The sequence below is a fragment of the Oncorhynchus mykiss genome, chromosome Y (genome assembly GCF_013265735.2).
Source record: "Oncorhynchus mykiss isolate Arlee chromosome Y, USDA_OmykA_1.1, whole genome shotgun sequence".
Lineage (NCBI taxonomy): Eukaryota > Metazoa > Chordata > Actinopteri > Salmoniformes > Salmonidae > Oncorhynchus > Oncorhynchus mykiss.
In genome coordinates, this window is record NC_048593.1 from 5,306,748 (window position 1) to 5,595,105 (window position 288,358).

General features: G+C 42.9%; 2 protein-coding genes across 6 annotated transcripts; one reads left to right on the forward strand and one right to left on the reverse strand.

The window, feature by feature from the left end:
* Positions 1–34,627: 34,627 nt before the first annotated feature.
* On the forward strand, positions 34,628–172,253 carry LOC110509541 (solute carrier family 12 member 2). Of its 4 annotated transcripts, XM_021590462.2 has the most exons (27): positions 34,628–35,713; positions 99,096–99,215; positions 104,182–104,257; positions 104,651–104,746; positions 110,811–110,950; positions 112,819–112,929; positions 123,665–123,773; positions 124,205–124,332; positions 124,484–124,568; positions 124,669–124,835; positions 126,083–126,190; positions 126,527–126,650; positions 126,881–126,982; positions 128,560–128,715; positions 130,419–130,518; positions 132,024–132,135; positions 132,981–133,121; positions 135,024–135,130; positions 136,829–136,908; positions 137,786–137,926; positions 149,004–149,051; positions 153,697–153,813; positions 154,281–154,392; positions 161,762–161,848; positions 170,340–170,475; positions 170,780–170,847; positions 171,840–172,253. In XM_021590462.2, the coding sequence occupies exons 1-27, from the start codon at positions 35,168–35,170 to the stop codon at positions 171,973–171,975; spliced, it is 3,453 nt and encodes a 1,150-aa protein (XP_021446137.2). In that variant the 5' UTR covers positions 34,628–35,167; the 3' UTR covers positions 171,976–172,253. The 4 variants fall into 4 exon arrangements, with proteins under 4 accessions (XP_021446137.2, XP_021446138.2, XP_036823441.1 ...); XM_021590463.2 differs by lacking the exon at positions 149,004–149,051; XM_036967546.1 differs by lacking the exon at positions 126,083–126,190.
* Positions 172,254–208,143: 35,890 nt separating this feature from the next.
* On the reverse strand, positions 208,144–216,838 carry LOC110509542 (F-box/WD repeat-containing protein 2). 2 transcript variants are annotated; one of them, XM_021590467.2, is made up of 8 exons: positions 216,587–216,838; positions 215,355–215,641; positions 213,839–214,061; positions 213,214–213,408; positions 212,736–212,869; positions 212,253–212,339; positions 211,855–212,024; positions 208,144–211,605 (listed from the first exon to the last, which is right to left on the reverse strand). In XM_021590467.2, exons 2-8 carry the CDS (start codon positions 215,619–215,621, stop codon positions 211,317–211,319), a joined length of 1,365 nt encoding a protein of 454 aa, XP_021446142.1. In that variant the 5' UTR covers positions 215,622–215,641; positions 216,587–216,838; the 3' UTR covers positions 208,144–211,316. The 2 variants fall into 2 exon arrangements, with proteins under 2 accessions (XP_021446142.1, XP_021446141.1); XM_021590466.2 differs by having other exon boundaries at positions 216,282–216,838.
* Positions 216,839–288,358: the final 71,520 nt, after the last annotated feature.

The following is a 288,358-nucleotide window of genomic DNA, read 5'->3' on the forward strand; positions in this document are numbered from 1 at the left end:
CTTACTGAGGGAAGGAGATTGTTGGCCAAGATCTCGCGATACATGGCCCCATCCATCCTCCCCTCAATACGGTGCAGTCGTACTGTCCCCTTTGCAGAAAAGCATCCCCAAAGAATGATGTTTCCACCTCCATGCTTCACGGTTGGGATGGTGTTCTTGGGGTTGTACTCATCCTTCTTCTTCCTCCAAACACAGCGGGTGGAGTTTAGACCAAAAAGCTCTATACTTGTCTCATCAGACCACATGACCTTCTCCCATTCCTCCTCTGGATCATCGAGATGGTCCTGAACATGCGCTGGCTTGAGCAGGGGGACCTTGCGTGCGCTGCAGGATTTTAATCCATGACGGCGTAGTGTGTTACTAATGGTTTTCTTTGAGACTGTGGTCCCAACTCTCTTCAGGTCATTGACCAGGTCCTGCCGTGTAGTTCTGGGCTGATCCTTCACCTTCCTCATGATCATTGATGCCCCACGAGGTGAGATCTTGCATGGAGCCCCAGACCGAGGGTGATTGACCGTCATCTTGAACTTCATCCAATTTCTAATAATTGTGCCAACAATTGTTGCCTTCTCACCAAGCTGCTTGCCTATTGTCATGTAGCCCATCCCAGCCTTGTGCAGGTCTACAATTTTATCCCTGATGTCCTTACACCCTCTGACCCTGATCTCTCTCTCTCTTTTTTTTTTACCCCTTTTTCTCCCCAATTTCGTGGTATCCAATTGTTGTAGTAGGTACTATCTTGTCTCATTGCTACAATGGGCTCGGGTATGGGCTCGGGAGAGACAAAGGCTGAATGTCATGCGTCCTCCGATACACAACCCAACCAGCCGTACTGCTTCTTAACACAGCGCGCATCCAACCTGGAAGCCAGCCGCACCAATGTGTCAGTGGCTACACCGTGCACCTGGCAACCTTGGCTAGCGCGCACTGCGCCCGGCCCGCCACAGGAGTCGCTGGTGCGCGATGAGACAAGGAGATCCCTACCGACCAATCCCTCCCTAACCCGGACGACGCTAGGCCAATTGTCCGTCGCCCCATGGACCTCCCGGTCTCGGCCGGTTACGACAGAGCCTGGGCACGAACCCAGGGACTCTGATGGCACAGCTGGCGCTGCAGTACAGCGCCCTTAACCACTGCGCCACCCGGGAGGCCCTGATCTCTCTTTTGACGAACATATCAAGACTGTTTCAAGGACAGCTTTTTTCCATCTACGTAACATTGCAAAAATCAGAAACTTTCTGTCCAAAAATGATCCAGAAAAAGGAATCCATGCTTTTGTTACTTCTAGGTCAGACTACTGCAATGCTCTACTTTCCGGCTACCTGGATAAAGCACTAAATAAACTTCACTTAGTGCTAAATACGGCTGCTAGAATCCTGACTAGAAACAAAAAATGTGATCATATTACTCCAGTGCTAGCCTCCCTACACTGGCTTCCTGTCAAGCCAAAAGATGATTTCAAGGTTTTACTGCTAACCTACAAAGCATTACATGGGCTTGCTCCTACCTATCTCTCTGATTTGGTCCTGCCGTGCATACCTACACGTACACTACGGTCACAAGACGCAGGCCTCCTAATTGTCCCTGGAATTTCTAAGCAAACAGCTGGAGGCAGGGATTTCTCCAATAGAGCTCCATAGTTATGGAATGGTCTGTGAGAGACGCAAACTCGGTCTCAACCTTTAAGTCTTTACTGAAGACTCATCTCAGTGGGTCATATGAACATATGACTGAGTGTAGTCTGGCCCAGGAGTGTGAAGGTGAACGGAAAGGCTCTGGAGCAACGAACCGCCCTTGCTGTCTCTGCCTTGCCGGTTCCCCTCTTTCCACTGGGATTCTCTGCCTCAAACCCTATTACAGGGGTTGAGTCACTGGCTTACTGGTGCTCTTTCATGCCGTCCCTAGGAGGGGTGCATCACTTAGTGGGTTGAGTCACTGATGTGATCTTCCTGTCTGGGTTGGCGCCCCTCCTTGTGTTTTGCCGTGGCGGAGATCTTTGTGGGCCATACTCGGCCTTGTCTCAGGATGGTAAGTTGGTGGTTGAAGATATCCCTGTAGTGTTGTGGGGGCTGTGCTTTGGCAAAGTGGGTGGGGTTATATCCTTCCTGTTTGGCCCTGTCCGGGGGTATCATCGGATGGGGCCACAGTGTCTCCTGACCCCTCCTGTCTCAGCCTCCAGTATTTATGCTGCAGTAGTTAATGTGTCGGGGGGGCTAGGGTAGGTTTGTTATATCTGGAGTACTTCTCCTGTCTTATCCGGTGTCCTAGGTGAATTTAAGTATGCTCTCTATTTCTCTCTTTCTTTCTCTCTCTCGGAGGACCTGAGCCCTAGACCATGCCTCAGGACTACCTGGCATGATGACTCCTTGCTGTCCCCAGTCCACCTGGCCGTGCTGCTGCTCCAGTTTCAACTGTTCTGCCTGTGATTATTATTATTTGACCATGCTGATCATTTATGAACATTTGAACATCTTGGCCATGTTCTGTTATAATCTCCACCCGGCACAGCCAGAAGAGGACTGGCCACCCCACATAGCATGGTTCCTCTCTAGGTTTCTTCCTAGGTTTTGGCCTTTCTAGGGAGTTTTTCCTAGCCACCGTGCTTCTACACCTGCATTGCTTGCTGTTTGGGGTTTTAGGCTGGGTTTCTGTACAGCACTTTGAGATATCAGCTGATGTAAGAAGTGCGATATAAATACATTTTATTTGCATTGTATCAAATACTCGTTCTCCCCACTGTATATCCACAGTAAAACGAGTCCTATATCGACATAACCTGAAAGGCCGCTCAGCAAGGAAGAAGCCACTGCTCCAAAACGGCCATGAAAAAGCCAGACTATGGTTTGCAACTGCACATGGGGACAAAAATTGTACTTTTTGGAGAAATGTCCTCTGGTCTGATGAAACAAAAATAGAACTGTTTGGCCATAATGACCATCGTTATGTTTGGAGGAAAAAGGGGGATGCTTGCAAGCCGAAGAACAGCATCCCAACCGTGAAGCACAGGGGTGGCAGCATCATGTTGTGGGGGTGCATTGCTGCAGGAGGGACTGGTGCACTTCACAAAATAGATGGCATCATGAGGGAAGAAAATTATGTGGATATATTGAAGCAACATTTCAAGACATCAGTCAGGAAGTTAAAACTTGGTCGCAAATGGGTCTTCCAAACGGAAAATGACCCGAAGCATACTTCCAAAGTTGTGGCAAAATGGCTTAAGGACAACAAAGTCAATGTATTGGAGTTGCCATCACAAAGCTCTGACCTCAATCCTATAGAACATTTGTGGGCAGAACTGAGCCAGGCCTACAAACTTGGCTCAGTTACACCAGCTCTGTCAGGAGGAATGGGCCAAAATTCATTCAATTTATTGTGGGAAGCTTTTGGAAGTCTTCTCGAAACGTTTGACCCAAGTTAAACAATTTAAAGACAAGGCTACCAAATACTAATTGAGTGTATGGTAACTTCTGATCCACTGGGAATGTGATGAAAGAAAGAAAAGCTGAAATAAATCATTCTCTGCTATTATTCTGACATTTAACATTCTTAAAATAAAGTGGTGTTCCTAACTGACCTAAGACAGGGGATTTTTACTAGGATTAAATGTTGACAGAAACTTCTTACTTCAACTGAATATACTGTATTCTATCCTATTCTACTAGTCTATGCCACTCTTACATTGCTCATCCAAATGTTTATATATTTTTAATTCCATTCCTTTACTTTAGATTTGTGTGTATTGTTGTGGAATTGTTAGATATTACTTGTTAGATATTACTGCACTGTTGGAGCTATAAACACAAGCATTTCGCTACACCCTCAATATCATCTGCTAAACACGTGTATGTGACAAATACAATTTGATTTGATTTGGACCATAGGCTTGGACATACAGTAGTTCCGTGTCACACAACATTCACCGCTAGACGGCGCCAGAGATGTGGAAAATAAAATCCATCATAAGTCTACAATAATTATGTTCTTAACATCAGCTCATTGCTTCAACGCAGATTGCTAAGCACATTTAGATTCCTAAATCGTGTGCCATTTATTTAATTTAACACTTTAACATTAAATAAATAGTGTAGGCTACTGGTCTATTATGCCTAGCTACAATGTGATCCAGTTTCATTTCAAAGTTGTTTTATAACCTACATTTATATTGAAAATAATAGAAAAGAAAAGTCTGCTTTTTTCTTTCAAATGAAAAAAATATAGTTGCCAGTTGCCACACAGCGCATTGTTAGAAAAAAAGTGTTGAGCTCTTCTATACAAGTCTACTTGCATCCCTTGATGTCCTAAGAGTTCAGCCAGTGTTTTTGAGATTTGGGATCATTTTCTCACTGCCGGCTGTTGTGCTGTATACGTGTCAACCCTGTGCATTTTCGCACTCCTAACAATTAACCATGTTTAATGACTGGACGCAAAGGCCTACGTTTATTTTCCTCTTTCACAGGAACATTGTGTGTTTCACCATTTAACAGAGAATTATACTTTAGTCAACCTGCTGTTTTTGGATCATTCATCATTCACTTGTGGGAACGGCAACATAAACCTGAAAAGGGCGAAAACACTTGCATAAAATTGGTCGGTTTTTCATTGAATTATTTTGTTGTGTATTTGGAAATATCAGATAAATTCTCTATTGCATTTTCTACATAGTTTTTTATCTAAACAAAAGTGTTTATTTGAACATGTTCAAACTATCTTAATAACAACCTTTCAACTTTTCCAAAAGTAATTGTGAGTGAAGCACATATTTTATACAGCACATCTTTTTCTGATGGAATTATGCAGTCAGCTGCTGAATTAAGTTACTTCCTACTGGGCACATAATGTCATTTCAACGTGGAAAGGTGGATTATATTTGTTTGAGACGTTTATCAATGAGATTTCTACCTCTATTCACCCACTCAAAAAGACCGCCAGAAGTTTGGTGAATTCTCAATGTGTTATCACTGTGCTTTCAACCATTTAAAAGACCTCCAGAAGTTTGGTGAATTCTCAATGTGTTATCACTGTGCTTTCAACCATATAAAAGACCACCAGAAGTTTGGTGAATTCTCAATGTGTTATCACTGTGCTTTCAACCATCTAAAAGACCGCCAGAAGTTTGGTGAATTCTCAATGTGTTATCCCTGTGCTTTCAACCAAATTTCAGTGGAAAAACAACGTCAGATTTTTGGTTTAGTTATCACCTAAATGTGTTATCACTGTACTTTTAATCATTTAAAAGTGCAAAAAAAGTTAAAAACACATTTCAGATATTTCGTATTTAAACAACTTGGTGTTATTACTGTGCTGCATTTAATAGCACAACCAAATGACCTGGATTTCAGTTCCATTAAAAGCCCATATTGCAAGTGATCAATGTTGTTCAAGACTCTGCACAGATTATTATTGCAATTATGAAGATCTCCACAGATTTGTGACCTTTGCATGCTATCTTGAACATGCACACTTTCTATGATTACATAGGAAGACATTTAGTTACAGTAACCTAAAAATGTGGTCATGGATGTTTCAAGTTTCATGTTTTATTAGTGGTATGTACAGGATGCACATGGTATACACCGTCCCACGAAATGTTTCATTGTGGCCCTTCCGACGATACTCCTGGACAGAGCCAACCAGGTAGGATATAACTTCCACCCACTTTACCAAAGCACAGCCCCCACACCACCAGAGGGATATCTACAGACCACCAATTTACTACCCTAAGGCAACTTGGAGTATAGCCCACAAAAATCTCCCTCACGGCACGAGCATGGGGGAGGCACAAAACCTGACAGGAATATCATGTCAGTGACTCAACCCACTCAAGTCGAGTATAGGGGAAAAAGCCTGGCACAACGTCCCCCCAAGGGACGGCATGGGAGAGCACTACCAAGCCAGTGAATCAGCCCCCGTAATAGGGTCAGAGGCAGAGAATCCCAGTGGAGAGAGGGGAGCCAACCAGGCAGAGGTTCATCACCCCAGTGCCTTGCCTTTCACCTTCACACCCCCTGGGCCAGACTATACTCAATCATCAGACCTACTAAAAAGATAAGTCTTCAGTAAAGATGTAAACGTCTCTCACATGGATCGTCAGACCATCCCATCAAAATGGAGCTCTATAGGAGAAAAGCCCTGCCTCCAGCTGTTTGCTTAGAAATTCTAAAAACAATAAGGAGGCCTACATCTTGTTACTGCAGCATACGTGTAGGTACAGTATGTACGGCAGGACCAAATCGGAGAAATAGGTAGGAGCAAGTCCATTTAAGTCTTTGTAGGTTAGCAGTAAAACCTTGAATTCAGCAAGCCATCGTAGAGAGGCTAGCACAGGAGTAAAAATATTCTAGCAGCCATACTAAATACTAGCTGAAGTTTATTTAGTGCTTTCTCTGGGTAGCCGGAGCGTAGAGCATTGCAGTAGCGTAATTTTGAAATGACAAATGCAATGATTAGCTTTTCTACTATACAGTGGGGCAAAAAAGTATTTAGTCAGCCACCAATTGTGCAAGTTCTCTCACTTAAAAAGATGGGAGAGGCCTGTAATTTTCATCATAGGTACACTTCAACTATGACAGACAAAATTAAGGAAAAAAATCTTTTTTGATGAATTTATTTGCAAATTATGGTGGAAAATAAGTAAAAACTGCAATCTTGACCACTTCTACAAGTTAGACAAATAGTCAGAGGGTGTGACATCTTCGTCTTCTTCCCTATGATTCAAATCTGTTCGTGGAACAAAAATATATTCTACGGATCTAACGGTACAGCTGTTTTAGTAACTGCACTAACACAACTACTGACCACAACCACAGACCACAAAACTACTGACCACAATCACACAACTACTTCCCAAAACTACTGACCGCTACTGATCACAAGTACTGAAAACAATCTCAAAACACTGACCACAACTACTAAACCACGCACCTACTTACCAAAACTACAGACCACAACCACAGACCACAACCACTGATCACAACTACTGAAATACACAACTAACGACCAGAAGCACACAACTGCTGACCACTACTTACCAGAACTACCAACAACAACCACTGGCTACTAAACAACAACTACTGACCACAACTACGGACCACAACTACTGACCACATCTACTGACCATAACCACAAAAAACGACTGACCACAACCACAAACCTGCTTACCAAAACGACTGCCCACTACCGACAACTATTTACCACAACTATTGACCACAACAACACAACTACTGACCACAACCACACAACTACTGAACCACACAAATAATGACCACAACTACTAACCACAACTAATGAAATAAACAACTACTGAACCACACAACTACTTACCACAACTACTGATCACAATCACAAACTACTGACCACAACTACTAAACCACACACCTACTTACCAAAACAACTGATCATTACTGACCACAACCACTGATCACAACTACCGAGCACACAACTACTAAACCACATAACTAATGACCAGAAGCACACAACTGCTGACCACTATTTACCACAACTACTGACCTTAACCAAACAACTACTAACCACAAAAATTACTAACCACATCTATTGACCACACCTACTAAACACAAGCACACAACTACAGACCATAACTACTGACTGTCTTGTTTTGCACGCTTTGTACAAAATAATAAAATGCAGTACTACAGGATATTTGTTAACGTAGCTCTTTATTAGCTAGCTACAACTGGCATGTTCACGTGTCTCCAACCATGATCAACTGACCATGACCTAGCCATCTGGGTGGTCTTAACCAATCATAGCACAGTATGATACGGCGGTAAAATGCATCCAATTACAATTCAGTATGTTTACACATGAATATTACACTGACCACAACCAAAAAATGACTGACCACAACTACTGACCACACAACTACTAACCACAACTACTGAAATACACAAATACTGAATCACACAACTAATGACCACAACCACCAACCACAACCACACAACTACTTACCACAACTATTGACCACTACAACTGACCACAACCACCAACTACTTACCACAACTACTGACTACAACTGACCACAAGCTTCCCACAATAAATTGGGTGAATTTTGGCCCATTCCTACTGACAGAGCTGGTGTAACTGAGTCAGGTTTGTACGCCTCCTTGCTCGCACACACTTTTTCAGTTCTGCCCACACATTTTCTATAGGATTGAGGTCAGGGCTTTGTGATGGCCACTCCAATACCTTGACTTTGTTGTCCTTAAGCCAGTTTGCCACAGACCCATTTGCGACCAAGCTTTAACTTCCTGACTGATGTCTTGAGATGTTGCTTCAATATATCCAAATAATATTCCTTCCTCATGATGCCAACTATTTTGTGAAGTGCACAAGTCCCTCCTGTAGCAAAGTACCTCCACAACATGATGCTGCCACCCCAGTGCTTCACAGTTGGGAGGATGTTTATCGGCTTGCAAGCCTTCCCCTTTTTCCTCCAAACATGATGGTCATTATGGCCAAACAGTTATATTTTTGTTTCATCAGACCAGAGGACATTTCTCCAAAAAGTACAATCTTTGTCCCCCATGTGCAGTTGCAAACCGTAGTCTGGCTTTTTTATGGCGGTTTTGGAGCAGTGGCTTCTTCCTAGCTGAGCGGCCTTTCAGATTATGTTGATATTGGACTCGTTTTACTGTGGATAAAGATACTTTTGTACCGGTTTCCTCCAGCATCTTCACAAGGTCCTTTGCTTTTGTTCTGGTATTGATTTGCACTTTTCGCACCAAAGTATGTTCATCTCTAGGAGACAGAACACGTCTCCTGCCTGAGCGGTATGCTGGCTGCGTGGTCCCTTGGTGTTTATACTTGTGTACTATTGTTTGTACAGATGAACATGGTACCTTCAGGCATTTGGAAATTGCTACCAAGGATGAACCATACAATTGTTTTCTGAGGTCTGATTTCTTTTGATTTCCCCATGATGTCAAGCAAAGAGGCACTGAGTTTGAAGGTAGGCCTTGAAATACATCCACAGGTACACCTGCAATTGACTCAAATGATGACCATTAGCCTATCAGAAGCTTCTAAACCATCACATCATTTTATGGAATTTTCCACGCTGTTTAAAGGCACAGTCAACTTAGTGTATGTAAACTTCTGACCACTGGAATTGTGATACAGTGAATTATAAGTGAAATAATCTGTCTGTAAACAATTGTTGGAAAAATTATCATGCACAAAGTAGATGTCCTTACTGACTTGCCAAAACTATAGTTTAATAAGAAATTCCTGGAGGGGTTGAAAAACGAGTTTTAGTGACTCCAACCTAAGTGTATGTAAACTTCAGACTTCAAATGTATGTCTGGCAGAAGTTATTGGACGAAATTAAGAATTAAGAATACTCCAAGAATACTCCAATCGTTTGCTAATTCATCATCTTCACCAGAGAATATTAATGATTCTCAGGTGTAAGAAGACGCCCAATCATGAAGAAGATGATGTGTATCTGTCACGCCCTGACCGTAGATTGCTTTGTATGTTTCTATTTTTAGTTTGGTCAGGGTGTGATGTGGGTGGGTATTCTATGTTGTAGGTCTAGGTTTTCTTTTTCTATGTGTTTGGCCTGGTATGGTTCTCAATCAGAGGCAGCTAGCTGTCTATCGTTGGCTCTGATTGAGAGCCATACTTAGGTAGCCTGTTTTTGGTGACTATAGTGATGAGACGAGTAATAGCTTTGAGGAGGAAGATAATAATTCTGCCAAGTTATGCAAGGTTTTGGATGTCAGGACTTCTTCTCAGGTTTTTGCCTGCCATATGAGTTCTGTTATACTCAGACATCATTCAACCAGTTTTAGAAACTTCATTGTGTTTTCTATCCAATACTAATAATAATATGCATATATTAGCATCTGGGACTGAGTAGGAGGACGCTCTGGGCACGCTATTCATCCAAGTGAAAATGCTGCCCCTTATCCCAAATAAGTTTTAACTCGGATCAGAATTCCCCTTAGTGCCTATTAACTGTAGTAGTGCGTTCTACCCACGGATTACTCTGAGTACATTCTCAAGACAAATGTATTATCTGCCAGTGCAAATTCATTTTGGCTTCTTCACTCTCTCGGCTGTGAAGTGTTGTTGCTTAGCAATATTGATCAAGAATGCAGGGGTGCACCACCAACGCTCCTCCCAGCTCCTGGAATGACTTCCTGAATCCCGCACAGGTTATGAATGTCAACCAATGGGAAGCGCCTGATAATTTTCCCCATGGCGCAGCCCCATTAATTCAGTACGCAGTGCTTCAGCACTCCGCTTGAGTGTCATAGATCATGTTAATTAATTTGTTATAATTCATATGTATTACAGCCAGTACAGTATATGGCTACCCACCAGTGGATTGAGGGATCAGTCTTTTATGCTCCTTTTATCGTTGTTGAATGATAGTGGAAGAGATGGTTATGCTAACAAGGTTCCACATGTTCAAAGACAACCAGTAGAGAGATGTGGAGAAGAGTTCCCTCATTATCCCACTTTTGTTTGATAGACCCTTTAATTTAAAAAAAATAGGAAAATGGAAAACATAATCCAAACCATGCTCAATGTATAAAAAAAACAACAACACTATGTCAGTTTCCCTCCACTTTCATAGACTACCAAGGCAATTTAGCTCCCGGCTCTACTGTACCCTGCTGCTTCCCTGTACTCTGCTGCTTCCCTCATGAAGCGGTAACCCGTGTTCAGCTCAGCAATGAAATCAGTGACCGCATGCATGGCTAGCCACCACCTGCCTCTAGACCAGCACTCTGACAGAAATACACCAGAGGGAAACCATCTGAGAGCAATATTAGACTGCTGGGCCTGCTGCCCAGACCTATTTTTTTTTTCACCTTTATTGAACAAGGCAAGTCAGTTAAGAACAAATTCTTACTTAGAATGGCGGCCGAACACAGCCAAATCCAAACCCGGATGACACTGGGCCAATTGTGCACCACCCTATGGGACTCCCAATCACAACCAGTTGTGACACAGCCTGGGTCTGTGGTGATACCTCTAGCACTAAGATGCAGTGCCTTAGACTGCTGCGCCACTCAGGAGCCCTATCCATGATGACAGAAAGCCCACCCAGCACTCTAGGTAGACACTAATGCTAAGTGCTAATCTAGGATCCGCTTCGAACTCAACACATCGGTAAAAAGCTGAGGGATGAGGCTGGAGAAATTAAATCAATCTCAAAATCATAGACAAAGCCATTATTTTTTTGTTTTCACCTTTATTTAACCAGGTAGGCCAGTTGAGAACAAGTTCTCATTTACAACTGCGACCTGGCTAAGATAAAGCATAGCAGTGCGACACAAACAACACAGTTACACATAAACAAACGTAGATGAATGCAAGGACTGGCCATCCAACATGTTTCATTGCCCATGATAAGGCTCTTTATCAGAGTTATAATGACCTCTCAACAGGCCAGATTCTAGTAGAGGTAGGTCCTGTTCTGTGTAGGCCAATTCCTCCAATGATGTCACCACTTTTTAAATACCTCTGACTGTGAATGGCTTGGTGTGATCAGTCAAAACCAGCGCCTGAATTGAGGGGGTAGGCCTGTGTGAGGATATGCCATAGCCTACTTTTTTGTTAAAGAAAATGGCAAAAATGCATACATAGCCCTTGTTAGCTTAAGGTTTTGAAAAAAACTAAAGGATTCTGATTAAATAAAGCGATCTACACTGAGTATACAAAACATTAAGGACACCTGCTCTTTCCATTACAAAGACTGACTATGATCCCTTATTGATGACACTTCAATTAAATCCACTTCAATCAGTGTTGATGAAGGGAGGAGACAGATTAAAGAAGGATTTTTAAGCCTTGAGACAATTGACTCATGGATTTTGTATGTGTGCCATTCAGAGGGTGAATGGGCAAGACGAAAAAATGTTAGTCTTTGAACGGGGTGTGGTAGTACTGTAGGTGCAAGAGGCACCTGTTTTTTGTCAAGAACTACAAAGCTGATGGGTTTTTCACGCTCAACAGTTTCTCGTGTGTATCAAGAATGGTCCACCACCCAAATGTCATCTAGCCAACGACTGTGGGAAGCACTGGAGTCAACATGGGCCAGCATAATTGTGGAAGGCTTTCGAACCTTGTTAGAGTCCATGCCCCCAACAAATTGGGGCTGTTCTGAGGGCAAAAGGGGGGTTCAACTCAATGCTAGGAAGGTGTTCTTAATGTTTTGTAAACTCATTGTATAACAATGCTTTATGCTAGAAACAAGCTGCAAAATGCACATGAAAGACACGACTTCGATGCATATGGAGAGATCTCTATGACATTTAAGTGTTGAGCTACGAAGTTCTACAGACTCAAACCTTCTACTTTGCTTGGGAAGGAAATGTACTTTATCCCCCCAGGGGAAATCTTCCATGCACTTATAGGCCTCTCTGTAGGAAGCCTATGCATGACAAATATTTAATCCATAACTAAATACAGATTGCTCTTTAAAAAAATTGACCAATAGGAGTCTCCAGTTGGAAAAACAATGATCACTGGCACAAATTCAGTGGTCTCCCTAGATGTATGATGGTTTTGGAGTGTGTGGAGGGGAAACCATTTCCTATTCCAGCTGAATCTGTTATGATGTCAACTGGTTTTAACCATGCTGCAATTCGCAAAGAGCCGTTGCAGCCTCTCTTCCCACCTCACCAATGTCATTGAAATTGAGGACCACATTTTAGAAGACCCAAGCAAACTTTTCATTCTCAACATTTCTTTATTTTCGTCCTTGTCTTGTCTCTTCAATATGTGCTGATATTGAAGGGGAGAGGGGAAGGTACAATGGACAAAAACCTCAGGTTCCTGGGCCTGCTGAGTGGCGCAGTGGTCTAAGGCAGTGCTAGCTGTGCCACTACAGATCCTGGTTTGAGTCCAGGCTCTGTCGCAGCCGGCCACCACCGGTAGACCCATGGGGCGGCGTACAATTGACCCAGCGTCATCCGGGTTAGGGGAGGGTTTGTCTGGTAGGGATGTTCTTGTCCCATCACGCACTAGTGACTCCTGTGTTGAGCTTGGCACAATGCACGCTGACATGGTCACCAGGTGTACAGTGTTTCCTCTGACACATTGGTGCAGCTGGCTTCCAGGTTAAGTGGGCGTTGTGTTAAGAAGTAGTGCAGCTTGGCTGGGTTGTGTTTCAGAGGACTCGCGGCTCTTGACCTTTGCCTCTCCCGAGTCCATACTGGAGTTGCAGTGATGGGACAAGACTGTAACTACCAATTGGATACCATGAAAAAGGGCAATAAAAAAAAACCTCAGGGTCTGTTTGTAACTTGTGATATAAAAAAAATATATATTGTTAATTTCTCACAGCTTTTGTTTGTTGTGTGTATTGGGAAGATACTCTCCAACAACGTTGCCTATGGGCACAAACCCACCGTCGCTGGACCAGACAGGACTGGCAAAAAGTGCTCTTCACTGACGAGTCGCGGTTTTGTCTCACCAGGGGTGATGGTCTAATTCGTGTTTATCGTCGAAGGAATGATCGTTACACCGAGGCCTGTACTCTGGAGCGGGATCGATTTGGAGGTGGAGGGTCCACCATGGTCTGGGGTGGTGGATTACAAAGTCTGATTGTATTCAACATGTACGCACAGTATTTCGTTATAAATCCTAAGTCACACAATCAGTCTCTGTTTGTTATGAAATGCAGTGTATCTGAGAGGTATTTAGATTCATGGTTAAATTATTGCTGCAAACAAAGCACATGCAACTGTTCCCTTGTAGTCATTCTTACTGTAAATGCAGTGAAAAGCTATTAGCCAATAGCCATGCTGCTTGGTGGATCCAGGGATTAATGATTGGGACATCACTGGATCAGATCCTGAGCTGGAATGCGTTCGTTAAAGTAGCCTCAATGTGGAGAAGGACACCATGACAAATCACGTCATTCACATTGGCCTTGTGGGAGCAGTCTAAATGATTGGTCTATATGATCAAACAGCTCATGGCTGTCAGAGTCCACAGCTGGTCTTGTGTTCATTGAAGAGCTTGGCCAGGTCCTCCATGTAGAGGCCATGATAGTGGTCCACTTCCTCCTGAGTGGGGAAAGGCCGCTTTGGCACTGGGATAAGACTACCCATGACAATGGGGATAGGCAGTGGTAAGGCATCTAAAGCCAGCATTCAGCCACAAACGGACAGCTGGCAATGCCCATGATCTTCTTAAAGAGTTGCTGTAACCTTCAATCCACACTGCCCTCTGAGAAGTTCACCTGGTAGAAGAGAGTGTTCTCCCCATACGAGTAGACGGGCACCAGGCCAGTCCCAAACTCCAGGGCCACCTTGATGAAGCCTTTCCTCTGCTTCATATTGACCCCAGGCAGACATAGGCTCTGCAGCACCCCTTATAATAATCACCAACTCATTGCCTTTCCCACTTTTAGACAAAAAGTGCTTGAGACTGGGCTTGCTGACTGGACAACCACCTGTGACCAAAACATATTCCCTGTAGAGGGGGATTTTGAAGAGCACACCCAGTATGCAGAGGCAGGAACACACCCCAAGGAAGACGGCCAGAAAACCACAGGCCTCAGTGGTGAAAGAGGCAAAGGCTCCAAGACTCAAGACCCTTCACATCAATAAGATGTGAATGATACCCTAAGATGTAGTTCTTGTTTGGGTCCAACTCCACTGCCCTCACCAACTTAATTGTGAAGTAGTCCCTAACATACTTCCACACTTTCCAGTTTCTGCCCCCTCTTTTAGGTGTGCACAGGTCATTTAACTGCCATATGAAGTAGATAGAAGGCAGCAGCCACAGGGGTAACCATAAGGTACACCATCAACCCGATACAAGCCACACCTAAAAAGGAGACCGTTAGCAGAACGCTGATATTCTCCAGGAAATCTTTTCATGTTTTATCCCTGCAACCTTTTCTGGAGTTTTCCCAAAGTTGTTCACAGTGCAACTCTAGGAGAAGCACAACTGTCCGGATAGCAATAGTACCCTGCATGAACACACTTTGATCACAGATCAAGTGAGGCTGCAGATAACTATCACTTCCACTACACAACACGTTGGAAAAACAGTCATGTACAATCATTTACAGTGCAAGTTATAGTAACAATACTGGCATCATAACTGAACATAATCTGTTTAAGAGGACACCTCTGGGAGTGGAAGATCTGTGTATCTCATTATGTGCCCAGTATGATAGAGCAAGAACACTTTCTAATCAGATAATGATAACATGAGAACAACAGTAGCTGTAGATATAATGAAAAGTTGAAGGGTGGTTGGTAATGGAGGATATCAGGTGGATCCACGTCTGGGTGTTGGACAGTATTAAAAACAATTTCTACCATATCAACCTCACTCCAACATTGTGGTGGTGTTATGGGGTATCCAGGGCACATTCAAGTGTCCTTTCAACCTCTCCAGTGTCCGAATGTGGTAATTGCATTGTGGTGAAACAAAATAATCATTGTCTGTTCTTTTGAGTTTTGATGTTGAGCCTTTGCACAACAAAGTAATGTACGGGATAATTTCTACATCCGAATCAGTTTTTGTGCCAAATGCATTACGTTGTTACAGGTGTCAAGCTTATGGGCATGTGGTAGCAGTGTGTAGGAGGGAGGTTCCTAGGTGTGGGAAGTTTGGAGAAGGGCATGAGACAGAAATGTGTAGTACTGGAAAAAGTAGTGGTATGTGTAAATTGTAGGGGTGCCCATGGGGCTGGGGATCAGAAATGTCTGAAGCGAGAGAGGCAGGTTGAGGTTTCCAGGGTTAGAGTATTGCAGAAGATGTCGTATGCTGAGGCATTGAAGAAAGTAGAGGAAGATGGGTCAAGGGGGTGGGATCCTGAGTGGTGTGAGTAGTTTTATTTTATTTTTTTATTTCACCTTTATTTAACCAGGTAGGCTAGTTGAGAACAAGTTCTCATTTGCAACTGCGACCTGGCCAAGATACAGCATAGCAGTATGAGCAGACAACACAGAGTTACACATGGAGTAAACAATTAACAAGTCAATAACACAGTAGAAAACAAAGGGGGAGTCTATATACAATGTGTGCAAAAGGCATGAGGAGGTAGGCGAATAATTACAATTTTGCAGATTAACACTGGAGTGATAAATGATCAGATGTTCATGTACAGGTAGAGATATTGGTGTGCAAAAGAGCAGAAAAGTAAATAAATAAAAACAGTATGGGGATGAGGTAGGTGAAAATGGGTGGGCTATTTACCAATAGACTATGTACAGCTGCAGCGATCGGTTAGCTGCTCAGATAGCTGATGTTTGAAGTTGGTGAGGGAGATAAAAGTCTCCAACTTCAGCGATTTTTGCAATTCGTTCCAGTCACAGGCAGCAGAGTACTGGAACGAAAGGCGGCCAAATGAGGTGTTGGCTTTAGGGATGATCAGTGAGATACACCTGCTGGAGCGCGTGCTACGGATGGGTGTTGCCATCGTGACCAGTGAGCTGAGATAAGGCGGAGCTTTACCTAGCATGGACTTGTAGATGACCTGGAGCCAGTGGGTCTGGCGACGAATATGTAGCGAGGGCCAGCCGACTAGAGCATACAAGTCGCAGTGGTGGGTGGTATAAGGTGCTTTAGTGACAAAACGGATGGCACTGTGATAGACTGCATCCAGTTTGCTGAGTAGAGTGTTGGAAGCCATTTTGTAGATGACATCGCCGAAGTCGAGGATCGGTAGGATAGTCAGTTTTACTAGGGTAAGCTTGGCAGCGTGAGTGAAGGAGGCTTTGTTGCGGAATAGAAAGCCGACTCTTGATTTGATTTTCGATTGGAGATGTTTGATATGAGTCTGGAAGGAGAGTTTGCAGTCTAGCCAGACACCTAGGTACTTATAGATGTCCACATATTCTAGGTCGGAACCATCCAGGGTGGTGATGCTAGGCGGGCATGCGGGTGCAGGCAGCGATCGGTTGAAAAGCATGCATTTGGTTTTACTAGCGTTTAAGAGCAGTCGGAGGCCACGGAAGGAGTGTTGTATGGCATTGAAGCTTGTTTGGAGGTTAGATAGCACAGTGTCCAATGACGGGCCGAAAGTATATAGAATGGTGTCGTCTGCGTAGAGGTGGATCAGGGAATCGCCCGCAGCAAGAGCAACATCATTGATGTATACAGAGAAAAGAGTCGGCCCGAGAATTGAACCCTGTGGCACCCCCATAGAGACTGCCAGAGGACCGGACAGCATGCCCTCCGATTTGACACACTGAACTCTGTCTGCAAAGTAATTGGTGAACCAGGCAAGGCAGTCATCCGAAAAACCGAGGCTACTGAGTCTGCCGATAAGAATATGGTGATTGACAGAGTCGAAAGCCTTGGCAAGGTCGATGAAGATGGCAGCACAGTACTGTCTTTTATCGATGGCGGTTATGATATCGTTTAGTACCTTGAGTGTGGCTGAGGTGCACCCGTGACCGGCTCGGAAACCAGATTGCACAGCGGAGAAGGTACAGTGGGATTCGAGATGGTCAGTGACCTGTTTGTTGACTTGGCTTTCGAAGACCTTAGATAGGCAGGGCAGGATGGATATAGGTCTGTAACAGTTTGGGTCCAGGGTGTCTCCCCCTTTGAAGAGGGGGATGACTGCGGCAGCTTTCCAATCCTTGGGGATCTCAGACGATATGAAAGAGAGGTTGAACAGGCTGGTAATAGGGGTAGCGACAATGGTGGCGGATAGTTTCAGAAATAGAGGGTCCAGATTGTCAAGCCCAGCTGATTTGTACGGGTCCAGGTTTTGCAGCTCTTTCAGAACATCTGCTATCTGGATTTGGGTAAAGGAGAACCTGGAGAAGCTTGGGCGAGGAGCAGCGGGGGGGGCGGGGCTGTTGGCCGAGGTTGAAGTAGCCAGGCGGAAGGCATGGCCAGCCGTTGAGAAATGCTTATTGAAGTTTTCGATAATCATGGATTTATCGGTGGTGACCGTGTTACCTAGCCTCAGTGCAGTGGGCAGCTGGGAGGAGGTGCTCTTGTTCTCCATTGACTTCACAGTGTCCCAGAACTTTTTGGAGTTGGAGCTACAGGATGCAAACTTCTGCCTGAAGAAGCTGGCCTTAGCTTTCCTGACTGACTGCGTGTATTGGTTCCGGACTTCCCTGAACAGTTGCATATCACGGGGACTATTCGATGCTTTTGCAGTCCGCCACAGGATGTTTTTGTGCTGGTCGAGGGCAGTCAGGTCTGGGGTGAACCAAGGGCTGTATCTGTTCTTAGTTCTGCATTTTTTGAACGGGTTATCCCCCTAGTACAGAGGGATAAGCTAAATTATATACATGTATGCTTCAGTAACATTGGATTTTTTGCATTTATAGCATTGGTTATCAACTGTACTGCAGGGATTGAACTTAAGTCACAGAAAATGTAGGTTGTGGTGGCAGCTGCAGAGAGCTATTTTGGTGTACGAGACTTGGCGTGAGAAAGGTTACAGGGTGTGTTGCGTGGTGGTGTCCCATCCTTTTAAGGATGTTGGCTTGAGGTAAGACTAGATATTTAAATAGTGGAGTAGGCTGGTGGATTTTGAGTGTAGGGTTCTCTGTTAGGGTATTTGTTGATTATTTTCAAGCAAGGTGCAGTGCTTCGGAAAGTATTCAGACCCCTTGACTTTCACATTTTGTTGCGTTACAGCCTTATTAAAAAAATTATTAAATAGTTTTTCCCCCCCATCAATATACACAAAATACCCCATAATGACAAAGCAAAAACAGGTTTTTATGAATGTTTGCTAATTTATTAAACATTACCAACAAAAATACTACATACGTTTTCAGACCCTTTACTTAGTACTTTGTTGAACCACCTTTGGCAGCGATTTGGCAAGTCTTCTTGGGTAAGACGCTACAAGCTCGGCACAACTGTATTTGGGAAGTTTCTCTCATTTCTTCTCTGTAGATCCTCTCAAGCTCTCAGGTTGGATGGGGAGTGCCGCTACACAGCTATTTTCAGGTCACTCCAGAGATTTCAATCAGGTTCAAGTTCAGGCTCGGGCTGGGCTACTCAAGGGCATACAGAGACTTGTCCCAAAGTCATTCCTGCATTGTCTTGGCTCTGTGCTTTGGGTCATTGTCCTGTTGGAAGGTGAACCTTTGCCCCAGTCAGGACTTTCAATCAAGGATCTCTCTGTCCTTTATTCCATTCATCTTTGCCTCGATCCTGACTAGTCTCCCAGTCCCTGCCGCTGAAAAATATCCCCACAGCATGATGCCGTCACCACCGTGCTTCACCGTAGGGATGGTGCCAGGTTTCTTCCAGATGTGACGCTTGGCATTCATGACAAATAGTTCAATCTTAGTTTCATCAGACCAGAAAATCTTGTTTCTCATGGTCTGAGAGTCCTTTAGGTGCTTCTTTTGGCCAACTCCAAGCGGGCTGTCATGTGCCTTTTACTGAGGAGTGGTTTCCGTCTGGCCACTCTACCATAAAAGGCCTGATTGGTGGAGTGCTGCAGAGATGGTGGTCTTACTGGAAGGTTCTCCCATCTCAACAGAGGAACTCTAGATCTCTGTCAGAGTGACCATCAGGTTCATGGTCACCTCCCTGACATAGGCCCTTTTCTCCCGATTGCTCAGTTTGGCAGGGCGGACAGCTCTAGGAAGAGTCTCGGCGGTTCCAAACATCTTCCATTTATTAATGGAGGCCACTGTGTTCTTGGACTTTCAATGCAGCAGACATTTTTTAGTACCATTCTCCAGATCTGCACCTAAACATAATCCTGTCTCAGTCTATGGACAGTTCCTTCAACCTCATGGCTTGGTTTTCGCTCTGACATGCACTGTCAACTGTGGGACCTTATATAGACAGGTGTGTGCCTTTCCAAATCATGTCCAATCAATAGAATTTACCACGGGTGGATTCCAATCAAGTTGTAGAAACATCAAGGATGATCGATGGAAACAGGCTGGATCTGAGCTCAATTTGGAGTCTCATAGCAAAGGGGATGAATACTTATGTAAATAAGGTATTTTTTTAATACATTTGCAAAAATCTCTAAACCTGTTTTCGCTTAATCATTATGAGGTATTGTGTGTAGATGGCTGTGGATAAAAAAAAAAAAAAATGAGAATAAGGCTGTCATGTAACAAAATATGGAAAAAGTAGAGGGGTCTGAATACTTTCCGAATACACTGTGTATTCTCCAGTCTAGTAGGTGGCGGTAATGCAACTTTTATTGGATGCCAACCGCTGTTAAACCTCATCGAAGAAGAACGTTCCTCTTTGTTCTGCATGGCACTGTGCATTACAAGGCTTATCATGTTTTGCATCCCTCCTCACCCTTCTATCTAGGATCTCTAAGGTTGTTCCAAAGTTGTCCTCGGGGGGGATTGTCATTACCAGAGCAACCAAACTACAATGTCTACCTGAGACTCCAAACCAAACTATAGAGTCCACCCCCCAGATCCTTCATCTGTAGCCCTCTGCTTCATCTGTTCCATTTTTACATCCATTCCATTTTTGAAATGGAAAATAAGGCAAGCGACTTCAATGGCTTATTACTCTGAACATGGGAAAATGACTACCACCAGATTCACAGGGAATAAATAGTATGAAGAACATGGTTTGGTTTTGGGGGTCCGGGGGTGGATTTTGACAATTATTTTTGGATTCCTCATGTCTTAATCATTGTTGGATATTTATGAATCCTATCAATAAAAATTATAGTTTTGGGTGCAATCAATGAGCTTAGTTTCTCTGAGGGTAAATATATTTTATTAAAATAAGTTGCACATCTTATGTTTCAGAACAACCGGAGATGGTGGGTGTCATGGCTTGCTGAAATTGCAGTGATGACGCGAAAAATGAATGCGTTCAGTTGTACAATTGACTAGGTATCCCCTTTACCCCTTTACACTGTCCCTTGTTTTTAGTCTGCGAGAGAAGCACCTGGTGGAAAGAGGCTGTCTGACACAGAATGAGTTGCATAATAGCACGTTATGTCATGACACGTCACAATTTAACGTACAGTGTCAGAGGGGCCTATTTGTTCAACTTTTCTCCAATACTATCGGGTCATTACCATGTCAATCAACGTTTGAATAGGAACGTAGTTCACACCCAGGATTTTGATGCCAACACAGTCGCTACAGTCCCATTAGTTTTCATTGCAGCCTCATTTCAATGTTGCGGTTGCACAAATTTCGTACGGAATGGGGTTAGTCACAGTTAGCTAGCTAAACAATGAACAAAAATCCCAGCTCATGATGTTACTACCCTGCATGAATCTGCTAACCAGGTTCAATGTTGGCTAGTTAACATTAGGCTATACCTAGCAAAGCAAATGGCTCTGAGATACAAATAATAAGATCATACACGTAACGTTAGCTAGCGAGTCTGCCAGCTAAAGTTAGCTAGATAGCTAACATTACACTTTAACTTGAAATTAAAACAACTTTGTCGAAATTAAAAACATGTAATATCTGAAAATGCAGCTAGCTAGACTATCTTACATCATGGATGGATGCTTCTCCCTGTCAGGTGCCATGGTTGCCCTTGAAGATGTAATCCAGAGACAGGTATGTTCTCCATCTCTTTAGCTATCATACTCCACTCATTTCAAAACTCGGTCCTCCAGAAAGTGGAGAGCAACGCTTATACAGTTCTACACAATATGTATTTTTTTAGAGCCCCTTTAGACAGGATTACCTACACATACTGACCAGCTCAAATAGACAGAAGGGTGCTATATAGCGGACCAATCTGAACTCGTCTATCGGCATGTCAAGCCCACTCATTATCTCAGCCAATCATGGCTAGCGTGAAGGTTTCTCCCTTTTTCTGTGGGTAAACCAACTAGGCTCGTAATTTAACAATTGTATTGTATTTAAAGATGGCATGCAAGTTTGTTATTAAGACACATGAAGCTCACATGTTCCAGAAGGCATTTCTGACAAACGCATTTTGATTAAAAAAAGCTTATATTCAAATGGCTCTCCTGTGACATACGCCTAGTTTCCTGAAACGAGTCACATTTTTCAACTGTGCTGTGATGTTTCACAAAAGTTCTGAATCTTTCTATTGTCGTATTTTCTACAGATTGTAAATGAAAGACCAACACATTTGCTGAAGGTATTATTATATTATTGCTCGATTGTCTGACTTTTCAAAATCTCCCAGTAGTGCTATCTGCAGAGTTAGCTCCAGGTAAATGTTGCACTTCAACCATTCCTGGATCTGCGATAATATATATTGTTTTGAATTCTGTGTTATTTTGCATATCAATTCATAAACCATGTGTCATGGAATCGGTACATTGAAAATGTCTTCCCAACTACTTTGCAATCTGTATGGCACAGCTGTCAATTTTTCGGTCCTTAAATGAAAGTGGTATGCATTTTTATTTATCGCAACTTTCTTTAACCAATTTTGGTCTTTAATGCATGGCCAACAGACAAGTTCCTTTTTCTCCCATCCACTTGCCTTTTACATTTTTGAGGTAATGCTGAAATTTGTTGGTTGTAATTTTGGGTAGAGCAGACATTTCCATATATTTTAGTTAGCTGCATGTGTGACAGCTCATTCAATGTGTTCTTATGGCGGAAGACAGCTCATTCAATGCTATCTTAGTCAGAGGCTGGCACTAAGATATACAGCTCATTCAATGCTATCTTAGTCAGAGGCTGGCACTAAGATATACAGCTCATTCAATGCTATCTTAGTCAGAGGCTGGCACTAAGATAGCATTGAATGAGCTGTATTCTGCCATAAGCAAACAAGAAAACACTCACCCAGAGGCGGTGCTCCTAGTAGCCGAGGACTTTAATGCAGAGAAACTTAAATCAATTTTACCAAATTTCTATCAGCATGTTAAATGTGCAACCAGAGGGAAAAGAACTCTCTCCCTCGCCCTCCCATTTGGCAAATCTGACCATAATTCCATCCTCCTGATTCCTGCTTACATGCAAAAATTAAAGCAAGAAGCACCTGTGACTAGATCGATAAAAAAAAGTGGTCAGATGAAGCAGATGCTAAGCTGCAGGACTGTTTTGCTAGCACAGTCCGGAATATGTTCTGGGATTCCTCCAATGGCATTGAGGAGAACCACATCTGTCATTGGCTTCATCAATAAGTGCACCGATGACGTCGTTCCCACAGTGACCGCACGTACATACCCCAACCAGAAGCTATGAATTACAGGCAGCATCCGCACTGAGCATCTGGCCGCCACTACGTCTCTACTGCCCAGGATATCCTGCGCTGGCTCTGCGCACTGTAGCTCCGGTGCGTCTGCACAGCCCAGTGTGTCCTGTGCCTGCATCCCGCACGTGCCAGCCAGGATGGGTTGTGTAGGCTCTACGCTCGAGACCTCCAGTGCGCCTCCACGGCCCAGTGTATCCTGTGCCCGCTCCCAGAGCCAGGCCTCCAGGGCACGAAGCCTCCAGTGATGATCCAGGGCAAGAAGCCTCCAGTGATGATCCAGGGCACGAAGCCTCCAGTGATGATCCAGGGCAAGAAGCCTCCAGTGATGATCCAGGGCACGAAGCCTCCAGTGATGATCCAGGGCACGAAGCCTCCCGGGATGATCCATGGCACGAAGCCTCCTGGGATGATCCATGGCACGAAGCCTCCAGGGATGATCCATGGCAAAAAGCCTCCCGGGATGATCCATGGCAAGAAGCCTCCCGGGATGATCCATGGCAAGAAGCCTCCCGGGTTGATCCATGGCAAGAAGCCTCCCGGGATGATCCCTGGCAAGAAGCCTCCCGGGATGATCCATGGCAAGAAGCCTCCCGGGATGATCCATGGCAAGAAGCCTCCCGGGATGATCCATGGCAAGAAGCCTCCCGGGATGAGCCATGGCAAGAAGCCTCCCGGGATGAGTCATGGCACGAAGCCTCCAGGGATGAGTCATGGCACGAAGCCTCCAGTGATGATTCATGGCACGAAGCCTCCAGTGATGATCCAGGGCACGAAGCCTCCAGTGATGATCCAGGGCACGAAGCCTCCCGGGATGATTCATGGCACGAAGCCTCCCGGGATGATCCATGGCACGAAGCCTCCAGGGATGATCCATGGCAAGAAGCCTCCCGGGATGATCCATGGCAAGAAGCCTCCCGGGATGATCCATGGCAAGAAGCCTCCCGGGATGATCCATGGCAAGAAGCCTCCCGGGTTGATCCATGGCAAGAAGCCTCCCGGGATGATCCATGGCAAGAAGCCTCCCGGAATGAGTCATGGCACGAAGCCTCCAGTGATGAGTCATGGCACGAAGCCTCCAGTGAGGAGTCATAGCACGAAGCCTCCAGCAATGGCCTCCAGTCCGGAGCATCCAGCCTCCAGTCCGGGGCCCACGGCGAGGGTGCCCAGTCCAGGGTCGGCGGCGAGGGTCCCCACACCAGAGGCGCCACCAAAGCGGGGTGAGCCAGAGGTGGATCGGGGTCTACGTCCCGCACCAGAGCCGCCACCGCGGGTAGATGCCCATCCGGACCCTCCCCTATAGGTTCAGATTTTGCGGCCGGAGTCCGCACCTTTGGGGGGCGGGTACTGTCACGCCCTGACCTTAGAGCCGTTTTATTTCTCTGTTTGGTTAGGTCAGGGTGTGATGTGGGGTGGGCATTCTGTTTTGTTTTCTATGTTTCTTTGTTTCTATGTTCTGGCCGGGTATGGTTTTCAATCAGGGTCTATCGTTGTCTCTGATTGGGAATCATACTTAGGTAGCCCTTTTTCCCTCCTGATTGTGGGTAGTTGACTTTTGTTAGTGGCACTATAGCACTGTAAGCTTCACTGTTGTTTCTTCGTTTGTTTTGTTGGCGACATTTTAAATAAAAGGAAAATGTACGCTCACGCTGCACTTTGCACTTTGTCGAATTCCTCACCAGATGGACCGGGCAATTTCAACAGACATGACAAAAACATACAATCCTAAATATGTACATTTCTAAATCCGAATGAATGGTTGTTAGGGTGCTAAATATCCACATACGCTGGGAGTATTGTTCACATGTACTTACAATAAGCCCACTTTCTGTCTCTCTCTGTCTTTCCTGCTCTTTCTGTCCCCATTCCTTTCCATTGTCTTCCAAGCCATCATATTGGTTTAGTTCACGACGGACTTTTCATTGCATTGTGTAATAATTAATGTGTAAGCTATCCTGTTTATGTAATTCTGTGTGATTAGTTAGTTAGTTAGTAAATAAATAAGCCCATTTGTAAATCGCTGATTCATAATTTATGCTAGGGTTCGTGCAGACATCCAAGAGTTTTGCGACATTCAGAATGAGACTGAAGGTAAATAAGAATGAATGACTTGACTGTGACTGATGTAAGAGCTGTTTACAGTGGGGCAAAAAAGTATTTAGTCAGCCACCAATTGCAAGTTCTCCCACTTAAAAAGATGAGAGAGGCCTGTAATTTTCATCATAGGTACACTTCAACAATAACAGACAAAATGAGAAAAAAAATCCAGAAAATCACATTGTAGGATTTTTTAATGAATTTATTTGCAAAATATGGTGGAAAATAAGTATTTGGTCAATAACAAAAGTTTATCTCAATACTTTGTTATATACCCTTTGTTGGCAATGACAGAGGTCAATGACAAAGTTTTCTGTAAGTCTTCACGAGGTTTTCACACACTGTTTGTCACGCCCTGGCCTTAGTATTCTGTGTTTTCGTTAGTATTTTGGGGAGGCCAGGGTGACATGGGGATTTATGTGGTTTGTTTTGTCTAGGGTTGTTTGTAGTAATGGGATTGTGGTTAGAGTAGTACTCTAGGTAAGTCTATGGTTGCCTAGAGTGGTTCTCAATCAGAGGCAGGTGTTTATCGTTGTCTCTGATTGGGAACCATATTTAGGCAGCCATATTCTTTAGGTCTCTTGTGGGTGATTGTTCCTGTCTCTGTGTTTGCACCAGATAGGGCTGTTTTGATTTTTCACATTTCTTGTTTTATTAGTCTATTCATGCATAGTTTCTTTATTAAAGAACCATGAATAATAACCACGCTGCGTTTTGGTCCGCCTCTCCTTCGACCCAAGAAAACTGTTACTGTTGCTGGTATTTTGGCCCATTCCTCCATGCAGATCACCTCTAGAGCAGGGATGTTTTGGGGCTGTTGCTGGGCAACACGGACTTTCAACTCCCTCCAAAGATTTTCTATGGGGTTGAGATCTGGAGACTGGCTAGGCCACTCCAGGACCATGAAATGCTTCTTACGAAGCCACTCCTTCGTTGCCCGGGCGGTGTGTTTGGGATCATTGTCATGCTGAAAGACCCAGCCACGTTTCATCTTCAGTGCCCTTGCTGATGGAAGGAGGTTTTCACTCAAAATCTCATGGCCCCATTCATTGTTTCCTTTACACGGATCAGTCGTCCTGGTCCCTTTGCAGAAAAACAGCCCCAAAGCATGATGTTTCCACCCCCATGCTTCACAGTAGGTATGGTGTTCTTTGGATGCAACTCAGCATTCTTTGTCCTCCAAACACGATGAGTTGAGTTTTTACCAAAAAGTTCTCTATTTTGGTTTCATCTGACCATATGACATTCTCCCAATCTTCTTCTGGATCATCCAAATGCTCTCTAGCAAACACCAGACGGACCTGGACATGTACTAGCTTAAGCAGGGGGACACATCTGGCACTGCAGGATTTGAGTCCCTGGCGGCGTAGTGTGTTACTGATGGTAGGCTTTGTTACTTTGGTCCCAGCTGCCGGCAGGTCATTCACTAGGTCCCCCAGTGTGGTTCTGGGATTTTTGCTCACCGTTCACCTTGTGATCATTTTGACCCCACTGGGTGAGATATTGCGTGGAGCCCCAGATCGAGGTAGATTATCAGTGGTCTTGTATGTCTTCCATTTCCTAATAATTGCTCCCACAGTTGATTTCTTCAAACCAAGCTGCTTTCCTATTGCAGATTCAGTCTTCCCAGCCTGGTGCAGGTCTACAATTTTGTTTCTGGTGTCCTTTGACAGCTCTTTGGTCTTGGCCATAGTGGAGTTTGGAGTGTGACTGTTTGAGGTTGTGGACAGGTGTCTTTTATACTGATAACAAGTTCAAACGGGTGCCATTAATACAGGTAACGAGTGGAGGACAGAAGAGCCTCTTAAAGAAGAAGTTAGAAAGGATTTACTTACCAGCTCATGGTATATACAGTGCAAGAAGCGTGCTACAAAGCAGATCAATCTGAACTCATCTCTCGGCATGTCCAGCCCATCCATTAACTCAGCTAATCATGGCTAGCGGGAAGATTCTCATCCTTTTCCGTGGCTAAACCAACTAGGCTTGTAATTTATTTATAGATGGCATACAGGTCTGTTTTTAAGGGACATGAAAGTTCACATGTTCCAGAAGGCATTTCTGCCACAAAAAAAAAACATTTTTATAAAAAAAAAAGGTTATGTTCAAATGCCTCTTCTGTGAAGTAGTGACGCGACAAACGCCTAGTTTAATGAAACGGCACAATTTGACTGCTACAACAGACGGAATGGCGTCAAAAGACACGTGCCGATACCCCGAGTATGACTGGGCATGGGTGGGCCAGATATGTGTGAAAACGACCTAAAAGGGGGGCAGAAACTGATCAGCACCCCCATTTTATGTTAATTCTATATTCTATTATCATATGGCCAACCATCCCTCTAGCTACCACTTATTCCACACTGTGCCTTCTATGTCCCATGGTCCCTCAACTTCAGGCACTTTTGAACTCTCCATCTTATCTCTATAAATCCACCCTACCTTTACCCATTTTCCACGTGCTGCTTCCTTCACTTTTTCTAGACTTAGTTACACGCTTAAAAGTGTTGGACTTTTTTTTTTTTTGTTACCTTCTGTTTCTCCCACCTGGGTAATGAGTTCCTCCTGGTTATTCTGAGGTTCAGAATGAATGCAGTGGTAAATGTGCTGCTTACAACTGACATCAGCAAAATTGACAAGAAGGGTGTTGATATTAACTCAGCAAAAAAAAGAAACATCCTCTCACTTTCAACTGCGTTTATTTTCAGCAAACTTAACGTGTAAATATTTGTATGAACATAAGATTCAACAACTGTGACAAACTGAACAAGTTCCACAGACATGTGACTAACAGAAATTGAATAATGTGTCCCTGAACAAAGGGGGGGTAATCAAAAGTAAGTCAGTAGCTGGTGTGGCCAACAGCTGCATTGCATCTCCTCCTCATGGACTGCACCAGATGTCAGTTCTTGCTGTGAGATGTTACCCCACTCTTCCACCAAGGCATCTGCAAGTTCCCAGACATGTCATGGGGGAATGGGAATGGCCCTAGTCCTCTCCTTCGATCCAACAGATCCAAGACGTGCTCAATGGGATTGAGATCCAGGCTCTTCGCTGGCCATGTCAGAACACTGACATTCCTGTCTTGCAGGAAAGCACACACAGAAAGAGCAGTATGGCTGGTGGCATTGTCATCCTGGAGGGTCATGTCAGGATGACCCTGCAGGAAGGGTACCACATGAGGGAGGATGTCTTCCCTGTAACACACTGCGTTGAGATTGCCTGCAATGACAACAAGCTCAGTCCGATGGTGCTGTGACACACCGCCCCAGACCATGACGGACCCTAGCAGCCCACTTTGTTGAAGCTAACCATCCTATCTCCTCCCTCAAATACATAGTTATTGAGCATTTTACCACATCAAGGAGAGGTAACATGAGACCCTTCTACAGAGGGAGGCCCACTGAATCTCCTCCCTAAAAACACTGACCCCTAGTGGTTTGAATATTGAATTTGATCTCAGGTCCGTTCTATTAAATCAAATCAAATCAAATTTTATTTGTCACATACACATGGTTAGCAGATGTTAATGCGAGTGTAGCGAAATGCTTAACAGTTCAATCCACACCGCATATCATGTTCCTCATGTTGATGATGCTCATTATGCATTGTTTGAACCAAAAATATGAAATTAAATAATGAAACAAATATGAAAGTAAATTAAATGTAACAACAATGATTGTTGATAATAACATTATGTATTCTATTTCTAATCATGTTACCAAGATTATGTCAATTTCCCCATGTATTCAACATCTTGACATGGTGTAAAATATGTTTAACAGTTCCACTTTTTCATCCCTCATTACCTTAATTACTATGACACACCCCTCACTGTGTTCATTGGCTGTACTAATTGCACTGTTTGTCTCCATCACCTGGTTCAAGCAGCCCAAATACCCATTAAATGTTTAGGAGAATAATTAATTGGTGCTACTTTATTTATTTTTTATAGTTTACCTTGTCAGCACCTCCATAAAAATGTATGGATATGCGTCAGTTTATGACTTTTACTTAAATAAAATATGGAATAGTAGATGAACATTTCATTTTGGGTCAAGGTAGCTAATAGCTAGCTGACAGCAAGGTGTCGGTTAGAGATGACGTGCAGGAGCTTGCAGGGATTTATAGTCTTGCATGATGTCTACTTTAATGCGAATTTGCATTTTATAAATTGAAAGTAAATAGAGACAAGATATACTGTAATGACCTGACTAGATCATAAAGGAACAATTGTCCAGACAGAGGCTTGAGTTTACGAATTGATGGTTTATTACCACAACTTTACACAGGCTACTGTTTGGCCGTAGCCCACGCCAAATAAATGAAAGATACCCCACATACCAACCGTGACCTTCTCTTGTGAAGGCCAGACGTAAGAGTGAGAACAATGGCTAAACCTGGTCTTAACTTCCAATGCTCCATCCCCCTGCCCAACCCCCCTCCACGCCACTCCGCCAACCGCCAGGATGCCCGGCATCAGAACATTCCAGGCATTCCCGTGATTGGCAGATGGCAGGTTGATTGGCATGTCGGACCCCGCGAACACTGGAAAATACAACACAACCCACTAATAACCTAACACATAACACACAGCTGTCTGTGCGGGTTGCTACAATACTGATAAATGTCACCTATCCGAGAGAGATTTATACAGTTATCACAATGCCACACCAAGGTAAGTCTACAGCAAACAGACTTAATTTGAAGTGTTTCTAAAATGAAAAAATGAATGGTGAAAAAAAGATTGGAACCATTTCCGTGTTTGACCGCTGAGTTTTATGGGTATTAAGCCAACATCACTGTGGCATTCTATTTGACAGGCACGTATCTCATCCCACCTCAACGTCCAAAGCTAATTTGTTATAATTCAATTGTGTGACCAGCGCAGACTTATTTGAGTGTCTGAGCTAGTTAGCAGACAGAGTGAGTGGCTGTCATTGCCTGGCCTGGCTACTGGTCTCAATGTAATGAGCTCCTGGGCTGTAAATAATTGTATTAACAGGATTAGAGAGTAGCCGGGTAATAAGGAGAAGAAATTTACTGGTGGATCTGACCTCTGGCTTTAGAACACTGCTGAGCAAAGATGTTGCCGTACCAAGAGCCAAGATCTGCCCACACAGCAGCAGGAAGATCTCCAACTACCCTACTACAGGCAGACTTCCAGACCTTTGAAGTGGAAATCTTGTATTCTTGTACAGTATCGCCAAATGATGGACAGAGGATAGCAGTGTACCATGCAGTGCAGATAGGGGATTAGCTGCTGGAGTTAAATCAACAGCAGATCATATGGGCTCTGAAGAACTTGTTGCTCTGGCACTGTTATTCATTAAAATGACATAAGCACTCATTTTATAATCACTTTATAATCAATCATGATGGTGTCTTGGTGGTGTCAAATCACCATTAACATTCTATTATAAATGATTAACCTATTCAATTTGAAATATATTCTCAACTGTTTTGTTATAAGCATACATGCCGTAACAAGTTATAAAGCATTATACCTTTCAAAAATAATAAATATATGTATATATATTTTTTAACTATTTTCTACATTATAGAATAATAGTGAAGACATCAAAACTATGAAATAACACCTATGGAATCATGTAGTAACCAAAAAAGTGTTAAACAAATCCCAAAATATATATAGATTTTTTAGGTTCTTCAAGGTAGCCACCCTTTGCCTTGATGACAGCTTTGCACCCTCTTGAAATTCTCTCAACCAGCTTCACCTGGAATGCTTTTCCAACAGTCTTGAAGGAGTTCCCACATATGTTGGCTGCTTTTCCTTAACTCTGCGGTCCAACTCATCCCAAACCATCTCAATTAGGTTGAAGTCGGGTGATTGTAGAGGCCAGGTCATCTGATGCAGCACTCCATCACTATCCTTCTTGGTCAAATAGCCCTTACACAGCCTGGAGGTGTGTTTTGGGTAATTGTCCTGTTGAAAAACAAATGGCAGAGCCCCCAAGGGTGGATCACATCCGGCCGTGATTGGGAATCCAATAGGGCGGTGCACAAATGGCCCAGCGTCGTCCGGGTTTGGCCGGGGTAGGCCGTCATTGTAAATAAGAATTTGTTCTTAACTGACATGCCTAGTTAAAAAAAGGTTAAATAAAATAAATAAGCACAAACCAGATGGGATGGTGTATCACTGCAGAATGCTGTTGTAGCCATGCTGGTTAAGTGTGCCTTGAATTCTAAATAAATCACAGACAGTGTCACCAGTAAGGCACCCCCACACCATCACACCTCCTCCATGCTTCACGGTGGGAACTACACATGCAGAGATCATCCGTTCTCCTACTGTGCGTTTCTGGATGAGAGAATGCCAAGAGTGTGCAAAGCTCTCATTAAGGCAAAGGGTGGCTGGCTACCTTGAAGAACCTAAAAATATAAATATATATATTTAGATTTGTTTAACACTTTTTTGGTTACGACATGATTCCTTCCATATGTGTTATTTCATAGTTTTGATGTCTTCACTATTGTAAAAAGAAAGAAAAACCTTGGAATATGTTGTGTCCAATGTACAATTGAAGTCGGAAGTTTACATACACTTAGGTTGGAGTCATTAAAACTCATTTTTCAATCACTTCACAAATTTTTTGTTAACAAACTATAGTTTTGGCAAGTCGGTTAGGACATCTACTTTGTGCATGACACAAGCCATTTTTCCAACAATTGTTTACAGACAGATTATTTCACTTATAATTCACTGTATCACAATTCCAGTGGGTCAGAAGTTTACATACACTAAGTTGATTGTGCCTTTTAAACAGGTTGGACAATTCCAGAAAATTATATCATGGCTTTAGAAGCTTCTGATAGGCTAATTGACATCATTTGAGTCAATTGGAGGTGTACCTGTGGATGTAATTAAAGGCCTACCTTCAAACTCAGTGCCTCTTTGCTTGATATCATGGGAAAATCAAAAGAAATTAGCCAAAAACTCAGATAAAAATGGTGGACCTCCACAAGTGTGGTTCATCCTTGGGAGCAATTTCAAAACGCCTGAAGGTACCACGTTCATCTGTACAAACAATAGTACGCAAGTATAAACACCATGGGACCACACAGCTGTCATACCGCTCAGGAAGGAGACTTGTTCTGTCTCCTACAGATGAATGCACTTTGGTGCGAAAAGTGCAAATCAATCACAGAACAACAGCAAAGGACCCTGTGAGGATGCTGGAGGAAACAGGTACAAAAGTATCTATATCCACAGTAAAACGAGTCCGATATTGACATAACCTGAAATGCCACTCAGCAAGGAAGAAGCCATTGCTTCAAAACCGCCATAAAAAAGCCAAACTACGGTTTGCAATTGCACGTGGACAAAGATCATACATTTTGGAGAAATGTCCTCTGGCCTGATGAAACAAAAATAGAACTGTTTGGCCATAATGACCATCATTATGTTTGGAGGAAAAAGGGGGAGGCTTGCAAGCCAAAGAACACCATCCCAACCGTGATGCACAGGGGGTGTTATGGGGGTGCTTTGCTGCAGGAGGGACTGGTGCACTTCACAAAATAGATGGCATCATGAGGGAAGAAAATTATGTGGATATATTGAAGCAACATCTCAAGACATCAGTCAGGAAGGGAAGTTAAAGCTTGGTCGCAAATGGGTCTTCCAAATTGACAATGACCCCAAGCATTCTTCCAAAGTTGTGGCAAAATGGCTCAAGGACAACAAAGTCAAGGTTTTGGAGTGGCCATCACAACGCCCTGACCTCAATCCCATAGAACATTTGTGGGCAGAACTGAAAAAGTGTGTGCGTGCAAGGAGACCTACAAACCTGACTCAGTTACACCAGCTCTGTCAGGAGGGATGAGCCAAAATTCACCCAACTTATTGTGGGAAGCTTGTGGAAGGATACCTGAAATGTTTGACCCAAGTTAAACAATTTAAAGGCAATGCTACCAAATACTAATTGAGTGTATGCAAACTTCTGACCCACTGGGAATGTGATGAAAGAAATCAAATCTGAAATAAATTATTCTCCCTACTATTATTCTAACATTTCACATTTTTTAAATAAAGTGGTGATCCTAACTGACCTAAGACAGGGAATTTTTACTAGGATTACATTTTGAAAAACAGAGTTTAAATTTATTTGGCTAAGGTGTATGTAAACTTCAGACTTCAACTGTAAGTGTTGACAGAGGTTGTGGATGGGGTGCGGCCGCCAGAGGTATTTTTGGGATGGTGTGAGGTGGTGGGGTGGGGTTGTTCAAAAAGGAGGTTTTTTTTTTTTTTAATGAATTGTGTTGCCTTTGTGACCCAATTAAAAACAATTGTTCACAGAAAATGCATTATACCCTTAAGTAAAGTGTTACCACAAATGTTTGGTTGGCTTGGAGAGGGTAGAGTGTGTTGTGGGGAGGGGACTGATCAGGAATTAGGGGTGTGGTGACACATTGCTGACGATCCATTGATATAAATATGATCTATGCATGTAACACTAAACACAGCCACAACAATGAGCCTTGGACAGCCACTCCCCTGACAGCCCGCTAAGATACTTTTGCATCAGTAATGTGGCTTACAAGAAAACACACAGTAATGTGATCTTTTTTGTTTTTCCTGTATCTAGACTACAAACAACAGAGATTAGGCCTAGTTTAACCATTATCTGAATAGTTTTTTTGTTGTGGGGACAAAAGTTCCAATGAACCTCAAGATGTACAGTACATTTAAGGTCGCTCCTAATTGAGTTGGTGAAAAACAAGAAATACAACATGGTGCATTTGACCTGGCCAACCTCCAAACACAGACCAATTACTGATTGGCATGGTGTAAAACTACAGATCTTTATCTTGCTAGAGGCTACATCATGCCCTCTCCATTGTCATGATCACAAACAGGTGGATGAGTTTTAAAGTTTAGGCACAAAACTTTACCTACAAAACTACACATCATGACAAGATCTTAGAAAATGAAAGGGTGGGCTATGTCTACATCTCATCTCCACATATTGTTTACATTAAAGGCAAGTTCTAAGCACATCTGCCAAGTAGTATATATTTTCATAAATTAAATTTGAAAAATAAGCCACACATGACTAACTACATCATAATGATATGTTTGACTATTAAAGTAACTTTGAACTGAAAAAAGTATCTGACTCAAATTATTACATAGCAATAAGATCAGGCAAAATTCTACGTTTTTTTCTGGACATCCTGTCAATTACACTGTATGAATTGACACTACTTTAAACTTGTAATAGTTTCTATCATAATGTATGGTAGGCAACTTTAATTTAATGGTCATCTTTTTGGTTGCTTTTTTGATTGCATTACTTTTTCGCCACCGCAACTACAGACTTTAAATGTTTCTGGTACATCCTTTACATAAGGTAACATTTTAAATAACACGCCTTCCCCCTTTTCCCTTTAAAAAAGGATGCGCTGAAATCTCGCGAGCTCTACCCCCCGTTTGGAACTCATGCTACCAGTCGGTATCTGAATGCCTTACTGCAGTGTGTATTGTAGCGAGGATGCAATGGGAGTCTAGGTGGAGTTGCACCAAGGTCAATGCAGCATCCACTCTAAAACATTACACCGCGGATTTGATTCACTTTCGTACAAGTGTGCTGAAAGCGAGAGGACCGTGAAGCGTTTTGAAGATTCGTTTGCCAGGGCTGAAATTTGATGCCTTTTTCCTCTGTAGTGTATATAACGTTAGTGAGGCAACTAGCAAGCCATCCTTCTCCATTCGTAGCTATCCGCATGTCTGGACTACCTTTTCTCAATTCGGTTGCACTGCGTTTCTGTTGGAGCGAATATCCAAACGGTCTTCCTCCACTTGGGTGGTATCAAGAGTGTTCGCTAACTTTGTCAGAAATAATTTGGTTTTAGCAGCAGTGAAGCTTTGCTATTGTACACGAGTTGTGCTGGACATTTAGCTAGCTAGGTTTGTCTCTGCAAGCTCGTCCATTCATCAGTAATATTTGCAATGTCAGCGCCATACTCCACGCCTCCCGTTCAGGAAGAGAAACAGGCGCCAGAAATTGAGGGACTGACCGTGGATACAGGTTTGGAGCCCGCCGGCCCGACATCCAGCTCGAGTCGGTTCCAGGTGGACCTAGTGGCTGAAGCAGCCAGCGCCGCTGATAAAACGCCCAGCACGGATTCCACGCTTGCATCTGGCGACAAAGCCACCCCCGAAGGTCCGGAGCCAGCGGCGGGTGGTGAGGCAAAAGGCCGGTTCCGAGTGGTGAACTTTATGGATCCCAGTGGAGCGAGCCCACCAGAAGTAGTGCCCGCTGAAGGCTTCCAGAATGGAGACACCGTAATGAGCGAGGGCAGCCTGCATTCTTCGACAGGAGGCCAGCATCACTACCACTACGACACCCATACAAACACCTATTACCTGAGGACTTTTGGCCACAACACCATCGATGCTGTGCCTAACATAGATTTCTACCGGCAAAGTGCTGCTCCGCTGGGGGACAAGCTGATAAGACCCACCCTTTCGGAGCTGCACGACGAACTTGACAAGGTAAGCAACCGCGAATGTATGTTTTTGAAACGGACGCTAGAGCCATAGCGCCTGCTTGGACAGATGCTGCGTTCATAACAGCTGGGAACTGCGACTTCCGACTTCCGTGCGTTCACGACAACTGGGGGAAAAACGAGCTCCGACTGCGAACATATGTTTTGAATGGTCAAGCAACTCGGAATTCCGAGGCTGGAAACCTCTTTCCAGAGCTACGACTCTCCGATCTGAAGATCACCGAAGTCATGATTCGACCTCGTTGTTTTTCTTCCGATTTCGCAGTTGTCTTGAAAGCAACTTTCTTTTTGCTAGCCAGCTTTCTGTATTTAGTTGTAATTTTGACATTGTTGCGGTCAATCCTAAATTGTTTAATGGCTCATTTTGCCTAACATTGGTGAGAAGTCAATGTGTGAAAAGGAGTTTTGCGCATAGAAACTCGTGTGAATAGGATACACCTATTCTTTGTACTTGAATAGTGTGAGTTTTTGGATTAGAGGTCAACTGTTTATGATTTTTCAACTCCGATTACGATTATTGGAGGACTAAAAAAAGCCGATACCGATTAATCAGCCAATTTTTATTTATATATTTGTAATGACAATTACAGCAATACTGAATGAACAATGAACACTTATTTTATAAAATCTATTTAGTCTCAAATAAATAATGAAACATGATCAATTTGGTTTAAATAATGCAAAAACAGTGTTTGAGAAGAAAGTAAAAGGGCAATATGTGCCATGTAAGAAAGCTAACGTTTAAGTTCCTTGCTCAGAACATTTTTTTTATTTTACCTTATTTAACTAGGCAAGTCAGTTAAGAACAAATTCTTATTTTCAATGACGGCCTAGGAACAGTGGGTTAACTGCCTGTTCAGGGGCAGAACAACAGATTTGTACCTTGTCAGCTCAGGGATGTGAACTTCCGGTTATTAGTCCAACGCTCTAACCTCTAGGCTACCCTGCCGCCCCAACATGAGAACATATGGTGGTGGTTCAATATTCCCAGTTCTTCAATATTCCCCGTTAAGTTTTAGGTTGTAGTTATTATAGGAATTATGACGTGTTAACTATTTCTCTCTATGCCATTTGTATTTCATATATCTTTGACTATTGGATGTTCTTATAGGCACTTTAGTATTGCCAGCCTAATCTCGGGAGTTGATTAGGCTTGAAGTCATAAACAGCGCTGTGCTTCAAGCATAAGAGCTGCTGGCAAACTCAGTAAAGTGCTATTTTAATGAATGCTTACGAGCCTGCTGCTGCCTACAACCGCTCAGTCAGGCTGCTCTATCAAATATCAAATTATAGACTTAATTATAATATAATAAATACACAGAAATACGAGCCTTATGTCATTAATATGGTCAAAACCGGAAACTATCATTTTGAAAACAAAACGTTTATTCTTCCAATGAAATACGGAAGCGTTACGTATTTTCTCGAACGGGTGGCATCTCTAAGTCTAAATATTGCTGTTACATTGCACAATCTTCAATGTTATGTCATAATTATGTAAAATTCTGGCAAATGAATTAGTCTTTGTTAGGAAGAAATGGTCTTCCCACAGTTCGCAACGAGCCAGGCTGTCCCAAAATGCTGCATATACAAATGTATTTATATAGCCCTTCGTACATCAGCTGATATCTCAAAGTGCTGTACAGAAACCCAGCCTAAAACCCCAAACAGCAAGCAATGCAGGTGTAGAAGCACGGTGGCTAGGAAAAACTCCCTAGAAAGGCCAAAACCTAGGAAGAAACCTAGAGAGGAACCAGGCTATGAGGGGTGGCCAGTCCTCTTCTGGCTGTGCCGGGTGGAGATTATAACAGAACATGGCCAAGATGTTCAAATGTTCATAAATGACCAGCATGGTCCAAAAATATAATAAGGCAGAACAGTTGAAACTGCAGCAGCAGCACGGCCAGGTGGACTGGGGACAGCAAGGAGTCTTCATGTCAGGTAGTCCTGAGGCATGGTCCTAGGGCTCAGGTCCTCCAAGAGAGAATTAGAGAGAGCACACTTAAATTCACACAGGACACCGAATAGGACAGGAGAAGTACTCCAGATAAAACAAACTGACCCTAGCCCCCCGACACACAAACTACTGCAGCATAAATACTGGAGGCTGAGACAGAAGGGGTCAGGAGACACTGTGGCCCCATCCGAGGACACCCCCAGACAGGGCAAACAGGAAGGATATAACCCCACCCACTTTGCCAAAGCACAGCCCCCACACCACTAGAGGGATATCTTCAACCACCAACTTACCATCCTGAGACAAGGCTGAGTATAGCCCACAAAGATCTCCGCCACGGCACAACCCAAGGGGAGGCGCCAACCCAGACAGGATGATCACATCAGTGACTCAACCCACTCAGGTGACGCACCCCTCCCAGGGACGGTATGAGAGAGCCCCAGTAAGCCAGTGACTCAGCCCCTGTAATAGGGTTAGAGGCAGAGAATCCCAGTGGAAAGAGGGGAACCGGCCAGGCAGAGACCAAATCAGAGAGATAGGTAGGAGCAAGCCCATGTAATGCTTTGTAGGTTAGCAGTAAAACCTTGAAATCCGCCCTTGCTTTGACAGGAAGCCAGTGTAGGGAGGCTAGCACTGGAGTAATATAATCACATTTTTTGTTTCTAGTCAGGATTCTAGCAGCCGTATTTAGCACTAACTGAAGTTTATTTAGTGCTTTATCCGGGTAGCTGGAAAGTAGAGCATTGCAGTAGTCTAACCTAGAAGTGACAAAAGCATGGAATAATTTTTCTGCATCATTTTTGGACAAAGTTTCTGATTTTTGCAATGTTACGTAGATGGAAAAAAGCTGTCCTTGAAATGGTCTTGATATGTTCTTCAAAAGAGAGAGCAGGGTCCAGAGTAACGCCGAGGTCCTTCACAGTTTTATTTGAGACGACTGTACAACCATTAAGATTAATTGTCAGATTCAACAGAAGATATTTGTTTCTTGGGACCTAGAACAAGCATCTCTGTTTTGTCCGAGTTTAAAAGTAGAAAGTTTGCACCCATCCACTTCCTTATGTCTGAAACACAGGCTTCTAGCGAGGGCAATTTTGGGGCTTCACCATGATTCATTGAAATGTACAGCTGTGTGTCATCCGCATAGCAGTGAAAGTTAATATTATGTTTTCGAATGACATCCCCAAGAGGTAAAATATATAGTGAAAAACAATAGTGGTCCTAAAACAGAACCTTGAGGAACACCGAAATTTACAGTTGATTTGTCAGAGGACAAACCATTCACAGAGACAAACTGATATCTTTCCGACAGATAAGATCTAAACCAGGCCAGAACTTGTCCGTGTAGACCAATTTGGGTTTTCAATCTCTCCAAAAGAATGTGGTGATCGATGGTATCAAAAGCAGCACTAAGGTCTAGGAGCACAAGGACAGATGCAGAGCCTCGGTCTGATGCCATTAAAAGGTAATTTACCACCTTCACAAGTGCAGTCTCAGTGCTATGATGGGGTCTAAAACCAGACTGAAGCATTTCGTATACATTGTTTGTCTTCAGGAAGGCAGTGAGTTGCTGCGCAACAGCCTTTTAAAAAAAAATAGAGGGGAATGGAAGATTCGATATAGGCCGATAGTTTTTTATATTTTCTGGGTCAAGATTTGGCTTTTTCAAGAGAGGCTTTATTACTGCCACTTTTAGTGAGTTTGGTACACATCCGGTGGCTAGAGAGCCGTTTATTATGTTCAACATAGGGGGGCCAAGCACAGGAAGCAGCTCTTTCAGTAGTTTAGTTGGAATAGGGTCCAGTATGAAGCTTGAAGGTTTAGAGGCCATGATTATTTTCATCATTGTGTCAAGAGATATAGTACTAAAACACTTGAGCGTCTCTCTTGATCCTAGGTCCTGGCAGAGTTGATGTTATATACCCTGACTCTGCTTGTGTAGAGTTGATGTTATATACCCTGACTCTGCTTGTGTAGAGTTGATGTTATATACCCTGACTCTGCTTGTGTAGAGTTGATGTTATATACCCTGACTCTGCTTGTGTAGAGTTGATGTTATATACCCTGACTCTGCTTGTGTAGAGTTGATGTTATATACCCTGACTCTGCTTGTGTAGAGTTGATGTTATATACCCTGACTCTGCTTGTGTAGAGTTGATGTTATATACCCTGACTCTGCTTGTGTAGAGTTGATGTTATATACCCTGACTCTGCTTGTGTAGAGTTGATGTTATATACCCTGACTCTGCTTGTGTAGAGTTGTTATATACCCTGACTCTGCTTGTGTAGAGTTGATGTTATATACCCTGACTCTGCTTGTGTAGAGTTGATGTTATATACCCTGACTCTGCTTGTGTAGAGTTGATGTTATATACCCTGACTCTGCTTGTGTAGAGTTGATGTTATATACCCTGACTCTGCTTGTGTAGAGTTGATGTTATATACCCTGACTCTGCTTGTGTAGAGTTGTTATATACCCTGACTCTGCTTGTGTAGAGTTGTTATATACCCTGACTCTGCTTGTGTAGAGTTGTTATATACCCTGACTCTGCTTGTGTAGAGTTGTTATATACCCTGACTCTGCTTGTGTAGAGTTGATGTTATATACCCTGACTCTGCTTGTGTAGAGTTGATGTTATATACCCTGACTCTGCTTGTGTAGAGTTGATGTTATATACCCTGACTCTGCTTGTGTAGAGTTGATGTTATATACCCTGACTCTGCTTGTGTAGAGTTGTTATATACCCTGACTCTGCTTGTGTAGAGTTGATGTTATATACCCTGACTCTGCTTGTGTAGAGTTGTTATATACCCTGACTCTGCTTGTGTAGAGTTGATGTTATATACCCTGACTCTGCTTGTGTAGAGTTGATGTTATATACCCTGACTCTGCTTGTGTAGAGTTGATGTTATATACCCTGACTCTGCTTGTGTAGAGTTGATGTTATATACCCTGACTCTGCTTGTGTAGAGTTGATGTTATATACCCTGACTCTGCTTGTGTAGAGTTGTTATATACCCTGACTCTGCTTGTGTAGAGTTGTTATATACCCTGACTCTGCTTGTGTAGAGTTGTTATATACCCTGACTCTGCTTGTGTAGAGTTGATGTTATATACCCTGACTCTGCTTGTGTAGAGTTGATGTTATATACCCTGACTCTGCTTGTGTAGAGTTGATGTTATATACCCTGACTCTGCTTGTGTAGAGTTGATGTTATATACCCTGACTCTGCTTGTGTAGAGTTGATGTTATATACCCTGACTCTGCTTGTGTAGAGTTGATGTTATATACCCTGACTCTGCTTGTGTAGAGTTGATGTTATATACCCTGACTCTGCTTGTGTAGAGTTGATGTTATATACCCCGACTCTGCTTGTGTAGAGTTGATGTTATATACCCTGACTCTGCTTGTGTAGAGTTGATGTTATATACCCTGACTCTGCTTGTGTAGAGTTGATGTTATATACCCTGACTCTGCTTGTGTAGAGTTGATGTTATATACCCTGACTCTGCTTGTGTAGAGTTGATGTTATATACCCTGACTCTGCTTGTGTAGAGTTGTTATATACCCTGACTCTGCTTGTGTAGAGTTGATGTTATATACCCTGACTCTGCTTGTGTAGAGTTGATGTTATATACCCTGACTCTGCTTGTGTAGAGTTGATGTTATATACCCTGACTCTGCTTGTGTAGAGTTGATGTTATATACCCTGACTCTGCTTGTGTAGATTTGTTATATACCCTGACTCTGCTTGTGTAGAGTTGTTATATACCCTGACTCTGCTTGTGTAGAGTTGATGTTATATACCCTGACTCTGCTTGTGTAGAGTTGATGTTATATACCCTGACTCTGCTTGTGTAGAGTTGTTATATACCCCGACTCTGCTTGTGTAGAGTTGATGTTATATACCCTGACTCTGCTTGTGTAGAGTTGATGTTATATACCCCGACTCTGCTTGTGTAGAGTTGATGTTATATACCCTGACTCTGCTTGTGTAGAGTTGTTATATACCCTGACTCTGCTTGTGTAGAGTTGATGTTATATACCCTGACTCTGCTTGTGTAGAGTTGATGTTATATACCCTGACTCTGCTTGTGTAGAGTTGATGTTATATACCCTGACTCTGCTTGTGTAGAGTTGTTGTTATATACCCTGACTCTGCTTGTGTAGAGTTGATGTTATATACCCTGACTCTGCTTGTGTAGAGTTGATGTTATATACCCTGACTCTGCTTGTGTAGAGTTGATGTTATATACCCTGACTCTGCTTGTGTAGAGTTGATGTTATATACCCTGACTCTGCTTGTGTAGAGTTGATGTTATATACCCTGACTCTGCTTGTGTAGAGTTGATGTTATATACCCTGACTCTGCTTGTGTAGAGTTGTTATATACCCTGACTCTGCTTGTGTAGAGTTGATGTTATATACCCCGACTCTGCTTGTGTAGAGTTGATGTTATATACCCCGACTCTGCTTGTGTAGAGTTGATGTTATATACCCTGACTCTGCTTGTGTAGAGTTGTTATATACCCTGACTCTGCTTGTGTAGAGTTGATGTTATATACCCTGACTCTGCTTGTGTAGAGTTGATGTTATATACCCTGACTCTGCTTGTGTAGAGTTGATGTTATATACCCTGACTCTGCTTGTGTAGAGTTGATGTTATATACCCTGACTCTGCTTGTGTAGAGTTGATGTTATATACCCTGACTCTGCTTGTGTAGAGTTGATGTTATATACCCTGACTCTGCTTGTGTAGAGTTGATGTTATATACCCTGACTCTGCTTGTGTAGAGTTGATGTTATATACCCTGACTCTGCTTGTGTAGAGTTGATGTTATATACCCTGACTCTGCTTGTGTAGAGTTGATGTTATATACCCTGACTCTGCTTGTGTAGAGTTGATGTTATATACCCTGACTCTGCTTGTGTAGAGTTGTTATATACCCTGACTCTGCTTGTGTAGAGTTGATGTTATATACCCCGACTCTGCTTGTGTAGAGTTGTTATATACCCCGACTCTGCTTGTGTAGAGTTGATGTTATATACCCTGACTCTGCTTGTGTAGAGTTGATGTTATATACCCTGACTCTGCTTGTGTAGAGTTGATGTTATATACCCTGACTCTGCTTGTGTAGAGTTGATGTTATATACCCTGACTCTGCTTGTGTAGAGTTGATGTTATATACCCTGACTCTGCTTGTGTAGAGTTGATGTTATATACCCTGACTCTGCTTGTGTAGAGTTGATGTTATATACCCTGACTCTGCTTGTGTAGAGTTGATGTTATATACCCTGACTCTGCTTGTGTAGAGTTGATGTTATATACCCTGACTCTGCTTGTGTAGAGTTGTTATATACCCTGACTCTGCTTGTGTAGAGTTGTTATATACCCTGACTCTGCTTGTGTAGAGTTGTTATATACCCTGACTCTGCTTGTGTAGAGTTGATGTTATATACCCTGACTCTGCTTGTGTAGAGTTGATGTTATATACCCTGACTCTGCTTGTGTAGAGTTGATGTTATATACCCTGACTCTGCTTGTGTAGAGTTGATGTTATATACCCTGACTCTGCTTGTGTAGAGTTGATGTTATATACCCTGACTCTGCTTGTGTAGAGTTGATGTTATATACCCTGACTCTGCTTGTGTAGAGTTGTTATATACCCTGACTCTGCTTGTGTAGAGTTGTTATATACCCTGACTCTGCTTGTGTAGAGTTGTTATATACCCTGACTCTGCTTGTGTAGAGTTGTTATATACCCTGACTCTGCTTGTGTAGAGTTGATGTTATATACCCTGACTCTGCTTGTGTAGAGTTGATGTTATATACCCTGACTCTGCTTGTGTAGAGTTGATGTTATATACCCTGACTCTGCTTGTGTAGAGTTGATGTTATATACCCTGACTCTGCTTGTGTAGAGTTGTTATATACCCTGACTCTGCTTGTGTAGAGTTGATGTTATATACCCTGACTCTGCTTGTGTAGAGTTGTTATATACCCTGACTCTGCTTGTGTAGAGTTGATGTTATATACCCTGACTCTGCTTGTGTAGAGTTGATGTTATATACCCTGACTCTGCTTGTGTAGAGTTGATGTTATATACCCTGACTCTGCTTGTGTAGAGTTGATGTTATATACCCTGACTCTGCTTGTGTAGAGTTGATGTTATATACCCTGACTCTGCTTGTGTAGAGTTGTTATATACCCTGACTCTGCTTGTGTAGAGTTGTTATATACCCTGACTCTGCTTGTGTAGAGTTGTTATATACCCTGACTCTGCTTGTGTAGAGTTGATGTTATATACCCTGACTCTGCTTGTGTAGAGTTGATGTTATATACCCTGACTCTGCTTGTGTAGAGTTGATGTTATATACCCTGACTCTGCTTGTGTAGAGTTGATGTTATATACCCTGACTCTGCTTGTGTAGAGTTGATGTTATATACCCTGACTCTGCTTGTGTAGAGTTGATGTTATATACCCTGACTCTGCTTGTGTAGAGTTGATGTTATATACCCTGACTCTGCTTGTGTAGAGTTGATGTTATATACCCCGACTCTGCTTGTGTAGAGTTGATGTTATATACCCTGACTCTGCTTGTGTAGAGTTGATGTTATATACCCTGACTCTGCTTGTGTAGAGTTGATGTTATATACCCTGACTCTGCTTGTGTAGAGTTGATGTTATATACCCTGACTCTGCTTGTGTAGAGTTGATGTTATATACCCTGACTCTGCTTGTGTAGAGTTGTTATATACCCTGACTCTGCTTGTGTAGAGTTGATGTTATATACCCTGACTCTGCTTGTGTAGAGTTGATGTTATATACCCTGACTCTGCTTGTGTAGAGTTGATGTTATATACCCTGACTCTGCTTGTGTAGAGTTGATGTTATATACCCTGACTCTGCTTGTGTAGATTTGTTATATACCCTGACTCTGCTTGTGTAGAGTTGTTATATACCCTGACTCTGCTTGTGTAGAGTTGATGTTATATACCCTGACTCTGCTTGTGTAGAGTTGATGTTATATACCCTGACTCTGCTTGTGTAGAGTTGTTATATACCCCGACTCTGCTTGTGTAGAGTTGATGTTATATACCCTGACTCTGCTTGTGTAGAGTTGATGTTATATACCCCGACTCTGCTTGTGTAGAGTTGATGTTATATACCCTGACTCTGCTTGTGTAGAGTTGTTATATACCCTGACTCTGCTTGTGTAGAGTTGATGTTATATACCCTGACTCTGCTTGTGTAGAGTTGATGTTATATACCCTGACTCTGCTTGTGTAGAGTTGATGTTATATACCCTGACTCTGCTTGTGTAGAGTTGTTGTTATATACCCTGACTCTGCTTGTGTAGAGTTGATGTTATATACCCTGACTCTGCTTGTGTAGAGTTGATGTTATATACCCTGACTCTGCTTGTGTAGAGTTGATGTTATATACCCTGACTCTGCTTGTGTAGAGTTGATGTTATATACCCTGACTCTGCTTGTGTAGAGTTGATGTTATATACCCTGACTCTGCTTGTGTAGAGTTGATGTTATATACCCTGACTCTGCTTGTGTAGAGTTGTTATATACCCTGACTCTGCTTGTGTAGAGTTGATGTTATATACCCCGACTCTGCTTGTGTAGAGTTGATGTTATATACCCCGACTCTGCTTGTGTAGAGTTGATGTTATATACCCTGACTCTGCTTGTGTAGAGTTGTTATATACCCTGACTCTGCTTGTGTAGAGTTGATGTTATATACCCTGACTCTGCTTGTGTAGAGTTGATGTTATATACCCTGACTCTGCTTGTGTAGAGTTGATGTTATATACCCTGACTCTGCTTGTGTAGAGTTGATGTTATATACCCTGACTCTGCTTGTGTAGAGTTGATGTTATATACCCTGACTCTGCTTGTGTAGAGTTGATGTTATATACCCTGACTCTGCTTGTGTAGAGTTGATGTTATATACCCTGACTCTGCTTGTGTAGAGTTGATGTTATATACCCTGACTCTGCTTGTGTAGAGTTGATGTTATATACCCTGACTCTGCTTGTGTAGAGTTGATGTTATATACCCTGACTCTGCTTGTGTAGAGTTGATGTTATATACCCTGACTCTGCTTGTGTAGAGTTGTTATATACCCTGACTCTGCTTGTGTAGAGTTGATGTTATATACCCCGACTCTGCTTGTGTAGAGTTGTTATATACCCCGACTCTGCTTGTGTAGAGTTGATGTTATATACCCTGACTCTGCTTGTGTAGAGTTGATGTTATATACCCTGACTCTGCTTGTGTAGAGTTGATGTTATATACCCTGACTCTGCTTGTGTAGAGTTGATGTTATATACCCTGACTCTGCTTGTGTAGAGTTGATGTTATATACCCTGACTCTGCTTGTGTAGAGTTGATGTTATATACCCTGACTCTGCTTGTGTAGAGTTGATGTTATATACCCTGACTCTGCTTGTGTAGAGTTGATGTTATATACCCTGACTCTGCTTGTGTAGAGTTGATGTTATATACCCTGACTCTGCTTGTGTAGAGTTGATGTTATATACCCTGACTCTGCTTGTGTAGAGTTGATGTTATATACCCTGACTCTGCTTGTGTAGAGTTGATGTTATATACCCTGACTCTGCTTGTGTAGAGTTGATGTTATATACCCTGACTCTGCTTGTGTAGAGTTGTTATATACCCTGACTCTGCTTGTGTAGAGTTGATGTTATATACCCTGACTCTGTTTGTGTAGAGTTGATGTTATATACCCTGACTCTGCTTGTGTAGAGTTGATGTTATATACCCTGACTCTGCTTGTGTAGAGTTGATGTTATATACCCTGACTCTGCTTGTGTAGAGTTGTTATATACCCTGACTCTGCTTGTGTAGAGTTGATGTTATATACCCTGACTCTGCTTGTGTAGAGTTGATGTTATATACCCTGACTCTGCTTGTGTAGAGTTGATGTTATATACCCTGACTCTGCTTGTGTAGAGTTGTTATATACCCTGACTCTGCTTGTGTAGAGTTGATGTTATATACCCTGACTCTGCTTGTGTAGAGTTGATGTTATATACCCTGACTCTGCTTGTGTAGAGTTGATGTTATATACCCTGACTCTGCTTGTGTAGAGTTGATGTTATATACCCTGACTCTGCTTGTGTAGATTTGTTATATACCCTGACTCTGCTTGTGTAGAGTTGTTATATACCCTGACTCTGCTTGTGTAGAGTTGATGTTATATACCCTGACTCTGCTTGTGTAGAGTTGATGTTATATACCCTGACTCTGCTTGTGTAGAGTTGTTATATACCCCGACTCTGCTTGTGTAGAGTTGATGTTATATACCCTGACTCTGCTTGTGTAGAGTTGATGTTATATACCCCGACTCTGCTTGTGTAGAGTTGATGTTATATACCCTGACTCTGCTTGTGTAGAGTTGTTATATACCCTGACTCTGCTTGTGTAGAGTTGATGTTATATACCCTGACTCTGCTTGTGTAGAGTTGATGTTATATACCCTGACTCTGCTTGTGTAGAGTTGATGTTATATACCCTGACTCTGCTTGTGTAGAGTTGTTGTTATATACCCTGACTCTGCTTGTGTAGAGTTGATGTTATATACCCTGACTCTGCTTGTGTAGAGTTGATGTTATATACCCTGACTCTGCTTGTGTAGAGTTGATGTTATATACCCTGACTCTGCTTGTGTAGAGTTGATGTTATATACCCTGACTCTGCTTGTGTAGAGTTGATGTTATATACCCTGACTCTGCTTGTGTAGAGTTGTTATATACCCTGACTCTGCTTGTGTAGAGTTGATGTTATATACCCCGACTCTGCTTGTGTAGAGTTGATGTTATATACCCCGACTCTGCTTGTGTAGAGTTGATGTTATATACCCTGACTCTGCTTGTGTAGAGTTGTTATATACCCTGACTCTGCTTGTGTAGAGTTGATGTTATATACCCTGACTCTGCTTGTGTAGAGTTGATGTTATATACCCTGACTCTGCTTGTGTAGAGTTGATGTTATATACCCTGACTCTGCTTGTGTAGAGTTGATGTTATATACCCTGACTCTGCTTGTGTAGAGTTGATGTTATATACCCTGACTCTGCTTGTGTAGAGTTGATGTTATATACCCTGACTCTGCTTGTGTAGAGTTGATGTTATATACCCTGACTCTGCTTGTGTAGAGTTGATGTTATATACCCTGATTCTGCTTGTGTAGAGTTGATGTTATATACCCTGACTCTGCTTGTGTAGAGTTGATGTTATATACCCTGACTCTGCTTGTGTAGAGTTGATGTTATATACCCTGACTCTGCTTGTGTAGAGTTGTTATATACCCTGACTCTGCTTGTGTAGAGTTGATGTTATATACCCCGACTCTGCTTGTGTAGAGTTGTTATATACCCCGACTCTGCTTGTGTAGAGTTGATGTTATATACCCTGACTCTGCTTGTGTAGAGTTGATGTTATATACCCTGACTCTGCTTGTGTAGAGTTGATGTTATATACCCTGACTCTGCTTGTGTAGAGTTGATGTTATATACCCTGACTCTGCTTGTGTAGAGTTGATGTTATATACCCTGACTCTGCTTGTGTAGAGTTGATGTTATATACCCTGACTCTGCTTGTGTAGAGTTGATGTTATATACCCTGACTCTGCTTGTGTAGAGTTGATGTTATATACCCTGACTCTGCTTGTGTAGAGTTGATGTTATATACCCTGACTCTGCTTGTGTAGAGTTGATGTTATATACCCTGACTCTGCTTGTGTAGAGTTGATGTTATATACCCTGACTCTGCTTGTGTAGAGTTGATGTTATATACCCTGACTCTGCTTGTGTAGAGTTGATGTTATATACCCTGACTCTGCTTGTGTAGAGTTGTTATATACCCTGACTCTGCTTGTGTAGAGTTGATGTTATATACCCTGACTCTGCTTGTGTAGAGTTGATGTTATATACCCTGACTCTGCTTGTGTAGAGTTGATGTTATATACCCTGACTCTGCTTGTGTAGAGTTGATGTTATATACCCTGACTCTGCTTGTGTAGAGTTGATGTTATATACCCTGACTCTGCTTGTGTAGAGTTGATGTTATATACCCTGACTCTGCTTGTGTAGAGTTGATGTTATATACCCTGACTCTGCTTGTGTAGAGTTGATGTTATATACCCTGACTCTGCTTGTGTAGAGTTGTTATATACCCTGACTCTGCTTGTGTAGAGTTGATGTTATATACCCTGACTCTGCTTGTGTAGAGTTGATGTTATATACCCTGACTCTGCTTGTGTAGAGTTGATGTTATATACCCTGACTCTGCTTGTGTAGAGTTGATGTTATATACCCCGACTCTGCTTGTGTAGAGTTGATGTTATATACCCTGACTCTGCTTGTGTAGAGTTGATGTTATATACCCCGACTCTGCTTGTGTAGAGTTGATGTTATATACCCTGACTCTGCTTGTGTAGAGTTGATGTTATATACCCTGACTCTGCTTGTGTAGAGTTGATGTTATATACCCTGACTCTGCTTGTGTAGAGTTGATGTTATATACCCTGACTCTGCTTGTGTAGAGTTGTTATATACCCTGACTCTGCTTGTGTAGAGTTGATGTTATATACCCTGACTCTGCTTGTGTAGAGTTGTTATATACCCTGACTCTGCTTGTGTAGAGTTGATGTTATATACCCCGACTCTGCTTGTGTAGAGTTGTTATATACCCCGACTCTGCTTGTGTAGAGTTGATGTTATATACCCTGACTCTGCTTGTGTAGAGTTGATGTTATATACCCTGACTCTGCTTGTGTAGAGTTGATGTTATATACCCTGACTCTGCTTGTGTAGAGTTGATGTTATATACCCTGACTCTGCTTGTGTAGAGTTGATGTTATATACCCTGACTCTGCTTGTGTAGAGTTGATGTTATATACCCTGACTCTGCTTGTGTAGAGTTGATGTTATATACCCTGACTCTGCTTGTGTAGAGTTGATGTTATATACCCCGACTCTGCTTGTGTAGAGTTGATGTTATATACCCCGACTCTGCTTGTGTAGAGTTGATGTTATATACCCCGACTCTGCTTGTGTAGAGTTGATGTTATATACCCCGACTCTGCTTGTGTAGAGTTGTTATATACCCTGACTCTGCTTGTGTAGAGTTGATGTTATATACCCTGACTCTGCTTGTGTAGAGTTGATGTTATATACCCTGACTCTGCTTGTGTAGAGTTGATGTTATATACCCTGACTCTGCTTGTGTAGAGTTGATGTTATATACCCTGACTCTGCTTGTGTAGAGTTGTTATATACCCTGACTCTGCTTGTGTAGAGTTGTTATATACCCTGACTCTGCTTGTGTAGAGTTGTTATATACCCTGACTCTGCTTGTGTAGAGTTGATGTTATATACCCTGACTCTGCTTGTGTAGAGTTGATGTTATATACCCTGACTCTGCTTGTGTAGAGTTGATGTTATATACCCCGACTCTGCTTGTGTAGAGTTGATGTTATATACCCCGACTCTGCTTGTGTAGAGTTGATGTTATATACCCCGACTCTGCTTGTGTAGAGTTGATGTTATATACCCTGACTCTGCTTGTGTAGAGTTGATGTTATATACCCTGACTCTGCTTGTGTAGAGTTATATACCCTGACTCTGCTTGTGTAGAGTTGATGTTATATACCCTGACTCTACTTGTGTAGAGTTGATGTTATATACCCTGACTCTGCTTGTGTAGAGTTGTTATATACCCTGACTCTGCTTGTGTAGAGTTGATGTTATATACCCTGACTCTGCTTGTGTAGAGTTGATGTTATATACCCTGACTCTGCTTGTGTAGAGTTGATGTTATATACCCTGACTCTGCTTGTGTAGAGTTGATGTTATATACCCCGACTCTGCTTGTACAAAGCGCAAGAGAAGTGACACAATTTCCCTAGTTAATATTGCCTGCTAACATGAATTTCTTGTAGCTAAACATGCAGGTTTAAAAACATATACTTCTGTGTATTGATTTTAAGAAAGGCATTGATTATGGTTAGGTACATTTGTGCAAAGATTGTGCTTTTTTCGCGACTGCGCTTTTGTTAAATCACCCATTTGGCGAATTTGAAGTAGGCTGTGATTTGATGATAAATTAACTGATTGATTATATGCAACACAGGACAAGCTAGTTAACCTAGTAATATCATCAACCGTGTGTAGTTAACTAGTGATTATGTGAAGATTGATTGTTTTATTATAAGATAAGTTTTTAATGCTAGCTAGCAACTTACCTTGGCTCCTTACAGCCACAAGGTCCTTTTGACACTGCACTCACATAACAGGCGGTCAGCCTGCCACGCAGTCTCCTCGTGGATTGCATTGTAATAGGCCCTAATCCTCATCTAAAAAGGCTGATTACCGATTATTATGGAAACTGAAAAATAGGCCCTAATTAATCGCCCTATGCTGAGTTTTAAATCTGTCAACCTCTAATTTGGATATCAGCTTAAGCGGCGCAGAGAACGCACAGTTCAGTAAACAGAGTGAACGCTTTTTTCACAAAGTAGGAAATAGTCACTACAGGAATTGACAATCAATAGGGTGTTTCACTTAGGCCTTAGCAAAAACACATTTGTTTACCTAGCAATATGTCTGTGTATCTGACAGTTCCCACTTGAGTAGGGTGACCACATTTAAAATACCCAATTGCTGACAACAAGATGATTTTGCAGGACAGTGTAGGCTACATTAATAAAAAGATTTTGCACCACCCCCCACCCCCTCAAAGTTTGTACTGACAGATTTAGCCAATTGATGAATACACCATTATCAAATATGGATACATTACATCCTCCAATTGCAACATCTGCCTATGCCCACACACATGCTCCTGGGAGTGGTGTTGAAGGGCCAGTAGGAGGCACCCTTTCCTCTCGTCTAAAACAATATCACAATGCCCCAGGACAGTGATTGGGGACATTGCCCAGTGTAGGGTGCTGTCTTTCGGATGGGACGTTAAACAGGTGCCATGGCACTTATCATAAGAGTTGGGGTGTTAACCCCGGTGTCCTGGCTAAATTCTCAATCTGGCCTTCATACCATCATGGCCACCTAATCATCCCCAGCTTATAATTGGCTCATTCATCCCCTCTCCTCTCCCCTGTAACTATTCCCCAGGTTGTTGCTGTAAATGAGAATGTGTTCTCAGTCTGCTTACCTGGTAAAATAAGGGTAAAAAAACAATGTAACTAAAGTTAGGCATGCCTAACTTCAAAATGGGCCATGGCATCATCAGTCACTTGTGAATGATAATTGTTCACGTTTTACCAGTGAAATTTCAGCTGCGTCTGCATGCCAAATTTTTTATCACAGTTTCATGGGAATACAGTACATTCGGAAAATATTCAGACCCCTTCCCCTTTTCCACATTTTGTTACGTTACAGCCATATTCTAAAATTGATTACATTTTTTTTGACCTCATCACACACAATACTCCAGAATGACAAAGCGAAAAGAGGTTTTTAGACATTTTTGCAAATGTATTAAAAATTAACATAAGTATTTAGACCCTTTGCTATCAGACTCAATTGAGCTCAGGTGCATCATGTTTCCATTGATCATGCTTGATGTTTCTACAACTTGATTGGAGTCCACCTGTGGTTAGGGCTGTTAAGGTGACGTATTACTGCCACATTGGCGGTCACGAGTCATGAAGGCAGTCAAATTTCACGTAACCGTTTAGCTGTGCTAATTGGGCTTCTCCAAGCTCTGATGGTCATTAGTAGCCACCCGAACTTGCTAACTGCCTGGCACTCTATTGTCCCTCTAATCACTCTGACATCAATGCAAATGTAATCAAAAATCGAATCAAACACTTCATGAGAGCTCATGAGGTGCAACATTTTTATAGGCTATGCAATTGCGTGAGAGATCCAAGTGATGGCCTCTATTAAAAAGAGGAGGATCCCATCAGCTTTCTATAGACTAGGTCTACTATATTTACTTCTCAACTTTCCTAATATTAAGCATTGTTTATCTTTACAACATGAGTATAGCCTACCTGGCTGGCATGAAAATGAACCACGGGAAAAGCATCCTCCATTCACTATTTAAGTGCATAGATGCACTTTTTTCACCCATGGTTCATTTGGTGCATGATAATGGTCCATTCTAAATCAAAACAAATTTCACATGTTATTTAGTATATTTAAAGATCTAGATTAAATCAAGAATATTGTGGTGGTTGACAATATTAGCAAATCACTTGTGAATGATTCTCAGCATAAGGCAAGAAACAAAGCCTTTTTCGAATCACAATCACACACCCCATGTAGCCTAGCCCGTAGGCCTATATGTTTTGTATCATACCTCATGTAGCCTAGCCCATAGTCCTATAAGGTTTGTATCATACCTCATGTAGTCTAGCCCATAGTCCTATATGTTTAAATAAGGTTAGTATCACACCTCATGTAGCCTAGCCTCCAACACTACTCAACAAATTGGATGCAGTCTATCACAGTGCCATCCGTTTTGTCACCAAAGCCCCATATACTACCCACCACTGTGACCTGTATGCTCTTGTTGGCTGGCCCTCGCTTCATACTCGTCGACAAACCCACTGGCTCCAGGTCATCTACAAGTCTCTGCTGGGTAAAGCCCTTCCATTATCACAGCTCACTGGCCACCATAGCAGCATCCACCTGTAGCACGCGCTCCAGCAGGTATATCTCACGGGTCACCCCAAAGCCAATTCTTCCTTTGGCCACCTCTCCTTCCAGTTCTCTGCTGCCAATGACTGGAACGAACTCCAAAAATCATTAAAGCTAGAGACTCTTACCTCCCTCGCTAGCTTTAAGCAACAGCTGTCAGAGCAGCTCACAGATCACTGCACCTATTGTGGGAAGCTTGTGAAAGGCTACCTGAAACATTTGACCCAAGTTAAACAATTTAAAGGCAATGCTACCAAATACTAATTGAGTGTATGTAAACTTCTGACCCCCTGGGAATGTAATGAAGGAAATTAAAAGCTGAAATAAATCACTCTCATTACTCTGACATTTCACATTCTTAAGATAGTGGTGATCCCAACTGATCTAAGACAATTTTTACTAGGATTAAGTGTCAGGAATTGTGAAAAACTGAGTTTAAAATGTGTTTGGCTAAGGTCTATGTAAACTTCTGACTTCAACTGTATTTACCAGCCCTCTGGTTTACCTATGTCTGAGAAACTTTTTTCCTGTCTCCCAAATACTTATTTTCCACCATCATTTGCAAATAAATTTATAAAAAATCCTACAATGTGATTTTCTGGATTTTTTTTCTTCTCATTTTGTCTGCTATGATGGAAATTACAGGCCTCTCATCTTTTTAAGTGGGAGAACTTGCACAATTGGTGGCTGACTAAATACTTTTTTGCCCCACTGTATATGGTCCGATTGTAATCGGTATCTGCTTTTTTTGGTCCTCCCAATAATTAATAAAATGTGTATGCATGCATGCGCACACACACAATTATTGGAGGACCAAAAAAGCAGATACCGATTTAAACCGTGTGTGTGCACATTTTTTTTTTATGTATCTGCTTTTTTGTGTTCCTCCAATAATCGGTATCGGCGTTGAAAAATCATAATCGGTCGACCTCTATTACAGAATTTAGAAAATGAAAATAGCATAAAGTAAGGCCAACCCCTCCTATGCTCCTACCCATCGATTGGTATCAAGAGAGCGACAGTGTTCAGACAGCCATGGTTTTAATGAAAAGTAGCATCCTAATGGTCCAATGCCATGTAGTTGGAAGAGCAGCCCTATTGTATGCAGATGGACTATACTAAACTTATTTTACCACCTTAGAATGACTTGTATTGATACTCATAGTATAACATGATTGTCCACATGCCTTATGTTCTAGTCAATCAACATCAATGATTCCTGCCCCTTTTTGCTATGTTTTATTTCCTCTTTCGCTGTGTGCCACAGAGGCTTTCAAATTCAGTCAGTTCGTGCCTGTCGCTTCAAAGTCGAGGTCTCACTACTACCATTGAAATGTTTTTCCCTTTTATCAGTAGAGCGAGCTAAGGATTGAAACCGCAAAATGGAAATTCCAGTGCAGCCAATCAATCTGTGCCTGTGGACTTGCTCAGAATTCATCAGTCACCCAATTAGCCATCGTTAGTGTTGCTAAAAGGGGACTTGTCAAGTGATAGACTGCAAAGTTACCTGACCATTGCTAGGCACACAGGCTCCGTTCCACACACAAACTCTGTGACGCAACCAATGGCCGTTGCAGATTCCATTGAAAATGAATAAAAAGGGGCATCATTCTGCATTTGTAATGTGGCCCTTTTCTGATATTGCTGCTGCCACCCATTTCTTTTGGTGGGGTAGATTGTAGCCTTTACTGTTCTTATTGGGCCTTGAACCCATTACCCAGCAGTAGCAGCAATAGCCGCATGCGACTTGTTATATTGACCAGCCAGAGTAGAAACCCTGACAGGGCAGATTTATTCAGTGCCGGGCGGCCAAGCGGAAGTGGATTGTGGTGTTATATATTGACGTCTTCCTATTGCCGCTACAGTTGGGGGCTCAAAGTTGACGAGAGCCCAAACAGGCCAGCTAACTTCCTACTATAGTATGAGTCAGTACTGTGTGGCTTCTTGGCCTTAGTAGTGGGTGACCAGGCGTGGAGTAGACATGTCTGCCTGTAATATCTATTTATGTCCCAGTTAGATGTTTTAATGCAATTTGAACACACGGCCCAGAGAAAAGAGAACACCGTTTACAGTAAGTAAGCCTTTGGTATTGGCTAACCTTTGTCAATGTTTAAAGCCTTTGGATGCAATTACCTTATTGCTCTGATTACAACTTCTTGAGTGTTTCTATGAAGTTCAAGTGGTGTACAAAGTCTGCAAAATGCCCATGCCATCACTCTGTTACAATGCAATTACAATCATGTCAGCATGTGGCTTTTGTTCTCATACATTCTTTGGATGGTGATGCTGTGTGCCAATACTTTTGTGTTCCCTTTGGCTCATGTTAGACGAATCCCTTTGGCAGTTAGTTAACGTAGTGCGAAGTCTTGACCCCCTTGAGTCGGCAGGGCCTCTCTTTAAGAAGTGGCCAAATTAATAGAGCGTTGCTGACAGACTTGTGATATGCTTTTCAACCATAGCAAAACAAGCATTTGTGTAACAGTGTTGATAGCTAGCGTAGCATTTAGCGTAGCATTGAGCGGGCAACATTTTCACAAAAACAAGAAAAGCAGTCAAATAAAATAATTTACCTTTGAAGAACTTCGGATGTTTTCAATGAGGAGACTCTCAGTTAGATAGCAAATGTTCAGTTTTTCCAAAAGATTCTTTGTGTATGAGAAATCGCTCCGTTTTGTTCAAAACCGAAAAAAAGAAGAAGAAAAAGAAATTCAGTCATCAAAACACCGAACTTTTTTCCAAATTAACTCCATAATATCGACTGAAACATGGCAAACGTTGTGTAGAATCAATCCTCAAGGTGTTTTTCACATATCTCTTCGATGATATAACGTTCGTGGAAGTCTGCTCTCTCCTCTGAATCCCATGGAAGAATGCTTGCAGCTGAAGATTACGCACCAATTTCGACAAAGGACGCTGGGCCAATCTTCCAATTATATGCCTACAAATACGTCACAATGCTGCAGACACCTTAGGGAAACGGCAGAAAGTGTAGGCTCGTTCCTGGCGCATTCACAGCCATATAAGGAGACAATGGAAAACAGCGCCTCAGAAATGTTGTTCACTTCTTGTTTGAAGTTTCATCTTGGTTTCGCCTGTAGCATCAGTTCTGGGCACTCACAGACAATATCTTTGCAGATTTGGAAACGTTAGTGTTTTCTTTCCAAAGCTGTCAATTATATGCATAGTCAAGCATCTTTTCGTGACAAAATATTGCGCTTAAAACGGGCACGTTTTTTTATCCAATAATGAAATAGCGCCCCCATAGATTCAAGAGGTTATTAAGAACAAATTCTTATTTTCAATGACTGCCTGGTTGGGGGCAGAACTGCAGATTTGTAACCTTCCGGTTACTAGTCCAACACTCTAACCACTAGGCTACCCTGCCTAGTGAATTCATTTAAATTGATTTCCTTATATAAACTGTAACTCAGTGAAATCTTTGAAATGGTTGCATTTATATTTTTGTTCAGTATAGTTTGACCAAGATGAATCCTACCATGGGCTCTTGTAGTGACCGTATTACTGTCACACCAGTAGTCAACCGCAGTAAAATTCCATGTGACTGAGTCACGGGAATCTCCTCTTATGCACTCTGGACATGCGTTGGTAGTACCCAACTCCCTAACAATCATCAGGTCGCTAATGGCTTGGTACTCAGGGCTCTCTTGTCCTTCTAAAGGTGTCCACATGCTCCCCAACTGAAACAATTTGGTTATGATGACATTTTGTGACATTTTACTAAATTTTGGAGTTTGGTTAGGGTTTTTGTCGGCAGTTCGGGCACTAGTCATTTTTTCTTCGTGATATGGTAACTGTAGGGAATCTTGTCGATTCAGCCTAATACTCAGTGTGGATTCAACATGGCAAACGACAACTTTGAGCATCGATTGACCGAGGCGTTACAAAAGTACCTTTACCAGTACGATTCTAGCCATGCATTAGATAAAGAGCAGAATGTAAATGCCAATTCATGGAGGGAGATTGCGGAGAAGCTGGGGTCTGACCCAAGCACTTGTGAAAAGGCGGGGTAGGGTTTGCAACAAGTTCGTCAAAGAAACAAGGGCCTCAGTGGAGTTGCGGTTGGAAAGGCTAATCCAGAAATGTTGCTGCTGGCATGGGAAGCATGTAAGACTGAAAGCAACGTGCCTTCTTCATGAAAGGACGGGGTATGTTGTATTTTCTATATTTGTCGATAGTTAGCCAGCTAGAGCTAGCTACTTGGCTGGCTAGTGTCTAGCTAGCTTAGCAGCATACTCGTGCAAACCAACCAACTAAACTTTTGATCAAACATTTTGTCATAGAAAGAAAATCATAAGCTTTCCACATTGGTAACACAAGTCAAAGTTTGGTAGTAAGGTCCAGCTAGTGTAAATGTTTGAGCAGAGTTGAGTAGGTAACGTTAGGCCAGGCATACTCTGCTCAAATGTTTCAAATGTTGTAGTCTCGGTTAATGATTATTTGATGTTCATTAATGTTTTGCATATGTGTACTAAATAGCCCTACTTTTTTTTCAAGGCACATACACCAGTGAATGAAGACAGCACCTGGTTTTGTTCTCTGCGCCCCAGTACTGCCTGTTCACCAGCCCCAAGGACTACCTCTGCAGCCAGCCTATCTTCCGCACTGAGTTGCAGTGCAGAATTACAAACGATCTCAATGCAGGACCTGAGAAGCTCTATCTTGGGCCCACCTCCAAGACCTAGTCCACTGGCTTGCTCCTCAGCGACGCCAAAGAGCAGTAGCAGGGATTTGAGGAGAAGGGAGACCTACTCCACTGGCTTGCTCCTCAGCGACGCCAAAGAGCAGTAGCAGGGATTTGAGGAGAAGGGAGACCTACTCCACTGGCTTGCTCCTCAGCGACGCCAAAGAGCAGTAGCAGGGATTTGAGGAGAAGGGAGACCTACTCCACTGGCTTGCTCCTCAGCGACGCCAAAGAGCAGCAGTGGTAGTAGCAGGGGTGTGAGAAGGGACAAAGGAGCTGCAGACTCGGTCCTAGACACATTACTATTAAAGGCATTGCAAATGTTTGAAGACATCTCAAGATCTGGAGAACGTCATGCGCCAAGCCCACCAGCTTGTCCCAGAGGTAAATAAATACAAATAATTTCAGACTACTTTGATCCCCTTTCCTCTCTTCTGTTTACCTTCTTCCTCACCATGCACACTGCTCTCCAGACACTCATAATGTCCCCCCTCTTTTCATACTCTCCACAGGGTCCTGGCAGCTACAGCTGATTTCATGGATGAACTCTTGACCAATCTCCGGGAGGAATTTGATCACCAGCTGCACGAGTTTGTGCATGATTTCAAGAAGATGACATGGACCAAACGACTGGGACCACAGTGAAATGAACTTGTTCTATTGTTTAGACATCTCAGGAGTCACACTAGACACTTTCATTTTATTCCATAGTTACTTTTATTTACATTTCTGTTCCTAACACACTGTTTTACTATTGTTCAGAAATATTTAACTACACTCTGACACTTACATTTTATTCCATAGATACTTATTTACATGTCTGTTCTTAGCAGACACTTTGTTTACTTTCAGCTCTGTTGCCATTTCCTCATCTCAATACAATGTGTTTCAATGCATTCTATTTCAACATCAGGGGCTGACAACGTACAGAAGAGCTGTGTGCCACATAATTTACAGGCGTTCTTCTACTTGTGGTGTAGCTCAATCTAATCTAAATTACTGCACACTGAGATGTCCCAGAATCCGGTTTCATTTTTATTAACCAGATTAAAACTCTACTGGTTCACAGTGCGGACAAAAAAATTGAGACTGCATACAAGAATCCTCCTCCTTGCAGCCATGATGCCGAATGCATTCTGACTCTCCGACAATGATTGGTGGTAGGTCCAGGTACGCCCAAGTTTATTGTGATGGACACCTGTGAAGGAGCGGTAACAGGAGAATGTCATACATGCATACAGTACCAGTCAAAAGTTGTACATTGTAGAAAAATAGTGAAGAAATGAAAACGATGGAATCATGTAGAAAACAAAAAAAGTGTTAAACAAATCTAAATTTGAGATTCTTCAAAGTAGCCACTCTTTTGCCCTGACAGCTTTGCACACTCTGTTCTGTCTTAAACAATTAGGGTCTTAATTTAACAATTTTATTTGTATTTACATATGGCATACATGTTTGTTATTAAGGCACATGAAAGTTCACATGTTCGAGAAAGGCATTTCTGCCAAAAAAACACATTTTGATTAAAAAAAAAAAGTACATTCAAATGGCTCTCCTGTGAAGTAGTGACCTGTGACATATGCTTAGTTTTTCTGGAACGGGTCACAAATTTGAACATTGAAGTGGGCACACGCATTCCATTTGTTCTCCATTAGAGCTGGGACTATAAACTGAAAATGGACACCGATCATGACTTCTTGCAGGAATTTTGCTGATGTCATTCATTAGGATGGGTAGCCTTGAGAAGTTTGAAATAAAATAAGATGGTTAATGGGACAATTGATGGTTACATCCATGGAGGTGGTAGTTCAAAGGATAATACAAAAAGACTGGGGCACATTGTTAGAAACGTATTGTTCTATTTATCGTTATCGCATCAATTGAGGCAATTTATTATTTATATACATTCAGCAAATGCGGCTGGGATGTATTTGGGGCGTGCAACCATATATGGGTAGTCTAGCACAGTTTGATGCAGTAATTGAGTACAAATAAGCAGACGTGTGTGTGTGTGTGTACACTTGTGGGAGGTCGCAAATAAACATGAACAGGAAGTCTGCCCGTTTAATTAACGCTGTCATCTGTCACTGTGTCACAACACGGGATGCTCCCAGATCCTCTTGGAGAGCTTTGGTGTGGCAGCAGCCACCATTCGAACTCGACACACACTGACGTCTAAGCAGCTCTTATATACACTGAGTGTACAAAACATTAGGATCATCTTCCTAATATTGAGTTGCACCCCATTTTGCCCTCAGAACAGCCTCAATTCGTCAGTGCATGGACTCTACAAGGTGTCAAGCGTTCCACAGGGATGCTGGCTCATGTTGACTCCAATGCTTCCCACAGTTGTCAAGTTGGCTCGATGTTCTTTGGGTGGTGGGCCATACGTGATACACACAGGATGTTGAGCATGAAAAACCTAGCAGCATTGCGGTTCTTGACTCAAACCGGTGCGCCTGGCACCTTCCACCATACCCCGTTCCAAGGCACCGTAGTGTTTTGTACACACAGTGTACAGTATATGGTTATCCATCTAGAACTCTAGTTCTGCACAAAGTTCACCTGTCAACAGCCGTAGAGCTGTGGTATGGCGACTGCTAATTGCACTTCTATAGAGTCTCATTATGAAATGGAGGAAAAATGGGGGACGGTCTTAAACCCAGCTCAAGGTGAAACCTTGTTGGCCAATTACAGGGGTTTGGACAGGTTTTGTTTTCAGCTTATTAGGCAGGTATGAGGGGGGGGGGGGGGAAATACACATTTCATGTTTAAAAATGGGCTTGGCTCACCCCCTGTCTCTAGCGAAGCCAAATTGGAACCTGGGGCGGGATGCAGGTGTTTTGTTCCATAATGCAGTTTGGGGTTGCATTGTGGGAACAGGCCGCTCCACGAATACTGATGTTAATTGGAGTGTTATTTGTTTTTGGATGAGAGTTGTTTCGTCAATTGTTGGACACCTGATAAACCACAGCATTCATTACTAAGTGGCCACTCTGAGGCCAGCACACACAATTTGGTTGAGCACTCTTCCCAGAAATGTCTCTCGCATCAGGTTTTCTTGAAGTTCTGTTTACTTTTCCCAGGCCCTTCCCTGTTCTTTACTTAGCCTTTATTATATGGCTTCATATTATATGGCTTCATATGTCTACGAGGCCTAGCCCTGTATCATGTTGTTTCGGCTGTGTGCACACAATTCTTCTTGATTTTATTTTATTTTGATTCGTCATTATCCAAGTCTCCCTTTCCTGAGGTCAGCTTTGCTTGGTGTGAAATCTGATTGCTTTCATCAGTTTTTGGAGGCCATCTTTTCCTTGGCACGTCAAACTACAGTTTCCTCTGCCCAGCTAATCCTCCTGATGGCTTTTTCTTTGTCGAAAGCTGCTCTTTGTGTTACGTCACCCATGTAGATGATGTCCTCTGACTCGTACAGTGGTGTGAATTTCAGAAGCGCTGGCACACCGAGCAGATTTCGTAGAATTCAACTCTGCTTTGCCTGCATTTTTTTAATCATCGCTCAAAATGTGCCAAGACTCTGCTCGCTTAATGGGAACGTTTGAATCCTTTTTCATGGTTTTGAATAAATAACAGATGAGCTACATGGGTACATAACTCTATTTTACTGGTACTTGTTTTTAGCTCCTAGTGTCCTGTTTTATTCCTATATGTATCTCAGCATTTTCTCTATAGGCCAACATTTGAGCAGCCCGTCTCTACACTATCTGGTTTGAGTCATACAGTGCTTTCAGAAAGTATTCATACCCCTGGACTTATTCCACATTTGTTGTGTTAGTCTGAATTCAAAATGGATTCAATATTCCCCCCCCCCCCTCACCTATCTACAGAAAATACCCCATAATTAGTGAAAACAACATGTTTTTGAACAAATTGATTGATTGAAAATGAAATACAAAAATATCTCATTTACATAAGTATTCAATACATGAACTTTGGCAGCTTATTTAGGCTTCCCATAACAAAAATGTGTTATGGTCTTTTTAAGTGTTAGCGTTACATAGTCAAAAATGTGAATTTGATAGTTTCCTTTTTTAAGATGTCAATGCCAAAGTCAACATGGTTCATAGTGGTAATACAGTGGGGCAAAAAAGTATTTAGTCAGCCAACAATTGTGCAAGTTCTCCCACTTAAAAAGATGAGAGGCCTGTAATTTTCATCATAGGTACACTTCAACTATGACAGACAAAATGAGGGAAAAAATCCAGAAAATCACATTGTAGGATTTTTAATGCATTTATTTGCAAATTATGGTGGAAAATAAGTATTTGGTCAATAACAAAAGTTTATCTCAATACTTTGTTATATACCCTTTGTTGGCAATGACAGAGGTCAAACATTTTCTGTAAGTCTTCACAAGGTTTTCACACACTGTTGCAGGTATTTTGGCCCATTCCTCCATGCAGATCTCCTCTAGAGCAGTGATGTTTTGGGGCTGTTGCTGGGCAACACGGACTTTCAACTCCCTCCAAAGATCTTCTATGGGGTTGAGATCTGGAGACTGGCTAGGCCACTCCAGGACCTTGAAATGCTTCTTACGATGCCACTCCTTTGTTGCCCGGGCGGTGTGTTTGGGATCATTGTCATGCTGAAAGACCCAGCCACGTTTCATCTTCAATGCCCTTGCTGGTGGAAGGAGGTTTTCACTCAAAATCTCACGATACATGGCCCCATTCATTGTTTCCTTTACACGGATCAGTCGTCCTGGTCCCTTTGCAGAAAAACAGCCCCAAAGCATGATGTTTCCACCCCCATGCTTCACAGTAGGTATGGTGTTCTTTGATTGCAACTCAGCATTCTTTGTCCTCCAAACACGACGAGTTGAGTTTCTACCAAAAATGTATATTTTGGTTTCATCTGACCATATGACATTCTCCCAATCTTCTTCTGGATCATCCAAATGCTCTCTAGCAAACTTCAGACGGGCCTGGACATGTACTGGCTTAAGCAGGGGGACACGTCTGGCACTGCAGGATTTGAGTCCCTGGCGGCGTAGTGTGTTACTGATGGTAGGCTTTGTTACTTTGGTCCCAGCTCTCTGCAGGTCATTCACTAGGTCCCCCCGTGTGGTTCTGGGATTTTTGCTCACCATTCTTGTGATCATTTTGACCCCACGGTGTGAGATCTTGCGTGGAGCCCCAGATAGAGGGAGATTATCAGTGTCTTGTATGTCTTCCATTTCCTAACAATTGCTCCCACAGTTGATTTCTTCAAACCAAGCTGTTTACCTATTGCAGATTCAGTCTTCCCAGCCTGGTGCAGGTCTACAATTTTGTTTCTGGTGTCCTTTGACAGCTCTTTGGTCTTGGTCATAGTGGAGTTTGGAGTGTGACTGTTTGAGGTTGTGGACAGGTTCAAACAGGTGCCGTTAATACAGGTAACGAGTGGAGGACAGAGGAGCCTCTTAAAGAAGAATTTACAGGTCTGTGAGAGACAGAAATCTTGCTTGTTTGTAGGTGACCAAATACTTATTTGCCACCATAATTTGCAAATTAATTAATTTTGTCTGTCATAGTTGAAGTGTACCTATGATGAAAATTACAGGCCTCTCATCTTTTTAAGTGGGAGAACTTGCACAATTGGTGGCTGACTAAATACTTTTTTGCCCACTGTATATTTGAAGACCCAAACAAGTTTCAAGTTGATGATAGGCCATTGTGAAGGGGATTTACAAAGGATTTAAATGTACACTTAAAATCTGATTTCCTGATTCATCGATTTCTCAGCCATTTTATCAATCCCTTAGCATTTCTCAAAATAAGTTAAAAACTGTACTATGGGCCTACATACCGAATGGTCTTATTTGGACTTGTGGTTAATGAGAAGAAGTTTTCCAAAATCTATCCTGAGGGACCTTGTGTGTCCTACACAAAAATTTGACATCACAAATTTGAAGTCACTCATGGCCTATAGTTTCTGTGTGCCAAACTATATCTTTTTTGGTTTTGTCCATGTATTTTGTAAATATATTTTTTCAGAAGAACAATATGTTTAGCTGTAAATCCCTAATGAATATCACTTCACATGGATGTGGGGGCAGGCAGCAGTAGCCCCTGGGGAGCCTCTATGGTACAGTTGCGGTTGTTGTAGGGATCTGCCCACATCAACGTCCATGAAGGAAGCCAGTGTACTATGAGTTAAGATCAGGATAGCAGTCCCTGATCCTCGACACAGCAAGTGGGGATGACCACACGGGTTCCTGACACAATGCCACACAACAAATTGTAGGACACATCTTAGTGCTTCCTATAGTCATCCCCAGGGTCCCATGGGTCAGCCAGTGCCAGCACATCTTTCCTGTACTTCCTGGCGAAGCGCAAAACACAATTTTCCAGGATGCACAGGAAGAAGTATGGCAGTAAGCTGACACTGTGGGGCCCTGGCCACAGCACTTTCTTTGTATGTCAGTGTAGCCTGACCACTCACGCTAAATTCTTACCTTCTTCTTCTTACCTCTACTTTAGCCTTAGACTGCCATTATTGAAGTCGTTTGTGGTGGCAAGGGGTACGAGGGTGGTGTGTGAAAAAAGTGAAGAGCGATTGGATCGTCTCTAACCAATCAGCGTATCAAAGCCAATGCCACATTTTCAAACCGCCGCTTTACCTACGCGTGTTCCTGCTCTAGACCAACTCATCGGTTTCTGGACCAATCAGATGGCCCTGAATGTGTTCGCATTCAGTGAAGGGTTGAGGAAGTACTCTGATCCGGACTTATTGCGGAGAAGAAACAAACATCTGTGGGAGTGGCTTAGCGTTTGGACGGAGCAAGGAGTTGAGTAGCCAGGCAAATGTCAGTGGGCATGTCCTTTCAATGACCACAATGGCACCACTGAGGCAGACTGGGTGCCACTGCTGCCTGTTCCTCACCTGGGGTGTATCATTATGCAGATTCTGTTGCAAAACGTTTCGCGAAGGAAACCGTTTAACGTTTAGTCTAGTAACCAAACGGAATTAAACAGAGCAAACCAAACGGGGAGGGACCTGCATGAATTTGTCCAATAGAAACACTTGTTTTTCTTGCACAACATTTTTCCATTTGGAGTAAACTGTTTCTATAGCCATGTAATTTAGCCTACACCATCACAATAAATGCATTGATTATTTTGGACCGGTCTAAAGAAACGTGATATGAAGAAAACATAGAGTATGCTATTCTGAAATAGACATAACATAATAGTTATCCTTATGTTAGACCCTGATCTGGTTATGCCACATGGCTGTGGGCTACACTAGTTCATTTATTGGCTTATTTCACTGTAGAGCCTCTAGTCCTGCTCACTATACCTTATCCAACCTATTAGTTCCACCACCCACACATGCAATGACATCTCCTGGTTTCAATGATGTTTCTAGAGACAATATCTCTCTCTTCATCACTCAATACCTAGGTTTACCTCCACTGTATTCACATCCTACCTTACCTTTGTCTGTACATTATACCTTGATGCTATTTTTTCGCCCCCAGAAACCTCCTTTTACTCTCTGTTCCAGACGTTCTAGACGACCAATTCTTATTGCTTTTAGTCGCACCCTTATTCTACTCCTCCTATGTTCCTCTGGCGATGTAGAGGTGAATCCAGGCCCTGCAGTGCCTAGCTCCACTCCTATTCCCCAGGCGCTCTCTTTTGACGACTTCTGTAACCGTAATAGCCTTGGTTTCATGCATGTTAACATTAGAAGCCTCCTCCCTAAGTTTGTTCTATTCACTGCTTTAGCACACTCTGCCAACCCGGATGTTCTAGCTGTGTCTGAATCCTGGCTTAGGAAGACCACCAAAAATTCAGACATTTTAATTCCAAACTACAACATTTTCAGACAAGATAGAACTGCCAAAGGGGGCGGTGTTGCAATTTACTGCAAAGATAGCCTGCAGAGTTCTGTCCTACTATCCAGGTCTGTACCCAAACAATTTGAACTTCTACTTTTAAAAATCCACCTTTCTAAAAACAAGTCTCTCACCGTTGCCGCCTGCTATAGACCACCCTCTGCCCCCAGCTGTGCTCTGGACACCATATGTGAACTGATTGCCCCCCATCTATCTTCAGAGCTCGTGCTGCTAGGCGACCTAAACTGGAACATGCTTAACACCCCAGCCATCCTACAATCTAAACTTGATGCCCTCAATCTCACACAAATTATCAATGAACCTACCAGGTACCTCCCCAAAGCCTTAAACACGGGCACCCTCATAGATATCATCCTAACCAACTTCCCCTCTAAATACACCTCTGCTGTCTTCAACCAAGATCTCAGCGATCACTGCCTCATTGCCTGCATCCGTAATGGGTCAGCGGTCAAACGACCTCCTCTCATCACTGTAAAACGCTCCCTGAAACACTTCAGCGAGCAGGCCTTTCTAATCGACCTGGCCGGGGTATCCTGGAAGGATATTGACCTCATCCCGTCAGTAGAGGATGCCTGGATATTTTTTTAAAAATGCCTTCCTAACCATCTTAAATAAACATGCCCCATTCAAGAAATTTAGAACCAGGAACAGATATAGCCCTTGGTTCTCCCCAGACCTGACTGCCCTTAATCAACACAAAAACGTCCTATGGCGTTCTGCATTAGCATCGAACAGCCCCCGTGATATGCAGCTGTTCAGGGAAGCTAGAAACCATTATACACAGGCAGTTAGAAAAGCCAAGGCTAGCTTTTTCAAGCAGAAATTTGCTTCTTGCAACACTAACTCAAAAAAGTTCTGGGACACTGTAAAGTCCATGGAGAATAAGAACACCTCCTCCCAGCTGCCCACTGCACTGAAGATAGGAAACACTGTCACCACTGATAAATCCACCATAATTGAAAATTTCAATAAGCATTTTTCTACTGCTGGCCATGCTTTCCACCTGGCTACTCCTACCCCTGTCAACAGCACTGCACCCCCAACAGCAACTCGCCCAAGCCTTCCCCATTTCTCCTTCTCCCAAATCCATTCAGCTGATGTTCTGAAAGAGCTGCAAAATCTGGACCCCTACAAATCAGCCGGGCTAGACAATCTGGACCCTTTCTTTCTAAAATTATCTGCCGAAATTGTTGCCACCCCTATTACTAGCCTGTTCAACCTCTCTTTCGTGTCGTCTGAGATTCCCAAAGATTGGAAAGCAGCTGCGGTCATCCCCCTCTTCAAAGGGGGGGACACTCTTGACCCAAACTGCTACAGACCTATATCTATCCTACCATGCCTTTCTAAGGTCTTCGAAAGCCAAGTCAACAAACAGATTACCGACCATTTTGAATCTCACCATACCTTCTCTGCTATGCAATCTGGTTTCAGAGCTGGTCATGGGTGCACCTCAGCCACGCTCAAGGTCCTAAACGATATCTTAACCGCCATCGATAAGAAACATTACTGTGCAGCCGTATTCATTGATCTGGCCAAGGCTTTCGACTCTGTCAATCACCACATCCTCATCGGCAGACTCAACAGCCTTGGTTTCTCAAATGATTGCCTCGCCTGGTTCACCAACTACTTCTCTGATAGAGTTCAGTGTGTCAAATCTGAGAGTCTGTTGTCCGGACCTCTGGCAGTCTCTATGGGGGTGCCACAGGGTTCAATTCTTGGACCGACTCTCTTCTCTGTATACATCAATGAGGTCGCTCTTGCTGCTGGTGAGTCTCTGATCCACCTCTACGCAGACGACACCATTCTGTATACTTCCGGCCCTTCTTTGGACACTGTGTTAACAACCCTCCAGGCAAGCTTCAATGCCATACAACTCTCCTTCCGTGGCCTCCAACTGCTCTTAAATACAAGTAAAACTAAATGCATGCTCTTCAACCGATCACTACCTGCACCTACCCGCCTGTCCAACATCACTACTCTGGACGGCTCTGACTTAGAATACGTGGACAACTACAAATACTTAGGTGTCTGGTTAGACTGTAAACTCTCCTTCCAGACCCATATCAAACATCTCCAATCCAAAGTTAAATCTAGAATTGGCTTCCTATTTCGCAACAAAGCATCCTTCACTCATGCTGCCAAACATACCCTTGTAAAACTGACCATCCTACCAATCCTCGACTTTGGCGATGTAATTTACAAAATAGCCTCCAATACCCTACTCAACAAACTGGATGCAGTCTATCACAGTGCAATCCGTTTTGTCACCAAAGCCCCATACACTACCCACCATTGCGACCTGTACGCTCTCGTTGGCTGGCCCTCGCTTCATACTCGTCGCCAAACCCACTGGCTCCATGTCATCTACAAGACCCTGCTAGGTAAAGTCCCCCCTTATCTCAGCTCGCTGGTCACCATAGCATCTCCCGCCTGTAGCACGCGCTCCAGCAGGTATATCTCTCTGGTCACCCCCAAAACCAATTCTTTCTTTGGCCGCCTCTCTTTCCAGTTCTCTGCTGCCAATGACTGGAACGAACTACAAAAATCTCTGAAACTGGAAACACTTATCTCCCTCACTAGCTTTAAGCACCAACTGTCAGAGCAGCTCACAGATTACTGCACCTGTACATAGCCCACATATAATTTAGCCCTATCAACTACCTCTTTCCCAACTGTATTTAATTTATTTATTTATTTTGCTCCTTTGCACCCCATTATTTTTATTTCTACTTTGCACATTCTTCCATTGCAAAACTACCATTCCAGTGTTTTACTTGCTATATTGTATTTACCTTGCCACCAGGGCCTTTTTTTTGCCTTTACCTCCCTTCTCACCTCATTTGCTCACATTGTATATAGACTTGTTTATACTTTATTATTGACTGTATGTTTGTTTTACTCCATGTGTAACTCTGTGTTGTTGTATCTGTCGAACTGCTTTGCTTTATCTTGGCCAGGTCGCAATTGTAAATGAGAACTTGTTCTCAACTTGCCTACCTGGTTAAATAAAGGTAAAATAAAAAAAAAAAAAAAAAAAAAAATTTAGCAGACAGAATTCTGTGGCATTTTATATTATTTTATAATATGAAGAATACAATTGAACATAGCTGAATAAAATAGAAAATATATTTTCTCCATACAATTTGAGGGAGTGTGCACATGCGGCTATTCTGTGTTGAGCTATTAACAAAGAAACAGTTATTCCTGTATGCTTAATTTAGTTATTTATGTAACTTTAGTTGTGATACCAATGTTATGTTCCGATTATTGTTTTTTGTTTACTTTCACCGCTTTTTCTCCCCAATTTCGTGGTATCCAATTGGTAGTTAGTCTTGTCTCATCGTTGCAACTCCCGTACGGACTCGGAAGAGGTGAAGGTCGAGAGCCGTGTGTCCTCAAACACAACCCAGCCAAGCCGCACTGCGTCTTGACACAATGCCCACTTAACCCGGAAGCCAGCCGCACCAATGTGTCGGAGGAAACACTGTACACCTGGCAACCGTGTCAGGGACAAGAACATCCCTGCCGGCCAAACCCTCCCCTAACCTGGACGACACTGGGCCAATTGTGCGCCGCCCCATGGGTCTCCCGGTCGCAGCCGACTGCGACAGAGCCTGGACTCGAACCAGAATCTCGAATGGCACTGCGATGCCTTAGACCACTGCGCCACTCGGATTGTTACACATTTATACATTAAGGCTGCATGACCGCGACTCTAATGATTTGAAAAAGGTTGCATGAAAGGCATGAGCTCTGCTTATTTTTTTTGCACAGGCTGTACACACTTCATCAGTCTCTCATTCAATTTGACAAGCACTTGATAATGCCTCAAAATTTCCCAGCAGCATCCCCTTTTGTGTGGCTGTAATGCCCCCTAAAAAAATCCATGCCTTCTGTGGCCGTTGTGCCCCTGGGCTGAATATAATCATTATAATTCCCTTCTCCCGGCTGCCGACTGAAGCACTTCTCACTCACATGGCTCTCCGTCACGTGATCGGGTCTTTCTCACAGGTTACTAGTGAAGACAGACACATCGGGGATGCAACTGCGTGCGTCCTTAAACAATTCTGAGGCGCATATGGAAGATATTAGAAGAACTGTCCACATTTACTTTTCGTCAGCCAACAAGATGATTAGACCTAATGAACAGCAAAAGCACCAGCCTATGTCAATCTACTATACCACATCGTACAAAAGTTGACCTATTCTGTGATAGAAATAAATATTCTAAACACAGTGGGATGCGATTGATCCCAAATTAATACAACCACTAGCATCAAAAAACTGTTTTGAGCAATGAGGCTGACGCAACAGATCATAACGTGTAACTTAATATTTTGATCAACTATTAGGCTATTCATTATAGAGTGCCTTCGGAAAGTATTCAGACCCCTTGACTTTTTCCACGTTTTGTTACGTTAGTCTTATTCTAAAATGGATTCAATTAAACATTTCCCTCAGCAATCACAGAATAACCCCAGTATGTATGACCTGAAAAAAGCAGTGCAGCGACGCTCCCCATCCAACCTGACAGTTTGAGGATCTGCAGAGAAGAGTGGGAGAGTCAAATCATATCAAACTCACCAAATATAGGTGTGCCAGCTTGTAGTGTCATACCCAAGAAGACTCGAGGCTGTAATCGCTGCCAAAAGGTAGTTCAACAAGTACTGAGTAAAGTGTCTGAATACTTATGTAAATGTCATATTTCAGTTTTTTATTTTATATACATTTGCAAAAATGACTAAACCTGTTTTTGCTTTGTCAATAGAGGGCATTGGGGGTATATTGATGAGGGGGAAAAACTAGCCTGTAACGTAACAAAATTTGTAACGTAACAAAACACTTTCTCCTAGGCTGAGTCTCCTCCTCCACATCTGAAACAGCCAATGCATCTCTGTTGCTAGACAGAACCTTAGTGATATCTGTTCTTCCTCACTTCATCTGACCTGACCTCTGCCCCAAAGTGCTCACTCCTCCTCCACTCACGGCTGTCATCTTGACTTGTACCAGACGCTGTCTTTCTTCCTCCCATAGGATCCCTGATGGCTAACAATAACATATCCGGACATAATGTAAACGTTAAAAATGACCCCCTCAGTGAAAGGAATAAGTATATTTCATAAGTCAAGATATCAGAACCCATCAGTGGCTTTGCGTAATTCAATGTTGACAAATCAGATCTCTGTTCTCCAGCCAGAGCAATATAAGTTGGTAGACGAAAATATCTAGACAGAGTTGTATTCAAATGCAATGGATAACTTAATTGTTAATGTTCAAATAGGCAATGTTTCACTTGGAAGTAAGTCCACATAACCAGATAATGCTTAATTAATGCTGGAAAAAAATGTTTTTGACTTTTTTCTGTTTTAGCAATGAGCTTGTAAGAAAGGCATTTCACTGTACTTGTGCATGTTACAATAAAACTGAACTCTGCCACAGAGAACTTTAGGTCGCAAGATCTCTTTATTGTCTTTGGGACTGCATTACCTGTGATCCAAGCTCCTTATCAGTCTACTGGGGCAAAAGATGCCTCCCTATAAACCTAGTGCAGCCATAATGATGGACAACAGTAGAAGTGGAACTGATTTGGCCATGCTTGGACTCTATTGTGTCACTTGTGTCACTTAAAGTAATAAATTGTCACACCACAGGCAGTGTGTTTGCCATTCATCATACACAGGCTCATAGAAGTGATTCATATTACTGCGCATGAACAACTGAAGTGAATTAGGCTACTTCATGTAAAATGGTAGAATGACCCACAAAGCAGAGTCATTTATTTATTCTAGAAGTGTAACAACTTGAAAATGCCCAATCTGGTTAACGTTAAGAAATTGAAAAGCTACCAAGAAAAATGTAGTGTCCGCAACTGGATTTCACCAAATAGCTTAAGGTCGGTGTCAGGCAAAGCCACAAATGTATTGATGAAACACTAAACGGTTTGATCTGCTACTGCAGAAGCCTCAGCTGCTCCCTACTTTCCCGAACCTCCTCATCCAGTATGATTCATGTTGCTTTTAGTCATGACTGACTCGTCTCCATACCTCGACTGTCCCAGCTCCTACAATCCAATCAATAAAAGCATTGCTTGCACCCCTCCCGTTTCCCAGAGCGCTTGCTTGTGTCACCTTAAACCGGTGGCGCCGTGGCATGTCGCTCTGAAAAGAACCTGTGAAAAATCGCCTTGCCTCTTGTAAATATCCAGCTAAATACATTTGAATTGGCTTGTTAATCCAGAAAATGTTGTCTTCGCTTCGTGACGGTGCATCTCAACTAGTTTTTTCTCTCATCTGGACACTCATAAAGTCAGATCAAAGATGATTGTTTCAGGAACAGTAAGCCATCAAAGTAAATCACTGTGTTAATGGGTTTGTGTGCTCACCCCGCCATTAGGGATGTAGCCTCTTGTGATTTACATTAGAGAAGTGTAGATTACCCATTTAAGCTGCAGCCATATAATAAAATCAATTATTTTCCAATGGTATTCAGTCTCTCACTGCTCTGCACTCAGCCGGCAGCTTAGGAGGGAATTTCAAAGGCAGGCTGCTTATTAAAACATGATCAAGACCTCACTGCAGCCCTTTCTTATTACATTGCAAAGGACAAGATGCCGTTTCACATTGAGAGGCCTGGCTTTCTGAGGCTGATGAAGGTTGCCGTGCCTCACTACAAAGTGAGTGCTGCTAATTGTATTTGTTGTTTGTTTATTTGATTTATTTCCTTAAGGTTGTGTTCATTTAAACCTGCACGAGGGAAACTTACCTCATGGCCACATGGTGCCATCTTTAATATTAATGTTATTATTTTGTTTATGCACACAAAGTGCATAGTGCTGCTGATTGTAATTGTTTGTTGGTTTTCAATATAAAAGTTGGTGAAATGATTTCAGTGTATCACTACTTTTTGAACATTTCCAACATTTGTTTTCATTGAAACCTCCATCTACACTGAATATAATTATACTGTAAAATTATCAAATATACAGAAAGGCAGGTGTGAAGGCTAACTTAAGCATCTTGAGGCAATTAAATCCTTTCTGTCTGGAAAACCACTGGGCTTGATGGCTTACCAGAAGGGACGCAGTTCTAATCCAAGTCGCTATTTCCAAAGCATCTGGCTTCCTTACCTGCGGGATCGTCTAGGGGGGGATTTCTGTCTGTAGTAAGCCTTTGTGTGGAAAAACTCATTCCGATTGGCTGTGGGTGGGCCTATGTCCTCCCAGGCCCACCCATGGTTGCACCCCTGCCCAGTCATGTGAATTCCATAGATGGGGCGTAATTCATTTCAATTGACAGATTTCCTCATTTGAAACTGTAACTCAGTAAAATCTTTGCAATTGTTGCATGTTGTGTTTTATATATATATATATTTTCAGTATATAGTGCATTTGGAATGTATTAAGACACCTCAGGGTGGGGAAGCGAAACCTTTTCCACATTTTGTTACGTTACAGCCTTACTCTAAAATGGATTCAACAGTTTCCCCCCCCCTCATGAATCTATACACAATACACCATGACAAAAACTGGTTTTTATGTATTTTTGCAAATGTAAAAAAAGAAAAGACTGAAATATCACATTTACATAAGTATTAAGACACTTTACTCAGTACTTTGTTGAAGAACCTTTGGCAGCGATTACAGCTTCGAGTCAACTTGGGTATGACTCTACAAGCTTGGCACACCTATATTTGGGGAGTTTCTCCCATTCTTCTCTGCAGATCCTCACAAGCTCTCAGGTTGGATGGGGAGCGTTGCTGCACAGCTATTTTCAGGTCTCTCCAGAGATGTTCAAGTCCGGGCTCTGGCTGGGCCACTCAAGGACGTTCAGAGACTTGTCCTGAAGCCACTCCTGCGTTGTCTTGGCTGTGTGCTTAGGGTCGATGTCCTGTTGGAAGGTGAACCTTCGCCCCAGTCTGAGGTCCTGAGCGCTCTGAAGCAGGTTTTCATCAAGGATCTCTCTGTACTTTGCTCCGTTCATCTTTCCCTTGATCCTGACAAGTCCCCTAGTCCCTGCCAATGAAAAACATCCCCACAGCATGATGCTGCCACCACCATGCTTCACCGTAGGGATGGTGCCAGGTTTCCTCCAGACGTGACGCTTGGCATTCAGGCCAAAGAGTTCAATCTTGGTTTCATCAGACCAGAGAATCTTGTTTCTCATGGTCTGAGAGTCTTGAGGTGCCTTCTGACAGACTCCAATCGGGCCGTCATGTGCCTTTTACTGAGGAGTGGCTTCCGTCTGGCCACTCTACCATAAAGGCCTGATTGGTGGAATGCAGCAGAGATGGTTGTCCATCTGGAAGGTTCTCCTATCTCCACAGAGAACCATAGAGCTCTGTCAGCCCTGACCAAGCACCTTCTCCCACGATTGCTCAGTTTGGCCGGGCGGCCAACTCTAGGGAGTCTTGGTGGTTCCAAACTTCTTCAAATTTAAGAATGATGGAGGCCACTGTGTTCTTGGGGACCTTCAATGCTGCAGACATGTTTTGGTACCCTTCCCCAGATCTGTGCCTTGACACAATCCTGTCTCTGAGCTCTACGGACAATTCCTTCGACCACATGGCATGGTTTTTGTTCTGACATGCACTGTCAACTGTGTAACCTTTTTATAAGGACAGGTGTGTGCCTTTCCAAATCATGTCCAATCAATTTAATTTACCACAGGTGGACTTTCCATGATGATCAATGGAATGGAAACATAATGTACCTGAGCTCAATTTCAAGTCTCATAGCAAAGGGTCTGAATACTTATGTTAGTTTGAACCTCGTTGGTTAGCTTTAGCTACCTGTAGATTAATGGAGGGTAGCGATGGGTTATTGTTCATTGTTCAGCTAGCTAGCTAACAAACTCACTCACGTTTGTACATCGCGTTACACATACAATACATCTTATTTTAGCACCACAAAAACGTAATACTTCCAGATCAACTGTAATGTAATGTCAATACCATTGTAAAGCACAATTTCTCCCCTTTCCAACAGAATCAATTACATGACCACCACGCTGTCCGTTTTTGCATGATTCAAGAAGGCAATGAGCCCCGTCGGGTCTTTTTAAAAATGGAGGGTGGGGAAGCGAAACTAATGCGTGATAGTGAGAAGGAGAGATTGCTTTTTTTCACTAGATCTGTCCAACTTATCACCTTGTCGCCTCTAAAATGTAAATAAAACAATATAAAGACCAATTGTGCAAGTTCTCCCACTTAAACGGATGAGAGAGGCCTGCAATGTTCATCATAGGTACACTTCAACTATGACAGACAAAATGAGAAAGAAAAATCCAGAAAATCACATTGTAGGATTTTTAATGAATTTATTTGCAAATTATGGTGGAAAATAAGTATTTGGTCACCTACAAACAAGCAAGATTTCTGGCTCTCACAGACCTGTAACTTCTTCTTTAAGAGGCTCCTCTGTCCTCCACTCGTTACCTGTATTAATGGCACCTGCTTGAACTTGTTGTCAGTATAAAAGACACCTGTCCACAACCTCAAACAGTCACACTCCAAACTCCACTATGGCCAAGACCAAAGAGCTGTCAAAGGACACCAGAAACAAAATTGTAGACCTGCACCAGGCTGGGAAGACTGCATCTGCAATAGGTAAGCAGCTTGGTTTGAAGAAATCAACTGTGGGAGCAATTATTAGGAAATGGAAGACATACAAGACCACTGATAATCTCCCTCGATCTGGGGCTCCACGCAAGAGCTCACCCCGTGGGGTCAAAATGATCACGAGCAAAAATCCCAGAACCACACGGGGGGAGCTAGTGAATGACCTGCAGAGAGCTGGGACCAAAGTAACAATGCCTACCATCAGTAACACACTACGCCGCCAGGGACTCAAATCCTGCAGTGCCAGACGTGTCCCCCTGCTTAAGCCAGTACATGTCCAGGCCCGTCTGAAGTTTGCTAGAGAGCATTTGGATGATCCAGAAGAAGATTGGGAGAATGTCATATGGTCACATGAAACCAAAATATAACTTTTTGGTAAAAACTCAACTCGTCGTGTTTGGAGGACAAAGAATGCTGAGTTGCATCCAAAGAACACCATACCTACTGTGAAGCATGGGGGTGAAAACATCATGCTTTGGGGCTGTTTTTCTGCAAAGGGACCAGGACGACTGATCCGTGTAAAGGAAAGAATGAATGGGGCCATGTATCGTGAGATTTTGAGTGAAAACCTCCTTCCATCAGCAAGGGCATTGAAGATGAAACGTGGCTGGGTCTTTCAGCATGACAATGATCCCAAACACACCGCCCGGGCAACAAAGGAGTGGCATCGTAAGAAGCATTTCAAGGTCCTGGAGTGGCCTAGCCAGTCTCCAGATCTCAATCCCATAGAAAAACTTTGGAGGGAGTTGAAAGTCCGTGTTGCCCAGCAACAGCCCCAAAACATCACTGCTCTAGAGGAGATCTGCATGGAGGAATGGGCCAAAATACCAGCAAAAGTGCGTGAAAACCTTGTGAAGACTTACAGAAAGCGTTTGACCTCTGTCATTGCCAACAAAGGGTATATAACAAAGTATTGAGAAACTTTTGTTATTGACCAAATATTTATTTTCCACCATAATTTGCAAATAAATTCATAAAAAAATGTATTTTTTTTTTCTCATTTTGTTTGTCATAGGTACACTTCAACTATGATGAAAATGACAGGCCTCTCTCATCTTTTTTTAAGTGGGAGAACTTGCACAATTAGTGGCTGACTAAATACTTTTTTGCCCCACTGTACCTATTTGAAGGTTTGTGTTGAATTTGAATCGGGTTTTTAGGGCGATGCTAAAGTGATCTTAGAAGTAAACAGCGGCTTTGAGAATGATCATCGCTTGCAGTGATGATGCAAAAAATGACTAGGTATCCCCCATACCCTGTCCTTGTCCCTTTCTTGTTTCTAAAGGATGAGAGAAGTGCTACACCTGGTGGAGAGAGATTGTAAGACAGAAATATGCTATAAGCGTGCTGTATGTTACGCCATGACACGTCACGATGTTACAGGGGGTCAGTTTTTTTCCACTTTTCTCCAATACTATAGAGCCATTAGCATGTCGATAAACGCATGAATAGAAACGTAGTTCACACCCCAGATGTTGATGTCAACACAGTCGCTACAGTCCCATTAGTTTTCTTTGTAGCCTCGTTTGAATGTTGCAGTTGCGCACATTTTTACGGAATTTTTACGGAATGGGGTGAGTTACGTCTAAACAAAATACTCCACTATGTAACCATTTCACACCTTCTGTATCGTGTGCATGTGACAGACAAACAGAATCTATTTGATATAGTGTGTGTTTACCAGAGGCGGTAATGTTAAGGACCACATTACCTGCACCAAAGTCAAATTAGGATATAACGTTAGGCCCATGAGACAGTGTCCAAGTAAAAAAATTCTCTGGTTGTTGTGAGTTATTTTCCTGTAATAATGAATCCAAATGAGCTCAAGTTGAGACGTCAGCTATTTGATAATGGTCATTATTTGAACTGGCTAGATATCAACTAAAACATTGTTTACAAAGTAGTATTTAGCTGCCTGGTTTTGTAGATTGACACATAGTAAATTCATTTTTAAACAGATGGGTTCATTGGCGTTAAAGTACACCAGCTATTTTGGACCACCAGGCAGCCTGTTGTTTTTGTGTTTATACTTTTTCATAACGACAAGTGTGATGTCGGACAACAATAGAATGTTCATGATGTCTGTGTACGGTTGTCCCAGTTACATGTTGATAGACGTAGTATAAACCAATCTTTGGTTGTTTAGTACACTACTGTACCCACTCTATTTAGCAATGGCCTCACATGTGAATTCTTAAAGAGATGGGTGGGGCAGCAGGTAGCCTAGTGGTTAGAGCGTTGCACTATTAACTGAAAGGTTGCAAGATCGAATCTCCGAGCTGATAAGGTAAAAATCTGCCGTTCTGCCCCTGAACAAGGCAGTTAACCCACCGTTCCTAGGCTGTCATTGAAAATAAGAATTTGTTCTTAAATGACTTGCTTAGTTAAATATAGGTAAAAAAGTAATAATTTTAAGAGGGTGTGAATAATGCTGAATGGGTTTAGACAAAGGTCCTCTCCAGTATGTGTACCATTTTCTCAAAAGTGGAGTTACAAATGTATCAATTTTCAAAGCACAATGACTTTCCCATTGTTCTTTCAAATGTTGCTACAGATAACCAAATCGAGCCGGTTGGTCACACATATGTATATATTTGTATTTATTTTATTTCACCTTTATTTAACCAGTAGAAAAATAAGTCTATATACAATGTGAGCAAATGAGGTGAGATAAGGGAGGTAAAGGCAACAAAAAAAAAGGCCATGGTGGCGAAGTAAATACAATATAGCAAGTAAAACACTGGAATGGTAGATTTGCAGTGGAAGAATGTGCAAAGTAGAGATAGAAATAATGGGATGCAAAGGAGCTAAATAAATAAATACAGTAGGGAAAGAGGTAGTAGTTTGGGCTAAATTATAGATGGGCTATGTACAGGTGCAGTAATCTGTGAGCTGCTCTGACAGTTGTTGCTTAAAGCTACAGTGCCTTGCGAAAGTATTCGGCCCCCTTGAACTTTGCGACCTTCTGCCACATTTCAGGCTTCAAACAAGATATAAAACTGTATTTTTTTGTGAAGAATCAACAACAAGTGGGACACAATCATGAAGTGGAACGACATTTATTGGATATTTCAAACTTTTTTAACAAATCCAAAACTGAAAAACATTCTTGGTATGACCGTTTTAAAACAATTCCATATAGCGTAGTCGTGCTAATATTTTAATTAACACATGCAATTGAATTGAGGATTTCTGTTGCACCTTAGTTTTAATCCTGATAATATGGTTGATGGCGCCCCTTGGCTCTAGTTACAGTCACATTGGTCAGATAGGGTAGATAACATGTGGAATGAGGAAGTTGGCCTATGGGGCTGGGAATTTCACAAGACCCAGAGGGTTTACACTGGACCCTAAATCTCAATCAGCTTGTCTTGAGTTGCAGTTCATGGTCTATATGGCATTACGATTGTTGGTTTGCTTTCGGACTACATATAATTTAGGCCCTTCAGTCCCAAGTGAGAGCATCTCTCTTGTGCATACTCTTTTGACTTTTGCGAACTTGGTTATCAGTGGTAGAGGCAGTGGTAGAGGCATAGGGAAGTAGTTTGGCCCTAGTAAATGGTGTTGAAAGAGATGAATCTGATGGATGGTCACATGAGAAAGTGCCTCCTGGGGTGCTCCAGACCCGAGAGGTCACATTCCATCACTCAAGGGGTCTAGTCGTTCTCCTGTTTTAAACTCTGTGGCGTTATGCAAGAACAGCAGACCTTGATTACATTGTTGCAAAATGCAACCAATGACATGCGCTAGTGTTTAAAAATAAATAAATATTGTCCCTCATCTAGCTGTTCAGGTCGCTGATGCCAAAAAAGGGATTATTGTTGAACTTCCATGACCGTGGCATGCAAATGGCTGCTGCTACCACTCGTTTCCTAGCAACATGGATAATACAAAATTCTTGGTTAGGTCTAGGACTTGAGCCTGGGTAGAAGTAGGCTACCCTTTTCAATGTGGTTGCTGCCATTCCTTAGATGAGAACATTCAGTTTTATACTATTTACAACTTTTTTACACCTCTATCATCGAGCAGCACTTGATTGTTGAAATGATTTGCCTTGCCCTAAAACAACTTTCTATTTGTTTTATTTATTTGTAGGCTGTTAGGCTATAGCTTACATATCTCCGCAACCTAGGACTTTTGATATTTTCTTCCCTTGGTAGCTAGCTACCAAAATATGTCTGCACAACACATACTGTAGTAGAATACCAAAGTGAACAGAAGATTTTATCGTAGCACCCAAGGGAGAGCTTGACCATTTTTTAAATGTCTGAAGGAACAAGAGATGTGATCTGTTTTTCCATAAATGCTAACGTCTAGGGAAATGGGGAGTTAAAACAGGATTCAGATTTACTGGTCTGACTCATTGGCCATATCCACTCTGTCAGGGGAATTAAATGTGCAATCAAGGTTTAAGGACTGAGTTCAGATTCAAACACACAGATGAATTTGTTTAACTTGCACGGTAACTAGATTCTATAAATGTCCCCACACATATCCACAGGCACCTAGCCCTGTTACCCCCCAATCTATACAAATATTATTGTCTTTAGTCTAGACTACAATATGTTCCTCATACATACTAGAATGTCGATACGCTGATGTACTTTGTCACCACTGATGACTTCCTTAGACTGAACTGTGTTTCTACAAGGGACTCAAGACCCCTGAATGATTAGAGACTAGAAGTCGACTGATTTAATTGGCATGGCCGATTTCAAGTTTTCATGTCAATCGGTAATCCGCATTTTTGGATGCCAATCATGGCCGATTACATTGCACTCCACGAGGGGACTGTGTGGCAGGCTGACCACCTGTTACACGAGTGCAGCAAGGAGCCAAGATAAATTGCTAGCTTGTATTAAACTTATCTTATAAAAAACAATCAATCTTCACATAATCACTAGTTAACTACACATGGTTGATTATATTACTATTTTAACCATCTTATCCTGCACTGCATATAATCAATGCGGTGCCTGTTAATTTATCATCAAATCAGAGCCTACTTCAACTTCGCCAAACGTGTGATGATTTAACAAAAGCGCATTCGTGAAAAAAGCACAATCGTTGCGCAAATGGACCTAACCATAAACATCAATGCCTTTCTTAAGTACATATTGCACTTTTACAACACTGTGTTTTTGCATTATTTTTATTTATTTTTTATTTATTTACCTTTATTTAACCAGGCAAGTCAGTTAAGTACAAGTTAAGAACAAGTTCTTATTTTCAATGACGGCCTAGTGGGTTAACTGCCTTTACGGGGGCAGTTAACCCAGATCTGTCAGCTCGGGGGTTTGAACTTGCAACCTTTCGGTTACTAGTCCAACGCTCTAACCACTAGGCTACCGCCCTATTTAAACCAAATGTATGTATTATATTAAGTTAAAGTAAAAGTGTTCATTCAGTATGGTTGTAATTGTCATTATTACAAATATATATATATATAAAAACATTTATTCATCGGTATCGGCGTTGAAAAATCTTAATTGGTCAACCTCTATTAGACACAGTATCACTTTGCTAGCCTGGTCCCAGATCGGTTTGTGTTATCTTGCCAACAGATCTGGGTCCAGACCATCACTTTGCCAGTATTTTTGATACAAACTTGGGGGAATCTCAGTTTAGAAGCCTTACATATATAGACAGACATAAGTGGAGGCTCCTTGAAGGAGGAAGGGGAAGACAACTTGAAATTCATGAAAATGTTAACTTGTAAAACATTTTTAAAGTTTTCCTTTTTAGATAAAACTATACTAAACATATCACCAAACAATTGAATTAAACACACTATTTTGCAAAGGTCTACAGTAGCCTCAACAGCACTTTGTAGGGTAGCACCAGAGGACAACTAGCTGCCGTCTTCCCCTGGGTACATTGACTTCAATACAAAACCTAGGAGGCTCATGGTTCTCACCCCCTTCCAAAGACTTACACACTAATTATGACAACTTCCGGGGGAGTTTCTCCAACCTATCAGATCTCTTGCAGCATGAACTGACGTGTTGTCCACCCAATCAAAGGATCAGAGAATGAATCTAGTACTGAAAGCATAAGCTACAGCTAGCTAGCACTGCAGTGCATAGAATGTGGTGAGTAGTTGACTCCGAGAGAGACAATAGTTGAACACATTTTTTTTTTCTCCAAAATTAAGGAGAAGCAATAGAGAAAAAAATAGATTGTCTTTTTTTTTTCAGTTTCACTTACTTAGCAAATGCAGCTAGCAAGTCCAGCTTACTGAAACACCCTGCTCAAACAGAAGGATGCTATGTTAGCTAGCTGGCTATGACTATCCAACACAACACTGGAACTCTTCCAAGTCAATGTAAGCTTTTGGTATTACTCATTTATTGCCACCGGGGCCCCCCGGTGTAACTGCTTACTGACTGTACATTTACGTTACTGCATGAATGAAGTGGATTTACTAACGCATTAGTTCTATTAGCTATTTTCTCTATATATATATCAACGATGTCACTCTTGCTGCGAGTGATTCCCTCATCCACCTCTACGCAGACGGCACCATTCATATTTCATTTACCCAGTTCAATGTAACAGTTATAGGTTTAGGCTACTTACTACATGACACTCGAATTTCCCCTATACCCATCATGAGGTTGCTACAACCTAACCTATGAATGAAAGTTTACAACGTAGGTGTCACGAACCTCGCCGAGGATGGTGCCTCTTCCTGTTCGGGCGGTGCTCGGCGGTCGTCGTCACCGGCCTATTAGCTGCCATCGATTCCCTTTCCGTTTGTTTTGGGTTATTAGGTAATTGGGTACACCTGTTTAGTATTAGGTTGTTTGTAGGGTATTTAAGGGCACTAGGCCCGCTGGGTATTTGTGCGGGCTTGTCTTTGTTACTCTGGGTTTGATGGTGTGATTTTATTTTTGTGTATTTATTCTCCGGACTAGTTTGTCCTGTTTTTGGACTGGCAACATATATATGTGTCGGCGTGACTGTTTTGTTGTGCTGGGGAATACATTTGAAGAAACGACTGAACCTCTCTGCGCCTGATTCCACCCACCACACCTAGTTGACCGTAACAGTAGGTGCACACAGATCGAGATAATTTTGAGGCGACAGACAGTGACACACGGACAGACTGACATTCAATACTGACTTGCACTCTCTTGCCTGAATCTAGCTGATAGTGGGTGTAATCATTAGTCAAACAGTTGCAAACAATAGTTTCTATTGGACAAATTCAGGTATGTTTATCTCCATTTTTGTTCAATTTAAGAGACGATTTTCAACCGAATCGGCAGAATGAATAAACCCCTGATCACGAGAAAACACAGTTCACTTTCATAGCAGCCACATTGTATTCCTTCTATGCATGCTCCACTCACCTTGTCCGTTCGCTTGTGGACTTCAATGCACAACACATCGGCTGTATGTAACCTTGCAAAAAAATAATTTCCAAGCCAAACCGCTACACAGCCTACATCGTTGTCACCATATTAAAGTAACATGAAAGTCTGCAATTTTTTTTATTTAACCTTTATGTTGTCATTTACAACTGCGACCTGCCCAAGATAAAGCAAAGCAGTGCGACACAAACAACAACTCAGAGTAACACATGGAATAAACAAGCGTACAGTCAATAATACAGTAGAAAAAAAAGAAAGTCTATATACAGTGTGTGCAAATGGAAAGGTAAGGCAATTAATAGGCCATAGTTGCAAAGTAATTACAATTTAGCAAATTAACACTGGAGTGATAGATGTGCAGATGATGTGCAAGTAGAAATACTGGTGTGTAAAAGAGCAGAAAAGTAAATAAAAACAATATGGGGATGAGGTAGGTAGATTGGGTGGGCTATTTACAGATGGGCTATGTACAGCTGCAGCGATCGGTTAGCTGCTCAAAGTTAGTTAGGGAAATATAAGTCTCCAACTTCAGCGATTTTGCAATTCATTCCAGTCATTGGCAGCAGAGAATTGGAAGGAAAGGCGGCCAAAGAAGGTGTTGGCTTTGGGGATGACCAGTGAGATATACCTGCTGGAGCGCGTGCTACGGGTGGATGTTGTTATCGTGACCAGTGAGCTGAGATAAGGTGGAGCTTTACCTAGCATAGACTTATAGATGACCTGGAGCCAGTGGGTTTGGTGAGGGCCAGTAGTGAGGGCCAGCCGACTAGAGCATACAGGTTGCAGTGGTGGGTGGTATATGGGACTGTGGTGACAAAACGGATGGCACTGTGATAGACTGCATCCAGTTTGCTGAGTAGAGTGTTGGAGGCTATTTTGTAAATTATATCGCCGAAGTCGAGGATCGGTAGGATAGTTCGTTTTATGAGGGTGTTTGGCGGCGCGAGTAAAGGAGGCTCTGTTGTGAAAAAGGAAGCCGATTCTAGATTTAATTTTGGATTGGAGATGCTTAATGTGAAGTCAGAACCGTCCAGAGTAGTGATGCTAGTCGGGCGAGCGGTTGAAAAGCATGCATTTAGTTTTACTAGTGTTTAAGAGCAGTTGGAGGCCACAGAAGGAGTGTTATATGGCATTGAAGCTAGTTTGGAGGTTTGTTAACTAGGCAAGTCAGTTAAGAACAAATTCTTATTTACAACAAAGGCCTAGAAGCAGTGGGTTAACTGCCTTGTTCAGGGGGCAGAACGACAGATTTTTACCTTGTCAGTTGGTTGATTCGATCTAGCAATCTTTCGGTTACTGGACCAACGCTCTAACCATTAGGCTACCTGCTGCCCATAATGGGATGACTGTTCCCATGAAATGCTCAATTAGGACAGAATTTGCCTATAATGTGCACAGGGATTAGCATCTTCAACGTAATTGACACTCCAACCACCTGCTCTATCAAGATATCATCATTGGTTAATTTAATTCACTATCTGTTAACATTCAATATGTGCAGTGCTGTGAAAAAGTATTTGCCCCTTTCTGATTTCCTCTTTATTTTGACACTTTATATTATTAGACCTTCAACCAAAACCAAATATTAGATAAAGGGAACCTGAGTTATCAAATAACACAACATTTTGATACTTATTTTATTGATTTAATAAACAAAGGTATTCAAAATCCAATGCCCCTGTGTGAAAAAGTAATTGCCCCCTTATACTCAATAACTGGTTGTGCCTCCTTTAGCTGCAATGACTCCAACCAAACACTTCCTGTAGTTGTTGATAATTCTCTCACATTGCTGTGTAGGAATTTTGGCCCACTCTTTCATGAAGAACTACTTTCATGCTAAAAATCCCACAAGTCGCTGAACTGCTTACATTTTTGCAATCTTCAGACTCCTGGATGAAGGTTCTATGGACAGATGAGTCAAACGTTGAACTTTTTGGACGTTATGTCTGGCAAAAAAAGCAACACATTTGAAGTTTTAAAATGAACTAGTGAAAGTCCAAACCTAAACCCTACTGTGATGTTGTGGCAGGACCTGAAACAAGCAGCTCAAAACCCCCTGCGTTAAAGCAGTTCTGCATGAAAGAGTGGGAAAAATGTCTCCACAGCGACGTGAGAGACCGATCAACAAGCGTTTTGTTGCAGCTATAAGTAGCACAACCAGTTATTTAGTATAAGGGGGAAATTGCTTTTACACACAGGGGCATTGGGAGTTGCATAACTTTGTTTATAAAATACATGAATGAATTATCAAAATGTTATTTGTTCACTCAGGTTCCATTTATCTAATATTAGGTGTCATTCAGAGACAAACATGCAGTGCATTCGGAAAGTATTCAGACTTTTGCACATTTTGATGATACAGCCTTATTAAAAAAATGCACTTAAAATGTTTTTTTTGTCATCAATCTACACACAATACCCTATAATTACAAAGCAAAAACAGGTTAATACATTTTTGCAAATGCATAAAAAAATGATAAACTGACAATACATTTCTATAAGTATTCAGACCCTTTACTCTGTACTTTGTTGAAGCACCTTTGGCAGCGATTACTGCTTCAAGCCTTCTTGGGTATGACGCTATAAGCTTGGCACAAAAACATCCACACAGCATGATGCTGCCACCACCATGCTTCACCGTAGGGGTGGTACCAGGTTTCCTCCAGACGTGACGCTTGACATTCAGGCCAAAGAGTTCAAGCTTGGTTTCATCAGACCAAGTAATCTCGTTTCTCATGGTCTGAGAGTCTTTGGGTGCCTTTTGGCAAACTCTAAACTCTTCTTTACTGAAGAGTGGCTTCTGCCAGGCCCCTCTACCATAAAGACCTGAGTGTATTTCTGGAAGGTTCTTCCATCTCTCAACACAACAAACTTCTTCAAATTTAAGAATGATGGAGGCCACTGTGTTCTTGGGGACCTTCAATGCTACAGAAATGTTTTGGTATCCTTCTCCAGATCTGTGTCTTGACACAATCTTGTCTCCGAGCTGTACGGACTATTCCTTCAATCTCATGGCATGGTTTTTGCTCTGACATGCACTTTCAACTGTGGGACAGGTGCACTTCAATTCGGTTGTAGAAACATCTCAAGGATGATCAATGGAAACAGGATGCACCTGAGCTCAATTTCGAGTCTCATAATAAAGGATCTAAATACATTGGTAATTTGAGGTATTTGAGAAAATAAATATTAGCAAAAATTTAAAAACCCGTATCGCTTTGTCATTGGGGTATTGTGTGTAGATTGCTGAGGAATTGTTTTTAGTAAATCAATTTTAGAATAAGGCTGTAAAGTAACAAAATGTGGAAAAGTCAAGGGGTCTGAATACTTTCCGAAGGCACTGTATGCAAAATGAGAGAAAATCAAAGTGGGCAAATATTGTTTCACGGCACTGTACTTGACTGACAAGGTCCCGTTTATATCTGAAGACTGTGCTCCTAGTCAACAAGGTGCTGGTAAGTTTTCCAGCTCTAGTTGTTAGCGTCCCAAAAGTGATTAGAGGAAATGGCCATGGGGTTTAGATGTGAGTTTTTTACCAGCTTTGTAAAACCCCTATAGAATGTAGTTACTTTTTAGACTCACTGAAAGGCTGGGTAATGCAATGCTGCTGTAGTGAAGTCTGAAGAATCAATAGTCCCAGACTAGGATGAGCTAACCAACACTCAAGATCATCTTTTATTCTGAAGCTGGAGTAGAGAATTAGATGGGATGAGAGTGAGATGGGATGCATGACTCACTTCCTGAGGCTCTGAGCCTTGCCCCTGACAAGGAGCTCATATATTGTATGTGCTATGACCTAATGGTGGAACACATGGATAATGTTTGTTAGTTTCCTGATCTCGTCCTCCTTTGTTGAGAGCAAATACCAAGCGTTTTAGTTTGTCTGCTTTTTATGAGGATGTCTTCTGTGTGAGCTGGTGACTGCCAAATTCTAATTTCACTGCTATCATCATAGCTGAGGCTAGCTCCTTTTGTTTTAGAGGAGGCTGGTTACTTACAGCAGTCTGACTAGGCAGACTATTGAGGCAGTAGTAGAGTCTCTTATAGCTCAATACCTTTGCTGTTCATCCCACTCTCCCTATGCTTGTCCACACCTGGTCCCCACATTCCCCCTTTCACCTGTCCCCTGGCAGCGCCTCCCTGGTCCCCCACATTCCCCCTTTCAACTCCCCCCCTGGCAGCGCCTCCCTGGTCCCCCACATTCCCCCTTTCACCTGCCCCCTGGCCCCCACATTCCCCCTTTCACCTGCCCCCTGGCAGCGCCTCCCTGGTCCCCACATTCCCCCTTTCACCTGCCCCCTGGCAGCGCCTCCCTGGTCACCCACATTCCCCCTTTCAGCTGCCCCCTGGCAGCGCCTCCCTGGTCCCCCACATTCCCCCTTTCACCTCCCCCCTGGCAGCGCCTTCCTGGTCCCCCACATTCCCCCTTTCACCTCCCCCCTGGCAGCGCCTCCCTGGTCCCCCACATTCCCCTTTTCACCTCCCCCCTGGCAGCGCCTCCCTGGTCCCCCACATTCCCCCTTTCACCTGCCCCCTGGCAGCGCCTCCCTGGTCCCCACATTCCCCCTTTCACCTGCCCCCTGGCAGTGCCTCCCTGGTCCTCCACATTCCCCCTTTCACCTCCCTCCTGGCAGCGCCTCCCTGGTCCCCCACATTCCCCCTTTCACCTCCCCCCTGGCAGCGCCTCCCTGGTCCCCCACATTCCCCCTTTCACCTCCCCCGTGGCAGCGCCTCCCTGGTCCCCCACATTCCCCTTTCACCTGCCCCCTGGCCCCCACATTCCCCCTTTCACCTGCCCCCTGGCAGCGCCTCCCTGGTCCCCACATTCCCCCTTCCAACTCCCCCCTGGCAGCGCCTCCCTGGTCCCCCACATTCCCCCTTTCACCTCCCCCCTGGCAGCGCCTCCCTGGTCCCCCACATTCCCCCTTTCACCTGCCCCCTGGCAGCGCCTCCCTGGTCCCCCACATTCCCCCTTTCACCTGCCCCCTGGCCCCCACATTCCCCCTTTCACCTGCCCCCTGGCAGCGCCTCCCTGGTCCCCACATTCCCCCTTTCACCTGCCCCCTGGCAGTGCCTCCCTGGTCACCCACATTCCCCCTTTCAGCTGCCCCCTGGCAGAGCCTCCCTGGTCCTCCACATTCCCCCTTTCACCTCCCTCCTGGCAGCGCCTCCCTGGTCCCCCACATTCCCCCTTTCACCTCCCCAAGGCAGCGCCTCCCTGGTCCCCCACATTCCCCCTTTCACCTCCCCCGTGGCAGCGCCTCCCTGGTCCCCCACATTCCCCTTTCACCTGCCCCCTGGCCCCCACATTCCCCCTTTCACCTGCCCCCTGGCAGCGCCTCCCTGGTCCCCACATTCCCCCTTCCAACTCCTCCCTGGCAGCGCCTCCCTGGTCCCCCACATTCCCCCTTTCACCTCCCCCCTGGCAGCGCCTCCCTGGTCCCCCACATTCCCCCTTTCACCTGCCCCCTGGCAGCGCCTCCCTGGTCCCCACATTCCCCCTTTCACCTGCCCCCTGGCAGCGCCTCCTTGGTCACCCACATTCCCCCTTTCAGCGCCTCCCTGGTCCCCCACATTCCCCCTTTCACCTCCCCCGTGGCAGCGCCTCCCTGGTCCCCCACATTCCCCTTTCACCTGCCCCCTGGCCCCCACATTCCCCCTTTCACCTGCCCCCTGGCAGCGCCTCCCTGGTCCCCACATTCCCCCTTCCAACTCCCCCCTGGCAGCGCCTCCCTGGTCCCCCACATTCCCCCTTTCACCTCCCCCCTGGCAGCGCCTCCCTGGTCCCCCACATTCCCCCTTTCACCTGCCCCCTGGCCCCCACATTCCCCCTTTCACCTGCCCCCTGGCAGCGCCTCCCTGGTCCCCACATTCCCCCTTTCACCTGCCCCCTGGCAGCGCCTCCTTGGTCACCCACATTCCCCCTTTCAGCTGCCCCCTGGCAGCGCCTCCCTGGTCCTCCACATTCCCCCTTTCACCTCCCCCCTGGCAGCGCCTCCCTGGTCCCCCACATTCCCCCTTTCACCTCCCCCGTGGCAGCGCCTCCCTGGTCCCCCACATTCCCCTTTCACCTGCCCCCTGGCCCCCACATTCCCCTTTCACCTGCCCCCTGGCCCCCACATTCCCCCTTTCACCTGCCCCCTGGCAGCGCCTCCCTGGTCCCCACATTCCCCCTTTCACCTCCCCCCTGGCAGCGCCTCTCTGGTCCCCCACATTCCCCCTTTCACCTCCCCCCTGGCAGCGCCTCCCTGGTCCCCCACATTCCCCCTTTCACCTGCCCCCTGGCCCCCACATTCCCCCTTTCACCTGCCCCCTGGCAGCGCCTCCCTGGTCCCCACATTCCCCCTTTCACCTGCCCTCTGGCAGTGCCTCCCTGGTCACCCACATTCACCCTTTCATCTGCCCCCTGGCAGAGCCTCCCTGGTCCTCCACATTCCCCCTTTCACCTCCCTCATGGCAGCGCCTCCCTGGTCCCCCACATTCCCCCTTTCACCTCCCCCGTGGCAGCGCCTCCCTGGTCCCCCACATTCCCCCTTTCACCTACCCCCTGGCAGTGCCTCCCTGGTCCCCCATATTCCCCCTTTCACCTCCCCCCTGGCAGCGCCTCCCTGGTCACCCACATTCCCCCTTTCACCTCCCCCTTGGCAGCGCCTCCCTGGTCCCCATATTCCCCCTTTCACCTGCCCCCTGGCAGCGCCTCCCTGGTCCCCCACATTCCCCCTTTCACCTGCCCTCTGGCAGTGCCTCCCTGGTCACCCACATTCACCCTTTCATCTGCCCCCTGGCAGAGCCTCCCTGGTCCTCCACATTCCCCCTTTCACCTCCCTCATGGCAGCGCCTCCCTGGTCCCCCACATTCCCCCTTTCACCTCCCCCGTGGCAGCGCCTCCCTGGTCCCCCACATTCCCCCTTTCACCTACCCCCTGGCAGTGCCTCCCTGGTCCCCCATATTCCCCCTTTCACCTCCCCCCTGGCAGCGCCTCCCTGGTCCCCCACATTCCCCCTTTCACCTGCCCCCTGGCAGCGCCTGCCTGGTCCCCACATTCCCCCTTTCACCTGCCCCCTGGCAGCGCCTCCCTGGTCACCCACATTCCCCCTTTCACCTCCCCCTTGGCAGCGCCTCCCTGGTCCCCATATTCCCCCTTTCACCTGCCCCCTGGCAGCGCCTCCCTGGTCCCCCACATTCCCCCTTTCACCTCCCCCGTGGCAGCGCCTCCCTGGTCCCCCACATTCCCCTTTCACCTGCCCCCTGGCCCCCACATTCCCCCTTTCACCTGCCCCCTGGCAGCGCCTCCCTGGTCCCCACATTCCCCCTTTCACCTCCCCCCTGGCAGCGCCTCCCTGGTCCCCCACATTCCCCCTTTCACCTGCCCCCTGGCCCCCACATTCCCCCTTTCACCTGCCCCCTGGCAGCGCCTCCCTGGTCCCCACATTCCCCCTTTCACCTGCCCCCTGGCAGTGCCTCCCTGGTCACCCACATTCCCCCTTTCATCTGCCCCCTGGCAGAGCCTCCCTGGTCCTCCACATTCCCCCTTTCACCTCCCTCATGGCAGCGCCTCCCTGGTCCCCCACATTCCCCCTTTCACCTCCCCCGTGGCAGCGCCTCCCTGGTCCCCCACATTCCCCCTTTCACCTGCCCCCTGGCAGCGCCTCCCTGGTCCCCCACATTCCCCCTTTCACCTGTCCCCTGGCAGTGCCTCCCTGGTCCCCCACATTCCCCCTTTCACCTCCCCCCTGGCAGCGCCTCCCTGGTCCCCCACATTCCCCCTTTCACCTGCCCCCTGGCCCCCACATTCCCCCTTTCACCTGCCCCCTGGCAGCGCCTCTTTGGTCCCCACATTCCCCCTTTCACCTGCCCCCTGGCAGCGCCTCCCTGGTCACCCACATTCCCCCTTTCACCTCCCCCTTGGCAGCGCCTCCCTGGTCCCCATATTCCCCCTTTCACCTGCCCCCTGGCAGCGTCTCCCTGGTCACCCACATTCCCCCTTTCAGCTGCCCTCTTGCAGCGCCTCCCTGGTCCCCCACATTCCCCCTTTCACCTCCCCCCTGGCAGCGCCTCCCTGGTCCCCCACATTCCCCCTTTCACCTGCCCCCTGGTCCCCACATTCCCCCTTTCACCTGTCCCCTGGCAGCGCCTCCCTGGTCCTCCACATTACCCCTTTCACCTCCCCCCTGGCAGCGCCTCCCTGGTCCCCCACATTCCCCCTTTCACCTCCCCCGTGGCAGCGCCTCCCTGGTCCCCACATTCTCCCTTTCACCTGCCCCCTGGCAGCGCCTCCCTGGTCACCCACATTCCCCCTTTCACCTCCCCCCTGGCAGCGCCTCCCTGGTCCTCCACATTCCCCCTTTCACCTGCCCCCTGGCAGCGCCACCCTGGTCCCCACATTCCCCCTTTCAGCTGCCCCCTGGCAGCGCCTCCCTGGTCCTCCACATTCCCCCTTTCACCTGCCCCCTGGCAGCGCCTCCCTGGTCCCCACATTCCCCCTTTCACCTCCCCCCTGGCAGCGCCTCCCTGGTCCCCGACATTCCCCCTTTCACCTCCCCCGTGGCAGCGCCTCCCTGGTCCGCACATTCCCCCTTTCACCTGCCCCCTGGCAGCGCCTCCCTGGTCACCCACATTCCCCCTTTCACCTGCCCCCTGGCAGCGCCTCCCTGGTCCCCCACATTCCCCCTTTCACCTCCCCCTGGCAGCGCCTCCCTGTTCACCCACATTCCCCCTTTCACCTCCCCCCTGGCAGCGCCTCCCTGGTCCCCCACATTCCCCCTTTCACCTCCCCCTGGCAGCGCCTCCCTGGTCACCCACATTTCCCCTTTCACCTCCCCCCTGGCAGCGCCTCCCTGGTCGAGCCAACCGACACCCGAGCCAACCGACTATACCGAGCCTTTTTTATTTTCTTTGAATCTCTCCTCCAATAGCCCAGTGTACTTGCCACCGCCAGACCCCATCGAGGCTGCCGAGTCATTGTTAGGAGACGCAGGCAGGGAGCACCTGTTGACAGATGGCCTTGGTGAAGCAAATGCTGAGCCCCGCCCTCCTATCCACACAACCCAACCCTTCATATGCTGGGGTACATGCCAGAGGTGCCGATCTCTTGTATAATTTATACACCTATTTATATACCCATTGTAATTGAACTAGACCTCAGTTTACCTACCTGACATGCTAGAGTAGATGGTACAGTTTCCCCCGTAGTTTTCATCCCTCCCAGCAGCTGTTTAATCTCTGTATACTCAAAACCCAAAGGGGGATTACATTTTGTGTGATGGCGTCAGAGCTTTCTGACAGAATCCTCTTTCCCATCAGATAATACACAAACACTCGTGGTAGGCCGTCATTGTAAATAAAAATTTGTTCTTAACTGACTTGCCTAGTGAAATAAAGGTTACATTTAAAGCATTTAATTGTGTGTGTGTGTGTGTCTCTACTCTCCCCGCTGTTCCATAAGGTGAGAAAAATGGCGCCGACAGAGATGGCTGCATCGCTTCTAGTCCTTAGGAAACTTTGCAGTATTTAGTTTTTTAATGTATTTCTTACATTGTTAGCCCTGAAAATCTTGTGTTATTACATACAGCTGGGATACAGAACTATTGGATATCAGAGCGGCGTCAACTTACCAGCACTACGACCAGGAATACAACTTTCCCGAAGTGAATCCTTTGTCCGCACCACCCAACTGATTCCAGAGGCCGACCCAAAACAACGTGGCTGGAGTGGAGGGAGTCAGAGCAGTCTTCTGGTCAGTCTTCGGCGTGCACACCACCCACCGCTTCCGAGTATATTACTCGCTAATGTCCAGCCCCTAGATAACAAAGTTGACAATCGACTATTGACTATAGCTCAGTATTCAGCACCATAGTACCATCCAAGCTCATCATTAAGCTTGAGCCCCTGGGTCTCAACCACCCCAGTGCGATTGGGTCCTAGACTTCCTGACGGGCCACCCCCAGGTGGTGAGGGTAGGAAACAACATCTCCACCTCGCTGATCCTCAACACTGGGGCCCCACAAGGGTGTGTTCTCAGCCCCATCCTGTACTCCCTGTTCACCCACGACTGCGTGGCCATGCACGCCTCCCACTCAATCATCTAGTTTGTAGATGACACAGCAGTGGCAGGCTTGATTACCAGCAATGACGAGACAACCTACAGGAAGAGGGTGAGGGCTCTAGGAGTGTGGTGTCAGGAAAACAACCTCTCACTCAACGTCAACAAAACAAAGGAGACTTGGACTTCAGGAAACAGCAGAGGGCGCACCCCCCTATCCACATCGACGGGACAGCAGTGGAGAAGGTGAAACGTTTTAAGTTCCTCGGCGTACATATCACTGACAAACTGAAATTGTCCACCAACACAGTGTGGTGAAGGTGCAACAGCGCCTCTTCAACATCAGGAGGCTGAAGAAATTTGGCTTGTCACAAACTTTTACAGATGCACAATTGAGAGCATCCTGTCGGGCTGTATCACCGCCTGGTACGGCAACTACTCAGCCCACAACCGTAAGGCTCTCCAGAGGATAGTGCGGTCTGCACAACGCATCACCGGGGGCAAACTACCTGCCCTCCAGGACACCTACAGCACCCGATGTCGCAGGAAGGCCAAAAAGATCAAGGACAACAACCACCCGAGCCACTGCCTGTTCACCTCACTGTCATCCAGAAGGCGAGGTCAGTACAGGTGCATCAAAGCTGGGGCCGACAGACTGAAATACCACTTCTATCTCAAGGCCATCAGACTGTTAAACAGCCATCACGAGCGTAGATGCTGCTGCCTGCATACAGACTTGAAATCAATCGCCACTTCAATAAATGGAACAGTCACTTTAATAATGTTTACATATCTTGCATTACTCATCTCATATGTATTTACTGTATTCTATCTATTGCATCTTAGCCTGTGTCGCTCTGACATTGCTCATCTATATATTTATATATTCTTATTCCATTCCTTTACTTAGATTTGTGTGTATTCGGAATTTGTTGCGGGATTGTTTGATATTACCTGTTAGATATTGCTGCGCTGTCAGAACTAGAAGCACAAGCATTTCACTACACTCGCAATAACATCTGCTAACCATGTGTATGTGACCAATAAAATGAGTTTTGTATTTCTATCTGTATTTAAAATCTGATTCTTCTGCTTGCATCAGTTACCTGATGTGGACTAGATTTCTATGTAGCCATGGCTCTATGTAGTACTGTGTGCCTGGTATGTCTTGTGGATATGCATGGATGTCCGAGCTGTGTGCTAATAGTTTAAACAGACACCTTGGTGCATTCAGCATGTCAACAATGCTTACAAAAACAAGTAGTGATGAAGTCTCTTCCACTTTGAGCCATGCATTTACATGCATATTATTCATGTTATTCATGTACATTTAAGGGCCAACCGTGCTGCCATGTTCGGAGACAATTGTAATTTTCTGAGTTCCCTTTGTGGCAACTGAACAGTAATCCAGGTGTGACAAAACTAGAGCCTGTAGGACTTGCCTTGTTGATAGTGTTAAAAAGGCAGAACAGTGCTTTATTATGGACAGACTTCTCCCCATCTTAGCTACTGTTGTATCAATATGTTTTGACCATGACAGTTTACAATCCAGTGTTACTCCAAGCAGTCACCTCATTTTCCACATTATTTATTACAAGATTTAGTTGAGGTTTAGGGTTTAGTGAATGATTTGTTCCCAATACAATTATTTTAGTTTATTAAATATTTAGGAGTGCAATGCTTGATTAATGTCCTTCCCTATAAGCGTGCTGAAAGTCTGTCAATTTGTTTACAGTAAATTAAACTCAGCAAAAAAAGAAATGTCCCTTTTTCAGGACCCTGTCTTTAAAAGATAATTAGTGAAAATCCAAATAACTTCCATATCTTCATTGCAAAGGGTTAAAACACTGTTTCCCATGCTTGTTCAATGAACCATAAACAATTAATGAACATGCACCTGTGGAACGGTCGTTAAGACACTAACAGCTTATAGGCGGTAGGCAATTAAGGTCACAGTTATGAAAACTTAGGACACTAAAGAGGCCTTTCTACTGACTCTGAAAAAGACCAAAAGAAAGATGCCCAGGGTCCCTGCTCATTTATGTGAACGTGCCTTAGGCATGCTGCAAGGAGGCATGAGGACTGCAGATGTGGTCAGGGCAATAAATTGCAGTGTCTGTACTGTGAGACACCCAAGACAGCACTACAGGGAGACAGGATGGACAGCTGATCGTCCTCGCAGTGGCAGGCCACATGTAACAACCCCTGCACAGGATCGGTACAGCCGAACATCACACCTGCGGGACAGGTACAGGATGGCAACAACTGCCCGAGTTACACCAGGAACGCACAATCCCTCCATCAGTGCTCAGACTGTCCGCATTAGGCTGAGAGAGGCTGGACAGAGGGCTTGTAGGCCTGTTGTAAAGCAGGTCCTCACCAGACATCCCCGGCAACAACGTCATTGTTGCCCGTCATGGTCTGGGGCGGTGTGTCACAGCATCATCGGACTGAGCTTGTTGTCATTGCAGGCAATCTCAACGCAGTGCGTTACAGGGAAGACATCATCCTCCCTCATGTGGTACCCTTCCTGCAGGCTCATCCTGACATGACCCTCCAGCATGACAATGCCACCAGCCATACTGCTCGTTCTGTGCGTGATTTCGTGCAAGACAGGAATGTCAGTGTTCTGCCATGGCCAGCGAAGAGCCCGGATCTCAATCCCATTGAGAATGTCTGGGACCTGTTTGATCGGAGGGTGAGGGCTAGGGCCATCCCTCCCCAGTAATGTCCGGGAACTTGCAGGTGCCTTGGTGGAAGAGTGGAGTAACATTTCACAGCAAGAACTGGCAAATCTGGTGTAGGCCATGAGGAGGAGATGCACTGCAGTACTTGATGCAGCTGGTGGCCACACCAGATACTGACTGTTACTTTTGATTTTGACCCCCCCTTTGTTCAGGGACACATTATTCCATTTCTGTTAGCCACATGTCTGTAGAACTTGCTCAGTTTATGTCTCAGTTGTTGAATCTTATGTTCATACAAATATTTACACTTTAAGTTTGCTGAAAGTAAACGCAGTTGACAGTGAGACGATGTTTCTTTTTTTGTTGTTGCTAGGTTTAGCATTGTATCTAGTCAAACACAATTGTTCCCAAAAGTTTTTCCAAGGGTTGGTAAAAGGATGATTGGTAGGTAGTGGAATTACTTTAGCTTCCCCCAGGCCTGAGGGCTCACACTTTCTGGAAGGCTTAGATTGAAGATAAGGCAATTAGGAGTGGCAATATCATCTGTTGTTGTTGATAGACAACTATTTTATTTTTTTCACTTCTTCCACACTCACTTTACGGAATTCAAAATTACAATGCTTGTCTTTTTATAATATCATCAGTTATACTTTGATGTGTAGTGTCAGCGTTTGTTGTTGGCATGTCATGCCTAAGTTTGCTAATCTTGCCAATGAAAAAATCATTAAAGTAATTGGCAATATCAGTGGGTTTTGTGATGAATGAGCCATCTGATTCAATGAATGATGGAGTTGAGTTTGCCTTTTTGCCCAAAATGTCATTTAAGGTGCGCCAAATCTTTTTTCTATCATTCTTTGTAGCTTATCTTTGTTTCATAGTGTAGTTTATTCTTATTTTATTCAGTTTAATCACATGATTTCTCAATTTGCAGTCCGTTTGCCAATCGGTTGTACAGCCAGACTTATTTGCCATTATTTTTGCCTCATCCCTCTCAACAATAACTTTGTTCAGTTCCTCATCAATCAAATGGGGATGTAACAGTTTTTTCTTCTTAATGTGTGCATGGTTATTAGTAACTGGAACAAGTAGTTTCATAAATGTGTCAAGTGCAGCATCTGGTTGCTCCTCATTACACACCACAGACCAGCAGTGTCTGGTTGCTCCTCATTACACTACATTCTATTGGATTTAGATACTGCTTTAAAGTTTCTGCAGTATTAGTAAAGATGTGATAAATACATGTTGATGATTTCATTCCTGTGCTGTTTGTAACCACCCTGGTAGGTTGACTGATAACCTGAACCAGGTTGCAGGCACTGGTTACAGTTTGAAGCTTTTTCTTGAGTGGGCAGCTTGATGAAAGCCAGTCAATATTTTAAATCACCCAGAAATATACCTCTGTTTATATCATATACCGTATCAAGCATTTCACACATTATCAAGATACTGACTGTTAGCACTTAGTTGTCTATAGCAGCTTCCCACCAGAATGGGCTTTAAGTGAGGCAGATGAACCTGTAGCCATATTACTTCAACAGTATTTAACATGAGATCCTCTCTAAGCTTTACAGGAATGTGGATCTCAATATAAATGAGAGAACCTTGTTTCGTAAGTTACAGGTTAACGTGGGCTATTTTGAGCACTTTTCTGGGATGCTTGATTGTTTTCATTGCTTTACTGGGAAGCTTAGCAGAAGTAGACATGCTCATGTTATTTATGTTAGTACAGGGTGAGATGCACACACTGGACTTCCTACTAGGTTACACAGCCTCAGTGCTATCAGTAAATCTGGTTTGTAGGCACATGATTACTGCATACAATAGCTGTAGGATCAGCGGAGGCATTCAGGGCAGTTAGAGGGACATAAATTAGGTTACTTACATTTGTGTCGGTACATTTGCAGAAGTATTATGACAACTGAGCAACACAATGGTATCGATTAAATGAGCTGGGCTTGAGTCATTGATAAGTCATTGTCTCAACACAGGCTGATCCCATCTTCCTTATAAAACGATCTTTGTTTCCAGAAGGTTTCAAAATTGTCAGTAAACAGAGCTGCAATAGTCTCATAGACAGTTATAGAGGGATAAAAGTTGGCTGAAACATTTAATGCCACGATTTAGGGAGGGCACAGGGCCAGATATTATAGGGTGTTTGTTGGTGTCAAGGAGAGACTCAATCGGTTATTTAAAATCCATCTTCAGCTGTTCTGAGCTGCCCTTCATAATGCCATTGAATCCCACGTGAACTATGATAGACTCAATTTCCTGATGCTGGTTTAAAATGTTTGGGAGCAGCTTATTGATGTCCTGATGCAGGTTTATAATGTCTGGGAGCAGCTTATTGATGTTCTGATGCAGGTTTATAATGTTAGGGAGCAGCTTATTGATGTCCTGATGCAGGTTCATAATGTCTGGTAGCAGCTTATTGATGTCCTGATGCAGGTTTATAATGTTAGGGAGCAGGTTATTGATGTCCTGATGCTGGTTCATAATGTTTGGGAGCAGCTTATTGATGTCCTGATGCAGGTTTATAATGTCTGGGAGCAGCTTATTGATGTCCTGATGCAGGTTTATAATGTCTGGGAGCATCTTATTGATGTCCTGATGCAGGTTTATAATGTCTGGGAGCAGCTTATTGATGTCCTGATGCAGGTTTATAATGTCTGGGAGCAGCTTATTGATGTCCTGATGCAGGTTTATAATGTCTGGGAGCAGTTTATTGATGTCCTGATGCAGGTTTATAATGTTAGGGAGCAGCTTATTGATGTCCTGATGCAGGTTTATAATGTCTGGGAGCAGCTTATTGATGTCCTGATGCAGGTTTATAATGTCTGGGAGCAGCTTATTGATGACCTGTTCTCGTTTTCCTGGAGAGTACAACGATTTTGCTCCAGGGACTGAGACATTTTTCACCATTGAACAGCCAAATACAACGGCTGGAGATGGGAATGGATAAATCCGCCCATTCCCACCCCTCACACAATTAGTTGACCCTTTAACGGGCCCACGATAAGCAGGAAAGCATACACCCGATACTCCCGGCGATGGGACCAGATCCCCCGTAGCAGGCAGTGCCCATCTGGAGTCAGCGTAGTTGAAGTCAGCACAACCGTTGCACTGCAGGCTGCAGGCTGGGAGCGTCCTGGGACACATAGATGGAACAACTTGTATTGGTGGGCCCTGAGAGACTGACTTGGTGGGACAGCCACCCACGTCACTGCATTGTTTGACCTTCTCCAGCCGATACGAGGACAGATTATTCAGTGTCTGTGTGAGAGAATAAATGTTCTGTAAAATACAAATGTAGTAGATTGTTTCTAGAAATGAATAAACATGGGTGAACCACAGTTGAATTCAGAGATATTGTTAGTCAGATGTCTTTCTCTGTTGTGCGTGCTGACCATAGCTCATTTTGTTTACAGGAGCCATTTGAGGATGGCTTCGCCAACGGGGATGAGCTGTCACCGGCCGAGGAGGCCGCAGCCAAGGAGGCGGCCGAGCCTAAGGGAGCGGTCAAGTTCGGGTGGATCAAAGGGGTGCTGGTAAGTGGTCAACCGACAGACTGTTTTACCTTTTTGCATCTCCTGAGAGTCCTCCTGCTTGCCTTTTTGTTATGTGACACAATGTGACGTTTCCCCATCAATATCCCATTTTCCATTTTTATGTGTCTTTACTTTCTGACGTTTCTCTTTGACCCCTGCGTCTCCATTGCTACTGCATCATAAGCACTTCTCTTTGTGGATATGACATTTTAGGGAGTGCATTGTCCTCCAGTTATTCTTGAACACAACATTCAATGGCGTGAACGGAAATCCCGACTTGGTGTACATGAATTTCAAGTCAGGATTTTGACCATAGTATATTTTTCTGCCCTCTCATTCAAAGTACAGAGAAATTCTTTCATGACCCCACAATCAGACTAGGCCTCTTTTAGTATTAAGGTAACGTATCATTCAACTTAAGATTCCCTTGGCTATAAAATTGTATTTTAGTCCTATAGCAGTCAAAGAGGAACCTCAATAATTGAGATGTGAGTCGATCACATTCTACTCAAGATTCTGTGCAACTAGCAAGAAATCCTTTGGTGATTAATCCTTCGTGGTCTGTCCAGGCCATACAATGTTTTTGAGAGTCTAGTGTAAGAATCTGCCAGGGTTGTAGGAATTTGTCACACATTAAATTTATATTTATTTCACCTTTATTTAACTAGGCAAGTCAGTGGATGCTCAATATTCAAATTTGAATACGAGTTATACATCCTACAAGACAAATCGGTTGCGTCACCATCTGACGTGAGACAATGCAGCAAATATTGATGGGTACGCTTCCTGCTTTTACTACCTGCTTTGCTTTTTTACTACACTCGCAATGCCAGTCAGTCCACCTATTATGTCATCATTGGCTTGAACGGGGACACCCGTTCTATTATTTGTATTTCTATGGCAACACACGCTATTCTAACGGCTATTACAGTGACCACGGTCATTTGGCTGGCCAATAACAGTCATCCCAAATTCCATGACTGTCACAGCCCTAAATAAATGTGGTACAAGTTCCTGCTGCTTTTTAAAACGGTCAGATGGGTGAGAGGAAGGAAGGCTTTTACATGTCAAAATACAAGCTGGGTGACAAGAAACAGAGATTATCATGAGAAAGAACTAACTGTGCTGCACATCTGTCAGAATGGAAAACTTCAAACAAAGAGGAAATGGCTTGAAGTAAACTGTTTCTACTAGCTGTCATGAATGTTGTTAAAAGTACTACATTTTAGACAAGCACAGCGGTCTAAGGCACTGCATCTCAGTGCTAGAGGTGTCACTACAGACCCTGGCTCGATTCCAGGCTGTATCACAACCGGCCATGATTGGGAGTCCCATAGGGACCCATTGGCCCGGCATCATCCGGGTTAGGGTTTGTCCAGAGTAGGCCGTCATTGTAAATAAGAATTTGTTTTTAACTGACTTGCCTAGTTAAATAAAGGTGGCATAAAAAAATCCACCATTCAAAAAATTCAAACATACAGTACCAGTCAAAAGTTTTTACACAGCTACTCATTGAAGGGTTTTAATTAATTTTTAAAAAAATTTCTACATTGTAGAATAATAGTGAAGTCCTCAACACTATGAAATAATACATATAGAATCACGTAGTAACCAAAAAAGCGTTAAACAAGTCAAAATATATTTTATATTTGAGATTCTTCAAAGTCGTCACCCTTTGCCTTGATGACAGCTTTGCACACTTGGCATTCTGTCAACCAGCTTCATGAGGTAGTCACCTGGAATGCGTGTCAATTAACAGGTGTGCCTTATTATTTTAACCCTTATTTCACTGAGAACACATTCTCATTTACAGCAACAACCTGGGGAGAGGAGCCAATTGTAAGCTAGGGATGATTAGGTAGCCATATTTGGAATTTAGCCAGGGCACCAGGGGTTAACACCCCTACTCTTACAATAAGTGCCATGGGATCTTTAGTGAGCACAGACAGTCAGGACACCCGTTTAACATCCCATCTGAAAGTTGGCACCATATACAGGGCAATGTCCTAACTCACTGCCCTGGAGCATTGGGATATTTTATTTTTTAGACCAGAGGAAAGGGTGCCTCCTACTGGCCCTTCAACACCACTTCCAGCAGCATCTGGTCTCCCATCCAGGGACCGACCAGGACCAACCCTGCTTAGCTTCAGAAGCAAGCCAGCATTAGGATGCAGGGTGGTATGCTGCTGGAAGATAGCCCTATTTGGTAAAAGACCAAGTCCATATTATGTCATGAACAGCTCAAATAAGCAAATAGAAACAACAGTCCATTACTTTAAGACATGAAGGTCAGTCAATCTGGAAAATTTCAAGAACTTTGAAAGTTTCTTCAAGTGCAGTCGCAAAAACCATCAAGCGCTATGTTGAAACTGGCTCTCATGAGGACCGCCACAGGAAAGGAAGACAGAGTTAACTCTGCTGCAGAGGATAAGTTCTTTAGAGTTAACTGCACCTCACATTGCAGCCCAAATAAATGCTTCACAGAGTTCAAGTAACAGACACATCTCAACATCAACTGTTCAGAGGAGACTGTTCAGAGGAGACTGCGTGAATCTGGCCTTAATGGTAAAATTGCTGCAAGGAAGAAACACGAGCAATGGACATTAGACCGGTGGAAATCTGTCCTTTGGTCTGATGAGACCAAATTTTTGATTATTGGTTCCAAACGCCGTGTCTTTGAGACGCAGAGTAGGTGACCGGTTGATCTCTGCATGTGTGCTTCCCACCATTAAACATGGAGGAGGAGGTGTGATGGTGCTTTGATGGTGATGTATTTAGAATTCAAGGCACACTTAACCAGCATGGCTACCACAGCATTCTGCAGCGATACGCCATCCCATCTGGTTTGCACTTAGTGGGACTATCATATGTTTTTCAACAGGACAATGACGTAACACTGTGTAAGGGCTATTTGATCAAAAATGAGAGTGATGGAGTGCTGCATCAGATGACCTGGCCTCCACAATCACCTGACCTTCAACCCAATTGAGATGGTTTGGGATGAGTTTGACCGCAGAGTGAAGGAAAAGCAGCCAACAAGTGCTCAGCATATGTGGGAACTCCTTCAAGACTGTTGGAAAAGCATTCCTGGTTAAGAGAATGCCAAGAGTGTGCAAAGCTGTCAACAGGGGAAAGGGTGGCTACTTTGAAGAATCTCAAATATATTTGTTTAACCCTTTTTTTTGGTTACCACATGATTCCATAGGTGTTATTTCATAGGTTTGATGTCTTCACTATTATTCTACAATGTAGAAAATAGAAAAATCCTTGAATGAGTAGGTGTCCAAACTCGGTTCCTAATTTGTTTTATAGCTCTGCGCGCTCATTTGACTCTCCATGAAATAGGCAGAATAACTAGCTAGAGAAATTATTACAAATGTTGTGACAGTTAATAGTTTGTAATTGTGAGACAATAAAAACACATTCTGTGCAAGGACGTTGGTCGTCAGTGCAGTGACTTGATCCACTGTGTAGCTAACTCTTGTAACTAGCGCTTCCTTGTAACTAGCGCTTCCTTCACTGACATAAAAAGCTTTCAAGCCTGTTTAAATGAAGTTGTAGACATGCAGATAATCAAATAACATTTCAGTGACTGGCTCCACTGTTGCTGACAAGTTGGGGCGGCAGGTAGCCTAGTGGTTAGAGCGTTGGGCCAGGAACCGGAAGGTTGCTAGATTGTTACCTTGTCAGCTTGGGGATTCAATCTGTTGACCCACTAGCCCGTCATTGTAAGTAAGAATTTGTTCTTAACTGACTTGTCTAGTTAAATAAAGGTTGTAAAAAATTAAATACAAATAAATAAATAAATGCTAGCTTTCGTGCCCATAGTCAAACTTCAGAAATACTGTTCATTTGAAGCACAATATTCCTTAGCAAGATGAAAATGGGGCAACCATCCATTTTTTATCTTAGATCTTTGATGTCACCTAGGTAATAGTTTTGGATGTTGTGGCAGTCCATTGTAGCCGGACTACATTAGCTCAATCCCATTGTCCTTTGCGAAATACAAGACCGATCAGTGCAGGCGGAATCTGATGTGACATCATTTGAATTAATATTTTACATTACCATGGAAATGATTGCATCACAATACCAGGTGGCCACTGCAAGTGTACCCATGAGTTTACGTGTCAAATTGCCAGGGTTAGATGTTCCAAGCACATTCTCTTTCTATGTGTGCTGCTGCTGCTGCTACAGGGAGAGGGGGTGTTGCCGAGAAACCCAAGACTTGTTCACTACAACACCTTAATTGTTTCAGCAAGGAGCAACAAAGTTTCATCATGTTGTTAGGAGTCCATGTTACTGAGGAAACGAACTCAACCGTACGAATGCCTGGCTGTCCTGTCTTCAGTTCGTTCCAAAATAATACAAAAATACGGTTATGACTTATTTTACTTTCATGACGATCTTCATCCATAACTTTCTGGTACACGGTAATTGTGCCACACCTACTTTTGTTCTGTATTCCAAATTCTGACTAGAGAAAAGTTTCCTGGTGGGTATGATGCTAATCAATGAGTTTATTATACTACTCAATTACAAGATATTTGCACTGAAATTGATAACATTGTGGTAGATACTGATGAATGCTCTTTGAGGTTGACATTGATTTGATTTTAAATGAGGCTAGTCATTAAAAGTTGACTTTTTCATTCCATCCAGAGAAGAGCTTCAATCAGGACTTAAATCACTTTTTAAACATTTCTTCTAACATTAAGTTGCAATCTTGGTGCTTGTCGCAATTTTTAAGACAAGTCGATAACAGGGCGAAACTTCTACTTTCACTAGGTTTGTAATTTTAACATTAACATTCATTCAGGTCAAACTGTGATCCTGCATCAAGAAAGTCTTGGCCTTGATTCCCACCAGCAATGTTCCAAGGCCAGGTCGTTGGAAAGTGCTTTGTTGAGTGAAGTGTTCCGGTTACCTCACATGCATCCTAACTGCCACCCCTTCCTCTGTGCAGGTGCGCTGCATGTTGAACATTTGGGGCGTGATGCTCTTCATCCGCATGTCATGGATCGTGGGCCAGGCGGGAATTGGTAAGACTACACCATGGAGTAGATCTTGGGAGTTCATGTGAATTACTGTTTTAATTCACACACAACGTCAACCCGAACCCCCAGCCATCCCACCAAACCACCCCTCTTTCTCCCATCACCTTTTGACCATTTACCATCCAGATGCTAAATGTTGCCACACGGCAACACATGCAGGCAACTGTTACACACTAGCTTGTTTTTGTAGTGGCGCCGCTACGATTCACAGGCCTTCTAACACTAACCCATGTGTGAATATGAGTGAGAGGCTGAACAAGCAAATGGGCTGCTTATTGATGCTCATTATTGCAGTTATTCTCCTCCTAGGAGTTTGTCGAAATGTTAATGCTGATTTTGCTTTGTCACTAGTTAATCTTGTCCTCCATTTCCTTTCAGTTCTCTCCTGTGTGATCGTTCTCATGGCAACAGTTGTGACCACCATCACTGGCCTTTCGACCTCAGCGATTGCGACTAACGGCTTTGTACGAGGAGGTATGAACCTTTGCTTCTTTAAAGGTCCAATGCAGCCATTTTTATCTCAATATCAAATAATTTCTGAGTAACAATTAAGTACCTAACCGGGATTGTTTTCAATTAAAATGGTCATAAAGAAACATGTCTTCTTAGCAAAGATCAATTTCCCAAGCCAGAATTTAGCTAGGACTGTCTGAGAGTGAAAAAGAGAGATTGTGCAAATGAACAAAGTTGTGATGCATGCTTTTCTGAAGGAATAGCAGCATTTGTACATGGAGCAGAGGGGAGAAGGAGAAAAAAAAATGCTAGTAGGAACCACAGGGGAAAAAAATGGAAGCTGCACAGACAATTCATCCAGAACTTTGACTTCTGGCAGAAAGCCATTAAGATATCAGATGGCAAACATTTAGTATTGAATTGCATAAAAGTGTAACTTCATCACCTCGTGCGCCACAGAACAGAGACTCACCGACATATTTAAAATGCTCTGGACGCACCAGCTCCTGCCATCTTCCATGGTGGCACCAACAACATAAACCATCATTCTGTTACCAAACTTGGGATCTGCGATGTTCTTCAAGTAAATGTGTTTGTGAGGTTGACCATGCTGTTGGATTAGAACAGTGAGGGGGCATACGAGTAAGATGTTTTTTCTTGCCCGGACTAAGGCTTTTTATTAGCAAACGTGAAGATACTAAGCTGGCGACTGTACAAGTATTTACAAAAACAAACAGGACAATGAACAAAAAGGTAGGCCTAATAAACTCAAAAGAAAACCCAGGCTCCAATCATGCCTGTAAACCCGGCATCATGCCAACCTGTCTGTGTCGTCTTGTCCCAACAACAACAATAATGACAGGGTTTAAACAATACATTCCCACAATGCACAAGCCAATGGAAGGAAGAATTGACATGATGATCAATTAAGAACGTTCACGTTTATGTTCAGTTCATAAACATATTTTATGTATTCATACCAGCACACATGTTGATAAATGTGCTTCTGGTGCAGTAACAGTAAGGTCGGCGCACTCCTTTCCTTCTGTGGCCCGAAACACCGGAACCATCACCGACTCAGAAACAGCCCCTTCCATTGACAAGTTAGAAACGTCACACCGCTGCAGCTCAGACTCACTGACCGCAGGGAGCAGTAGATCAGGGACAGGTAGATCAGGGAGCAGTAGATCAGGGACAGGTAGATCAGGGACAGGTAGATCAGGGACAGGTAGATCAGGGACAGGTAGATCAGGGAGCAGTAGATCAGGGACAGGTAGATCAGGGACAGGTAGATCAGGGACAGGTAGATCAGGGACAGGTAGATCAGGGACAGGTAGATCAGGGACAGGTAGATCAGGGACAGGTAGATCAGGGAGCAGTAGATCAGGGAGCAGGTAGATCAGGGAGCAGTAGATCAGGGACAGGTAGATCAGGGACAGGTAGATCAGGGACAGGTAGATCAGGGACAGGTAGATCAGGGAGCAGTAGATCAGGGACAGGTAGATCAGGGACAGGTAGATCAGGGACAGGTAGATCAGGGAGCAGTAGATCAGGGACAGGTAGATCAGGGACAGGTAGATCAGGGACAGGTAGATCAGGGACAGGTAGATCAGGGAGCAGTAGATCAGGGAGCAGTAGATCAGGGACAGGTAGATCAGGGACAGGTAGATCAGGGACAGGTAGATCATGGACAGGTAGATCAGGGAGCAGTAGATCAGGAGGCAGTAGATCAGGGACAGGTAGAGCAGGGAGCAGTAGATCAGGGACGGGTAGAGCAGGGACAGGTAGAGCAGGGACTGGTAGAGCAGGGACTGGTAGAGCAGGGACAGGTAGAGCAGGGACAGGTAGAGCAGGGAGCAGTAGATCAGGGACGGGTAGAGCAGGGACTGGTAGAGCAGGGACAGGTAGAGCAGGGACAGGTAGAGCAGGGAGCAGTAGATCAGGGACGGGTAGATCAGGGACGGGTAGATCAGGGACGGGTAGATCAGGGACGGGTAGAGCAGGGACTGGTAGAGCAGGGACAGGTAGAGCAGGGAGCAGTAGATCAGGGACAGGTAGATCAGGGACAGGTAGGTCAGGGAGCCGTAGAGCAAGGACAGGTAGAGCAGGGACAGGTAGAGACGGGACAGGTAGAGCAGGGACAGGTAGATCAGGGAGCAGTAGATCAGGGACAGGTAGATCAGGGAGCAGTAGATCAGGGACAGGTAGATCAGGGAGCAGTAGATCAGGGACAGGTAGCTCAGGGAGCAGTAGATCAGGGACAGGTAGATCAGCTAGCAGTAGATAAGGGACAGGTAGAGCAGGGACAGGTAGCTCAGGGACAGGTAGATCAGGGACCTCACCAACAGACAGGGAATGCTCATCCTCCCCTCCAGGAGTGGACAGCAGCACAGGAGACAACAGCTTGGACAGTGGAACCATCACCGGCTCAGGAACAGCCCCCCCTGTCGGTAGGTCGACCTCCAGCACCTCCACTAAGATCCGCTCTACCTGGCCTAGCCTCGCTAACAGATTCCTGTCTGGGTAGGCACATACTTAGCGCTGCCACGGCGGTGGGAGTCCTCGATGATGCACCCCACCAGCTCAGCAGTCGCCCAAATCTGGTCGCCCTCGGCGTTCAGACAGAACCATAAGTAATTAGCCGCATCCTGCGACTCCCCTGTCACGTTGTCGACCTCCATCTTGTAGAATTAGTCTGCACTCCTCACTGTGACGGAATTGATCCCACTTTTGACATTTGTGAGGTTGACCATGCTGTTGGATTAGAACAGTGAGGGGGCATACGAGTAAGATGTTTTTTCTTGCCCGGAGTCAGGCTTTTTATTAGCAAACGTGAAGATACTAAGCTGGCGACTGTACAAGTATTTACAAAAAAGAATAAACAGGACAATGAACAAAAAGGTAGGCCTAATAAACTCAAAAGAAAACCCAGGTTCCAATCATGCCTGTAAACCCGGCATCATGCCAACCTGTTACCTGTCTGTCTTGTCCAAACAACAACAACGCACAGGGATTAAATACAAATTCCCACAATGCATCAGCCAATGGAAAGAAGACATGACACAATGAACAAATTACATTCACAATGCAAGAAATTCAATTAAACTTGTTCAGTTCATAAACATATCTGTATTCATACCATTCCAAATTCATGGGCATTAATATGGAGTTGTTGGGCGATTAGGCCTGGCTCGCAGTCAGTGTTCCAATTCGTCCCAAAGATGTTTGATGGGGTTGAGGTCAGGGCTCTGTGCAGGCCAGTCAAGTTCTTCCACACCAATCTTGACAAACCATTTCTGTATTGACCTCGCTTTGTGCACAGGGGCATTGTCATGCTGAAACAGGAAAAGGTCTTCCCCAAACTGTTGCCACAAAGCTGGAACCACATAATTTCTAGAATGTCATTGTATGCTGTAACGTTAATATTTCCCTTCACTGGAACTAAGGGGCCTAGCCTGAACCATGAAAAACAGCCCCAGACCATTATTCCTCCTCCACCAAACTTTACAGTTGGCACTATGCATTGGGGCAGGTAGCGTTCTCCTGGCATCCGCCAAACCCAGATGGTGAAGCGTGATTCATCACTCCAGAGAACATGTTTCCACTGCTCCAGAGTCCAATGGCGTCAAGCTTTACACCACTCCAGCTAACGCATCCTCAGCCATGGAAACCCATTTAATGAAGCTCCCGATGAACAGATCTTGTGCTGACGTTGCTTCCAGAGGCAGTTTGGAACTCGAGAGTGAGTCTTGCAACCAAGGACAGACAAATTTTACGCTCTTCAGCACGTGGCAGTCCCGTTCTGTGAGCTTGTGTGGCCTACCACTTTGCAGCTGAGCCATTGTTGCTCCTAGGCGTTTCCACGTCACAATAACAGCACTTACAGTTGACCGAGGCAGCTCTAGCAGGGCAGAAATTTGACAAACTGACTTGTTGGAAAGGTGGCATCCTATGACGGTGCCACGTTGAAAGTCACTGAGCTCTTCAGTAAGGAAATTCTACTGCCAATGTTTGTCCATAGAGATTGCATGGCTGTGTGCTCGAGTTTATACACCCATCAACAACTGGTGTGGCTGAAATAGCCAAATCCACTAATTTTGAAGATGTGTCCACATACTTTTGTGTACATATAGAGTATTAATAAATATGCTTCTCATAAATCATTAACCGTTTGCAATGTCTTGTTATTTATAATAAGGCTTTAGATAAGGTGACTGAGGACAAGGACGATCATCAGTGTTTTTGTAAAATGTTCAGTGGAAATTAAGTCTTGTTTGACACATTTTAAAGTGAAAAATCTGAGTCTCGGCATCAACCAGTTACCGTGGAATTTCCCTTTACAGTTTTTACCAGCGCTGTCTGATCTTGGCATTCCCGAACACTCGACTTGGATATTGGTACATAGAAATGAGCCTCCCATATCAATAGATTAATACTGTAAAAAAAGTATACTAATTCAAGAGATGGCTCTCCCAACAGTCCGCTCAAGGCTCAGTTTTGCATTCATAATTCCACCTTAATATATTTCTCATGAGTTGCACAAGGTCGCTTCATGCTGATTTTTATTTGGTGTGGTTTTGTTCTGGCCTTTTCTTGGCATGTTTGGATGAATGGGGCTGAGGTCTCCCACACTACTGATAGGCTAACCTTTTAACTTTTCTCTGGAATCCATTCAAACCTGCGTCCCGCAGAGCAGTGGCCGGCTCGTGTGACATTTGGTTAGTCTCCTGTGTTTGGATATGGAATTACAGGTGTGATTTTCACCAGCTGGACTTGGCTATCAGTACCATCATCCACGGAACGGAATATGTATTATCAGTTGAGGGTTTCAATGAGATGTTCCCTGATTTATTTGGAGTCGAATGAAGGAGGGGGGAAACACTGTCCACACATTGGTCCCAGTTGTCGCAGCATGAGGGGAAATTCAGTATTGTGTTTCTAAATTTGCAGCAGTTCTCCCTCAAGTCACTGAAAGAGACCAGTGCTGGCAGGGAGGTCTGAAATGGATATTAGGACACTCTCCACATGGGCGAGGGCAGAGGAAAACAAAGGATTAGATTCATTTTAAAGTGCGCTGGTGATGAAATCATATTGTAGTAAAGGATATTTGTGTTTTCTGTAGTGTACTCCTCCTGGAGACCGCCTATTCGATTAATTTTCATAAGGTTTCCAGTCTACCGCAGCCAGATTGTTTTCGGGCTACAGGCGGCAAGAGAGGCTCCATGTAGTGGCTATTGTTTTGTCTCGAGCAGCAGAGTAACCAAAACACGCACACTATCTAATTTCAACATCCGCTCGTCCTGAATTGATTTTCTTTTGAAGTAGGCTAATCCATTACCCTTCGGTGGAATGCAAAAAGGCTATGGTCTGTTTCATACATATTATATTCTACTGTATTTTAGTCAATCCCACTCCGACATTGCTCGTCCTAATATTTATATATTTATTGACTCTATTCTTTTACTTTAGATTTGTGTGTTATGTTGTATATTGTTAGACATTACTGCACTTTTGGAACTAGGAACACAAGCATTTCGCTACACCCGCAATAACATCTGCTAAAATATGTGTATGTGACCAATAAAACTAGATTTGAATGTAGGTGGAATGAATAGAGCCAGCAAAATATCCCCCATGTGCTCAAGCATGACCCCACATTAATTTGTCCACCCACTCATGCCCTCAGAGATCAGTCGTTTTGGGTCCTTCCTTTGTCTTGTCCCCCACTCGTGTCTGTATGAGCACTTGAGGTGCTCTCCAAAGCTATCAGCAGAGAGGTTGTATAAAGAGAGATCAACGAGGATCTCTACTCAGCCTGTCACACTACAAACTCATTGTGCAGCTAAATATGTCAATTAATTTGGCTCCCATCTTGGAGCTTCCTCCATCCTATCCACTCGTTTGAGCAGATAAGGGTGTCGTTGAGATGTGTGTATTAGGCTGTCCTGCAGTTAGTTTTCCTGATTTATGCAAATTCAGTAGGCTAGCCTACATAATACAGTTATTTGATTAAACAATATGTGTTTCGCCTTTCTGGGACTAATTAAATTAAATGTAAATGCTTCGTCCATCTGTCTCTTTGCAGGAGGGGCATATTATTTGATATCCAGAAGTTTGGGGCCAGAGTTTGGCGGCTCCATTGGTCTGATCTTTGCCTTTGCCAACGCTGTGGCTGTCGCTATGTACGTGGTGGGCTTCGCCGAGACGGTTGTGGAGCTCCTCGGAGTAAGTCACCCAATCCTTCCTCACGGCATCATCTAGCACTTTGCTGATTGCAGTGTGCCATTGGCGTCAAGTGTAAGCTGAATGAAATTGGTCAGAGGATAATGAATTGTTTTCTCTGTTCATCAGAATTTCATGCCCCTGAATTTGTTTTGCATTTCAGTAGTGTTTTTATTTTTTTGTAATAACATTTGGTCAGATGTTTTTCCGCCTTTTTAGATGGGGTTGGTAAAAAAATTTATGTTGCATTTTACATTCCATTTTGCGAGTTAACCTTTCTGATCTCCCCATCCCGGATCCGGGATCGTGAATACAGACTCAAGCTCATTACCATAACGCAACGTTAACTATTCATGAAAATCGCAAATGAAATGAAATAAATATGCTAGCTCTCAAGCTTAGCCTTTTGTTAACAACACTGTCATCTCAGATTTTCAAAATATGCTTCTCAACCATTGCAAAACAAGCATTTGTGTAACAGTATTGATGGCTAACGTAGCATTTAGCATTAGCATTCAGCTGGCAACATTTACACAAAAAAACAGAAAAGCATTCAAATAAAATCATTTACCTTTGAAGAACTTCAGATGTTTTCAATGAGGAGACTCTCAGATAGCAAATGTTCAGTTTTTCCTGAAAGATTATTTGTTTAGGACAAATCGCTCCGTTTTCTGCGTCACGTTTAGCTATGAAAAAACCCCTGTATCCAGGATTGTGTAAATCTATCAGCAAGCTCATTAGCATAACACAACGTTAACTATTTATGAAAATCGCAAATGAAATGAAATAAATATGCCATCTCTCAAGCTTAGCCTTTTGTAAACAACACTGTCATCTCAGATTTTCAAAATATGCTTCTCAACCATAGGAAAACAATCATTTGTGTAAAAGTAGCTAGCTAGCGTTAGCATTTAGCGTTAGCATTTAGCGTTAGCATTAGCGTTAGCATCCAGCACGCAACATTAACAAAAACATAAAAGCCTTCAAATAAAATCATTTACCTTTGAAGAACTTCTGATGTTTTCAATGAGGATACTCTCAGTTAGATAGCAGATGCTCAGTTTTTCCAAAAAGATTCCTTGTGTATTAGAAATAGCTCCGTTTTATACATCACATTTGGCTACCAAAAAAAATCCGAAAATTCAGTCCTCAAAACGCGAACTTTTTTCCAAATTAACTCCATAATATCGACTGAAAACATGGCAAACGTTGTTTAGAATCAATCATCAAGGTGTTTTTCACATATCTCTTCATTGATACATCGTTCTTGGACACATGCTTTCTCCCCTGAATCAAATGGTAAAGTAGAAGCAGCTGGCAATTGCGCACCGAATTCGACGCAGGACACCAGGCGGACACTTGGAAAATGTAGTCTCTTATGGTCAATCTTCCAATGATATGCCTACAAATACGTCACAATGCTGCTAAGACCTTGGGCAAACGACAGAAAGTGTAGGCTCATTCCTTGCGCAATCACAGCCATATAAGGAGACAATGGAAAACAGAGCTTCAGAAATTCTGCTAATTCCTGGTTGATGCATCATCTTGGTTTCGCCTGTAGAATGAGTTCTGGGGCACTTACAGACAAAATCTTTGCAGATTTGCATAGTCGAGCATCTTTTCGTGACAAAATATCGCGCTTAAAACGGGAACGTTTTTTATCCAAAAATGAAATAGCTCCCCTAGAGCTCTAACAGGTTAAGTTTCAAACTCAGTTGTAAAGAAGTTGAAAATAAAAGGAAAGCAAAATATTTGCAATGCTTTTTCAACTGGCCAGTATCACAGTAACACCGACAGCCAGCTATGAATTTGAGTGTTTCTCCTACCTCTTGGTCTGACAGTGACGTTAGTATTCTCCTGTGATTTCTCAGAGCGTGGATTGCATTATGACAGATGAGATCAATGACATCCGAATCATCGGCACCATCACCATCATCCTTCTCCTGGGTATCTCCATGGCAGGAATGGAATGGGAAGCTAAGGTAAGATTATAACATACAACTAGGTTTGATTGAATAGAGCCCTCAGTCATGGTTTCTATCTAGAACTTAAGGTGATATTGAACTAAAACTCATCTCTGACGTCAAGCTGAAATTGACCTCAAATAAGCAGAATTCCTTCCAGACTGACTGAATGCAGACATTGATGTACACTGTGCAGTAGGCTAGATGTAATACATTGCTCTGTTTTGTGGTTAATGCTAGTTGGGAGGTGTGGTGAAAGTGTACAGTTGAAGTCTGACGTTTACATACACCTTAGCCAAATACATTTAAACTTAGTTTTTCACAATTGCTGACATTTAATCCTAGTAAAAATTCCCTGTCTTAGGTCGGTTAGAATCATCACTTTATTTTAAGAATGTGAAATGTCAGAATAATAGTAGAGATAATTATTTATTTCAGCTTTTCTTTCATCACATTCCCAGTGGGTCAGAAGTTTACATACACACAATTAGTATTTGTTGGCATTGCCTTTAAATTGTTTAACTTGTGTTTTGGGTAGCCTTCCACAAGCTTCCCACAATCAGTTGAGTGAATTTTGGCCCATTCCTCCATACAGAACTGGTGTAACTGAGTCAGGTTTGTAGGCCTCCTTGCTCGCACACGCTTTTTTAGTTCTGCCCACAAATGTTTTATAGGATTGAGGTCAGGGCTTTGTGATGGCCACTCCAAAACCTTGACTTTGTTGTCCTTAAGCCATTTTGCCACAACTTTGGGAGTATGCTTGTGGTCATTGTCCATTTGGAAGACACATTTGCAACCAAACTGATGTCTTGAGATGTTGCTTCAATATATCCACATAATTTTCTTCCCTCATGATGCCATCTATTTTGTGAAGTGCACCAGTACCTCCTGCAGCAAAGTACCCCCACAACATGATGCTGCCACCCCTGTGCTTCACGGTTGGGATGGTGTTCTTCGGCTTGCAAGCATCCCCCTTTTTCCTCCAAACATAACGATGGTCATTATGGCCAAACAGTTCTATTTTTGTGTCATCAGACCAGAGGACATTTCTCCAAAAAGTATGAACTTTGTCCCCATATGCAGTTGCAAACCGTAGTCTGGCTTTTTAATGGCAGTTTTGGAGCAGTGGCTTTTTCCTTGCTGAGCGGCCTTATGTCGATATTAGACTCGTTTTACTGTGGATATAGATACTTTTGTACCTGTTTCCTCCAGCATCTTCACAAGGTCCTTTGCTGTTGTTCTGGGATTGATTTTCACTTTTCGGAACCAAAGTACGTTCATCTCTAGGAGACAGAACGCGTCTCCTTCCTGAGCGGTATGACGGCTGCGTGGTCCCATGGTGTTTATATTTGCGTACTATTGTTTGTACAGATGAACATGGTACCTCCAGGTGTTTTTAAAATTGCTCCCAAGGATGAACCAGACTTGTATAGGTCTACAATTTTTTTTCTGAGGTCTTGGCGGATTTCTTTTGGTTTTCCCATGATGTCAAGCAAAGAGTCACTGAGTTTGAAGGTAGGCCTTGAAATACTTCCACAGGTATACCTCCAATTGACTCATTTTCTGGAATTTTCCAAGCTGAAGACTTAGTTTAGTTAAATTGAAGACTTAGTTTTTCCTGTAATTAGTATTACACGATTAAAATGAATAATCATGTAACTGTAATTAACTAGGAAGTCGGGGCACCAAGGAAAGTATTCAGATAACAAAGTTATAATTCTTCACCAATCTTTTACACTTTCTCCGGAACATGTAATTTGTTATTACCTCAAGTTCTGTGAGGTGGAAGGATTTCCTTTGTCTCCATGAAAAACTATTCTCTATAACTGTGTGTCCATGAGGGGGGGGCTTGCTATACCCAAAGAGGCCAATGTCATGCAAGTTACAAATCAATATAATATCATGAACACATGATGTCCTGTTTGTAGATCATCGTTGCAGTCCCCTTTGGTGGTTGAACTTGGTAGGCTTCTCTGAAAGCGGAGCAGTCCACCACAAGGATGGCAGTTGATGTCCGGTTGGTGATCGCCGTTGCGGTCCCTTCTAGTGATGAACCTTGGTAGGTTCCCTGGAAGCTGCAAAGTACCCCAAGGGAGGGCCAGGGGATGTCCTGGTTGATGATCGCCGTACATTCATTCTCCAATGAGCGACGTTGTGGTACTAAGTTATGGTTTATGGGGACTTTGTTTATGGCTCTATCACTTCCTAAGTGTCAAAGGAACTGAACCGAAAAGGAATGGAAGCATAAACAAAAGATATACAAAATATAGTTCTCACACAAAAATCATCTAATTGGACTGTATTCTATATACGTCCAATGTTCTGGCAAAATGACTATCATGGCATTGTCTCTAATGCCATATCTAGGGTTTTCCTACTTGGTGTGTTGCTTAGGCACTATCCTAAGTTGATAACTATATGATTTGTCTATAGCTGTAAGGCACTAGTTTTGGGCAGTCTACAGGGATGACCTATGGACTTCTGGGAAGAAAACTGGTGAGTGCTGTAGAGTCGCCAAGAAGTAAATGTTCAACTTTATTTACTAAGGCTGGTATTTTGCTTGGACCCTTAAGTGATCTTAGCATAAATCCTAATTGGATTGTGGTTAATGATTCTAATCATTTTCCTCCTGAATGGAGGATTCTATTTATTATTGTTGCCATTTGTTTTGGAGGTGGACAAGTCCACTGGACTTCCTTTACGACCAGTGTGGTACACCTCAGTACTATCTTAGATGTGTTCTAAGATAATCCCCGTCTAGGGGCCTGTCTGCTCCTCACTGTTCTCATAGGGGAGTTTACAACTAGATTTGATTTATGCTCTGGCGGCCTCGTGCGGTGTTGTCCGTAGTCTCGACCCCCCCCCACCGGCCTCGATGAGGCTCATCATGGGTCTGGGCTACTGTTCCCCTCCCTTTGTGTCTCCCGACCCCCCCACCAGCGGGTGGTGTTGGTGTCCGAGGCGCAAACGAAAAGGTTGAACCCTATGTACGAGTTGTCAGCGGCCGCGTTGTTATGAGAATGGCTGTAACCTTTCAACCAAATCTCCTGGTGTTTGTGCTTCAAAACGCTCAGTGGCTGTCGAGGCATGTCAGTAACCACCACGTCCATGTGTGGCAACCCCTTCAGTACCTGCGAACTGAGACGAGGATATCTGTCTGTGATATCGCAAAGTGTTTCACCAGTGGGAGTCATCGGATCAGTTGCTGGACTGACGCCATTAGTGACATTGTAAGGGACGACAGTCCCCAAAAAAGCGGAAGGTGTATCATCGGAATCAGAGTATACTCTGCGCATCAATGTTTTTCTTGCTGAGACGGCTGCAGTGCTTGCGAAAGTGCCCGAAGGGCAAGAGGAGTTCATCTCAACTACCGTATTGCACGACTGCAAGGAGGAGGGAAGTTGCGTATTCACAGAGACAGCTGACTCGAAATTGTGAAAAGAATGGACAATCAAGTTGGCTGATGGAATGTGTCGAGATATCGTAATATCTCCTTGGATCGGATTCTGCCCCAAGAGGTTTCTAAACGTATTTTTCCCAAGGGGTGCTTTCGACAGATACCCCTCGTGAATGACTGCGTAGCAGCTAGTGTTAGGGGAAGACAGTGTGGTCAGTGGAGAAGGCACGGTGGCCTGTGACCATACCTGGTTGGTTTTCCAATCCATCAATGGGAGTAACCGATCCATCAAGTCTGCTCCAAGTAGCAGGGGTACAGTTTAGAGGCTGGTAACATACACAGGGTGAACGAGCAATACGTTCTTGAAGTGTAGTTTCAGCGTGACTCTCAATGTGAGAGACGAGGTAGTCTGAGTGACCCCTCGAAATGTAGTGTCGCATCGTTCCACTTTTAACCAATGTTTAGTTGGCTTCAAAGCCCTTTTAAGATCATCAAACAATATTTGAGAGATGAGTGATATTGTCGCACCCGAATCAATTAGCGCATGACAAGTTAAGCAGTCCTCCAGGACTGTTTCCAGGTATGGCCGTTTAGATTTGTGGTTAGTGGACATATTCCCCACAAAGTGGAGTGGTCGTTCGCAACGACGTGATGTGCCATTTCGGTTCAACGTGGAAGCAGATGGACTTTTCCGATTTTGAGTGGGCTTGGCTTTAACGAAGCGTTTGACCTTTCTCTTCGCAACCTTTGTATCAGTGTCTATAGACAAAGCCCGGGGGCTTGTTTCTTGATCAAGCGGGCCCTGGATAGGGTCTTGAATGAGAGCGGGAGAAATTACAACTTCCTATGGATATGGGAGACGCTAGCGTCTCAACTGGCCAATTGCCAGGGGAAATGCAGAGCGCCAGATTCAAATAAAATGCCATAAAATTCAAACTTTCATTAAATCACACATGTAAGATACTCAATTAAAGCTACCCTCGTTGTGAATACAGCCAACATGTCAGATTTTAAAAATGCTTTTCGGCGAAAGCATAAAAGCTATTATCTGATAGCCTGCGCCCATCTGCACCAGCAGTAAACAAAGGAGCTAGCGTAGCAGGCGCTACACAAAACGCTGAAATAAAATATAAAATATGCATTACCTTTGACGAGCTTCTTTTGTTGGCACTCCAATATGTCCCATAAACATCACAATTGGTTCTTTTGTTCGGTTAATTCCGTCCATATACATCGAAAATGTCCATTTGTAAAGCTCGTTTGATCCAGAAAAAAACAGCTTACAAAAACACAACGTCACTACAAAATACTTTGCCAAAATATTTCAAACTACTTTTGTAATGCAACGTTAGGTATTTTTAAACGTTAATAATCAATCAAATTGTAGACGGGGCAATCTGTATTCAATACATGAACGAAAAGAAACCAGCTCTGCTTTTCACGTCTTGCGCAACTCATAAAAGTGTCCCCGGTTCCGAGTTGGCCTACTTCTTCAATGCACAGAGGAATAACCTCACCATATTCCAAAGACTCCAAATCCAATGGCAAAGACAATATAGTGAACAGAGATGGGAACATTTTTTAATATCTGAACAGTTAGTCCTCGAGGTTTTGCCTGCTACATAAGTTATGTTATACTCACAGACATGATTCAAACAGTTTTAGAAACTTCAGAGTGTTTTCTATCCAGATCTATGAATAATATGCATATCTTATATTCCTGGCATGAGTAGCAGGAAGTTGAAATTGGGCACGCTATTTATCCAAAATTTAAAATTCTGCCCCCTAGCTTTAAGAGGTTAGTGTCCTTGCTATGTGTGTTAATTCCTGCAGACCTGGTGTCCGGTAATTCCCCTTCTAGTCCTTGTGACTTATCTTTTACCCTTTTCTCAGATTGTTCTCATTTTAGTTCTTCCCGTAGTGGAACTTCTGGAGAAAATTTGTCTACGTTTTGATCGTCCTTCACCCCTTTGTTATCCTTTTTGGGTTGGGTGCAGAAACGTAGCGAACAGGTCGATTGTAGCGGTAGTCATGTTGATGGCGACGTACTTTACAGTTATTTTGACCACGGAGGTTATTGGAATCATGGTTTCGTGGTAGAAGCTGTTGTGCGTCATCTCAACGCTCCAATACCTGATAATGCACCCTCTAACTGGAGTGAGTGCTCCTGGTCAAACTTCAAAACCGAATGGTCAGGGCTCTTAGCGTTGTGAACTTTTGATGCCTCAAAAGCTGTGCTTGCAAGCTCTTTGAGTTGTAAGATAGGCAAGCCAACGTGGGGGGCAGGGCCCAAGTAGGTAATGAAGGTCGGATACATGTTCGACAGGAACATTTGTTTAAAAGGTAACAGGTCTTCCATGCCTGTTTCAGTGAGTAGGCCAAAGTAAGCTGAACGGGGTGTGGGTGTTCGTTACTAGCTTGTTTGACGGTGTTAGCCAGTGAACTATCGTGTTTGTGAGTCGCAGAACCACTGAGTTCTAATCTCAAAGCTGTGGCAAGTTTAGCGTAGTTGTTTAGCACGTGTTGCTGTTGTAGACGAATGAACCTTGTCATGTGTCTATTCGACGTTTGCTTCAACAGGTAAACCCTGTCAGAACCCTTGGCGTTCGGGTAGCCATCCAACGTGTCCTCTATGTCAGCTAGAAACATCTCAGTATCGTTTGGCTGACCTGGAACGGGGTCAAAGGTGGGGAAATTCTTGATGAGTTTGTCAAGGTATTCCGCGCCAAGCGGGCGGAGAGGGTTGGCTTCATCCTGTGGAGAGATTGGGGCTGAAAGGCCAAGAGGAGAAGCCAAGCCTTGTTGTTGGCCAAGAGGCGCAATATTACTCAGTGCCGAATGGCCAAGAGGAGAAGACCGAGGGACACATGAGCGAGGCAAGGTCTGAAACCTATCGTCTTTACTCCTGTGAGTACAGGGCTCCGGTTGCCTGGATTGGTAGTCTGGACTTCCTCCAGATGGTACCTAAGGGTGGTATTCTGCTGCATTGCAGAGTCCAATATCAATATTTCCATCTTCATCACCTGAGTTCCCTCATCATTAATTTGGTCAGCGACTTCAATGAGTTCTGCTGATTTGTCATCCAACTTTGTCATTTTGTTCATTAACTGATCGTCTTTGGTCTGTAGTGTTTTGAGTAGAACCGTGTTACTTTGAGTAACGAACTGCATGCATGTTATCAAGTTGAGCGCTCCTGTTTGTAGATAACTCTTCAGATTTATGTAGTTTGGCGTGGACATCATCGTATTTAATTTTGGCTAAATCAAGTTGTTCCTGTAGCGTATGATTTTGTTCCTGTAGAAGACAATTTGTTGAAGTGCTTGTTCATTGTCATACGTTTTTGCAATTACATTTAATTGTTCAGTTTTCAAGCGCAGTTCCATAGCTAGCAGAATTTTTCCCGTTTCTGCATTTGTCATTGGTTTCCCGGTTCTCTCCCCCTGTCCCTTTATGTCTCTCGTTACCTGCTCGTGCTTCAGCTGTGCACTGCGGTATTGGACAGATGCCAATCTCGGATGGCAAGACATCAGGGCTAGACTGGAGAGAACCTTTACGAGGCCTGCGCCCGATGGTTGATTTTGGAAAGCGTTGTTGCCTGCTTTTCCACTAATGGCATAATTAGGGTTGGTATCGCTGCTGAGGTCAGAGATCAATCCATTTGCGGGTGGAGGTTCACTAATTAGCGGGCGAGTGTGGACTACCCCCTCTGATAGCTTGCTCATTATTAGAACATTATGAAAAAATATATATGTTTTTCCTAATTTTCCAAAGTTTGGTTTTGGAATATATTGGGAGCTGCAAAGACAATTTTAATATATTTATAGACATTAATGAACCATCAGTACTGGACAGTACTGTGGAAGTTGCAAAAGCAAATTGAATTAATCAATGATAATGATTAATCATACCTGGATAGGCTATCTGGGAATTAAACTTTAAATTTACCTGGGGAGTTGGTTCATCTAGGTTACTATTGCAAATCTTAAAGTGTCTCATTTAACTGGAAGAACCTAGAAAGCTATGTTCGACAACTTAAATAAATAAATTGAATGAGACCCAATAATACCCAAGCAATTGAGATTGCTGGATTATCATAAGGATAATGTTAGGTACATTTACCACTATGGTACACCTTCCCCTCAGGCCAAAGCCATATGGGATTCCCGCTGGAGGCGGAACTGATTGATTGTTCTTTGCAGAAGCAGATGTTACTGATTGATCAAATTTAATGAATAATCAAACCTGTATAGGCTATCTGGGAATTAAACTTTACATTCACCTGGGAAGTTTGTTCATCTAGGTTACTATTGCAAAGTTTAAGGTGTCTCATTTAATTGGAAGAACCTAGAAAGGTATGTCCGACAATTTAAATAAATAAATTGAATGAGACGATAATACCCAAGCAATTGAAATTGCTGGATTATTTTAACGTGATCCACGTTTGGATTTCCAACACTTTTTTTTTAAAGAGATGTACTTGCGATTCTTCACCACCAGTGATACTGAATGCTGAAATGAAACGGAAGTACAAAGAGCGGGACTTCCGTCGCGCAAGGCGGGGGAATTTAAACAGAACACAGGAAGTGAAATGTTCTAACCTGTATGGCTCTAGAAGTTAATATTGACCGACGGAAATAGTACCGTTTGGCCTAACGGACTAAATCTGGAATTTATCACTCATTGCTCTGACGCTAAAAACCACTACCGGAGGCTCACTATAGCCTCTTCAAATGGGAACACACACACAACCAATTTGAATGTATACAAAGCAGTCTGTTCGTACACTTCTGTTTGCACAATTGATATATAGAATTCCACAGCAAAGTCTAATTCCTATATTAGATTCCTCACATGGGGCACCATAAATGTTGTCTTTACTATCATTAAATTGAAGACTTCGTTTTTATCAAAGATTCCCTGTAATTAGTATTACGCGATTAAACTGAATAATCATGTAACTGTAATTAACTAGGAAGTCGGGGCACCAAGGAAAGTTTTCAGATAACAAAGTTATAATTTCCCAATATAACCTTTCAGATATTTTCATATCTGATCAATAGTCTTCTGATTAATGATGTATTTATTTTACCTCACGTTAGTCTCATTCCAAACGTCGTAAATTGTTGGTTATCTGCACGATCCCATTCTTCACTGAGTCATCCATACATCAATTGTCTTAAATAGTAATAAATAAATTAACTAAGTAATTCACAGAAATGCATAAACAAACAAACATGGTAAATGTGGTTACATGAAAATGTGCCCTAGTGGGCTGAACCGGCATGGCGGTTTGTTAGACAAGAGGGGGAGTGGGGGTCGACTAAGAAGTCACTACAAAGTGATAACTTTAACAATTGAAATGCTAATCCTTACACATGAACGCTCACTCAGTCGGGAACAATTACAATCAATATATATATTTACGCTCAGTGTGTCGTCTTGATCGCTGGTGAAAAGTTCATTTATTTTGTAGAATTGTCCGTCTCTCTCCCTCTCTTTCTCAGGGGTGGTTAGAGGGGTTTGTTCAGAGTGACATTCGTTATAGGATGGATGTTTCGGTGGTTGTCGTTCTTCGCATTCAATGATGCCGAATTCCTAGCTGCAGACTAGTAATCAATATCAAAGACTTGTTCTTATTCTGTCGGTATCGATAGTCTAAGAGTTTAACCATGTGGTATGGTTAAAAAGATTCAGCAATGGTCTACACCTTTAGCCATCTCGTAATTGAGGTAAGCTTGGTCTGGTGATAATTTCTCAAAGTTGGGTTTTATTCGGAATGGCAGAAAAGGGCTGTCCCAGGATGTCTGACCCGAACTGGGCTCAGGGGCGGTCGTCTGATTTAGTTAAAATCCAATTTCCTTTTTGAGTTTTCCTTCATTAAACAGTCCAAAATCACATTGTAAAATTGTGTAAACAGTATCATACTCATCTTATACAACAATTAGATGTAAACCTTATATCTGGGGCTATTATATAAACAGTGTTATGGTAATGTGGCCACACCGTCTCCCATGAGCTTCCCAAGTTGTGACAAACGGACCAGTTCGTAGCTGGATTCTTAACCGATCTTTTACACTTTCTCCAGAACATGAAATGTGTTAGTACCTCAAGTTCTGTGAGGTGGAAGGATTTCCTTTGTCTCCATGAAAAACTACTCTCTATAACTGTGTGTCCATGAGGTCTTCTCAGGAATTTATGACCTCTGACCACAGCAGCCTAGTTGAAGGAGGCAAGGGGGAGGCAGGGAGAGGGGGATGGGCTTGCTATACCCAAAGAGGCCAACGTCATGACACTGTTTAACCTCTAGTGACACCACATCCCGTGAACGGGACCTTTGTCATCATCTGACACTAATTAGCATAACGCAACGGACATAAATATTCCTAGAAAATATTCCTATTCATGAAAATCACAAATGATATATATTGAGACACAGCTTAGCCTTTTGTTAATCACCCAGTCATCTCAGATGTTCAAAATGCTTTACAGCCAAAGCTAGACAAGCATTTGTGTAAGTTTATCGATAGCCTAGCATAGCATTTTGTCCAGCTAGCAGCAGGTAACTTGGTCACTGAAATCAGAAAAGCAATCAAATTAAATAGTTTACCTTTGATGAGCTTCGGATGTTTTCACTCACGAGACTCCCAGTTAGATAGCAAATGTTCCTTTTTTCCAAAAATATTATTTTTGTAGGCGAAATAGCTCCGTTTGTTCTTCACGTTTGGCTGAGAAATCGCCCGGAAATGAAAAATATTCCAAATTAGCTCCATAATATCGACAGAAACATGGCAAATGTTGTTTATAATCAATCCTCAAGGTGTTTTTCAAATATCTATTCGATAATATATCCATCGGGACAATTAGTTTTTCAGTAGGACCGATTGGAGTAATGGCTACCTCTGTATTTTACGCGAGAATCTCTCTGGAGCATCAGGTGACCACTTGCGCAATGTAGCCGCTTACGGGTATTCTTCAACGTAAATGCGTAAAACTACGTCACAATGCTGTAGACACCTTTGGGAATACGGAGAAAGAGTAATCTGGTTGATAGCCCATTCACTGCTCAATAGGGATGCATTGGAACGCAGCGCTTTCAAAACATGATGCACTTACTTGTATGTAAACTTTTGACCCATTGGAATTGTGATACAGTGAATTTTAAGTGAAATAATCTGTCTGTAAACAATTTTTGGAAAAATTACTTGTCATGCACAAAGTAGATGTCCTAACCGACTTGCCAAAACTATAGTTTGTTAACAAGAAATGTGTGGAGTGGTTGAAAAACGAGTTTTAATGACTCCAACCTAAGTGTATGTAAACTTCCGACTGTAATTAACATGTTCATTCTGTCCACAGGCTCAGATATTCCTGCTGGTCGTTCTGATTACGGCCATCTTCAACTACTTCATTGGCTCCTTCATCCCACTCAAGTCCAAGGAGTCGCAGGGCTTCTTTGGCTACGACAGTATGACCCTGTTTGGTTCTCCCTTTACACAACACAAACTGACATGACTCTCAAGCAAAAGTAAAGACAGTCTAAAACGTGTCAAGTGAAATTAGATTGACACAGTACCGGTGGTTTCGTTGTGGAGCTATAATTCTGAATTAATGTATTCTTCTCTGAACTCATGACCTACATGACTACTGTATGCAGTATGACGTACTGGCTACTCAAAGTTGTACTAGAGTTTTTTTTTATGAAATCACAAGACCAAACCAATTGGATTATTTGTAATTCACTTTGCGACCTGATTCCAACTCGCAGATCAACTGATCGAGTCTGACTGTCCTAAGATACGCACTGCATGCTTTGTAACTCTTGCTCTCTCTTGCATTCTCTCTTGATCTGCTCACCTCTCCTTTCTCTCTCTTTCCCCCCCGCTCTCCTGCTCTAAGGTGCGATTATGATGGAGAACATGGGTCCGGACTTCCGAGGCACAGAGTCGTTTTTCTCCGTCTTTGCCATCTTCTTCCCTGCAGCCACTGGCATTCTGGCCGGCGCCAACATCTCAGGAGATCTTTCTGTAAGGACCCCAGGTCATTGATTAGAACAAAACAAGCAGATCACAATTCATATAAAAAGGATACAATCAATGGAACTCATGTAGTCTTGATTAAAAGTGGGACTTGATATGAAATCAGTTTGGGGGACTAGGCATGTCTTTATATTCACAGGACCCACAACTGGCCATTCCAAGAGGAACACTCTTAGCCATTCTGATCACTGGCATTGTCTACCTGGGGGTTGCCATTTCTACTGGTATGTGGAATTTCTTCTCATTTGTCCCGAACAAGACCGAATAAATTATACATATTACAGATAGAGAGTTTGTGACAGTTTGTCTTGTTTCTCATTAAAGGCTCTTGCATTGTGAGAGACGCCACAGGAAACGGCAATGACACACTCAGCGCACAGTTCATGGCCAACTGCACTGACGCCGCCTGCAAATTTGGCTATGACTTCTCCTACTGCAAGGGTGATGACGGCCAGTACAACTGCAGATATGGACTCCAGAACGACTTCCAGGTACATTTCGTGACTACACTACAAAAGTATGTGGACACCTGCTCGTCGAACATCTCATACCAAAATCATGGGGATTAATATGGAGTTGGTTCCCCCCTTTGCTCCTATAACAGCCTCCACTCTTCTGGGAAGACTTTCCACTAGACGTTGGAACATTGCTGCTATAACAGCCTCCACTCTTCTGGGAAGGCTTTCCACTAGATGTTGGAACGTTGCTGCAGGGACTTGCTTCCATTCAGCCACGAGCATTAGTGAGGTCGGCACTGATGTTGGGTGATGATGACTGGCTCGCTCCCATTCGACGTTCCAATTCATCCCAAAGGTGTTCAGTGGCGTTGAGGCCAAACCGGGCTCAACAAACCATTTCTGTATGAACCTCACTTTGTGCACAGGGGCATTGTCATGCTGCAACAGGAAAGGGCCTTCCCCAAACTTTTGCTACATTTGGAAGCATAGAATTTCTAGAATACCATTGTCTGCTGTAGTGTTTCCCATCACTCAAACTAAGGGGCCTAGCCCGAACCATGAAATACAGCCCCAGACCATTATTCCTCCTCCACCAAACTTTACCGTTGGCACTATACGTTGGGGCAGGTAGCGATCTCCTGGCATCCGCCAAACACAGATTTGTCTGTCGGACTACCAGATGGTGAAGTGTGATTCATCACTCCAGAGAACGTGTTTTCACTGCTCCAGAATCCAATTGCGGCACGCTTTACACCACTCCAGCAGACGCTTGGCATTGCGCATGGTGATCTTAGGCTTGTGTGCGGCTCCTCGGCCATGGAAACTCATTTGGACTTAACAATAACAGCACTTACAGTTCACTGGGGAAGCTCTAGCAGGGCAGAAATTTACCAACTGACTTGTTGGAAAGGTGGCATCCTGTGATTGTGCCACGTTGAAAGTCACTGAGCTCTTCAGTTAGGTCATTCTACTGCCAATGTTTGTCCTCTGGAGATTGCATGGCTGTGTGCTCAGATTTCTACATCTGTCAGCAACGGGTGTGGCTGAAATAGCAGAATCCTCTAATTTGGAGGGGTGTCCACATGCTTTGTGTATATATAGTGCATGTCTGATTGGGTGATGTTTGCCACCTAGAACGGCAGCCATTTTGTGGCATTTTTCATCACCGTTGAGTGGTGAGGGGAACTTGAAGAAACGTACATACATCCTCTTCGTCCCGGGTTGGATAGGTCTGGCCTTATGGGCTCAGCTGTTTAACCGGTATCATGCCTTTTCCTTAGGTCATGAGCATCGTGTCCGGGTTCAGCCCCATCATCACAGCCGGAATCTTCTCCGCCACTCTGTCCTCTGCCCTGGCCTCTCTGGTCAGCGCCCCCAAAGTGTTCCAGGTAGACTCTGTCCTCAGATCCTGCTTCCTTAATCTGTCCCTGCTAGTCACGTTATGCTTTTACCATATGATCCTCACTTTATGGAATAGCCTGCAGAGTTTATGCACATGTCCTGTTACACTACTATAGCCTGCAGAGTTTATGCACATGTCCTGTTACACTACTATAGCCTGCAGAGTTTATGCACATGTCCTGTTACAGTTACTGTCCCATAGACACAAATCAAAGGCAAGGTTGTGATCTTGTATCCCAATGTTCCTCAGGTCATCATCTAGTGTCCCATCTGCTGATTAGTAAAGCGGTGTCCAATTCCAATGGTTTTTCCTTCTCCTCCAGGCTCTATGCAAAGACAACATCTACCCCGGCCTTGAGATGTTCGCCAAGGGATATGGCAAGAACAACGAGCCCCTTCGTGGCTACATCCTCACCTTCTGCATCGCTCTGGCCTTCATCCTCATTGGTAATTACGCTGTCCAGGTTTAGACATCTAGCAATGACACTATTATTCACAATATGAGATTCTGTAGTATGTCATGAACATGTAATTCAGTATTATGTCAGTATATCATTCAGTAGTACATCAGTAATATGTAATTTAGTAGTATAATTTAGTCCTAATGTTTACTATTGAAAGTCTATGGACAGTTCCCTATGAACAACTAAACTGCCATGATTTTGTCTTTATTTTAGCCCAGTTGAACGTTATTGCTCCCATCATCTCCAACTTCTTCCTGGCCTCCTATGCTCTCATCAACTTCTCTGTATTCCACGCCTCTCTGGCCAACTCTCCAGGTAAGTCCTTTTGGGACAACAACAAAACTTTCCTGAGGAAAAGTTATATCTGCAGAAAGTCTGGAATTTCAATGCGACCAATGGGGGCAGTCCTCACTCTGTCATTCTTAGTGAATGCATTGCTCCACTGGTATGCGTTGCATTGAGTCGCATCTATCTTTGCCATTCCCCAAATAGCTTAAGCCTTGAGATAACGGATGTAATGACATGCCTGAGTTATGGGAACATTGTCATAACTGGACAATTGTTTTATTAAAGAATGGCAACTGCGATCTTTATGATAAGGCCCACAGTTTTATTCTTAAGGAAGTCAATTGGAAGAAATGGGATTGTCTCAATGGCTCTCAGTATTATGCAAATGATTGATAGACAACTTGGTTGAAAGCAATACTGCTGGGAAACAACATGTACTGCTGCTAATTATTCAATGCAACACATTCCGTATATTGGATTTGACCCTTGTCTGACTGGTGTGATTTGTGTAGGAGTCAAACCTCAGGGACTGGGGTTTAGTAGTGAGGCTAGCTTGGCATGATGGCACAGTGTCATTAAAAGTCACTTATCTACGCTGGATGATGTCCACTCAGTGTCAACTGTCAGTCTATTGGTGTCAAGAAATCAAGATCTTTACTGTCATTTTTTTGGTACCTAATGGTCATCAGTTGTGCCTTAGTCATGATGGAAAAGACAAATGAGTGTACGAAGTTGAAAAGACCCTTTCATTGTTGTATCATCCAGCCGTTGTTGTATAAAGTGATGTTTGTTTTTCTGTTAATACCACAAAGAAAGCCCTAGGAGAACGCCAGGTACAGATTTTATACCTAATTCTGACATTGTCCACGCAGACCATTTAATTACACGGATTTAAAGGGTACATGACTCACTAGAAGCAAGGCAATAGACACTTGGCTTCTCGCCTCTGGAAAGTCAAACTGGCAATGTCTAACGCCTTCTTTTCTGGCCACCTAGAGCCCATTTTTGCTCTCCCAACGGGCACGGGGCAAAGAATGACGTCACTCCACTGTACCCTTTATGTCCTGTGGTTTTTGTAGTTCTTGTCACTGTGTAACCGTGCGCACAGTTAAACTGTGCCCCATTGTACCAGTTTACTAAACTCCCACTAGTCTAGTCTCTTTAGTATCTAATTAACTGGGATCCAGTAGTGGATGTAACATTATTGTGCAATGTTTTTTTACACCATTTGTAATCCACGTGCATATCCCTGCTCTTTCCTTAAATTAGTGACGTTGCTATATTAAGCCGCCGCCCATTTTTTATGATTCAGTCATTTCACTTATAACGATGACGTTTGTTGGAATATGTAAAGAAGTAATGCACTTGCTGATTTCTTCATAGACACGAGTGGCAGATTCGAGCTAACCTTTTGGATTCTACCTCTGTTCATGTTCGTATGTTATTCCTTACATTTGGATATATAACCCATTCTAACCTCTCTACGGTCTTTTACAATAAGGATAAAGGCCATATGCTGGCACCCCTTGGTATTACTGACCCCAAAGTGCATTTTTACGAGGGTCCTTATAAGGGAGTCCACCTAACGTTTCTCTGATCCTTAGGGTGGCGCCCCAGCTTCAAGTTCTACAACATGTGGGTGTCCCTGGCTGGAGCTGTGCTGTGCTGCGTGGTCATGTTCGTCATCAATTGGTGGGCAGCCCTGATGACCAACGTTATTGTCATGGGCCTCTACATCTACGTGAGCTACAAGAAGCCCGGTGAGTGACTCAAGACCAGGCCAAGTCGGCCATCTTGGATTGCCTCAACATCGACTAGTGTTATTTTGCCAAGATAGGTGCTCATTGAGAAACTTGGCTAACATGGCTTACGGTTATCTTACTTTACAAAGATCATTACCATATTATTTCATGAATTAGCTTACCCTTTAATTGAAAAAATATAGCAATGCCCCCAAAAGAGGTCAATCGCTGTGAATTACACCTCACCACTTAGTGTAAATAATGTCCTAGTCTTTTGATTCCACTTAAATATCAACCTTTTATGACTAAGCCACATTAGCACAATGCACTGAAAGTCCCCTGATGCCCAAAGATGCTTCGAACACTCCCGAGTGGCGCAGTGGTCTAATGCACTACATCTCAGTGCTAGAGATGTCACTACAGACCCTGGTTCGATCCCGGGCTGTAACACAACCGGCCATGATCGGGGGTCCCATAGGGCGGGGCACAATTGGCCCAGCGTCATCCGGGTTAGGGGAGGATTTGGCCAGGGTAGGCCTTCATTGTAAATAAGAATTTGTTCTTAACTGACTTGCCTAGTTAAATAACATAAACGCTTTGAACAAAATGTGAATCAGGCCCCACTATTGATATTTCAAGCTTTTTTTTTATTGCTGATGCATACATGTATTTTGGTGAAGTGCATTTGCATTACAATTATGTTTTTGTTGTGCACCCTCTGCTGCAGTGCAGCCCAGGCCAACATGGTTGAAATGTATTTATAGCTAAACGCAGGGCTGTGGAAACGGGCAGTATGACTACAGCCGAAATGAACCAGCTATTCACAATGTGATGCTGTATTGAGGTCCGTTACATTTGAATCAGAGGGCTTGCCGCTTACAGGGAAGGCAGGATGTGGGTTGTCAAAAACAATGGCTCTCGGCTCTATTTGCAGGGTAGAACATATGTTTCCACAAAAATATTCTGTCAACTTCGTCATTCAGTCTGTTAATTAGCATACGGATTTATAAATTATTAATTCTACCTTGTACATTAATAGACTTTCCCTCCGATGGTGATTTGCCAAAGGGCTGGCTCATTCTCCTGTTAACTTTTCTTAAGCTGCCCACCCAAGCAAGGCAGCGTGACATTAAATGGGGGGCTTTTAAATGTCTAGTGCTGGGAGGGTGAGGGTGCGGATACATGCAGTTACATACGCTCGAGTACTAGACTGTTGAGGTCCCCACAGGGTTAAGATGGTCCACTGTGTTAGTGCTCAGGCTCTCTGGCCTGGCTGTGCTGATTCTATCCTGGAGCAAGCTGAGGACTAGACTGTTGAGGTCCCCACAGGGTTTTAAGATGGTTGATTTGAAGTCCCCATATGGAACCACTGGCTCTGGGTAAACAAACCTGACCTGTGGAAACCCCAGGGGGGCGCACCAGACACCAATTTAGACATTCACAGAGACACACTTGTATGAACACACACATACACAAATAGCGTCACACACTCCATTTGACATGCAGCTATATACACACACATGCTCTCACATGCTCTCCCTCACAGACACATTCTCACACACGCAGAGTCACAGCTTCACACACAGCTCTACACACTCATGCACAGCATCCCTACTGACTCCCACACTGCATGGAACTTGTTCCAATGGCCTGACTGGCTTAATGGCCACCCATACAGGGTCCTGACTTGAGAATGTGACTATGTTTGTCCTCTCTTCCAGATGTGAACTGGGGCTCCTCGACCCAGGCTCTGACATACCATCAGGCCCTGACCCACAGTCTGCACCTCAGCAGTGTTGAGGACCACATCAAGAACTTCAGGTATAGAACACACTTTAGCACACACACACACACACACACTACTTAGACCAAAGGAATAGTATGGTCTTTGAAATGCAGTGGCCCATAGAAAGGCTATATTCTTAACACTCACTAAACCACCTTAGCCCTTCCTGGTGTTTCATTATGCTACTTTTTCAATATTTACTGGGGAAAATGTTCAGTATTCAGGAAATGTCCTTCATTCACGTTGTCATAAAGGCTGTTGCCCTGTTAGTTCTAACAGTATCTGATAGGCAAATTAGATGAACAACTCTTCACTTAATTACCCTTCGATGTTGCATGGCAAGTTGTCACTAGCACATGCCCACTGAGGTGTGCAGATCCGGGGAGGCTGCAGCAGGCTGACTGCATCCGGGTGGCAGGGGAGGACATTGCTGTTTGTCCAGTCAGGCAGGCTACAGCAGGCCCATCTCTCCGTCTCGGCATGACACATCCCCTTGGAGAGGGTTGTGTAACTGCACACCTGGGACAACAGTGGCAGATACTTGGCATCCTGAACACTGCCTTGCCTCAGAGGACAAAAGTGTGAGACTAAATAGTCTATTCTCGAAAACCTAGCATCTGTCATCAGATAGCAACGGTGTAGTGCATGGGAGTTGGGGTATAGAACCGTGTTTCTCGAAGACGTGGGCACTGCCTCAACCACACAAACAAGGGGGCAGACATATTTTAGTACTAGTGTTCTAGTGATACAATATCAAATGGATGCTTACCTTGATTTTAATCAAGCATACACTCTCGTCCAGGGTCTTCTTCAGAAACACTGACATAGGAAAAGCTTTCCATCAGGTCACCCTCAGAACTTGTCTGAGCCACAACATGACTATCTCATGCTCTATTGTTCACCTGCTCACACATGGACTGTAAGAGTTGCTGTGGATGCTTTTCAGAATGCTCAATTCGCCCTGGAAGTGTTCCCATGGCAATAACTCGGCGGTGAGGGATTATGGAGCATCTGATATTGTCTTCAGAATTCAAACGTGTTACTCCTGGACTTCTCGTTTCCCCCCTCCTGGCTCTCTTATTAATCTCATGTGCTCAACATAGCTTTGATTTGATGTGCGTTACTCCATCCGAGTCTGTTCTTGTTCTTGATGAAAACCTCTGCTCTCAAGGTCATTAGAAGACATTGAGAGAGATGAAGCACTGAGGAGTACTGTGTGCATGTGACCTCGTGAAAAAGTCAAAAGGGTGAGGCAAGCGGTGGCCATTGGTTAACCCTCCTGGAGAGGTAGTGGGTGCATGTTTTAGTTTCAGCTCTGCGCTAAACTGACCGAAATCTACTAAATCAGCTGCTCATTAGAACTTTGATTAACAGAATCAGGTGGGTTGCCGTAAAAAAACACCTGCTCATCAAGTATATCTCCATGAGGAGGGTTGGCCATCCTTGGGTTAGATATTGGTGTCCCTAGTATGTGTACCATTTACTGTTAGCATGGATACTAGCTAAATGCTGTTTTTGTATTGACTATGTTTTACCACAGACCCCAGTGCTTGGTGATGACGGGATACCCCAACTCCCGTCCGGCTCTGCTCCACCTGGTCCACGCCTTCACCAAGAACGTGGGCCTGATGATCTGCGGCCATGTGCGCACGGTGAGTCACCAGAGACTTCGCCTACCTGGAGACCATTTTGTCTCCATCACATAACTGTACCATAGCACACAACAGGGCCATTTTGGCTCCATTTCACGATGTTTCACTCTTATTTTATAGCATACCCTTAACCTTAGATTACTAATCTCATTGCAATGTCATAATTACTTCTAGTTAACTACTGGTGACTAAGGGCTTTATTGACTCCCATTAGAACCAATTTGCGGGAAACAGAACACAGTGGCTGCCCTATTGTTTTGAACCTTGGTTGTGTTGCTCATATTAATCCCGTTTACTTTCAAATCCACATTTCATGTTGATTGAGTCGTTGCTCCCAATTACCGATTGTTTTTTTTGTTTTTTTCATGACTATTAGCAACTTTTTTCCCCATCTAAATCCCTCATGTGTGCGTTACCTGGGGGCAATAAAACTGCCGTTCCATTAAAGCGGTGTGGGACTGGGGAAATGTAATCGTCCCTGCGCTGTGCCCACAACGCTCTCTCTTTCTCTCATAAACACATGCACTCTCACTTTCTCTATTCTTCCATTAACACTGGCAAAAAAGAGTGAGTGCTCCAACACCAGCCAATGGTAAAAATGGGCTGCTTTTTACGCTAAAGCCCCTCTCTCTAGAAATAAGGAAGACTCCATGTATGGACCTTTTAAGGCTGTTTGAATTGGGGCTTCTTCCAGGAAAACTTAAGATCCTTTGACGGTAACTGGTACTGTAAATGTGATTTTGACTGTGCAAGGTGGAACTACATCTACGTTTGTTAATGAGTTGCTAAATGCTACACTTGGCCTTTAGCGTGACTGTTCTTATCTATGTGTGTTGTGTCCACAGGGCTCCAGAAGACCCAACTTCAAAGACCTGTCCAACGACCAGACGCGTTACCAGCGCTGGCTGCTGAAAAACGAGACCAAGGCTTTCTACACCCCTGTGTTTGCCGACGACATGAGACAGGGCACCCAGTATCTGTTACAAGTGAGAACAGACAAACACTGCAATTGGTGGAAGTACAACATTTTTGTTCTATATAAACTCAGCAGAAAAAGAAACGTCCCTTTTTCAGGACCCTGTCTTTCAAAGATAATTCGTAAAAATCCACAGATCTTAATTGTAAAGGGTTTAAACACTGTTTCCCATGCTTGTTTAATGAACCATAAACAATTAATGAACATGCCCCAAAACAGCTTACAGACGGTAGGCAATTAAGGTCACAGTAATGAAAACTTAGGACACTACATAAGCCTTTCTACTGACTCTGAAAAACACCAAAAGAAAGATGCCCAGGGTCGCTGCTCATCTACGTGAACATGCTGCAAGGAGGCATGAGGATTGCAGATGTGGTCAGGGCAATAAATTGCAATATTCGTACTGTGAGATGCCTAAGGCAGGGCTATAGGGAGACAGGACGGACAGCTGATCATCCTCGCAGTGGTAGACCACTTGTAACAACACCTGCACATGATCGGTACATCCGAACATCACACCTGCGGGACAGGTACAGGATGGCAACAACTGCCCTAGTTACACAGGAACACACAATCTCTCCATCAGTGCTCAGACTGTCCGCAATAGGCTGAGAGAGGCTGGACTGAGGGCTTGTAGGCCTGTTGTAAGGCAGGTCCTCACCAGACATCACCGGCAACAACGTCGCCTATGGGCACAAGCCCACCATTGCTGGACCAGACAGAACTGGCAAAAAGTCCTCTTCACTGACGAGTTGCGGTCTTGTCTCACCAGGGGTGATGCTCGGATTTGCGTTCATCGTCGAAGGAATGAGCGTTACACCGAGGCCTGTGCTCTGGAGCGGGATCGATTTGGAGGTGGAGGATCCGTCAGGCAGGGCTATAGTAACACCTGCACATGATCGGTACATCCGAACATCACACCTGCGGGACACACCTGTTGTCATTGCAGGCAATCTCAACGCTGTGCGTTACAGGGAAGACATCCTCCTCCTTCATGTGGTACCCTTCCTGCAGGCTCATCCTGACATGACCCTCCAGCATGACAATGCCACCAGCCATACTGCTCGTTCTGTGTGTGATTTCCTGCAAGACAGGAATGTCAGTGTTCTGCCATGGCCAGCGAAGAGCCCAGATCCCAATCCCATTGAGCATGTCTGGGACCTGTTGGATTGGAGGGTGAGGACAAGGGTGCCTTGGTGGAAGAGTGGGGTAACATCTCACAGCAAGAACTGGCACATCTGGTGCAGTCCATGAGGAGGAGATGCACTGCATTACTTAATGCAGCTGGTGGCCACATCAGATACTGACTGTTACTTTTGATTTTGACCCCCCCTTTGTTCAGCGACACATTATTTCACTTCTGTTAGTCACATGTCTGTGGAACTTGTTCAGTTTGTCTCAGTTGTTGAATCTTGTTATGTATATACAAATATTTACATATGTTAAGTTTGCTGAAAATGAACGCAGTTGACAGTCAGTGATTTTTTTCTGAGTTTATATTTGAATTCTACTCTGTTTTCCCTAGAAACACATGCCTTTGGATTTATGCTAAATTTGACAATTTTTTTCCTGAAGTTCAAACACATTGAATCAAAGTGCATGATAATATATTGAAAACCATTGTGGTGTGGAGTTGAGGTCAGTTCCAGTTCAACTCCATGGAATTGTCAAATTACATGGAAAACTAGAATTAAAAAAAGATCCATGGATCAAGATTGAATTAACCCCAATGCAGGTGATATACTTTAATGTTATGATTGCTGGCCAAACATACTTTTTCATGCTTGATAGCGATTGCGTAAGCTGATCTTTTGGGAGGTGCAGCACCCTGTCAAATTGATCTACAGATAGGGATTCATTTAGTAGTGGCTTTAGGTTGGTCTGACCTGTTCTCCCCTCTGTTTTACCCAAGGCTGCCGGACTGGGTCGCCTGAGGCCCAACACTCTGGTGATTGGCTACAAGAGTGACTGGAGGGACGGAGACATGATGAACGTGGAGACCTACATCCACATGATTCAGTGAGTAAACAAACGGGGGCTTTGCAAGCCACCTCATCAAAAGGCCGTCCACAAAGATGCCCGATCTAGAACAGTCATTGTTTTAAAGCATGAACATGAGATGGGTTGTGAAGATAACATGCTTAGTCACAAAACCAAAGTACTCTATATGGAATACTACACACACACACACACACACACACACACACACACACACACACACACACTAGTTTGGACTTCTGTCAACTTTTATTCAGTCGCAAATCAAATGTTAAGCAACAGATGGCTGGACGGTCCACTGTCCTTCTCTCAGCACATATCAAAGCTGCAGGCTAAAGTTAAATCTGGACTTGGTTTCCTTTATCATAATCGCTCCTCTTTCACCCCAGCTGCCAAACTAACCCTGATTCAGATGACCATCCTACCCATGCTAGATTACGGAAACTTAATTTATTGATCGGCAGGTAAGGGTGCTCTCGAGCGGCTAGATGTTCTTTAACATTCGGCCATCAGATTTGCCACCAATGCTCCTTATAGGACACATCACTGCACTCTATAGTCCTCTGTAAACTGGTCATCTCTGTATATCTGTCACAAGACCCACTGGTTGATACTTATTTATACAACCCTCCTAGGCCTCACTCCCCCCTGTCTGAGATATCTAATGCAGCCCTCATCCTCCACATACAACACCCGTTCTGCTAGTCACATTCTGTTAAAGGTCGAACTGGACAGTTTTCTCAATCATGGACTCTCTTACAGACAGTTGTGGCTGCTTTATGTGATGTGTTGTTGTCTCGACCCCCTTGACTTGTGTACTTTTGTCTGTGCTCAATAATGTTTGTACCATGTTTTGTGCTTCTACCATGTTGTGCTGCTGCCATGTTGTGTTCCTACCATGCTGTGTTATGTGTTGCTGCAATGCTATGTTGTTTTAGGACTCTTTATGTAGCTTTGTGTTGTCTCTCTTGTCGTGATGTGTATGTTCTACTATATTTGAATTTAATTTATTTTTATTTTTAATCCCAGCCCCCGTACCTGCAGGAGGCCATTTGCCTTTTGGTAGGCCATCATTGTAAATAGGAATTTGTTTTTAACTGACTTGCCTAGTTAAATTTAAATTTAAAAAATAAAAAAGACTGAAATGCTTACTTACTTACCTTCCCAACAATGCAGAGAGAAAGAAAATAGAGAAATACTAGAAAAGTAAAATATGTTATACACAAGTACAGATAACTTGGTTATAAGATGATGACCAATGGATTTAGACTGAATCAGTTCCTGGCGTAAAGTGTGGGGATTATTGTATTAGATTGGAAGGTTAGAGATGGTTCAGCCCCAGCATATTAAAACCTATGCTAATACTCATAGCAATGTGCTCTTTAGTTTTCCTTTCATGCTAGCTTCTACTATACACTTACATCAATGCAGTTTTATAGAATGGGTGAAGTCATGCTTTCACATGGTCTGTGAAGATCCCATCTCTACCAGTAAGGCATTTAACGTTGCCTTTCGAAACTTGGCCTCTTTCATTGCGGCTTGAGTTCTTAGCTTGTTTGTTTGCGGTAACCTTGTTAAAGTGCGTATGCGTGTTTAGTCTGAGTGGAAAACTGCACGTTTAATGTAGTTTGTTGTACACATACACACAGGCCCTGCTCAGGGTCAAGCGTCTTCCGGTAAAATGCAAACAGAATGCGTTTGTTTGTTTGTGCCTTTCAGCGATGCCTTTGACTTCCAGTACGGTTCCGTGGTCTTCAGACTGAAGGAGGGACTAGACGTATCCCACATCTCAGAACAAGGTGTGTGTACACACACACACACACTGAAACACTTTTGTACCAAATTACATGATGTACTTACCCACCCACACACACACACACTGAAACACTTTCGTACCAAATTACATGATGTACTTACCCACCCACACACACACACACTGAAACACTTTCGTACCAAATTACATGATGTACTTACCCACCCACACACACACACACTGAAACACTTTCGTACCAAATTACATGATGTACTTACCCACCCACACACACACACACTGAAACACTTTCGTACCAAATTACATGATGTACTTACCCACCCACACACACACACACAAACGACTAATCTTATCAGCTTGTCTCATTTGTTTCCTCCTAAAACTTTATTCAGTTATTGAGAAAATGAATTCAGCACTAGTATTTTGCCATGTCATGTTAATTTGTTCAGCGCAACGATTGTGTCTGGGCCAATTTTCAACTTCACAGGGAATCGAGATTGAGGTGTGGTTGTTAAACTAAAGTTGGAGAGAGGTGAATAAAAGGGATTTTTCAGTAGATGAACCTTCAAAAAACAGTCCAGCTGCAGATTATAGAAGTTAGGCTCTTTTGATTTGTTCTCACGCAGTCACTCCCTGTTAACCTTCCTATTCCTCTTCACTGATTAAAGGTTCACATTTTCTGAGGACGATCATTTCTTGGTTGAAGAGTAGATACTCACTCTTGTTTAAGTTGTATTCCACTTACATAAATAGCCCATGCTATTTTCCAGGTAATTGTTTTTTGACGTTTACAAGATGTTATTTTTTCTCTAGGCTAATAGTTTATCTTCACTGGTCATTTGTTAACAAACATTAACAGAATGTCCAGTAAACATGGTTAATGGTTTCGCTTTGACGTTTCACAGATGACCTGCTGTCGTCACAGGAGAAGACGTCAGGAATGAAGGATGTGGTGGTGTCCATCGACATGAAGGACTCTGACGGAGACTCATCCAAGCCTCTGTCCAAGGCCACCAGTGTCCAGAACAGCCCAGCCATGCAGAAAGGTCAGGTGTCATTCTAAAGTAACCCACATATAAACACTGAGTGCCTTTTTACACCAGTGGTTGTGCGCACATACCTGATTCGGCTAATCGAGGTCCCGATTGCTGTGCAGGACGGAAACACTCTTCAGCTCTGAAGGAGCAGGAAGGTTGGTCACCAAATTTTTTACAACTTCACATTGGGATATGTAAAATTAGGCGTTTGTGAAATCACAATGTGAACGTGCTGTTTTGGCTCTTGAGGAAGGGGTTTCAGATGTAAGAATTCTGAAAGCAGTTTACCGCCACACGCTGATCCCCCTCTAGATCTCTCAAAGGCCTCCCTTATGCTCCTCCAGCCAGCCAGTCACTTGGCTACACTGAGTGCCGGGCCTGTAAACCACTCTACTCAGAGAGGAAGTGGACTCTGACCCTGTGACCCCCAGCCTTCCCACTGGGCCCAGTCTGTTAGTCTCCACAGCACACAGATGGCTTTACTACAGAGTGTGTGTCCTTGTTTGTTTACACACACATTTGTGCATATACACACACATACACGAAAACATCTCATGCATGTACACGCATGTGCTCACACACAGGTGGCTTCAAAATTTTGTCTGTCTGCTGCCTCCTTAAACTGTGGACAAATAAACAGGGAAACTGTTCCCACATGTCTTACTGACAGGCTGGGATCTTTAGTTGATTCCCGACAATTCTACTTATGCCACACACGTCACGTTTAATTGAATCCTCCCATAGGGAGTCCCATGTCCGTGACCCTGTGGGTAGGCCTGGGCGATATGGCCTAAAAAATAATGTCAATTTTTTTTTTAAGACCTAAGGATGAATAACAATATTTTATTTATTTACCTAGTGAAGTCGGTTAAGAACAAATTCTTAGCTACAATGACGGCCTACCCCGGCCAAACCCGGACGATGCTGGGCCAATTGTGGGCCGCCCTATGGGACTCCCAATCACGGCCGGATGTGATACAGCCTGGATTCGAACCAGGGACTGTAGTGATGCCTCTTGCACTGAGATGCAGTGCCTTAGACCAAATGATTATTTATTCTTAACTGACTTGCCTAGTTAAATAAAAAGTGAAATAAATAAAACAGCCTTATTCTAAAATTTATTCAACAGTTTTTTTTTCCCTCAGTCTAAACACAATGACCCATAATGACAAAGTAAAAACAGGTTTTTAGAAAATGTTGCTAATTTATTTTTAAAAATTAAACTGAAATATCACATTTACGTAAGTATTCAGACCCATTACTCAGTACTTTGTTGAAACACCTTTGGCAGCCATTACAACCTCGAGTCTTCTTGGGTATGACGCTACAAGCTTGGCACACCTGCATTTGGGGAGTTGCTTCCATTCTTCTCTGCAGATGCTCTCAAGCTCTGTCAGATTTTATGGGGAGCGTTGCTGCACAGTGATTTTTTTTCAGGTCTATATAGACATGTTTGATCAGGTTGAAGTCCGGGCTCTGGCTGGGCCACTCAAGGATATTCAGAGACTTGTCCCGAAGCCACTCCTACGATGTCTTGGCTGTGTACTTTGGGTCATTGTCCTGTTGGAAGATGAACCTTTGCCCCAGTCTGAGGTCCTGAGTGCTCTGAAGCAGGTTTTCATCAAGGATCTCTCTGTATTTTGCGCCGTTCATCTCGATCCTGACTAATCTCCCAGTCACTGCTGCTGAAAAAAATCCCCACGGCATGATGCTGCCACCACCATGCTTCACAGTAGGGATGGTGCCAGGTTTCCTCCAAACGTGACGCTTGGCATTCAGGCCAAAGAGTTCCATCTTGGTTTCATCAGACCAGATAATCTTGTTTCTCATGGTCAGAGTCCTTTGGGTGCCTTTTGGCAAACTCCAAGCGGGCTGTCATGTGCCTATTTACTGAAGAGTGGCTTCTGTCTGGCCACTCTACCATAAAGGCCTGATTGGTGGAGTGCTGCAGAGATGGTTATCCTTCTGGAAGGTTCTCCTATCTCCACAGAGGAACTCTAGAGCTCTTTCAGAGTTACCACCGGGTTCTTGGTCACCTCCCTGACCAAGGCCCTTCTCCCCCGACTGTTCAGCTGTTCAGTTTGACTGGGCGGCCACCTCTAGGAGAATCTTGGTGTTTCCTATCGTCTTCCATTTAAGAATGATGGAGGCCACTGTGTTCTTTGGGACCTTCAATCCTGCAGAAATGTTTTGGTACCCTTCCTGTCTCAGAGCTCTACAGACAATTCCTTTGACCTGATGGCTTGGTTTTTGCTCTGACATGCACTGTCAACTGTGGGACCTTATATAGATAGGTGTGTGCATTTCCAAAATCATGTCCAATCAATTGAATTTACCACAGGTGGACTCCAATGAAGTTGTAGAAACATCTCAAGGATGATCAATGGAAACAGGATGCTCAACTTCAAGTCTTATAGACTGAATACTTAGTTTTTTTTATGACTTTTTTTTGTGTTTAAATACAAAAAATGTCAAACAACCTGTTTTCGCTTTGTCATTATGGTGTATCAAATCAAATTTTATTGGTCACATACACATGGTTAGCAGATGTTAATGCGAATGTAGCGAAATACTTGTGCTTCTAGTTCCGACCATGCAGTAATATCTAACAAGTCATCTAACCTAACAATTTCACAACAACTACCTTATACACACAAGTGTAAAGGAATGAATAAGAATATGTACATAAAAATATATGAATGAGCGATGGCCGAATGGCATAGGCAAGGTGCAGTAGATGGTACAGAGTACAGTATATACATATGAGATGAGTAATGTAGGGTAAAGTGGCATTGTTTAAAGTGACTAGTGATACAGTGCCTTGCGAAAGTATTCGGCCCCCTTGAACTTTGCGACCTTTTGCCACATTTCAGGCTTCAAACATAAAGATATAAAACTATATTTTTTTGTGAAGAATCAACAACAAGTGGGACACAATCATGAAGTGGAACGACATTTATTGGATATTTCAAACTTTTTTAACAAATCAAAAACTGAAAAATTGGGCGTGCAAAATTATTCAGCCCCTTTACTTTCAGTGCAGCAAACTCTCTCCAGAAGTTCAGTGAGGATCTCTGAATGATCCAATGTTGACCTAAATGACTAATGATGATAAATACAATCCACCTGTGTGTAATCAAGTCTCCGTATAAATGCACCTGCACTGTGATAGTCTCAGAGGTCCGTTAAAAGCGCAGAGAGCATCATGAAGAACAAGGAACACACCAGGCAGGTCTGAGATACTGTTGTGAAGAAGTTTAAAGCCGGATTTGGATACAAAAAGATTTCCCAAGCTTTAAACATCCCAAGGAGCACTGTGCAAGCGATAATATTGAAATGGAAGGAGTATCAGACCACTGCAAATCTACCAAGACCTGGCCGTCCCTCTAAACTTTCAGCTCATACAAGGAGAAGACTGATCAGAGATGCAGCCAAGAGGCCCATGATCACTCTGGATGAACTGCAGAGATCTACAGCTGAGGTGGGAGACTCTGTCCATAGGACAACAATCAGTCGTATATTGCACAAATCTGGCCTTTATGGAAGAGTGGCAAGAAGAAAGCCATTTCTTAAAGATATCCATAAAAAGTGTTGTTTAAAGTTTGCCACAAGCCACCTGGGAGACACACCAAACATGTGGAAGAAGGTGCTCTGGTTAGATTAAACCAAAATTGAACTTTTTGGCAACAATGCAAGACGTTATGTTTGGCGTAAAAGCAACACAGCTCATCACCCTGAACACACCCATCCCCACTGTCAAACATGATGGTGGCAGCATCATGGTTTGGGCCTGCTTTTCTTCAGCAGGGACAGGGAAGATGGTTAAAATTGATGGGAAGATGGATGGAGCCAAATACAGGACCATTCTGGAAGAAAACCTGATGGAGTCTGCAAAATACTTGAGACTGGGACGGAGATTTGTCTTCCAACAAGACAATGATCCAAAACATAAAGCAAAATCTACAATGGAATGATTCAAAAATAAACATATCCAGGTGTTAGAATGGCCAAGTCAAAGTCCAGACCTGAATCCAATCGAGAATCTGTGGAAAGAACTGAAAACTGCTGTTCACAAATGCTCTCCATCCAACCTCACTGAGCTCGAGCTGTTTTGCAAGGAGGAATGGGAAAAAATGTCAGTCTCTCGATTTGCAAAACTGATAGAGACATACCCCAAGCGACTTACAGCTGTAATCGCAGCAAAAGGTGGCGCTACAAAGTATTAACTTAAGGGGGCTGAATAATTTTGCACGCCCAATTTTTCAGTTTTTTATTTGTTCAAAAAGTTTGAAATATCCAATAAATGTCGTTCCACTTCATGATTGTGTCCCACTTGTTGTTGATTCTTCACAAAAAATTACAGTTTTATATCTTTATGTTTGAAGCCTGAAATGTGGCAAAAGGTCGCAAAGTTCAAGGGGGCCGAATACTTTCGCAAGGCACTGTACATTTATTACATTGGGTAGATTGTTACTTACCCTCACCACCTGGGGGCGGCCCGTCAGGAAGTCCAGGACCCAGTTGCACAGGGCGGGGTCGAGACCCAGGGTCTCGAGCTTAATGACGAATTTGGAGGGTACTATGGCGTTAAATGCTGAGCTGTTGTCGATGAACAGCATTCTCACATAGATATTCCTCTTGTCCAGATGGGTTAGGGCAGTGTGATTGCGATTGCATCGTCTGTGGACATATTGGGGCGGTAAGCAAATTGGAGTGGGTCTAGGGTGTCAGGTAGGGTGGAGGTGATGTGGTCCTTGACTAGTCTTTCAAAGCACATCTTGATGACGGAAGTGAGTGCTGCGGGGCGATAGTCATTTAGCTCAGTTACCTTCGTTTTCTTGGGAACAGGAACAATGGTGGCCCTCTTGAAGCATGTGGGAACAGCAGACTGGGATAAGGATTGATTGAATATGTCCTTAAACACACCAGCTGGTCTGCGCGTGCTCTGAGAACGTGGCTGGGGATGTCGTCTGGGCCGGCAGCCTTGCAAGGGTTAACACGTTTAAATGTTTTACTCACGTTGGCTGCAGTGAAGGAGAGCCCACAAGTTTTGGTAGCGGGCCGTGTCAGTGGCACTGTATTGTCCTCAAAGTTAGCAAAGAAGTTGTTTAGTTTGTCTGGGAGCAAGACATCGTGGTCCGCGACGGGGCTGTTTTTCCTTTTGTAGTCCGTGATTGACTGTAGACCCTGCCACATACGTCTCGTGTCTGAGCTGTTGAATTGTGACTCTACTTTGTCTCTATACTGACGCTTAGCTTGTTTGATTGCCTTGCGAAGGGAATAGCTACACTGTTTGTATTCGGTCATGTTTCCGGTCACCTTGCTCTGATTAAAAGCAGTGGTTCGCGCTTTCAGTTTTGCGCGAATGCTGCCATCAATCCACGGTTTCTGGTTGGGGAATGTTTTAACCTGTCTATGACTGGAACCCCGTTCCGCTAGCGGTACCCCTCGCCAACAGCCAATGAAATTGCAGGGCGCCGAATACAAATCAACAGAAATCTCATAAATCAAATTTCTCAAACATATACAAGTATTTTACACCATTTGAAAGATAACATTCTCGTTAATCCAGCCACAGTGTCTGATTTCAAAAATGCTTTACAGTGAAAGCCCCACAAACGATTGTTAGGTCACCACCAACTCACTGAAAAACCCAGCCATGTTTCCAGCCAAAAAGCAGAAATAGAGATAAATTTAATCACTAACCTTTGATGATCTTCATCAGATGACAATCATAGGATTTCATGTTACACAATACATGTATGTTTTGTTCGGTAAAGTTCATATTTATATCCAAAAATCTTATTTTACATTGGCGTGTTATGTTCAGTAGTTCCAAAACATGCAGTGATATTGCAGAGAGCCACATGAATTCACAGAAATACTCATTATAAATGCCGATGAAAATTCAATTTTTAGACATGGAAATATAGATACACTTCTCCTTAATGCAACCGCTGTGTCAGATTTCAAAAAAACTTTGGCCTCAGAGCCCAAACCAGCCAGAGAAATATCCGCCATGTTGGGTAGTCAACATTATTCATAAATAGCATTATAAATATTCACTTACCTTTGATGATCTTCATCAGAATGCACTCCCAGGAATCGCAGTTCCACTATAAATGCTTGTTTTGTTTGATAATGTCCATCATTCATGTCCATTCTGTCCAATAGCTTCTTTTGTTAGGGCGTTTGGTAAACAAATCCAAATGCGCGATCTGGTCCATTCGGACAAAACGTTCAAAAAGTTATATTACAGGTCGAAGAAACTTGTCAATCTTTAGGATGTTTTTATCATAAAAGTTCAATAATGTTCCAACCGGAGAATTCCATTGTCTGTAGAAAAGCAATGGAATGACAGCTGCCTCTCAAGTGAAAGCGTGTGACTGAGAACGAGGCTGTAGGCAGACCACTGACTCCAGGAGCTCCAGGAGCTCCCATCCACATCACAGTAGAAGCCTGAAACAACGTTCTAAAGATGGTTGACATCTAGTGGAAGCCTTAGGAAGTGCAACATAACCAATATCCCACTGTGTATTCAATGGGGTGAGTTCAAAAACTACAAACCTCAGATTTCCCACCATTCAAACAGTTTTAGAAACTTCAGAGTGTTTTCTATCCAATACTAATAATAATATGCATATATTAGCCTCTGGGACTGAGTAGGAGGCAGTTCACTCTGGGCACGATATTCATCCAAAAGTGAAAATGCTGCCCCCTAACCCAAATAAGTTAATAGACACTGTGGTTACAACATCACCGATGCACTTGCTAATAAATTCATTCACCGAATCAGCGTATTCATCAATGTTGTTGTCCGACGCTATGCGGAACATATCACAGTCCACGTGATTGAAGCAATCTTGAAGCGTGGAATCCGATTGGTTGGACCAGCGTTGAACAGATCTGAGCACGGGCGCTTCCTGTTTTAGTTTCTGTCTATAGGCTGGGAGCAACAAAATGGAGTCGTGGTCAGATTTTCCGAAAGTCGGGCGGGGGATGGCTTTATGTGCGTCTCGGAAGTTAGAATAACAATGATCCAGGGTTTTGCCTGCCCGGGTCGCGCATTCGGTATGCTAATAAAATTTAGGGAGCCTTGTTTTCAGATTAGCCTGGTTAAAATCCCCAGCTACAATAAATGCAGCCTCAGAATATGGGGTTTCCAGTTTACATAGAGTCAAATGAAGTACGTTCAGGGCCGTCGAGGTGTCTGCTTGGGGGGATATACACGACAGTTATTATGATCGAAGAGAATTCTCTTGGTACATAATGCGGTCGGCATTTGATTGTAAGGAATTCTAGGACTTGAGTTCCTGTATGTTGTTGTGATCACACCACGTCTCGTTAATCATAAGGCATACACCCCGCCCTTCTTCTTACCAGAGAGATGTTTGTTTCTGTCAGCGAGATGCGTGAAGAAACCAGGTGGCTGTACCGACTCTGATGGCGTATCCCGAGTAAGCCATGTTTCTGTTGGCGTGATGCGTGAAGAAACCAGGTGGCTGTACCGACTCTGATGACGTATCCCAAGTGAGCCATGTTTCAGTGAAACAGAGAACATTACAATCTCTGATGTCTCTCTGGAAGGCAACCCTTGCTCAGATTTCGTCTACCTTGTTGTCAAGAGACTGGGCATTGGCGAGTAGTATACTCGGGAGCAGTGCTCAATGTGCCCGTCTACGGAGCCTGACCAGAAGACCGCTCCGTCTGCCCCTTCTGCGGCGCCGTTGTTTTGGGTCGCCGGCTGGGATCCGATCCATTGTCCTGGGTGGTGGACCAAACAGAGGATCTGTTTCAGGAAAGTCGTATTCCTGGTCGTAATGTTGGTGAGTTGACGTTGCGCTTATATCCAAATGTGTGTAGAGTTTTTAAAATTTTAAATCCATTTTAGAATAAGGCTGTAACGTAACAATATGTGGAACGAGTCAAGGGGTCTGAATACTTTCTTAAGGCACAGTATTATCATTCGCATGATAATTTAAAAACATATTACTGTGCAGCAGACCAGGTACTTCTATGCGTGCTCAGGTGCACACAATCATCAACATTTATAAGTACAGAAAAACCAGACACGTGCTCACATGGAGCCCTCCAAACAAAATAAGATTTAAAAAATGACGGTTATGAAATAAAGAAACTTGTTTTTCACAAGTGTATCATGTTGTGAACTCTGCAAACAATGTTACCACTCAGATAATGATAACTGTAAATTAATGTAATTAAGACATGCATTAACAGAAATGTATGGAATTAACTGTACATTCACTACTGGTGACATGTAACGGGGAGTTGGTTTTAAAAAATCAATGGGCAAACCATTCACATTGAAACGATGAATTGGCGGGAGACAGCTGTGCATTCTGGGAGACAGCTGTGCCACGCCTCCCCTTCTTGTCTCAACATTTTACATTTTACTTCACCAGTGGTGTAAAGTACTTAAGTAGTACTTTAAAGTATTTTTACTTAAGAAGTGTTTTGGGGTATCTGTAATTTACTTTTTACTTTGACAACTTTCACTACATTCCTATAGAAAAGAATGTACTTTTTACTCCATACATTTTCTCTGACACCCAAAAGTACTCATTACATTTTGAATGCTTAACAGAACAGGACAATTGTCCAATTCACTCACGTATCAAGCGAAAATCCACGGTCATCCATACTGCCTCTGATCTGGCAGACTCATTAAACACAAATGCTTCATTTGTAAATGATGTCTGAGTGCTGGAGTGTGCCCCTGGCTATCAGTTAAAAATAAAAAATTAATTGTGCTGTCTGGTTTGCTTAATATAAGGAATTTTAAACGATTTCCACTTTTACTTTTGATTCTAAAGTATATTTAAAACCAAATAGTTTGACTTTTACTCACGTAGTACTTTAGTGGGTGACTTTACGTGAGTAATTTTCTATTAAGTTCTTACTTTTATTTAAGTATGACAATTGAGTACTTTTCCATCACTGTATTTCACACACATTTGAGATGCTTTTCATTGACTGCCGCAACTCCATAAATCAGCAAGACCTATTGCCACACACGCTGCCCAAGTTGAGGAATTCCCTAATGAGCTAATGATCCTCTGTGGCTAAGTCATGCTTTCTGGTGAAGTATTTTGAAAAAATATTAGTCGGTTTCTGTAGAAACAGGAGTAATTACATAATTTTGGCAAATGTATGTCCATTTACTCCCCTATTGGACCCACCACTATGCCATTTCTCTCCTGTTCTATTGGTTTTTGCATCAACTTTCTTTCGTTGTCCAGAATCCAAAGGCACAATCCTTGTCATATTAGCAACCCATCCTAGTTGTTGCATCTTCAGATTTTTCTAACAGAGAAGTTTCTAACAGAGATTTTTGTCTGTCACACATGGAACCTTTATCAGGTGACCTGTTTAGAATGGTCTTTTCCCACTAATTGCATTTTGGCAAATGTTTACAGAGTTGCGTGTTCTGTTAAGATTCATTAACATAATCTAAATGTGATTTCTGTGATTCTGATCATGGGCGCCCTAATAGGTTATGCACCAAATGCAATTTCTCAAATGGCCGGTAAATTAAAATGAAAATGATGGGTCCGGTCGGTAAATTAAAATATTCCTGGTCACGTTGTCCGGCACCACGTTTTCCCTAAAGGAAACCCTGGTGTTCACTACATAGTGAACATAGTGGGCCAAGTGACAAAAACAGTCAAATGCAGATGGTAATTTCTGTAATCGGCTTAGCAGTAAGCAATGCTTAATGCCGGAACCTTTTATTATTTTCTCAGAACTTGTCCAGATTATTTATTTATTTAGTCATTTTCCACAACATTATTCTCCATCTTCTCACACTTGCGAACCTCGACCACAAAACCTCTCCAAAATACTTTAGTAGTGAGGGATTTAGGCCAAGGCTTTGTATGTTTTAACCCTCTAAGTTTGATGTCTGCGTCCCCGCAGAATTCTAATTAGCATAATAAAATATCCTCATAAAAATCTGTCAGTTTAAAACTAGAGATGTTTTTTTTCATTGGATGCCATTCAATCCACCGCATCCCCCTATGCTGCATTTACGCATCTGCGGTGACAGGCTGGCTAGGCTGGGCTACACACTAGTATGATCCCTCTGTGGAATGGTGAGACTCTCACGAACATGCACGTCGGTTGTTTTACTCTAAGACGCCCACTGGCCTCACAAGACTCGTCTGAAGGTCCCCTGGTACCAGTCAAAAAAATTAATGGAAGTATATATGGAGACTGTTTAGTGCCAAAAAATGTGTTAAAAACATGTCAACAACAGCAACCAAAAAAAGATTGATCTTTCTTACATCTCTCAGATATAGAGCAGACACTAGAGAACAAACTTATTTGGATTTTTGGGGGACTGTCCATGTAGTGAGTGATTCTGTTATTTCATGTGTTTGTTTGGGCTAATAGCAGTAAGGACAAAATACATTTTCTATCAAAAAAAATGTTTCAACTTCAAGGGGTCTTAAAATTCTAAATCAAACAGCTAAATAATCTTTGGTATCCCCTCCCTTCAAACAATTGCATATTGCTTAGTAGAACAACCCCCCCAATCCCCCGGCTTTGACTCGGTTTAGACTCTTATGGGTTAAACTGTCAAGTTGTCGTGAAGCAGTGTTTCTCAAATGGTTGAAGTTGCAGCCAATCATTTTTGTCTCTGTGAAGACTAAAGAGTGTGTCCTGGCTATAAACACTGGTTTCGCTAACTTGGCGTGTCCCAAAAAATGTACAAAGTGTTCATCCACTAAGGTGCCTTCATCCACTAAGGTGCCTGCTAAGGCAGTGGTGGAGTTTTCCGATTACACAATTTCTAACCATTGCCTGGATTCAACATTTATTTCCTGAGGGACCCCAAGTGTGTGTGCTTGTGTGTTACCGCTGATGCCTTTTCCATTGGAGCCTATTCCATCTCGTTTGGCGCAGGGATAAATGACACAGCGGCCCCCTGACACCCCACCCCCAGAACAGACCCCTCATTGTAGCGGTGCTATTGACACATGTTTTCCATCATGGCGACAGCAGAAAAATCGTTAACCCCTCTATTCTCTCTCGCTCTTTTTTTTTTTTTTTTTACATGATCCAGATGACGATGACGAATGCAAAGCTGCAACGAAGCCCCTATTGAAAAAAGGCAGGCAGTCCACCTTTTTGAGTTGCCTTACTTTTCCTTTTCTCTCCTTCTATTACTTTCACTCACTTGCACACGTACTCATTCTTTGTCTGTTACGTAACCGTATTTAAATACAACATGTTTCTTGTTCTCACTCTGTCATGAGCATTCGAAAAGCCGTTGAACCTGGTTGAGTTTGGTTTTCTTTTTCTCTTCTATTGCTCTCACCCTCATGCACATCCTCCTGTCCTCTTTGTGCTCCTAACTCAATCCGTCTACCTGTAGCTCTAGCGCAGTCTCTGAAGCGCCGTTGCACATGCGTGTGTGTGTACATCTTCTCTGTGGCAGTGTGAGAGGGTCTTCCTCTTTGTTCTTAGCTGTGTGTGTGTGTGTACATATGCTCTGTGGCACTGTGAGAGGGTCATCCTCTTTGTTTCTTAGCTGTGTGTGTGTGTACATCTGCTCTGTGGCAGTGTGAGAGGGTCTTCCTCTTTGTTCTTAGCTGTGTGTGTGTAGACATCTGCTCTGTGGCAGTGTGAGAGGGTCTTCCTCTTTGTTTTTTAGCTGTGTGTGTGTGTACACATCTGCTCTGTGGCACTGTGAGAGGGTCTTCCTCTTTGTTCTTAGCTCTGTGTGTGTACATCTGCTCTGTGGCACTGTGAGAGGGTCATCCTCTTTGTTCTTAGCTCTGTGTGTGTACATCTGCTCTGTGGCACTGTGAGAGGGTCTTCCTCTTTGTTCTTAGCTCTGTGTGTATACATCTGCTCTGTGGCAGTGTGAGAGGGTGTCTTCTTCTTTGTTCTTAGCTGTGTGTGTGTACATCTGCTCTGTGGCAGTGTGAGAGGGTCTTCCTCTTTGTTTTTTAGCTGTGTGTGTGTATACATCTGCTCTGTGGCAGTGTGAGAGGGTCTTCCTCTTTGTTTTTTAGCTGTGTGTGTGTGTATACATCTGCTCTGTGGCACTGTGAGAGGGTCTTCCTCTTTGTTCTTAGCTGTGTGTGTATACATCTGCTCTGTGGCAGTGTGAGAGGGTGTCTTCCTCTTTGTTCTTAGCTGTGTGTGTGTACATCTGCTCTGTGGCAGTGTGAGAGGGTCTTCCTCTTTGTTTTTTAGCTGTGTGTGTGTGTATACATCTTCTCTGTGGCACTGTGAGAGGGTCTTCCTCTTTGTTCTTAGCTCTGTGTGTGTACATCTGCTCTGTGGCAGTGTGAGAGGGTGTCTTCCTCTTTGTTCTTAGCTGTGTGTGTGTAGACATCTGCTCTGTGGCAGTGTGAGAGGGTCTTCCTCTTTGTTCTTAGCTGTGTGTGTGTGTACATCTGCTCTGTGGCAGTGTGAGAGGGTCTTCCTCTTTGTTCTTAGCTGTGTGTGTGTAGACATCTGCTCTGTGGCAGTGTGAGAGGGTCTTCCTCTTTGTTTTTTAGCTGTGTGTGTGTGTATACATCTGCTCTGTGGCACTGTGAGAGGGTCATCCTCTTTGTTCTTAGCTGTGTGTGTATACATCTGCTCTGTGGCAGTGTGAGAGGGTGTCTTCCTCTTTGTTATTAGCTGTGTGTGTGTACATCTGCTCTGTGGCAGTGTGAGAGGGTCTTCCTCTTTGTTTTTTAGCTGTGTGTGTGTGTATACATCTGCTCTGTGGCACTGTGAGAGGGTCTTCCTCTTTGTTCTTAGCTGTGTGTGTATACATCTGCTCTGTGGCAGTGTGAGAGGGTGTCTTCCTCTTTGTTCTTAGCTGTGTGTGTATACATCTGCTCTGTGGCAGTGTGAGAGGGTGTCTTCCTCTTTGTTCTTAGCTGTGTGTGTATACATCTGCTCTGTGGCAGTGTGAGAGGGTGTCTTCCTCTTTGTTCTTAGCTGTGTGTGTATACATCTGCTCTGTGGCAGTGTGAGAGGGTGTCTTCCTCTTTGTTCTTAGCTGTGTGTGTATACATCTGCTCTGTGGCAGTGTGAGAGGCTCTTCCTCTTTGTTCTTAGCTGTGTGTGTGTACATCTGCTCTGTGGCAGTGTGAGAGGGTGTCTTCCTCTTTGTTCTTAGCTGTGTGTGTGTGTACATCTTCTCTGTGGCAGTGTGAGAGGGTCTTCCTCTTTGTTCTTAGCTGTGTGTGTGTAGACATCTGCTCTGTGGCAGTGTGAGAGGGTCTTCCTCTTTGTTTTTTAGCTCTGTGTGTGTACATCTGCTCTGTGGCACTGTGAGAGGGTCTTCCTCTTTGTTCTTAGCTCTGTGTGTGTACATCTGCTCTGTGGCACTGTGAGAGGGTCTTCCTCTTTGTTCTTAGCTGTGTGTGTATACATCTGCTCTGTGGCAGTGTGAGAGGGTGTCTTCCTCTTTGTTCTTAGCTGTGTGTGTGTACATCTGCTCTGTGGCAGTGTGAGAGGCTCTTCCTCTTTGTTCTTAGCTGTGTGTGTGTGTGTGTGTGCGCTCTGATGTTGTATTTTCTTTCAATTTTTTCTTTCCTGAACTTCCTCAGTCCTAAGTGCCTGTTTCTTCTCTCTGCAGAGATGACAGTCTTCAGTACTTTGTCACTGTCTCGATCTGTTCCTTTCTAGCAGGCTGCTCTTTGGGTTTGTCTGTTTTTCTCTCTTCCTCTCATCCTTTCTCTCCCTCTCTGCCTGTGTCTCACTCTCCTGTTGTAATTGTCGTGCTTTTCAGGTACATCTGTTTGATATCCATTCTGTCACATTAGCCAAGTCACAGACATACACTCAGACAGTAGAGAAGGGAATGTTACAATAAAGACACTCACTGACTGCACACAGTACATTACACTGAGCCCACAGTTTACATTACACTGAGCCCACAGTTTACATTACACTGACCCCACTTCACATTACACCGAGCCCACAGTACATTACACAGAGCCCACAGTTTACATTACACTGAGCCCACAGTTTACATTACACTGAGCCCACAGTTTACATTACACTGAGCCCACAGTTTACATTACACTGAGCCCACCATTTACATTACACTGAGCCCACTTCACATTACACTGAGCCCACTTCACATTACACTGAGCCCCCACTTTACATTACTCTGCGCCCCCACTTTACATTACTCTGAGCCCCCACTTTACATTACTCTAAGCCCACACTTTACATTACACAGAGCCCACACTTTACATTACACTGAGCCAACACTTTACATTACACTGAGCCCACACTTTACATTACACTGAGCCCCCACTTTACATTACACTGAGCCCACACTTTACATTACACTGAGCCCACAGTTTACATTACACTGAGCCCACAGTTTACATTACACTGAGCCCACACTTTACATTACACTGAGCCCACACTTTACATTACACTGAGCCCACACTTTACATTACACTGAGCACACCATTTACATTACACTGAGCCCACACTTTACATTACACTGAGCCCACACTTTACATTACTCTGAGCCCCCACTTTACATTACACTGAGCCCCCACTTTACATAACACTGAGCCCCCACTTTACATTACACTGAGCCCCCACTTTACATTACACTGAGCCCACTTTACATTACACTGAGCCCACACTTTACATTACACTGAGCCCACACTTTACATTACACTGAGCCCACACTTTACATTACACTGAGCCCACACTTTACATTACACTGAGCCCACACTTTACATTACACTGAGCCCACACTTTACATTACACTGAGCCCACACTTTACATTACACTGAGCCCACACTTTACATTACACTGCGCCCACACTTTACATTACACTGAGCACACAGTTTACATTACACTGAGCCCACACTTCACATTACACTGAGCCCACACTTCACATTACACTGAGCCCACACTTTACATTACTCTGAGCCCACACTTTACATTACACTGAGCCCACAGTTTACATTACACTGAGCCCACAGTTTACATTACACTGAGCCCACCCTTTACATTACACTGAGCCCACAGTTTACATTACAATGAGCCCACAGTTTACATTACACTGAGCCCACAGTTCACATTACACTGAGCCCACAGTTTACATTACACGGTGCCCACAGTTTACATTACACGGAGCCCACACTTTACATTACACTGAGCCCACAGTTTACATTACACTGAGCCTCCACTTTGCATTATACTGAGCCCCCACTTTACATTACTCTGAGCCCCCACTTTACATTACACTGAGCACACCGTTTACATTACACTGAGCCCACACTTTACATTACTCTGAGCCCCCACTTTACATTACACTGAGCCCACACTTTACATTACTCTGAGCCTCCACTTTACATTACACTGAGCCCACACTTTACATTACACTGAGCACACCGTTTACATTACACTGAGCCCACACTTTACATTACACTGAGCACACTTCAGAGATCGTTTCCATTTTACCGTGACTGTTAGATAAAAGCCACATAAGATCCCCACTTCCTTTGATTTCTATCACACACCCACACAGCCTGGTGCCAGATCTGTTTAGGCTGTCTTGCTAATGACCATAGTGCTTGTCTAGGATCAGGTCCTCCTTGTCCGTATAGTCTTATTCATTATGATCTGAAAGACCAAACGGATCCTAGACACTTTATGAATGTGGGCCCAGTCTGAGTCACACAGAGGAATTCCTAGCTAAGTCATCTCCCTCTTTGAGGATGCAGCTTCCTGTCCTGTCTTGATCTTAGTGTCTGACATAGCACTTTTTTGCCACACAGACAAGAGCCCCCAGAGGTTGAACGTGGCCGACCAGAGGCTGCTGGACGCCAGTCAGCTGTTCAAGAGGAAACAGGGCAAGGGCACCGTGGACGTGTGGTGGCTCTTTGACGATGGTGGTGAGTTTGGCCCTCCAAGACCACCAAGGGGGTGGTTTCTGGTTACTTTGTGCCTATTGGTTGCTGTTACAGAGCAACTTGGTTGTAGTTGGGAGTTTGACAAACACTGTATTGAGGACAGTCAATTCAGGAAGAGGTCTGAGCAGTCTAAAGCATGCTGCACTCGGAACTAGAATATCTCTTTGGTTGAGAATATTACTGGTTACTGGTCGTGAATATCACCAGTGAGTAACATATGCAACGAGAGTAACATGCCACTGAGAAATTAGAAAAATATACATTGGACAAGAGACTAACATTGCACCAACATGAATGGAGTAGGTACAACAGCCATGTAGACACTTTGGAAACATTTAAAGAGACCTTAGAGCGCGACCATAACTCTGCACATCAGTAAGAAGAGACTGGTGTTGCCGCATTGCACCAAAGACAGAGTAGTGACTGACTGTGTCTCTGTAATGTGACAGGCCTTACCCTGCTCATCCCCTACCTGCTCACCAACAAGAAGAAGTGGAAGGACTGCAAGATCCGCGTCTTCATAGGAGGCAAGATCAACAGGATCGACCACGACCGCAGAGCGTGAGTGACATTCTATTCACTACAGATCTATATTGCTTTCTATTCGCTGTAGATCTATACTGCCAATGGGAATGTATTGAAAGTATACTACATGACCAAAAGTATGTGGACACCTGCTCATCGAACATCTCATTCCAAAATTATGAGCATTATTATAGCTGGTCCCCGCTTTGCTGCTAGAACAGCCTCCACTCTTCTGGGAAGGCTTTACACTAGATGCTGGAACATTGCTGCAGGGACTTGATTCCATTCAGCCACGATCATTACTCAGGTCGAGCACTGATGTTGGGCGATTAGGCCTAGCTCTCAGTCGGCTTTCCAATTCATCCCAAAGGTGTTCAATGGGGTTGAGGTCAGAGCTTTGTGCTGGCCAGTCAAGTTATTCCACACCGACCTTGACAAACCATTTCTGTATGGACCTCACTTTGTACACGGGGGCATTGTCATGCTGAAACAGGAAAGGGCCTTCCGCAAACTGTTGCCACAAAGTTGAAAGCACAGAATCGTCTAGAATGTCATTGTATGCTGTAGCGTAGTGTGTGTGTGTGTGTGTGTGTGTGTGTGCGTGCGCGCGAATACATTTAAACACCGTTTTTCACAATTCCGGACATTTAATCCTTGTAAAAATTCCCTGTTTTAAGTCAGTTAGGATCACCACTTTATTTTAAGAATATGAATTGTCAGAATAATAGTAGAGCGAATGATTTATTTAAGCTTTTATTACTTTCATCACATTCCCAGTGGGTCAGAAGTTTTACATACACTCAATTAGTATTTGGTATTGCCTTTAAATTGTTTAACTTGGGTTAAATGTTTCAGGTAGCCATCCACAAGCTTCCAACAATTTTGGCCCATTCCTCCTGACAGAGCTGGTATAACTGAGTCAGTTAGTCGCACAAGCGAGCAAGGAGTTCTGCCCACAAATTGAGGTCAGGGCTTTGTGATGGCCACTCCAATACCTTGACTTTGTTGTCCTTAAGCCATTTTGCCACGACTTTGCAATATGTATGTGTACTGGAATTTACATACACTTTACATACAACCCATCTGAACAAGAGGAATATATGTAAGAATGCTTTTCATCGACTACAGCTCAGCATTTAACACCATAGTACCCTCCAAACTCGTCATTGTGTGCAACTGGGTCCTGGACTTTCAATTTCTCAATTGGATATAAGAGCAACTTCAGCTTACCAACATTATGACCAGAAGCGGATCCTGGACTTTCTGATGCGACGCCCCCAGGTGGTGAGGGTATGTAACAACATCTCCACCCCGCTGATCCTCAACACTGGGGCCCCACAAGGGTGCGTTCTCAGCCCTCTCCTGTACTCCCTGTTCACCCATGACTGTGTGGCCGTGCACGCCTCCAACTCATTCATCAAGTTTGCAGACGACACTACAGTGGTAGGCTTGATTACCAACAACGACGAGACGCCTACAGGGAGGAGGTGAGGGCCCTCGGAGTGTGGGGTCAGGAAAATAACCTCACACTCAACGTCAACAAAACTAAGGAGATGATTGTGGACTTCAGGAAACAGCAGAGGGAGCACCCTCTTATCCACATCGACGGGACAGTAGTGGAGAAGGTGGAAAGTTTTAAGTTCCTCGGCGTACACATCATGGACAAACCGAAATGGACCACCCACACAGACAGTGTGGTGACGATTGTTTACAGACAGATTATTTCACTTATAATTCACTGTATCACAGTTCTAGTGGGTCAGAAGTTTAAATACACTAAGTTGACTGTTCCTTTAAACAGCTTGAAAAATTCCAGAAAATTGTATCATGGCTTTAGAAGCTTCTGATAGGCTAATTGACATCATTTGAGTCAATTTGAGGTATACCTGTGGCTGTATTTCAAGGCCTAACTTCAAACACAGTGCCTCTTTGCTTGACATCATAGGAAAATCAGCCAAGACCTCAGAAAAGTAATTGTAGACCTCCACAAGTGTGGTTCATCCTTGGGAGCAATTTTCAAAACGCCTGAAGGTACCACGTTCATCTGTACAAACAATAGTACGCAAGTATAAACACCATGGGACCACGCAGCTGTCATACCGCTCAGGAAGGAGACGCGTTCTGTGTCCTAGAGATGAACGTACTTCTGTGCGAAAAGTGCAAATCAATCCCAGAACAACAGCAAAGGACCTTGTGAAGATGCTGGAGGAAACAGGTACAAAAGTATCTATATCCACAGTATAATGAGTCCTATATTGACATAACATGAAAGGCCGCTCAGCAAGAAAGAAGCCACTGCTCCAAAACTGCCATAAAAATGCCAGACTACAGTTTGCAACTGCAGATGTGGACAAAGATCGTACTTTTTGTCCTCTGGTCTGATGAAACAAAAATAGAACTGCTTGGCCATAATGACCATCGTTATGAACTGAAAAAGCCTGTGCGAGCAAGGAGGCCGACAAACCTTACTCCGTTACACCAGCTCTGTCAGGAGGAATGGGCCAAAATTCACCCAACTTATTGTGGGAAGCTTGTGGAAGGCATCCCAAAATGTTTGACCCAAGTTAAACAATTTAAATGCAATGTTACCAAATGCTAATTGAGTGTATGTAAACTTCTGACCCACTGGGAATGTGATGAAATAACAGCTGAAATAAATAATTATCTCTACTATTATTCTGACATTTCACATTCTTAAAATAAAGTATTGATTCAACTGACCTAAGACAGGGAATTTTTACTAGGATTAAATGTCAGGAATTGTGAAAACTTTAAATGTATTTGGCTAAGGTATGTTTGTAAACTTCCGACTTCAACTGTATATATATGTGTGTGTGTGTGTGTGTGTGTGTGTGTGTATATGTATGTATCTATAATATACACATATATGTACTGTTCAAAAGTTTGGGGTCACTTAGAAATGTCCACGCACACATTTATAAGCAACCATCACTCCAGTGTTCCAATAGCTAATCCAAGTTTATAATTTTAAAAGACTAATTGCACCTTTGCCTTGAAGGCCAGCATCCCGGAGTCGCCTCTTCACTGTTGACATTGAGACTGGTGTTTTGCGGGTACTATTTAATGAAGTTGCCAGTTGAGGACTTGTGGAGGCGTCTGTTTCTCAAACTAGACACTAATGTACTTGTCCTCTTGCTCAGTTGTGCACCGGGGCCTCCCACTCCTCTTTCTATTCTGGTTAGTGCCAGTTTGCAATGTTCTGTGAAGGGAGTAGTACACAGCGTTGTACGAGACCTTCAGTTTCTTGGCAATTTCTTGCATGAAATAGCCTTCATTTCTCAGAACAAGAACAGACTGACAAGTTTCAGAAGAAAGTTATTTGTTTCTGGCCATTTTGAGCCTGTAATTCAACCCACAAATGCTGATGCTCCAGATACTCAACTAGTCTAAAGGCCAGTTGTATTGCTTCTTTATCACGGAGCGACACCGATCCATCACGACTGGTCTGCCGATGTAATTCCGTCCGTTGTGCCCTCAACCGACCTTTGCCGGACGTCGGTGAAGACGCTTCTGCTAGCCCCGGCCTGCTATCTTTATGTACGCCGTGTCTCTCGCTTGCTAGCGTAGTAACGACTACCTAATGGCTTCCCTGTTTCATCTATTGCTGTTCACTGAACCCTATGATCATCTGGCTACATAGCTGATGCCAGCTGGACTTTTCATTAATCACGGTACTCCATTTTGTTGATCTCTCGGTCCCAGCCTTGAACTCAGGCCCTGTGTGTTAGTTAACTGACCCCCTCCGCCCATTCATCACCATTTTACCTGTTGTTGTTGTCTTAGCTGATTAGCTGTTGTTGTCTTACCCGTTGTTGTCTTAGCTAGCTCTCCCAATCAACACCTGTGATTGCTTTATGCCTCGCTTTATGTCTCTCTCTAATGTCAATATGCCTTGTATACTGTTGTTTAGGGTATTAATCATTGTTTATTTTTGTTGCGGAGCACCTAGCCCCACTCAACATGCCTCAGATACCTATTTTGTCCAACCTCCCACACATGGGGTGACCTCACCTAGCATAACTAGTGCCTCTAGAGATGCAACCTCTCATCACTCAATGCCTGGGTTTACCGCCACTGTACCCGCACCCTACCCTGTACATTATGTACATTATGCCCTAAATCTACTGCAGAGATGGCCTGCAAATTTCTGTCATACTTTCCAGGTCTATGCCCAAACAGTTCGAGCTTCTAATTTTAAAAATGAATCTCTCCAGAAATAAGTCTCTCACTGTTGCCGCCTGTTATAGACCCCCCCCCCCCCCCCCCCCCCACCACCACCACCTCAGCTCCCAGCTGTGCCCTGGACACCATGTGTGAATTGATTGCCCCCCATCTATCTTCAGAGTTTGTTCTGCTAGGTGACCTAAACTGGGATAAGCTTAACACCCCGGCCGTCCTACAATCTAAGCTAAATGCCCTCAATCTCACACAAATTATCAAGGAACCAACCCGGTACACCCATAAATCTGTAAACATGGGCACCCTCATAGATAATATCCTGACCAACTTGCCCTCCAAATACACCTCTGCTGTTTTCAATCAGGATCTCAGCAATAACTGCCTCATTGCCTTCATCCGTAATGCGTCCGTGGTCAAACGACCACCCCTCATCACTGTCAAACCTGGCCTGGGTATCCTGGAAGGATATTGACCTCATCCCGTCAGTAGAGGATGCCTGGTTGTTCTTTAAAAGTAATTTACTCACCATCTTAAATAAGCATGCCCCTTTCAAAAAAAATTGAACTAAGAACAGATATAGCTCTTAGTTCACTCCAGACCTGACTGCCCTCGACCAGCACAAAAACATCATGTGGTGTTCTGCACTAGCATCGAATAGTCCCCGCGATATGCAACTTTTCAGGGAAGTTAGGAAAGCAAAGGCTAGCTTTTTCAAACAGAAATTTGCATCCTGCAGCTCTAACTCCAAAAAGTTCTGGGACACTGTAAAGTCCATGCAGAATAAGAGCACCACCTCCCAGCTGCCCATTACACTGAGGCTAGGAAACACTGTCACCACCGATAAATCCACAATAATCGAGAATTTCAACAAGCATTTCTCTACGGTTGGCCATGCTTTCCTCCTGGCTACCCCAACCCCGGCCAGCTACTTGCCCAAGCCTCCCCAGCTTCTCCTTCACCCAAATCCAGATAGCAGATGTCCTGAAAGAGCTGCAAAACCTAGACCCGTACAAATCAGCTTGGCTAGACAATCTGGACTCGCTCTTTCTAAATTTATCCACCGCCATTTTTGCAACTCCTATTACTAGTCTGTTCAACCTCTCTTTCGTATCGTCCGAGATTCCTAAAGATTGGAAAGCTACCATGGTCATCCCCCTCTTCAACGGGGGTGACACTCTAGGTCCGGACCTTGCAGTCTCTATAGGGGTACCACAGGGTTCAATTCTCGGGTCGACCCTTTTCTCCATATATCAATGATGTTGCTCTTTCTGTGGGTTATTCCTTGATCCAAACTTATTTTCCACCATATTTTGCAAATAAATTCATTAAAAGTCCTACAATGGGATTTTCTGGATTTTTTTTCATAATTTTGTCTGTCATAGTTGAGGTGTACCTATAATGAAAATTACAGGCCTCTCTCATCTTTTTTGTTTTTAAGTGGGAGAACTTGCACAATTGGTGGGTGACTAAATACTTTTTTGCCCCACTGTATATCTCATTGGTCAACCCCAAAGCCAACACCCCCTTTGGCCGCCTTTCCTTCCAGTTCTCTGCTGCCAATGACTGGAACGAATTGCAAAAAACGCTGAAGCTGGAGACTTATATCTCCCTCACTAAGTTAAACATCAGCTATCTGAGCAGCTAACCTATCGCTGCACCTGTACATAGCCCATCTGTAAATAGCTTGGCCAGGTCGCAGTTGTAAATGAGAACTTCTTCTCAACTGGCCAACCTGGTTAAATAAAGATGAAATAAAAAAAATCAGAACAACAGTTTTCAGCTGTGCTAACATAATTGCAAAATGGGTTTTGTAATGATCAAGTAGCCTTTTAAAATTATAAACTTGGATTAGCTAACACAACGTGCCATTGGAACCCAGGAGTGATGGTTGCTGATAATGGTCCTCTGTACACCTATGTAGATATACCATTAAAATAACTGCCCTTTCCAGCCACAACAGTCATTTACAACATTAACAATGTCTACAGTGTATTTCTGATCAATTTGATGTTATTTTAATGGACAAAAACATTACTAAGTGACCCTAAACTTTTGAATGATAATGTCTATATATAGTGTACATTGTAATACTGTATGTGTTTTTCTCTTCTTCCATTTTTTACATTCCATATTGAGTAAAACATTTTTATATTATCTTACATCCTAGATTTAGGTCTGTCTGGCAAATTCCCTCAAACCCCTAATTCCTCCAATGCTAAATAAGATCAGTGTGTTACAGGTTCAAAGGATGAGCTCTGCTCTTAGCTGCCCGTCAGAGCCCATGCTACATTGCCTTCTAAAAATACAGCTTAGTCACTGACTGGCACAGTCAGGATTAAACCCACGTTGTTCCACCACCACATTAAATCTGCATGATTGTCTATATAACAATTTGTTGTATTTGCTTCACAGAAGCAGGTTAGGGTCTCTGTTGTTCTTTCTCCCACTCATCTGTCTGTCTTCTTTCTCTTTTCTCTCTGTGTTATTGTGGCGGCAGTGTTATTGTCCAACACAAATGTCCTGACCCTCACTCTCATTGTCCTACACAGCTGCCTCCTGCCTCCTTTTGTTGGCTAGAATTAGCACTGGCAACCCAGGCCTTCCATTTTAGTGTGTGTGTGTGTGTGTGTGTGTGTGTGTGTGTGTGTGTGTGTGTGTGTGTCATGCCATATGTTTGTGCATTCATTACTTGTAAAACCAGGAACAGACATTTCCTTGCTAATTTAAAATATAGTTTCAGTATTGGCTAACTATATTTTTGTACTTAATTTGTTCAATACATGGATCTCATTATAATATCCCATCCAAACTCTGCATGGAATTGAGGATTCAAGTATCCCTTTGATATGAAAGTCATTGTATATAAAAGTCGCTGTACTTACTCGGACATGACATGTTTGGAGTTGCTGAAGATGTTTTGAGGAGAAGTTATCCCCGTCTTTTGATGGGGAAAAAAAACCTAGGGAAATGAGTGTCATAAAGAGAAAGCCTCTTAACAGCCACCACAGCTTTTTTTCTCTTTAATATCTGGAACATATTGATTTCAGCTCGCACCTGTTCGCTGTGCTACTTCAAACAGCAGCAATCCTTTCAAATGGCTTCTTGATGCCCTCAGTGGCTTGTGCGGTCTCTCCAAAGCTCTTGGATGTAAGTGGCATGAAAACTGCTTTAGTGTTATGTGTTTGTTGTTACATTTCCTCCTCAGGATGGCCACCCTGCTCAGCAAGTTCAGGATAGACTTCTCCGACATCAACGTACTAGGAGACATCAACACCAAGCCCAAGAAAGAGAAGTATGTTGTTTTTCTCTCAAGATTGATTCTCCCTTATATGACAGTTCTGAGGTTGTCGGGCGGGTTGGGGTTCTAAATTGAAATGTCAAGGCAAAAAGCCAAGGCCTCCCGAGTGGCGCAGTGGTCTAAGGCATCGCAGTGCTTGAGGCATCACTACAGACCCGGGTTCTATCCCAGCCTGTCTCACAACCGGTTGTGACCGGGAGTCCCATAGGGTGGTGCACAATTGGCCCAGGGTCGTCCGGGTTAGGGAATTGAACACTTATGGGAGATTCTGGAGCGGTGCCTGAGACTGTGTTTTCCACCAACATTAACAAAATACCAAATGTTGTATTTATTAGGATACCCATTCGCTGCTGCAAAAGCATCAGCTGCTCTTCCTGTGGTCCACATGAAACATGACATAGTACAGAACAGTATTAGTCAAGGACTGAAATACATAAGTTTTAAACATCACACATAGCCTACATATTACTACATACACACAATATCTAAGTCTAATACATAGCACAGTGCAAATTACAATACCACATATATCAAATGGCTCTCTCTTAATGGCTCTCCCTTTGTGCAGTAAGGTGTTATTTTTTGGACCTGGGAACTGAAGAGGCTACTGGATTGCATGTCTTGTACCGATGAGTGTCTGAACTGTGTGCTAACTGCTTGAACAGACAGTTCGGTACCTTCAAAACATCAGTACCTTGCACAAAGAACAATAGTTATGCAGTCAATCTTCCCTCAACTTTGATCCAGGAGAGACTGACACTTTCCCTCCATGTACATCTAAGTGTGATATGTGCTGCTCTGTTCTGGACCAACGGCAATTTACCTAGGTCCTTTTTTGCCGCACATGACCACACAGCTGGGCAGTAGTCCAGGTGTGACAACTAGGGCCTGTAGGATCTGTCTGGGCGACTGAGATGTCAAGACGACAGAACAACGCCTTATCATGGACAGACCTCTTCCCATTTTAGCAACCAATGAGTCTATATGTTTTAACCATGACAGCTATCGAGAGTTACACCCAGCAGTTTACTCTCCTCAAATTTCCCAATAGCCACATTATTCAATATTAGATCTTAAACTGTGAGGCAGATGAACCTGTAGCCATATTATTTCCACATCATCTGACATGAGATTATCTCTCAGCCTAAAAGGAACATGCCTCTGGACATACAGTGCCTTGTAAGAGTATTTATCCCCCTTTGCATTTTTCATATTTGTTGCATTACAACCTGTAATTGAGATTTTTATTTGGATTTCATGTAATGGACATATACAAAATAATCAAAATTGGTGAAGTGAAATGAAAAAAGGCTTGATTCAAAAAATTCTAAAAAATAAAAAACGGAAAAGTGGTGCGTGCATACAGTGGGGCATTTAGTCAGCCACCAATTGTGCAAGTTCTCCCACTTAAAAAGATGAGAGAGGCCTGTAATTTTCATCATAGGTACACTTCAACTATGACAGACAAAATGAGAAAAAAAATCCTGAAAATCACATTGTAGGATTTTTAATGAATTTATTTGCAAATTACGGTGGAAAATAAGTATTTGGTCACCTACAAACAAGCAAGCTTTCTGGCTCTCACAGACCTGTAACTTCTTCTTTAACTTCTTCTTTAAGAGGCTCCTCTGTCCTCCACTCGTTACCTGTATTAATGGCACCTGTTTGAACTTGTTATCAGTATAAAAGACACCTGTCCACAACCTCAAACAGTCACACTCCAAACTCCACTATGGCCAAGACCAAAGAGCTGTCAAAGGACACCAGAAACAAAATTGTAGACCTGCACCAGGCTGGGAAGACTGAATCTGCAATAGGTAAGCAGTGTGGTTTGAAGAAATCAACTGTGGGAGCAATTATTAGGAAATGGAAGACATACAAGACCACTGATAATTTCCCTCGGTCTGGGGCTCCACGCAAGATCTCACCCCGTGAGGTCAAAATGATCACAAGAACGGTGAGCAAAAATCCCAGAACCACACGGGGGGACCTAGTGAATGACCTGCAGAGAGTTGGGACCAAAGTAACAAAGCCTACCATCAGCAAGGGCATTGAAGATGAAACGTGGTTGGGTCTTTCAGCATGACAATGATCCCAAAGACACCACCCGGGCAACGAAGGAGTGACTTCGTAAGAAGCATTTCAAGGTCCTGGAGTGGCCTAGCCAGTCTCCAGATCTCAACCCCATAGAAAATCTTTGGAGGGAGTTGAAAGTCCGTGTTGCCCAGCAACAGCCCCAAAACATCACTGCTCTAAAGGATATCTGCATGGAGGAATGGGCCAAAATACCAGCAACAGTGTGTGAAAACCTTGTGAAGACTTACAGAAAACGTTTGACCTCTGTCATTGCCAACAAAGGGTATATAACAAAGTATTGAGATAAACTTGTTATTGACCAAATAGTTATTTTCCACCATATTTTGCAAATTAATTCATTAAAAATCCTACAATGTGATTTTCTGGATTTTTTTTCCTAATTTCGTCTGTCATAGTTGAAGTGTACCTATGATGAAAATTACAGGCCTCTCATCTTTTTAAGTGGGAGAACTTGCACAATTGGTGGCTGACTAAATACTTTTTTGCCCCACTGTATATATTCACCCCCTTTGCTATGAACCCCTAAATAAGATCTGGTGCAACCAATTACATCCTGAAGTCAGATAATTAGTAAAATAAAGTCCACCTGTGTGCAATCTAAGTGTCACATGATCTGTCACGTTTTTAGTATACAGTGGGCTCCAAAATTACTGGCACCCCTGACTGGCAATGCACAAACAATACTTAAACAAATATAAACAATATAATTATAGAGACAAACTCAAAATACCAACGTGAAAAATACTGTACTTTATTAATGTTTCAATGGAACCCACAAAATCATACAATTATTTAATACAAAAGACATTTAACCAAAATCAAGGTTTCATGATTATTGGCACTCCTCATTTAGTACTTAGTGCCACCACCTCTGGTAAGGATAACAGCATGGTCTTTTCCTGTAATGTTTGACAAGGTTAAGGAACACATTTGGAGGGATTTTGGACCATTCCTCTATGCAGATCCTTTCAAGATCCTTCCCATTCTTGGGTTTGCTCTTATCAACTGCCCTCTTCAACTCAACCCATAGGTTTTCGATTGGATTGAGGTCCGGCGACTGAGATGGCCATGGCAGAACATAGATTTTTTTGTCACAGCACCATTTCTGTGTGGATCTTGAGGTATGTTTTGGGTCATTGTCTTGTTGGAAAGTCCACATACGGCCAAGTCCCAGCCTTCTGGCAGAGGCAACCAGATTTGTCATGCCAAAATTGCCTGGTACTTGGTGGAATTCATTATTCCATCAATCTTAACCAGTGCCTCTGGACTTCTGGAATTAAAACAGCCCCAAAACATCACTGACCCACCACCATATTTCACAGTGAGTATGAGGTGCCTCTCCTTGTATGCATCTCTGTTTGGACGCCAAACATGCCAATGCTGTATCTGACCAAAACGTTCAATTTTGGTCTGATCTGACCAGAGCACCTTCTTCCAATCATAATTTAAATGACGTTTGGGAAACTCCAAGCGCTTGTGTCTGTGTCTTGGGGTCATTAAGGGCTTTCTTCTGGCAACCCTTCCAAAGTATTGTTTGTGCATTGCCAGTAATTTTGGAGCCCACTGTAACAGCTTCACCTGTTCTGAAAGGCCCCAGAGTCTGCAACACCACTAAGCAAGGGGTACCACCAAGCAAGCGACACCATGAGGACCAAGGAGCTCTCCAAACAGGTCAGGGACAAAGTTATGGAGAAGTACAGATCAGTGTTGGGTTATAAAATAATATCCAAAACATTGAACATCCCACAGAGCACCATTAAAACCATTATTAAAAAATTGAAAGAATATGGCTCCACAACAAACCTGCCATGAGAGAGCCGCCCATCAAAATTCACAGACCAGGCATGGAGGGCATTAATCAGAGAGACAACAAAGAGACCAAAGATAACCCTGAAGGAGCTGCAAAGCTCCACAGCGGAGATTGGAGTATCTGTCCATATGACCACTCTTAAGCCGTACACTCCACAGAGCTGGGCTTTATGGAAGAGTGACCAGAAAAAAGCCATTGCTTAAAGAAAAAAATAAGGAAACACGTTTGGTGTTCGCCAAAAGGCATGTGGGAGACACCCCAAACATATGGAAGAAGGTACTGTACTAAATTTTAGCTTTTTGGCCATCAAGGAACCGCTACGTCTGGCGCGAACCCATCACCTCACATCACTCCAGAACACCATCCCATGAAGCATGGTGGGAGCATCATGCTGTGGGGATGTTTTTCATCGGCAAGGACTTGGGGAAACTGGTCAGAATTGAAGGAATTATGGATGGCTCTAAATACAGTGAAATTCTTGAGGGAAACTGGTTTGTCTTTGAGACTGGGACGGAGGTTCACATTGACAATGACCCTAAGCATACTGCTTAAGCAACACTCAAGTAGTTTGAGGGGAAACATTTAAATGTCTTGGAATGGCCTAGTCAAAGCCCAGACCTCAATCCAATTGAGAATCTGTGGTATGATTTAAAGATTGCTGTACACCAGCGGAACACATCCAACTTGAAGGAGCTGGTGCAGTTTTGCCTTGAAGAATGGGAAAAAGCCCAGTGGCTAGATGTGCTAAGCTTATAGAGACATACCCCAAGAGACTTGCAGCTGTAATTGCTGCAGAAGGTGGCTCTACAAAATATTGACTTTTGGGGGGTGAATAGTTATGCACGCTCAAGTTCTGTTTTATTGTCTTATTTCTTGTTTGTTTCGCAATAAATAATATTTTGCATCTTCAAAGTGGTAGGGATGTTGTGTAATTCAAATGATACTAGAAATATATTTTAATTCCAGGTTGTTAGGCAACAAAATAGGAAAAATGCCAAGGGGGTGAATACTTTCGCAAGCCACCGTACATGGCAATACCTCCTCCGTTTACGTGAATTACAAAAGTATTCAGACCCCTTCACTTTTTCAAAATGTTACGTTACAGCCTTTCTCTAAAAGTGATTAAACGTTGTTTTATCAATCTACATATGATACTCCATAATAACAAAAAAAAAATAAGTTTATTTAAATTTAGCAACCATTGAGTCTTTTTATTTAAGTGTTGAAAATAAAACATTTAAATATCACATTTACATAAGTATTCAGACCCTTTACTCAGTACTTTGTTGAAGCACCTTTGGCAGCAGTTTCAGCCTTGAGTCTACTTGGGTATGTGTTAAGGGAATTTTTATCAATAATGACTAATTATGTATACATTTCAATCAGGACTGACTAATCAGAATACTATTATATGACTGTATATGTATGAATTTTCTTTATAATCCTAGTACTGAATATAATCTGTGTAAATATAATCAATAATTATAACAATGACTGTCTGTTCCTTGGTAGAAATGAATGAACTTATAGCCAGACTGGTTAGAATGCTTATCTACACAGGCAGACCTTGGCTCTATCCATAAATTATCTTAATAGGGAGAGACGATATGAGAACCATACAGCCTGTACTGGAGCGGAGATGACACGGGCTAGTACTAAAACTAATGACGTCATTTTCAGTTTATAACCTGTGGTAAAATGTATCATGGGCAGTACTCTCGTGAATAAACGCTGCTGGTTGACTTTAAGACTGGTCTATGTGCATTTTATACAAATAAGAGTCATACAGATTCTTATGAATTGACAGAGTGAGTCATTTTAATTGGGTATTAAAACATAGAGGAATATAATTCCTGTAACAGTATGACGCTACAAGCTTGGCACACCTGTATTTGGAGTTTCTCCCATTCTTCTCTGCAGATCCTCTCAAGCTCTGTCAAGTTGGATGTGGAGCGTCGCTTCATCATTATGGGGTGTGTTTGAGGGAAAACATTTATTTAATCCATTTTACAATAAGTCTAATGTAACAATGTGGAAAAAGTGAAGGGGTCTGAATATTTTCCGAATGCACTGTATATTCTATAACCATGTATAGCTACTATTGCATCAAATGAATTATCTAAGTGTGTTTCAGAGATGGCCAGAATTAATGTTTTCTGATAATACATTTCATGAACCTTGTTTCTCAGGCTACATACTAAACTCAGCAAAAAAATAAACATCCTCTCACTGTCAACTGTGTTTATTTTCAGCAAACTTATCATGTCTAAATATTTGTAAGAACATAAGACTCAACAACTGCGACATAAACTGAACAAGTTCCACAGACATGTGACTAACAGAAATGGAATAATGTGTCCCTGAACAAAGGGGGGGTCAAAATCAAAGTAACCATCAGTATCTGATGTGGCCACCAGCTGCATTAAATAATGCAGTGCATCTCCTCCTCATGGACTGCACCAGATGTGCCAGCTCTTGCTGTTACATGTTACCCCACTCTTCCACCAAGGCACCTGCAAGTTCCCGGACATTTCTAGGGGGAATGGCCCTAGCCCTCACCCTCCGATCCAACAGGTTCCAGACGTGCAAATGGGATTGAGATCTGGGCTCTTCGCTGGCCATGGCAGAACACTGACATTCCTGTCTTGCAGGAAATCACGCACAGAACGAGCAGTATGGGTGGAGCCATTGTCATGCTGGAGGGTCATGTCAGGATGAGTCTGCAGGAAGGGTGCCACATGAGGGAGGGGGATGTCTTCCATATAATGCACAGTGTTGAGATTGCCTGCAATGACAAGCTCATTCCGGTGATGCTGCGACACACCGCCCCAGACCATGAAGGACCCCCCACCTCCAAATCGATCCCGCTCCAGAGCACAGGCCTCAGTGTAACACTCATTCCTTCGACGATAAACTCGAAGCCGACCATCACCCCTGGTGAGACAAAACCACGACTTGTCAGTGAAGATAACTCAGCATATATATATATATATATATATATATATATATATATATATATATATATATATAGTATTTACAAATTCACCACATTTATGATTTTATATGGGAATCAAACATCTTTCATGAATGTTCACCATATGCTGATGTGCTCAGCACTGTCAACCGACCCCATTATGTCATCACTGTCTGTAAGCTGTTAGTGTCTTAACGGCCGTTCCACAGGTGCATGTTCATTCATTGTTTATGGTTCATTGAACAAGCATGGGAAACCCTTTACAATATTTAAACCCTTTACAATGAAGATCTGTGAAGTTATTTGGATTTATCTTTGAAAGACAGGATCCTGAAAAATTGTGTGTTATATGTTAATATATTTTTAATCATTTTCTGGTTTGTTTTTAGTGCTATTCTGAAAGGCTGATTTTGAGTTAGACATGTCAGTGACATTTACATTTGGATCAATGGTGGTGAGTGGGCTGCCCACAGTTGGCTTCTTCAATGCAAACAGTGGAATTAAATGATATGCATATGATTATTGCAGACAATACCCTCGGAGGTAACACTTAAAGGAACATAGATTAGATTACATTTACTGCACTTCCGTTTCTCTGGAATATAATATGATTTCCATGTCCTCTGTTGCTTATTATGACAGGGAGGACTGGAGCACTATCAAACCTAGACCATCAGTCTCTTAAGCAGTTTGCTATGTTGGAGATAATCCTGGAACCCCTGCGGTCAGGGTGAATGACTTTTAAAGAGTGTTGGTTGCTCCCACAGCAAGATACATTTGTCAAAAAAGAAGACATTCCTGTCTTTACAGAGTTTCTTCGGGAACTCATTTAGGGCAGCGAGGCAGCTGTAACGTTTCGAACCCCTTCTATAGCACGTCAGGGGGCCAGAGATGACTGCTCTCTTTCCTGTGCAAAGAAGGGTGTTCAAGGGAATGTTGTAGCCCTTCTTCAGTTCCTCAGATTGCCAAAAGCGAATGTCGTTAAATCCAACGTGAGTGACAATAGTGATAATATTAGATTAGTTGGATAGAACTGTGGGCAGGAGGGCGTCCTTCACATTGCCAGTGTCTCCCACTGGCTGCGGAGTTAAGCTTGTCGTCTGTCCAGTGGTTTGGAGCAGGTCAGTACTGCCAGACTCATCGAACCCCTTGGCTGTATGAGGCATTCAGAACTGACATTCTGTGTGCCTGGGCTGCATCCAAGTACTTAGAAAGCACATCTTGTTTTTCCACAGTTGAGGTAGCAGCCGGAGAATCTCTTCACTAAGCTGTTTGATGATGATACATTTGGAACAGACAAAGAAATCATGTTCATTTGAGTTCCACCTTTTCCTCTTATCAGACCGAGTGTAGACCTCTCTGATGACGGCTGTTGCGTGATGACCTATGCCCTCACATAGCATTGGGTTGAACTTTGACACCTTCAATAATCATGACAGTGTTGGCTCTTGGGGGGGTGTGACTCAATATTAGGAAGGTGTTCCTAATGTTTGGTACACTCAGTGTATATACTCAAATATACTGGCCTGTTATATATACTGTGCGTGTGTACTAAAGTTTCTAACTAACCATTTACTAACCTTTGATCCCCTATGGTTGTGCAGTGTTACTGCTTTTGAAGAGATGATCGAGCCATACCGGCTGAAGGAGGACGACATGGAGCAGGATACGGCGGAGGCACAGAAGGCCAGCGAGCCCTGGAGGATAACCGACAACGAGCTGGAGCTCTACAGGGCCAAGGTAAATCTAACCACTCTAGCCATCACCATATTACTTACTCCTATCCAGTTATTTCAGATCTGTGAACATGGAAGTGGTAGGGGCTAGCTGTAGGATGCTAGGAGCCAAATAGAATCAAGCCTATAAAACATTTTGAATTGGGGTCCTCCAGAGTCGGGTATTGTGCCCAATGTCTTTGAGATATATGGGGATGAAATTGCTCCCATATCTGCCTATCCTACAGCAAAGTGTGGCTGCTGCTTTAGATGGTAATCTCGTAACGCGTATCCATTTTAACCTGTGTTTTTGTTTTGGTTCTTCTCAGACTAATCGTCAGATCAGACTGAACGAACTGCTGAAGGAGCACTCAAGCACAGCTAACCTCATTGTCATGCAAGTAGATTTAAGAGCATTTCTTTTTTGTGTGGTGTGTGTGGCACAGAAGTATTGAGGCCTCATGTTTGGGGCCGGCAGGTAGCCTAGCGGGTTAAGAGCTTTGGGCCGGTAAACGAAAGGTCACTGGTTTGAATCCCGAGCCGAATAGGTGAAAAATCTGTCAATGTGCCCTTGAGCAAGGCACTTAACCCACATTGCTCCTGTAAGTTGCTCTGGATAAGAGCATCTGCTAAATTACTAAAATGTAAATTGTAATAACAGCCACTTAGTGAATCAGCTGGGTGCCCAGTAAACTGAGACGCCAGCCATCCTCACACTCCCTCGCTCTCCTCTGTCACCCTCCTCGTCTCCTTTAGGTCTTCTCTCCATTTCCCTGCCACTTCTTTTATCTTTTTTCTCTGTTGCTCTACCTTTTCTTTCTCAATCCACTCTTCATCTTCTTTTCTCTCTGCTATATTTACCTCTTCCAATTCTCCCCCTCTACATTTTCCTCCCATCGTCCTGCTTCTCATTTATTCTCCCTCTGCTTCCTTACTCATCCTTCCCTCTCTATGCATGGGCGCACCCTCACAATACTCCACTCGCACTCATTCAGTAGCGCTGTGGGTTAATTGCCCTAGTGTTGTCTCTTTCCACCACTGGCTTGGCTCTGCTTCGGTCCCTGCTGTCCTATCCTATTCACAACACCACAGCACTACTGCTCTCCTTACCTCCACCACTGATACTGAATGGGGCCAGTGGCCAGAGAGCAATAGAAAAACCCATTGTCCTCAGTGTCACTGGTCCTCCATTTTGTGTCTCATTAATGGATGTGTAGAATAGGGTGTTTCAATGCTCTGTTAGTCATACTGCACTTTATTGAAGTATACGTGTGGTATTGAGTTTATTGTGCTGTTGATATACGGGGCGCGAGGGTGAGATTTGAAAGGATCCAAATGGATAGGGCTATTTCTGTCACTCATCACATCACACTCTCTCTCGATCTACAGGAGCATGCCCTTGGCCAGAAAGGGAGCAGTGTCCAGTGCTCTCTACATGTCCTGGCTGGAGACTCTGTCCAAGGATCTGCCTCCCCTCCTCCTGGTGCGCGGAAACCACCAGAGCGTCCTCACCTTCTACTCATAAACACACACATGCTGCCTTTGGGACCTCCCATCCCTACCCCAGCCCTAACTAAGACACGCACACATATTCTTCAATGAAGGTAGAAATAGTAGCAATTGATGATAATATTAATAATGATAAAGTATATGGTGTTGCTGTGGACATCCAGCCTCTTACACTACATGATCAAAAGTATGTGGACACCTGCTCGTCAAACATCTCATTCCAATATCATGGACATTAAAATAGAGTTGGTCCCCCCTTTGCTGCTATAACAGCCTCCACTCTTCTGGGAAGACTTTACACTAGATGTTGGAACATTCCTGCGGGGACTTGCTTCCATTCAGCCACGAGCATTAGTGAGGTCGAGCACTGATGTTGGGCGATTAGGCCTGGCTCGCAGTCGGCATTCCAATTCATCCCAAATGTGTTCGATGAGGTTGAGGTCAGAGCTCTTTGCAAGCCAGTCAAGTTCTTCCACTCCGATCTCGACAAACCATTTCTGTATGGACCTGGCTTTGTGTACAGGGGCATTGTCATGCTGAAACAGGAAAGGACCTTCCCCAAACTGTTACCACAAAGTTGGAAGCAGAGAATTTCATTTTATGCTATAGCAATAAGATGTCCCTTCACTGGAACTAAGGGGCCTAGCCCAAACCATGAAACAGCCCCAGACCATTATTCCTCCTCCACCAAACTAACAGTTGGCAGGTAGCGTTCTCCTGGTATCAGCCAAACCCAGATTCGTCCGTCGGACTGCCAGATGGTCACTCCAGTTTCCACTGCTCTAGAGTCTGCTCGGCCATGGAAACCAATTTCATAAAGCTCCTGATGAACAGTTATTGTGCTGACGTTGCTTCCAGAGGCAGTTTGGTACTCGATACTGAGTGTTGCAACTGTGGACATACAATTTTTACGCACTTCAGCACTGTGGCCTACCACTTCGCGGCTGAGCCGTTGTTGCTCCTAGACGTTTCCACTTCACAATAACAGAACTTACAGTTGACGGGCAGATCTAGCAGGGCAGACATTTTACGAACTGAATTGTTGGAAAGATGGCATCCTATGACGGTCCCATGTTGAAAGTCACTGAGCTCTTCAGTAAAGCCATTCTATTGCCAATGATTGTCTATGGAGATTGCTTGGCTGTGCTCAATTTTATACACCTGTCAGCAATAGGTGTGGCTGAAATAGCCAAATCCACTCATTTTAAGGGGGTGTCCACATACTTTTGAATATAATGTATGTGAAAGGGCAGTCAGTCAGTGAAGTCCCCACTACTCTTTTGAAACTGGAGACTGAAGAACACGTGGGAGTTATTTCCTGCACCCCTGGCTAACACATTCAACCTAACACGAAAAGAAGTGCACAATTTATATTACAAAGTTGATTTCCTCTCTGGCTTGAAAGGGCCTGTTCATGCTTCGCACTATTTTGTTATTACTATTAATATTGTTATTATTATTCCGATTCTTCTTGATGTCATGTTAAGTTATAGATCATTTCATATTTTTTTCAATGCAGCAATAATCGCCCTCTTATATTTCCTTTTCCTGTGTTGGGAGAGAGGCATGTCAAATGCTTTGCAACACTTTTTATTGCCTTATGTATGTGCCTTCCAGTTGAAATCAATAATTAAACTATTAATCGCTCTACCCAGATTGAACGGTATGAAAAATGTATTTTTATTAGGTTTTAAATGTAATCTTTGTTTTTATTGAGGATTTTTATGGTAGTGGATTGATTGTAGGAGGTTAGCAGAGTCTCCACTTGACGGCATCAAAAGCTTTCTCTGGTGTTTATTTTCCTCCTCTTCCTCCATCCCTAAATTATTTCCTGTTTTTTTTAATGGCCTCTGACTTTATTGTCTATCAGTTTGTTTGCCTTCCTTTAAGCTGTGTAAATGAAACAGTTTATAGTGCAGTACCCTCTACTTAATACTAGATGCAATCTGCTTCAATTCTGAAAGTTGATTGGATGATGTCGAAGAATTGTCTCTTAACAGAAAGCATCCACGGGTCTAGAATTGGTTCTAGGGTTCTTATTTCCACACTGTGTCAGAAAAGACTGCAGTTGGCTAGAATGGGGCTTAGCTTCTGATTAGCTTTGCCATGCTAAAGAGCCAGTTGTCTCACAACAGCTGCTAACACAAACAAGTGTTTCAACCAAAAACAAGTTCTTAGTCCAAGTCTCCTTTGGACTCAAGTAGCTCCCCACATTGAAGTCTGTCACCATATTGGAATCTATCGTCTGAATCCTAACTTCAGATGCTCCAATTTTACTCAAACTTTTTTGCGGAATTCGTGTATCGATGTCCATAGGAGACTTGAAAGTGAGTTACTTATGCATATCTCAAATTAGGACACGGCCCCTCGGGTTCCCCACATTGGAGTGACTCTATGAAGGAACTGGTCTAGCCCTTACAACCGCTAATTAGACTTTGCCTTAATGCTAGAAGTAATGATTGTTGTCATTGTCTTTCTCTTATAAGCCGTACTGGCTGTATGATTGAACTAGTGGGTCAATGCAGATGTAGCTATAGAGGATTATTGCAAAAAGAAGAATGTACTGTCACTCTACTTTATCCAGTATTTTAAAAACAATTCTGTATATGTATGTACCATTTTATTTTGATTGTTTCCATTTCAAGAAAGCCCCCCTTAGTCTGTTACATGGAACAGTCTGGAATTTGTGCTTGCTTTAGGTTCAACCATTGATAGAAAAGTGCTGTTTCGTGTCAGTCTTTTCTCCAGTAGTGGTGGCATTAGCTCATTCTGCCTCAGACAATGGTACCTGGACATACTCTGGTGTAGACTGTTTTTACGTATTCCACTAAACAGTGGACCAGAGTCCTTCATGCCCACATGTCTGACTGTTTGTCTGCTTGCCCTGATGTACATTGGACTAGTAGCCTCAATTCTCCTCTGTTCGTTTATGTTCAATGCAGAAACGACTCCCACTCTGTCTGGTCTGTGAAGATGAGTAGGCACTTTGCTGAGTATCTTTCCGTGGCTGTTCTTTTTGGGTGTTCAAAAGAGGGGAAATTGTTGATAGAAGATATGGATTAGCATGTTTCAAGAGGGCACTGATACATACCTATGTGAGCTACTGTAATAAGGTATTGGGATAAAATTCATGGTTTATTTGAAGGGTCCCTCAGTTCATTTTTGGACCATTTAGGCTGGCCCATAAACCTACTGTCAGCACACTTTGCCATTGTTCCGGGAGAATTAAAGTTGTGGTGCGTACCATGTGGGGCCTTTCTCACAGGGGTGAAATGTCCCAAAGCAAAGGGGCATGTTAACTGTTTCTTTAACTTGTGAATGAGGGTTTTATAATAACTGCCGAAAGCTACTGGATCAAAACAGGGTTATTTGCATTTATAATGTACAGTATTGCCCACGCCTTACCCAACACGCTGTCTATAGGTCATAGCATTTAAGGCCAACCACGTCATTGCCCCTCTCTTCCCTAGTTCTTATCCTTTATGCAATTTCTAAAAAGAAAAATGAATGACTTTTTAGGCAGGAGGTTTGGGTCAGTTGAATGTAAATCTGAAACACTAAACGGAGAGTTACTTTTATTTTTTACTTCTACAGTGCCGAGTTCAATGTTTTTGCTAAAAGCTACATCATTTTAGATTTCAGTCCCACATGGAAATCCAAGTGCAGTGTGCTTTGTATTTCAGGCTCAATCAACTATTCCCACCCACACGACTGCATCTCACCGTTCCGTGTCCTTTATCTAGAGAATGACTACGCGTTGTGAACGAATATATACACATATAGTGTAAATATACTCATGTATAAAATTATTTCTTTGAAATATGTACAAAGCATGTAAAACCTTTTTTTTTAAATGGGTGGGGGATTGTAAAAGCTTTTTAGAACCCAGATGGTACAATCTTACTTACCAAATCTGTTCTGTGTATCGGTGAGTAAACCAGTCAACCCTCAGTTACTATATAAAGCAACAATGTTACAAACAAAACACGGGTTACTCTACATTTATATTTACATATATAAATAACACAATGTGTGGGCGGGGATTTTTGTCATGAGTGTGTTTTTTTTTTCCATCTATGTATAGGTGTGAGGAGAGGAATACCATAACGTCCTCAAAACGTCATTATTTAGCCGAAACCTGACACTACTGTGCTCTGTCCAAGAGACCAAAAGATGTTGCCTGTAACTTGTGGCCTAGCCATGTTGAGACGTCGTCCTCCTTTGTATTTGTATTGATATGCTGTACTGTTAACTGTCACAGATATGCTTTTTTCAAACATTTTAACATACTTTGTACATGTTTATTGCATTAAATCAAATGAAATCAATCATCATTGATGAACTTGGGTATTTTTTTACTTTTGTTTAGGTTCTTTCTTTATCCACCTATAACTAGCATTTTAAACAAGGTAGCACCTTCAGAAGTGCTTGATTTGTACGGTGCCTTCAGAAAATATTCTTGAACTTGTTCCATATTTTGTGTTACAGCCTGAATTTAAAATGTATTTTTCTCCGTCAAAATGACAGTGAAAACATGTTTTTAGAATTTTTTGCAAATCTATTGAAAATGAAATGTAGAAATATATTTTATTTACATAAGTATTCACACCCCTGAGTCAATACTTTTGTAGAAGCACCTTTGGCAGCGATGACAGCTGTGAATATTTCTGGGTAAGTCTCGAACAGCTTTCCACACCTGGATTGTGCAACAATTGCCTTATTCTTTTTCAAATTTATTCAAGCTGTTGATCATTGCTAGACAACCATTTTCAAGTCTTGCCATCGATTTTCAAATAGATTTAAGTAAAAACTGTAACTTGGACATTCAGGAACATTCTGTCTTCTTGGTAAGAAACTCCAGTGTAGATTTGGCCTTGTGTTTTAGGTTATTGTGCTGCTCATCACCCAGTGTTTGGTGGAAATCAGACAAGTTTTCCTCTAGGATTTTGCTCCGTTCAGTTTATTTTTTATCCTGAAAAACTCCCCAGTCCTTAAAGATTACAAGCATACCCATACCATGATACTGCTACCACTATTCTTGAAAATATTGAGAGTACTACTCAGTAATGTGTTGTCTTGGATATGCCCCAAACATAACTTTTTGTCCTGAATACAAAGTGTTAATTGCTTTGCCAAATTGTTTGCAGTTTTACATTAGTGCCTTATTGCAAACAGGATGCATGTTTTGGAATATGTGTATTCTGTACAGGCTCCGTCGATTAGAGTATTGTGGAGTAACTACAATGTTGTTTATCCAACCTCAGTTTTCTCCTATCACAGCCATTAAACTCACCATTGGCCTCATGGTGAAATTCCTGAGTGGTTTCCTTCCTCTTTGGCAACTGAGTTAGGAAGGACGCCTGCAACTTATTTAGGCTTGACTTAAGAAAACTAAGGGGTTGAATACTTGATTCAATAAGTAATTTCAGCTTTACATCTATGAATTTGTAAAAATGCTTTGTAAGTCACAAGTTGCATGGACTCACTGTGTGCAATAATAGTGTTCATTTTTTTTGACTACCTCATCTCCGTACCCCACACATCAGTCGAGCAGTGAATTTCAAAAGCAGATTCAACTAAAAAGACCAGGGAGGTTTTACAATACTCGCACAGAAGGCCACCTGAAGAAGCAGGCATTGAATATCCCTTCGAGCATGGTGAAGTTATTCATTACACTTTGGATGGTGTATCAATACACTCAGTCACTGAACGTATTTAGGCTTGCCATAACAAAACTAAGGGGTTGAATACTGAAGTTATTTCAGCTTGACATTTAGGAATTTGTAAAAATGTATAAAAACATTATTCCACTTTGACATTATGGGGTATTTGTGTAGGCAAAAAACATCGCAATTTAAACTATTTTCAATTCAGGCTGTAACACAAAAATGTGGGAAAAGTCCAGGGGTGTGAATACTTTCTGATTGGAGGGAGTTGACACTTGATTTAGAAACTATAAATCCCATGGTGAGACCTGTTCAGTTTGAAAACCTGGCTGAGAAATATCCAGTGCACGCAACCACACCTCTACCACCATCTAGTGCTCAGATGTGCTCAGTTATCACAAGCTCTGTCTTTGAAGACATGATAGTCATCTTGTTGAATACTGTAGTTTTGCAATCCTAAAACCTTGAGGATTATTGCTAAATAGAAACATCTTAGTTAAATTTACCATGAAGGCAAACCAGCAGTATGTACCCAAACTATTACTAGATACAGTACGCAGGCCAAGCAATTATGTGCAAATGATTCATTTTATACAATGTATCTTTCATATAGGCTAATTGTGACTCACCACAACCATTTACAGCCAAGATGGCCAGCCTTCCCACTCAAGGAAATTGGGTATATTTACCAGCTCATTTAGCAAGCATAATAGCCCCACTTGTGCAGCCTGCCTAAACTGTTATGCAGTGTAAACACATTGCCAAACAGTCCGCAACAATTGTAACCCTCCTCACACTTAATAAAAATATATATTTTTTAAGTGCTTTGTCCTACTGTTATGAATTTTATGAATAATGACTAAACAATGTATACATTTCATTAGAACTATAACTAATTTAATTCTACCCTGTTTCACTATATCTGATGAATAATGTTAGTTCATAAGAAAGAGGTTATGTAGCATGGACAAGGAATAATTAAAAATGATAACCCTTGTGGAAGAAGGAATGTATGTGTGTACTGAAAGAAAGCAAAGAGACTCCTTAACCTATGTTTGAACCTACCCAGCTATATACAGTGGGGAGAACAAGTATTTGATACACTGCCGATTTTGCAGGTTTTCCTACTTACAAAGCATGTAGAGGTCTGTACTCTTTATCATAGGTACACTTCAACTGTGGGAGACAGAATCTATAAAAAATCCAGAAAATCCAGAAAATCACATTTGTATGATTTAAGTAATTAATTTGCATTTTATTGCCTGACATAAGTATTTGATCACCTACCAACCAGTAAAAATTCCAGCTCTCACAAACCTGTTAGTTTTTCTTTAAGAAGCCCTCCTGTTCTCCACTCATTACCTGTATTAACTGCACCTGTTTGAACTCGTTACCTGTATGAAAGACACCTGTCCACACACTCAATCAAACCGACTCCAACCTCTCCACAATGGCCAAGACTAGAGAGCTGTGTAAGGACATCAGAGTTAAAATTGTAGACCTACACAAGGCTGGCATGGCATACAGGACAATAGGCAAGCAGCTTGGTGAGAAGGCAACAACTGTTAGCGCAATTATTAGAAAATGGAAGAAGTTCAAGATGACGGTCAATCACCCTCGGTCTGGGGCTCCATGCAAGATCTCACCTCGTGGGGCATCAATGATCATGAGGAAGGTGAGGGATCAGCCCAGAACTACACGGCAGGACCTGGTCAATGACCTGAAGAGAGCTGGGACCACAGTCTCAAAGAAAACCATTAGTAACACACGCTGTGATGAGCTGTGTTGCTTTTACGGCAAACATAACGTTTTGCATTGTTGCCAAAAAAGTTCAATTTTGGTTTCATCTGACCAGAGCACCTTCTTCCACATGTTTGGTGTGTCTCCCAGGTGGCTTGTGGCAAACTTTAAACAACACTTTTTATGGATATCTTTAAGAAATGGCTTTCTTCTTGCCACTCTTCCATAAAGGCCAGATTTGTGCAATATACGACTGATTGTTGTCCTATAGACAGTCTCCCACCTCAGCTGTAGATCTCTGCAGTTCATCCAGAGTGATCATGGGCCTCTTGGCTGCATCTCTGATCAGTCTTCTCCTTGTATGAGCTGAAAGTTTAGAGGGACGGCCAGGTCTTGGTAGATTGGCAGTGGTCTGATACTCCTTCCATTTCAATATTATCGCTTGTACAATGCTCCTTAGGATGTTTAAAGCTTGGGAAATCTTTTTGTATCCAAATCCGGCTTTAAACTTCTTCACAACAGTATCTCGGACCTGCCTGGTGTGTTCCTTGTTCTTCATGATGCTCTCTGCGCTTTTGACGGACCTCTGAGACTATCACAGTGCAGGTGCATTTATACGGAGACTTGATTACACACAGGTGGATTGTATTTATCATCATTAGTCATTTAGGTCAACATTGGATCATTCAGAGATCCTCACTGAACTTCTGGAGAGAGTTTACTGCACTGAAAGTAAAGGGGCTGAATAATTTTGCACGCCCAATTTTTCAGTTTTTGATTTGTTAAAAAAGTTAATGTCGTTCCACTTCATGATTGTGTCCCACTTGTTGTTGATTCTTCACAAAAAAATACAGTTTTATATCTTTATGTTTGAAGCCTGAAATGTGGCAAAAGGTCGCAAAGTTCAAGGGGGCCGAATACTTTCGCAAGGCACTGTATAGAGAGAGTACAGGGAACATAAGGTTGAATATATTATTATGACCTGCTAGATCTACTGTCTCTTTTATATTATCACATTTCAGCTAGATCTACTGTCTCTATTATATTATGACAGACCAGGTAGATCTACTGTCTTTATTATATTACAACAGACCAGCTGTATCTACTGTCTCCATTTAACTTTGGCCATTGTTGTGGGCCTGCCCTCCCCTCAACAGCCTCAAATAGGCTATTTCATGTGGGTTGGGGTGGGGCGGCAGACACACGCATCTCACATTTCATGACATTACATGTTTATATATTGCTTCTAAAATAAATAAAAAATCACAAATAATATTTTATATTATTAATTTCAAACAAGGGCATTAGCATGAGAAGAACTTTCCAGTCCAAAACGATGTCCTCTCCCGTTCAAAAAATATTCCTCCACAATCGCTAAATGAATCGTCCTACAACAATCTCTGTCTCACTTTCCCAATCAATTTATTCTAAAATTGTGCGTACATCTGTATATCTAGACTTAGATTTAGCTTTCCCTGACTTAGTCGCCATAATGATTGACATATAAACAGCTGAATCTGCGCGTTTACCAAACAATGCCGTGCGTAATATGTGTTTCTCCTTCCGGTATGAAACTTCAATAGCGAATGACTCTCGTTACGCTGGAGCTTACTACATGGGTTGGTCTTGCAACACATAAACATGACCTATTGCCGTTTAGCTCAACTCATTGGCTATCTGCCCAGCTAGATTTCAAGACGATCAGTGGTCATTGGGTTAAAAGACAGTCAATCAACGAAACAGCAGGCAAATCATTGGTGCACAATGATGTCATGACTTGTTGTCTTCAAATCGGTTTCTTTCAGTCCCACGAAATGGCCCATCACGTTTGATTGTGTTACAAACAAACCATTTGATTGCAGTGAAACCAAACATGATTGGAAAAGTCACGTTCTGTGTGGGTTATTTACCTGGAATGTGTCGTCGAAAATGGAATGAGACGGAATTCACAACACAAGCGGTTCACAAAATGTTTCGTTTTGGGCTATAAAAACTGATTTCATCAAACAAAAGATAATTCATTGTGAAACAATGAGCATTGGAATTGCAAACAGACGAAGATCGTCAAAGGTAAATAACTTATTTTAATGCAGTTTGTGATTATGTTACGCCTGTGCTGGTTAAAATGTTTTTATTTTATGGGGCTCTATGCTCAGATAATCGCATTGTATTCTTTCGCAGTAAATCCTTTTTTAAATCTGACAACGCAGTTGGATTAGCAAGATTCTAGGCTTTTGATACATGTGAGACACTTGTATTTTCATGAATGTTTAATATGACTATTTTTGTAGCGATCACTGTATGTTCTGGAATTTCAACCCGCTAGCGGGTTCCGAGCGCAGAGAGGTTAAAAATCATAATGTGATTTTCTGGATTTTTGTTTTACATTCCGTCTCTCACAGTTGAAGTGTACCTATGATAAAAAAAATTACAGACCTCTACATGCTTTGTAAGTAGGAAAACCTGCAAAATCGGCAGTGTATCAAATACTTGTTCTCCCCACTGTATCTGTGGAGATAAAATAAGACAGCGAGAGCCCCTCCAGGTTTTCTGTATCTGAGGGGAACTGGAATTGTCCGCTAAGTGGTAATAAACTGTGGTGAGACTTCAGGAGATAATCCAGATATAGTGTGTCATGTATGTGTGTTAGTGGGTTGGAATGGACTTTTGAAGCAGCTTTGTCCTTGTCGGAGAGGAGGAGGGACATTTTAAGACGCTATGACGTTATGTGTGATATATAAACTAATATACATTGTGATTATGTTCAGAGCTCTCGGGAATAAACGCTATTAATTGATTTTGAGACTGATCTTTGTCTATTTTATGAAACGGACAAAGTGTTTTGCTGTGTTATAATTAAATTGGTTAATGAACATATAGGAATTGTTAAATTCCTTTAACACCTACTCCCTAATACAGATGATTACTGGTAGATGGAGCATAAGCTGGCCATTGAGTGCCCTGTCCCTTGGCAAGCCTTTCTGTGTCTCTAGCTAAATGAGTGCATTATCTCCCTCATTAAACAGCCATTGTTCCTCTACCCAAGCCTCAGAGCGTTTAGCACACAACAGCTAACATTTCCGTTGCCAGATCTCAGCCAAAGGGCTGGATTCAATCTGTATCGCTGAAGTTCAGCGTTATAGCGTGATTGATATGTAAAGGGGGGCTGAACTTCCTGATTTGGCCTCGTTTTTCAGCTTGGTCATTAACAAATGCAGCGGCCAGGACTGATACCAAACGAGCATTGTCTTGGGGGGATGGATTAATTTGGGTGTCTCTTGTGTGTGTGAGTCTGTTCTTATGTGGCAAACTTTTGTACACTGACTCTGCCAAAACAGTACACAGTCACTCACCCTTCTACATACAGTGCCTTTGGAAACTATTCAGACCCCTTGACTTTTTCCACATTTTGTTACGTTACAGCCGTATTCTAAAATAAATACTTTTTTTCTGCCTCAATCTACACACAGTACCACATAATGACAAAGGCAAAACAGTTTTGTTTTTAAAAATACAGCCTCGCATCTTGGGTATGACGCAACAAGCTTGGCACTCCTGTATTTGGAGTTTCTCCCATTCTTCTCTGCAGATCCTCTCAAGCTCTGTCAGGTTGGATGGGGAGTGTCGCTGCACAGCCATTTTCAGGTCTCTCCAGAGATGATCGATCGGGTTCAAATCCAGGCTCTGGCTGAGCCACTAAAGGACATTCAGAGACTTGTCTTGAAGCCACTCCTCCCTTGTCTTTGCTGTGTGCTTAGGGTTGTTGTCCTGTTGGAAGGTGAACCTTCACCTCAGTCTGAGGTCCTGAGCGCATCAAGGATTTCTCTGTACTTTGCTCCATTCATCTTTCCCTTGATCCTGACTAGTTTCCCAGTATCTGCCACTGAAAAACATCCCCACAGCATGATGCTGCTACCACCATGATTCACTGTAAGGATGGAGCCAGGTTTCCTCCAGATGTGACTCTTGGCATTCAGGCCAAAGGGTTCAATCTTGGTTTCATCAGACCAGAGAATCTTGTTTCTCATAGTCTGAGTCCTTTAGGTGCCTTTTGGCAAACTCCAAGCGGGCTGTTTTGTGCCTTTTACTGAGGAATGGCTTCTGTCTGGCCACTCTACCATAAAGGCCTGATTGGTGGAGTGCTGCAGAGATGGTTGTCCTTCTGGAAGGTTCTCCCATCTCCACAGAGGAACCCAGGAGCTCTGTCAGTGACCATCGGGTTCTTGGTCACCTCCCTGACCAACGCCCTTCTCTCCCGATTTCTCAGTATGGCCGGGCGGCCAGCTATAGGAAGAGTCTTGGTGGTTCCAAACTTCTTCCATTTAAGAATGATGGAGGCCACTGTGTTCTTGGGGACCTTCAATGCTGCAGACATTTGTTGGTACTCTTCCCCTGATCTGTGCACTGTCACCTATGAGAGAGAATACAGTAGACGGAACACGTCAAACGTGTGATTTATGACCCTACTTGATGGGTCAGGTGTGTATGCCCATATATGGGCATCCTGCAGGACATCCTGCCTTCCGTTCTCACGGTAGGGGAAGGGTGTTTATTTTACCAGATAGTGCATCTGTTCCTTTGAAGCTGTTTAATGTGATTGATGTGTAGGGACCTCGATCTGGCTCTGATGCCACAGTGCCAGAACCGGCTGATAACCTAGTACACACTGAAATGGAGACAGGTTAGTTGAGGAGTGGAGGAGGGAGTTTTGGGCCATCTCTGCCCAGGGGATGAAAGCCGGCCGGGCCTGGCAATAATAGCGCAGAAACCTACCCACATCCTGGTTAATTCTCTCCACCTGCCCATTACTTTCGGGGTGAAACCCTGAGGTCAGGCTGACCGAGACCCCCAGATGGTCCATGAACGCACTCAAGATCCTTGATGTGAACTGGGGACTCCGATCAGACACTATATCCTCAGGCACCCCATAGTGCCAGAAGACGTGTGTAAACAGGGCCTGCGCAGTCTGTAGGGCCGTAGGGAGACCGGGCAAAGGAATAAGACGGCAGGACTTAGAAAACCGATCCACAACAACCAGAATCGTGGTGTTCCCTTGTGACGGAGGGATATCCGTCACGAAATCCATCAATAGGTGTGACCACGGCCGTTGTGGAACGATTAGGGGTTGTAATTTCCCTCTGGGCAGGTGTCTAGGTGCCTTGCACTGGGCGCACACCGAGCAGGAGGAAACATACACTCTCACGTCCTTAGCTAAAGTGGGCCACCAGATCAATGAGCCCAACAGATCAATCGATCACGAACATCAGACGTAACGTACTTACGTCCAACTGGACACCGGGTGGGAGTGGGCTCCGCACGTGACGCCCGCTCGATGTCCGCGTCAACCTCCCATACCACCGGTGCCACCAGGCAAGAAGCATGGGAGTGGGATCTGTGGACAGCTCCTCTGTGTCATACATCCGAGACAGTGTGTCTGCCTAAGCGTTCTGGGAACCTGGTCTGTAGGATAGAGCAAACACAAAACGGGTGAAAAACATGGCCCATCTTGCCTGGCGAGGATTCATTCTCCTTGCCATCCGGATGTACTCCAGATTGCGGTTGTCAGTCGAAATGAGAAAAGGGTGTTTAGCCCCCTCAAGCCAATGCCTCCACACTTTCAGAGCCCCGACAACAGTCAGCAGCTCCCGGTCCCCCACATCATAGTTTCGCTCCGCCGGGTTGAGCTTCTTCAAAAAGAAGAGTTTTTGTGGCGTACCCAAGCATTGAGACAGCACAGCTCTATCCCAGCTCAACTATGAACGCTAAGGAAGGATCAGGATGAGCCAGCACAGGAGCTGAGGTAAACAGAGCCTTCAGGTGACCAAAAGCCCTGTCCGCCCCAGCTGACTACTGCAGTCGCACCGGTCCCCCCTTCAGCAAGGGGGTAATGGGAGCTGCTACCTGACCAAAGCCCCGGAAAAACCTCCGGTAGCAGTTGGCAAACCCTAAGAACCGCTGCACCTCCTTTACCGTGGTTGGAGTCGGCCAATTACGCACAGCTGAAATGCGGTCATTCTCCATCTCCACCCCTGACTCGGACAAGCGGTACCCAATGAAGGAGAAGGACTGTTGGAAGAACAGACATTTCTCAGCCTTAACGTACAGGTCATGCTCCAACAGTCGACCAAGCACCTTGCGCACTAGAGACACATGCTCTGCTCGTGTAGCGGAGTATATTAGAATGTCGTCTATTTACACCACTACACCCTGCCAGTGCAGGTCCCTAAAAATCTTGTCTACAAAGGATTGGAAGATGGATGGAGCATTCATCAACCCGTATGGCATGACGAGGTACTCTTGGTGCCCAGAGGTGGTATTAAATGCCATGCCCAGAGGTGGTACTAAATGTGGGGAAAACTCAGGAAATTCTATAGATATATACATGTGCGCAACAGGAAGCTATGGGTGAGTTGGGTGCATACTCACCTGGGATGATACTCGACTTCCTGGGGAACCTCTCCAGCACCGACCAGCAGTGTGTCCTCGGAGGCCACAGGTAGTGCAGGAAACAGCTCCCCCTTCGGTCACCCTTAGAGCAGCACCTCCGAGCTCCATAGGTGTAGAATCGGAGGTGCTGGGGGATGGAATGGACGGACCCCGATCCGGACGTCCGGGGGTAGCCAACAGGTTATTCAGCCGGATGGATAAATCTACCAGCTGGTCGAGGGTAAGGGTGGTGTCCCTGCAGGCCAGCTCCCGACGAACGTCCTCACGTAAACTATATTGGTAATGGTCGATCAGGGACCTCTCATTCCATTCCGTGCTGGCAGCTAGGGTCCTGAAGCCCAGTGCGAATTCCTGTGCGCTCCTCATCCCCTGTCTGAGATGGAACAAGCGTTCCCCCGCAGGTAGAAGATTGAAGTCCACCCGGAAGCGGCGGGTGAAATCCTCATAGCGGACCAACACTGCGTCTCTACCTCCCCATTCAGCGTTGGCCCACTCAAGCGCCTTCCCCGACAGACAGGAGATGAGGGCTGACACGCTCTCGTATCCCGAGGGAGCCGGGTGGACGGTCACCAGGTAGAGCTCCAACTGGAGCAGGAACCCCTGGCACCCGGCAGCCGTCCCATCATATGCGCTCGGGAGCGAGAGCCGAATCCCACTGGGTCCAGGTGACGGAGGGGTGGACAGCGGTGTGGGTTGTGGTGTTGGTTTGAGTTAAGTTGATGGGGTTGTGGGAAAAAACCTACAAGCAGCACGCGTTCCATGGCTATGCTGGGCGCGTTGGGTGCACCTGCTGACTCCATTAAAAAGGTGCGTGATTCTGTCATGTGTCAGTTGTGCAGAGGCACAGGACACAGAGGTGAGTAAAATAATGTACTTTACTCCGAAAAAATTATCAGACAATAAATCCACGCAGGGATAACAAACCCTAACACAAAAGACTAACACAAAACCAGGAACAATCACGCACAAAACATAATGGGAACCAGAGGGTTAAATAGGGAAATAATAATAACTTAATGGGAACCAGGTGTGTACAATCAAGACATAACTGTGTGTATCCATCTACGTGATACGGCCCAACCGCCTTCTCCCCATTATTCAAAGCATGTTGAATAAAAATGTTTTTATCCTGGGCCAAGTAATCCAACCATTGAATGGACCTGCTAGAGTGAAACCTGTTATCGCAGATCCCAGCAGAACTCATTCATATGGTTAATCAAATTAATGAAACAGATCCATCAATAATTCCGACAGATGAAAACCTGTTATCGCAGATCCCAGCAGAACTCATTCATATGGTTAATCAAATGAATGAGACAGGCCCAACAGATCCATCAATAATTCCGACAGATGAAAATCTGTTATCGCAGATCCCAGCAGAACTCATATCCTTAATTAACCAAATGAATGAGAGCATATCATCTTCAACACCATCCCACACACACACCTCCTTTAACTCCCATGTCCGAGGAGTCAGTCAGAGCAGCCACACAATGTTTTTGAGGAATTGGAAAATTGTGTAATAAATCAGAGTGGCGATAGTATTGAAGTGCTCGTGTTGTGTACCGAAATAAGTTCAGCAATACAGAGATTTGACAGTTTTTTTAATTTCACATGGATGAATCAGAACCTTGATTATGCAGTTTTGGATACGCTGAGCAAACTTTTAGAGAGGACAACAGATTTTGCCGAACCTCGTGATGTCTTACGCTTGAAATTTGTGGAGATGGTATGCAAAACACTTTATCTCTTGTTTTGCCCAATGGCGCAGCAGATCTTGAACAGTTTATAGCCCTGCTGGAACGACTTGTTCAATGTAATTTATCTATCATAGCTGATAGGACCTTAGAGCTCGTTGTACAAATCATACCTCAACCCCTAGGTCGAGGGGGTCAGAGAAGGAAACTTGATAGTCTCATGCGATCAGAAATCATAGACAATAAAAGGGCATATCTCATAAACGTTCACAATCCTGGTAATCAGTTATGCTTTGCAATAGGCCTAGCACATACTCAACCCTGGATGTACTGATCTAGAGGCTTTACAAAAGGCTAGGGAGCTCCAAAATGCCGTGGGTCTAGGAATACAGGATGCTGTTGCTTTCTCTGACATAGTCAAATTTGAACATTTTCTGAACATCAAGATTGTGGTTTTGTACCACAGTAGAGCTAATGCAGCTCTCTTGAAATTCCAGAACAACCCACAACCTCATCCTCAAATTCTGTACTTTTATGTGCAAAATGCCCTTTATTATGCTATTACCAACATCACAGCATTTTTAGGAGCGCCATATGTGTGTCCATCATGTCATACAGGCTACACTCTATGTTTGGATGAAACATGTCCGATGCAACCCTTAAACTAGTAAGTAGTTGCAAAATTAGCTAAAATGCTAAAGTTGTCCGTGATGAGATCTGAACATGCAACCTTTGCACTAAGAAAGTTGCTGGCTATGGGGAATTAATTTAAAGTCAAACTTGATTGTGCAAGTTAAAATATGATCATGGTACATGTGTGTGTGGATTGTCAACGCACATGTCGTTCGGCATACTTCTACGAAAAACACAAAATTGAAACATGGCACCCCAAGGCATGTAAATCTGTAAGCAGTTGTGACATTAACAAGAAATGTCCAAAATGCCAATGCAATGACAACCTTAAAATAGACAGCCTTAAACCTTAAAATAGACATTCTAGAGCCTATGATTCCTATCTTCTTTTGAACCCCCTGTAACAAAACAAGGCGTTGCACCCAGTGTCATAGCGCAAGGTAGTAAAATCTTGTGTTTTGTAGACCCCGCCTTCAACCAGAGATACATTGACAGTTTAAGTTTCTTACCCATGAGATTGGCTCAAATGCCTGAGGCCTTGGGTTTTGAAAACTCTGTGAAAGGTTGGTTTCCTCATTTCTTCACATCTGAGGAGAATCTACATTATATTGGATCTTATCCCAGCCCCGAAATGTACGGGTGTGATCAAATGTCTCCCTAAGAGTGAGAGAGATTCATGACGTGGTACGAGACAGTAAGACATGGCACCTTTGATTTCCATAAAGAGATGGAGTCATACTGTGACAATGATGTGGTTATACTTCGTGAAGGATGCCTCAGATTCAGAGAAGAGGTAATCAAAGATGCCGGCATTGACCCCTGGATTACAACTATTGCATCGGCATGCTTGAAAACCTATCGTACACACTTTTTACCTCCAGCATCTATTGCTATTCCATCGCCTGACAACTACCGACGCCAATTCAAGTCATATTCTAGCGGGTCCATTCAATGGTTGGAGTGCTTGGCCCAGGATAAAAACATTTTTATTCAACATGCTTTGAATAGTGGGGAGAAAGCGGTTGGGCCGTATCACGTAGATGGATACACACAGATTGACGGTGTTGAGACAGTGTTTGAGTACAACAGGTGTTTCTTCCACGGTTGTAAATTTGTGCCCCAGGCCATGTGTGTCCTAACCCAAAATACTTTTGGGGATATGTACCAGGAGTTCCAAGACCAATTGGAATCTTTACAGGCTACTTATGGGTTGAAAGTGAATGTGATGTGGGAGCATGAGTGGACCGAACTCAAAAAGTCTGATCCCCATGTTCGAGCCTTCCTTTCCAGCTTTGACACACCAGAACCCTTGGAACCACGACAGGCATTGTATGGAGGCCGTACCAATGCGCAACCCGACGAGACAATAGGATATGTAGATTTTACATCCCTTTATCCTCATGTAATGAGTTCCTCATGCTATCCTATGGGGCATCCCGAAATTATTCACTGTGACTTTGCCTTACCCCAAAACTATTTTGGTCTGATTATTAAAGCAACAGTTTACCCTCCCCGGGGTTTGTTTCTGCCAGTGTTCCTTACAAGGGACCTCAAGGAAAACTTTTATTTCCCCTTTGTCGCACCTGCAGTGAAAACAACAACCAGGAAAACCCTTGTGATCATTCAGATCAAGAAAGAGCCCTATGGGTCACCGTTGAATTTTCTAAGGCTCTAGAGATGGGGTATCGTGTGGCCAAAATCTTTGAAATGTGGAACTTTTCCAGGAAATCAGACACTCTTTTTAAAGAGTACATCAAGACCTTCTTGAGATGCAAGCAAATGGCTTCAGGGTATCCTGCATCGGTCACAGATCGAGAGCAAAGACAAGTACATTCAGGACTATCATGACGGAGAAGGTATACGTTTTGTCCCTGACAGAATAGAGGTCAACAAAACCAAAATAAATCTGTCGAAATTGTAATAAACTCACTCTGGGGCAAACTTTCCCAGAGAAGCAATATGCTAACAACGTTGATCATTAAAGACCCTGAAGAATTTTTGGAATTTGTTTTATCGGACCAATATGAAATTTCACATTTTTTTCATTTTTGAGTCAAGACATTGCACTGGTGCAATGGAGACATTACAAGAAGTGGGTTCTACCCCCGGGTAATGTAAATGTGTTTCTTGCGACACAGACTCTGTGGTCTATGTAAGCAAACCGGGGGATTGGAGCTATCTGGGTGGCTTAACGAGTGAACTCGCAGAGGGCGACCATATCACAGAGTGGTCCTCCTGTGGTCCCAAAAGCTATGCTTTTAGGACTAAAAAGAATCACGTGGTGTTGAAAGCCAAATGCGTGACTCAAAACTATGAAAATGCCCCACGTGTAAACTTGGAATCAATCACACGCTTGGTCGAGGGGTTCCTAAATGACAGGAATAGTGACTTGGAGATTTTGAGCTCCTACAAACAGATTGTTAGGGATAAAAAGGGCTTCCATCTGAGGAATGCCCCACTCACTAAAAGATTCAGGGTAGTCTATGACAAGAGACTGCTTTTGGCTGACGGTACCACATTGCCCTTTGGCTACTGACTTATGCTACATGCCGCAGTGTGTCATTAAAGCTTAAGATAAAATGACTGCTGTAGAAGGTTTTGACCCCCGGTTGCAACTACCATTTTCAGCCTTAATCGCAGGGCCTTCTAATAGTGGTAAAACTTGTTTTGTAAAAAGTATTTTAGAGAATTCTGAACATGTGTTATCTCAAAAGCCTGATAATGTTGTGTGGTGTTATTCTTGTTATCAACCTCTGTATGATGAATTGTTGAAGACAATAAAAATCAAATTTTTTTGAAGGAATACCTGAATCCCTGTCTGATTATGAACTTTTACCTCCTCATAAAAACAATCTGCTGGTTTTGGACGATATGCTATTTGCAGGTATCGAACATCCTGAAATTGCCCGAGCGTTTACCCAATATACTCATCATAGAAACCTGTCCGTGCTTTACTTGGTGCAGAATGTGTTTCACCAAGGTAAAAATAGCCGCACCATCAGTTTGAACACCAATTACATGGTTTTGTTCAAAAATCCTAGAGACAAACTACAAATTAACACTCTAGCTCAGCAGATGTACCCGGGAAGGAAATCCTACTTTATGGAGAGCTACGAGGACGCTACCAAAGCGCCATTTTCTTATTTAATCGTGGATTTAAAAGCAAATACTCCAGAACACCTGAGGCTACGAACAGGTCTGTTTCCGTGGGAGTGGCCGGCTGCGTACATACCTAAAAAGTAACCGCTATGTCTCTGCGTTTAAAAAGAAACTTGCCCCTCTTGAGAAGCCTAGTTGGGGCTACATCTAATGAACGGAAGGCCATCTTGGGTCACTGTTCTTCAGATCTCATATTATCCCTATGTGAGATTGCTTTGAATCTTCTCAAAGGACGCATTCCACTCACCCTGACACAATTGAAAAAATTAAAGAGACATATACAGCGATCAAGCTCTTTGCCAATAAAAGGGTCAGTCTTCAAAAGAAACGGCATACAACAGTCTGGCGGTTATACTCTACCTTTACTAAGTATAGCCGTGCCCTTCATCACCAGCCTTATTGCAGCCCGACGTGGGGGTTGAACACAGAGGGTGATGGCCAATAAAATTTATCTGGTGCCACAACAAGAGTTGGATAGACTTAAAAAACAAGTGCAGGGTCCTGAAAATATCAGACAAACAGCGGAAAATGATTTGGATACGGCCATGAAGGATATTTTGAATCAAAAAGGATTGAACCCCTATGATAAGGTCCAAAAATACACAAACCTCTTGCAAAGGTATTTGTCCTTGGTGAAACAAGGGGAGAGAGAGACAGGCCATGTAACTATTTCCCTACAGGACCCTTTAAAAGATGACGAGCCTAGCGAGAGCCAAGCCCCTGTAATGCCTGTACTTGTGAGCTTACCGTCTGAAGATCAAATGCCTGTTGAAGATAAAGTTATGCATGACTTGTTAACCCATGTTCCGGCACGTAACAGGAAAAATGTTAGCTACATTATGAACAAGATAAAAGACTCAAATGGGGCAGCTACTTGGAACGACAAAGGAGAGTTTATCCTTCAGGGGTCTGTTGTCAAGGGTTCCCATATGCTGGACTTGCTTAAAAGTACCACATCTGCCCACAAGGTTGCTGATGACAGAAGACCTCCAGGGTGGCTTCAGTTTCTTAAGGCCCTGGCCATCCTCAACATTCCCCTCTCGGGTGTACCCAACTATAAGCTTTGTCAACAGATTCACTCTTTAAAACACAAACCTTCAACGAGATACAGCACCCCTAAAGATGCCCCAACAGCCCCGCATCCATATGAAATGAATGATGATAACCCATTTACCCCCCTGAACGCCTCCGGACCTTTCCCTAATCCCGATGTCTCTGGGTGGTTAGACTTTTGAATGACTTTTGAATGACTATGATTCAATTCAATACATTTTATTTGAAAAAATAAGCAATTTAACATTTGTGGCATTCTTGAAACATTTGGCGTGAGCATACGCCTTGATTCCACGTTCTTAAATTATACACATTTGAACACTTTTGATATTTTCTAACAAAACAAGCTACAACGTTATCATTACTTCTTAAATCATCCTTATAAAGAGACATAACATCTTCAAAAGAAACTCCCCGGGCTCTTTGGCATAGGTAGAATACACAGTGGTGACCGCATGTTGTGGAAAGGTTATCTTGCACCTGTTTGGTGTTGTAGTATATCTTTGAGCAGTTTTTGGTCAAAAATTCTTTAATAGATTTGGGGAAATGTGAAAAACCGGGGGGAAAGCCATAGGAATCAAAAAAAGTTTAAGAGTAAACGTTCTTGAAAGAAAATGTCAGAGAGTATAGGGCCTAGCAGATGAAACTCTCGAGATTCTGCACAGTAGCGAACGCGTTTCCATAGAGCCTCCTGCAGTATCCTTGCTAAACAGCCCTGCGTTGAATTGGGTCTTGAGAGTGTCTTCAGAGTAGTTGAGTAAACACTCCATGATGGCCCGGTATGGGTATGTGGCACTGCTTTGACTGATTAGACAATCCCCCAAAGTCACATCCACTTGGGAGAAAATGGTGGCCACTGGGTAATTAATGAGACTCACTTTGGTATCGTTTGCAATATCAGTACCATCTCTTTTGGTCACTTTTAGACGCAAATGCACCAAGGTGTTGTTGAGGTCCAGATAGTTTGTCACTGTGGCCTGGTATGAAAAACTTTATGGGACCGTTGTCTGTAATGGCAGAGAGTGGGGCTATCTCCACATAACTGGACCTCTCTACTGAATGTTGGGTTAGGGGGGCCGTGAAAAGATCGAGCTCTGTCTTTATAGCTTCAGAGGACATGCGGTGTAAAAGAGTCATGGTGCTTGTTCTTTTAGAAAATACTTCAGAGTATTCTTTTTACCGTTTTTGGTCCAGACCTCCTCACTTTACCCCGTCTTTGACTAACTGAGTTTCTTTTAACCGTTAACCTCCGTTTTTTAGGCGCAAGCCTGCGCCTTATACCCGGAGGTCTCTTTTTTGGTCTTCGAGACAACATCATCAACCCCATCAAATTCGATGTTTTCGTTCTGATCCGTTTTAAGCTCAACAAGAATGTTTTCAATATATTTCTTGCTTACAGGTACGTAGTGTGGCTTGTCGTAGGTGACAGTGACTATGTCCCCATCCTTTCCGTCTATATGTACCGTTCTCAGGAGTGGCACACAGCTGTCTCCGACCCTTTGATAGGATATGATGTCGGTATACACAAATATGTTGTAAAATCCTGCATGTATATCCGCGGGGAATGGGAATAATTTATCTTTTACATACGTCCATTTATTGGGACCCAGCCCCAACATGTAGGCTAAATTACCGCCGGTCTTTATCCCCCAGGCAGCATCTCCTGAGATTTGTACACGTTTATGTATAGGGTTGTAGATCAGGAATATTTCCATATTGTTCAGTGATAGGCGTTCATTCAACTCGGAGACGATCCTGTCGACGGTTCTATAGAACCCTTTTTTAACCTTAATAAGTTTTGCAGGTTCCGATAACTTTTTGCAATAAAAATCACGGTCCTTATCTTTGATATTATACCAGCTATGGGGGTATGTAATCTCACTGAGACCTACTTCCCAGGCCTCTGATAACTCTATAGGCTTTGGAAAATTGGTTGTATAATTCGAACTCTGATTATTACGATATATATGTGCGGACGCATTACTGGGGAGAGTCAGGTAGAAGCCGCTGTGTTCCATTATGCACTCCGGTGTACACACGAATGATGTATTTTATCATGCATGGGGGTTTAAATTAACCCCCGATGCCTCCACCACATCCTGCTCTAATACCCAACTGTTGAACTTTTGGGGCCAGTTTTTCCAGCGGACCAGCACCCATTTTTGACCCTTTTCTCTCTTTTGATCTAGAATCTCCTCCACGTGAAACACTTTGCCTTTACCCAACTGTACCTTCTGTAATTCCTTCTCATAAAAAGATCCCTCTATAAGTTCCCCGTCATAATCTTTTAATGTGTAGACCGGGGGTATGCGCGGCAGACATTCGGTAACCGTGAATAGCTCATCACTGTATCCTTGCTCATATTTTTTGTCAAAAACACCCCTCAACTTGGATATACGAACCAAGTCCCACACAATGAATTAAACATTTATTTTTTTCTTACGGCGAAGGGGGAACAAACCATACAGATTTTTAAAGACTTGAAAAGAGTTTTCAGAAGAGACCTCGGAGGGTTTCATCCGTATACTCTAATGATAACTATTGTTATACCCAATTACTAAATCTTGAACTATATCGATATATCTATGCGTGTTGTGAGCTGTAAAATAGCGCCACATACGCTCCTTCAGAGTTCTGTTAAAGCGTTCAACAACTGAAGCTTTCAAATCCGAGCCTGTAGCAAAATGTACTATATTGTGCTTCTTCATGAGTTTCTGAAAAGTATTATTAAAAAAGTATTTTCCGCCATCAGTCTGAACTTTCTTGGGGGCTCCTCCTTCCTTCAAGATAGAAGAGTCAAACGCCCGGGTCACCTCTGCCCCACTCTTATTTTTTTAGACCCTGAAAAAAGCTATTTTAGAGAAAATATCTATAACCGTTAACATGTAGCGATTTCCATCATTTTTATCTGCAAGGGCCTGCATGTCACATAGATCACCCTGAAATTGGGACAATGGTTGGGTAGAAAAACTCTATTTCTTGGAAATTGTTTTCTTACAGGTTTATGTAGAGTGTGCGCATCCTGCTCTGATAGCCACTCATTCACTTTAGCATCGTTTAACCGGCTACCTGTTTCTTCGGCTAAAGCTCTCTGTAAACGTTCCTTACCTCCATAAGACCCAGGATTAGAGGGATTATAATAAATGTTTTTCAACATCTGCTCTGCCATCCTTCTTGCCTCTCTGAGGTACAATAACGTTAATGAGCCACTTTCAAATAACGACAACATTTCATTTTCATTTTGGGGATTTTTATTTTCAAGAAAACATTATGTATTACGTATACAGACAATTCAGAATTCGTTGCAGGATACATGTCCCCGTTTTCTCAATGATCGCATCATGCAAAACCCGGTATATTTGGTTTAGATTAACAGGTTTGTTTCGCTGAATTTTTACAACACACACATCCGCTATAAAAGTATATAAACAACAAATGTGATACATGTTACAATTAAATGGTGTTTCAAACAAATAAAGTAAAATCTTAGACAAGGTTGTTTCTAGTTCTTCAGAATCACCACCAAGCCGGGATACCATTTGTGTCCATTGTAGACACTCGCCCGCATGTCGTACATGATTCATGATTTGTTCCATTTTCAACACACGCTCTACATTAGTCCCGGAATTGTGGGTTGTGTAGAATGATACATTGTTCACTTTATTTTCAATAATTTGATGCATAACATTTGTAAGTTCTCTCAAAAGAAACATTTATTTATTCTCTCTAACATCGTATACACATAGTTACCCATTGCTTTACATCTAAATAACAAAAATGTCACTCGGTCTCTTGGGGTTTATTGAGCCAGAAAGTCATCACATCAGCCACCACAGCCTCCCTGTATTTGTTATCGTCCACCAGGGTGTGTCGGATTTCTTTGAGTTATTCGTGGATGTAGATCGCCTCCTTCAGTTAATGTAGGAATGCCTCGGTTACCCCGTAAACTCTGGGGATAGACGGCACAAGGCCCATAGACTCCAGGGCTCTGACCAGCGTTGGTATAAACCTGCAGGACCAAAGTATTTTCACCAGCGCCTCAAAATGGTTGAAGAAGTAGTATCTTGGGGGGTCGTATAGGCATGGATGCCTGCGCTGGCTGGGGTGATTAATCTCACAACCGATGCATTTTTCTCGTATATATTCTCCAATCCCGACGTCTAAAAGCGTGGCTACAGAGGCCTTGATGGTGTCCACAAAAATAGTACTGACCACCCCATCAAACACGTCCTCAGGCTGTGTACATGTAGGGGGTGTCGCGGGTCTTGCCAGGGGGGAGTAGAATGTTGGGCTGCGCGGCATACAGTCCTTAGGGTCGGACCCCATGACGTTTCGGAGTTCTGGTGTGCGGTAGGAATATCCATGGTTAATGCGTAAGTGAAGAACTGTAGGTTTTAAGGACCCTCCTTTTATTGTTGAACCAGCCCTCTGGGTATCTGGGCGTGGTTAACGCAGCCGCATACTTAGTTTTCTTCGTGGGGTGACCCTTCTGACGATGTACCTTCTTAGGGCTCCTTTGAATCATAATCCTCAGGATTTGTATATATTATGCACTTCTTTAGCCGAACAATGCTCTGGCGCTGTTGGCTCTGTACAAACAGAGCGTCCAACAACTCCAACATTTTCAATTCCATTAAATCCCAACTTTTAAAAGGGATAAGCATGCGCAACCTAAAATCACCGACCAAGCCTCCATCCCGGATCTTTTGGTTGCGGATTTCCTCGGCGCTGATATAGAACTCCACGCAGCCACAGGGAAGTCCATTCTTTCTCTGTATTTTCACCCGGTGAAATACTCTTCCTGAGGAGTCAGGGGTACCTTCCCAACGGGTCTCGTAGCCTGTGAACAAGCTATACCCCTTGTCTCAGTTCGGGACACAAAACCTGGTGAAAAACCGTCGACTTGAACTGTACACGCTCATGGAACAGTTGCAGAGGCGTGTTCTTTATCATGACACAGACTCTGTAGTCCATGCAAGCAAACAGAGTGATTGGAACCCCCCTCTAAGCATCTATCTGGGTGGTTTAACGAGTGAACTCGAAGATGGTGACCATATCACAGAGTGGTCCTCCTGTGGTCCCTAAAGCTATGCTTTTAGGACTAAAGACAATCACGTGGTGTTGAAAGCCAAAACCGTGACTCAAAACTATGAAAATGCCCCACATGTTAACTTGGAATCAATCACACGCCTGGTCGAGGGGTTCATAAATGACCGGAATAGTGAATTGGAAATGTTGAACTCCTACAAAAATAGTGTTAGGGATTAAAAAGGGTTTCCATCTACGTAAAGCCCCACTTACTGAAAGATTCCAGGTAGTCTATGACAAGAGATTGCTTGTACCTGACGTACCCTTTGGTTACTGACTTATGTTACAAGCCCTGTATGTCTTAACCCTTAAGATATAATGGCTGCTGTAGAAGGTTTTGATCCCCAGTTGCAACTACCATTTACGGCCTTAATCGCAGGCCCATCCAATAGCGGTAAAACTTGTTTTGTAATAAGTATTTTAGAGAATTCTGAACATGTATTATCTCAGAAATCTGACAATATTGTGTGGTGTTATTCATGTTATCAACCTTTGTATGATGGGCTGTTGAAGAAAATAAAAATCAAGTTTGTTGAAGGAATACCCGCATCCCTGTCTGATGATGAACTTCTAACTCCTCATAAAAACAATCTGCTGGTTTTGGACGATATGCTATTTGCAGGTAGCGAACATCCTGAAATTGCCTGAGCTTTTATACAATATAGTCCTTCGAGACAACAGCATAAGCCCGATAAGCCTTGATGCTCGGGATCTGATGAAGCCCTTCTGGTCATAGCATTGGCTACAACCTCACTTACAATATTTTAGCCGCTGATTTTAAATGTGGTTTGGCCATGCTGAGGCCTCTCTTCATAAACGGTAAAACCATCCTAAAGAGGTTACGAAATATGCCTCCTATCCCCAAACCGTACATGGTCGGGGATCCATGATAGCCGGGTAACCCATTACCCACTTGGTCAACATAGTATGAGACATATCGGTTAGGGTCGAGATGGTGGTTGTGTTCCATAACCATTTTAATTTATTTGTATTATGTTTATAAAAAATATATATATAATACTAATAATATGTAGATAGGTTTTGGTGGGTCTAAAGTGGAGTTTTACAATCGTTTTACCACAAGTAAATTCAATATTTTTAGTTCTGATCCGTTTTAAGCTCAACCAGAATGTTTTCAATATATTTCTTGCTTACAGATACATAGTGTGGCTTGTCGTAGTTAAGTGACGACATCACCGTCCTTTCCCTCTATATGAACTGTTCTCAGGAGGGGCACATAACTGTCTCCTACCCTTTGAGAGGATATGATGTCGGTATACACAAATATGTTGTAAAACCCTGCATGTATATCCGCAGGGAATGGGAATAATTTATCTCTCACATACGTCCATTTATTGGAACTCATCCCTAACATGTAGGCTAAATTACCACTGGTCTTTATACCCCCATCAGCCTCCCCTGAGATTTGTACAAGTTTATGAATAGGGTTGTAGTTCAGGAGTATTTCCATATTGTTCAGGGTAATTTCTTACACATTTTTAATAATACGTGTGAGTTGTTCAGAGGTTATAATACAAATACATATTTTGATTTAGTTCAGCGATTAGTTTTTTTTTTTTTTACATGTAATCTAAGATTTTAACAACCTAATGCATATACAACTTTTTTCATTCACCCCAGGGCTATATAAACCAAAGGTTTCATTTGGGTTATAATTATGACTTACAAATGAAAAAGTCCATTGTATATTATGTAATTGGGGATTTGATTATTTTTCATTATTTTGCCAATTTTCTCTTGAGAACATGTGGTCTATCCCCTAGAAACTCATGGGCAATATGGATACCTACAGTATATTGTGGGGGAACAAACATATGTGTTCCTGGAAGGGTGAGCTTTCAGGAATTGGGTCAAAAAAATATGCAAATAGCGATAGAAACAAGGATGTATTTCCCAGAAAGTAATAGTGTATATCATTGGTAACTCACATTATCATGGTTCAATGATAGGTTTTCCATTCTGTAGACTGAAAATAAAAATACTTTGCACAACACAGACAATACCCACTGTGAGCAAATCTCTAACATTCATGATCCTTTACTATATTTATCCCTAAACCTCCCACAATAACTATTGTCTATTGTTAGTCTCAATGGCAATATCAATGTTTTATACATAGCTAAATACATTGTTGGAGACAGTTTGTCTTTCATTATGCAAACATTTGTTTATTAGATTATATTTCTCATTAAGAATGTTGTTTTGGGTCTGTTTAATTTAGCCTGTTGCTTGGCTCCAGCCAATCCTGTTTGGCCCTGTCCGGGGGTGTCCTCGGAGTGGGCCACAGTGTCTCCTGACCCCTCCTGTCTCAGCCTCCAGTATTTATGCTGCAGTAGTTTATGTGTCGGGGGGCTAGGGTCAGTTTGTTATATCTGGAGTACTTCTCCTGTCCTATTCGGTGTCCTGTGTGAATCTAAGTGTGCGTTCTCTAATTCTCTCCTTCTCTCTTTCTCTCTCTCGGAGGACCTGAGCCGTAGGACCATGCCCCAGGACTACCTGACATGATGACTCCTTGCTGTCCCCAGTCCACCTGGCTGTGCTGCTGCTCCAGTTTCAACTGTTCTGCCTTATTATTATTCGACCATGCTGATCATTTATGAACATTTGAACATCTTGGCCATGTTCTGTTATAATCTCCACCCGGCACAGCCAGAAGAGGACTGGCTATCCCACATATGCTCTCTCTAATTCTCTCTTTCTTTCTCTCTCTCGGAGGACCTGAGCCCTAGGACCATGCCCCAGGAATACCTGACATGATGACTCCTTGCTGTCCCCAGTCCACCTGACTGTGCTGCTGCTCCAGTTTCAACTATTCTGCCTTATTATTATTCGACCATGCTGGTCATTTATGAACATTTGAACATCTTGACCATGTTTTGTTATAATCTCCACCCGGCACAGCCAGAAGAGGACTGGCCACCCCACATAGCCTGGTTCCTCTCTAGGTTTCTTCCTAGGTTTTGGCCTTTCTAGGGAGTTTTTCCTAGCCACCGTGCTTCTTCACCTGCATTGCTTGCTGTTTGGGGTTTTAGGCTGGGTTTCTGTACAGCACTTTGAGATATCAGCTGATGTACGAAGGGCTATATAAAATAAATTTGATTGATTTGATTGATTGAATTGGAATCATGTACAAAGAAAAATAACACAATTCAACCATTGATGGATGGTGACAAAAATAATGACATTGCCAGTAGTCATGTTAAGGTTTTCAATGTTTTTATTGACAGAGTTGTATGGATTTGCATATGACTGCATTATATGATGCCGTAATAGGGAAGAGGATCAGATCACGCCTATTGGTATTCTTCATCCAAAAAGACAGACACCTGTTATGGGGTTAATTCCACATCTGTTTGCATTGCTTGGTAGAGTATGAGTTTGGTATGAGACACAAAAAATAATATAATTAAAGTATAAAATAAACAGTATTATCCTAAACTGAGAGATGTATAAAAAAAAATGTGTTATCACATCAACCTCAAAATCTTTCAGAATGTACATGTTTTCAGTATAGAATGACATGTATACAGATTATATTACAACTTTTTGTGTTTTGTCTTAGTGATTGTTCTTTAGTAAATAGGGAACTCAACAGTGTGTTAGTCCGAGAAACATTCATTAGATAGTTGTTTTATGTTTGTGAAACCTTGAAATGTACACAATGAGAAGTGATATTTTAACACCAGTTTTTAACGGGGTATTTGTATCAAATATATATCTTTGCATGTTTGAAATAGAGCTCCTTTTTTTCGAGACAACCTGTGTGCTAATGATCCAATATTGTTTCAAGCACAATTGAAGAGACGCACACACAACCCACACACACGTAACCCCATCCACAGGGTAAACCGTGTGTTTTGAGAGGCTTATATGTAGATGACCCCTAATATTGAATTGTTTCATGCACAATTGAAGACATACGCATAGACACACACCTGAAAATAACAATGTTTTGAAACACTCCCGCACACACACGTCTTTCCTGAAAGCCTTTCTCTGAGACAGACTGGGAGAGAGAAAAGACAGATTCCTTTCGTTAGAAGGTGAGATACAATTTTAAAACCCTTTATTTAATTCTAAATATTTAGTACAGACCTTTTTAAACATGTTATAATTAGTTAAGCAATTGTACTATGGTGATTACTTGGAACTAATAAACCCAACCCAAGGAAAACCTTTACAGTACCCTTCATTTCGCGACATACCATTTTGTCCTATCTCGTATATCTCAGTTTTGGATCAGACTGACTTTATGACCAAATTATCGTATTTACACTTTGTGGTCAATTTTGACACCTGAATAAAAGTTTGATTCATATCGACGCCACATAAGCCGTTTTCAAAACGAAAAGGTATCTCAGAAAGGTATCTCAGAAATGGCTTTTCACGCACAACAGTGTCTAGGGTTTACTGAGAATGTTGCGACAAACAAAAAAACATCCAGTCAGCGGCAGTCCTGTGGGCGGAAACAGCTAGTTGATGAGATGTCGAAGGAGAATGGCAAGAATCGTGGAAGGGGTTAACCAGCACTGTCGTTTTTTGTTTGGAACACAGCCCTGCGTCCCCACATCACACATTTTACTGTTGTTTATGCAATCCAAAAACGTTCCATTCTAAATCGCAATCTGTGTAAGGTGTTCATCATTTGAAAACATATTCTATTGCCAACATGGCTAGCTAAGTTATAAAATACGATCCAACAGTGTTAGTCTTTCAAAAGGCACTTGAAGAAAAAAATATTTTAATTTCCTCACGCATTAAATCAATCCTAGAGCAGAGATTTTTGTTCGTCTGAAGAAATACTTACTACATGTCAAGACTCAGAAATTACTGCTCTCACAAATATGCCAATGAACATAGCCAGTAGCAGTCTACTGAAACACAATTGGTCAGGTTTTCGGACCAATCACAGCTTGACTGCTCTCTAACATTTTTTTTAGTATAGTGATGAAAGGGGACTGTGAAAGATGAGCAATGGCTGACAAAAAGAGGTAAGTTCGATAGATGTTATTAAGTAGAGAAACTAGCTAGCTACTCAACTATGATTTTAATATTGAAAATGAAGTAGATAGTTATTTTGTCTACTGTTGTTAAAGCAGGCTATTGATGAGGCAAGCTAGGTGAACGTCGCAAGCTAGGAAGCTAACTAATGTTAAGCCATGTGGTTTAACCACATGGTCTATCGAATGTATGTGATAGTCATTGCTAAACAATATCAAGTAGTGTAGGTAAGGGATGAAGTGAACCCGTCGGAGAATAGCTCCCACACTAGGTGGGTTGGGCATGAACTGATAGCATGCTGTTCAATACTGAGCTATGATGACTGAAAAGTTGTGTGGGGTGCCCTACAGCTCGACTCAGTCCAATATCACTTATTTGGCTAAATTATTAACCATAGTTTCTTCTTTTGATACAGCGGTCTTAAAATTGACTGTTACCTTGAATGCAACATTAAGATGTTGAAACATTTGAACTCTGTCCGTGACATTTCCTGGCATCTTATTTTCATTTCTCTCTCACTTCAGTTGTTCTCAGGAGAGAGGTCAGTGTGTGTAGAGAAAACACATTTGACCAGGTAGAGTCAGGCTTCTACTTCATCGCCCTTGACCACTACACCAAAGAGGACCAGTGAGTCACCAACTCATCTTATGCCTTAGAGAACTCAGCAAGTTTTGGGTCAGTTAAAAATGTCCTTGTTTTTGAAAGAAAAGCACATTTTTTTGTACATTAAAATAACATAAAATTGATCAGAAATACAGTGAAGACATTGTTAATGTTGTAAATGACTATTGTGGCTGGAAACAGCAGATTTAAAAAAAAAAATGGAATATCTACCGTACTGAGGCCCATTATCAGTAACCATCACTCCTGTGTTCCAATGGCACGTTGTGTTAGCTAATCCAAGTTCATAATTTTAAAAGGCTAATTGATCATTAGAAAACCCCTTTTGCAATTATGTTAGCACAGCTGAAAACTGTTGTCCTGATTAAAGAAGCAATAAAACTGGCCTTCTTTAGACTTGTTGAGTATCTGGAGCATCAGCATTTGCGGGTTTGATTACAGGCTCAAAATGGCCAGAAACAAATAACTTTCTTCTGAAACTCATCAGTCTATTCTTGTTCTGAGAAATTAAGGATATTCCATGTGAGAAATTGCCAAGAAACTGCCAAGATCTCGGACAATGCTGTGTACTACTCTTTCACAGAACAGCGCAAACTGGCTCTAACCAGAATAGAAAGAGTTGGAGGCCCCGGTGCACAACTGAGCAAGAGGACAAGTACATTAGTGTCTAGTTTGAGAGACTCCTCACAAGTCCTCAACTGGCAGTTTCATTAAATAGTACCGCAAATCACCAGTCTCGACATCAACAGTGAAGAGGCGACTTCCTCAGTCCAGTGTCTGTGTTCTTTTGCCCATCTTAATATTTTCTTGTTATTGGCCAGTCTGAGATGTGGCTTTTCCTTTGCAACTCTGCCTAGAAGGCCAGCATCCACAGAGTCACCTATTCACTGTTGATGTTGAGACTGGTGTTTTATGGGTACTACTTAATGAAGCTGCCAGTTGATGACTTGTGAGGTGTCTGTTTCTCAAATTAGACCCTCTGGAAATCTAAATTGGTTCTGAGGGAGGTGTCGTGGCCATAAACAGTACCTGGGACAGCTTCCAGCGCTACCGATGTCTGGAGGACAGCCAGAGGGTGGTCAAGGACATCTGTCACAACTTTATCTTTAGTGTGTCAGCTCTGCTGCAGCTGGGAGCTAAAGGTATTGCACTGCACTCCCAACATATGCTTAAACATACTTATGTTCATTTATGTGTTTCTTTAAGCGACAATCAGCAGTTGAAACAATAACAAAGCATTCTCCTCCCCTGTTTCTTAAAAAGCTGAGGGATATGGCTGGAGAAATGTAACCACTCTCAAATTCATAGCGCTATGGATGCAAGGACCGACCATCACGCCTCCTTCTAAAACCCCATTGGAGGAGACAACCCAAGGTTCCTTGCCCCTCCAATGGGTTTTAAGAAGGATGCGAGTATAGGGGAAGTGAGGAGTTGAGCAGAGCGCTCATGTCATTGTTTTAGGTAAAATCTTATGTTGAATGATGCACTTCTTTGTTCTACTTGTGCTCTTTCCACAGATTGCTGATAGCATCTGATCTGATGAGACTCCCTATGCGATTTGACTCCCTATTACTGATTATTCAATAAAACGTCCCATGTCAAATATAAATCATTTGGTATTTTGTAATTGATAGACGATGGTAGTTCCCATTCAGAAAATTACAAAATATGATTTCCTCAGTGCAATGTTTGGTGAATGCATGGTGGTGTTTTGTCCTCAGTCCTCCTTTGAGTGTTGTGTACTAATTCAGTTCTAAATGACCATCAGAGTCCCTCCTCACTTCCTCCATCACTGAAACGGATCGTCCGGTCTGCTGAGAGGGTCAGTGGCTGCCACCTGCCCTCCATCGAGGTCCTGCACAACTCCATCGCAAGGAAGAGTGCAGGAAAGATCATCCCCGACCCCCTCTTTCAAAGACTGCCCTTTGGCAAACGATTCAGGTCAATCACGACGTGAACGGTTTCTCCCCTGTGACGTGGCCCTCGCCAACTGTCCACCTGGTCCACTCAAGCATGGACTCTGCGTCCACAGACTATGCACCCTGCACTATCACTATTTTTTAAAACATTTTAATCAATTAGCAGATTATCTTATCCAGGACCAATTAGGGTAAAGTGCGAATAAAGCTGATTCTGACATGTTAATCAGAGTTTAGCTGGTTTATCATACTGTATGTCCGTTTTCATTCTATTATTTGGGACTGGTTATGCACTGAATGAACTGTAGCAGGTAGCAGATCCTCCCCTTTGTGTCTTCATATAATTCAAAATTCCCATGAGCTGTGTGTGTGTCCTTGGGCTTAATACCCTTAAATAATGGCTCCTGCGTGCAATTAATGGACTTGTTTTATGGTGTTTGCTAGAGATGACCGTCTGCTTTTTGTTTTTACAGACAAAAGTTAGCTAACTTTAGCAAGTAGATTCCACTCAACTGAAGGTATAGTAAACCTATTAGAATGTATTTCTCAATTTGCTTAGTTATCAAACTGCTGGGTTTCCCAAGTTGTTCAGCACTTACTGATCAAACCGGCTAGCTAACTAAACAGATGGCTCTGCAGCGCGTTGCAAACAGAAGGCTCGTAATAGCCAATCACAACACTGGACTGGCCATTGGCAATAGTTTGTTAGTTTGTCCATCATTCCAGTGAAAGTGATCAATCTAAGGTCTCTAGACTGACACCTGCCTTAATCCCCCCCCCCCCCTGGCGGGAAAGCCTGAGCGGCATTTCTCAGAGCGGGCTTGACTGATTGCTTGCACAATAAGTCAGAGGGAAAAAGGCCACAGTGAAGGGCGAAAGACAGATTGTCCTAGAAAGATTTATACTGTTATCAAAACGTCACACCAGGGTAAGCCTACAGGAAACACAGCCCTTAAGTGTTTCTATGGAAAAAAATGAATGATGGAAAAACGATTGGAACAATTTCCTTGTTTGACCGCTATTATGACTATGCCTGCAGTACTGCGTTCAGCCTTGAACCTGTGAGGCTATGGGTAAGCTATAGCTAGCACAGTGCTAGCCAAACTTTCCTGGTTAAATAAAATAAAAATGGGAACAGTGTGGTGCATTTGAATTTGAGCTGAAAATCTCCCACAACCGTAATGCCATGAGGCTAAACTGGTCAGTCTAGTCAACACAAACAAGAAGGGAGCTAGCAACGCTACCATCTTAGCAGGTAGGGAACTAATGTCCAAGTTATCTAGCCATGCTTATGCAACCGTATGTGCTAGTGTGTAGAGCTTGCTTTCCAGCAAGCTAGCCACCATAAGCTAGCTAGTTAGAAGCCTCACTGCTAATGTTAGATAGTTGAGCATAGTAATGTGCTAAAAAATTTGCAGCTACCTTGATGTGAAAGTGTGCCATTTCAAGCTCTGTGCTGGCTGAAGGAAACCACGTCGGGAGAGTTAATGTATTCCGCGACCGAAAGAGCTGAGAGATGTTTTAACTAACGAGAGACGGGAGCTAGCAATGCTACAGTGTTACAATCGGGGTATGCTAATAAGGTTAACTGGCCTCAAAGTGAGCTAGCCAAGTTAGCTTTGCAGCGCGGGCTACAGGAAACAGAGGCTGAGCACGCCCCCATTCACATCGACAGGTCTGTAGTGAAGACGATCCAGAGATTCAAATTTCTCGATGTCCAAATACACCAACACAGTTGTGAAGAGGACATGACAATGCCTCTTCCCTCTCAAATCCTCAAAATGTTATACAGCTGCACCATTGAGAGCATCTTGACTGGCTGCATCACTGCTTGGCATCCGACCGCAAGGCACTACAGAGGGTAGTGCGTACTGCCCAGTACATCACTGGGGCCGAGGTCCCTGTCACCCAGGACGGCTATACCAGACAGTGTCAGAGGAAGGCCCTAAAAATGGTCAATGACTCCAGACACCCAAGTTGGTCTGTTCTCTCTGCTGCTACCACACAGCAAGTGGAACGGGAGCGCCAAGTCTGGGACCAAAAGAGCTTGGCCTGGGCACTGTCCTCCTGTAGGGGTAGGAGGGCCAAGAGACCAGAGGTGGCAGAAAGGAGTACTCTGGTTGGGGTGTAGGGTTTGAGCATTGCCTGAAGGTAGGTAGATGCAGTTCCTCTTGCTGCTCTGCAGACAAGTACCATGGTCTTCTTCTGAATGCGAGCTTCGACTGGAAGCCAGTGGGCTGCAGCGTTCTGGATAAGTTGCAGGGGTTTGATGTCACAAGCAGGGAGCCCAGCCAACAGCGAGTTTCAGTAGTCCAGACAGGAGATGACAAGTGCCTGGATTAGGACACTAGCGCCACTTCCTGTGTGAGCTAGGGTCGTCCTTGTGCATAGAGTTCTATGGTTTATTTAACTTTGAAATCAAATGGTTCTCATTTAGATATTTTACAAATAGGGGATTCGCTAGGATCACCTACTCTTGGAAGAACATATCCTACTGTGTAAATTGTTCAAAGTAGTCATTGTGAATCGAGTTGCGGTTTTTGTTTGGCATACATTTGAAAGTGAAAAATCGGAGTCTCTGCATAATTCCGTTAATGCAAATTGCCCTGCAGTAATTGGTTAAACCTACCCATATTTACTCTAACGTCTTACCCTCAAGTCAGCAAAAGCTGACATTCTATAGAACCTTCTCTTATCAGAGTGCTTATTAAATTCCACGGGAATTGTCAATTCTTTCAGTTCTTCCAAAATGTCTGTAAGAGGTCAATTTTTAAAGCAGATCTAACAAAACACGAGACGGTTTTATGGAGTTTTAGAACTAAGGGCTGAATTCAATCATGTTAAAAAGCAGCTTTTCTGTGTTGGAATGGTGTGTGTGTGTGTACCCCAACAGAATGGTGTAGGCGTAAACCGGTCATTAAAAATATTCATGCCAGGAGACCACTGATTGGCCAGCTCAGCCAATGAGCCAATACATCATGTTCTCTGAGGAAATAGCAAGCATTTTTTAGATGTTTTTTCTCCAATTTGTGTTGGCCAAAAATGTCAGCTTCTCCTTGTACATAGACGCTTTCAAGGTAAGGAAACATATCTAATTTCCCTATTTAACACATAGGGAGGAAAAAAAGACAAACTATCATTAAGGTTAGCAACTTCCATTTATTTGAAAGACTGCAATATTGTTATATACAACCAACATACCTGAATTAAGCTGATTGATGTATGCAAGTGAAAAAAAGATTGTTTGGGTGTGTGATGCTATTACAGTGCAATACAGTTTAGTGAGTAAATGCATGTAGAGGTCTGACCTCAGAGGCTTTGTTTGAACTAATGAAACATGAGATTGTATCAGCAAAAATGTCTAGGTTTACCGTACCATTCATCATCTGCTTAGTAAGGCATCAACAGAATGGCAGGAGAGCTACTTGTCTGTACAGATTACAGAACTTCAGAGTGCGAATCAGGAATCCTTGGGAGAAGGGAAGCATAGACTGTCTAAAAATGTTACTAGCGTTCAAATCCTTGCTGCCTCCATCCTTGTTTCCTCAACTACCTCTTTACCTTTCAAGGTGTTTTGGAGAAGATCCTAGGTCCCACCCTCAGACCTCCCCAATGAGCTTTGAGAAAGAGTACAAGGAATTGATGAAACAAGAATGGAAGAAGCATGCATTTAACAGCTATTCAACTTTTCAGAAACAGCCTTGGTGTAAAATCTATCCGGTCTTTTCCACTTAACTGGGAAGACTCCTGATATGTTTGAGGCCTCTTTCAGAGTATTAAAACATTTCTGGGCTAAATTCACCTCTGAGATCTTTAGAGAAAATCACATATGCAAGTGTTGAAATGGACATTTAAAAACTGCATGGATGGGTATTTGCTGTTAAATTAGTGACTTGGTCTAAGTACACTGCTGAACCGAATGTCACTGTAAAACATAGCTGAGTCAAGTCTTGCTTTGACTCCCAAGCTGATAACCAATTGCTCACTCTCATTCACATTGTGCAAACTTCCCAAATTCAAATCCTGTAAAAAAATTTAAAAAACATTTACCTGGTCTATACTTCAATACCGCAATTCACAAGAAATATTCAAGTGAATCCTGTAGGGTAAATGGCAGCAGGATTTAGTGTTGCACGTGGCAGGATTTAGTGTTGCACGGTATACCGGTACCACGGTAATAAAGGTACCAAAACGGATGATCTTTATAATACCAACATTTTAGAACACCATTGTACCATTTCACGATACTACTGACTTGTTCAGCCCTGCCGGTCTAAAGAGCCTGCTGGCGCCTGTTGTTTAAGGTCAATTTTGTTAATAAATTCAGTTGAATTTAAGCCACTAGTCTCTTGTATGCGCAGGTCCAATGATATCCACTTGTCATTCCTTGCCATCTCCTCATTGGTTATACCCACATGGGTGATTGAAAGACTAAATGTTTTGCCGGTTGTGTGGTAAGTGTAGGTGGCAATCACCATATAAGTTCAAAGAGGAAAAAGCCTGGAAGGAGGAGAGATGACTAGAAACTATTTGGTTGGCCGTTCTAACTAGCCATACATGTTTAATGCTTTTCGACCCGTTTGATATTTTAACCTGCATGTCGTGATCACGTTTGGTGTGGGGGGACAAAATACATTTATGCACGATAGCGCACGCGCGCAGCCGGTTTGGGTTCCGTGTAGCCGGTGGCGAGCGAGAACGCAGATTCATTGAATAACATGGATTTCTACATTTATTTTGCGGCATACGGTCTGGTCGGCATGTCAGAGGTGAAATGGAGCACCCTTTCGCCACAGGCATGCTTTACAGCAACAACAAAAAACGTCTAGACTTGAGTTGGCCTAAACATTCAAAAAATATTACCCATATTAACAGAATGTCTTCTTTCCCTTTCTATCAGGATTCGCGCGCATTTAATATAATTTCACAAACCATTTCACGGGCCGTTTTAAACTAATCCCGGGTTGCTAATTATTAGTTTGATTACAAACAACGTTCAATCATGTTATCTAGCTAGCCAACAACCTGGTAATTGACAGTAGACGTAGGCACATTTGATTGGCACAGGAAGAAAGGAAAAGGGTCTGCTACTCATGACATGAGGAAGTGTCTTAACTGAAGAGTAAAGGTTTCAAGCAGCGTTTTCCCCTTACTGACAATGACATGCAGATCATTTTGCATGTACATTCCTCCAGCCAAATATGACCAAATCAGCCATTCTATAATACACTAAACAGTGTGAAGTTAAATGTGTTGTATTGAGTAGAAGTGTGAATTTAAGTGACAGGTTTTTGGAGAAAGTTTAGGAAACAAGCTTCCGAGGGACAGGGCGAACAGGATACTCGGCCACTTATTATTTTTCCAACGTGGCGGCATGATACTTGGCCTGATGTAAAAATGGTTTGTAAAATGTTGGTATCGTGACAAGCCTAGTAAGTTTAGAAATACATTGTATGCGGTTGGTTATAGTATGGAGAGTACGAAAGATAATAAAAATATATATACAATTACAACATTCATTATCTCATTGCAATGTGCCTGGTAATAATGAAATTCTAGTTTGATTTGTCACACCTAGGTGAATATTCAAATCAAAGGAAAAGGCACAACTTAATGTCAAGTTGACTTTTAAGAAAAGCATTATCAAACAATGGATTTACATTGAATATGGTACAAATCTGATGCACCAAACCACTTTGAACATTTCAACATAAAACTCTCATGGGGATGGTAGTTGACAGTCTAGGAAAAACGTAGGACACACTATGCCAAAGTCATATATGTACTTTCTTGTAACGAAGTATTGTGTTAAGGCAACTTCCCGCCTCGTAACTGCTTGAAGAACCTTGTCCGAAGTTTAAAAGTTCTGATACATGGTAATACAGGGGAAATGTCTATAGCTGTAGAGCCTGACTTGTTTTGCAATGTTTTTGTAAAATTGTCACAGTCTAATGGTTGTAGACCATGCAGTTTTTCGAGAGTTCGGTCTTCATTCAGCCACCGTCCTGTCCCGGTCCTTGTATTTCCTTCAAAGACCCATGCCAGGGTTGGAACTAACACCAACTGCTTCCTTGGCCCTCTGAACTGGGCCTTTCTTCCCCTTGTATTCATAGCAGCGTTTCGGTGCGTCTTATGGTTGGTGACAGCATGTCACATGATGCGTGTGAGAGCATGTGTCGAGAAAAAAAAGAAAAGGGAAAACAACTTTGGCCCATGCATTATCTAACTTGATGTTGGGTTTCGAAAGTCAGAGCACCCTGTTTACATGGCAATTGACAATCTAGCTCTCGTAGGTTTCGCTGATAGCTTTCTTTATCGGTTTTCTTTCCACAGAACCAAGTGAATGCTATGGTCAGGCATGCTCGTGGCGAACACGAGACCAGAGTCATTTCGCCCATCCAGCCCATTGAGCCAGGAGGTGACTCCCGGCAGGAAGCTGGAACCTCGTTTGGACTTCCTGTAGGCAGGCAGAGGCCAACGACCCGTTATCCTTTCTGTCCTCAGGTCCATGACATACAAGAAGTCGGTGTCGAAGAGGAGCGAGAACACCTCGCCGAAGCTGAGCAGGGAAAGGTTGGCGGGGTCCTGCGTTTTGATGACCCTGGAAAGAAGGAGATTCAGCAACTGATTGTTGGCAGGTATGAAGGGCTCCGTTACATTCCATGTATGAACACCCACACAACTCCTTTTGTTCACTACCATGGATATTGTGAGTCATATACTCCAAAGTTCTGAGGATTGTGTGGCTTATTCACAGCAAGTCTAGCAAGGAATCAAGTTGTTTACAACCTGGTCGTTTTGAGGGTTAAGGTTCTGTTTCCTGATAGAAACAAGGCCTTGGGCAGTTTACCTGAGGATATCGAAGCTGGCAAAGTCCCACTGGTAGATCCCCAGGTCCGAGCTACAAACGACATAGCGGCCGTCAAACTGCAGGCGAGGCTGCAGACACACACTACGGTCCTCTGACACAGACAAGGTCTTCAAGCACTTACAGTTGATTTCCCTGCCTATAGGCCAAACCTGCGAAATAACCAATGATACACGCACATTCATTTGTTTATATGCGTGTGAATATATGCATCTCTGTAAAGAAAACAGCACTGTGGTCAAACTGTGCGGAGGGGGACACTGTATGGAGCCATCTTAAGTATTACAGTGACAAAAGACAAAAAGCACAGGGTTAAATTATTGCATGAAAGTTGAATGGCAGCAGATGCAAAGAAGATCAAATTAATTAAACCATATTACCTTTATTTCATATTTGTCAGCACTCAACAGAATGTAGTCGCCAGGACAGTGCACCATGGATTCTACTTCACTCTTCTGAAGAATCACCTACGCAGGGGAAATGGTTTGATAGTCTTAATATGTGAGACGAGTTTGGGTCCTTCATCTAGTATTCTTATTGAACACTGGGTAGCTTGCAGTTTGTAAACAAAATGTACCAGCAACAAAACAAAAACTTCTGTGAATGTGCTAGATAGGGCTTTGCTATAGATTGCAACACTGCAAAACCTTCTCCTTTCATCCATTTCACAGGCATTTGCACAAGACAATGGGCACAATCACCGTTCTACAAATCACCTTGCATCCCAGATATCTACTCAAGATTAGCAAAAAATGTTGTGAAATTCTGCCCCAGGTCCTCAACGGATACCCATAAACATGCCGATTCAATTTTCCAACAATCCTTAACATAACCAAGTACAGGAGGTTGATAGGCAGGTTTACCTTGGTGACCCACTCAGTATGTCCCGTGAGGGTGTTGAGGCAGGCGCCTGCTGACAGGGACCACACCTTCACAGAGAAGTCGGCCGAGCCGCTCACCAGCGTGTCCAGATCATCCTCGTAGTCCACGCTGAACACTGCCAGAGGCAAGGAGAGAGACATGGCTTTAGTACACCAACACACATGGCTCTGCCATTTGTGACCATCATTCGTAGCCTTAAGAATTTGTTGTTGTTGTAAAATAGAGCTATTTAGACACTGATAAGGTCTCTATGGAGGCTACTTGGAGTGGTAGCTCCCACGCATAAAATCAGAGTTCATATCTGCCTGTCAATCAAAGACCCACAGATCAGCACAGTCCAGCTGTCTCTAGGAAACAATGCCTAACTCACAAGTTATTTCCTAAAACCCAAATGAACAATGGACGTAACACCCCTAAGTCAGCAACTGGGAAAGGTAGGGACCCCAGCGGTACACTGACCTGCACCCGTGTGCCCACGGAACTGCTGGATCTTGGCACCTGTGCTCCACTCCCAGCAGGCGATAGTGTTGTCAAAGGACCCAGTCACCAGCTTCTGCTCATCAAACTTCACTGTGGCGCAGGTGTGCGTCTGAATGCCGTAGATGCACTGCCCGGTGCGGACGTCCCACAGTTTGGCAGAAAGGTCATCAGAGCCTACAAGATAATTTGTACATTTTACAACGAGGATAGCCTGATGAAGACAGCTTGGCTGTCGAAACGTTGGTGAATTAAATTATTGCATCGGAGCTCGAGGTTGCAACTTTAAGATTTTATTTGAAAGAAAGGTCATCAGAGCCTACGAAATAATGTGAGTTTTACAATGAGGAATTAAACAATTACATGTCTGAATGTAACGACAACATTTTAAGACTACAAAAGACCTCCAGCAAACTAGCGATTGTTACAGATACTACATTTTGCACAAAAGTGCCAATTGAAGCATTGTTCACAGATGCTAACACCTAAACCTTAAATTCAACCTAACAGGCAAAAGAGTAAAAAGGCCACCTGGCCAAATGGATGGTAGGAGAACACTGAAGACCACTCCACCACACCCCAGAATGACCATACGCATATAACCCACCTGTGCAGAGAAGGCCGTCCTTGTAGTAGAGGGCGTAGACGCGCGCACTGTGCCCGATGAGCGACGAGGTCTCAAAGGCCTCCTGGTCCTTCAACTGCATCATGCGCAGCTTGGCCTTGAGGTAGATACCCTTCCAGTGGGACGCGTCCTGGATGGAGTCATCGATGCGCCAGCCCAGGTCCCGGCACACACCCTGCCACACCTCTGTGCACGCACTTATCACCTACGGGAGTTATCAAAAGGATTATATAGTTCAACCGGAACCGAGGACAAAGCAACCCAAAGAAACGTCAAATCTTACTAACTGAGGCAAATCTTAGGAGGAAAGGTTCAAAGTTAACCTCAATAACACACATTAAAATCGGTCCTTACTTGCACCACTAGTACATTTCTCAATCCAAAATATTATCAGTAACCACATTTCCATCCAGTTATGCGAGTAAAGTCATAAAAAAATAATAACAGCGGTGATGGAAACAGGAAGTTTCAGTTCAATTTTATAAATATATATACACATCTTTGTGCCCGTAAAATTAATTATGCAAGAAATGGTGACAGAAACGCCTTTATGCTCAAATATTGATATCAAAGTCAACTTATGATATGATGATCCATGATGATATGGATGTGTGGTACTACCACTCAAACAATACAGTTTATTAGGCTACAGATGAAATAAGTTCAACTTCACAGGGTGGTGAAGTGCACGGTGATCTTGATGTGCCTTTCCAATAAATAGAGGGTCTTATTCTGGTGGCATGATGATCGACGCTTGACAAATAAAAATATTCTCAACCATTATAACATCATGTAGACTAGTCTACCTGCACTGTAGCTGCCAGCTGTTGGCTAGAGCACACGTGTCAAGACCAGAGTAGGCACATTTGCCATTTTCACAACAGTTTGTGACCAAACTATCAGTACAGTTGAAAAGGAGAACTTGAAAACTTCTGCAAAAAGAAAATTCTGTGTCCTCTTGTCATCCACAACAGGTATGTTTGGTGGAAACACACCACTGGTGGGAGAATGCACATTTTCTTTATGCTGATTCTAAGATATTCCCATAAAAATCTGGTCACCAATTGGATGGAAACCTAGCTAGTGTCACATGTGGGAAACCCTGGCCTTATTCAATTGCATGCACACCAGCTACTAACAAATACCCCTTCAAACATACTGAGTTGTACTGTGCTGGCCTGGTTATGCATCCACCAATAGTTGACAGAACCACACTCGAAAGGTGAAAGAAAAAAGAACCAAGCCAGCACAATATGGTTCAGGTCAGCACAATGGTGTGAAAAGGGTATAACATGAAGCCTGGGCCACATTCAGTTTCCAAACATTGCAGATAGAAATGACATGAATAGAGCCATTCCTTGTTCATGTGTGTCCTACATAACATGTTTTTCTACCTGAACGTTCCAAAATGTTGTGTCCTGCTGAATGCGCCACAGACCTTTGTCGTACTGCTTATACACCACCAGAGATCCAACCACCATGACAGAGAAAGCCTGACCTTATTCCACCCCTTGCACACCAGGCAGCAGGTGAGCAGGGTCTGCGGGTCGAGCCAGTGCAGCAAATAGAAGGTGAGCTCCAGGGGCAGCAGTAGCAGGAAGTCCCGCTTGAGCAGCGCCTCCAGTCCGTTGGACAGGTGCCGCAGCTGGACTGCACCGCTCAGCGAGATGAGTTGGTCCAGGGACTGGTTGCGCTGCTGGTCGCTCAGTGTGAGGAAAGAGGCGGAGACCGACTCCAGCCACCCCTCAAAGGCCGCCTTCTCCATGGACACATGAGAACGTCGACCTGCGGTTACAGGGTTCAATGACGATGATTAGTTAACGTTACATACCATTATTATGTATTTAAAGGTAGACTCAGCGACATAGCGTAGATGCAGAAAGTAAACAAACAACTTAGTTGGTACATTTCTGCAACAGCTAAGAGTGTTGAAGCGCGAGACTAAACTTCTCGGTTGTTTTGGTCCCGTGGCTACCAAACTAACAGCGAGAAGCGAATCCGTGCACATGGGTAGATAATGTGTTGTATATCGCTAATGTCAATAACTGCAGTGCTGCTCTTGGCAACGTCATTTCGCTGAGTTTACCTTTAAAGCGTAGTTAAAATACATTCTCAAAGATCACCTTTGACTGTTTACAACACTTCATTAACTCTACCAGCAAATGTCTAACTCAATCGTTTACTTGGGCCTAGCTAGCTAACGTTACATACTTCACACGTTTAAGTCAACATGAGTCCTTAGCTAACTAGCGTAGACAACACTGCCTGTTGTACTGAGTAGAACATCTACTGTTCTGACTAGCTAGCTTTGCCCCTTTCATTTAAAGTTATAGCTCAGGGTTAACGTTGCTAAGCTAGCTAGCGTTTCAGCAGTAAGGTGCATCGTACACGAACGTGTAGCTGTAGAAACGGTAGAACGACGTACCATTTCCCGTAGAACCCGTATCTGTGGGCGGTATTGTGCTAGCTAGCCAGGCGGACAGGAACACCTGGTAGTCTTTGCGTTCTACAAACAAAACAACGCTACTTAACTATCAGAATATTCCTTTTGCGAGATGCCAGAAGGTCATTAGTTTATCAGCTTAGAAAATAAACGTTACGTTAGCTTTTCTGGCTGGCTAGCTAGCTGGAATGAGGGACTCTGCTTCTTTCCGAAGTTAACGGATAGGTAATGTTACACGCACCAATACAGTCACGTTTTACCTAAACGTAGATGAATACATTTACTACCGTTAGCTAGCTAAATCCAATCTAGCTTGATGGATGCACCCACTGAGGTAATGGCTGGAACCATAGAGATACATAGAGAACTCGTGTCTGTGACAGAATAGACCGCGCCATTGAGGCAATCTCCGTTTTGAAGTGGTCCATTTTCTTTTTCGCGTTTGCCTTAGCCCTCATGACCCGGTTGGACATGACTCCAATAGGGTCACCAGGACGGATCAGCCAATGAAGTCGGAAGTCCCACCAAGTTGACTACATTAAAATGGTGGAAGCCCTCAATTGCGCTGCCTATACTATAATGTTATTTTGGCCACTAGAGGCCTCTATCATTCTCTATGGATGCATGCCTTATGTTGCAAACGTTCTTCCGGCTACTTAGAGATGGTTTTCCGGGTCAAGCTCACTTTTTTTCAAAGTAAAAGCCAGCTTTATGATTTTGGATTCACAGGACGCAATGACTGTTCTGCCAGGTTAGTGAAGGACGAACGAAGTAGATAAACAGTGGTGTGTATTCCTAGTTGCCTAGTGAAGTCAGGCTTCCCCCAAAAATGTACCAAGAAAAACACATACAAAAATGTATCTTTCTTCTCTTTGTGTTTCATAATTTAACTTCAATTCGCAAGAATGAACCTTTATTTAACTAGGCAAATCAGTTAAGAACAAATTCTTATTTACAATGACGGCCTACCAAAAGGGACACCAACTAACTTTGTTAGTTACTTTTGATGTTGAGTCGTTATAGACAAATATTCCACACGAGGGCGGTATTGAAGCTATGGAACATTTTCTTCTGCAACGTGACCCTAATGAACTACCTTCCAGTGCATGCATTGTAACATTGGCTGAAATAGTACTCACACATAACTATTTCGTGTTTCTAAATTATTTCTTTATTCAGACGAAGGGTACTGCTATGGGATCCCTCATGGCCCGTAACGATGCTAATTTGTATGTGGGTTACATGGCGAAACAGTCCATTTTCAAACCTCAAAAATGTTTTCTTGCCTAACATCATTATTTGGAAACGGTATGTTGATGATATTTTTGTTCTATGGAGGGGTGATGCAAAACAGCTCCAGGCGTTCCATGCTTTTCTTAACTCCTGTTCTGATCATCTGAGATTTACTATGCAATCTGATACACGTCAAATCAGTTTTCTTGATCTTCTGATCTTGTGTTCTATACAAATCAAATCAAATTTTATTTGTCACATACACATGGTTAGCAGATGTTAATGCGAGTGTAGCGAAATGCTTGTGCTTCTAGTTCTGACAATGCAGTAATAACCAACAAGTAATCTAACTAACAATTCCAAAACTACTGTCTTATACACAGTGTAAGGGGATAAAGAATATGTACATAAAGATACATGGATGAGTGATGGTACAGAGCAGCATAGGCAAGATACAGTAGATGGTATCGAGTACAGTATATACATATGAGATGAGTATGTAAACAAAGTGGCATAGTTAAAGTGGCTAGTGATACATGTATTACATAAGGATGCAGTAGATGATATAGAGTACAGTATATACGTATACATATGAGATGAATAATGTAGGGTATGTAAACATTATATTAGGTAGCATTGTTTAAAGTGGCTAGTGATATATTTTACATCATTTCCCATCAATTCCCATTATTAAAGTGGCTGGAGTTGAGTCAGTGTGTTGGCAGCAGCCACTCAATGTTAGTGGTGGCAGTTTAACAGTCTGATGGCCTTGAGATAGAAGCTGTTTTTCAGTCTCTCGGTCCCAGCTTTGATGCACCTGTACTGACCTCGCCTTCTGGATGATAGCGGGGTGACCAGGCAGTGGCTCGGGTGGTTGTTGTCCTTGATGATCTTTATGGCCTTCCTGTAACATCGGGTGGTGTAGGTGTCCTGGAGGGCAGGTAGTTTGCCCCCGGTGATGCGTTGTGCAGACCTCACTACCCTCTGGAGAGCCTTACGGTTGTGGGCGGAGCAGTTGCCGTACCAGGCGGTGATACAGCCCGCCAGGATGCTCTCGATTGTGCATCTGTAGAAGTTTGTGAGTGCTTTTGGTGACAAACTGAATTTCTTCAGCCTCCTGAGGTTGAAGAGGCGCTGCTGCGCCTTCTTCACGATGCTGTCTGTGTGAGTGGACCAATTCGGTTTGTCTGTGATGTGTATGCCGAGGAACTTAAAACTTTCTACCCTCTCCACTACTGTTCCATCGATGTGGATAGGGGGGTGTTTCCTCTGCTGTTTCCTGAAGTCCACAATCATCTCCTTAGTTTTGTTGACGTTGAGTGTGAGGTTATTTTCCTGACACCACACTCCGAGGGCCCTCACCTCCTCCCTGTAGGCCGTCTCGTCGTTGTTGGTAATCAAGCCTACCACTGTTGTGTCGTCCGCAAACTTGATGATTGAGTTGGAGGCGTGCGTGGCCATGCAGTCGTGGGTGAACAGGGAGTACAGGAGAGGGCTCAGAACGCACCCTTGTGGGGCCCCAGTGTTGAGGATCAGCGGGGTGGAGATGTTGTTGCCTACCCTCCCCACCTGGGGGCGGCCCGTCAGGAAGTCCAGTACTGGGGATGCAGTTAACACGTTTAAATGTTTTACTCACCTCGGCTGCAGTGAAGGAGAGTCCGCATGTTTTCGTTGCAGGCTGTGTCAGTGGCACTGTATTGTCCTCAAAGCGGGCAAAAAAGTTATTTAGTCTGCCTGGGAGCAAGACATCGTGGTCCGTGACTGGGCTGGTTTTCTTCTTGTAGTCCGTGATTGACTGTAGACCCTGCCACATACCTCGTGTCTGAGCCGTTGAATTGAGATTCTACTTTGTCTCTATACTGACGCTTAGCTTGTTTGATAGCCTTGCGGAGGGAATAGCTGCACTGTTTGTATTCGGTCATGTTACCAGTCACCTTGCCCTGATTAAGAGCAGTGGTTCGCGCTTTCAGTTTCACGCGAATGCTGCCATCAATCCACAGTTTCTGTTTTGGGAATGTTTTAATCGTTGCTATGGGAACGACATCTTCAACGCACGTTCTAATGAACTCGCACACCGAATCAGCGTATTCGTCAATGTTGTTATCTGACGCAATACGAAACATATCCCAGTCCACGTGATGGAAGCAGTCTTAGAGTGTGGAATCAGCTTGGTCGGACCAGCGTTGGACAGACCTCAGCGTGGGAGCTTCTTGTTTTAGTTTCTGTCTGTAGGCAGGGATCAGCAAAATGGAGTCGTGGTCAGCTTTTCCGAAAGGAGGGCGGGGCAGGGCCTTATATGCGTCGCGGAAGTTAGAATAACAATGATCCAAGGTTTTTTCAGCCCTGCTTGCGCAATCGATATGCTGATACACTGACCTTTACAGGAAACCTACTGATCATAACAGTTTGTTGAGGGCTGATAGTTGAAAAATAGTTTGCCCTACAGCCAATTCTGTTGAATCAAAAGAATTTGCAAAAAACAATCCGATTTTGACAGAAATATGGCTGAGACACAAAGAAAATTAAAGGAGAGGGGTTGCAAAAATGGTCAGATAAATACTGGCATTGAAAAAAATGGAAAAAAACAAGACATGACCTTTTTCAAGGTAAGTCTCGCAAAAAAAACATTCTTGCATTCTAACTACCCGCTATTCAAAGTGCTCTGAATAAATTAAGGGAATTGTTCATAAACATTGGCACATTCTAAGATCCGATGATAGTATCGGTAATGTATTTTCGGACCTTCCCTCGGTCGTATTCTCGCGAGGCAGAAATCTCAGAGATCAATTGGTAAACTCTGATTTACCACTCCACAACGTCTTTTTGCGCCCCTACTGGATAGAAACTACAAGTGCAATGTCTGTGCTCAATGCAATGGCACTTATACATGTAGATCCTTCAAACACCCCAAAACAGGGAAACAGATTCCAATCAAAGCTGTTATCACGTGCTCCACTAAGGCAGTTATTTATCTTATAACTTGTCCTTGTGGTAAAAATTATGTGGGTAAAACAAAGTGCGAATTAAAAGTACGAATTTCGGAGCATCGTAGCACCATTAGGTGCTAAAACTCGATTTACCCAGTTTCGACCCACTTTTCGGAAGCATCGAAGCATCTCCCTAGGAGAGAGGGTGACCTCGATCATTTATTGTTAAAACGAGAGGCTGCCCGGGTCTTTAATTTAAAGACCCTTGCTCCCTCCGGTCTCAACGTAGACTTTGAAGCCATTCTTGTGATTGTTGTGATTTTGCTGTTGTAAATGTTTGTAGGCTTATGTAGCCAAATTGAATCTATGATCGTATGCTATCCATTCATGTTTTTTGTATGCTATTTTAATATATGAGAATTAACCAATGATATCAGGCCACACCCGGCCATGATTACAGACACCTGTCTGTGTCTTTTGACACGTTATAAACGAGTCACCCCACATTGTTTGTCATTATACCCTGATGAAGACAGCTTGTCTGTTGAAACGTTGGACATGCATTTTTTTTTGCATCTGAATTCCTAGGGTATGCGGCTCTCCTTTATTTTTCAAGTGTTCCACTCCGCAAGCCAGCACCTCGCCTAAATAGGTTTGCATTTCTTTCACCTCTAGTAATTTTTCCAACAATTGTTTACAGACAGATTATTTCACTTATAATTCACTGTATCACAATTCCAGTGGGTCAGAAGTTTACTTACACTAAGTTGACTGTGCCTTAAAACAGCTTGGAAAATTCCAGAAAATGATGTCATGGCTTTAGAAGCTTCTGATAGGCTACTTGACATAATTTGAGTCAATTGGAGGTGTGCCTGTGGATGTATTTCAAGGCCTACCTTCAAACGCAGTGCCTCTTTGCTTGACATCATGGGAAAATCAAACGAAATCAGCCAAGACGTCAGAAAAACAATTGGAGACCTCCACAAGTGTGGTTCATCCTTGGGAGCAATTTCCAAACGCCTGAAGGTACCACGTTCATCTGTACAAACAATAGTATGCAAGTATAAACACCATTGGACCACGCAGCCGTCACACCACTCAGGAAGGAGACGCGTTCTGTCTCCTAGAGATGAACATACTTTGGTGCGAAAAGTGCAAATCAATACCAGAACAACAGCAAAGGACCTTCTGGAGGAAACAGGTACAAAAGTATCTTTATCCACAGTAAAATGAGTCCTATATCGACATAACCTGAAAGGCCACTAAGCAAAACCAGCATAAACAAGCCAGACTACGGTTTGCAACTGCACATGGGGACAAATATCATACTTTTTGGAGAAATATCCTCTGGTCTTATGATACAAAAATAGAACTGTTTGGCCATAATGGCCATCGTTATGTTTAGAGGAAAAAGGGGTAGGCTTGCAAGCCGAAGAACACCATCCCAACTGTGAAGCACAGGGGTGGCAGCATCATGTTGTGGGGGTGCTTTGCATCAGGAGGAACTGGTGCACTTCACAAAATAGATGGCATCATGCGGTAGGAAGATTATGTGGATATATTGGAGCAACATCTCAAGACATCAGTCAGAAAGTCAAAGCTTGGTCGCAAATGGGTCTTCCAAATGGACAATGACCCCAGCATACTTCCAAAGATGTGGAAAAATGGCTTAAGGACAACGAAGTCAATGTATTGGAGTGGCCATCACAAAGCTCTGACCTCAAGCCTATAGAAAATGTGTGTGCTGAACTGAAAAAGCATGTGCGAGCAAGGAGACCTTACAAACCTGACTCAGTTACACCAGCTCTGTCAGGAGGAATGGGCCAAATTCACCCAACTTATTATGGGAAGCTTGTGGAAGTCTACCCGATACGTTTGACTCAAGTTAAACCATTTAAAGGCAATGCTACCAAATACCAATTGAGTGTATGTAAACTTCTGACCCACTGGGAATGTGATGAAATAACTTAAATTCAAAAAGTACTTTAACAACTGTTACATAGGCTTGTACACAATCGCCCAACCTTAACAAACACACATACACATCAATGGCTTTAGGAACAGCAGTAACATTAGGCAGGATTTAGGCTGCCAACTGCCTAACCAGTTGTAGCTCAATCTTGGGTGCAATGATCACGTTCCCGCACTGACTGACTGTGTGGAGGCTCATTGATTTAATGTTATGTTAGCCAACATGCAAACACTGGCAAAGTTATGAATGATATAGCTGTCGGCTGTATCAGCCGACTTACCGTTCTTTGTGCAGCTTCAAATGTCGAACAAAGTTGGAAGTTGTTGCGCCTCCATCTGTAATTTTCTTCCCGTATTTTTTGCAAGTTGCAATCTGTTTTTTGTTGATACAGCGTAGTCTTTATATCTGAAAATAATAACTTTTGGTATCATCTTTCCAAGGGCTCCATCTGAATTCACTCGCCGGCGTTCCTCTGCACTGCCACGTGCAACTTTTTCTCAGCTGCCACAATTTGATTGGCTGCTGTCCGATTCAAACTGTAATCCGTTAAAATTAAGAGTTGATGCACTGCACACTTTTTTTTTAAAACATCATTTTTAATATTTGGGCTTGGAGGGTATCAAGTCAGTTCGAGTCAAAAGGCTCAAGTCCAAGTTAAGTCACGAGTCATTGGTGTTAATGTCAAAGTCGAGTTGCAAGTCATCATATTTGTGACTCGAGTCAAAGTCATGTGACTCGAGTCCACACCTCTGATCCTTAGCTTAGTGAGCACTATGGTGTTGAACATTGAGCTGTCGTCAATGAACAGAATTCTCACATAGTTGTTCCTTTTGTCCAGGTGGGAAATGGCAGTGTGGAGTGCGATTGAGATGGCAACATTTGTGAATCTGTTGGGGCAGTATGCGAATTGGAGTGGGTCTAGGGTTTCCGGGATGATGGTGTTGATGTGAGCCTTGACCAGTCTTTCAAAGCACTTTATGGCTAACGACATGAGTGCTACGGAGCGGTAGTCATTTAGGCAGGTTACCTTCGCTTTGTTGGGCATAGGGTCTATGGTGGCCTGCTTGAAACGTAGGTATTACAGACTCGGTCAGGGAGAGGTTGAAAATGTAATTGAAGACACTTGCCAGTTGGTCCGCGCATGCTCTGAGTACACGTCCTGGTAATCCATCTGGCCCCACAGCTTTGTGAATGTTGACCCGTTTAAAGGTCTTGCTTACATCGGCTATAGAGAACATGATCACACAATCATCTGGAACAGCTGGTGCTCTCATGCATGCTTCAGTGTTGCTTGCCTCATGTCACTGGCCAGCTCGCGGCTGGGTTGACCTTTTTAGTCTATAATAGTTTGTAAGCCCTGCCACATCCGACGAGGGTCAGAGCCGGTGTAGAAGGGCTCAATCTTAGTCCTCAATGCCATTGGATGAATCGCGGAACATATTCCAGTCTGTGCTATCAAAACAGTCCTGTAGTGTAGCATCTGCATCATCTGACCACTTCCGAATTGAGCGAGTCACTGGTACTTCCTGCTTTAGTTTTTGCTTGTAAGCAGGAATCAGGAGGAAAAATTATGGTCAGATTTTCCAAATGGAGGGCGAGGGAGAGCTTTGTACGCATCTCTGTGTGTGAAGTAAAGGTGGTCTAGAGTTTGTTTTTTCCCCCTCTGGTTGCACATGTGACATGCTGGTAGAAGTTTGCCGGCATTAAACTCCAGGTCCACTAGGAGCACCGCTTCTGGATGAGCATTTTCTTGTTTGCTTATGACCTGATACAGCTCGTTGAGTGCGGTCTTAGTGCCAGTGTCGGTTTGTGGTGGTAAATAGACTGCTACGAAAAATATAGATGAAAACTCTCTTGGTAGATAGTGTGGTCTACAGCTTATCATGAGGTACTCTACCTCAGATGAGCAATACCTCGAGGCTACTTTAATATTAGACATCGCACACCAGCTGTTATTGACAAATAGACACACACCCCCCACCCCTCGTCTTACTGGACTTAGCTGTTCTGTCCTGCGAATGCACGGAAACTCATCCAGTTTATTCTCCTGTGGATAACCATTCGTTAATGAATTCTCACAAGGCAGCCTGATCTCCACCCTCTGAATTTCCTTATTTTCTTCATGTGAATGATGGGGATTTGGACCTTGTCTGGGAGCAGCATTATATCCTTTGCGCCAGACTCATTAAATAAAAATGTTTTGTCCAGTTCCAGGTGAGTAATCGCTGTTCTGCTATCCAGAAGCTTTTTTCGGTCATAAGAGACGGTAGCATCAACATTATGTAGAAAATAAGTTACAAACAATGCGAAAAAACACAAAATAGCACAATTGGTTAGAAGCCCGTAAAATGTCAGCCATCCCCTCCAGCGCCATTCTTCATACCTTTGTCTTTATACGATTATATTAGTCTAATGGGCCTCTCTTTTGTACCTGCATTTACAGATAAACCATTCGATACGAAAGTAGATCTGTTTAAATTCCTTCGCAAGATTAAACTTAAGCATGTGTTTTCGCATGTGTTGTTAAATTAAATACATTTTTGCTCCATGAAGTAATCCAACATTGTGTACACCGCCATCTTGTCTATTTCAAATCTTATCTATTTGATCGAGACAGATAAGTGTTATCATGACATGCGGGACTTTGGGGTGGACACCCACCCATTACTTCATGGACCAAAACATTTATTCAATTTAATAACGAAGCTAAATTCTAACAAACCCCCTGCAACTAGACATGGGCGTTTTAGAAGAAATTGGTTGTCTTCCAAGTCGGGAATTGAGGAAGTATCGTTAAGGTTGGTTGAAAATGTTTGTGCTACGCCAAACAGAACCAATCTAAAAATGCCTATCAACCAGCTGAAAGAGAGTAATGGTCTGACTAGGCAATATTTTCAATAGCTAGTCACACTGTAGAAATCAGGAAAAATACCTACTGGTGTATTTTAATGCCAAGATACATAATAAAGTGGCCTTTTCTTAAATTCTTATCATAGTTTTGCACCATTCAGTCAGGAGATATGATGCTCAATGTCAGCAAGCTGTCCTAGGTGTCTGATGGAGAAAATGCAAAGTCCTTGTTCTGATTTTTTTCAAATACATTTGGCATTTAATGATTTTTACACATAATAAACATTATATCAAACTGAGTAAACAATTCAGCACATTAACCAGGTTTCCTTCCAAACATTTCATGAATTACCTGACTCATGAAAATAATCACTGATGGAAACAGGAAAGGCCGGTACAATTTTATACATATCCACGGATAATTTGCTCGTTCGATATGGTGGGATCTTTTAGTTGTTAAAATGCGATAAATGGTGGTGGAAACACCTTTACAGTGCCTTCCAAAAGTATTCATCTCCCTTGGATTTCATGTAATGGACATACACATAGTCAAAATTGGTGAAGTGAAATGAAAAATATAACTTCTTAAAAAAAATTATAAAACATTTAAAACAGAAAAGTGGTGCGTGCATACAGTGGGGCATTTAGTCAGCCACTAATTGTGCAAGTTCTCCCACTTAAAAAGATGAGAGGCCTGTAATTTTCATCATATGTACACTTCAACTATGACAGACAAAATGAGAAAAAAAATCCTGAAAATCACATTGTAGGATTTTTAATGCATTTATTTGCAAATTACGGTGGAAAATAAGTATTTGGTCACCTACAAACAAGCAAGCTTTCTGGCTCTCACAGACCTGTAACTTCTTCTTTAAGAGGCTCCTCTGTCCTCCACTCGTTACCTGTATTAATGGCACCTGTTTGAACTTGTTATCAGTATAAAAGACACCTGTCCACAACCTCAAACAGTCACACTCCAAACTCCACTATGGCCAAGACCAAAGAGCTGTCAAAGGACACCAGAAACAAAATTGTAGACCTGCACCAGGCTGGGAAGACTGAATCTGCAATAGGTAAGCAGTGTGGTTTGAAGAAATCAACTGTGGGAGCAATTATTAGGAAATGGAAGACATACAAGACCACTGATAATTTCCCTCGGTCTGGGGCTCCACGCAAGATCTCACCCCGTGAGGTCAAAATGATCACAAGAACGGTGAGCAAAAATCCCAGAACCACACGGGGGGACCTAGTGAATGACCTGCAGAGAGTTGGGACCAAAGTAACAAAGCCTACCATCAGCAAGGGCATTGAAGATGAAACGTGGCTGGGTCTTTCAGCATGACAATGATCCCAAAGACACCACCCGGGCAACGAAGGAGTGGCTTCGTAAGAAGCATTTCAAGGTCCTGGAGTGGCCTAGCCAGTCTCCAGATCTCAACCCCATAGAAAATCTTTGGAGGGAGTTGAAAGTCCGTGTTGCCCAGCAACAGCCCCAAAACATCACTGCTCTAAAGGATATCTGCATGGAGGAATGGGCCAAAATACCAGCAACAGTGTGTGAAAACCTTGTGAAGACTTACAGAAAACGTTTGACCTCTGTCATTGCCAACAAAGGGTATGTAACAAAGTATTGAGATAAACTTGTTATTGACCAAATACTTATTTTCCACCATATTTTGCAAATTAATTCATTAAAAATCCTACAATGTGATTTTCTGGATTTTTTTTCCTAATTTTGTTTGTCATAGTTGAAGTGTACTTATGATGAAAATTACAGGCCTCATCTTTTTAAGTGGGAGAACTTGCACAATTGGTGGCTGACTAAATACTTTTTTGCCCCACTGTATATATTCACCCCCTTTGCTATGAACCCCTAAATAAGATCTGGTGCAACCAATTACATCCTGAAGTCAGATAATTAGTAAAATAAAGTCCACCTGTGTGCAATCTAAGTGTCACATGATCTGTCACGTTTTTAGTATACAGTGGGCTCCAAAATTACTGGCACCCCTGACTGGCAATGCACAAACAATACTTAAACAAATATAAACAATATAATTATAGAGACAAACTCAAAATACCAACATGTGAAAAATACTGTACTTTATTAATGTTTCAATGGAACCCACCAAAATCATACAATTATTTAATACAAAAGACATTTAACCAAAATCAAGGTTTCATAATTATTGGCACTCCTCATTTAGTACTTAGTGCCACCACCTCTGGTAAGGATAACAGCATGGTCTTTTCCTGTAATGTTTGACAAGGTTAAGGAACACATTTGGAGGGATTTTGGACCATTCCTCTATGCAGATCCTTTCAAGATCCTTCCCATTCTTGGGTTTGCTCTTATCAACTGCCCTCTTCAACTCAACCCATAGGTTTTCGATTGGATTGAGGTCCGGCGACTGAGATGGCCATGGCAGAACATAGATTTTTTTGTCACAGCACCATTTCTGTGTGGATCTTGAGGTATGTTTTGGGTCGTTGTCTTGTTTCTTGTATTCACCCCATTTGCTATAACGCCCCTAAATAAGTTATGGTACAACCAATTACCTTCAGAAGTCACATAATTAGTTAAGTAAAGTGTACCTGTGTGCAATCTAAGTGTCACATGATCTGTCACATGATGTCAATATATACACCTGTTCTGAAAGGCCCCAGAGCCAGGGGCACCAACAAGCAAGCGACCCCATGAAGACCAAGGAGCTTTCCAAACAGATCAGGGAGAAATTTGTGGAGGAGTACAGATCAGGGTTGGGTTATAAAATAATATGGGAAACTTTGAACATCCCACAGAGCACCATTAAATCCATTATTAAAAAATTGAAAGAATATGGCACCACAACAAACCTGCCAAGAGAGGGCTGCCCACCAAAACTCACGGACCAGGATAGGAGGGCATTAACCAGAGAAGCAGCAAAGAGACCAAAGATAACCCTGAAGGAGCTGCAAAAGCTCCACAGCGGAGATTGAAGTATCCATAAGACCACTTTAAGCCATACACTCCACAGAGCTGGGCTTTACGGAAGAGTGTCCAGAAAAAAAGCCATTGCTTCAAGAAAAAAATAAGCAAACACAATTGGTGTTTGCCAAAAGGCATGTGGGAGACACCCCCCAAACAGAAGAAGGTACTCTGGTCAGATGAGACTAAAATTTAGCTTTTTGGCCATCAAGGAAAAAGCTACGTCTGGCGCAAACCCAACACCTCTCATCATCCCGAAAATACCATCCCCACAGTGAAGCATGGTGGTGGCAGCATGCCGTGGGGATGTTTTTATCGGCAGGGACTGGAAAACTGATCAGAATTGAAGCAAGATAAAGCAAGATAAAGCAAAGCAGTTCGACACATACAACGACACACAGAGTAAAACAAACATACAGTCAATAATACAGTATAAACAAGTCTATATACGACGTGAGCAAATGAGGTGAGATAAGGGAGGTAAAGGCAAAAAAAGGCCATGGTGGCAAAGTAAATACAATATAGCATGTAAAACACTGGAATGGTAGATTTGCAGTGGAAGAATGTGCAAAGTAGAAATAAAAAGAATGGGGTGCAAAGGAGCAAAATAAATACATAAAATAAATGCAGTAGGGAAAGAGGTAGTTGTTTGGGCTAAATTATAGGTGGGATATGTACAGGTGCAGTAATCTGTGAGCTGCTCTGACAGTTGGTGCTTAAAGCTAGTGAGGGAGATAAGTGTTTCCAGATTCAGAGATTTTTGTAGTTCGTTCCAGTCATTGGCAGCAGAGAACTGGAAGGAGAGGTGGCCAAAGAAAGAATTGGTTTTGGGGGTGACTAGAGAGATATACCTGCTGGAGCATGTGATACAGGTGGGTGATGCTATGGTTACTTTACCTAGCAGGGTATTGTAGATGACCCACATGAGCCAGTGGGTTTGGCGACGAGTATGAAGCGAGGGCCAGCCAACGAGAGCGTACAGGTCGCAATGGTGGGTAGTATATGGGGCTTTGGTGACAAAACGGATTGCACTGTGATAGACTGCATCCAATTTGTTGAGTAGGGTATTGGAGGCTATTTTGTAAATGACATCGCCGAAGTCGAGGATTGGTAGGATGGTCAGTTTTACAAAGGTATGTTTGGCAGCATGAGTGAAGGATGCTTTGTTGCGAAATAGGAAGCCAATTCTAGATTTAACTTTGGATTGGAGATGTTTGATATAGGTCTGGAAGGAGAGTTTACAGTCTAACCAGACACCTAGGTATTTGTAGTTGTCCACGTATTCTAAGTCAGAGCCCATAGCTCAACCCCATAGAAAATCTTTGGAGGGAGTTGAAAGTCCGTGTTGCCCAGCAACAGCCCCAAAACATCACTGCTCTAGAGGAGATCTGCATGGAGGAATGGGCCAAAATACCAGCAACAGTGTGTGAAAACCTTGTGAAGACTTACAGAAAACGTTTGACCTCTGTCATTGCCAACAAAGGGTATATAACAAAGTATTAAATAAATGCAAATAAATTCATTAAAAATTCTACAATGTGATTTTCTGGATTTTTTTCCCTCATTTTGTCTGTCATAGTTGAAGTGTACCTATGATGAAAATTACAGGCCTCTCTCATCTTTTTAAGCGGGATAACTTGCACAATTGGTGGCTGACTAAATACTTTTTTGCCCCACTTTACAAGTGTGCACACACACAAGGAGACCAGGAAGTTGGCACCCCTGCTGAGAAGGAAGGGGTGAGGTATGGGTCAAAGGGTGAGCACAGTCAGTTCAGCAGGCTTAGTGTGCTATTATGAGTACTGGGGATGGACATCCAGAGAGCCATAGAGGTTTGTTGGCAAGAAGGGACAGCCGGGGTCAAAAGGGTGTAAATTGGAGAGACATCCATTTTGTGGGGTTTGTTCTTGGATCTCTTCACCTTCTCAACTATGGTTGAATTTCAACTTGAGATAAAGATGCGCAAGTCGATCTTTGGTGCAAATCTTCCGTTGACAGTGATGTATAATTTTCATGAAAGTTCAAGTTATGAGCACAGACATCAAGTTTTGGTTAGGCCCCTAATTCTAATCCCTAAATATAACTGGCCAAACTCTCTATCCACCCCTGCACATCTGGTCTTCAAGAGTCTAGTGTATCCTCCCCAGGGGCCTCATTTATAAATGTTGCTTAGTAAGAATTCAACACCTTTGTTTTTTAAAGCTTAAATATGGAGTAAACATTAGCTTAATAAGTTACATGATAAGTTGCATGGACTCACTCTGTGTGCAATACCAGTGTTTAACATGATTTTTGAATGACTACCTCATCTCTGTACCCCACACATACAATTATCTGTAAGGTCCCTCAGTCGAGCAGTGCTTTTTAAACACAGATTCAACCACAAAGTCCAGGGAGGATTTCCAATGCCTCGCAAAGATGAGCACCTATTGGTAGAAAAAAAAGCAGACATTGAATATCCCTTTGAGCATGGTGAAGTTATTAATTCAACTTTGGATGTGTATCAATACACCCAGTCACTACGAAGATACAGGAATCTAAATCAGTTGCAGGAGAGGAAGGATTATAATATGTATTGACTCAAGGGGTTCAAAATTTGTCTTTGCATTGTTTTACAAATGTTTGAATTTTTCTTCCACTTTGACATCACAGAGTATTTTGTGTGGATCGTTGACAAAAAATAACGATTAAATAAATGTTAATCCCACTTTGTAACAACAACATTTGAAAAAAGAAAAATACTTTGAAGGCACTGTACAGTATATCATTGAAGAATACATTCCTCAACCTTTTCTAGCCATGATTAGATCATATTCCCGAAGTAGCCATTCAAATATTACCATGCACATTTCTCGTTAATTTAGGCCTAATTACATATTCTGTTTTTGCTCTATGCATCAGAAAGGGAGTGTGGCCTATAACATACTGTCACAACACCTGGAGTGGTGGGTGCAGAGTCAAACGCAGAGAGCAGAGGATACTGGGGATACCGGACCTTATTTCGGTTTCCAATGCTAACGCCCCAAAACAACAGCCGAAATAATCACAAAAAAATGTCCAACCCAACACAGGGTACAAACGGACAGGAACACTACACGCACAACCTCGACTAACAGAAAACAAGCCCGCACAAAACAGGCGGGCCTAACAGGCTTAAATAGCCCTGAATCAAAAACAAAATAAGAGACAGGTGCAACCACTAAGACAAAACAAGCAGAAAAGGAAAAGGGGATCGGTGGCGGCTAGTAGACCGGCGACACCGAGCGCTGCCAGAACAGGGAGAGGAGTTACCTTCGGTAGAAGTTGTCGTCCGAACAGGCAGGGGAGTCGTGACACATACAGTGTAATTTAACAGGTGAACAGACAGTTTATCTTTTGCACATAAGTGTGTAGGCTACCACTGTAAGGAGGCTTACTATAGTGTTCATTTTTTTCAGAGTAGACAAATGTTTCAGAATTTGCGGGCAGTGCAGCATATTTATGAAACGATTCAAATGATCAAATTCAATCTATCTGTTTAGAGGTCCACAACAATTTACAATTGTTTTTGTCTTTCAGAAATGATCAGATACTACAATGTCTTCTACTGTACATCTGCATTGCTTGCTCTTTGGGGTTTTAGGCTGGGTTTCTGTATAAGTGCTCTGTGACATCTGTTGATGTAAAATGGGCTTTATAAATAAATGATTGATTTGGTTGAAAAGAAAACATTCTGTCATCAAGTCAAACACCTCCAAAGACATTTGATTGCAAGTGCTATGTCCTTTAGATATTGTCTTGGCCTAATTCCAATACTTCCAAAGAATAAAGCAAAATAAGGGCGTTATTGTCACTATAAAATGTGAATGATGGGCATCATCCATGCAGAGTTATAATGCTCGTTGATGCACACATTTTTATGACAGTTATGACAATGTTCGGAGGCCAAATCGAGCTACATACGGTAGGTGGGGGCGGTACATCCTGTATAAGCAGAAACTCACTTCCTTGACAACAAACAAGGAGAACTTTGACAAACCGATATCAGAACAAGTTCACAAATAAAATACATCTTTATGATACCTCGTGTAGGGATTTCAAAGACCCAAAAATGAGTTTGAACTCCTGGAAAGAGATCAGGGAGGTATTGGGGATAGATGTGGTAAAGAGGTCAATGGGGGATAGAAGGATGCTGGTTGGACACATTCAACAAATCTGATCTAATAAAGTGGATATTTGTCAAATCCATCATGATTGATGTTTTGTAACGGGCCCGCAGTGTGGTTACTAAAATCAGATTTGGATATATTTGGCTGTTTTCACTGCATAACATTTAGAAGTTGTCCTTTTTCAGGTTTAGAAAAAGTGACTGCTAAATTCTAACTCCCTTTTGTATAAGCTGGTAGCATAATGTAGCTATCATTCAGAAATCGGTGGTGGTAATCAGTCGTTTTAACTGTAATGCAGTTGATTGAGGATGATATGAACAAGTATTTGGGTTGACATCCATACAAGCATTATACTCCGATTTTTACCTCAACATAGTGTTAAATACACATATTAACAATAGCCTAAATGTAGGTACATTTTGCTGGGGGCAATGGGGAGAATTAGGATGGAGATGCAGGTGGGAAACGTTGCAGCCTTTTTACTTCATGCCATCTTGGCTCCTATGTCAAGCATCGGGAAACAGACTCCAATATCTTAGAAGAGGTAAGGTATTTTTGTTTAACCAGTTTCTCGTAATTAGCTGGATGGCTATACAGATTAGCACTGAATCACTATGAGTGGTGCGGTGCAGTGCCATTTATTGGATGCATACTGGCAACTCCCCAAATCTAAAGAATTATGATTGCTCAGACTTCTGAGGAGGCCGCATTCCTGTAAATGCTGCATGGCCACTGCAGAGGACGGATTCACCATAAGTCGGCTTTAAGCAGTCGCTTATAAAACAAATATACCGTAATTTCCGAACTATAAGCCGCTACTTTATTCCCACGCTTTGAACCTCGCGGTTTATACAATGACGCGGCTAATTTATGGATTTTTCCCGCTTTCACAAGATTCATGCCGCCAAAAAACTGAGCACCGTCACATAATATGACGGAAATCCTGACAGCGTGGAGCATTGTCAAAAAATCCACTATCATCAACGGGTTTCGAAAGGCTGGACTGCTGTGTGTTGAAGGGGCAGCATGAGCTCAGCGGGGTATTTGCCTCCGGATGAAAGTGACGAGAGCGACAATGAAAACGATCCAACATCGGATGAAGCAATTCTGAGGCTATTCAACTCCGACACCGAAGGAGATGACTTCAGTGGTTTCAGTGCACAGGAGGAGGAAGATAGTGACCAAGTTCATTTGTTTCAATGTACCGGTAGACACCTGTGGCTTATAGACATGTGAAGCTTATTTATGAACAAAATACATATTTTTTAATAATTCAGTGGGTGCGGTTTATATTCAGGTGCACTTAATAGTCCAGCAATTATGGTATACAAAAATATATACTATACAGTACCAGTCAACAGTTTGGACGCACCTACTCATTCAAAGGTTTTTCTTTATTTTAACTATTGAAACATTTTATGGCTCTGTTTTGAATAGACTTAGCTGTTTTGGCTTCTTTACAACCCTAGATTCCAGCAGTGTAGTTCAATAATTGACACACTCACACATTAATTATAGAGCCATGAATATGTAAAATAGCCAAGGTCTTTACAGATGTTCTATTTACTACCAACAGACCCCAACACTCTACTTGCAGAAGGGACTTTATACCCTCCTCAAAGGTCATATATTCATCAAAAAGGATATCTTAGGGGTATTGCTCCAAAGAAAACAAATTCATATTTCCTACACTACCCTTTTTTCTGAAGTGCATCATCTGGGTTTTAACTTGGTTGATCATTAATATCTACTTTGTACAACAGAGATTGACAGTGTTCAACATACATTGCAAATCGTGCTCAGTCTCTGCAAGAAATTGAAAACAACGGACACTAGTATCCCCAGAGTTGTGTCATGTGCTTTAACCCATAAATTAGCATGTTTGATTTGCTGGGCCAAGTAATTTACTAAAAGGGCAAAACAACTTTGGGGAAAGCACATCACCTTGTTTGACTGCAAACAGAGTGAGAAACCATCCAGTCCTCATGTCATTTACCTGTACACAGGTGACTTCAAAACTTCATTAGATAAGTCATTGATTCCTATGGCTTTCTTTGGTTTTGCCAGCTCAACCACCATTATGTCCTCTAGGATTGGAATTCAGAGAGTGGTTATGGCTGTAAGAATCCTTAATGTCCTCCTCTAACTCAACCTTACAAGAGCATGTTTCTTTCAAAAACTCATCAAACATAGAAGTGCTAACTTATTTATCTGAAGTCTAAAACGGTTGTGGGTTATTGGTCTGTAACCGTTCCAACTATAATGCCTGCCTAAATCTACGCTTAAATCTACGCTTTATAGATTGTAATCTTTTCAAAAAATTATATTGACAAGCTTTAAATGAATGTCTTAGCTCTTCCTTCTTTTTATTTCCGTTTCACATTAGAAACCTTTCTTCACACAACCTAATCTATGACCACAATGCATCTGTTTACTTAGTCCAGAAGAGTTTACTTATTATTTATTTTTTCTGGATGTATTTACAGATTTACCCTTAAAACTTCTTAGGCGTCCCATCAACGTGACAGTTGTAAATCATGCAGCGCCTTATGTCAAGATCGCAGATTTTAGAGAAACAACAAATGTCGGTACATATAAATGTCTTATATCAGCTGACAGTTTAAATAGTTGTTAATATAACTGCACTCTCTTATTTACAGTAGCTATTACTGCGAAAAAATGCCATGCTATTGTTTGAGGAGAGCTCCTAAATGTAGCTACTAACCTTTTGCGACAGCATGCCTTTTCCTTTTGGACAAAAATTATAAGAATATTCAGAGTTATGAAGTTATGAAAACTGGTTGTTTTGCAAATGTTGAACTTATAATATCGCTACTAATACTGGATACAATACAATACAATACAATACAAAGTCCAAGTACACAGATTTGACGATATTCTTGCAGAAAAAATTTAATATGAATGCAACTTCTCCTTCACGGTTTGCCAAATGGTTCTGGGTGACTTCACACTAAATGTCATGGACAACGCTCATACTTCAAGTTATCCGTCTGAAACTTTGCACATACACTGATGCCATCTTGTGGACACTATCGGAATTACAACCAGAGTGATTACTAGAACTGGGACCTTTCTCTTGCATTTCAAATATGCTGGTAGAAAAAACAAATCTTAGAATTTTCTTCTACCAGATCTATTGTGTAATATTAGCCTACATTCAATTCACAGTTCCACAAACTTCAAAGTGTTTCCTTTCAAATGGTTCCAAGAATATGCATATCAATCAAATCAATCAATCAAATTTATTTTATATAGCCCTTCGTACATCAGCTGATATCTCAAAGTGCTGTACAGAAACCCAGCCTAAAACCCCAAACAGCAAGCAATGCAGGTGAAGAAGCACGGTGGCTAGGAAAAACTCCCTAGAAAGGCCAAAACCTAGGAAGAAACCTAGAGAGGAACCAGGCTATGTGGGGTGGCCAGTCCTCTTCTGGCTGTGCCGGGTGGAGATTATAACAAAACATGGTCAAGATGTTCAAATGTTCATAAATGACCAGCATGGTCGAATAATAATAAGGCAGAATAGTTGAAACTGGAGCAGCAGCACAGTCAGGTGGACTGGGGACAGCAAGGAGTCATCATGTCAGGTATTCCTGGGGCATGGTCCTAGGGCTCAGGTCCTCCGAGAGAGAGAAAGAAAGAAAGAATTAGAGAGAGCATATGTGGGATAGCCAGTCCTCTTCTGGCTGTGCCGGGTGGAGATTATAACAGAACATGGCCAAGATGTTCAAATGTTCATAAATGATCAGCATGGTCGAATAATAATAAGGCAGAACAGTTGAAACTGGAGCAGCAGCACAGCCAGGTGGACTGGGGACAGCAAGGAGTCATCATGTCAGGTAGTCCTGGGGCATGGTCCTAGGGCTCAGGTCCTCCGAGAGAGAGAAAGAGAGAAGGAGAGAATTAGAGAACGCACACTTAGATTCACACAGGACACCGAATAGGACAGGAGAAGTACTCCAGATATAACAAACTGACCCTAGCCCCCCGACACATAAACTACTGCAGCATAAATACTGGAGGCTGAGACAGGAGGGGTCAGGAGACACTGTGGCCCACTCCGAGGACACCCCCGGACAGGGCCAAACAGGAAGGATATAACCCCACCCACTTTGCCAAAGCACAGCCCCCACACCACTAGAGGGATATCTTCAACCACCAACTTACCATCCTGAGACAAGGCTGAGTATAGCCCACAAAGACCTCCGCCACGGCACAACTTAAGGGGGGGGGGGGGGGCGCCAACCCAGACAGGATGACCACATCAGTGACTCAACCCACTCAGGTGACGCACCTCCTCCAGGGACGGCATGAGAGAGCCCCAGTAAAGCCAGTGACTCAGCCCCTGTAATAGGGTTAGAGGCAGAGAATCCCAGTGGAAAGAGGGGAACCGGCCAGGCAGAGACAGCAAGGGTGGTTCGTTGCTCCAGAGCCTTTCCGTTCACCCTCCCACTCCTGGGCCAGACTACACTCAATCATATGACCCACTGAAGAGATGAGTCTTCAGTAGAGACTTAAAGGTTGAGACCGAGTTTGCGTCTCTGACATGGGTAGGCAGACCGTTCCATAAAAATGGAGCTCTATAGGAGAAAGCCCTGCCTCCAGCTGTTTGCTTAAAAATTCTAGGGACAATTAGGAGGCCTGCGTCTTGTGACCGTAGCGTACGTGTAGGTATGTACGGCAGGACCAAATCAGAGAGATAGATAGGAGCAAGCCCATGTAATGCTTTGTAGGTTAGCAGTAAAACCTTGAAATCAGCCCTTGCTTTGACAGGAAGCCAGTGTAGAGAGGCTAGCACTGGAGTAATATGATCAAATTTTTTGGTTCTAGTCAGGATTCTAGCAGCCGTATTTAGCACTAACTGAAGTTTATTTAGTGCTTTATCCGGGTAGCCGGAAAGTAGAGCATTGCAGTAGTCTAACCTGGAAGTGACAAAAGCATGGATTAATTTTTCTGCATCATTTTTGGACAGAAAGTTCCTGATTTTTGCAATGTTACGTAGATGAAAAAAAGCTGTCCTTGAAATGGTCTTGATATGTTCTTCAAAAGAGAGATCAGGGTCCAGAGTAACGCCGAGGTCCTTCACAGTTTTATTTGAGACGACTGTACAACCATTAAGATTAATTGTCAGATTCAACAGAAGATCTCTTTGTTTCTTGGGACCTAGAACAAGCATCTCTGTTTTGTCCGAGTTTAAAAGTAGAAAGTTTGCAGCCATCCACTTCCTTATGTCTGAAACACATTCTTCTAGCAAGGGCAATTTTGGGGCTTCACCATGTTTAATTGAAATGTACAGCTGTGTGTCATCTGCATAGCAGTGAAAGTTAACATTATGTTTTCGAATAACATCCCCAAGAGGTAAAATATATAGTGAAAACAATAGTGGTCCTAAAACGGAACCTTGAGGAACACCGAAATTTACAGTTGATTTGTCAGAGGACAGACCATTCACAGAGACAAACTGATATCTTTCCGACAGATAAGATCTAAACCAGGCCAGAACTTGTCCGTGTAGACCAATTTGGGTTTCCAATCTCTCCAAAAGAATGTGGTGATCGATGGTATCAAAAGCAGCACTAAGGTCTAGGAGCACGAGGACAGATGCAGAGCCTCGGTCCGATGCCATTAAAATGTAATTTACCACCTTCACAAGTGCCGTCTCAGTGCTATGATGGGGTCTAAAACCAGACTGAAGCATTTCGTATACATTGTTTGTCTTCAGGAAGGCAGTGAGTTGTTGCGCAACAGCCTTTTCTAAAATTTTTGAGAGGAATGGAAGATTCGATATAGGCCGATAGTTTTTTATATTTTCTGGGTCAAGGTTTGGCTTTTTCAAGAGAGGCTTTATTACTGCCACTTTTAGTGAGTTTGGTACACATCCGGTGGATAGAGAGCCGTTTATTATGTTCAACATAGGAGGGCCAAGCACAGGAAGCAGCTCTTTCAGTAGTTTAGTTGGAATAGGGTCCAGTATGCAGCTTGAAGGTTTAGAGGCCATGATTATTTTCATCATTGTGTCAAGAGATATAGTACTAAAACACTTGAGTGTCTCTCTTGATCCTAGGTCCTGGCAGAGTTGTGCAGACTCAGGACAACTGAGCTTTGAAGGAATACGCAGATTTAAGGAAGAGTCCGTAATTTGCTTTCTAATAATCATAATCTTTTCCTCAAAGAAGTTCATGAATGTATCACTGCTAAAGTGAAAGTCATCCTCTCTTGGGGAATGCTGCTTTTTAGTTAGCTTTGCGACAGTATCAAAAAGGAATTTCGGATTGTTCTTATTTTCCTCAATTAAGTTAGAAAAATAGGATGATCGAGCAGCAGTAAGGGCTCTTCGGTACTGCACAGTACTGTCTTTCCAAGCTAGTCGGAAGACTTCCAGTTTGGTGTGGCGCCATTTCCGTTCCAATTTTCTGGAAGCTTGCTTCAGAGCTCGGGTATTTTCTGTGTACCAGGGAGCTAGTTTCTTATGAGAAATGTTTTTAGTTTTTAGGGGTGCAACTGCATCTAGGGTATTGCGCAAGGTTAAGTTGAGTTCCTCAGTTAGGTGGTTAACTGATTTTTGTCCTCTGGCGTCCTTGGGTAGGCAGAAGGAGTCTGGAAGGACATCAAGGAATCTTTGTGTTGTCTGTGAATTTATAGCACGACTTTTGATGATCCTTGGTTGGGGTCTGAGCAGATTATTTGTTGCAATTGCAAACGTAATAAAATGGTGGTCCGATAGTCCAGGATTATGAGGAAAAACATTAAGATCCACAACATTTATTCCATGGGACAAAACTAGGTCCAGCGTATGACTGTGACAGTGAGTGGGTCCAGAGACATGTTGGACAAAACCCACTGAGTCGATGATGGCTCCGAAAGCCTTTTGGAGTGGGTCTGTGGACTTTTCCATGTGAATATTAAAGTCACCAAAGATTAGAATATTATCCGCTATGACTACAAGGTCCGATAGGAATTCAGGGAACTCAGTGAGGAACGCTGTATATGGCCCAGGAGGCCTGTAAACAGTAGCTATAAAAAGTGATTGAGTAGGCTGCATAGATTTCATGACTAGAAGCTCAAAAGACGAAAACGTCATTTTTTTTTTGTAAATTGAAATTTGCTATCGTAAATGTTAGCAACACCTCCGCCTTTGCGGGATGCACGGGGGATATGGTCACTAGTGTAGCCAGGAGGTGAGGCCTCATTTAACACAGTAAATTCATCAGGCTTAAGCCATGTTTCAGTCAGGCCAATCACATCAAGATTATGATCAGTGATTAGTTCATTGACTATAATTGCCTTTGAAGTAAGGGATCTAACATTAAGTAGCCCTATTTTGAGATGTGAGGTATCATGATCTCTTTCAATAATGACAGGAATGGAGGTGGTCTTTATCCTAGTGAGATTGCTAAGGCGAACACCGCCATGTTTAGTTTTGCCCAACCTAGGTCGAGGCACAGACACGGTCTCAATGGTGATAGCTGAGCTGACTACACTGACTGTGCTAGTGGCAGACTCCACTATGCTGGCAGGCTGGCTAACAGCCTGCTGCCTGGCCTGCACCCTATTTCATTGTGGAGCTAGAGGAGTTAGAGCCCTGTCTATGTTGGTAGATAAAATGAGAGCACCCCTCCAGCTAGGATGGAGTCCGTCACTCCTCAGCAGGTCAGGCTTGGTCCTGTTTGTGGGCGAGTCCCAGAAAGAGGGCCAATTATCTGCAAATTCTATCTTTTGGGAGGGGCAGAAAACAGTTTTCAACCAGCGATTGAGTTGTGAGACTCTGCTGTAGAGCTCATCACTCCCCCTAACTGGGAGGGGGCCAGAGACAATTACTCGATGCCGACACATCTTTCTAGCTGATTTACACGCAGAAGCTATGTTGCGCTTGGTGATCTCTGACTGTTTCATCCTAACATCGTTGGTGCCGACGTGGATAACAATATCTCTATACTCTCTACACTCGCCAGTTTTAGCTTTAGCCAGCACCATCTTCAGATTAGCCTTAACGTCGGTAGCCCTGCCCCCCGGTAAACAGTGTATGATCGCTGGATGATTCTCAAGTCTAATACTGCGGGTAATGGAGTCGCCAATGACTAGAGTTTTCAATTTGTCAGAGCTAATGGTGGGAAGCTTCGGCGTCTCAGACCCCGTAACGGGAGGAGTAGAGACCAGAGAAGACTCGGCCTCTGACTCCGACCCGCTGCTTAATGGGGAAAACCGGTTGAAAGTTTCTGTCGGCTGAATGAGCGACACCGGTTGAGCGTTCCTACAGCATTTCCTTCCAGAAACCGTGAGAAAGTTGTCCGGCTGCGGGGACTGTGCCAGGGGATTTATACTACTATCTGTACTTACTGGTGGCACAGACGCTGTTTCATCCTTTCCTACACTGAAATTACCCTTGCCTAGCGATTGCGTCTGAAGCTGGGCTTGTAGCACAGCTATCCTCGCCGTAAGGCGAGTACAGCGACTACAATTAGAAGGCATCATGTTAATGTTACTACTTAGCTTCGGCTGTTGGAGGTCCTGACGAATCGTGTCCAGATAAAGCGTCCGGAGTGAAAAAGTTGAGTAGGAAAAAACAAAAATATAAACGGTAATTAAAAAGTAAAAACCGTAAATTTGTCAGGTAGCAAAACAGGTTGGCAACAAAACGCACAGCAACTCAAAAACAAGTCTGCAAGTCGTGACCGGAAATGACGTAATCAATGGAAACAGGATGCACCGGAGCTCAACTTAGAGTCTCGTATCCTTGCTTCAGGGCCTGAGCTACAGGCAGTTTGTAACGATTGTCGTTGGAATGAGGTGAGGACCAAAGCGCATGATGATATTTATTTATTTAAACTCAGAACACTAAACAAAATAACAAAGAGAAAGAAACAAAACCGGAACAGTTCTGTAAGGTGACAAAACACACTAGACAGAAAATAAACACCCACGAAACACAGGTGGAAAAAGGCTACATAAGTATGATTCTCAATCAGAGACAATTAACGACACAATGCCTCTGATTGAGAACCATACCAGGCCAAACTCAAAAACCAACATAGAAAAACTAACATAGACAACCCACCCAACTCATGTTTACCAGTCAACAGTTTGGACACACCTACTCATTCAAAGGTTTTTCTTTATTTTAACTATTTTCTACATTGTAGAATAATAGTGAAGACATCACAGCTATGATATAACACATATGGAATCATGTAGTAACCAAAAAACTGTTAAACAAATCAAAATATGTTTTAGATTTTAGATCCTTCAAAGTAGCCACCCCTTTGCCTTGATGACAGCGTTGCACACTCTTGGCATTCTCTCAACCAGCTTCACCTGGAATGCTTTTCCAACAGCTTTGAAGAAGTTCCCACATATGCTGAGCACTTGTTGGCTGCTTTTCCTTCACTCTGCGGTCCAACTCATCCCAAACCATCTCAATTAGGTGATTGTGGAGGCCAGGCCGTGTAAGGTCATCTGATGCAGTATTCCATCACTTTCCTTCTTGGTCAAATAGCCCTTACACAGCCTGGAGGTGTGTTGGGTCATTGTCCTGTTGAAAAACAAATGATAGTGGGACTAAGCGCAAACCAGATGGGATGGTGTATCGCTGCAGAATGCTGTGGTAGCCATGCTGTTTAAGTGTTCCTTAAATTCTAAGCTAAATCACAGACAGTGTCACTAGCAAAGCACCCCCACACCATCACACTTCCTCCTCCATGATTCACGGCGGGAACCACACATGTGGACATCATCCGTTCATCTACTCTGCATCTCACTACTCTGCGTCTCACAAAGACATGGAGGTTGGAACCAAAAATATGAAATTTGGACTCATCAGACCAAAGGTCAGATTTCCACCGGTCTAATGTCCATTGCTCGTGTTTCTTGGCCCAAGCAAGTCTCTTCTTCTTATTGGTGCCCTTTAGTCGTGGTTTCTTTGCAGCAATTTGACCATGATGGACTGATTCACGCAGTCTCTTCTGAGCAGATGATGTTGAGATGTGTCTGTTAATTGAACTCTGTGAACTCTGCACGTTGACTCTGTACCGGTACCCCCAGTATAAAGCCTCGGTATTGTTATTTTACTGCTGCTCTTTAATTATTTGTTTTTTTAATGAAACTTTTTTTTAAAACTGCATTGTTGGTTAAGGGCTTGTAAGTATGTTTTTGTTTGTTTGCATTTCACTAAGGTCTACTGCGCATGTGACAAATAACATTTGATTTGAACTATGGCTAATTTACAGTCACGTCAAACAGTGCAGACAGAATAACAACAGTAGCTGTATTTGTTTAAACTCTTTTCTAGTGACATTTTTTGGGATACATCCATAACAATGAGCTAATGAGGCACGATTTTGCCTGGCATAGAAAATGTGCTCTCTCGTCAGGGCACTGTTGATCAGAGGAGCTAACCAACAACACAGCTAACACAATCACTTCAAACTAAAGCTGGTAAGACTGCAATCTAGCTGCACTTCGTTTGACCTTTTTTCTATTGACATTTCTTTGTATATATCCATAAAATTATGCCAGCTGATTCATGATTTCGGCTGGCTGAGAAACGCTGCCTGCCTCTCTCTCTCGTCCCGACTCCCGACACATTCAATACTATGGGACAGTTGGAGATCGAATTTGAATATTGAAACAATGTTGCAAATGTCGGAGAGACACAGTAAGTTTTATACAAATCTCCTGCTGTTGGAATTTTAGTCTAAAAGAAATGTGAGATAATGTCTAGATTATTTTTTATAGTGGAGATCAAGTTTATAACTTCCCTGCCTGGGTTGATGAGACAATGGATTCAGATGGAGAAACAGAGTAAATAGGCATATTAACATCATAGATTTAACTTGTGGAATAGACACCGTCTGGAATGCGCTTTTAACCAATCAGCATTCAGGATTAGACCCACCCATTGTATAATGTATTAATTATGTTTCAGGTTATGTCCCAAATGACACCCTATTCCTTATTAAGTACACTACTTTTGCCCAGAGCCCTGACAAAAGTAGTGCACTATATAAGGAATAGGGTGCTATTTGGGAGACTACATTATTGTCGATCTGCCATAGGCTTGGAGCTAACCAACTGGAAAGAATACCCCTTGCAGTCCATGGTTGTGTGTGCTAAACAAAAAATAGCTGACGCTGAGTTGAAGGGAACATTTCATTACCCTACACTGTACGGTGTACACATCAGTGTGAAGACTACCTTGCACTGAATAATGGGAACTGCCTTGCACTGAATCATCCCTCATGGATTATGGCGCACACATACTGTACATGCGCACACACACACAACACACACACACACACACACACACCCCTGGTCGACAGCATGATGTAATGCGTTAGATTGGGGCTATATGACTTTAGTGCTGTCTGACATGTTTCCCTCAAATTAAAACGCTTCACTTTTAAATAACCAATGACGATCTATAGCCTACATAAATAACAAAGGCACAAATGCAACGACTAGAAAAATGGGCAGTGACTCATACTGTTAGGCTCATGCCTTCATTGCCTTGTGTAATGAACAATGTGTGATGGCCCAAAGGAGTGATTGTGTTGTGCGTACTGTGTGGCATTGAGTATGGCTCAGTGGAAATGTAATTTTCAGAGTTGCACTAGAAGACCGTAAAGGTTGAGGTAAAGTGCATCTCAGAGATTTAAAAAAGTTAGGGTTTGAACATTAATGACTGTGATAAGATATGATCTGGTAAGAGGTTTATATTCCTTCTTAGAAGTTTCTCTATGACAAGGCACATCAAAGCAAACCACCCGACCCACTACCTGTTCATCCCGCTTCCACCCAGAAGGCGAGTTCAATACAGGTGCATCAGAGCTGCCTACCTACAGACCAGATATCATTGGCCACTTAATAAATGCAACACTAGTCACTTTAATGTTACATTCTGGATCATATCTGTTTTGGATTTGGTTATACGTTCTGAGTTTTGGCTTTAGCCATATATATCAGTTTACCATTTTTCTTTGTAACTACAGTAAGTGTTAACTTGTGTTTGATAATTTTGAGATTGCATCTTAATTTGGGGCAAGTGTATACACTCCAAGGAAACATTTTATGGCTCTGTTTTGAATAGACTTAGCTGTTTTGGCTTCTTTACAACCCTAGATTCCAGCAGTGTAGTTCAATAATTGACACACTCACACATTAATTATAAAGCCATGAATATGTAAAATAGCCAAGGTCTTTACAGATGTTCTATTTACTACCAACAGACCCCAACACTCTACTTGCAGAAGGGACTTTATACCCTCCTCAAAGGTCATATATTCATCAAAAAGGATATCTTAGGGGTATTGCTCCAAAGAAAACAAATTCATATTTCCTACACTACCCTTTTTTCTGAAGTGCATCATCTGGGTTTTAACTTGGTTGATCATTAATATCTACTTTGTACAACAGAGATTGACAGTGTTCAACATACATTGCAAATCGTGCTCAGTCTCTGCAAGAAATTGAAAACAACGGACACTAGTATCCCCAGAGTTGTGTCATGTGCTTTAACCCATAAATTAGCATGTTTGATTTGCTGGGCCAAGTAATTTACTAAAAGGGCAAAACAACTTTGGGGAAAGCACATCACCTTGTTTGACTGCAAACAGAGTGAGAAACCATCCAGTCCTCATGTCATTTACCTGTACACAGGTGACTTCAAAACTTCATTAGATAAGTCATTGATTCCTATGGCTTTCTTTGGTTTTGCCAGCTCAACCACCATTATGTCCTCTAGGATTGGAATTCAGAGAGTGGTTATGGCTGTAAGAATCCTTAATGTCCTCCTCTAACTCAACCTTACAAGAGCATGTTTCTTTCAAAAACTCATCAAACATAGAAGTGCTAACTTATTTATCTGAAGTCTAAAACGGTTGTGGGTTATTGGTCTGTAACCGTTCCAACTGTAATGCCTGCCTAAATCTACGCTTAAATCTACGCTTTATAGATTGTAATCTTTTCAAAAAATTATATTGACAAGCTTTAAATGAATGTCTTAGCTCTTCCTTCTTTTTATTTCCGTTTCACATTAGAAACCTTTCTTCACACAACCTAATCTATGACCACAATGCATCTGTTTACTTAGTCCAGAAGAGTTTACTTATTATTTATTTTTTCTGGATGTATTTACAGATTTACCCTTAAAACTTCTTAGGCGTCCCATCAACGTGACAGTTGTAAATCATGCAGCGCCTTATGTCAAGATCGCAGATTTTAGAGAAACAACAAATGTCGGTACATATAAATGTCTTATATCAGCTGACAGTTTAAATAGTTGTTAATATAACTGCACTCTCTTATTTACAGTAGCTATTACTGCGAAAAAATGCCATGCTATTGTTTGAGGAGAGCTCCTAAATGTAGCTACTAACCTTTTGCGACAGCATGCCTTTTCCTTTTGGACAAAAATTATAAGAATATTCAGAGTTATGAAGTTATGAAAACTGGTTGTTTTGCAAATGTTGAACTTATAATATCGCTACTAATACTGGATACAATACAATACAATACAATACAAAGTCCAAGTACACAGATTTGACGATATTCTTGCAGAAAAAATTTAATATGAATGCAACTTCTCCTTCACGGTTTGCCAAATGGTTCTGGGTGACTTCACACTAAATGTCATGGACAACGCTCATACTTCAAGTTATCCGTCTGAAACTTTGCACATACACTGATGCCATCTTGTGGACACTATCGGAATTACAACCAGAGTGATTACTAGAACTGGGACCTTTCTCTTGCATTTCAAATATGCTGGTAGAAAAAACAAATCTTAGAATTTTCTTCTACCAGATCTATTGTGTAATATTAGCCTACATTCAATTCACAGTTCCACAAACTTCAAAGTGTTTCCTTTCAAATGGTTCCAAGAATATGCATATCCTTGCTTCAGGGCCTGAGCTACAGGCAGTTTGTAACGATTGTCGTTGGAATGAGGTGAGGACCAAAGCGCATGATGATATTTATTTATTTAAACTCAGAACACTAAACAAAATAACAAAGAGAAAGAAACAAAACCGGAACAGTTCTGTAAGGTGACAAAACACACTAGACAGAAAATAAACACCCACGAAACACAGGTGGAAAAAGGCTACATAAGTATGATTCTCAATCAGAGACAATTAACGACACAATGCCTCTGATTGAGAACCATACCAGGCCAAACTCAAAAACCAACATAGAAAAACTAACATAGACAACCCACCCAACTCATGCCCTGACAATACTAAAACAAAGACCTAAATAAAAGAACTAAGGTCAGAACGTGACACAGTTAGATTTGGTATGTCATTTTAGTCGAAAATTGAAAAAAAGGGGACTCAACACAGTTATCCAATTCATTATATAACACATCCCAGAGTATGTCATACCAGTGACTATTTTTTAACAAACCTACACAATAGTAAATCTAAATGCTGGTGTTAGCGCTATAGGTCCGGGGGTGTGTCAGAAATATTTGTTGCTATTTTCACAGCTGGAACTATGAACAGAGTCTGGCGGTTGTGCGAAAGGGCTGGGTTTTGATGAATAAACAAGTTCTAGGTGTGAGGAGGGCTTTCCACTCATTGGCCATTCAATGCCTTCCATGTCTTAATACTGTCAACATTGTTGTAATTGGCTTCAACGAGCCTAGCCTAAATGTCTTTACACATCGCACTTCTCCTAAAATACAAGGCTCCCGTAAATGTTATTGTTTTTGTGAGGCACGTTCTCAATAAGCAAAATATAGCCTAGGCCTGCCGTGATACTACATGAATCAATCAATCAATCAATCAAATGTATTTATAAAGCCCTTCATACATCAGCTGATGTCACAAAGTGCTGTACAGAAAACCAGCCTAAAACCCCAAAGAGCAAGCAATGCAGATGTGGAAGCACGATGGCTAGGAAAAACTCCCTAGAAAGGCAGGAACCTAGAAGAAACCTAGAGAGGAACCAGGCTCTGAGGGGTGGCCAGTCCTCTTCTGGCTGTGCCAGGTGGAGATTAAAATAGTACATGGGCATTAAGGTCAGATAGTTCTTCAAGATGTTCCAACGTTCATAGATGACCTGCAGGGTCAAATAATATGTAGTATCACAGTGGTTGTAGAGGGTGTAACAGGTCAGCACCTCAGGAGTAAATGTGACCGACCGGCTCAAATCGATCTAACGTAGCAAAATTTGAAATTGTGTTTTTTAAATTGGATAAAAGTAGAGACTCAGAACTACAAAATGGTATATCATACACTGCATTTTTGAGGAGCAATGGGGAAGTAATTCCGCTTTGAATGATGATAAACTTGTAAACTCACTTTTGAGAAAATGGCCTTTGAATGTTTTGGTACCTAGTGAAGAGCTCTTCTTTGTCTACACCCATTCAGCTTTGTTCACACCCGCTCAAGCTTTAGCCCCACCCATATCGCTTCGTTCTCGGAGCGTTCAGAGTGCATACTTGACTCTCTGGCCGATGATTTGTTTACGTCTGGATAACATGAAAATAGCCTAACCAGCTCTGCTGGCAACAATTTAATTGATATTTTTTGCCGACGTTTACTGACAACACCCATTCATCAGTTATTCTGCGCTCTGGCATACTCAGACTGAATTTATGAATGCACCTGGAATGGTTACTTGCATAGTGGAGTCTTTTGTTAAGATATGTAGCAAGCTAGCTAGGTAGACAATGTGAAAGATCATACACGTCACATAACGTTGGCTAGCGAGCCAGCCAGCTAAAGTTAGCTAGTTAAACAACCATGAACATAGCGCCAAATCATGTTGTTACTACCCTGCATGAATCTGCTGGGAGCTAACCAACCAGGTTCAATGTCAGCTAGCTAACATTAGGCTCTAACTAGCCAAGCAAACAGCTCTGGGATACGAATAATAACATCATACACGTAACGTTAGCTAGGATGCCAGTCAGCTAAAGTTATCTAGCTAGCTAACAGTACACTTTAGCTTAAGACATGTAGCTAGCTAGTTAGGTAAACAATTAACCTAGCTAGGTAAACAATGTGTAAGATCATACACATCACGTAACATTAGCTAGCGAGCCAGCCAGCTAACATTAGCTAGTTAAACAACAATGAACATAGTGCCAACTCATGATGTTACTATGCCTTGCATGACTCTCCTGGTAGTGGTAGCTAACCAACCAGGTTGGATATGAATAATAACATCATACACGTAACGTTAGCTAAGGAGCCAGCCAGCTAACATCAGCTAGCTAGCTAACAGTACACTTTAGCTTGAAATTAAACCACTTTCTGTCAAAATTAGAAATGTGTAATATCTGAAAATGTAGCTAGCTAGACTATCTTACATAATCATGCATGATGGACACATCTCCCTGTCACAGATGAAATGCCATGGTTGCCCTTAGTTTGAAGATGTAATATGGAGACAGGTGTTTTCTCCATCTCTTTAGCCATCATACTGTAATTCCACTGATTTCAAACTCGATCCTCCAGAGAGTGGAGTTTATTCACACTTATTCAGCTCCACTACTAGATACATTAATAAAAGCAGCGTTTGACTATTACCAACACAAACGGACCAGCTCAAATAGACAGAAGCCTTCTATATGGCATACCAATCTGAACTCGCCACTCGGCATGTCCAGCCCATTCATTATCTAATGGCTAGTGGGAAGGTTGCTGACTTTTTCTGTGGCTTAACCAACTAGGCTCGTAATTTAACCATTTTATTTGTATTTACAGATGGCATACAAGTTTGTTATTAAGGCAAATCAAGCTGAATTGTCAGATCAAAGAGCAGATCTCTTTGTTTCTTAGAATCTAGAACTAGAATAGAACTAGAATGGTGGTCCGACAATAGTGGTCCGAAAATGGAACCTTGAGGAACACCAAAACGTCTAATTCATTTGTCAGAGGACAAACCATCCACAGAGGCGACAAATCATCCACAGAGACGAACTGATATCTTTCCGACAGATAAGATCTAAAATCAGGCAAGAACTTGTCCGTGTCGACCAATTAGGGTTTCCAATCTCTCCAAAAGAATGTGGTGATCGATGGTGTCAAAAGAGACACTAAGGTCTAGGAGCACAAAGACAGATGTACTGTAGAGCCTTGGACTGACACCATTAAAAGGTAATTTACCACCTTCACGAGTGCAGTCTCAGTACTACGAGGTGGTCTAAAACCAGACTGAAGCGTTTTGTATACATTATTTGTCTTCAGCTTTTTTTTATTGAGAGGAATGGGAGATTCAATATGGATGGATAGTTTTTCACATTTTACAGATCAACGTTTGGCTTTTTCATGAGAGGCTTTATTACTGCCACTTTTAGTGAGTTTGGTAAACATACAGAGGATAGGTAGCCATTTATTATGTTAACAGGAAGTAACTTTTTCAGTAGTTTAGTTGGAATAGGGTCCATTATACAGCTGGAAGGTTTAGAGGCCATGACTATTTTCATGAATGTGTCAAGTGTCTCCATTGATCCTAGGCACTGGCAGTTCTGTGAAGACTCAGGACAACTGCAAAAATTGCAAAAATCTCTGAAGCTGGAGACTCACATCTCCCTCACTAGCTTTAAGCACCGGCTGTCAGAGCAGCTTACAGATCACTGCACCTGTACATAGCCCATCTGAACACAGCCCATCTATCTACCTACCTCATCCCCATACTGGTATTTATTTATTTTGCTCCTTTGCACCCCAGTATCTCTACCTGCACATTCATCTTCTGCCAATCTACCATTCCAGTGTTTAATTGCTATATTGTAATTACTGGCCTATTTATTTCCTTAACTTACCTAATTTGCACTCACTGTATATAGACTTTTTGTTTTCTTTTGTTCTACTGTATTACTGACTGTATGTTTTGTTTATTCCATGTGTAACTCTTGTGTTGTTGTTTGTGTCGAATTGTTACGCTTTATCTTGGCCAGGCTAGCCTACATGATTAAATAAAGGTGAAATAAAAAGATTAAAACTGAGCTGGAGAAATACGCAGATTCAAAGAGGAGACCTTAATTTGCTTTCTAATCATCATAATCTTTTTGTCGAAGAAGTTCATGAATTCATCACTGCTGAAGTGAAAGCCATTCTCTTCGGGAATGCTGCTTTTTTGTTAGCTTTGTGACAGTAACAAAAATAATTGTTGGATTGTCCTCAATTATGATGGAAAAACGTGCAGCAACGATATTGCACGGTATTGTCTTTCCAAGCTAGTCGGAAGATTTCCAGTTTGGTGGAACGCCATTTCTGTTCCAATTTTCTGGAAGCTTGCTTTAGGGCTTAGGTATTTTCTGTATACAAGATAACTAATTTCTTGTGGCAAATGTTTTTTGATTTTTGGGGTGCGATTACATCTAAGGTATTACGCAAGGTTACATTTAGATCCCCAGTTAGGTGGTTTACAGATTTAACAGCGGCTTTGATACTCCTTGGTTGGGGTCTGAGCAGATTATTACAATATATATATATTTTTTTCCCCCTTTTTCTCCCTAATTTTAATCTTGTCTCATCGCTGCACTTCTCCAACGGATTCGGGAGAGGCGAAGGTCGAATCATGCGTCCTCCAAAACATGATCCGCCAAAACTGCGCTTCTTAACACCGGCCCAACCGCACCAATGTGTCGGAGGAAACACCGTTCAACTGACGCCCGACATCAGCCTGTAGAGGCATGGCCTGCCACAAGGAGTCATTAAAGTGCAATGAGCCTAGTAGCTGCTGCCAAGGCAGCTACTCTTCCTGGGGTCCAGTACAAAATACATATGTACATGTGTGTATAGTGCGTGTGATATTCTGTGTGTGTGTGTGTATATGTATGTGTCTGTGCCTATGTTTGTGTTGCATCACAGTCCCCGCTGTTCCATAAGGTGTTTTTTCTGTTTTTTAAATCTAATTGTACTGCTTGCATGAGTTACTTGATGTAGAATAGAGTTCCATGTAGTCATGGCTCTAATTAGTACTGTGCGCCTTCCATGGTCTGTTCTGGGGACTGTGAAGAGACCTCTTGTGGCATGTCTTGTGGGGTATGCATGGGTGTCCGAGCTGTGTGCCAGTAGTTCAAACAGACAGCTCGGTGCATTCAACATTCAATACCTCTCATAAACACAAGTAGTGATGAAGTCAATCTCTGCTCCACTTTGAGCCAGGTGAGATTGACATGCATATTATTAATATTAGCTCTCTGTGTACATCCAAGGGCCAGCCATGCTGCCCTGTTCTTAACCAAATTGCAATTTTCCTAAGTCCTTTTTTGTGGTACCTGACCACACAACTGAACAGTAGTCTAGGGGCGACAAAACTAGAGCCTGTAGGACCTGCCTTGTTGACAGTGCTGTCAAGAAGGTAGAGCAGCGCATCATCATGGACATACTTCACCCCATCTTATCAATGTATCAATATGTTTTGACTATGACAGTTTACAATCCAGGGTTTAATCCAATCCAAGCAGTTTAGTCACCCCAACTTGCTCAATTCCCACATTGTTTATTACAAGATTTAGTTGATGTTTAGGGTTTAGTGAATGATTTGTCCCACATACAATGCTTTAGTTTTAGAAATATTTAGGACTAACTCATTCATCTTTGTTAAGTCTTGCAGTCATTTCAGTCTCTGTAGTAGCTGACATGTATAGTGTATGAGTCATCTGCATACATAGACACCCTGGCTTTCCTCAAAGCCAGTGGCAATTCATTAGTAAAGATTGAAAAAAGTAAAGGGCCTGCCTTGGGGAATTCCTTATTCTACCTGGATTATGTTGGAGAGGCTTCCATTAAAGAACACCCTCTGTGTTCTGTTAGACAGGTAACTCTTTATACACAATTTAGCAGGGGGTGTAAAGCCATAACACATATGTGTTGCCAGCAGCAGACTATGATTGATAATGTCAAAGGCCACACTGAAGTCTAACTAAACAGCCCCCACAATCTTTTTATCATCAATTTATCTCAGCCAATCATCAGTCATTTGTGTAAGTGATGTGCTTGTTGAATGTCCTTCTTTATAATCATGCTGAAAGTCTGTTGTCAATTTGTTTACTGTACAATAGCATTATATCTGGTCAAACACAACCCAAAAGTTTACTGAGGGTTGGTAACAGGCTGATTGTTGTCAGACCCCGGTGGCTTGTCATTGTTGATAGACAACAATAATTGTTTCACCTCTTCCACACTAACTTTACGGAATTTTAAATTACAATGCTTGTCTTAAATAATTTAGTCAGCTATACTTGGATGTGGCTGGCATGCTATGCCTACATTTGCTAATGCCTACATTTGCTAATCAATGAAAAAATAATTAAAGTAGTTGGCAATATCAGTTGGTTTTGTGATGAATGAGGCATCTTTTCAATGAATGATGGAGCTGAGTTTGCCTTTTTTCCCAGAATTTAATTTAATTTAATTCTTTATTTCATTTATATGTTGTTTCATAGTGTATTTTCTTCTTCTTTTTATTCAGTTTAGTCACATGATTTCTCCATTTGCAATAAGTTTGCAGCCAGACTTATTTTCCATTCCTTTTGCCTCATCACTGTCAACGGTGGCAGGGTAGCCTAGTAGTTAGAGTGTTGGACTAGTAACCGGAAGGTTGCCAGTTCAAACCCCCAAGCATTTACATAAGGACCCTTTACTCAACAAATCTGTTGTTCTGCCCCTGAACAGGCAGTTAACCCACTAGGCCATCATTGAAAATAAGAATTTGTTCTTAACTGACTTGCCTGGTTAAATAATAAAATAAATTCCCCCCATTAATCTACACACAATAGCCCATAATGACAAAGCAAAAACTAATTTTTGTTTGCAAATAAAAAAATAAAAACTGAAATATCACATTTACATAAGGATTTAGACCCTTTACTCAGCACTTTGTTGAAGCACCTTTAGCAGCGATTACAGCCTCAAGTATTCTTGGGTATGATGCTACAAGCTTGGCACACCTGTATTTGGGGAGTTTCTCCCATTCTACTCTGCAGATCCTCTCAATCTCTGTCAAGTTGGATGGGGAGCGTCGCTGCACAGCTATTTTCAGGTCTCTCCAGAGTTGTTTGATTGGGTTCAAGTTTGGCCTCTGGCTGGGCCACTCAAAGACATTCAGAGACTTGTCCCGAAGCCACTCCTGCGTTGTCTTGGCTGTGTACTTTGGGTCGTTTTTCTGTTGGAAGGTGAACTTTCACCCCAGTCTGAGGCAAAAATGTCTACAAACCTGTTTTTGCTTTGTCATTATGGGGTATTGTGTGTAGATTGATGAGGAGTTTTTTTATTTAATACATTTTAGAATAATGCTGTAACGTAATAAAATTTGGAAAAACTCAAGGGGTCTAAATACTTTCCGAATGCACTTTATGTCATGCTGCTAAATAGCCTTGATTAAGGGGAGGGTAGGCTATGCTTGGTTTTTAATCAAATTAAACTAAATGGGGGGGCAATCGTTTTCATGTTTCACTGGCACAAAAGGCACATCTCTCTTCCATGGGTACTGTGCGTCATGGCTGGATAGGCTTAGTCCTTTGCGTTATATTGTCATGCTGGCATAAATGGTCGGGAGACAGGCGCAGGAATGCGTAATAGTTAAATAGTTAAAATTTCTTTACCTAAATTACAGCGTGCCGTGTACAGACACGGGGATGAAGACCAAACAAACACGTAACAAAACACAGGGTTGAGACCCAAACAAAAGAGCGAGTAGTACCTTGAATATATACACAATCGCACAATGATTATCACACATGACGAGACACGTAATCATCTGCACAATACACGTGTCATGAAAGCCAAAACAACACAGCACAGGTACTCACACGACCACCGGACATTGTAACACTAACGATGGTGAACCAAAGGGCACATTTATACAATACAATCAGTGGGAATGGGGACCAGGTGTGCGTAATGACACAGTTCCGGAGGGATTCGTGACATATATCCCTCCTCCGTGACTCTCGGCCCATGCTACCAGCATTAGGACCATATGGAGACCCTAGGCATCACTCCTCCACAGTGCTGTAGAAGTTCTTCCCGGTCGGGATCTCCTGCAGAAGAGTTTGGAAGTTTAGAGCAATGAGTCGCTCCGCCTGTGACTTTGCCGATCATAGATAGACCCTGCTAAACCTTTCGTTGCTCCTTATCCTTTGTTTCTGCTGAAGGGCAGCCACATTCTCCTGGACAGAGCGTAGTTCCATTTATGAGAATGTGTGCGTGATTTTTGTGTGCGCGTGTGTGTGTGTGTGTTCAGGTGAGAATGTATGTGTGAGTGTGTGTGTGTGTTCAGGTGAGAATGTACAGTGTGTGTGTGTGTGTGTGTGTGCCACAGGAGGTTGGTGGCACCTTAATCGGGGAGGGCAGGCTTGTGGTAATGGCTGGAGCGGAATATGAAATGGTATCAAATGCATCAAACACATGGTTTTCAGGTGTTTGATGCCATTCAATTTGCTCCATTCCTGCATTATTATGATCCCTCCTCCCCTCAGCAGCCTCCTGTAGTGTGTGTGTGTGCGTGTGTGTGTCAGTATGAGAAGGCGTGCGTGTGTCCAATTGCCCATCCTCTGGCTTTCCATCACACTGTGTGACTCTGGAGCTGTAACAGTGTGTGTGTGAGTCACTGTGAATGACCTGGTGTCTGCACTCCCAGGGGCGATTCTAGGATTGTTTTAATGGGGTGGCCAATGGGAGACAAAAAAATAGGCATGGGTGGCCATGGGAAAATAGAACATTGTATCATATATACTTAGAAAATTGGCTTGAACTATTGAACAACTCTAGTATTAAATAACTGTTTCAACTTTTAATTTGTACTAATTTATTCAAATAAATCAATTTGAAGTGATTCAAATGTATCCATATTCAAGTTAGATACATGTTCACTGGTAACTTCCGCTCCAAGGAATGTAAAAGCTCAAAAATGCTATTTGGACAACAGCAAAAATACTCCAGTCATTATCATCATGGCTGCTGTTGCTTCATTCACCTCTGTCGATAAGGGACATGCATAACATACTAGAACAAACTCATGCCATAGCCTACAGCAATTACCTATTAGCTAGCTCAGCACTGAGATGAAAAACCAGTTTAGTTTCCTGTCAAGTCAAACAGCAGTTACCTAGACATCTTCCACCTTTGCTCTGTTTTCATCAACTCAACAGAAAGAAGTAGCGCTGTTCGATCACTGCAGCTGTATTCCTAAAGCCAACCAGCCAATCCAATAGCATTCCCGCCGGCTCTGAGACTTCCGCATGGTCCTGAAGCAGTGTTTCCTAACTCCAGTCCTCGAGTAGCCCCAACAGCACACATTTATGTTGTAGCCCTGGACCAAAACACCTGATTCTGGTGGCCACAGATGGGACCTGATCATTAGTTGACAGATAGAATCAGGTGTGCTTGTCCAGGGCCACAACACAAATATGTACTGTTGGGGGTACTCAAGGACTGGAGTTGGGAAACACTGTTCTAAAGCCATCTAAAACCGCTAAACTGCCAGAACAGAATGCACCGTCTTTTCTCTAAAATCTGAGCCAGATTGACAGTGCTCTGAACCAATGAGAATGGGGGAGCACTAAGGATAGCCAATCACATTTCTGGGGAGCTGCTGCCACCCCTCTAAAACCGCACCTGGCTGCTCCTTTCCCCTCCGCATCGCTCAGCTCAGCCATGTCAAGCCCAGGGTTCCAAACCATCCCACAAGGACCCTTCTCTGTCCTTCACTGTCACGTGCTATTAAAAAACAATATTGTATATTTATCTCAAAGGTACTTGTAGTTGTGAGGAAATAAGAATGTCTTGGAATAGTCATATCGTCCACACTAGTCTTGAATCCCAGGACTGTTGTATTGTAACAATTCCACTTGAAGCTGTCATGACTCATGAGTGTAATGCAAGAGATGTCATACGAAGTCTTACTAGCTGACTTTGATAGCCTAATTCTGTCATTTCAGATTAAAATACAAACAGTCTGCAGCTAGATGACAGGTTAGCAAAACAACTCATCTGTATCATGAAGACAACGCCATATTCCTACTAGGTTTGGGGTTAATTCCATTTCAGTTTACTTCCAGAAATTATTTTGATGGAATTGACCCCAACCCCGATACCTACACACTTTTCTTCAGTGTTTTTACTACTTTCTCTTCTGAAAGATGAAGGTATATTCCTATCATGGTCTGAGGGAAGCAGTGTCCATCATTTTTCACAGGAAGCCAATTTTTATTTTTTTTATTTATTTATCCGTTATTTTACCAGGTAAGTTGACTGAGAACACGTTCTCATTTGCAGCAACGACCTGGGGAATAGTTACAGGGGAGAGGAGGGGGATGAATGAGCCAACTGTAAACTGGGGATTACTGTGACAACGCTGGTCTCAACATCAAGATTAGGCACCAAATATTAATACGCCCCCTCCCCGTTATCTCTAAAGGACATCTTATTTCTCATTAAAACATCTGTGTTCACCAGCTTTTCTATTCGCCACTAGCGGGAATGTAAGGTCACGTTTTGAAGTCTCATTTTATCTCTGTTTTTGTAATTTACAGATTAAAATACCAGACAATCCTTCCATTACTGATGCTCAAGCAGAGACACTGCTAGAATATTAAACACTTATCTGCATAGCTGTGATGTTGCACAGCCCAAAATGGGCTAGCTATCACAGCAGCGAACACTCTGATTTGTGTGCCTCTTGTAGGGATGTCTTTTCAGTTATGGACTAGTCTCGCGTTGCCATACCGCCCAAATGACGTTGCTGTCATGCCTTCCCTTGGAGGTGTGGATAATTTTTTATTGCAAAAACGGTTTGAATGGTCTGTTGGCTCCCAGAGACAATATTTTTATTGGATGTTACATTTCAAGAACCCTCCCCCGACACGCCCATAGAAGGGGTGCTGTGTGTTATGTGCGTCACTGTTTGTTGTTGCCTATAGTAGTTTCAAGTGTTAGTTTTGAACTTATCAACTGTCTTGATTTAAATTGAAAGTGGATTACACTGGTAAAGACAAAAGTCACAACATGTTCTAAATGGCTCTAGTGACAGGCTTTTTTCCTTGTTTCCATTCGTTCACATGGCTGCTGGCTGCGCTTTGCTATCACAAAATGTTATGAATATTGCCCATTATTTTGTTTTTATAAGGACCCAAAAAAGGGAGAACCTATTCAAGTAAGTAAGCACATTTTGGAAAATAAATATATACATCTATTATTAGCAAGCTAGCTAAAGTATGGCACTTTGTAGGCTAACTCAACTGAGCTGCTAGCGAGCAAGCTGATTTACACACTGTTTAGCTAAGTTAATTAAATGTAATCAGCTAGCTAACTTCCTATTAAAGGATGTGGACAGCTGCTCGTCGAACACCTCATTCCAAAATCATGGGCATTAGATGTTAAAGCTTTGCTGTGGGGACTTGCTTCCATTCTGCCACAAGAGCATTAGTGAGGTCGGGCAATTAGGCCTGGCTCGCAGTCGGCCTTCCAATTCATCCCAAAGGTGTTCGATGGGGTAAAGTTCAGGACTCTATGCAGGTCAGTTTAGTTCTTCCACACCGATCTCGACAAACCATTTGTATATGGAGCTCTCTGTGTGCATGGGGCTATTGTCATGCTGAAACAGCAAAGGGCCTTCCCCAAACTGTTGCCACAAAGTTGGAGGCACAGAATCGTCTAGTATGTCATTGTATGCTGTAATGTAAAGACTTCCCTTCACTGGAACTAAGGGAAACCACTAAGGGAAACCAAGCCCCAGACCGTTATTCCTCCTCCACCAAACTTTACACTTGGCACTATGCATTGGGTCAGGCAGCGTTCTCCTGGCAGACGCCAAACCCAGAATCGTCCGTCGGACTGCCAGATGATGAAGCGTGATTAATCACTCCAGAGAACATGTTTCAAAAATAAAATGGGGGCGAGCTTTACTCCCCTCCAGCCAAAGCTTGGCATTGCGCATGGTGATCTTAGGCTTGTGTGCGGCTGCTCTGCCATGGTATCCCATTTCATGCTCCCGACTAACAGTTCTTGTGCTGACGTTGCTTACAGAGGCAGTTTGGACCTCGGTAGTGAGTGTTGCAACCGAGGACAGGCAAATTTACATGCTACACTCTCAGCGGTTCCGTTCTGTGAGCTTGTGTGGCCTACCACTTCATGTCTGAGCATCTGTTGCTCATAGATGTTTCCACTTCACAATAACAGCACTTACAGTTGACCATGGCAGCTCCAGCATGGCAAAACAATTGACAAACTGACTTGTTGGAAAAGTGGCATCCTATGACGGTGCCATGTTGAAAATTACTGAGCTCTTCAGTAAGGCCATTCTACTGCTAATGATTGTCTATGGAGATTGCATGGCTGTGTGCTCAATTTAACACACCTGTTAGCAATGGGTGTGGCTGAAATAGCCGAATCCACTCATTTGAAGGTGTGTCCACATACACTACATATACACAAAAGTATCTGTATCATCATCAATAGCGTCTCCCTGATTTTCCTCACACATTTTGTTTTGTTTTGTGTCATCTGGAAAAGCCACCATTGATACATTTTGGAAATCCATTTTAGAGGTTTGTCAGACTGCCTTAAAATAGTTTAAATCTTTGAAACTTCTTGCTTGTCCAGTGTTTTCTGCACTGAGAGAATAAAGTGTTGTATCTGCAAATGTTCACCTCCACGCCGTCACAGACTGTTATTCCCTGGCTGCCTCACCCTGATGAGACCCCTGTTACCATCTGATCCTGCTCAGTTGAGGCATGACAAAGAATTACGTTGGTGTACATTTATACATGATATTATCCAAGAATAGAATCAATGGTTCAATAATTGAAATGACCATTATTCCCAGATCCCAGACTGTGGCCTACCCATCAACTCAAGATGGAACTTAGTATCCATTCACTGATTGTTATAATATACTGCAAAATTCACCCGAGCTCCGTAGACTGGTCTTCCCTGGCTGTCTGACCCTGCTGGGACACCTGTCACCATCTGATCTTGCTACGACATGATGAGCATAGTGTTGTGTACAGACTGTGCACCATGACATTAAGCTTGTAGAGCAGTTTATAAAGTGTCAGTGTGAAAAATAGGGAATTAGCTAGGGAAACTGACAGATCAATAACGTTACGTTGCTATATTGACCAATAAAATTCACATGCTGAAGAAACATCAGAATATATCGGTCTTCAATCGTTTGGCCGCTGGTTTCGTCGTTTGACTCAGGTCTAGTCTGATTTTGGTGAAAATAATAGCTAAAGTTAATGAGCTAGCTAGCTAACGTTAGCCAACTCATCAAATGTATTTCTGTTGAAACGGCCCAAAACAAAGGCTACAAAATAATTTCCAGACACACAACAGCTGTTAGATACTGCTACCTGACAGATAGCTGTCTGAACTGGCTGTAGTAGCTACTAGCTAGCTAACTAGCTGTTTAATAGTTCATTCACTTCAGTCAAGAGGGGATGAAACATTGGCAAACGTAACATGTCAGTTACACTACTAACTCAGAACTGGGCATAAATGCTTTTGTCCCCTTGTCAACTAAAGAGAAGCTTGTTTCTGCTCTGCTTGCTTTTAAAACCTAGAGAAAAGAAAAGGCGCAACACAGACAGCAGCTGCCTCTGATCATCTCTCCCGTGCTGGTCCTATACACCAGCCTTTCAGAAGCTTTGCCTTCACACAGCCTACCCGACCACATGGTCCTAAAACACAGCATATCACAATGCAATTATAAAACTAGATACATTTTTAGAATGTGCGTGTGGGGGGGGATCATGTCCCCCTCGTCCCCAGTGAAAGTTGCTCCCCTGGAATCCATATTCAAATGAGCATTCTATTACTATAAACGGGGTCATTTTGTACTGACCCATTTAGATTGAATGTAGAGCTCCAAGAACCCCAGTATTCCTCTATTTGTATGGAAGTCAAATATTTTTTGTGGTGTTTGTTATTTCTGCTCTGTGTGTGGCCTACTTCCTGTGTATACACTTAGTGTAACGATCTGGTTGATGTTTTGGGACGGTGCCCATTTGGGGCGCATCCCAACCAGCATTCTCTCTCTTCTTGCCCTCTTCTCCCGGTGACAACTGTGGTCCTCTCGATGATGTCAACCCCATGACAACCACGCCATTGTGCGTGCCCCGCCGCCCATAATGCATGTCACAGGCCTGTTTGTGTACTCGCCACCAGGAGCATGCACGAGAACTCTCACCCTCTGTCTCCGTCTTTCTAGGTCTCTTTCTTTTTCTTTCTTTCCTTTCTTTTTTATCTATATATTTGTTTACCCCTCCAACAACTCCCCTCTTCGGAGGACAAATATCTTTAAAATGTTTTTACAGCTTTTTGCTACATATACATACATTTTACATTTTCATTATATAAATAGGCACGTTTAATTTTGTCTGGTTTAGCATACACATTTGACATATACATTTTACATACACATTTTGCATACATGGCATACATCAGCCAGTCTCAGCCCATCCCACCTATCACCATAGACCACCCGCGTTTCGTTTCCATGGGCCATTTATTTTATAATTGTGCTGTGATGTTTTACATAATTGTTTTACCTTTCTAATCGTATAGTATCCACAGATTGTGAGCTAAAGATGAAAAACATTCCTACGAGTATTATTCTATTATTTATTGACTTAACTATGGAAACTTTTGACCCAAGTTAAACAATTTGAAGGCAATGCTACCAAATACTAATTGAGTGTATGTAAACTTCTGACCCACTGGGAATGTGATGAAATAAATAAAAGCTGAAATAAATCATTCTCTCTACTATTATTCTGACATTTCACATTCTTAAAATAAAGTGGTGATCCCAACTGTCCTAAAACAGGGAATTTTTACTAGGATTAAATGTCAGGAATTGTGAAAAACTGAGTTTAAATGTAGTTGGCAAAGGTGTATGTAAACTTCCGACTTCAACTGTATGTATGAGTGAAGCTTTTAGTGAGAGATTTAAAGATTTAATATTTAATCATTTTATCCCCCAAACTTATTTTCATTATATAAATAGGCATGTTTAATTTAGTCTGGTTTAGCATTCCAAATAAAATGTAATATTTTTTGCTCGTATGATTTAAAAAACAAGTCATCTGGAGTAGGCAGTGCCATTAGTAAGTAAACTGTGATTGGACCGAAGAGTTAATCAATGTGATTTTTCCATAAATAGACAAGTATTTTTATTTTATTTTATTTCACCTTTATTTAACCAGGTAGGCTAGTTGAGAACAAGTTCTCATTTACAATTGCGACCTGGCCAAGACAAAGCAAAGCAGTTCGACACATACAACGACACAGAGTTACACATGGAGTAAAACAAACATACAGTCAATAATACAGTATAAACAAGTCTATATACGATGTGAGCAAATGAGGTAAGATAAGGGAGGTAAAGGCAAAAAGGCCATGGTGGCAAAGTAAATACAATATAGCAAGTAAAACACTGGAATGGTAGATTTGCAATGGGAGAATGTGCAAAGTAGAAATAAAAATAATGGGGTGCAAAGGAGCAAAATAAATAAATTAATTAAATACAATAGGGAAAGAGGTAGTTGTTTGGGCTAAATTATAGGTGGGCTATGTACAGGTGCAGTAATCTGTGAGCTGCTCTGACAGTTGGTGCTTAAAGCTAGTGAGGGAGATAAGTGTTTCAAGTTTCAGAGATTTTTGTAGTTTGTTCCAGTCATTGGCAGCAGAGAACTGGAAGGAGAGGCGGCCAAAGAAAGAATTGGTTTTGGGGGTGACTAGAGAGATATACCTGCTGGAGCGTGTGCTACACGCTATTTACCTCTCCATGGTTGCAGAATCTTATACATTTTTGCTAACTTTCTATTGAAACTATTTGTGGTCAGTTCATTTATATTTTTGATTACTACCTTGTAGTTTTATTGGTAAACTACAAGGTAGTGTAAACACTGTATTTTTTAACAATCCAATGTGTAATATGGTACACTTGTCATAATTAGGTTTTAGTCCAGAGAAGGTAGAATAGGGATCAAGATCTTCAATGAGACTGTGCAGGGATCCAGATTGCGAATTTAAGAAAAAACTAGGCATCATCGGCATTCACTGACACTTTTGTTTTTAACTGCTAGCGTTTCAATGGCCAATAAATAAATAATAAATAGATCTGGATCCAACGGACAGACTTGTTTTCCTCCTCTTTAACACTGAATACTTTCTGAGAAGTACCCATTGTTTACCATTTTACATCTGGGGTTCCTGTACATAACTTTAACCCATTTTATAAGAGATTCACCAAAATTAAAGTAATCCCGGCATTTATATATAAATTCGAGTCGTGCTTTACCAAACGCTTTTTCAAAATCTGCTATGAAGACCAGGCCTGATATCTTCGCTGTTTCATAATGTTCAAATGTTTCAAGTAATTGTTGTATATTATCTCCAATACATTGTCCATGTAAACCTGTCTGATCAGGATAAACAATATCTGGTCAAATCTTTTTTTATTTTATGTGCTATGCATTTCGCCATGAGATACAATTGACTGTTTTACATTTTAAAATGCAGAGATTTTATTGTCTCAGAAGTCCCCCCCAAAAAACCAGTGCAGCCATGTTGTGGACTAGGTAATATGGAACAGTTACACTTTGTGTGAAACACACATTTCAGAAGCTCAGGCCAATGAAAGCATCATAAGACACAAATATAGTCCAATTAAATTAATATTTTATTTATTCCAAATGGACCCATGAGTGTCTTGATTTAGTGAGACTACATAAGATAGACAATATAATAAAGCTAAACAAAAGCTAATAAGATTATGTCAAGCAGTAGATGTGAATTAACATCTACTTAGTCGAATGCCCAATTGCATTGTCCAATCCGTTTTGAAATTGTGTATTTTTCTCCAGTGAAACAATTGACTGCATTTAGATAACGCATTGAAAAATCTGTCTCTCTCTTCACTTATTTCTCCCTTATTCCCACATCCCTTCATTCACTCATTCAACAGGAAGTGTGTGTGCTAACCCTAGCTAAATGTCTCTGTACTCTGGACTCTATTATAAAGGAGTCAGACCTTAGTGTCCTGAGAAGGCCTGCTGTCCCACTCCTGTATCTCTCATAGCCCCCAGAGCTACACACATCTAATGTAAACCAGGCTGTACTGTAGACAGCTCTGGAGTAAGGGGGAATTGAGGGGGAGGTGGGAGGTTTTGGGCCTGATATAGACTCTATGGTGGGAGAATAATGTTGTGCTGCCTGCTGTCAAAATGTCTGTGGGAATTGGCTACATTGGGGGCTTGGAAGGTTGGGAGTCTACATTCTCTCATTGGAAAGAGAGTGGGCACAGGGGATGGAGGAGTTTGGCTATCGGTGAGGGTTAGGAAAGGTACCAGACGTACCTTGGGGTTTGATATTCAGAGTCTAATTTTTGATTGGATATACATTTAGCATCTTAAATGGATGTAACTGGCTACCGAGGGATGTCCTAAGCCTGTAGCTAGACCTATATACCCAAAAAGTAAACGAGAAAATAACAAAATATTAATTAATTTTAATTAATTAATCCACAAAAGAGGGAGATGGGGGAAGGGGGGATAGTGAGTTTGTGTGAAGCAGCAGGCTGCGTTAGCTTGGATTAAAGAGGTACTGAGGCCCCTTTGGGTGTGTGTATGTGTGTGTGTCTACCGTATGTGTGTGTACAGGGTGTGTGTGTGTGTGTGTGTGTGTGTACAGGGTATGTGTGTGTGTGTACAGGGTGTGTGTGTGTGTGTCTCTACCATGTGTATACAGTGTGTGTGTGTGTGTGTGTGTGTGTGTGTGTGTGTGTGTGTGTGTGTGTGTGTGTGTGTGTGTGTGTGTGTGTGTGTACAGTATGTGTTTGTGTGTGTGTGTGCGTGTGTGTCTGTGTTACTAGGGCTCCGTATGGGTCTGGTTTCCATTTGGGGGCTCCCAGACAATGCCGCTGTTGCTTTCCACTGGAAATGATTATAACTTTTTTTTTTTTTAACCAAACAAAATAAATGTGAATGTGGAAAAATGTTGATTCCCAGCGTGGTTACATTTAGCAGACTGACTGGCAACAACAAATAAAGGTTGCTCAAGCGGATGCTCAATTAAATATTGCATCAAATATTGGCCCGGGATATTGGTACACTCAACTACAGAGGCACCAATATTTTAGACAGGCCAAATTCAATATCTGTCAATTCATTCTGTGCAAAATAAACTAAACAGTAATAAACTAAACTGAACAGTTTTCTATCCTACAAATAGATCAAATTAAGGGGCCATTTGATCTCTGTTTCAATGGACATAGTACCGGAGTCTAACTAATTAATTGTAGTTTAAAAGGAGCCCCTTAAGAACAAGGTTATGTAGGGATTTAGAGTAGGCCTGTATTTTTAAGTAGCAAACCCTTGACATAAGCTCACGAAGCAGTGTGGTTACTACTCCTCTGTCCCTGATTGGCTATACATTGAACCTCCACGCTAGAGTCCTCTTCATTGATTGGTCCTCGAGGTGTTTGAACCGCAGTGTTCATTCATTGATCAGTGAGTTATATTCACATCAAACCCACCGACAGCAATGAATGTTTATTGCAGCAATCAGCTTATGAAGGGAGGAGAGAGGATCCAACTGGACTTCTGTCAAAACAAGGAGATAGGAAATATGTGCGCTACCTTTCAAAAGTTTGGGGTCACTTAGAAATGTCCTTGTTTTTGAAAGTAAAGCACCTGCAGTTGGTCCAGAACAGAGCAGCACATATCACACTTAGATGTACATGGAGGGAAAGTGTCAGTCTCTCCTGGATCAAAGTTGAGGGAAGATTGACTGCATAACTATTGTTCTTTGTGCAAGGTACTGATGTTTTGAAGGTACCGAACTGTCTGTTCAAGCAGTTAGCACACAGTTCAGACACTCATCGGTACAAGACATGCAATCCAGTAGCCTCTTCAGTTCCCAGGTCCAAAAAATAACACCTTACTGCACAAAGGGAGAGCCATTAAGAGAGAGCCATTTGATATATGTGGTATTGTAATTTGCACTGTGCTATGTATTAGACTTAGATATTGTGTGTATGTAGTAATATGTAGGCTATGTGTGATGTTTAAAACGTATGTATTTCAGTCCTTGACTAATACTGTTCTGTACTATGTCATGTTTCCTGTGGACCACAGGAAGAGCAGCTGATGCTTTTGCAGCAGCGAATGGGTATCCTAATAAATACAACATTTGGTATTTTGTTAATGTTGGTGGAAAACACAGTCTCAGGCACCGCTCCAGAATCTCCCATAAGTGTTCAATTCCCTAACCCGGACGACCCTGGGCCAATTGTGCACCACCCTATGGGACTCCCGGTCACAACCGGTTGTGAGACAGCCTGGGATAGAACCCGGGTCTGTAGTGATGCCTCAAGCACTGTGATGCCTTAGACCGCTGCACCACTTCGGAGGCCTTGGCTTTTTGCCTTGACATTTCAATTTAGAACCCCAACCCGCCCGACAACCTCAGAACTGTCATATAAGGGAGAATCAATCTTGAGAGAAAAACAACATACTTATTTTTCTTGGGCTCGGTGTTGATGTCTCCTAGTACGTTGATGTCGGAGAAGTCTATCCTGAACTTGCTGAGCAGGGTGGCCATCCTGAGGAGGAAATGTAACAACAAACACATAACACTAAGGCAGTTTTCATGCCACTTACATCCAAGAGCTTTGGAGAGACCACACAAGCCATTGAGGGCATCAAGAAGCCATTTGAAAGGATTGCTGCTGTTTGAAGTAGCACAGCGAACAGGTGCGAGCTGAAATGAATATTTTTCAGATATTTGAGAGAAAAAAAGCTGTGGTGGCTGTTAAGAGGCTTTCACATTGTTGCAAAATAGGACAAACCTACAAGGGATATTGAGGAAACACGCGGATGTGTTCAAAGGAGACCTTGGCAGTATGAAGGACATAACAGTTAAACTAACCGTGAAACCAGACAGCAAACTAAATGCTTCAAAGCTAGACCTGTCCCATACGCCAGAAAACCAAAAGCTAAACAGACTAGTGGAGAGTGGAATATTGGATCCAGTGAATGTTAGTGAATGGGCTACACCGGTTGTTCCAGTCATAAAAAAAGATGGATCACTCAGACTCTGTGGTGATTTCAATGTCAAAATTAACCCAGTCTTGACTGCTGAACAAAAAAAAGTTCACAAGGCGCCATCGAAGGTGAAGGCCGTTGCGGAAGCTCCATCCCCACAGAACGTGAGTCAGCTGAGATCATTCTTAGGACTACTGACATACTACGCAAAGTTTGTGCCAAATCTAGCTAACATGTTAAAGCCACTGCAGGAAATTTTGAACAAAACCAAACAGTGGAAGTGGACAGAGATGCGAGGAGGCCTTCAAGAAAGTGAAAACAGCCTTATCTCAGTCAGAGGCCCTAACCCACTTCAACCCCAACTTGCCATTACAGTTGGCATGTGATGCATTGCCTTATGGCGTTGGTGCGGTTGTCTCACACATCATGTCATCAGGTGAAGAAAAATCAATTGCTTTCGTATCACGGACCTTATTAAGTAAAGCAGAGAGCAATTATGCACAGACAGAGCATGAAGCACTCGCAATTATGTTTGGAGTTAAGAAATGTCATCAGTTTCTGTTTGGCCGACGATTCACACTGCTGACGGACCATAAACACCTCACCTCCATCTTTGGTCCCCACACCGACATTCCGTTGCTTGCATGCAGCGATGGGCATTATTGTTATCTGCTCACCAGTACGATATCAAGTACAGAAGGTCTGAGCAGCACTGCAATTCAGACGGCCTCTTAAGGCTTCCCTTACCTGCCACACACACTGAGCACTCCCAGGCTAAAATCTTCTACTTCAAGGAAGTGACGAACGCCCCAGTTACATCTGTCCAAGTGAAAAAGTTTTCCCGCACTGATCCAGTGATGTCTGAGGTCCTGGACATTGTCACTTGTGGAAAAGAAGGAGTGCTGTCAGACAACCTACAACCTTACCTAGTGAGGAGAAACAAGCTCACAGTTCAGTTTGGATGCTTGCTATGGGGTTTTCGAGTCATCATACTGCCACCATTGAGAAGGCAGGTGCTTGAAAAACTCCATTCAGGGCACTGTGGCATGGTGCGAAGGAAGAAGATTGCACCCAGCTACTTTTGGTGGCCAGGTTTGGACGCAGCTATCGAAGACAAGGTCAAGTCATGTTCTGCATGTCAAAAGATGAGGAACATGCCTCAGCTAGCACCACTACATCCATGGGACTTCCCAGAGGAGCCTTGGCAGCAAATCCACATAGACTATGAAGGCCCAATGGAGGATCGTATGTTCTTAGACGTAGTTGACGCACACAGCAAATGGCCTGAGGTCACAGTGATGAAGAGCACCTCAGCGGAGAGAACCATCGAAGAGCTACAATCAATCTTCAGTCGCTTCGGCTTGCCAACACAGCTCGTTAGCGATAATGGCCCCCAACTGGTGTCTGAAGAGTTCTGCTCATTCATGGAAGCAAATGGAATTCAGCACATCAAGTCACCCTGCAACGAACGGCCTCGCTGAAAGGTTTGTCCAAACGATGTAGCAAGCTTTAAAATCATCAAAAGGGAACGGCTCCCTCAATAGGTGCCTAAACAGCTTTATGTTAACCTACAGAAATACTTCCCACGCTACAACCAAAGTGGCAGCCATGATGAAAATACAGCTTCGCACGCGACTCAACCTCCTGAGACCTCCAAAGACTAAACAGATTTTACAGACTCAACAGAGAGCACAGGTGGAGAGACGGAGCAAAGCAAGAGACAGAAGCTTCATAGCTGGAGAGAGTTCTTGCTCGGAACTACTGCAAAGGTCCAAAGTGGATACCAGCCACAGTGGCTGCACAGACAGGGCCTGTGTCCTACACAGTTCACACACTGGAAAACATCATCTGGAGGAGACACGTGGATCAACTGTTGCCAGGAACCAACCTCAGAGAAGACTCCTGTCAAGTGACAAACCAAGATCAGCAACTGGAGACCTACCATGACTATGAGCCATCACCTGAGCATCCAATGCAGCAACATACAAATGTGGAAGGTGCTCCAGACTCACCTGAACCAGCCACAGTGCCTACTCAGGGTACTGTTGCACCCCAGTCTGGGCATACACCATCACCACTCAGACTCAGAGACAGTGTGACTGTAAACTCACCTGTACGTCGTCATTACCCTGCAAGAGAAAGACGACCCCCTGACAGGTTGACTATTTAGTTTAGACTACCCCCGACATTGGGGCAGAATACAACCCAGGGTTAAGTCTGGGGACTGAGGCAGTCTACCCTCTTTCCCTAGTTCAGAAAAGGTATTCTTATTCTGAAAAGTTCATTTATTTACATTAAGATAACTTATATTAAAAAGAAAACAATAGGCAAAACAGTGAATATTAACTTTTTCCTTATGAGTCATCAAAAGTAAAGGGAGAGGAATATGTTGTGTATTGATATTCTAGTTTTGTCCCTTTAGTGCACCTGTAACCCCCCTTGCTTACCTACGTTGAAATGCTTGGAATGTTCTTCCTGTGAAATGCATAAAAAAATGCCTACGTTAATTTCTACTCATGTCTCATTTCCTGTCCATATTAGTTGTATAAGTAATACAGTGTGCTATACAACAGCTTTTTTTCTTAATTGTCCCTACTGTGATGTAGGAACTAGCGCCAAATGCCTACCTTCCTGAATCCGGTCACATTTGTGTGTATCTGTTGGTGTGTGCCCTTACGATGTGTTTGTGTATGTGCGTGCGTGCGTGTGTGCGTGCGTGCGTATGTGCATTTGTGTGCATGTGCGTGTGCATGTGTGACTCTTTAGAATTCAAGTTTGTGTGTGCCTTTAGGATTCAACTTCACGTTTGTGTGTGTGTTTAAGATTCTCAGTGGCTTCCATGTATGAGCGTGTGTGTTCATCCACCTGGACGGGAACAGTGGCCCTCAGGGTACAGTCAACCGTCGATGGTTTCTGTCAGAGGCTCAAACTCACCGACAGCGTTGAATGTTCCCCGAAAGCACCAGAGTTATAGCTAGCTCTCTGCACACGGAATCAGAAGCTATTCACACCCTGATCTGTTTCACCTGTCTTGTGATTGTCTCCAACCCCCACTAAGTGCCTCCCATTACCTCATGTGTATTTATACCTAGGCTTTCTGTTTGTCTGTTCCCCGTCAAGTCCTACCAGCGTGTTCCCGTGTTTCCTGTGCTCTAGTTTTGAACCTTTCTGCCTGTCCCTGATCCTGCCTGCCGTCCTGTACCTGCCTGACTCTGATTTTGAACTCTGAGACTTGTACTATCCACCTCCTGTGTCTGCATTTGGGTCTTAGCCTGAGCCGTGATCGGCTGTGTATTCGGATAACTCACTGTGCTGAGGGCTGATCCTGGATCTGTTGTTTGGTCCATATGGCCTGTTTTACTGTATTTCACTTTTCTAGGGCCGTTCTTCGATCTGTTGTCTGTGACATTGACCACTCTCAGTGTCATGGTGTACAGTGCCAAACCTAAGAATAATCCTGGATTTGTTGTTGGGTCTCTAGGGCCTCTGTTTTACTTTATTTCACTATGCTAAGGCTGCTCATAAACCTGTTGTTGGGTCTATGATCTCTCTTACTACTGTTTACTGTCCTGTACAGGCTTCCTTTCCTTTAAAACATCAGGCTCTCTGACCACAGTCACCAGGTGTTTGTGCCTATGCAAGTATGTAAGTGTGTTCAAGACAGAACTATGAATTAGAATGGTCCTCCTTCAAGGATCTCTCTCAGGGTGTCATGGCCGACCCACTGGCACGTGCTGCATTGTAAACGTTCCCCTCATGCCAACAAACACCACCAAGAGATACCATCTGGAAAGAGAGGGAAACAAAAAGAGGAGGAAATACATCAATGGAATATTCATTTTCCCCCAAACATCATCACAATTACTTCCAAAGGACACACTGCGGCTATAATCGTGTATATCCTAATATAGAACACAAATCATTTAGCATGTTTTGGTTCTAAGTTAGGGTAACACTTTTCTCAGTAGGGTATCACAGTCAATTGATCTTCATAGTTGCATTGATATGCAAGCGTGCGCGCACACGACTTGCTCTTCCTGTAGTGCGTTGAGGTTTACAGTGTGTTACATGTATGGGCAAAACTTTGTGTGGCAAATTGGTGGGGGGGGGGGGGGGGGGTCAGGGTCAATGGGTTATGGGATCAACACCCTTCTAGGGAGGTCCAGGGGCATGCCCCCAGTGTGATATTATTTTGAAAGAAACAGCTGTGAATTGGTTATTTCTGGAACATTTGTAATGGAAAATACATCCCAACCTTTCCTGATAATTTGGTCAATATATCGCAACCACAACTGAAATACCAAAAATGTCTGTATAGCTTTAAAATGTTGGTCTAACTAACAATTCATTAAGTAATGACTCTTGTCAATTTGTTTGTAGAATGACTGAGAAAGTCAGTTCTGGGGTGCGTTCAGTTCGATTGAACGTTTGCCACGTTGTGTAACGGCTTGTGCTGAACGACACGTTTCCCCAAAACGTTAAACTTTTTTTAACAGGCTGAGATAGCCTACATTTGGTGGGTTTGGCGGGGTGTGGCTTGAAGCAATGAGTGATGTATTTGAAGGGCAGCGGTCCATTTTGAACCTACAACCCCCCGTTTTTCAACTGGCATACAGACCGGCACTGTTTAATTGAACATTGGATTACGTTTTTCCGTACTGAACGTAGCATTGGTGATTTTTTTACTCCAAAATGAATGAAAATAAAATGGTGACAAAAATGAGCCTAACAACATATTGGTCCATATTATCAGGCTGGTGTGATATTTAGCAAAAAACATTATTTGACACACTTTCTTTGGATAATCCAGAAAGTCCATCTGTAGATGAATACCTTTCACTCAAGAAACAGTACATACAAACACCAATTCCTGGTTTCCCTTCCATACTGAAATCAAGAAGAACAAATTATTAAAGGATAAATAAGTCACATGCATCTCTATCAATAAAGACTAGGGTGGGACAATTTAGTTTATGAGGCCCCAGATGTTTAAAAGTTTATAATACTACTGAAGTTGTCTTTGAACTCACAAAATGTAGCCCAATACAACCGTTAGATGCGCATCTCATCAATTCGCAATACAAACCTTCTCCATTTGAAAAACATCCATTTATATATCATTATTATTTGTGCTCATGAATGTACCATGTTAAATGTGACTGCACTTCTTTATTTGTTGCAAGTTGGCTCACAGGATTCAAGATTTTGGTAAGGAGAGAGAGAGGAGCAATTCTCCGTTCTCCTTACAAGCTTTGAGCAACTTTTCCCCCTTGACAAACAATGGCCTCTGAGGACCAGGCCAAACCAAACATAATAATTAGGAATTGAGTAGTAGTGTAAAGCCACTAGTTTTTGTTAGCTGTAATGGCAGCAAAAACCTGTACATTACAGTATAAATGCACACACACTCATGCACAAATCCGCAGGAAAAGTGTCACATCCTGACCATAGAGAGTCCTTATTTTCTATGGTAGAGTAGGTCAGGGCGTGACTGGGGGGTTAGTCTAGTTTATTATTTCTATGTGGGGTTCTAGTTTGTTTTTTCTATGTTGGTGTTTGTGTATGATTCCCAATTAGAGGCAGCTGGTAATCATTGTCTCTAATTGGGGACCATATTTAAGTAGCTGTTTTTCCCACCTGTGTTTATGGGATATTGTTTTCAGTTATTGCACGTTGGTTGTTAGTTTATTGTTTATTTGTTTTTGTCTTTGCTAAGTTTCACTTTCTAATAAATAATGTGGAACTCAACATCCGCTGCACCTTATTACGTTTCTACAAACAAACGTGACAGAATATCCCATCAAACCAGGACCAAGCAGCGTGTTCACCAGGTGAAGGATTTCTGGACATGGTAAGAAGTGATGGGGAGATGCGAAACCCTTACTTGGCGACAGACTGAAGGAGATAATGGAGGACAACGACAACAGGGTTCGCGGCTACAGAAAGCCCAAGGACAACCCCAAGTTTTTTTGGGGGGGGGGGCACATGGAGCTGGCGACTGAGTAGAGGAAGGAACCAGACACTGTCAGGGAGGCAATGACGAAGTTGGGAGAGAGTGAGATGAGAGAGCTGTTGTGCAAGTGTGTTCTGCTCAACATCCGACCAGAGGATCCGGTAAGCAGTCTGGTGCAACCTGTGCCGGTTCCACATTTCTGGCCTCAAGTGCTCTTCTCCAGTTCGGTACGTCATGTGTCTCCTCCCCGCACTCTCCATGAAGTGCGTGTCCCCACTCCAGTATGTCCTGTTGCTGCTCCTAGCACTCTCCCTGAAGTGCGTATCCCCAGTCTGGTACGTCCTGTGCCCTGCTCCTCGCACTCTCCCTCAAATGCGCCTTCCCAGTCTGGTACGTCCTGTGCCTGCTCCTCGCACTCTCCCTGAAGTGCGTGTCCCCAGTCCGGTGCGTCCTGTGCCTGTTCCTCGCAACTCTCCCTGAAGTGCGTGTCCCCAGTCCGGTACGTCCTCTGCCTGCTCCTCGCGCTAGCCCTGAGGTGCGTGCCACCAGTGCCGGCCCCACACACCAGGCTTCCAGCGACGGTTCCGGTCCGGAGATTCCGGTGACGGTTCCCGGTCCGGAGATTCCTGCGACGGTTCCTAAACCTAAGCTAAGGTTGTAATGGTTTTTGAATTCCTAACCGTACCACATGGAGCCTTGGCTACACGGATGGAAATGGGATTATCGATCCCGACAGAATAAGAGCAAATCTTAGATACTAATTACTAGTCTGCAGCTAGAAATTATGTACCATGGGATGCGAAGACCCACAACCGCCGAAACATCTATTCTATGTGAACATTTCTTAATGGTACACTGAAGTATCCATTCTAACCATGAAATACTTCAGGGAAGCAGAGAGTGAGACGCGCGGATGAACGTTCCAACAGAAAGACGGACGATTCCATCAGAGATCACGACGACACACTGAGCGTAAATATATATATATATATATATATATATATATATATATATATATATATATATATATATATATATATATTGATTGCAATTATTCCCGAATGAGTGAGCGTTCATGTGCAAAGGATTTGAATTTAAAATAATATATTTATCAACTGTGTAGTAACTTTTTTGTCATTCCCGCCTTTCTCAGTCCACATCCACTTCCCTTTGTCCACCAAGCCGTCATATCGGCTCAGCCCACCAGGGAACCTCCCCTATCATTTCCTTGCAAAATTGTTTGTTTGTTTATGCATTTCTGTGATTATTTAGTTAGCTGGTAAATAAATTAATAAGACAATTGGTGTATGGATGATTCATAGTAAAGGCTGGGTTTGTGCAGATAACCAACAATTTACAAAGTTTGGAATGAGACTAACGTGAGGTAAAGAATAATTCATTAATTGGAAGACTAATTGATCAGATATTAAAATATCTGAAGAGTTATATTAGGAAAATTATAACTTTGTAATCTGAAGATTTTCCTTGGTGTCCCAACTTCCTAGTTAATTACATTTACATGATTAGTTTAATCACGTAATAATGATTACAGAGAATTGATTTGATAAAATAACAGTCTTCAATTTAATGATGCGAAAGACACGACATTGTGATAGTTGACACATTTTTCTACCAAAATATACATTTCAAATTGTGTTAGTAAGACAAATATTTGTGGGAAAAAAGTTGAGCTCGTCCTGTCTTTCAAGAATCCCTGAGCTCTAAAAGTGTAGCATTTTGTCTCAGGCTCATGGTAAAAAATAGCATGAGATTAGCTATGAAACTGCAAATTTTTCTCTGTGCCCCATGGCTCTGGTCCTGCCATACTACCACTGCCACCACACCCGTTTACAGTCTACACATTCATAAATTAGCTTTCTCCCTCTTTTTCTCCATCTTTCTCTGGCTTCCTCTTCTGAGAGCAGTCAGTGGCATCCCACCAACAATGCTACACTAACATGCCATGAATGAGAAGGGGAATAATCTAGGAGGAGAGCCTCCATGGAGACAGATGGAGTTTGCATCAGTCCCACTCTTTGGCCACCAGCCCCCTACCTCCTAACTCCCCTTCCAAACTTGGCCCCCTGCCTCACACTAACAAGATCGTATTTTTTTTTTCCCCCCAGAAAGCACCCCCCTTCCCAAACCACTATGGCTTCTTTCCTATTTCTTGCATCTCCTCATTTGCATATATACCCACCCTGCTTTCTCTGAGTAGTATCCTGCCTGGCAGAGTCTGCAGATGATTCGAGCTGTCACTGAGCTTAACTCCCAGGTAGCATTTGAACTTTGCCTATTGGCCCCTCATAAATAAAGTGAAGAACGGGCACTAACCAGAGGGCTTTGATAGGCCTGCATCTAGCAGCGCTGCATGGAAGGCCCAACCCGCCAGCTTGGTAGAGGCCAGCTACCGCCAGCAACAAAGCCGTGAGGGTGGAATAAATAAAACGTCTGCACCATCAGCGGATTCCGACTGGCAGACAACAGAGGACTGCAGGAAGCAACACCAGCAACCCGCAAAGTATTTTTTTCCTTTTTTTTTCACATTGACCCTGTTTTAATCCGAGCACTGGGCAGACCACTTAACACTCAAAGGGAAAAAGCCTGGGACTGCTCTCAGCTGCAAATGGAGTCTCCCATTGCCTATTTTCTTGTACTGCCATTGAACCCATGCTGTAAGTTTTTTGTCGTAGTCTTAACTAAAGAACAGGGAGAGGGGGAGAAAAGCAATGGGAAAATGTTCCTGAGAGAACAATACAGCACCTTATGGGGGGAACGTTTTGTTCTAGCTGTCCCAGTAGCTGAAAGTGGGCAACTGCAGCACTAACGCCCCAGTGACGGGTCATTTGTCAAAGTGGGAATGGAGGGGGAAAAGGTAACCCGACACTGGCTGTCCAAATAGTCAAGATGACAGCAAGCAAAAAAATGACCATCGCAGAGAAATTCATTCTAACCCCTGACCCTGGCCTCTTACATCATCCCACTCGTGACTCACTGCATTGTGCCTGTTTCTCCGGCGGAATCAGTGTGTTATGGCAATCTTATCACTTGGCACTCTTAACCCCTTCAGAAAATTATTATGTGGGAATTTGACTACCTTGGACCAAGCACTAGGCCCATAACACTTTATTCCCTCACCTATTTGTGCCTTTCAACTAGTAACACATACACATTTTTTTACATTACTCAGGTCTCGAAGTTGCACCAACAACATGCAGCAAAATTATTGGCCATAGCCTATAAATTAAGCAGGATGATGTGATACCTCTGTAATAGCTGGTGTTTTAAATTATGTTGAAATAGACCCTTATACTGAGCTTCTACCTGGCTTAGAGAGCAGGAATGACACTTTTTAAACCAGTCTACATTGCCAGACTTACGTTTGAGGATTGGATATGCCGAGCACAATGGAATGCTCTGCCATATGACGGCAGGGTAGCCGTCATATGGGGTGGCAGGGTAGCCTAGTGGTTAGAGTGTTGGACTAGTAACAGGAAGGTTGCAAGTTCAAACCCCCAGCTGACAAAGTACCAATCTGTTGTTCTGCCCCTGAACAGGCAGTTAACCCACTGTTCCTAGGCCGTCATTGAAAATAAGAATTTGTTCTTAACTGACTTGCCTAGTTAAATAAAGGTAAAAAAAAATAAATAATAATCCTTTGGATCTCATGCGAAAGTATTCGGCCCCCTTGAACTTTGCGACCTTTTGCCACATTTCAGGCTTCAAACATAAAGATATAAAACTGTATTTTTTTGTGAAGAATCAACAAGTGGGACACAATCATGAAGTGGAACGACATTTATTGGATATTTCAAACTTTTTTAACAAATCAAAAACTGAAAAATTGGGCGTGCAAAATTATTCAGCCCCCTTAAGTTAATACTTTGTAACGCCACCTTTTGCTGCGATTACAGCTGTAAGTCGCTTGGGGTATGTCTCTATCAGTTTTGCACATCGAGAGACTGACATTTTTTCCCATTCCTCCTTGCAAAACAGCTCGAGCTCAGTGAGGTTGGATGGAGAGCATTTGTGAACAGCAGTTTTCAGTTCTTTCAACAGATTCTCGATTGGATTCAGGTCTGGACTTTGACTTGGCCATTCTAACACCTGGATATGTTTATTTTTGAACCATTCCATTGTAGATTTTGCTTTATGTTTTGGATCATTGTCTTGTTGGAAGACAAATCTCCGTCCCAGTCTCAGGTCTTTTGCAGACTCCATCAGGTTTTCTTCCAGAATGGTCCTGTATTTGGCTCCATCCATCTTCCCATCAATTTTAACCATCTTCCCTGTCCCTGCTGAAGAAAAGCAGGCCCAAACCATGATGCTGCCACCACCATGTTTGACAGTGGGGATGGTGTGTTCAGGGTGATGAGCTGTGTTGCTTTTACGCCAAACATAACGTCTTGCATTGTTGCCAAAAAGTTCAATTTTGGTTTAATCTAACCAGAGCACCTTCTTCCACATGTTTGGTGTGTCTCCCAGGTGGCTTGTGGCAAACTTTAAACGACAATTTTTATGGATATCTTTAAGAAATGGCTTTCTTCTTGCCACTCTTCCATAAAGGCCAGATTTGTGCAATATACGACTGATTGTTGTCCTATGGACAGAGTCTCCCACCTCAGCTGTAGATCTCTGCAGTTCATCCAGAGTGATCATGGGCCTCTTGGCTGCATCTCTGATCAGTCTTCTCCTTGTATGAGCTGAAAGTTTAGAGGGACGGCCAGGTCTTGTTAGATTTGCAGTGGGCTGATACTACTTCCATTTCAATATTATCGCTTGCACAGTGCTCATTGGGATGTTTAAAGCTTGGGAAATCTTTTTGTATCCAAATCCGGCTTTAAACTTCTTCACAACAGTATCTTGGACCTGCCTGGTGTGTTCCTTGTTCTTCATGATGCTCTCTGCGCTTTTGACGTACCTCTGAGACTATCACAGTGCAGGTGCATTTATACAGAGACTTGATTACACACAGGTGGATTGTATTTATCATCATTAGTCATTTAGGTCAACATTGGATCATTCAGAGATCCTCACTGAACTTCTGGAGAGAGTTTGCTGCACTGAAAGTAAAGGGGCTGAATAATTTTGCACGCCCAATTTTTCAGTTTTTGATTTGTTAAAAAAGTTTGAAATATCCAATAAATGTCGTTCCACTTCATGATTGTGTCCCACTTGTTGTTGATTCTTCACAAAAAAATACAGTTTAATATCTTTATGTTTGAAGCCTGAAATGTGGCAAAAGGTTGCAAAGTTCAAGGGGGCCGAATACTTTCGCAAGGCACTGTATCTCATATGTGGAGGCGTTTCTTTTTCCTTTACTCTTTTCCCCCTGCAGAAGAGGTTAGGTTTATAGGTTGCCCTCAATTTCCTTCAAAGCCTTGATATTGTTGGAGCTTCAGAGGCAAAATCCTCAAGAATGGTTTAATTCTCTGAATCATGTGGCGTGACACACCACTTTATTCTTGTCAAAAGCTCTTAAGAGGGGGAGGGCAGCAAAAGGGACTGCCCCCCTCTATTCCTGGATTTGAATAATGCAGTGGGGATCCTCAATAGTTTCAGGACATATCTCACTTTAAAGTAGTTCACTGGGATATCACAACTGCCGATGTTCACAAAAAGATCAACTCGTAGTTGTCAGAGCAAGTTGCTAATGCCTCTTAATAAACTAGAACCATTTTGTTTTGTGAATGACTGCACATCATATCGGCCAAATTAGCATGAAAAAATATACAGATATGTTATGGACTAACATCTATTTAACAAATTTGAATTGAAATTAAGTATTTTTTCCAAATCCCTTTAACACATTCCCCACCCTCCCTCTGAGGGAGTGATATGAATAGGCCCACAAGGGCCTGCTGTATCAAGCAAAAGGTTGTACGGCACTTGTTTGTGATTTGCCTAATCCTCAGATTTAATCTCCTCATCAGATGATGTCCTACCGTATAGCGCTACGTCCAGCTGACAGATAATTATCTCTGGACGGCCTTCAACGGTAGTAATAACCATAATCTTAATAATTATTAGAATATTGGGGCACTAGGGCGTTCTTTCCAGACCTCGCCCCCTGATGGGAATCTGGGATGGGACTGCCCATTGGTGGGGAGTAGCTATCTTTCAGTAGAAAGGAGGTAATAGACCAGTGAATTGCGGTTGTTGCAGAGCAAAACAACTTGTCCTCCCTCACAGGCTAATTACAAACGCAGAGAAAGACAGAGAAAGCTGCACTATGTTCAAAAACCAAATCCTCAAAAATATAGACTGTACTCCGAGCTAGACCGAGTGCTCCATTTATCACTTCAGCTGGGTCTTGGGGCCTATGGCTGATGGAATGGAGGCAGAAGAAGAGGGAGGCGGTATAGACATGTGGGTGCAGGTGGGGTGGAGTGGGACAAGGGGGTTGGGTGAGAGGGTGGGGGTTGGGTGAGAGGGTGGGGGTTGGGTAAGAGGGTGGGGGTTAGGTGAGAGGGTGGGGGTAGTGTGGGGTGGTATTGTTAGTCCCTGCAGCGCTGCCTGCCCACTTCTTCCTCTTCAGCTTTACTGTAAATCTCAGTGATGGCCACTGACCCAGAAGTGGTGCGTGTGAGTAAGCTGCGGGGGGCTGGAAGGGGTTGGGGTAGAAGAGTGTGAGTGTGGGGTGGAGGGCAGGGCAGGGCAGCCTCCTCGTCACTCCGTGTATAAGTAAAAAAATAAGGTGGCCATATTAGGCAGTAGCAGCCCTCGAGCCAGCACTTTAGTGTGTGTGTGTGTGTGTGTGTGTGTGTGTGTGTGTGTGTGTGTGTGTGTGTGTGTGTGTGTGTGTGTGTGTGTGTGTGTGTGTGTGGAAAGGAGGGGGCTGAGAATGGGGGCCGGGGGGAGTTGTTGTGCCCCCATATCAGAGCATGGCCAAACCAGAGTGATATAGTGCAGGCTCTGACGAGAAGCTCAGCTGTCAACTCGATGTGCACGCTCCCTTGTCTCTTTCTGGGGCAATGTCAAAGATTCACAAAGTGAGGTTCATTGTGGCTATTGCTGCTGCACAGGAGCCGATCTAACTTGGACTCTGATTCGGACTTGCTCAGCATTTTGGTTCGCTTTCCCTTAACCTTTCTTCAAACTCTTCGGACTTCACCGGAATGACTACTGACAAAAAGGAATTGTGGGTGCTGTCTCATATTTGCGATAGTTCCATCTTCATCCATCATCTGTTTTGAGTAGTTCTGGGCATTTTCAAGACTTGTCTGCGACATCAGATTGAATCAATATAAGTACTAAGAGTTGTTTAACCCCTCACAGCATACTAGACGCCATGCACTCATTATCCCTATCATAAGGTTTCAACCTGTCAATTAGCAAATCCCTACTAGACCAATGAAGCTTAATTGTTTTCACTATTCCATGTTTTTGCTTTAAACCCCCTTTAATCCAATTCAAGGTTTTTATAACCTGCATCTCAGGGTCAGTCTCCCCAAAGCTCCAGAAATGCAGCAAAAAGTGGGGCTTGAGTCTTATAACAAGACTGTTAAACATGCAGACTGCTGTGCTTTCTCTTCCCCCCTCTTCCAGAGTCCCTATTTCTCGCTCTTTCGCTTTGTTACTCTACCTCTCTCTCGCTAGCCGTCATGCGGAGAATTTCTCCTTCTAAAACTCCTGATTTATTATGTACTAACCTGTCACGGTTAGCAAGATTTTCTCCCTTTGCCCTTATCGGTCATCTGGACAGCTGATTCGCTTACTGACAATTGACCGCAGCCCCTTGCTCCTGACTTCCGTCTCTACACTTCAAATCTGTTTGGAATTCATAGAGACCCCTGGCTTTCCTTGGTTAAGGCTGGATCCCATTGCTGCCACCAAATGCGGCAAGTATTTCTGTTCTGTGTCTTCCTTCCCCTCCCTAGCATAGACGGAAAGAGGGAAAACCCTTTGTAGCTTTCCATCAAAAGAGTGAATTGAGACAGGAGGAGCAGATTGTGACAGTGTTGAATTTCCCCAAAGCTTTCAACATCTCTTTTATGACCAGAGTCCCCCACATGGGGATTTACTATAACGGAAATGCCCAGCTTTTTTTGTAGCAGATGAGTGCTTAGACTAATAAATGCTGTAGGACAGATGTGCATTGAAAACACAGTATGCACACAGATCCACCAGCCAATAGCTGACAACCGAATCCCCAACATTACTGATGGAATTTAATTTATTTTTTTATTTCACCTTTATTTAACCAGGTAGGCTAGTTGAGAACAAGTTCTCATTTACAACTGCGACCTGGCCAAGATAAAGCAAAACAGTGCGACACAAACAACAACACAGAGTTAAACATGGAATAAACAAGCGTACAGTCAACACAATAGAAAAAAAAAGAAAGTCTATACAGCGTGTGCAAATGGCGTGAGGAGGTAAGGCAATACATAGGCCATAGTAGCGAAGTAACTACGATTTAGCAAATTAACACTGGAGTGATAAATGTGCAGATGATGATGTGCAAGTAGAAATACTGGTGTGCAAAAGAGCAGAAAAGTAAATAAAAGCAATATGGGGAAGAGGTAGTTAGATTGGATGGGCTATGTACAGCTGCAGCGATCGGTTAGCTGCTCTGCTTGATGCCCCCTACCAAAAAAAGTGTGAGGACAGTTGATAAGTGTACACGAGGCAACCCCCCTCTATCCCTTCCTATATCCCTTGCCCCCGCTCGCCTTTTCTCTGTTCCGATTCCATGCCTTCTCATTCCGAAGACAAAAGGAGAGCCAGGAATCGGTGTTAAGGTTTTCTTCCGGTGAAGGAGAGGCGGACCAAAATGCAGCGTGGTTATTTTGATACATGTTTAATAAAAGATAAACACGAACAAATACAAAACAATAAACCTAAACAGCCTTATCCGGTGCAAACAAACACTGAGACAGGAACAAACACCCACGAAACACTCAAAGAATATGGCTGCCTAAATATGGTTCTCAATCAGAGACGATAAACACCTGCCTCTGATTGAGAACCACTCCAGGCAACCATAGACTTTTCTAGACAACCCCACTAAACCACAATCCCATTACCTACAAAAACCCCAAGACAAAACACACCACATAAATAACCCATGTCACACCCTGGCCTGACCAAAATAATAAAGAAAACACAAAATACTTAGACCAGGGCGTGACAATTGGCCCAAGTAGATGCTCTAGTTCCCCAGTCTGCAGATCAGAGAGACAGGCCTCTCGCTTTCTCTTTCAGCCCCTCATTCTCCCTCTCTTTATTCCCAGTCTCAGTATGTGAGGTGCTCTGCGCTCTAACTGGAGAGAGCCTTTGATCCTTCACAGAAGCAAAGGTGCATGGAAAATGAGCCTTTGATTTAGAAATGAAAGGGCTTTGCCCTGACAGAGCATTTTTCAGAGTGCTCACCTGCAACAAAACAGATTGCTGCTGAACTATAATTTTTTGCGGTGACATTTAGCGAACATTATTATTCTGGTGTCCCATTTGAAAGTTAGTTAAAATCAAGTTGATTGCCAGATTGGATCATTTTGAGAAGACACTGTCATTCTATAAATGGCAAAGTCAATTTAGCCTTAACCAAAAAGTATTATTTATTTAGTGGACATTATTGATGAATTATTTATCAATTTTCTTTTAATTATTGAAAAACCTGGAAGGGTGTGGGGAGTGTCTGTTGGGGGCTACCACTTTACTGATTCAGAGTGTTTGTGTTTAGCCTGTGTGTACTTCACCGTGTTATGCTTGAGCGTATGTTTCGCTGGGGGTGTGTGTGAATGAGGAGCGCCTGGGAGATATGTGGGTCACCCAGGCAGATGACCATGGGATAGGTCCCCTCCTCTGCACTGTGGGCCTGCTTGCCTAATATGCACTAATGCGCAGAGAATGGCTGCCAGACGGGACTCCATAATTGACCCTGATATTCAGTGAACAGAAAAAAGCCTGTCAAATGACTTGTAGCCGCTGTGGTGAAAATGTTTTAGTTTTCGTCATATATGTACAGTGAAATGTACATATACTGTGCCTTCGGAAATGTTCAGACCCCTTGACTTTTTCGACATTTTCTTAGGTTACAGCCTTATTCTAAAATTGATTAAATCATTTTCCCCTCATCAATCTACACACAATAATGACAATGCAAAAAGTGGTTCAGAAATGTTTGCTAATTCATCTATATTTTTAAACTGAAATATCCATATTCATAAAAATTCAGACCCTGTACTCAGTACATTGTTGAGGCACATTTGGCAGCGATTACAGCCTCGAGTCTTCTTTGGTATGATGCTACAAACTTGGCACAGCTGTATTTGGGGAGTTTCTCACATTCTTCTCTGCAGATCCTCTCAAGCTCTTTCTGGTTGGATGGGGAGCATTGCTGCACAGCTATTTTCTGGTCTCTCCAGAGATGTTCGATTGGGTTCAAGTCCGGGCTTTGGCTGGGCCACTCAAGGATATTCAGAGACTTGTCCCGAAGCCATTCCTGTATTATCTTGGCTGTGTGCTTAGGGTCATTGTCCTGTTGGAAGGTGAACCTTTGCCCGTGTCTGAGGTCCCCTCTGTACTTAGCTCCGTTCATCTTTCCCTCGATCCAGACTCGTCTCCCAGTCCCTGCCTCTGAAAAACATCCACTCAGACGGATGCTACTACCACCATGCTTCACATTAGGGATGGTGCCAGGTTTCCCCCAGATGTGAAGCTTGGCATTCAGGCCAAAGTGTTCGATCTTGGTTTCATTAGACAAGAGAATATTGTTTGTTATGGTCTGAGAGTCTTTAGGTGCCTTTTGGCAAACTCCAAGCTGGCTGTCATGTGCCTTTTACTGGGGAGTGGCTTTCTTCTGGCTACTCTACCATAAAGGCCTGATTGGTGGAGCGCTGCAGAGATGGTTGTCCTTCTGGAAGGTTCTCCCATCTCCACAGAGGATCTCTAGAGCTCTGTCAGAGTGACCATCTGGTTCTTGGTCACCTCCCTGACCAAGGCCCTCTCCCCCAATTTCTTAGCTTGGCTGTGCGGCCAGCTCTAGGAAGTGTCTTGGTGGTTCCAAACTTCTTCCATTTAAGAATTATGGGTGGAGGCCACTGTGTTCTTGGGGACCTTCAATCCTGCAGAATTGTTTTTGGTACCCTTCCCCAGATCTGTGCCTCGACACAATTCTGTCTCGGAGCTTTATGGGCAATTCCTTCAACCTCATGGCTTGGTTTTTGCTCTGACATGCACTTGTAACAAAATGTGGAAAAAGTCAAGGGGTCTGAATATTGTATGTGTTGGTTGAAGTATATATAATAACAATCATTTAAATGAACACATTTGAACAGTAGTCCTGGAAGATCAAAATGTATTGATTTAAATATGTATTGATAATGAATTAATTTGGGGTTTGATTAAATTGCAGCGGTTAGATATGAACATAACATAACTCGTTAGAAAAACCAACATTGAGATAACGCCGTCTGTTCATTTCTCATGTATCTATGCTCCATTGAACTAGGTGTCGCAGAGATTCGCCACGCTACAACAAAATGGTTGCAAATAATTACATGACCAACACAATGGTGACAATGAGCCAGATAGCCATCTGTTCCAGAGAGACAGAAAAAACTGTGGATTTGACACGCTGTTAACATCTCCTAAATTCATATTTAACTTCATCAAATCCAGAAGAGGGTTCGTTACTGCGACCAAAACAGTCGCACTTGCGACCTTTTGACTTGGCATTGCGTTTTATTTTTAAGCAACTGGAACCAAAAACTATTAGGATTTATTCAAACAGTAATGTGCAATTGACCAAAAATATAGCAACTTTCTGAAGAGGCAACAAGGGCACGGGAGTGCCCCTGTCTGTGTGTGTCAGGGCTCCACATAGAGGGCCGCTCACCCCCAGGGCCAGTCGATCATCCCAGTCAGTGGCGCGCTTGGGCCAGTGAAAACAGTATTGTAATAATGCTATTTTTAATCTAGGCTATATAATTGATTAAAAAAAGCTGTTCGTCCATTATGCCGATTATCTATCACACGCACACTGTACACAGATAATCTGTCAGAAAAGCCTGCAGCTCTCAAACATCTGGTTGTTGCGTGGAGCAGCTCGCCCGAAAACCAAAAGATGTTCTAAGTTATGATATCTACTAGTAAATGTTAAGGCAAGAATGGGTATGCAAAGCAGGTATTTCAAAAGTTAAAAGTCTTGGTTAAATAGTTGCGATGAGCAATTCAGTCATCATGGAATAGCCTACCTTGAAAATTTCCTCTAGGCTATTTGGTTCTTGAAAAGCCATTGAAGTTATGGTAGCCAATGTTCTACTGCTCCAATATAATATTTCTGTGATGTAATTTCTGATCAGTTTTTATGAGAGATGTAGCTGCTTTCGTTTGTTTCCCACCATTTCAATTGAAGAGTGAGGCGCTAGTTGCCATATAAATAACAATGAATAGATCGGGCTTGGAAGCTCTAACCCTGGCAATTCACTGGTAAACTCATGGGTACACTCGCAATGGGTGCCTGGTATTGTGATTCAACAATTTCCATGGTATTTTGGAATGTTCTATCAACTGATGCTGGATTGCCATGGTAATGTAAAATGTTCATTCAAAGGATGCTAACTGATGCAGCTAATTTAGTGGAATGTATTTTTTGTAATGTCAGCTAAGTTGACTCAACAAATCACAGCACAGATTTAAGGGTACAATTCCTGCTTTTACTACATGACATGGGTACACTCAAAATGGCTGCCAGTCCACCCATTATTGACTTGAATGGAGACGCCCCTTCTATTCATTCTCATTTCTATGATAGTTATTATGAGTGGGAAACATCGAATGTTGGCTTCAACTTGGTTTTCCATACGTTCCATTTTTGGTCGCTTTCTCATTTTTAAAACATGATGCAATATCCCCTTAATAACTCTTCAACATCTCTAATGGCGAGACTGACTACTACCAATGACCACATTTACAGGCGCACAGTATTCCGGATAGTACCTCATATCCCACTTAAGGTCTTATTCGGGTGTTTACGGGCACCTTTGATATCACGCCTGTAACAATGAATAATCAAAATATTCCTAATTTAAGTATGGGTTCAATTGAATAGTCCCACATGTAGCATAATATAATATAAACTCCTGCAGAATTAGGCATTTCTTTTTATTTTTACCCCTTTTTCTCCCCAATTTTGTGGTATGCAATTGGTAGTTACAGTCTTGTCTCATCGCTGCAACTCTAGTACGGACTCAGGAGAGGCGAAGGTCGAGTGTCCTCCGAAACAACCCAACCAAGCCGCACTGCTTCTTGACACAATGTGGAATCCAGACACACCAACGTGTCGGAGGAAACACTGTACATCTGTTGACCGTGTCAGCGCGCACTGCGCCCGGGACTGACACAGGAGTCATTAGCGCACGATGGGACAAGGACATCCCTGCCGGCCAAAACTTCCCCTAACTCGGACGACGCTGGTCCAATCGTGTGCCGCCCCATGGGTTTCCCAGGTTGCGGCCGGAGCCTGGACTCAAACCAAGAATCTGTAGTCACACAGCTAGCACTGCGATGCAGTGTCTTAGACCACTGCGCTGGCTGTGCATTTCTTGCAGTGAAATTATACAACAAATGTTAATTTTGTCTCAGTAACAGGAGTGGAGAAATATGACATTTATTTCAGTATTTCAGTTCTCTTTAACACTTGTGCAAGCAAACAGTATTTCAATCACATATAATATGCACCCAAGACGAATTGAAGTCTTATCAGAAATGTGTTTAGTTATATTCTCAGCTTTTCGTTTCCTTAAAACCGATGAAACTGATGAAAAAAACAACCTCAGATTTTTCCCAGATCTCAAAAATGGTCCCCTGATGTGGTTTAAGCATGAAATGTTGCTGTTTTTCTATTAAAATGTATGATTTTAAAAGCGAAAACCTGAGAAAATTGGGAGAAATCACAGTCCTTTTTGCTGTGTTGGTATCAAGTATTGTATTTTTCAAATTCTGCTCTTTAGAGGATTTCACAGAAAAAAAACACATGGCACTATGAAATCTGCAATAAGTACATTTTGCACTTTATTTTAAGTCTCTTTTCTTTGCTGTCACCCTAAATCAATTCAAATCAATGTAAGAATACAAGGGTATGCTAATTTAAAACATGGCTAGTCAATATTAGCCTGGTTCTGTATGAATAGCAGGCACATTATGGGAAACATTCCTTGTCATTCAAATTATATTGTTTTTATATTTAAAAAATGGTGCTACCAATTCAGGTGATGGTGCCTCCAACTGAAAAAGTTGGTGTAGAATCCTGCCAAAACTATAATCTGTGAGCAAGTGTTAACTGCATGTTGCTTTTCACATTTCTTCCAGTGTCAAAATAATTTCCACCCTTATGTAAAACAAGATTTGCCACCCCTCCATCTTTGCTTCATTGGGTTAATCATTTTCATGCTGCCATTTTTCCTTATTTATTCAAATACATTTTTACTGAAGAGGTAGATCACTTTCACTTCAGAACTCAACAGCCTATATTTTGTCCAGACATCCATTTCCCCCACAAATTTGCTAAAAACTCAATTTAATCTTCTGAGAACCTGTCGCCTTTATTGTTAGTTTTTGTATGTAGAGTTTTGTTTGCTTTGCAGTGCTGCTGTAGTTATTATAGTGCTTAGGAATGCTTTGAGTCACTGAGTGACACTAAAAGGGGGTTCTCTCTGGGCATGTGGAAACAGCCTTGCATACTACAGCCTCTCCTGCCATGTCACCTAGCCCACATCCCCTCCAAACATAAACACACACACACACACACACACACACACACACACACACACACACACACACACACACACACACACACACACACACACACACACACACACACACACACACACACACACACACACACACACACACACACACACACACACACACACACACACACACACACACACACACACACACACACACACACACAGAATATGTTACTCTTAATCACACACACACACTCCACTGACATTGTCAATCTGTTACTCTTAATCATAAAAAACACACATCACACACATGAAACGGTAGCTATCGTAACAGCCAAATGACTTAATGTAATACATTTTAAGGGGAGCATAAGGGTTTGGAAAGCTGTGAGGATGCTAAAAACAAACAGTTGGTTGTCAGCTATAATCCTGACTATATAGTATGTTCGCAGATTGACACACATATGTTCAATCCCTCTCCCTTCTCCCTCCCACACATGCACTCTTTCACACACATACAAGCATTTACTCAAAGTCACACTCCGCTCCACAGTATATCACACAACACTCTGCATTAGTCAATGCTAGCTAACTATATGTCCATCCTCGCAGGTACTAGGCCTTAATGTGAAAAACTGACAACACAATGCTTCCCTGCCTTGCCAAGGAGGCCTCCAAGACACACACATTTTCCACATCTTCCGTGTGGAAGTCCAAGCAGGTGGAAGTCCAAGCAGGTGCCCGTCCATTCAACACTTCAAACCTGCCTTGCCCAAAGGCACCATGGGAGGTAAAGGGGGTCACAAAGCAAAGGGCAGAACGGCACAGGTGACCACAGCGAACCCAAAACACACACACACACACACACACACACACACACACACACACACACACACACACACACACACACACACACACACACACACACACACACACACACACACACACACACACACACACACACACACACACACACACACGTATGTCTTTGTCTATAAGCAGCGACACAGAAGTGAGCTGACAGGCAGCAGTTTTAAGGTTGGTGGCTTGGCCAGGCGGCTCCATTCTCTCCACTGCAGAAAATAGTTACAATTAAGGGCTTTGACAAGGTTGGGCCCTTGTCTCGGAAACATAAACAATGTCTACTTTTACTCGCTCACTTCATTCCCGACCTCGCAAAGAGGATGTCGGGAATTCTTAACCTAGCGGGTTGGAGTGTAGCTGCTAACTAGATAAAGGGGGTCAACAGTGCGAGATAAGATGTTGCAGATTTTTTGGGGGTAGTTTT

Excerpts from the sequence above, each read along its gene's own strand:
- LOC110509542 (XM_021590467.2), bottom strand. The coding sequence starts at position 215,621 with ATGGAGAAGGCGGCCTTTGAGGGGTGGCTGGAGTCGGTCTCCGCCTCT. Across the intron at positions 212,025-212,252 it reads CTGACAAATATGAAATAAAG|GTTTGGCCTATAGGCAGGGA; the intron begins GTAATATGGTTT and ends GTTATTTCGCAG. Across the intron at positions 211,606-211,854 it reads GCCAGCTTCGATATCCTCAG|GGTCATCAAAACGCAGGACC; the intron begins GTAAACTGCCCA and ends CCTTCTTTCCAG.
- LOC110509541 (XM_021590462.2), top strand. The coding sequence starts at position 35,168 with ATGTCAGCGCCATACTCCACGCCTCCCGTTCAGGAAGAGAAACAGGCG. Across the intron at positions 124,333-124,483 it reads ACATCTCAGGAGATCTTTCT|GACCCACAACTGGCCATTCC; the intron begins GTAAGGACCCCA and ends TTATATTCACAG. Across the intron at positions 124,569-124,668 it reads GGGGGTTGCCATTTCTACTG|GCTCTTGCATTGTGAGAGAC; the intron begins GTATGTGGAATT and ends TTCTCATTAAAG.